The sequence below is a fragment of the Abramis brama genome (assembly GCF_963993115.1).
Source record: "Abramis brama genome assembly, chromosome: 11".
Lineage (NCBI taxonomy): Eukaryota > Metazoa > Chordata > Actinopteri > Cypriniformes > Leuciscidae > Abramis > Abramis brama.
The window spans coordinates 10,138,547-10,384,655 of record NC_139973.1 but is presented as its reverse complement, the minus strand read 5'-3'; the positions used below and the strand labels follow the sequence as shown (position 1 = coordinate 10,384,655).

The 246,109-nt window shown below is 36.5% G+C and overlaps 7 protein-coding genes across 15 annotated transcripts; 6 read left to right on the top strand and 1 right to left on the bottom strand.

Moving 5' to 3' along the window:
• The first annotated feature begins 16,349 nt into the window (after nt 1-16,349).
• cadpsb (Ca2+-dependent activator protein for secretion b) lies at nt 16,350-95,322 on the top strand. Of its 8 annotated transcripts, none has more exons than XM_084127986.1 (30): nt 16,350-16,949; nt 38,614-38,727; nt 42,170-42,502; nt 52,371-52,451; nt 53,495-53,728; nt 54,933-55,054; nt 60,357-60,468; nt 62,057-62,196; nt 62,757-62,823; nt 63,016-63,124; nt 63,480-63,692; nt 71,015-71,151; nt 71,302-71,489; nt 72,827-72,928; nt 73,682-73,745; nt 73,973-74,096; nt 77,077-77,109; nt 79,244-79,350; nt 79,832-79,861; nt 83,000-83,156; nt 83,299-83,440; nt 84,445-84,606; nt 86,639-86,794; nt 86,929-87,076; nt 87,537-87,611; nt 87,712-87,795; nt 87,954-87,986; nt 88,095-88,202; nt 92,751-92,855; nt 93,986-95,322. In XM_084127986.1, exons 1-30 carry the CDS (start codon nt 16,611-16,613, stop codon nt 94,160-94,162), a joined length of 3,996 nt encoding a protein of 1,331 aa, XP_083984112.1. In that variant the 5' UTR covers nt 16,350-16,610; the 3' UTR covers nt 94,163-95,322. The 8 variants fall into 8 exon arrangements, with proteins under 8 accessions (XP_083984112.1, XP_083984110.1, XP_083984113.1 ...); XM_084127984.1 differs by lacking the exon at nt 77,077-77,109 and adding an exon at nt 76,177-76,245; XM_084127987.1 differs by lacking the exon at nt 79,832-79,861.
• Nucleotides 95,323-96,163: 841 nt separating this feature from the next.
• cplane2 (ciliogenesis and planar polarity effector 2) lies at nt 96,164-101,241 on the top strand. The gene is made up of 5 exons (XM_084129145.1): nt 96,164-96,367; nt 96,522-96,674; nt 99,704-99,828; nt 99,925-100,061; nt 100,721-101,241. Exons 1-5 carry the CDS (start codon nt 96,262-96,264, stop codon nt 100,956-100,958), a joined length of 759 nt encoding a protein of 252 aa, XP_083985271.1. The 5' UTR covers nt 96,164-96,261; the 3' UTR covers nt 100,959-101,241.
• Nucleotides 101,242-102,632: 1,391 nt separating this feature from the next.
• Nucleotides 102,633-108,429, top strand: wdr82 (WD repeat domain 82). Its single transcript, XM_084129011.1, has 9 exons — nt 102,633-103,027; nt 103,770-103,867; nt 104,460-104,526; nt 104,623-104,722; nt 104,800-104,916; nt 105,004-105,159; nt 105,236-105,305; nt 105,401-105,543; nt 107,773-108,429. The coding sequence occupies exons 1-9, from the start codon at nt 102,867-102,869 to the stop codon at nt 107,800-107,802; spliced, it is 942 nt and encodes a 313-aa protein (XP_083985137.1). The 5' UTR covers nt 102,633-102,866; the 3' UTR covers nt 107,803-108,429.
• A 1,472-nt stretch (nt 108,430-109,901) lies between these two features.
• On the top strand, nt 109,902-123,911 carry twf2 (twinfilin actin binding protein 2). 2 transcript variants are annotated; one of them, XM_084128709.1, is made up of 9 exons: nt 109,910-110,260; nt 115,480-115,658; nt 116,831-116,926; nt 117,581-117,685; nt 117,838-117,852; nt 118,646-118,771; nt 118,863-119,013; nt 119,118-119,239; nt 122,439-123,911. In XM_084128709.1, the coding sequence occupies exons 1-9, from the start codon at nt 110,164-110,166 to the stop codon at nt 122,604-122,606; spliced, it is 1,059 nt and encodes a 352-aa protein (XP_083984835.1). In that variant the 5' UTR covers nt 109,910-110,163; the 3' UTR covers nt 122,607-123,911. The 2 variants fall into 2 exon arrangements, with proteins under 2 accessions (XP_083984836.1, XP_083984835.1); XM_084128710.1 differs by lacking the exon at nt 117,838-117,852 and having other exon boundaries at nt 109,902-110,260.
• Nucleotides 123,912-124,638: 727 nt separating this feature from the next.
• On the top strand, nt 124,639-128,636 carry cisha (cytokine inducible SH2-containing protein a). The gene is made up of 3 exons (XM_084128712.1): nt 124,639-125,246; nt 125,827-125,984; nt 127,553-128,636. Exons 1-3 carry the CDS (start codon nt 125,227-125,229, stop codon nt 128,041-128,043), a joined length of 669 nt encoding a protein of 222 aa, XP_083984838.1. The 5' UTR covers nt 124,639-125,226; the 3' UTR covers nt 128,044-128,636.
• A 914-nt stretch (nt 128,637-129,550) lies between these two features.
• Nucleotides 129,551-138,697, bottom strand: hemk1 (HemK methyltransferase family member 1). Its single transcript, XM_084128711.1, has 11 exons — nt 138,443-138,697; nt 138,144-138,320; nt 137,854-137,945; nt 136,728-136,821; nt 136,444-136,575; nt 136,289-136,353; nt 136,124-136,173; nt 133,610-133,715; nt 133,410-133,505; nt 132,591-132,701; nt 129,551-130,298 (listed from the first exon to the last, which is right to left on the bottom strand). Exons 1-11 carry the CDS (start codon nt 138,503-138,505, stop codon nt 130,256-130,258), a joined length of 1,029 nt encoding a protein of 342 aa, XP_083984837.1. The 5' UTR covers nt 138,506-138,697; the 3' UTR covers nt 129,551-130,255.
• A 7,161-nt stretch (nt 138,698-145,858) lies between these two features.
• On the top strand, nt 145,859-243,196 carry srgap3 (SLIT-ROBO Rho GTPase activating protein 3). Its single transcript, XM_084129144.1, has 23 exons — nt 145,859-146,411; nt 170,477-170,654; nt 184,551-184,713; nt 190,945-191,007; nt 199,874-200,059; nt 205,494-205,622; nt 207,793-208,014; nt 208,432-208,533; nt 212,887-213,084; nt 213,577-213,661; nt 215,763-215,790; nt 217,326-217,428; nt 219,413-219,473; nt 220,131-220,208; nt 221,513-221,647; nt 222,398-222,503; nt 223,210-223,437; nt 224,102-224,175; nt 228,501-228,681; nt 233,691-233,840; nt 234,087-234,396; nt 238,442-240,370; nt 241,806-243,196. The coding sequence occupies exons 1-22, from the start codon at nt 146,345-146,347 to the stop codon at nt 238,877-238,879; spliced, it is 3,285 nt and encodes a 1,094-aa protein (XP_083985270.1). The 5' UTR covers nt 145,859-146,344; the 3' UTR covers nt 238,880-240,370; nt 241,806-243,196.
• Nucleotides 243,197-246,109: the final 2,913 nt, after the last annotated feature.

Genomic DNA, 246,109 nt, shown 5'->3' with positions numbered 1-246,109 from the left:
TAATTATGGATATAAATAAATCTGCTACAATAATGGCCCACTATTGTCTTTAATTATTGTAAATGATTATATTGGAATCAAGCCTTTTGGTAAATTCTTTTTTCCCTACATAATTTTTTGACAGCTCAATGACTAAATATCTGGGCTGTCAATGTGAATGATTCAACAGGAGACTTATTAAAATAACATGGAATAAGCTATTTCATCCCAGTGGCAAGATTTGCGATCAAAATTATTACTTTATATAAATATTAATTTAATTAAAGAAAAATAACAAAATGAGTTATTTTTAATTAGCTATTACTTATTATCGTATAATTAGTTATCTTATTTTTAATTCATTTTAGTATAAAATATTTGTATTCACTTCATTACCTTCTTAAGAAGCTATGTTAATAATACAATACAATCATGTTTCACTCATGTAGCAACCGTGCCTCCTTTCAGCTGTTATAAATATAAATTATGAATAAAGAACAGTGCCCTGAAAACAAACAAAGCAGGTATTGGTGGCTTCTGAAGATCTGAGGCGAATACTTCCTTCAATAAAAAGTTCATTTACAGAGTTAAGAGATAATTAAGTGAAAGAAAGAAAGAAAGAAAGAAAGAAAGAAAGAAAGAAAGAAAGAAAGAAAGAAAGAAAGAAAGAAAGAAAGAACGTACTTTCTCAAAACTCTTCACACAGTTCTCCTAACCAACTTTCATCTTGGCACAGCATTTAGCTTCACATTCAAACTGCACTAAAACTACCAAAACACTTCATCCATGTCTCAAATCAAGTTATTCTTCCATAACACTGGCAAAGTTTTTCACCCAACAAACACACTTTGTTACTCATAAAACAACAACCGGTAGCATTACACTGTTTTCCTTTGTATAATTTCTTTACAAAATCTTTCAATTTTTTTTCAGTTTTTAGATTCAGAATATATTTCAATATGGTATCACTGTAGAAATGTGACACATTGCTGTCTTTAATCATTTTTGTGTTATGTTAGGATTTGAACTTAAAGGGGACCTATTATGCAAAATTCACTTGAACATTAAAGTTTTTTACAATTGCTAACAAGCGTTTACCAACACTTAAAGTACTTTTTCTAAACTCTTATACACAGCAAGACACCTACATCACACAATTGGCCAAATAGTTAATTTTCAGTCCAAAAACACATTTTGTTAAATGCTAAAAACCTTTTTCTGCATGTACTAACTCCATCAAAACACGCAAATCCGACTCAAAATCGAATCATTCGGTCAAAACACTAGCACTAATTTTCAATCCAACATGAACATAAAGTCAATAATAGCGCAATGACAAATGTCAAAATACTAACAAATGATGGCATTATGAAAACTGCATCAGTTCTACCAGCAGACAATGTGAAATCCATTGTTTACCATGGTGCCCACATAGAAGGTGGGATGATGCCCACTTGGCAGTTGGTGCCCTAGACTGCATATTCTGCGTATATGGAACAGTGGTACTGGAAACATTGTAGTAAAAGCTTTACATAAAGCGGTTACTGAAATGAAACCATGAAATTGCTGCCATGGTAACTATGGAAGCTTTTTTCCAAAAAGTAAGAAAGGTAATTTTTTATCTCACATTTCATTTTTATTTATTTTTTCTCAGAATTGTGAGATAAAAAGTCATTACCTATTTACATGGCAGATATAAGCTTTCAGGTTCCACATGCGTAAGGGCGAAAAACATAAAAATGCAATCCAGCACATTCTTCCTCCTCTCCCCTCTTCTTCTCCCTTGTCCTGATCAGTGTTGTGTGTAACGCGTTACAAAGTAACGCGTTACAGTAACGTAACTACTTTTTCGGGTAAAAAGTAGTGTTACGCGTTACTACTAAAAATTTGGTAACGAAACGTAGTTCCTTTTTCAATTCGGCGCAACGTTACTTTTCCCATGGATATATTTGACAGCGACACTGCCTCAGCTGCGCGCTTGAGAGAAGAGAACTGTTGAGAACTGAAGAAAATGATTTAGTTTCATATTTATGTTTAAATTAAATAAAATAAAAATTTTGTTTGGAGACATGATTTTGACCACTTTATTAAGTTTGTTTTTGTAGAAAACCTGTATTTAAAGTGAATTTCGTTTTGTATTAATTGTATCTTAATTTTAATCACTGTTTTATCAACCAATTGCCTGAATTTAATAAGAAGTGAATTAAAGAAAACTATTTAGTTTCATATTTATGTTTAAATAAAATAAATAAATAAATAATTTAATCTATGTTGATTATATGAAAAGTGAAAAGCATGAGTAAGATCATAATTTTGTGCAATATATCGGGAGATAAATGGAGTGGGCAGACATGATTTAGACCACTTTATTAAGTTTGTTTTTGTAGAAAGACTTTCTTTAAAACGAATTTCGTTTTGTATTAATTGTATCTTAATTTTAATCAATGTTTTACCAACCAATTAATTGCCTGAATTTAATAAATAAGTAAATATGGCATGCAAAATAATCATGATGGCACCAGCGCGTGAACTGGAGCTCGTCTCCATACTGTAATTGAACCGAAACTCAGATAAGCTATACTTGTCTCACAGACCTGAGAAATATATAGAAAGCTTGAATATGTGTACTTTTAAACAAAATATTTTTTTTCTCAAAATCTCTTTTTTTTCTCCTACTCCCTTGATAGAGTGAATCGTATGTCTGAAAACTAAGCTTATGTCTTCTATATCATTTTGTCCTATGCTATCAAGACGCGATTCGCACCGGTGTTAGAGAGCAGGAGCGCTTTATTGGCTGTTGCCGAAATTTAAAGTTCGGTGGATAGGGGGAGCGGAGCGGAGAGAAGTGGCGCGGGCGCGCTGCTCATCGCGGAGTGTCGCACTCTACCCCATGATGCAGAGCCGGCTGAGAATAAAAGTTGCCGCACACAGCAGCGCCAATGAGAAGGAATTTTTTTCTTTCGAAATTGATACTATTTTTTATAATAAAGAGCACAAAATAATTACCTGTTATGTCCTCCATTGTATAACTTTATGTCTACATATTTAGGAACAGATATTGGGTTCTGCCCAAAGTCAAGCAACATAAAAGTAACGTAAAAGTAACGAGTAACGTAAAAAGTTACTTTCCAAACGGGGTAACTAAGTAAAGTAACGGATTACTTTTTTAAAAAGTAACGAGTAACGAGCAAACACTACTTTTTAAAAGTAACTTCCCCAACACTGGTCCTGATCCAACTACTTCTCTCCCTCCTACAAATAGTCCTCTTCCTCGCCCATTATTTTTCTCTCTCTCTGCTCCTCTGAGTTGTTCAACTCCACATTAAACAAAACCAATTCAAAGAGTCCCTTTTAGTGTAATGAAAAGAACTTCAACACCTGACTACCTCCAATTTCTTAATATTTCAGTGATGTGTTACCAAAAAAATGCTTATTTCAATATTTGTATGTAATATATTTTATTAGTACTTTTGAGTTGCTGTTGTTAAAGAAGTAGAGGTTTTTACTAATTTCTGACATGCTGTGTTAAAACCTTTGTAAATAAGACTAAAAATATCTATGTTTTTGGTATTGGGTATGCTTATATGTAAAGAATTTAAGCATTTTAGAAACGTGTTAAGTGAATACTGTGTGAAAACAACATGAATTGTGTTAATGGTATGGTCACAACAGAACAATGTTGCCTATTAGCCTAATGTTACATCTTGTAAAGACGGGCATAATATAATAGGTCCCCTTCAAGTTTAACAGTTTTGAAAAAAGTATGTAGCCTAAACGTGTACAAATTGTTGTGTAGGTGCATATAGTTTTGGTGGTGTTTTTCTCTAAGTGAGAAGCAAATTAATGTAAAGTGAAATATGTAGTCAGTGAATGCATTTTAAGCTAAAGCAATGATAAATAATACTCAGTTTAGCCCAAATAGACTGATGTTGTGCTCACTGCATGTGCAAAGTTTTGAAAAAGTGACCCAAGTCGAGAAATGTGTCCCATAGCGATTGTAAAAAACAAAACAAAAAACTGTATGTTGTTATACAATGCTGCCATCTGCTGTTCTAAACTATCTCCTGCATGATCTTCCATCAAACATTCAGAATCTCTAGTTGTTATTTGAATTTATTTATATATTTACTTTTATTCCTAATTCTTGTTTTTTATTGCACAAACAGGCTTTTAATCATGGGCTTACATAAAACTCCCCTAACACTAGGAAGCTTCTTTGTGCTTTCCTTTCACACAAGCATATTATCCAATATTATGTTGCTGTTACTTTAATTCTCCACTAGGAGGGCTGTTGTGTTTGCATTTAAATTTGCATTTAAAGTAAAGATTTAACTCAACTCAGCCAAAGAGATTTGATGTAGGCTACCTTTTTACTGTGCCCTACACGTACACGCCAACACTGACTGGTGAGGAATTCTGTGAATTTCCTTAGAGGCTTTAGTAAACAGTAATTTTGTAGGCACAAGTATCACAAAAACTAACTATTTAACTAATTTGAAGACCTGAGCTAGGAGGTCTCCTCTTATGTGTTTTTTTTGCCCTGGTGTTGATTTTTAATGGAACCCTTTACAGCTCTCTTGAAGAAGTGTGTGTGTGTGTGTGTGTGTGTGTGTGTGTGTGTGTGTGTGTGTGTGTGTGTGTGTGTGTGTGTGTGTGTGTGTGTGTGTGTGTGTGTGTGTGAGGGGTGGGCTGGTCTAGTAAAGCCTACATTATGGTGACAAAATATCCCTACAAAAAATGACAATATCTGAAATCCTTGTGAGGACATTTGGTCCCCATGAGGAAAACAGTTCATAATCATACTAAGATCTGCATGTTTCTTGAAAATGTAAAAATGCAGAAAGTTTTGTGTGATGGGTAGGTTTAGGGGTATAGGGTTAGTGTAAGGAGATAGAATATACAGTTTGTAAGTACCCATAAAACATGAAAACACAACGTGTGTGTGTGTGTGTGTGCGTGTGCGTGTGCGCGTGCATGTGTGTGTGTGTGTGTCAAAAACATATTAATAAATGGCCCCAATTATGAAGTTATTTCACAATTGTCTTGTTCTCAATCTTCCTTTTTCCGCTCAATCTCTCTCTTTGGCTCATTGCTTTAGATCTCTCATATGCAGGATCCACTCAAAGCTAATTTAATTCTGGCTTCCTATCAGCTCTCTGTTCACATACAGTGGGATTTTTGCATTAGGGCAGACAAAAAATATATGTCCCAGAATGGAGCCAAATGAAGCAGGCAACCTTTGGCAAGAAAACCCCTTAGCTACACAGGGGAGAACAGAACTAAATAATGATCTGCATGTGGTTACAGTAAAAAGATTAAGCTGAAACAGCTTACATGTGAGAAATTCTACACAGTGAAGAAAAATGCTTTCCTTTTAATATTCCTGTGAAATAATAACGTGGTGGGCCTATGTGTAATTAATTTTGCTTGTTCTGAATATCAGAGAAGAAAAATGAATACATTTATAACACAAAAATAATTTCAGAGTGCCTAATTAGAGGTGTCATAATATACAGCGAACAAAAGGGTTTGATTGCGTTGCTGTAAGGAGAAAATTGCAGGTAATTTTACAGATTTCCTTTATCACATGTATGCAATAATGCACTGTTCAATGAATCAAAGCACTTGGTGTCTTTAAGCATGTCAGCTGTATTAATATTTTATAAGGGTGATACACCACGATTGAGTAGGCTAATGGGTAAAGAGTGATACATTTCATTGTTTATAATTGACTGAATAGCAGTAATAGCTGATCCCTGTATGCTCATCTAAACCCTTTAGATCGTCTTGTGTTATACAAATACTTGTGTATATTCTGTCTTGTCTCGAAATAAGGAAGGAGTTGGTGTTTCCCGGTGGATGGCAGGTCTGAAGCTCTAACAGCACTGAGTCTTTCATTACGCCTGAAGTGCTGCTGCTCTTCGCTGCATATTTAATGACTCTTTTTCTTCTCTCCTGTTCCTAGTTCCTGTCTAGTTTAGGTACAAGAGGGAGAAGAAAGAAAAAGACTGATTACACGCTGTTAAATAACGGGAAAACAATGCATATTTCACTGTAATTAAACTGTGATCTAAACCAGTGTTTCTAAACCTTTTGTCTTAGGCACAGTCCCATCAGTAAGACCCTTTCATCAACACCAAACCAGACGTGCGCTTATTAATTTTTTTTAAAACTTGTTTTATACTTGATATCATTTAGCATTATCACCAATATGATTAAAGTGCCCATTTACAATATTCACTCATTTAACTAAAAACATTGGGAGAATAAAAGACTCATCAAGTAGCCTAGCTTCTTTAAAATTGAAGCAATTCACACTTCCTGCATCCCAATTCACATATTATCTGGCCTAAATAGTATTTGAAATTAGAAATTAGAGTCCCAAATCATAGTATGTTGAAATGAGTATTCTAAAGATACCCGGATTTGTATTTTGTCCAGTTAAAATCCAAAGTGCAATTTATGCAACTGGGCACAGATCCATGCACACTCTAATGGCAAATATTGGCACAACTCATTGCGCTGTTGGTCTATTCAAATTAGAAGGGGGTTGAATCAGTATATCTAACCTGACGAAAAGAAATGTTATCCACATTATATTTAATCTGCAACAGCATTGTGAACTTTTATAAAGATAGCCTACGTTTGGTCATTAACTTTTAATTGCATCATTAAACACATGGTGAGACCTGCATGAAAGAAATGGTGAGATCTGCATGAAAGACCCAGAACTGGCAGATCAACGTGCTACTACATTTCTCTCCGATTCAGTAGGAAATTAAGTTCTGAATGTGGAGGATTTTAACTGTGACAAGATGATTGACATGGCAGCTTCAGAGATGCCATCTTAGATGATCACCCAATGACATAATTAGATCATTGATCAACTTTTAGCAGCAAATCGACTTGTCTCAAGCAACTCCTGAAAATTTGTTGGCAACAGTGGGCAGTTTAAACGATGACAGGATGCACGTAACTACGCGACAGTGTGGTCTGAAGCTTGCCTCCTATTCTGTAGGCTAACACACTTAAAAGTATGTAGCTCCTTCGCAAAAACAGTTCATACTTTTAGAGCATAGCATAAGAAGGCGAATTGGGACACAGAAAAGTTATCGACGAATAATCAACGTCAAACTCCTTATCTCTCGCGATAACTGCGAATATGCCAGCCAGCGTGGGTTGGTCTGTCAGGTCAACAGAGGCTTTGAATGCACTGTAATTGAGTTAACAACAATAATCTAATGGAAGCAGCTCCGGTTGAAGATAGCTACTGCATCTAATACCTTCAGATGACATACAGTTTATCTCCAGCTCTGTGAGTCAAAACCACACAAGACAAGCGACACACGCGGGACGTGTGTGTTTGCAGCGCAGTGACTGAATTGCCGGTTTACACATAATGCGTTTTTTCCATTTTACTATGCTACCTTTCTATTGTTTTTCTATGTAAACGTGCTAGACACGTGTTTGACCGTTGCACTCGCCTCTCGAGTTTTTCTAAGCAAAAAAGCGTTCTGTGTGATTCTGTTCACACCACAGACAGGGGTTCGAAAAAAGTTAGTCCTGAAAATTTACTAGTGCAAGTTCAGTTATATAATGCGCAAGTCACGCTCAAATAACAGAACTGGGTGAATGTAACTGTATGCTCTCAAATACAGGACAATAAGGTCAATTAATTGTCCATTGTCAATATTGTAGGGATGCATAAAGCACCGCTCAAACTGAAGTCACTTTCAAACCAAGCAACTTTCTGTTGGTCAACACAGTAAATTCGTGCGAGCAACTTAAACACGAGCGAAATCTGTAGCCTATGTGGAACTTTTTTGCCCTAATGGGAAACTTATACGATCATGCAGATTCCTATCGAAATGACTGGATTAACCTAACAAAAACAGTTGAAACATTCTTTAAACAATTTTTCTGTGAACTCCTCTTAAAGCTACAATATGTCATTTTGTAACCTCTTACAATATGGCTTGGGCGTCGTGACGTCATACTTGGCGTGGCGGCCATGTTGATGGCCTCGCGCATGTAAACATACAGCAAGTCGAACGAGGACAAGCAGAGTTGGGAGAAAGAAAATAAAGAAAAAAGATATTAAAGTCCCGAAAAGGATGTGGAATTTACGGGGATACGTTAAATAGGGAAGCCAGGGACCAGTAACGTTATGTGGACAAAATCTGCAAAAAAGTGTAGTTAGTAGCTGTCAACCCTCCCGTTTTTTCCGGGTTTCTCACGCATTTGAGCTCTTTTCCCGCTGTCTTCCCGTTTTAGTATTTTCCTATAAAATATCCCGAAAAATGAAAATGTCAACATTCATCTTTCTGTTGCTATCCCTCTGCTGACAGCAAAAATTCGTACTACAAAACTGCAGCATTAACTAAGCGAGTTGTTAAGCTAGATCTAACGTGACTTTGCTTACAGATAGGCGTGAAATCGTGCTCTCACAACAACCACGCTGTTATCTTAAAAAGGCCAATATCACGCTAAGGTTGCCTTCAAGTAAGCAAAACGATGCTTTGAAAACATCTGTTTCGCTGGAAGGGCAAGGGGGTAGCAACAGGACAATAGTAACGTTACAGAGACTGACAGGTCCGATGGAAGGGCTAACATTAATGTTATGAGAGAGTAAGGTATTAAAATACGGGATATTTTACAGGAAAATTTGTCCACATACTGGTCCCTGGTTTCCCTAACGTATCCCGGTAAATTCCACATCCTTTTCGGGATTTTAACATCTTTTTTCTTTCTCCCAACTCTGCTTCTCCTCGTTCGACTTGCTGTATGTTTACATTTGCGAGGCCATCAACATGGCCGCCACGCCAAGTATGACGTCACGACGCCCAAGCCCTATAACAAAGTACATGCTAGAACGGCGTCTCTGTCAAGTCGTGAAGCTCTGTCAAGTCCAAGTTTGTCGCGGAGCTCACGGCATCTCGAAAACCCCACGCTGATATTGATCCTCGTTTTATTTCTACTTTTGTCCCAAAGTCTGCTTGCCATGGTCCATAATGTTTGAACGAAACAACAACAGCGTGAGCTGCCGCTTTACATAAAGCAGTTGTCCATGTCTGTCGCCATGGTTACTATGGCAGTACAAGCGGAAACCAGGGATAACGCGGATATTACGTCATTGACAAGTGACGGGCACTATTTAAAAGTGTGAATTTGTCTGAATTGACAAATTCTTGGAAACATTTAGGACAATGTACACAATTGAAAGAAATATATAACACTGTGCAAGAAGTGTTTGGATATTTTGATAAAATATTCTTACATATTGTACCTTTAAGTGCTCTCTGGTTGAGAATCACAGGTCATTCTGGAGTGATCTAATCATCATCATTCTTCTTCATTTACTCTAATAATGGAGATTGAATGAGGTGAGTGCTAAGATGAGACTCACCTTAGAATGAGAGAACTTGACAGTGCAGATGTAGTCTTTGGTGTCAGTGCTGTTCTGCATGGTGTACCAGATCAAGGACCAGTGCATTAAAGAGCTCTATATTTAGAAATAATGGTCCTCTTAAACCCGGCTCTGTTCTAGGAAGGGGTACAGAGAAGTAAATGGCAGACGCCTGCAGCATGCATGTAAAGATGGTCTCAGTGTAGACTTTGATGAACCATACACATCTGAAAGATGACTGAAGAATAAGTGATGAGCTGTTGTGAGTAGATCTTCTGATCAATAAGACCTGAGGACCTATATTTATATAATTATAGATCTAAAAGTCTGCACAGACGTACATGAAAGTGCCTTAATCATACTTGTACACAAGTGTCCTTTTTCATTAGATTGTTTTCTTATGAACATGGAGATAAAACAGTGACTGAAGGAAAAAAACACAAGAGAGAGTGTTTTAATATTTTAGAGAGCTTTTCGACTATGTCTGTAAGCACTCAAACTCAGCCTTTGCCATTGACCCACTGAGATGTCACACATTTAGTCATTTTCCCATGACTGCCTTTTATTTTCACATTCTGAGTCTGAACAGACACACACACCACATACATTGTTCAATGTCACATGGTGAAGAAGAAAGACTGGGCTTTTTTAGATGTTCTGTACTCCATGACATTAGAGGTTTTTGAGTTAAAGAAAACATGAAATGGCTTGACGGGTGCAGATTTCTTTCTCGTATTGATGTATTTCCTACTGAAAATGGAAGATATGGGCAGGGCACAGATGAAAAATAGCCAATAGGTTTACTTGCTATTAGGTTGTTATTTAGTTAAGTAATATTCGGTAAGGGGATATTCTCATTTTAGAAAGCACTTTATTGGACAAAAATTTGTATACGCCCCTAAGTGCAAGATGATATCATCAATATTTTTCTACTTTCCTGAAGAGTGAAAACTGACTTATTCAAGAGACTGCAACATCTTTGACAATCTATTTGTCAATACATGTGCATATGTTCACTGTTTAAAATCCATCATCTGGGGTGGGGTGGGGGGTACTTGATGAATATGCAAATTATGGTTGTTCAATTGATTGATTACCAGAACAGTGTACCTCTCCCCACACTCCCCCATCCCCTCTCTGTTTTTTCATTTCAGATCAGTCTAATTGCCTTACACAGAGCAAGTAAACAGTGTTTATAAGAAGATGTTTGTAGAATGAACGTGTCTAGCATGTCTGAATCTTGTACACAGATGTGTTTACACTTCGGAAATTTGTTTATTGTTGTAAGGACATAAATAGGGAATGCAATAATAATCTTATTAAAATTAAGGACTTCATACATAAAGAATGTAATGAATTACCCAGATCTGTTACAGTCTAAAAAAGCATATTTTCACTGAATGAAGTTATGTTTCTTCATGACTGGGACCTTTTTATTTGAATATTATTTGTATTGTTAGTTTCATTAGGCTGTTATTTTTGTTCTTATAAAAAATAGTATGATTTTTTACATTTTAATTATTTCCTTTACCAATTTTAAAACATTTGATAAACATACTGTTTATTCATATATTTATTTTAGACTGAACGTTATTAGTTATTTATTAAACGTTTCCAACTTAAAGGGATAGTTCACCCAAAAATGAAAATTTTGTCATTAATAACTCTCCCTCATGTCATTCCAAACCCGTAAGACTTTCGTTTATCTTCGGAACGCAAATTAAGATTTTTTTGATGAAATCTGAGGGCTTTCTGTCCCTCTATTTACAGCTTCGCAACTGCACTTTGACGCTTCAAAAAGTTAATTAAGAGATTGTAAAACTAATCTATATGAATTGAGCGGTCCAAATTTTCTGGAGAGACTCCTGTTACATAAATTTAACAGATTCAATTTAGGCTTTTATTCACATATAAACATTGATCAGAAGCTCAAAAGAAACCTACTTGATCAGTGAACAAACCTCTTGCGGAAGCTCAAACATAAGGGTGAGTAATTAATGAAAGAAACATTTTTTTGGGGGTAAACTAACCCTTTAAAAGTAACAATTGCAAGGTTTTATTTAGCATGGAAGGGATTGCTTGATAAAATTCAAAGGTAATAAATCTCTTGTTTTGTTTTAAATAAAAGAGAAATTTAATTTTGAGTGGCATGAGGGTGAATAGATGATGACTGTGATGTCACTGTGAATGAGTGATTACCCACAACAATCATGCAACATATTTATAAAAGATAATTTATATATATTTATATATATATATATATATATATATATTAGAAGTCATATTCAACATCCACTTGCCACAAAAATCTGATAGGTCATCTGCCTCTTCGGTTTGATTTGGCATGACACTTCTGAATGCTCAGCATTATTTTATGTATAGAGAGCAAGAGGAGGGAAGAGGACTGTTAAAAATCCTGAAGAAACAGCAATTATGGAACTTAAGGTATTAAAGTCAAAGTAGACTGGAGGGAAAAAGAAAAGGAGGGGGGATGAGAAAATGGCAGGGTTAAGGCCAGCTCAAATCATTCAATTAATAACCCATTTATTAAAACAAGATGTGAAGAGAATGAAATGAACTGCTTCTGCCTGTGATGTGAATTAATCACTGACATATTGTCAAATGTAACATGCACATACCAAATAAATAAAAAAACATTACACACAGCACTCTCTTTGACTTTATATTATTTATTACTGTACATGCAGAGTGTGGTTTTCAAAATGTTTAATGCATTAGATAAGCCAATATAACGGCATAGCACAAGCTAACCTTACGAATATAATATAAATGCTGGAACAACTAAAGAATTCAAAACATCACCAGAAATGTATTATTCTTCAGCCTCCAAGCCAAAAACACTGTAAGCCAATATTAGCTTTACCATACAACTTCAACTCCAACCTACAGAGAAATTGGCGAAACATACATTGAAGCTGAAGTAAAGCAGGGCAGAGAGAAACTCAATCAATTATTGATGGTTAAGATGCAGAGAGAGTGCTGCTACAGATGGAGCAAGGGTGGGTGTTAGGGGGATCTGGACAACCATTTGTGCCAACATCCACCGAAAAAAGCCTGAACCGGAAGTGCTAATTTTCTGGTTTGAGATCAATTAAAAATACAGTGACAAGTGTTGGTGAAACTAAAATATTTGTCTTCTCACATTAGCTTAAAATAAATGTATTAGTATTTATTGTATTTGGTGAGCTGGTGATTGTTTGGTAGGAAAAATAAAGTGAGTTATTGTGTGTACTTCAGATATAATTGCTTTTTTTGCAGCAAGATATTTTCATGTTGGTTAGGTTCATCGCCACATTCAAGGAGTGTGATTATTCTGAAATAAACCAAGCACTTAGCTATATTTAGCAAATGTGTGAATATGCAGACGTGTTTTTAGAGAGCACCACTTTTACTGAACATCTGGTGTGATAGTCTGAACCCTTGGGACTTTGTATTTATAGTCTTAACTGTTAATTCTCCGGCAAGCCCCGTAAAACAATGTGCGTGTTACTGTTGAAGGGCCGGGGTATTTCTGTTTTGCCAATTTTTATGTTAGGATATATTCTTTCCCTTTTTCCTCCATTTTCAGAAGTCTCTCTATAATTATTATGCAACGCAGTACAAAAGCTTTAATTTTGATTTCATAGTGGGTGAATAATCCTGATGAATGATTAAAATGCATTCAACATGACTGGAATTCATTTCTCATATCCATCAGAAAAATTCACATAAGTCTTGGGATATAAGACTGCACATAGTCAGGGACTAATTCTTGCCTCAGGACTGTTTATGAAGATGAAATTTATCATAGTCACGAGACTATCACGCTGTCACAAAATAACTGAAATATGTATTTGTTTTTTAAGACAACAGATCCTAAATCTTTTACCGTGAATGTTATTCGACATGTCATAATAGTTGAGAAAGAGCAGGCCTCGCATAAGGGAGGGGCTTGTCATAAATCTGACTGTCCTTTTATCAGCTGCCACTGTAATTTATCCGATTTTCTTCCTTTGTGTCTGCTGTTTATTGATTTTGTCTCTGGCTACAATTGGAAACACCTTATGTTGTGGTTTTGTTAGGACTAAGCACTCCTTGAATTGCTGCTCCTTCAGAAATGCCCCCAAAACGACCTTAAAGGGTTAGTTCACCCAAAAATTAAAATTCTGTAAGTAATTACTCACCCTCATGTTGTTCCAACCCCGTAAGACTTTCGTTCATCTTCGGAACACAAATTAAGATATTTTTGATGAAATCTGAGAAATCACTCCTTCATAGGCTGCTAGGTAATCGATATCTGCCAGCCCAGAAAAGTTAGTACACTGTAAAATCTAATTAGCTGGACTTACTTAAAAAAAGCATGCAAACCAATTGCCTTAAAAAAGCAAGTAAAGTGAAATAGGAAGAGTATGTGGTACTGACAAATGCTTAGTTAGTATAGTTCACTTACACAAGAGTTCTAGTAACTATTTACTTTAAATAAAATATAATTGTTACCATTGTTGTGTTTTGCAGGCTGAATGTTGACGTCTGTGTGACTCAAGTATGATCAATTGCAAGATTGTCACAAATATAGAGTGATTATATAAACCCAATTAAAAGTTTCACAAGGTATTTAGGACATAAGTGTTAGCAACAAAATTATAAAAGATCATTAATTGACATAAAATATAATTGTTATATATCATTCATTCATTCATTCTTTCATTCATATATATATATGCCTCAAAAACCACACTCAAACCAATCAATTAATCTTAACTTAGGTTTTCTTAGTAAACAAAACATAGTATGTGAATAGTGCAGATTACTAGATTTTTACAATTAAGTTAAGACATTAAGTAAAGTTAACTAAAAAGTGTTAGTTAGAATCACTGTTGGATTTTACAGTGTAAAGTTAAAACATACAAATGACTACAGTGGCTCAACCTTAAGTTTATCGAGCGACGAGAATACTTTTTGTGCACAAAAAAAAAGAAAAAAAAAGACTTTATTCAACTATTCATTTAACTATTCTTCTGTGTGGGCCTCTGAGTGAGTTCACGTAGTGTAACAGCGCAGCGCTTCTGGGTTGTACGTCAGAACGTAGGCTCACTATTGGCCGACGCTGGTCATGTGTGTGATTATGCGTGTGATGCGAATAGTGAGCCTACGTTCTGACGTACAGCCCAGAAGCGCTGCGCTGTTACACTCACTTTTCTGGGCTGGCAGATATTGATTACCTAGTAGCCTATGAAGGAGTGAGCCAGCTCTCAGATTTCATTAAAAATATCTTAATTTGTGTTCCGAAGATGAACGAAAGTCTTACGGGGTTGGAACAACATGAGGGTGAGTAATTACTAACAGAATTTTCATTTTTGGGTGAACTAACCCTTTAAGACATGCTACTTTCAGGAAGAAAACTACAAACAAAACCCCCTACCACCACGTGGCCTGGAGTCAAACACTTAACCTCAGGTCGCTCCAAAGGGACTGTTGCCATAGTAAGGGAAGTCACACTGGAAGCTTCTGCTAAATGGCAAACAGCTTGTGAGGACTATATGTCTTTCTGTGGAGTCTAAGTTTTCCATTTTTAGCCAACTGTGCACAAACTGCTGGAGGATCTACTAAATATTAATGTCACAGTTATGTTCAGTTTTTGCTTTCTGTCTTTGCTTTCTCCCTGCTTGTGTGTTTCCTTATTAGTTACCTTGGTTACTGATTTGATTAGTCATTCTTTTCAGCTGTGTCCTTTATTAGTTCCCTTTGTTTGTTCCTTGTATTTAAGGCCTCGTGTTTCATTTGAGTTTTGTCCGATCTCGTCAGGGTATCACGGTTGTTACCGTGTCTGCTTTCTACTGAGTTTCGTGTTGTGGATTATTCATTGAAGAATTTTTTTAATCATATCAATCTTCGTCGTGTCGTGTGTGATCAACGACCCTTCGTGACAATTAAAGAGCCGCACAGATTTTTTTTTTCCTTTTTTTTTTTTTTGGAAAGAATAATCAATAAATCCTTCAGGAGCTTTTTTCTATCTGACCTTTAAAATCCTTTTCATTGGTGTAACCTAATATTCAGGTTGATATAGTTACATCAAATAATTATATTTTGTTAATAAAAAGAGTTAGCAAGAAGCACATTTAAATAAAACCAAAATCACACAATACATATTTTGAATCTTGTACTCTGCATGTGTGATTTTGGTTTTATGGTGTTTATAGGGATAGTCTACTAATTAACTAAAAAGATCATGTATGTTTGTTGTCTAAAAATAGTTAGTCAATAGATATATAGATAGTCAATTATTAACATTAGTTAACTACGTTAGTTAACATGAACTAAGAAAGAACAATATCTACAGCATTTAATATTATTAGTTAGTTAATTTCAACATTTACTAATACATTATTAAAATCAAAAGTTGTAATTGTTAACATTAGTTAATGCACTGTGAACTAACATGAACAAACAATGAACAGTTCTAATTTTAACAAAGATGAATAAATACTGTAATAAATGTATTGCTCATTGTTAGTTCATGTTAGTTAATATATTAACTAATGTTAACAAATGAGACCTTAGTGTAAAGTTTTACCATACATATGTTTTATGGTTCACGGAGAGTCAAATAATCATATAAATAGTTCAAATATTTGATTATGACTTCTGGAATTTGTAACTGTTTTAAGACTAAAAACAGTTAAATGAAGCAAACATACATGTAATACGAAATATATCATGTGGTGATGTGTTAGGCTAATGTCATACGGCAAGTCCCTGTTTTGCGAGTGAAACACAGAGGTCAGATGAAATAACAGCACATTCTCAGTGTCTACCATCCTCACCATTTTTGCGACCGAAAGGACCCGCTCTCTCATCCAGCACCGCGGACAGCGCCTGCGTCTCACGCGAGCCTCAGCAGGAAGTGGCCATCATTCGCTCTTTTCATCGCGCGCGCCCCTCCCACCCCCTTTCCTCTCGAGTCACTCGCAATGACTGGCGAACGGAGGCACAGCACAGAACACGTATGCAGCAGCAGCATCTTTACTCTGGGCGAGTGAAGAGATTGCAGTGTCTGCTTCCGCACCCGAAAGTGTGTCAGGATATTCAAAATTCACCAACAGTCGACCAGCCCATCTGAATGCCGAACACTACGTCAACTAACTGATACCTTTCCACGCCGTAAATATCCCACCGTGCGTTTAATTCGCTTGTACGGTTAAAGCGAGAGCAAAAATAAAAAAAAATGTTGGATCCATCCTCCAGCGAAGAGGAATCGGACGGGATAGTGGAGGAGGAAAGCCGAGAGGTGATGGCTCCTCAGTCCGGATCCATTCGCATCTCCCCCAGCAGGACCAGCGAGAGCTCCGATAGGCTCCAAACCACCAGCCGAGGCTCCAGCGCGCGACCATCCAGCCCGAGTCCGTCGGCCGTCAGCGAGCCAGAAAAGGAGGACGTGGAGAAACTGCAGAGGGAAGAAGATGAACGAAAGAAGAAACTGCAACTCTATGTCTTTGTGATGCGATGCGTCGCCTATCCTTTCAACGCCAAGCAGCCTACCGACATGGCAAGGCGACAGCTGAAGGTAAGAGCATGAGGTGTCCGGGTCTCACCTTGAGAAAAACGTTATGCATCATAACGTTCCTTTTATGTCATGATATTATCAGCAAACATTGGATTAAATACGCCTGCACATGTAGGGTGATATTACTCATAAAGTGAGGGAACATTTGTACAAAATCACAATATCCTTCATGGAACACCTATAAAATCACAGTCTTCATTGTCAGTCTGTTTTTTAAGCTCAGAAGGTCCTGTCGCGAGCCCCCCAAATTCGTGCACATTCGGTCAAATTCGGCCGCACGAGATGAGCTCTAATTATAGATATTCTTCTATATAGAGGTTGATGGACCAAAATAAAGCGGTGTCATTGCCGTAGTACAGTCATGTGACTCGTTCACATTGGAAGTCAGTGGTTGTGTGCAGTCTTGCGGCCATAGGATATTCAGTTCCATTTGCGCCATCTCTCGCGCCACTCATTCATCTTCCAAGGTGACTTTTGGCGTAACAGATGCGAACGCTGAATCCACTGTTCAGAAGGTCAAAACACATTACGAACGTATTTGTCATGTCACTTGATTTATGTAAATACTTAATCGTATTTTTATGATTTTAAGTAAATTTTTACGCAATTATTTTATTATGGCATTTTTTTCTCAAAAGCCTGTTGATAAAAAAACAAGTCTAAATGAAATGCAATGTGTGAAATTATCCTGAGAGTTTTATTTACAGCCTATTGACTTGAGACTGGAAGAAACGAAAGAAACCTGTTTCAGTTACTAACATAAAAATGTTTCCTTGTTCAGAGAGATAGCCTATCTTTCAGAGGTCCCAACCAATTCCCCACAGTTATTGATCCAAGCTTTTCACAACAACATGCTCTGAAACCACAGTTAACAGCTATTACTGCTATAGTAAGTGACAACACTCCAGTCTTATACTTACATTCTTATCGTATTTGCTTCCATACACTTTTAAATAAATTAAGAAAAAGCTAAAAGATTTTGATAATTAAACATTACAGTTCTAGAAAGACTGTTGTCAGTGTATGGATTTGACTGGACATTATGTTAGTGTTATTTTCATAGTATATGTAAATAAAAGAAACAAGTATATATGTGTAATGTAAATATCACATTTTGAAATAAAAAGCTATTTGACATTGTCAACGTAGCTGTAGATTTGGTTATGCAATATGGCTTCATCAGATGAGAAAACAATAGACTCATTGAAAAGCTACGGATGTATGGGTTCCAAATTATTATTCAATGCTAGGCAGCATCACGTGAGGTCGAAGAGGTCTTTATAGATGTAAAAGCTGTGATCAATTGTATTGGAATACCTATGTTTGTCATTACAAGATGTCAACGCTCTGATCTTCACAATGTGTGCTGATTTAGTCATGTAAGTCGGGGCTAGTGGTATTTGGGTCTTTACAAAGAATCTCAGAGTTGAGTCACTGTTGAGGTCCTTTAGGTTCAGTAGAATCACTGCAGTCAATCACTTTAGTGACTCAGAATCATCCATGTGAATCATCGACATTGAAGGACTTCTAACAGGGTCGAAAGAATGGTATAACTCATTTAAGACATTTAAGACAGCACTAACATCATTGAGATGCACATTATGGTGAATGTTAAAGATCAGTGGCTTTATTAAAAAACTTCTACATGCTGTAGATTCATGCACCATCAAACCGAAGGGTTCCAAGATTCAACAAAGAGAGGCTGAAGCACTCTTTTGTGCATCAGGCTATCTTATAGAGTTGAATAACACTTTAAATCAAAAATCAAGAGTATAAGCTTAGGTGTTGTAGTGTTGTAATTGTATAAGCGTATAGGAGTGTAAGGTGTAATGTAACGTTTAAGGGAGTGTAATGTATAGTTTTGTGTGGATCAATATGTCAATGTTTATTAGATGTTGATTGTTGTGAACGTAGATACTGTCATGCAAGAAAAAAGTCAGATTTGTCTGACAATAAAGTATTATATCATCATATCATATCGCAATAGTAGTTTTAAGATTAACTTTTCCCAATAGCATTCATTCAGTGAATGCATCCTATATGAGGGCTTGATGTTTACTTGTTTACTCAATAAATATAAATCTGAACAAACTCATTGCATATGGGCCTATTAACAGATGGAAAATAAAAAAAGACCAACATATGTACACATTGACATCCAATTTATTATACAAAATAACATACTAAAGAAGATAAAAACAATAAGTTCAAACTATCAAAAACACTGTATTTTAGGTTTTTCTGGAGTGCCAGATGAAAAAGTTGGATACACACTAGCATTTTGGGGTTTAAGATATCATCACTAAAAATCATTATAATTTTTTTTTTTTTTCATCTCTTTAGGCTGCACTAATTTATTTGCAGAAAGCTTGACTAGTAGTTTTATGAGTGCTTATTCAGCTAATGTGATATCAGAGGAGTTCAGGGGATTGAAGGTAATGGCTGTAGCATATGTCTCATTAAGTAATCACATTTTTTCTCTCAAAGAAAATTAAATCTCCTTTGTGCATTATTTCTTATGTGTATGCAGCTTGATTTTCTTTCTCTGCTATTTGACTGCAAAAGCAGTTAAAGAATATATGTCCTTTATCAGGTTAATGCTCACATGCTGATTATGATGTTTACCTAAAATGTTATGTTATACTATAAAGACAATTTGGTCATGAAGGTTATTTTGTTGAAGGGAGAATGACACATCTTGTGCTTCTGTTCTGAGTCATTATGAAAGTTCTTAAAGGGATAGTTCAAAGAGAATAGTGGTTCTTTTCATTTTCAGTATAAGCTGTTTACGCATTGACAATAAAAATGTGATTAATACATGAGAATTCTTACAGCCCCTTTAAAGGTTAACTAAAGCCATATGCATAGGACATTATAATCTATTATAATATAATATTTCCCCCTTTACTTATAAATCACATCATATGTTGGGAATATCATTATTAAATTTGCTGTCAATTTTACATCCATACTCTTGGGCTGTACTCTTGCATCCATTCTCTAGAGTGTAGCTGCTGGCTAATAACAAAACTTATTCGATTTTTGCTTATTCGCAAAATACCTTGAAGCATCCTAGTGTGCAGTGAGTGTTTGCTGTGGAAAGCAATCAAATCCAGAATTAGATTTCAAATCTTTTCTCTTCTAAAAGGCTGCCTTCCTAGTTTGTTTGAGTTTTTTTCATTTAAGTTTGGTGCATCTGCAGGCTTATCATTGTTCATGTCTCCAGCAAACTGCTCATTAGTCAGCCGTCCTCTGCTCAGCCAGTCCATTATAAAATTCAATAATGTTGAATGACAGCCTCATTGTTTCTATAGCATGTGAATCACATTTCATTCTCTTTTGGTCCAGGTTTTAGTCCAGGAGGTTACCTTTACTGTTGGTTTTGCCTTAGACTAATTTGTATGCTGTCATCACCCTGGATCTGCTCTCATGAGCCTCTGGTCTGGGCCGACAGCTCTAGCTTGAACCCCAGATGATACAGGCACACGATAGAGATCTCTCAGCAGTTTTGTTCATGGGCCTTGGGGGAGGATAGCATTTCAATTATCTGTATCCTTCCCGTCTTTGATTTCATCACTGATAGATGGTAGATGTCCCCCCGTTTCAGCAGATAAGGTGGTCTCATAACAAGGACACATCATCAGGATGTAGAGGCTCTTACAGACTCCCAACCCTCTAGCTTTTTGTTGCACCTATAAACTGAAACATTAAGATTTTCATCAGATCAGTACACACAGCGTGTACATCCCGCTGAGGTTTCACTCCTCGCAGAGTAATACTGATGGTGACAGCTTTCAAGGGCTCGTTGTCTTTTACTTAGCTGGCTAAGCACATCTTTGTGTCATTTCAGATGAATTTATCTGCTGATGAGGTCTTCTTTCCTGCTCTTTTCTCCTTTAGCTTTATTTTCATCTTTATCTTCTTCTGTGTTTTACCTAATTACCTGCTATTTTAGGTTGCAATTACATGTTTGCGTAATAGGATCCGCTTTTAAAAGACATTAAGGTTGGAATCTGTATCAAATTTCAATATGCCTATACTAATTTCAACTAACATGTAAAGTAAAAATCTTATAAACATATCTATAAATAAAATATAATAAATATGAATAATTAAATTTATTATAAATATACAACAAAGTTAGTTCTGGTTCTTGTATTTCATTTTTTTTTTTTTGCAGCGACTAGCAAAAATAAACAAAGTAGCTGCCAATGTTGTGTCTAAAATGGAAGTTTAAGTGGAATAGTATTAATGTCTTGTTTACAGAACTGGTATATTAAAGCACAAAGCATTATTAAGTTTAGAGAAGATGTCTTTGAAAGTATTTTCTAGAATAAAATAGTTTAATAAAATATTTGCAATGTAGTTTTACAGTATCTAAATATTTGATTTAAATATATAAATATGTAACAGCTGCTTTATTAGATTTATTATACATTGCTTTATTATACAGTCAGGATAAGGCTTTTATGCTCAGATTAAGAGATTCACATCGGTCTTGAGGTTGCCCATTTACATTGTCATCCGTTGGTGTGTACATTTGCATGTGATATCACATGTTGACAGGTTTAGCTTGACTATTGTTTGTATTGCACAGTCACACCTTTGTAAAGGCTTTTGACCTTGTGAAAAACAGCATAGACAGACTGCGGTGTTGTACTGTCACTCACAGCTAGGCTTTTATCTATGTACAAGCCTTTAGTGGATGCCTATTTGCAATCTAAAACCAATGGCCATGTTTAGATGCGCAGTGGGTCTGCTGTTGCATTGCAAGGAAACATATCCGTGCATAAATGTGAAAAATGTATTGTTAGGTTATAAATTGATGGAAATATACTGAACTGCTGGTCTCAAATGAGATGCATCACCTTGAGTCTTTTATTAATGCAATGGTGTTCACACACTAAAATGTGCCTATCTAGGAGAAATAATGCCTGTCCCATTTAAAAGGCTTTACAATAAATGTCTGCATTGCTGTAGGGCTTGCAAAAGGAGATAGTGAAAGTTTTTTCCCTTTATTACAAGAGGCAAGCACATGAAAGATGGGGGAATGAACTCAATCAAACTCCGTGTTTCAGAGTATTTAGCACAATCAAACCCAATGAGAATGACCCTACAGGCCTTCTCTATATGGTCTGAGAGCCCCACTGGTTTGGCCTGCTGGCCACATGATTTTATTCTTGTTCAGACAGGAAGGCAAATCAGAGCAGCTTTGTGTGATGGATGAAGTTACCATGCCTGTATCGAGTTGCCAGGCTCACAAATTCAGTTTCATTCTCCACTGATTTCCAATTGAGGTCTTTTACGGAGCGACACTACCAGCATGTATTGTGTGCGCGTGTGTATAAAACCTCTGCCGCAATCCCACACGCACATGTTGAAAGACAGGCACAAGTAACAAGAGGAGAGGACAAGACTGGAAAGAGAAAAATCAAGATAGAAAGGATAGACAAATGTCTAATTATTAATAATTAATAAAATAAAATGAAAAAATCAACAATTAAAAATCAAATTACTTGTCCATTTTAAGTTCATGAGGATTTTCATTGCAACGACATACACTCACCTAAAGGATTATTAGGAACACCTGTTCAATTTCTCAACTCAAATTCTCATTATCAAATCAACCAATCACATGGCAGTTGCGTCAATGCATTTAGGGGTGTGGTCCTGGTCAAGACAATCTCCTGAACTCCAAACTGAATGTCAGAATGGGAAAGAAAGGTGATTTAAGCAATTTTGAGCGTGGCATGGTTGTTGGTGCCAGACGGGCCGGTCTGAGTATTTCACAATCTGCTCAGTTACTGGGATTTTCACGCACAACCATTTCTAGGGTTTACAAAGAATGGTGTGAAAAGGGAAAAACATCCAGTATGCGGCAGTCCTGTGGGCGAAAATGCCTTGTTGATGCTAGAGGTCAGAGGAGAATGGGCCGACTGATTCAAGCTGATAGAAGAGCAACTTTGACTGAAATAACCACTCGTTACAACCAAGGTATGCAGCAAAGCATTTGTGAAGCCACAACATGCACAACCTTGAGGCGGATGGGCTACAACAGCAGAAGACCCCACCGGGTACCACTCATCTCCACTACAAATAGGAAAAAGAGGCTACAATTTGCACGAGCTCACCAAAATTGGACAGTTGAAGACTGGAAAAATGTTGCCTGGTCTGATGAGTCTCGATTTCTGTTGAGACATTCAGATGGTAGAGTCAGAATTTGGCGTAAACAGAATGAGAACATGGATCCATCATGCCTTGTTACCACTGTGCAGGCTGGTGGTGGTGGTGTAATGGTGTGGGGGATGTTTTCTTGGCACACTTTAGGCCCCTTAGTGCCAATTGGGCATCGTTTAAATGCCACGGCCTACCTGAGCATTGTTTCTGACCATGTCCATCCCTTTATGACCACCATGTACCCATCCTCTGATGGCTACTTCCAGCAGGATAATGCACCATGTCACAAAGCTTGAATCATTTCAAATTGGTTTCTTGAACATGATAATGAGTTCACTGTACTAAAATGGCCCCCACAGTCACCAGATCTCAACCCAATAGAGCATCTTTGGGATGTGGTGGAACGGGAGCTTCGTGCCCTGGATGTGCATCCCACAAATCTCCATCAACTGCAAGATGCTATCCTATCAATATGGGCCAACATTTCTAAAGAATGCATTCAGCACCTTGTTGAATCAATGCCACGTAGAATTAAGGCAGTTCTGAAGGCGAAAGGGGGTCAAACACAGTATTAGTATGGTGTTCCTAATAATCCTTTAGGTGAGTGTATTTAAGAAAATCTCTTGCAGTTTACTGACTAAAGCATAAGCTGAAGTAAGGATCCAACTTTCAAATCAAATCAAATTTGTAGAGCAGTCAAAACTGAAAAATATGTGGGAAGAAAAACATACAAATCACTCAAACAACAACAACAACCAATCCCGTTTGGTCTTGTCTGTGATGGGCTTTGAAATGAAAAACAATATGTAAAACTGCATTTGCATCAATAAGCCCAAATACATATATTAGCCTACTACAAATTATAATTCAAGTGATGCTTTGTTTTCTAGAAAAACAAAAAATCCAGGCAAATATTGCACACATGACACAGTCTGTAACATCAGTAATGCAGTGTGGGTTGTGATTTTATGAGGAATTTGATTTAAAACAGGTCAGTGAGAATAGGAGAGATTAATGGATCCACATTATATTTGCTATTTTGGTTTCTGTGTATGTCAAATCACTGACAACTGACATTTATAGAAGAGTTATGTAAGCACATTTATTTTGCCAAAATGCTTGAAACAAGGCTTTTGCTGTTAAAGATTAAACAGACACGTCCCCGTCTTTCCTAAACCACACCCTCAAAGATTCATTCGAGATGGAGCAGGACAGCAGCAGCACATCTCGGTGCTGTCTAAAACAACAGGAGGAAAACAGCATTCTCGCATGACAAACTAACAACTGACAACGGCTTATTAAAAGTAAATATGGCATTTAATGAGAATGATCTGCTTCAACTATCACACTGTTGCTTCTCTTTTATGGGCTGCCCGATCAATCATTCAGAATGACTGACAGGCAGAAAGCACCTCAGTGTCTTCGGATTGACTCAGAAAACAATTTGACCTCAGCCAGTAGTTTCTTTTTTTATTTAATTCACAGGTGTGATCATTTTGTCCATAAAAATCCATTAAAAACTGTTCAAAACAAGCTCGACTTCCCTATTGTGACTTATCTGAAGTGAAATAGCCTAGAAAAAATGTAGGGCGGGACTTGATTTTGTCCATTGGGAATTGATTGGATCATTGTGGTTTGCTATTGCTGTGATCTCATATGAGTGACAGGTTGCCCCGCCCTCGCGCCAGTAAATACATCATCAGAGAACAGATGTCACTGCAAGAGGGAGGGGAAGTTATTTTCATTAAATATTATGAGTACACATTATTTTTTTTAAATGATGCGAACGGATAATAATACATGAAACTTACTGGACTATTGATGTTTGCTGGTTGTTTACAGGGATTCTAATACTTAAGGAAAAATATATGTTTTTATAAAAAAAAACAAAAAACATTTAAAACAATACGGAAAGCATAGAAATGAATATTAAGGGTTGAGGATAGACATAAGGGTCTGTAGTGAAGGGAACAGGTTGAGGACACAACAATGACAGCAACACTAATAGAAAGAGAGTGGAGGTCAGACAGCATATTAGAGCCTGAGAGACGGCAGCGGTTATGGCAGCTGGATGGAGAAGGAGTTAGTTATGAGAGGTTACTGTGGAGATAAGAGGATGTTTGATTGAAAGGCCAGAGCTGGATCTCCTCTGATGAGATTTGGAGATTCTGAAATTACCTTATTAATATAACAGGGTGAGAGGGATGAATTTTATCGGTTCATTAAGCACACTGAGAGAAAAGGACAGGTGAGGAGAGGAAGAGAACGTGAGAGACTGACAGATTCATTTTGTCAGAAGTAATAACATCCAGCTGAAAGGTTCTTAAACCTCTTTTAGCAGGTCATACACATTTGAGTGTGAATTATTAATTAGTGGAATAAATGGTGGCTATTTTTAGTGCTGCTTTAATTAACTTATGACCCAGGGAGTAAATTTAGCCTAGCACTCTTAAAAATAAAAAAATCTGATAAATGTAATATTGATTCATCAATATATTGATAAATGGACACACACACATATATATATATCATTTTAATAATATACATACATAGCATGACATTTCAAGGACTTTACTGTTAAAAGTCATTTCAGTGCAGTGTGAATGTGGACAACAGAACATTTTATGCATCCATATTCATTAATCAAAGCTCATTCTGAAGGCTGTGTTTGAACTTTTGCAACTGTGTATTTATTGCATTCCTAAAGAGCCAGAGCAGTGTGTGTTTGAAAATGTTTGCTTTTGCTGAAAAAGGGTTGATTTTTTTGTTCATATATTGAGGGGCATTGCAGTATGTGTGGAAGTCTGTTTTTGTATACATATATACAGACGCTGAGATGAGGGACATCTGCTCAAACTATTTGAGCACTTTTCTGTAATGATTAAGAACAGAATAAGAGACCCAAGGATACCATAAAGTGCATTTATATAACAGAGATCAGACAGAATTAGGGAGAGGTGATGTTTTGTTTATGTGAGTTTGTCTTTATTTTGGGTAATGAAGATGATACCTAATTTGTAAAAATTGTTGAAAGTATATTAATTATGTGGTTGTTTTACATGCTTAAGAGAAGATCATGAATGTGCATTCACACTTACCATATTTCAGGGACTATGGGTAACTCACTTCTGCCCTAATAAAGCTCCTAATGAGACTTCTAATATTCATGGAAATAAAGTGTCCTGCCTATGGTGATAAATTCGAGGCAAAACTTATGTGTAATTTATGTTGCTATTCAGCACTAATTGGCTTCTCATATTTGTGCACTTTGAAGATAGATGGCTCAATTAACAATGAGAGAAATAATAACAACCCTCTCTAGTGCAGAAGCAAACCAAAAATAAACCTTGATTTGGCGCACAAAGGAATATATTGAATTTTGATGGTTTTATTCTGCTTTAATGCCCAACCAAAAGCCCAAATTTTGACCCACAGCTGAAAAACAGAACATCACAAAATAACAAGGCAACTAAACGTTGTGTTCACCATATTGTATAGCGTTTAAATTCATTTTCTAATTATAAATTGTAGGATGTTTAGTAATCTGTGAATGTGCTACATTTGAAATAAAATTGATTTTAATATTTGTATTTTAATTAACATTTAAAAAAATTAAAGAAAAAAAGATTTTTTTTTTTTAATTATTATTAATCTTAAAGGATGTTTGTAGATTTTGGACACAACTGACGCGGGAGAGTTAATTAGTCAAGTGGGAACAGTTATTGGCTGTCTGATGCTGATAATCTCAAAACAGTCTGGCCAATATTTATGTCCATCACTAGCCTTGAGGTTTTTCCGTCTAGAGGCATGGAGAGTAGGATGAAAGAAAGTAGTATTAGCCAGAGTGGAGGAGGAAGATTGTGTCACACAATGTAGTGTGATGAACAGCAGTAGCTACTAGTTGTTGTGGCACTACAGCCGTGTCGCTCTAGGAGAGCTGCCTGAACCCTTATTCTAAAGCTTGTGAAATATTTTTCTCATGCCATCGCTGCCACACACCCACTCTCCCCCTTGTGAACTAGAACACACACACTCTCTCTTTCTCCCTCCCTCCCATACAGCTTTTTCCATATCCTATAATCCATTACAGCACTAGCACTCCTTCCTTTCACCCCCTATCTCTCCCTCTCCCTCTATTTCCTGGCAGACCGGCATGACCTTCTGTTTTTCTCAAGGTCTCTATTTCGACATTGAGCGCGTGAAGAGAGCATCTATTACATTTAAGCATGAAAGCTCCCTCTAACCTCCTTTCATCCCATAATTTTTAAGGGGTGGTGGAACACTTTTTAGCAAATTAAGTTTATAAGAGCATAGCTATTGTTTTGCATGCAAATATGACCTGGATTCATATCCTGACATGTGTATATATATATATATATATATATATATGTGTGTATATATATATATTAATTTTTTTTCTTCAGCCTCATGTTATTCTTACATCAGTAATATATCAATTTTTCTATATTTTTGGATATCTGATAAAAAGCACAATATGGACATATTGGCGACATCGAATACCAATATATGTACGTGCACAGTGCTTTAGAAATTTACAAAACCTTTATACTGATATTCTAAATATATTTACAAGGCACATTTTATTATTATAGAAATATTTTTGATCCCCTAATAACACTTGTACCTCTAAACCTCTAACCATAAAAGAAATGTAACGGATAAATGCACAGTGACAATCATTTTAGTCACAATATAGTATGCAGTGACTAAAATTGTACATTTTTCAAAAATCTCTCAAAGAACAAAGTGCAAATTATAATGTCAAAATAGGAAAATTCATTGTCACTGAACATATTTTAAAAATGTCATTTATTAAATACAATAAATCAAGTTATTAATTGCAGTCATTCAGTATTCTTTGAACCTAAAAGGATTCGTAAACATTTTGTACATCAGACCCTAAATGTCAATACATAAATTAAGTGTTTCATTGACTATTCAAACATATGAAAATGTGTGTTCTACAACAGCACTTTACGCACAAATACTTAAAATTACTAATGTTTTTTAAATATATTTAAAATTATTTTAAATTGTTACATTCAAAATCCATTTAGCTGAAGAGGAACATGCGTGTCGTTTTTTTTTTGTCATAGTTTGTCTGATCTGACTGCATCTTTTCTGTCAGAGTAGCATTAATTCTTCACAGGAGGAAGCCATCTTACAGAGGCTGTGTGTCACATGGCACAAGTTCTTATTTTTAGCTGGATTAGTGGAGTTTCAGTGCTTTCACCCACACACACGTTAGCTCTCTCTGAGACAGACACACACACACGCCCATTAACTCTAATACTGAGCACGCTGTAGCTTTTTTCTGTCACACACACTACTTAGATACCTCTCAGCTCACACAGCAGCACCAAAAACCTTCTAAAGGCACTCTCTGTCTTTCCATGGCATGAGACTTTTTACTTTTCCCATCATTTCCCCCACTTTACTCCCTTACTCACTCTGAACATGTCTTTTTCTTCTCTCGTGCACAAAGAAAAAATCTGGCTGTGGGCTCTTGTGATTAAAATGCTACGGTTTCACAATCCATTGAAGCGATATATTCTGTTCTGCCGATAGATACTTCACCAACACCCAAATCCTACAACGCATAGTCTTATTGTGCTGTCAATATGCTGATAGAATGTTAGTAAGACAAAGTGCACACACACACACACACACACACACACACACACACACACTAGTCAAGGTCCGGCGATTTAATTTAACATATTTTAAGAAAGCATTTTGGTGTGTGGTAAAGTTTTGTGTAAGCAAATGCAAAGTATTGCGTTCACATTTCCTCTAACACTACTGCTCTGATATGAGCTTCTCTTGCTTTAAGGCTTTATGTTTATTCGAGAATTCTGTATATGCTTGAGGTTGTTTCAAAGGAATGTTTTACAACAGTGTCTGCAAGGCAGCAAAAGAGCTGTTGTACTGAATGCCAGCACAGCTGTTACTGAAAGTAATTTTTATTTCAACCGTTCTATAAACAACAGATTCTGCATTCTTTTTTTCTGTAATTTTTAAAATTGTTTTAGCAAGACTTTCTGACAGTAATGCAACATTATATATACTATTATTATATAAAGGTTATATTCAAAAACATTAAAATGTTTACATTAACACATATTAGGCCTACAGCCTTTTTTTATTAGATATGATCCTTAGATATTGCTGTACATCTGTCTTCAAAATGTAAAAGCAATGGCTAATTTCTCCATATTTACATTTATGTATAATAAATTCAGATGATAGCAGTAGCAAATGATAACAGAAATATTCCGTATGTTAATGAACACTGTGCATTAGTGGTGGGTATTTTTTCCGTGACTCTTCTTGCACGTTTCATGGATATGCCAGTATAAGTCGACAGGTTTCTGTCTTTGAGTGAGTCAGTCATTCCTTTTACCGATTCGTTCAACACGGTATTTCATTCAAGAACGAAACATTCAATCATTTACTCAACCGATTCATTCAAAGCGCTGTTGTTAGAATGAGTCATGAATAATTCGCTCAACTGATTTTAAACACTGATTCATTTAGGAAGAAAACACACCGCCGTGATAATGCTGTGACTATGTTTGGAAATATGTTCGTTGTCAGAGCAAAACCAGACCAATTAACTGGAAATATTGTGTCTAAAATGTAAGTTACTCAATGTTAACTTTCAACGTTTATTGAGCTGGTATATAAATGCAGTGTTAAACTCACAAGCGTGCTATTTTTCTGAATGCCCGCTGTTTGGATTTTTCTTCCTTGTCCTCATCATCCTCTTACTTTAATAATGCTCGCTTGACTCAATCATCTTAAGGCAGCAGAGTTGATGTGAAGTTTATGCTGAAGGACACGCATTCAAATGGAATCCAAAACTGAGACGTTAGCATGCCTTTCAAACAGCACTGATGAGGTGCAAAATGCTGGTTTGCACGGTTATTCGTTCATTTTCGATGTAATGTGCTACTGGGGACTGCACAGTAGAGTGCCGGTTTCTGCCTTGTGGCTCAGAGACACCAAAACTAACCAGCTGCTATCTTCAGCACTGGCCTTGTGGGTCCATAGCACTTCTGCGCTCCGAGCATCATGCTAAACATAGAAAATGGCATGAAGGGACGCAGGGAGGGGAGTGGAGGAAAAGAGTTGCGGGCTCCAGGACAATGCAGAACATTCTGTTCCCCATTGGCAGATCAGTATCCCTGAGTTCCAGTGAGTCCGATGAAGCTGCGGGGTAATGATTCGTTAGGGCAGTTTTGCAATGCTGATTTTGCTTTAACGATTGAACCCTGTATTCAGAGTGTTCATATTATTTTACGCTGTTTTGTTTTCCTTCATTTGTTCACGGTACAGCAAGCATTATGAAAGTACATGACTCTTTTGGTATTTGATGTCTGGATATTCTCAATGGCACATAATACAAATAGCATCATCATACAACCAAATGAGTATGCATTATCTTAACCACACTATCTCATTCATTCAGTATTTCATCTTATATAATACATGTGTGATTGTATAATACAAATATGTCTTATGTCATCAAATTTAATATTTTCATTTCATATTATATTAAAGTGATATTTCAAATAATTTGCCAGACTATAAAAATGAAAATGACTGTTAATTATTCATGTTACATAGTGCTTATACTTATATTTCCGAAAGCAGCACATAAATTACTCTTTATTAAGTATATATAATAAAATATAATTAATATAATATAATACTTTGTCTCTACAACAGGACAGTGTAACCAAACATGGAAATAGCATGTTATCTTTCTAGTCCCTTAGAATACTGTTCAAAAGTTTGAAGTCAGTAAGATTTAAAAAAGAATTTAAAAAAAATAGTTAAATTAATTATTTTATTCAGCAATTATGCATTAAATTGATCAGAAATTACAGACTTCTACACCGTTACAAAAAAACTTTAATAAATAAATACTTTTCTTTTAAACTATCCATTTATCAAAGAGTTCTAAAAAAATTTTATCATGGTTTCTACAAAAATGTTAAGCAGCACACCTGTTTTCATAGATAATAATAAGAAATAATTATTGAGCGCTGAATCAGCATATTAGAATGATTTCTAAAGGATCATGTGCCACTGAAGACGGTTTAAATTATATTAAAATAGAAAACAGTTATTTGAAATTGTAATAATGTTTTATAATATTATTGATTTTACTGTATTTTTTAATCAAATAAATGCAGCCTTGGTGTGCATAAAATACCTCTTCCAAAAATGTTTACTTATGTTTACTGTTTTTTTTTTTTTATTCTTGAATTTAGTGCACAATAGCTCAGCAAAATCAAAATGCATTAATATAATTTATTTTGTGTCTTTTGTCATTTCATTTAGTTGTCTGGGTGTAAATTTGACAAAACACCTTCATTTTCTCTCCCCTATTCAGTTAAGTAACACTTTTTTTTTTCATCTACACCTTTTTTGGGTGCCAGGCTTGAATGTAAGAAATTGAAAGCCCAAATCCCAAAACAAATTTACATTGAGATAGCTTAAAATTAAATTAGGTCTAATTGAACTTTATTTTCTTTTTTTACGAAAATAATTAAGATGCACATTTAAGATTGGATGCAAACGTTGATACTTCCCCCTCTGTGGACTAACACTGAAATCACTCGTCCACATTTCCTATCTTTTCCTCATGCATCATCTCTGGCCCACAGCTAAAGCTGCTGCACTCATGCAATTATCATAATTACTAAAGACTCTGCAGTCTGCTGCTGAGTGTGCACACGCACACACTGAAAGCTGTTTCTTCATTCACACAAAAGAAAAGGAACACTTTTGTTTTTCACACGGATGAAATGTAAATGACTCTATAAATAAGATGCGGCTGCTGAAATGATAACGTTATAGCAGGAGAATGGATTCATCAGGAGAGGTTGAAGTAAAAAGCACTGTTGATAGTTCCAAAGAAAGAGTGTCTCTAGTCTGATTATGTGAAGCTGAAAACGACAGTAAGTCAACAATGTTCAAGGCAGACGAACCATCTTTTAAGTCTTAAGTGATTCTGTCATTGGAGAAATCACTTTAGTGCAGTTTTTCATCCTGTGTTGACATATTTCCTATTGAAACAGGAAGTTAGGGCTAGATATATTGGTTTTTGCCTGTAGGTTGCAGAGGAGGAATATTCTTATATTAATTGGACATGGCAGCAATGTTCTACAATTTGGGAAAAATTTATTCTGATAAAAAAAATTGCGATTGTGATTTTAAAATGCAATATATATATATATATTTATATATAATATAAGAGATCCAGGCTTGCTGTGCTTGTTTGTAAGGCAGCATTACTTAAAATGAACTTGCATTCTCCCCTGGTAGTGACATTTAGAGGTTAAAATAGTGTGTTTGACTGAGCTTAAATGAATCATGCTGTTACAGGGTAATCATGATAAGAGGGATCCAGAGGGAATCTATAGGACTTCTACTTGGGAGAATGGGGGTGGATGTACCATTAAAGTACTGATGGATATTGGCTACTCTGTTATGAGAACTATAGGGGTGCTTTGTACAGACTAATGTAATTATATATATTTAAAAAAAAAGTGATAATCTGTACTGTTACACCTTTAAACACAAAAACACAATTGCTATTTTAGTATAATTTATATACAATTGTAGTATTTGTTAATTTAAATATTAAATATTTTCAGTTTTCATTTTCATTTTAGTTTAAAGGCACAGTATGTAAGTTTCGCTGCTAGAGTTCGCTTATTCAAAACAGTAACAAAGGCTAAGCTTGATGACACCGTGAATGAGCTTGGAATCATGGAGGCGTCGTATTCACCCCCACAGCTGATGGAAAACAATCCAACGGGACTCAGGTAGAAATCATGTTCATGGATGAGCTAATGTATTCAAGTTGTATTAATGTTAATAACTGTGTGGTATGAAGCAGGGCGCAGCCGAGAGACTGGGACGTTTTACATTGCTGTATTTATTATGCTTACAAGCTGCAGTCGGCCGCTCCTTTCATTTCATTTTATTGTTTGTTTTTTATGAGCAAAGTTGTAATTAACATCTGCCTCCTTCTTCCCTGAACTTGAACTTTGTTACAGTTACATTTGATCACATAAATTCACATTGTTTTATTTCATTCTAATGAAATAGCCGAAATTACTACTAATACAGGTCACTTTTTTTTGACTAATTAAAATTGTGGGGTAACACAGCGCTGTTTTACTTGGTAAAAAAAAATCATACTAAAAATACATTTGAGTGTGTTGAAAGTTATGTTAAAACATTTCTCTGTGCGGTGGCTTGTTGCACATTGCAGTAAGCTATATCGATATTTGAGTATCATATTAATAAAAGCTAGATGCCATTTATGTTGCTAAATGACATGCAGTTAATTTTAAAATATTGTATGGTGCAGAAAATGCTTTGTTACTGTTACTACAAATAAAGCTCTTTCTGATTTTGCTATGTTAGCCAATATAGTGTTGTCTCTGAGGCATGGTACAAACATGGTATATAACAATGATTTAATATATATTCTCTGGATAAAAATATTGTGTACATATGTAAGTAATATAATGCAAGTACACGAGTCAACAAAATACAGTATATAACAATGTTTTAGTGTTTTTTTTGTGTGGATATTTTAATCCAAAAATCTTACTGTGCCTTTAAGTTTTAGTAATTTTGTTATGTGCTTTTGCCATTTTTATTAGATTTTTAAATGTAATATATAATGAATATATTTCAGATTTACATTTAGTAGTACGGAGGCACTAAAGTTACATGATGAGGAAAAAACAATTCAATTTATAAGCGGTTTTCCTCATGGGGACCAAAAAATGTCCCCTCAAGGACAAGGATTTTGGATATTGCCATCTTTGTGGGGCATTTTGTCCCCATAATGTTGGGTTTACCTGGCCTAGAGCTGTCAAGTTAGAGTGTTAACATACATCACCTCCTGTATGCCTGTACCCGGCCTTCATAAAAACCATTCTGGATATAAGAAAGAGAAAAGCACACTCGGATATATTGAGGGCTGCAAGCTTTTCCTCAGGGTTATAGTATTCTCTGTGCAGACAGTTCAGAAGGCAGATAAAGTCAACTGCCATGTGTGTGTGAAGTAGAGAGGACAGTAGCAGAGAGATGAACACAGATGGTGCTGTGATGCCTCACAGGCACATGCTACTTTGTACTTTTCCACCTTCCTCCTACACACTTGCTCACAGAAAACCCTGTTTCCTTTAGATTTTGTCACACTGGTGGTTTCAAGATGAACGACAACATAACATCTTGCTAAACTTTTTTTCTTTTTTTTTTGGTATGCTTAGCAAGCCACCATATGCATGACAGCGCAATAGAGCACAATTAGAGGTTTTGAATGTTTCAATGATGTGATGAAAACAGGGATGTAAGCTAGAAAAAAGGTCATTGTATAATTGTACTTTACAATATATCTAATAATATAGTATATGTTAGGGAAAATGTACAGTCAGCCAGTCATTTTTTCAAATTATACTCTGACAAAGTCATTAGGAGGACGGAGGTTATATTTTGTGATAATGACTGGCTCACTGAAAACTCTTCTGCTTATTACACTGGTACTTACCAAATGAATAAATAAAAAGTCATGAAATATTGATTTGAGTTTATTTTATTGTGTGGGGAGAAAGAGTGGAGGGATACGAGAGACTAGCATAGCTGTGTAGAACAAAAGTTACCAGAGAATATGTTCCTTACATTATATGAAAATGTTTGACCACAGGATGATCGACCAATCAGAATCAAGTATTCCAGAGAGCCATTACATATGCTATGCAACGCTTTACAATAAAATAGTGGTTTTCAAGTAGTGAACCTGCTCTGAGGACATAGATAAGCAGTACTAAATGCAAATAATAAAATTCATCTAACCTTATACAGTGGTCTTTTAAAACTTTTCAATAGATCAACCCTTAAAAAACGAGGAAAAAAATATTTAAATGTTGATGTCAAATGTAGTGTGTCCAAATGAAAAGAAAACATGACCTAGGCTAGATTAAATACTGGTTTAACAAGGATGGTTTGTGTGACCACAATGCGTTTGCGCTGTTACTTATTGCCTCTGTTGTTAATTGCACTGATATTACATTACAGCCATTAAGTGTTAATGCACTGATATTACATTACAGCCATTAAGTGTTAATGCACTTAATGGCTGTTCCCTTCTCATATTCAGCAGCCTAATATAATATTTGGCCCATGTTATTTGCTCCATGTGTTAGGCTGATAAATCACACTTTGCTGTTTGTACATTTTCCTGTTTAACCTGTCATGTCACAATTTTGCATCTCGTTGGGCACTTCATGGTAACGTTAAAGGGATGGATAGAAAATTCTGTCATTATTTACTCACCCTCATGAAGGTCATTCCAAACCATATTGTTATAATATCGGTAGTGTATGTTGTAAATTAACAATGTTTACTCGTTCTCAGTGTTACCTGGACATGAGAAATTAACTTTTTTTTTCCCAGCTAGGGCTGGGTACCGAGTTTCGATACTTTTTAGGTACCGATCGAATTGCCTCGATAGGCTACTATCGAGTATCGAAAAATGACATGTTGTTCGGTACCAGATTTCGATACCTAAGGGGTTAACTCGTCAACGTCAGTGCTCAAACAAATACATATGAAATGCACAACGACACACATAAAGTTGCTCACGCACATACATGTGCAGAGTTTGCGTAACTCTACACACACGAGAAGCGCGGAACTCTCCACGCACATACTCATATGAGACGCGCGCACGCACAAACTCTCCACGCGCATACGAGACGCGAGCACACACACAAAACTCGCGCACATACTCAATGAGACGCGAGCACACACACACAAACTCTCCGCGCACATATTCATGAGACGCGAGCACACACACATAATACCTTAAAGATGTGGAAAAGTCGATCAAAAGTGTGGGTACATTTCTCCAGGCTCGATGCCAACAGCGCGCGATGCAGTATTTGCGGTAAAATAATTGCTGCAAAGACCGGTACCACGACAAATATGATGAAGACCTTGACAGTGCACGGCCACGGAGTAAAAATAATAGCAGAAAGTTGCTTCGCCTTCGACTGGTAAATGAAGAGGTACCTTGTTGATCACTCTGACAGTGTTTATATTGCAATAATAACCTACTGAGTGTACACAGCCGTTCAAAAATGTGTTGGTCAGTCAGAATTTTTTTTTTTCAGTAAGGATGCATTAAAGTTATCAAAAGTGACATTAAAACGTGTAATGTTACAAAATATTTAGTTTTTAAATAAATGCTGTTCTTTTGACATTTTTATTCATCAAAGAATCATGAAAAAAAATGTATCATAGTTTCCAAAATATTAAGCAGCAAACTGTTTTCATATTTCTGAAGGATCATGTGACACTGAAGTAATGATTTTGAAAATTCAGCTTTGACATCACAGGAATAAATTACATTTTGAAATATATTCAAATAAGATTTTAAATTGTAATACTATTTCACAATATTACAAGTTTTACTGTATTTTTTATATAAAAAAAAAATTCAGCTTTGGTGAGCATGAGCTCTTTATAAAACATTTTTTGTTCCTTTGTGCTTTTTTTGTTCCTTTGTGCACTGGCTAAGGAGCCAGACTGAAAAAATAAAACCAACATTTTCTGAGGTAATGTGTTATGTAATCTTGTTAAAATGGATTTAATAAAATTGGTATCGAAAAAAGTATCGTTAGGAAAAATTATCGAAAATGGCACCGGATCGAAAGATTTTGAACGATACCCAACCCTATCCCCAGCAAAAGTCTTTTGACAGCTCCAGGGCTTTCGTGAATGCGGCAGTTTCTCCCCTCCGTTTGGCCTAAAACACTGTGTTCGGGGTCATTCAGTTTGAAATGTTGACTACAAATACAGAGGTTTTTCAGATTTTCCGTCGCAGCGTTCTCTCCATATTTAAGATTCTTTGCAGCATTTAGCCACTGCCTACAGTGAGCTGAATCCTTCACTGGAAACTCACTCCCGCTAAACGCTTACTCTTTGAATTCTTGCACCTGGGAACATTACAAGTCGACATCATTATGACTAAAAGTTTGATAAGAAGTATTTCCTACTAAAACAAGGCAGTATTTGACTCTGGTGAAGTGAATCCATAGCAGACTGGTGGGAGTGGCCTTGGACGGCAACATGCCCAGTGCATTATGGGTGTTTGGGTATTTGGCAAAAGGGAAGACAACAGCCTTTTTTCTCTGTTTTCTCTAGTCAGGTAGCACTGATTTCACATTTTCTTTCATCTTTCTACTGTTTAGCCAGCCAAGTTTTTTTGAAAGCCTCTTTTGTTAGCAGTAAAGAACCCTTTTAAACAGCTCTTTCAGTGTAAGTAATAATATAATATAATCTATTTCTAAAATATAGAAGTTCGTAGTGATTTCTCAAGCTACCCCTAAAAATAAATAATATAATTCTAAAATGTATAAAATTATATGTTGAATAAAATATAGAATTTTCATTTTTGAGTGAGCTTTTTTCTTTCTTTTTTTTTTGGTTTGCTTTTAATAATAATAATAATAAAAAAAAAAAATGTCATTGTGTTGGGGTACCACATTATATCTATTGTAAAATCTGGGTCCTGAAGCAAAACCGGTTTATAACCACTGCCATAAAACACAGTGGCACTGTAACTGTGAGAGCTTTGCGCTTCTGCTTTATATGATGAGGAGGAGGAGGAGGATACTGTTTGGCCTGCTCTTTTTCTCCTTCACAACACTTCTCTCATTCTGTTGCTTACTCGTTCGTCACTCTGTCATCTTGTGCCCTGATGACATTCAGGCAGAGTGATGAATCACATCAGGAGAGAGAGAGAGAGAGAGAGAGAGAGACAGAGAGGAAGTTGAAGAGGCGTTCAGTGAAATACAAGATGTATTATGCATGAAAAATCAACATATTTAAAAAATACGAAGGACTTAAGTACACAATTTCTGCGAGGGAAAGTTAAAATTAGAGCGTGCAAGTGAGAGAACTAGTGTGAGAAAGATGTAGCTAGAGATATCTGGCTGTGAGAATAGAGAGAATGTGTGTTATTGAGTTTGAAGGTGGGTGTTTTTTTTCTTAAAGCAGAAAGAGTATTTTTAAGTGTAGACTTGAGAAGAGACTACTTGTGGGAGTGTTTTGGTAAAAACAAGGATGTATTGAATGTCTCTTGCTAATAAAAAGAAACCCACTGTCCTTTGTCATTTGTTTCTGAAAAATCTCTAACCCTTTTGCGGCAGCACATCATTTACTTTAGTCTTGAACCGCTATACATCTGGATCCATATCTGAATGTGCAAAAATCTGATAACAGATTTAACGGAAACCATTTAAGATCAAGTCACTGATTAAAAAGATCTCATTTATAATGTTGTATTATCTATGATAATAACAGATAAATGCATTGGTCTTGTGAAATATTTCTGCGTTTTCACTTTTTTTTCTTTCATTTCTCCTTGTAGATCACCAAGCAGCAGCTGCAGACCACTAAGGACCGCTTTGAGTCTTTTCTCAAAGGAGACACACAGATTGTGGCGGATGAGGCCTTCATCAACGCTGTTCAGAGCTATTTTGAGGTGAATTATCATTGCAACAGCAGAATGAAATTGACCCTTGTCTTGCTCAAGTAATCACCCATGGCATTATTGGTTGCTCAACCAAAATTTCTTTTAAACATCTACCCTTAAACATTTAAACCAGCCTCAAACTGGTTTGAGAACATATCAGACTTTTTTTTAAATTAGAGTTGTTATTTTATGTTATGTTATAGTGTTATGTTGCTGATATTCATCTTCTTCTATATTATAATGATTTATACGCTACTGTTCAAAAGTTTGAGGTCAGTAAGATTCAGTAAGTAAATAATGCTTTATTTAGCAAGGATGCATTACATTTATAAGTGACAGTTACAGACTTAAGATTTCCATTGTTAAATAAATGCTGTTCTTTTGAACTTTATATTCATTAAAAAATTATCCGTTCCACAAAAATATTGAGCTTTTTGAGATATTTAAATGTTGAACTGTTTTCAACATTGATAATAACAATTTGTTTGTGAGCATCAAATCAATATATTAGAATTAAGTATCCTGTGACACTGAAGACGGGAGTAATGATGCTGAAAATTCAGCTTTGCGATCACAGGAATAAATTACATTTTAAAACATTAAAATGGGGTGAAAAAATAGAAAACAGTTATTTTAAATTGTAATAATATTTCACAATATTGCTGTTTTATTGTATTTTTGATCTAAAAGACTTTTCAAAAACATAAAAAAAATCTTACCAACCCCAAACTTTTGAATGGTAGTGTTTTAATAATTTTTCTCTGATTAGCTTAAAATGTGCAGGCCGCAACCTTTTAGTGCCTACCAGAGCCTGCAATCACAAAGACAAGTGTGCATTCCCAACAATACATATTTCAGTGATATTTGACAGGTAATAGTGCTATTTTATGCTTGCTTCCCCACAAAAAATTGCTTACAGCACCTTTAAACTGAAATCTCTTAACATTAAAAGTATAAAGACATTAAGGGACAGATTTACTAAACGGCAAATTAGCGTGAGAGCGCAGTTCCAAAAAAGCCGATGGGAGTGAAAAAGCTCTGCGATTGATCTACTGATGACACACAAATTAAAGAACACAGACACAGCTGGATCATTTCCATAATGACCAATGCAATCTACCAGTTAGCGTCTAGTTTAAGCTTATTTTGGGCGGTAAATAATAGCGCAAACACCAGTAAATTGACTAGCAAACCTTATTAAATCACCTTGCATGATTCATTTAAATACTCTCCTCCCATAAATGTTGCATCTGAAAGGGAAACTCCTACAAATGCTTATGCAATAAGGTCAATCGCAAAAATAACTGTCCACGCTTTTTCATCTCTAATTTTTCACTGCGAGTCTTTAATAAATCCTGACGGTAGTTGTGCATATTTAACGCCAAAAAAGGGTTTGCGCTGACACAAGCTGCTAGTAAATCTGTTAGCAATAAGTGCTTTGCTGTTAACATTTTTCCTGTTAATTCGCCAAATTGTCCTCTATAGAATAGTGCGCTGAATGAATGAAAATGAGTTTGGTGTCTCTGTCCGTGTGAGGTCGCGGCATGTTAACCTCTCCTTTAGGCGATTAGCTCGGGGCTAATGATGGCAAACAACAATGATATCATGAACCCGTCCTTTGATTATTGAACTGTGTGTCTTGAAATGTTGCATAGCCAGTTGTAGTTACCACGCTACAGATTAGTCAAAACATTTAGATGATCACATGCCTTCGTAAGTGAATTATCATGGAGATGAGAGCGCCTAAATAGCCCTTCAGGGCTCTCCTTAGCTAAAACACATCTCAAATACAAGTGTTTACACATGCTCTGTGAAGAGATTGCTATTCTAATGGATTCAAGTATTGTGGTAAGGTCACTACATTACTACATCCTGTTGCTGCGGTTTGGGCTTCTGTGCATGCTAATTACTTGAATTACTTCATATGACTGAAAGTGGCTATTAGAACACTTTAGACTGCCTCGCATATGAAATCATTAATACAAATGCTTTGTGTTTAATTGTCATAGTTGTAAATAATTATTTCATGTAGCCAGAAGCAATTTCAAGACTATTTCAAGAGTGTTTATGAGTGCTAACTGAGAAATGTTTATACAGTACATATAAATAAATATGTATGTGTAGCACATCTGTAATGTTTTCTACAGTGCTAACAAGTCCCAGCTTTAACAGACAATTTAGTTATGAAATGGGCAAATTGTGAACTGCTTGTAATATTCCTCTAAAATTTCGGAAACCTCTGAAATCAGACTCAGGTTTCTGGAATGTTTCAACTAGAAAAGTCATTGCAGGGCCTGTTTGCGGAACTGTTCATTTCCAAATCAGTGTCATAGCAGGCTACAGAAAGAGAAGCTCACTGTAAACTGCAGTCTGGATTGGGACCAGACAGCAATTTAAAGCTCTATTTGTCTTCTTGAATGGAGAACGATAGAAGGCTTTTAAATGGAATGAAGAAAAGCAGCTGCCAAGCACACCAATTGTTAAGAAAAACATAAATCATGTTTTACTCTCACCTCTATAAACCGGATTTGAAACATTGCGAATAGGAAAGGAGGAGGCAGTTGGAACTCAATAGCCATTTCGTTTGGACTCCCTTCACTCTGGTTTGAATTAGGAAATATCTTCTGAATAATTCAGAGAGAGATAGAGAGAGAGAGAGAGCCCACTGCAACATTTTTGCCCACACTGATCCCATCATTTCAAAGCAGTGAAATTTTACAGTTACCATTGCTTTCCATGGGTTTAATGGCATTGGTTATATTACTGCAGTATTTCACAGTAGATGATGTTGTATCTATCACAGCATAGAATATTAAAGCAAAGCACTGAGGCATAATTTTCTCTAGCAGATTGGAGTGATTGAAAACACAGTGAATGTTTTAAAGTCACCCAAGAGAAACTTTTTGAAGGGAAAATTGTTTTCCTGACTTTATCACCACGTCACCTTTAAAGGTCCAATGAAATGGTTTGGCGAGTGCAAATTTTTTTCTTATTCTATAATGTTAATTATATTTCCTGTAGAAACAGGAAGTTTTGATGGGACATATCTATGGACCCCTACCTTTTTTAATCACCTGGAGTATTTAGTTATTTAGCCTACTTACATTAGAGAACCATTCTTGGTAGTCAGAGTTGCCAATATTTGTTTCAAAAAAATTAAATAAAAATAATAATAATATATATATATATATATTTTTTTTTTTTCCGAAAACAATAAACTTTAAATGTGCATATTTTAACACACACACACACACACACACACACACACACACACACACACACACACACATATATATACACACTATATCAATATATTAAAAACAATATAATATATTTGGATATTTAAAAGTGAATTAAGTCAATGTTTAGGTAGCATATAGATTACTAGCACTCCAATTTTGAATATGTCTTGAATTATTTGTTGTCTTTCCCTTGTTTGTATGACCTACAGGTTTTTCTAAAGAGCGACCGTGTCGCTAAAATGGTCCAAACTGGAGGTTTATCTGCTCTAGACTGTCGCGAGGTGTTCAAGCGCCATATCGAGAAACGTGTGCGGAGCCTTCCAGAGATTGATGGTCTGAGCAAGGAGACTGTGCTGAGTTCCTGGATGGCTAAGTTTGACACCATCTACCGTGGAGACGAGGACCCACGAAAGGCGCAGCAGCGCATGACAGCCAGCGCCGCTTCCGAGCTCATCCTGAGCAAAGACCAGCTCTACGAGATGTTCCAGCAGATCCTGGGGATCAAGAAGTTTGAGCACCAGCTGTTGTACCAGGCTTGCCAGGTGAGTGGGAAACATAGGAGCGAGGAAAGGAGCTTTTTGAGCCACAATTTGACCATGAGATGCTCTGAAAATTATTACAGTGTTTTGGTTATATAAAATATTTTGGTTATACACACACACTAAGAGGTCTGACACTTATTTTCCTTCTTTTTTCCTTTTGTTTTGCCTTGAAAATGGAAGGTCATACACACATTGTTGCGATCTATCATTCCACTTGCAATGTTCTTTAATTATTGGTTTATGAACATATGCATCAGAATGATGTTTTGGATGTTGCGACGCTCCTCTTTGTGTTGTGCATATCAAGACTCCTACATTGTTCCAACTCCTACAACTGTTCCAAGTTTTTGCACTTAATCTACTTTAAATGCAAATACACGTGTTGTGTCAACAGCCCCTTACTGTTCACAGTGTGATGTTATGGTAATATCCCAACTGTACCGAGATCTAAGTAAGGCAAAGATCCCTCATGACTACTTCAATCAACATAATATTTTCAGATCTAAAATAATATGTTCTTCTCAAGTGAAGGACGTGCTTGGTTTTATTGTCCTTGAACTCATATTAAATCACATTTCCCTGCCTTACAGAGACTTCAATACTGGCACAGTTAGGATATTTGTCTAGAAGTACAGAAATGTCTTTGGAGGATAAATCAAGAGAAATTTGCATATGTTCCTGTATTCACACACTGCAGGGCTGCAGACATTAATACGGCTTCATCTCATTGGTCTGAAGTTTTTATTACTGAGGTAGAGTTTTCTCTGTTTTTTTAAAGTCGTGCTTGGTTGTGGTTATGTATTTGTGCAAAAGTTATAATCGTTTTCATACAGCTTTTCCCGAACACTAGCCCTGTCTTCCATTGTTAGACCAAACAGGTAGTTCCGCCACAAACTGTCACCATTGGCTGAGCCAGAAGTTGACTTGTCGGCACAGTGTTTTCATTCTTTCACAAGTTAATGTTAAGTTGTCTCTTCACATTAAACTGGGTTATGAGAATGTATTTTACATAAAAACTGCACACTTCACCTTACGATAGCATCGTTAAAAGGTTCTAAGCCAAAAGGTACAGCCGTACGAAAACACTTATTAAGCACTGGGCTTAAAAAATTGCACTCTTATAGTCTTCTTCATATTTTAGCTCTTTTTCCTCAGCTATGTTGAGAGAGATCTCATCTGTGCCTCTGCCATTAAATCTCTCTCTTTCAAATGTGCTTTGAAGATGGCTAACCCACTTTTCCTTGTCTACTTTTCCTGCTAGCTCAGACTTCAGGGTGAGGAATTAGCATAAAGTCTCCCCATGTTCGTCACTCAGAAAGCAAAAAAAACCAGCTAAAGTGACAGAAAATCCGTGTTCGTCCATTCTGTTTTTAATGGATTTTATATTGCTCGGATGGAATGCTACAGAGCATTTACTTGGAGAATAAGTTTATTTCCTAATTAAACGTCCTCAATTTGTAAAAATGGGCAAATAGGCATTTGTTGAAAGCACTTAAGGGATCTATAACACGTTGAAAATGCCTTCAGGGAAACGTGATGTAAGAAATCGTTAATATATCAACTGATCTTCTCGATGGACAAACAAATAGTCAGAGAGTGGAGGAGGGAAGATCAGCATAAAATATCTTTAGTCCTGGCAGTGTTCGTGCCAGTGTAGTCAAACCATCACAGTGCTGTCAGGGGCAAAATTGCTGCATCTGCCAGCAAGTAAGCCCACAACCAGCAGTTTTCACCACTTGTGTGACAAATATACCTGCAAGCACTGTTTCCATGACAAACAAACATTGTTTTGCCGCTGATTTTCTGCCAGTTTCATAGGCACTTTTTTATATTGTTGAATGTTGAAAGTTCTGTCATCATTTAGACTCATGTGCTCATCACCGTGTTATCAGACTCACATGTGTGTGTTTTTTTCTTCTTCTTCTTTTGGGGAATGAAAAGCAGAAATCTACCAGAATGTGCATGCCCGATTTTTTTCCATACAATGTCAATGTCATACAAAGTCATGATGTCAAGTTACAAATGCGCCATTAAGTTATGACTTATATATGGCGAACAAATATTCTTTAACAGTTTGGGTTCAAGAAGGTTTTTTTTAAAGAAATTAATACTTTCATTCAGCAAGAATGCATTCAATTGATCAAAAGTGAAGGTAAAGACTTTTTACATTGTCGCAAAAAAAAAATCTATTTCAAATAAATGCTGTACTTTTGAACTTTCTATTAATCAAAGAATCTTGGGGAAAAAATGATTACTGTTTTCCATAAAAATAGTGTTTTGAACATTGATAATAATAAGAAATGTTCTTGAGTAGTAAATCAACATATTAGAATGATTTCTGAAAGATCATATTAAAATAAAAAACAGTTTCACAGTATCAGTTTTTACTGGATTTTTGATCAAATTAATGCAGCCTTGTTGAGAATAAGAGACTTTTTTTCAACATTAACAAATGAACCCAAACGTTTGAACGGTAGAGTACCTGGGGCCTTATTTAATGATTGAAATTCATTTATAGGCTTAGAGGAGGCAAAAAGAAATGGTCATAAATCTATAGCTTTAGGATTTTGCAGCATCCTCCAAGGCATATGCTTTATGGTGTAGATGGAGAACTCAGTGACACAGATAAAAGAGCTATTTCAAACCCACATTTAATACATCACAGGCATACATTTTGGGATGACTCAGAGGCTTGGGTGTCATATCATCCTTTTATGATCAAAAAGCCCTTGTAATTGCTTTGGGAGATCATCAATTAGCTGGCCAATCACTGCTTTATAGCTTTGAAAAACTAATTTGATGAAAGGTTACTTAATTTTTTTGTTGATGATTTCAGAAATGTTACAACTTGAACTCTCAGCTGATCTCAAAGCTGGCAATAGGTTGGATTTCCGAGACAGAAACGTGTCTACCATGAGTTTGTTTACACATTAAACAAGAATCAATCGGTCCACTAAGCATATTTTGCTTTTGTAGAGTTACAAAAAGCCTCTCTCTTGCTCTTTCCCTTTATCCTCAGGAAGGACTCTGTTGTGTGGGTCGCAAGGCCATGTGTGGGAGGCGTTTTCTCTTGGCTGCCAAAAGATGCTTCATACACCACCTGCAGTGTATTTAATGAAAGCACAATCACACATAATTGGCAAAAATTGTCTAGCGCTCTGTGCATTCAGCTGGAGCAACTGCGCTGTTGACTGCCCTGAACATACACATACCCATCATCGCAAACAAAAACAAGCGATCCGTTGCATTAACTTTCCTCTGGCTCTGTTTTTCCTTTTTCAGAGCTGAAATCATTCATACAGCCACGTGTTTGGACACTTAAAATGTCTAAAATATAATTACATTTAACAACAGAACATCAAACCAAGTTAAATCTGCAAACATGATGCTAGGTTTTTCACTTTTTTATCATTTAAAACCTTTAAACAATTTTTGGTAACACTTTATTTTAGTGTCTTTGTTACACGTGACACGTAGTTACATTAGTAATTTAACTATAAACTATGCATAATTACATGCAATAACCGTAAATCAAACCGTAATCCTAACCCTATAGTAAGCAAATGTGGTTCATTAATATTATTCAGTAGCCTATGTAAACCTTGAAATAAAGTGTAACCCAATTTCTTCATTTTGTCTATATGAATTGTGACTGGGTTTTATATTGTCTTATCTAATACAGTGGCAGACATGGCTTAAATATAAATTTTGGGGTTACTGTGTTTTTAGATTTACTGCATACTTCAGCAGCAAACACTGCAGGCCATTTGAATGCAGAGGTACTGAAGCATCTCAAAAAGAGCGTTATTATCAGCCATTTGTGCATTAATAAACAGAAACCTTTTACAGGAAACCTGTCAGATCAGGATGGATGAGTATGAGTTTAGGATTGCTTTCTGATTATTTCGCCACACAATGGTTAATGAACTGTGGCGGGCAGTTGTGGCGGGAGTGTTTTGTCAAATAATGTTTGCAAATAATGCAGCGGAGATGGCGTATTTAATGTTTGCCGGTGCCATAGCGACTGAAAGCAAGTCTGCATGTCTTACTTTACCGCAGCCTTTCTATTAGTTATACTGATAACATGATCGTTATTTTATGGGTAACAGATTAGGATTCAGTTATCATAGAAGATTTTTTTGGATTACTTTTAAACATCACTGCTTGAATCACTTCTAAGTGAAATTAAATCTCTTTGAGATTAGTCTTAGAAAATAGTGAATGTCTTCTGCACTGTAGTTAGTGCTAGCTCAAACTGGTCCATTCACGCTCATCTCCCTGCAGTCACAAATAGATTTTCTCTGTGATGCACACCTCTGGTGCCCTCAGAGCCTCCTCATTGAATTACTGAATAGATTCATTCAGCCTTTCCTGTTTCTTCTTTCTCCTTGTTGACTGTTCTTTGTTGTTTAGGGGACATGTATAACTGTGAATGTTGGCTTCTCTGACAGCTTAGAAAACGCATGTAAAGAACTGTCTGATGGTATTTACAATCTAGATAGATGGATAGGGCTGCCGATATTGGAAAAAACCTCATTGCACTGTGACATTTTGCTTATACACTGCACCTTGAATAGCTGTATTCGGAAAGAATTAGTCGTTCTAGAATTATTGGGGTGAAAAAAATTGGGTGTTCACACTTGAGTATTCTCTTTATAAGAACCAACTCGAACCAACTCGTTTCAGTAACCATAATGTGAAAAGAGTTTGTTTTTTTTAAAGGTCTTTCCACTTTAGTTATTTTCACCGTTTTTGACCCACCCTTTCAGTATGACTAAAATAATAATATAATTTTATTGTGATTATTAAATAAAAAATATTAAACAAAAATAAGAAATGTATTGCAATAATACTAGCCTATTACTGTAAAATAAATGTTTTATAAAAAATAAACAATAATTATATAGTACAACTTTTAAATTCCACTAATGTTTACATCTTAATTTTCAAAAGTTAAACCATTGCGCTTTTATTTTTATGTGCTTCTGTTTCATCATTTACATGTGCAGCTCATGATAGTGTTTCAGTAAATGAACAAAGCTGATCTGTGATGAAAGCCCTAACATAAGTTTATACAATAACAGTATGCTGTCTTTGCCAAGCCTACATACAGTAATTAATGTGTGCATATGTAAACTGGCAGTGAAATTGTGCTGTCAGACTTCTTCTCTCTGTTCTTTCTCTCTCTCTGAAAGCTCCTTTAATTTGTCAGGCCCACTGCTTTGCATTTAAAGCTTTGCATCCTGTTCATTTCCTCAAAAACAATTGGAAAAAGTTGATGCAACTCATAGCAGTCCAGCTGACCCAACAACAAATGCAGTTTCTTAATGTGTTTTGGAAACAGTAACAGTGGAGGAATAGAGAAAAAGAGAGGTTGGTTCATTGCAGCCGGTGACAGGAGCTGATTATGTGCTCCACTAATCAACAGCTCAGAATGAACCAGCAGGGTTACAGCATACGCACACACACACACACACACACTGCAAATTATCATTCATATTTCTATGCTATCATGCACCGAAACGATGCATTTGTTCTATATAGTAATGTGCATAATTGGATGTCTTTTTTTCTCATTGTCCCTCAAAAGAATGTGTCTGCCTCTGCCCTTTTTAAAAGAACAGTTCGGATGTTCTGTCCTTTCATTATTTTACAGTACATGACGAACTGCGGCATATTTGACTTAACTATTAAAATGAAAACCATCAGTCAGCGTATCTGTCTACTTGTCTCTTTTTTCTCTCTCACTTACTTTTCTTTCTGTCTTAAGGGCATTTTACACAGTACATGCTAGGCAGTAAACTTTTTTTCTATTTTTTTTGCATTTTCTATACACAGGAAACATGCCAATGCAATGCACACTGCTTTAGCTCAATACTAGCACACAAAAACATTGTGCATTTATGAATGAGGCAAATACTCTAAACATTATATTCCAGGTTGCATGTAAGTGATAGCTGATTAAAAAAAAACACTTTGCAACTAAATCTCTCCCATTACAATCATTAAAGTGGTTTAAACTGGAAGCATTCATTGCATTGTGTTCACTCCAGCCTTTTTTCCCCCATCCGGCTAAAATACAATTATTTTAGTAATGTAATGTTTCTGGTCTCTGGTATACTAATTAAAATAATGTTTTTATGTAGATGCAGTTGTAGCAGTACAGTATTCATTCATGCGAATTAAATATGCTTTATAAGTCTTGGCAAAGTTTAAATACTTGGAGTTACTACAGCTATAGTTGTCAAACGGTGTTTCGTAGAAACGAATTATGAATGTTGTTTGTCGCACTGTCATTCTTATATTCATCGTTTTCAGTAATGCGAGTACATATCAATCTATCTGTAACAGAAAAAGCAATAGTGACACATGGTAAAAACATTGTTACGCGCATTACTGTCGGATCCAATATAGTCAGCTGTCAGCACTCATCATCTTTTAATGAACAGTCTTACTAATAGGATCTGAACCTTTGTTAAAAATAAAGTTCATCCAAGCTTTCTTAATGTTAGGATCACAAGAAAGGCAATGTAATGGAAAGACTGTGTTTTCCCACAACTTGGCGAAACGTCAAAATGTCTTATAATCCTCTGAGGCGTCTCTATCGATTTGTTTCTTGAGTAATCCTGTGTTTGCGTCTCTCATATTTACTCACCTTCTACTTCTTTCGTGAATCGGTGGGCGGGGCTAAAAGGGAATGATGTGGGCGTTTATCCTCTGCAGGGGCGGTCTTTCGTCACACTTTGATGTCATACTGAGACAAAATCCGAAATGAGTCGTGCAGTCGAGTTTTGAGCAGAAGCATGGCAACCACTGTCGCTTTCAGTGCCGCCTCCGTTCTGCCGCCTCTGTCTCATTGAAAATGAAATGTAAACCCTTTGTAATTGTGTACTGTGTAAAATGGCCTTTTTACATGGTACACCAAATCCTTCCTTTTCTTCCTTTTTTGGTGTGTTACTTCTTTTGCCTGTCTTAATACCCTGCTTTTGCTGACCACTGCAACATGTTTTCTAATCTATCCCCCCCCACACACACACATACACTCACACAAAACCTCTGTCACTTCCTATCTGCCAGACTGACCAGTAGATCAATAATAGTAGCCAAGATGTTCAATCTTTCGAATATATCAGTGGACAGCCGAAGGTCATGCTGTAGGGTTTAGTCACATGACTCAATCTTGTGCTGTCTGCCCTATTACTTCAGACAATGTCACAGATGTCACTCTCCCACACGCAGCGGAGGAACCTTGAAGGGAAGAGAGAGAATCAAGGCAGGTGGAGAGGTGGTTGAGAGAGATGCCATGAAGGAATGTGGTGACAGCAGAAAACGGTGAGAAAGAGAGAGAGGTGGAAGAAACGAGCAAGGCTGAGAACACAGTCTGCCATCAGCAAATCTAAATGTGTGAATGCATTATTGATGCAGCGAGTCTCTGAGTTGCGCTTGCCTTTCGGTGAGGATCAAGGAATCGGGGTAACAGCTGTTGGGAGCTCCCTCTGCTGAGATGCCGTCTAACTCCATCAGATCACAGCACTGAAGCGAACATTGCCGTTCGAACCTTGTGCCTGTTGTGTTGGATGGGTGGGTGCTGTATGTAAAACCAACAGGGATTCAGTGTCTTTTGAATTAAAGGGTACAAACTAACCAAATAACAATGCATTTTATGCTGCTTTATGAGAGTAATAATCCACTTACGGCTGTGCATTACAGTGATTTTAGCAAGGTTAAGGTTGACTGCTTTAACATTACCCTTTTATCGGTGTAAAATCAATATAATACATGACTTCCCATGGCTTGTTGCTTTAATATGCTTTGATGTGAAATGTTTTAATGTTAAACATAGGCTACAACACCAGAGCTACAGCTGTTAAATGAAGAACTGAGGGAAATAGGCTAATGCTGACCTCTATACAGATACCCAACCTCCATGTTTTGTTTGCCATCTATTATTAAGGCCAAGCTTTTTGATGAAAGAGGCATTTACCTCCAAACAGAACAAAAGCATGCAGAATAAATAAGGAAATTGAGCTGGTTTGTACTTGGATCTACCAGGTGATTTCCTGACCAGCATTTCAGCTGTGTTTGCAGATGTCTCCTGTAAATTATTTATAACGGCTTATTTGTTAGCTACGTGCATAAAATGCTCAAGAACTATAGAGAGATAGTCATTTAGCATAAACTGAGAGCAGAGGCTCTGACCCGAGCAGCCCGGGGAACAATGCGATCATGAAACTGGTCATTAGGTCATTGTAGTGCTCTCAGTGTGCCATTAAAGTTCATTCTGGTATTTTTAGCTTTAAAAAAACCCATGTGAGAGAGACTTTTGAAGACCAAAGGACTTCTGATCAATAATTTAAACAAAAGCTTTTAGTCGAACACAATGCAGTTGAGAATTCTGTGCTGTAAAACTGGAAATATACTTTCTCTTTTCACTGGCATCGCAATGCCATCTTTCATTCTGTTCTGGGGGCTGCGCTAGCACAAATGCGCACACAAGAGGGTTCCCGTATTTGCTGAGCCATGCTTAATTAGAACACAGCCCCTGGAGAGCAGGGCAGAAGATAGACAGGGCTCTGGGGACGAGGACTCAACTCTGCCCCCTGTGACAAGGTTTCCCACTCCAGACTGACTGTCGCCATGGCAAGGGTTGCCGTGGTGCTGTCGCCCCTGGATTCTGTGTGGACAGGAGCAGGAGAGTGACAAAGACAGGATGTGATGGCTTTGGATGGGGAGGCTTCAGATGTCATAACACACAAACAGACAGTGACACGATCGCACACCCACACACATGCAACAGAGTTATCAGGGGTGAAGAGATTATTTCCTATTCCATCACATCAGATTTTCCTCCATAGGGGTTCTCCATCTTTCCCGGGGTCCTTGTGGTTGTGATATAGTTTATGCTTTACAACATGATTTATGGCCATGTATATATGTATGAGAGGCTGTATATACGAGCAGTGCAAAAATTGGTTACAGATGGAATATTTTAGATGTTTTATTGATGCTATGTGTGGGTTGCAGAATTCTGTGGAAATTCAGGCACAAAAAAATAAAAAAGATGTACATTTTGACATGTTAGTTGGTAAAAATGAAAAATATGACTTCAAATTATTTTAATTAATTTAGTTATTTTAATTAATTGAACTAATTTTGTTATTCATCTCTTATTTTAATCAAATTAACAGATCTTAAAGTAACTTAACGTAACAACATAAATTTACTTTAATTTAAATTAAATTAACTAGAATTTTATTTATAGAAATGAAAATAAATGCAATTTTTCCTTTAATCACTGAAAGTCACCATGAAATCAAAATGGACAATTCTTATTATTTTATGGAACATTGAATATTATAAATGATATTTCTGTGCACATCATAATTATTCTATTGTAAATCATGTGCTTATAATCTTTTATCAAAAAGACTTCCTCTACCTATTGCAGTGACATCTCTTCTCTTCTCTGATGATGTGTTTACCGGCCTGAGGACAACTTTTCACTCAGGCCCTGTTTATACCTGGTATTAAACCACGTTTTCGTCAATCTGATCACAAGTGGACAATACAGGTGTAGATGGGGTGTAAAACAATTTGAGCTTATCCACTTTCTCACGTCCTTGTAAGCCTAAACTTGACATAAACCCTCAAATCTTGCATTTCTGTTTTCAGAATATGTGTGACCATTTATCTTTTCAAAGTGTGACCCCTGGTGACCCCTGTTATGTCACATATGGGGTGCAGGGAAGCTTTTACGTGGATCAGAACTAATAAGCTGCCTTCTGGAGATGTGTTGGTTGGTATTAGTGTGTTGAGTTGTGAGGGCTGATGGTAACCAATGTAACTTTGTGTGTATATGTGGTTGCAGTTGGATAATCTGGACGAGCAAGCAGCTCAGATCAGGAGAGAACTGGATGGGCGTCTGCAGATGGCTGATCAGATTGCCCGGGTAAGTCTCATCATTTGATCACTTACACGTGGACAGAGATGCTCCGGAGGTGCTGTAAACAGAACTGCCATCCGTTCCACTGCAACTCAGTCAATTCAGTTTATGTACCCACATTCAATTCATAATTTAAACCGGGATTTACCTTCGACTAGACCTGTTTGCCTCATACATAGTTCAGTGGTTGTAGCATTTTCCATAGGGACCCCATTTGTCAGTCGACATAATGTTGTAGTGGCAGATAAGGGAACGTCTAGGTTACTAATGTAACTCTCGTACCCTGATGGAGAGTCGTTATGTCCCCCCTGCCACAACCCTGAATTTCCAGCTGAATGGCCGGGACACCGTCTCAGCTCTTCAGCATAACCCTGAATGAGTGGATGTGTGCCGCCATCTTATATGCCCGTATGTACGGGGGAGGGGCTCAGCATGCAAGTTCCACTTGCCAATTCCATTGGCCGTTTTTCTAAAACTCAGAGGTGATTGGGGCTCCCAAGTGAGAACCCCGTTCCCTGAGGGTTACATCAGTAACCAAGACGTTTTCAATTTAAAGTTTTAGTCATTTTGTTATATGCTTTTTATATATATATATATATATATATATATATATATATATATATATATATATATATATATATAATGTATATTTTATTATAACCCCAGTAACAATTTCTCATAAAATAAAGTCATAAATAATATCTCGAACACACACGCACACGCACACACACACACACTGGTCAGACTAAAATCATAACATTATACAATTAAGTTCTTTTTTTTCTTTTTTTTGTGATACATTTTTTCCCCATACAAACAATGACATAAAAATAACTTTAAATACTTTGTCAATATGATAGGAAAATCACCATGTAAACTATTTGAATAACCTCTTCCTCTAAGCTTTGAGCTTGAAAGTACTTTTCTATATCTTTTTTATATTTTTATAAAATATATATTTTTAAGTTTTTAATAGTGTTAACACCAGTGATAATTTAAAATAAAGTTAATAACAATTATGCTTTATTTTTTGTTATTCAAATCTTCAGGCTGGCAAATTCCCCAAGTTTGTGTCGAAGGAGATGGAGGCTATGTATATAGAGGAGCTGAAAAGCTCAGTCAACCAGCTGATGGCTAACCTGGAGAGTATGCCGGTTTCAAAGGGAGGAGAGTTCAAACTGCAGAAGCTAAAGAGGGGACACAACACCTCCATCATTGATATGGGGCAGGAAGATGAAAACCAGCTGTCCAAGTCTGATGTTGTCCTGTCTTTCACACTTGAGGTAAGAACTGTTCTAGCCTACAGGCACTGTATTAGTTTTGTGCTCAAGGCCAGGGTTCAGTATAGTGTGCCTTTTCATCGGGCCCAGGGAAGAAAGAGTGATTTTTAGTGGTGGCCCTGCTCAAGGTTTCCATACCTTTGACTTTCTTTGGTGAAGCTTTGTGGCATTTCGCCTTGCTTAGACATTCTTGATGTTTCGCACACAATTAACCATTAAGTGTAAAACATATAACCAAAATTGTGAGACAATGGCAGATGCAGAAGAGGTGGCAGAAGTGTTTGAGAAGCCCATTTGGGAAACATTAAGCATTTTTGGTGCTAGTGGAATAGAAATTACAAACATTAACAAGTATTTTTTTATCCTTTGAACCATTGAAATGTGCTGATTTAAACATTAATTTAAGTAGCCAGTAGCCTGTGTTATATAGTCGAAAACAAATTGCATTTTTTTGCCATTAAATATCATGTTGCGCCTACTACCACTGATCATAAATATCTTTTTGGAGTCTAAGGGTTTGCCTCTCATCATTTCGAATGATGAACACCCCTTAGTTTTGATAGAGAATTTAAATGAGAAGTAATGATAAATTTAGCAACATTAGCAGCTGCGGCGTTAGTTTAACACATGCGTCTGTGAGATTTTAACCTTTACTGAATTTCCAGCCTTTCCTATTGCATAAATTATAGACAGAATGGGCTGCAGCATATTAGAAAAATGTTATACAGCATTTTTGATTAATGATTCCCGAGGATATCGAATGCCTCTGAGAAATCTCCCCTCTCAAGTCTGAGGTTTTGCTATAATTATACTACCTTGAGCTAGCTCATTTTCAGGGCAGTTGATTATAACTTGGCATGGCTTTAGTAGTCACAGAGGCTGACAGAGCAGTGTTTTATGTATTTGATAGCCTGGCTTGTGTCTTTGGAGTCTATTTTGTTTTGAGGAGCTACGAGCTGGCAAATTTTATAGGTGTTCTGGGTGTGTGTGGATTGATTTTCGGTCCAGACGTAAACAATGCTTATTCAATGAGTGTCAAGAGCAAGAAAGTTGAGTGATAATAAATGTTTATAATGTGGTCAAAAGATTGAGCTGGATCCTGATTGGCTAACAGCATGGTAAATGACAGCAGCCAAGGGAACTGCTTATGTGAGTATTACAACACATACCTGCATATGAAATAAAACCAAATGTTCCTTCTGTGTAGGTGGTGATTATGGAAGTTCAGGGATTGAAGTCGCTGGCTCCCAACCGCATCGTGTACTGCACGATGGAGGTGGAGGGTGGAGAGAAGCTACAAACTGACCAGGCTGAAGCATCCAAACCAACGTAGGCCATTAATGTCAAGATTCAAAAAAATGTCATGATCATAATTAACATCTACACTGCTCTTTCAAAAGATTGGGGCTGGCAAGATTTTTTTTATGTTTTGAAAGAAGTCTCTTATGCTTGCCAAGGCTGCATTTATTTGACCAAAAATACTGTAAAAACAGTAATATTGTGAAATATTATTACAATTAAGCATAACTGTTTTCTAATTGAATACGTTTTAAAATTTAATTTATTCCTGTGATGGCAAAGTGGAATTTTCAGTAGCCATTACTCCAGTCTTCAGTGTCACATGATCCTCCAGAAATCATTCTAATATGCTGATTTACTGCTCAAGAAATATTTCTTACTATTATCAACGTTTAAAAAACTACTATTAAAAAATATTTGTGTGGAAACCATTTTTAATGAATAGAACTTTTTTGACATTATAAATATCTTTACTGTCACTTTTGATAAATTTAATGCACCCTTACTACATCTTTTTTAATCTTACTGACCCCAAACTTTTGAACAGTAGTGTGTATTGTTATAATTGCCTTTAAAATATGTGTAAATGAATGCAGATATGAGTCTCTCAGTGTCTAGGGCCGATATCTGGGGATCAAGTTCGACGGCGTTAGCTTATTAATTATTAATAAGCTACATTTTAGTCATATGCTCTACAGATTTCGTTAAATCCATAATATGGGACAGTTTTCTAATGGCAGTGCAGTTTCAGGTGTTGTGTCCTCCAACTAGAAGTCTCTTATTTGGCCAGAGGCAGTTACTCAAGGGATGAGCACATGATGTGGTGCTATTTTTGGGCCCTACGTTCCATCATTGGATCAGATGCCAATTTATAACGAGCTAAAGAGCAAGAGGGAGCCTGGTAGAGCGAGAGAGAGAGTGAGAAAGAATCAGGAATACAAGACACAGCCTCCATGTCCCCTCAGAAAAGTAATCAGCTGTGGAGAAACTGATTAGGAGTGCGCATCCCAGCGGAGGGGGGAGAGGGAAAGAGAGAGAGAGAGAGAGAGAGAGCCTCTGGCACTGGCGAAGAATAATGACGTCACGTGAGAATTAGCATTTAAATTCTGTCATCACACACAACAACCTTCACTTTTGTGTGTGCAAGTGAGAACTTACACACACCTGCACGCACCGTTTAGCACGCCTTTGACGGGAATAAAATCTGTTTCATATACAAGGTCACCTTCTTTCCCCTTATAGGGAGGAAACCCTACAACGAAGCATCGTCTTCTAGGACATTTTCTTCCCCCCGTTTTATCCCTTTCTCCGTTCCATCCTTTCCTTACAAGGCTGGGAAATAAGGCTAAAAAATATCTCAATATATTTGAACTATTTCACTATTTGATCATAAGGAAGAATTTATTTATTAATTTATTTATTTTGCACCAATACATATTTAAACAGTATACTTACATATATTTTACAATTATAGTTCACCATTTTTTAATTTTTTTAATCATATGACTAATACCATGCAGAGACTTTTTAAGTGCAAATGAATCAGTTTGCAGTTGATATATTAATACAGATTCATTTGATTTCATTTATTCACTAAATTAATCACAAATTGAACTTTTTTGCTTCTGAAGTTCAAATGAAAGATGCTATTAAAACATTCACAATGTTTCATTTTACATGAACAGCAAAATCAAAAATGTATTATGAATATTCAGTATATCTCCCAGCTCTGTTTCTCTTCCCATATCAGAGCTCCCCTGCTTCTCTCTTATTCTGTATCCACGATTCTGTTCCATTCTTTTCCTCTTTTCGTAACTTAAATTTTGCTTCTCGCTCTCTCTCTTCTTCTTCTTTCAACTGTAAAGCACTTAGCTCTTATAAAAGCCTTATGATTATGAGTCATAGAACTCTGTCTATATTCATGTATTCATGCTGTCACTGGCGGTTGGAAACGGAGAGAATTGGCTCATTTTGGCAAAGCATAACAGCGCTAATGGACACACAAGAATGTGTCACATCAAACAGACATGCTGAAGGAGAGAGATTAAGAGGAGGAGGAGATCGAGGAGAGCGAACGAGGCAGAATCGAAGAGAAAAGGAAATTTGACATTCAGAAGTACTCAGAAAATGTTATTCAGTCAGCTGTTTAAGAATAAACCTGTCTTACGTTGTTGTCCCAAAGGCGATCTCACACATACACACGGTTCAGTCATGCATGGCCTTGTGCAGTGTCAGCAACCTCCCTGACACGCCGTTAGCACTGTTAGAATGCTAACCCATCCGTATCCATGGAAGCCATACAAACACTTGCCCAGAAACTAAACATGTTTCGTTCATTAACATAAGACTTCACTATTATTTGTGTTTTATCTGTGCAGAAACCTGCTGCTTATTGACTAAGCATCTGCAATCTTGCATGGTCAACCAGGTGCTAAATTCAGTGATATAGAGCGCCAGTGTATTTAAATGAAGTCTTTGTCATTATTTTCAGTGCTAACAAGTCTCTTTTTTCTATGTACAATAAATTAGGTTCACCCTCTATTTATATAAATTGTAGATTGGGGCCTAATTCACAATATTTATATTTAACATTGGGCTGTTACTGTCTGCAGAAAGTACATTTTTTGGATGTATTGGTCCATTACCTTCAGTAATTTGCATAGTTCTTTTTTGTGAATCTGGTGCTACAACAATGCAGACAGAATGTGAAAATGATCAGCGGGTACAATCATTCTTAGAGAATTCTTCCCTTTTATTATAAAATATTTAATATCCCTTGTAGGCCCTTAGAAAAATATAGTGGCAAACATTTGGCCAACAAATTTTCCCTAAAGCTCATATTTTCACATGCAAATTATGTTTTTGCTGATTGCTGTTGGTCTCTATTCATCCTCGACCGTTCAGCCGTTACATGATTATCGCCCCCTGGTGGTCATCAAGTAGATTAACGATTGTGTTTTCCCATCGTTCAGTCTGCATTTGTCACTTCTCTAAGTGATAAATCACACTTCCCACCACACACATAGCAGGTTTTTTTCCCCTCCTGCACTAGCTTTCCCTTTTTGCCCTATTTTTCATTTCTTTTTCTCTCCCCCTTTTTCTTTCTGTCTCACTTGACTGCTGCCTCTGAAACGTGCAGCCTGTTTCCACGGCAGCAGATCATGTCACGTGTTCTGGTTTTACTAGGCCAACTTTACCACTCACCGTGTGTGTGTGTGTGTGTGTGTGCAAGAGAGAGTGTATCCGTGTTTTCCTAGGTGAACGTTTCTATACTGTTGCGTCATATTGTTCTGAGATTGTGTCCATTTATTATTTATAATATCAATACTGATCATATAAAGCATGGTGTGAGCCCTGCTACAGTGTGATCTCTCATACATGCATGAGTTATAATATTTCTCCCTTTATATGACGGCTTTACACTACATGCATATGGATTAGTGGGGAGAGTGTCGAGAGAATATAGCAGGGGCGTTTTCTTAAAGGAAGCAAAGGAGGCAGTGCTTACTTAGAAAAATTTGGATGAAAAATAATCAATCTTAAAAATAATATGATGAAATATGAGATCTAAGTCAGTGACACTAGCAGATAAAGTTTTATATGGATGCACCATCTCTAGTCTCATTGAGATACTAAGGCACAGTGTTGGGGGGTAATGCATTACAAGTAATGCGAGTTATTATGTAATCAGATTACTTTTTGTGAAGTAACTAAACACATAACTTTTAAATTTGCATCAAAATATCTCAATTAAGTAATGCAAGTTACTTTGTTTTCCCAATTATTGACGGCAAAATGTGAGCATGCATTTACTCATCTCACTTGCACAAAAAAAATCAGAAATCCTCAAAATGAATGAAAACAGTGAAATGCATACTCAAAATATTACGCAAACCTGCAATAATTAAATAACACAAATATACTGTATGTTTTTAATCTTACTTTATTAACCAATGTCTTTGCTGCTGACCTTTGATGATCCAATTCAACCAAACTAAGCAAGAATGACTTTAGTTAAACATCATATTTGTGTTTTTTTTTTTTTTTTATTATCCTAATGAGAAATTCGAAGTTGAGTAATCAACTAAAAAGCAAAAAAAGCAAACTTTTCCTGAGTAAATTGGTAAATTAATAAATATCAGGTTAGTTTAATATTCCAGATTCAGTTACACTCTAGAATGTATTGATTTAATTTAACATTGTAAGAATGTGCACTGCAAATATTCTAAATACTTATTATTCTTTCTTACTTCTCAATATGGATTTAATCTTCCATTTTAAGCTATGGAGGCTTAAAGATCTGTGCAATCGTTTTCCAACTTTTCTTCAAGTAAAGTGAACTTGTTTTAGTACAGAAGGCAGTTAAGACAAGTTTGAAATGCTCAACTGCAATAAACTTTTTTGTAATAAACAGCTAGACAACTGTTTAAGAATATTAGAATAATAAAACTATGCTTCTAAAACATCTGTCCACATTCTTGTATAAGATTTACATTTACAGACATCTTGGCTGAACAGCACTCAGCTGCAATTACAACTTATGACATCAATAACTGGACTTATAAGGGGAACTGTGTGTAAATCAAATCAAAATAAACTTAAAACATTAAATGATCTGTAAGTCAGCCAGTTTTTAGCAAAAACATACAGGTTAGACTTTAAAAAACAACTGCAAAGAGAACTTTGCCTCGAGGTCTGCGACACGCCATTGGACTCAGATAATGAATGGGCATTGGGCAGAGTAAATAATGGTGGACTGCGAATGTGAACTCTCGAAATCTTCTTTAGGTTTTTCATTTATTTATTATTTTCCAAATGTCAGACTTGTCTGTTGTGTGGGAGAATCTCGTACCAGTAATCACCAGAGAATATCCTCGGCTGAATGCGTTACGCAGAAAACGTCAGATGATACTCTTTACCCACTGGTCTGTCTCTCATGCACTTGACATTCAGTATTAGATTTTTACGACCTTATCAAATGATTTGTTGGCAAACTATTTCATCAGCCCTGCCGTGTAGCCGAATAGGACTGCAGAGATTGTTTTCCTCCCTGATCAAAGTAATACAATGAAAACAAGGTTTGCGAGATGTCTCTGTGCTCAGCAGTTACGCAGTGATAAAGTAATAAAGAGTGGCCGAGTGCCAAGGAGATCTAATATACCTGGAGAAAGCCATACATTCCAGAGCCCATGGAAGTATAACACTTGGTGGCTGTGCTTTTTATGTTTTTCTGTGTGTTTTGTGTGTGAGATGGATAAAAATGAGTGTATAAAGTACATAGAAGCCTACCATCAAAGACATGAATGGTGTTTGTGTGTATGTGTGTTCTCAGTTGGGGAACCCAAGGAGACTTCACCACCACACACCCTCTGCCAGCGGTCAAAGTGAAGCTCTTCACAGAGAGCACAGGGGTTCTGGCCCTGGAGGACAAGGAGCTGGGCCGGGTAACACTCAATCCTTCTTTTCTTTCTGGTGGCTTTGGACATCTGTCATTCTGTTGAGTTTTTTTGGAGTTTGTTTGAGGTCTTACTTTGTAATCCTCCTTTTGCTTCATTGATGCCTGTGAATCTCCAGTCTTGAAAATCCCTGTAAAAGAAATGAGAAGTTTGGCTTTTAAAGTTGAACCACTGCTCTGTTTCTACAGTGAATATTTGTTTTTCTTACAAGAGTTAAATTCTCAAAGAACGAAACCGGCTTCCTGAGTTAGGATTTGAATTCACCACGCCCCTCCGGATGTTGAATTGTTGTAATAAAATAAATAATTAACCAAATGACAACTGATTTTGGCTAATTATGCATGTTTATGCCATAATAAGATCAAAACTGTTAACAATGGCATCAAAACTCTTAAAACTAACTCTTTATATAATATATTGAGTAAATTATAGCATTCTGGGAAATGGCATGCTTTTCTACATACAATTAATAATAAAAAGCTATGTTATTAAACATAATAGAGACATTTACTACGGTTAAAAAATTTGAGTCAGGAATATTTTTTTTCTTTTTATGAAAAAATATGTTTATTTATTAAGGGCACATTAAATTGATCAAAAGTGACAGTAAAGATATTAATAATGTTTAAAAGTATTTCTATTCAGAGTAATGGCTACTGAAAATTCAGCTTTGCTGTCACAGACATAAATTATTAATTAATTCTCACAAAAGAAAAAAGTTTTAATGATATTTCACAATATTTCTGTTTTTATGTATTTTTCATCAAATCAATGCGGCCTTGGTGAGCATTTTTTTATTCAAATTTGAATTGCAATTGGCCTTAATATAACCTTAATAAGAAATCGTGAATTGGAATTTAAAAAGCAGTCTACATTCAAGGACTCAGAGGTCCTCTAATTATGAAATTGTTAACATGGTTTTTGATCTTGACTGATGCCGGATGTTTGGTACATGGTTGATAAATGTGTCTTCATCAAGACTGAGGTAGGCAGGCATCTCTAAGCATTCAACTCTAGCTAAGAAATAGATTTAGAAGCCAACTTATCAGAGAGAGAGAAGAGAGCAAATAAAAAAGGCACAGGAGAGAACAGAGAGAAACTGGCTCTTCTCTGATAAGGTGCCAAGAGAAGAGCCGCACATCCCAACTCTCAGCGCACAGAGGCATGAGCCAAAATGAATTGAATGTTGAGAATTTCACTAAAAGCGCTGACTGGCAAAGTAATATGTCATTATCAGCTCACACCCAGACTCAGGGATATTTTCCCACACCCACACAACCTGTTTATCCGTTTACTGAATGCTTCATGTGTGAAAATGTCTTAGCGTTTCTAGGGCAGGCACTGGCTATAGGATTACATGTTAAAGGGATAGTTCACCCAAAAATGAAAGTTCTGTCATTCTATCCTGAAAGAAGGTCATATGGGTTCGGAAAGACATTTGGGTAAGTAAATAATGACAGAATTTTCATTTTGGGTGTGCTGTTTTTAATGGTGATAGCTTTGTCTCTCAGTCAGTCTGGTCTGAATTGTGATCATATGGACTAATAATCATGGTTCTCTAATTTTGAATGATTAGGTGGTTCTTCACCCAACTCCAAACAGCCCAAAGCAGGCAGAACTCCATAAGATGACTGTGACCAAGGCTTGCCCTGATCAAGATCTGAAGATCAAACTTGCCGTCCGCATGGACAAGCCTCAGAACATGAAGGCTTGTGGGTAAGGGCTTTTGTGGGTACAGAAATATTTCTCTGTAAAAGTCTTCTGTTCATATGGAGATTACATTCTAAAACAGTAAAATCCACACATATCATCTTTTGTTTCATGGTTAAATGAAAAAGTATGTACACTTCTGTCAAAAGTTTGGGGTCGGTAAGATTTTTTAAAAATTGTTTTTGAAAGAAGTGTGTTATGCTCACCAAGGCTGCATATATTTGATCAAAAATACAGTAAACCAGTAATATTGTGACATTATTGCAATTTAAAATAACTGTTTTCTATTGTAATATATTTTAATGTTTCTGTGGAAACTAATACCTTTTTCAGGATTCTCTAATGAACAGAAAGTTCAAAAGAGCAGCATTTATTTGAAATAGATTATATATATATTTTTATTATAAATAAATTCTTTTATAAATGTCTTTAATATCATTTTTGATCAATTTAATGCATCCTTGTTGAATAAAAGTAATAATTTCTTTAAAAAAAACAAACATTTTTATTGTATGAATTAAATTAATAAAGGAAAATACTGATGAAGCCTGTGATTATTCCATCAGGTATTTATGGGCTGTTGGCAAAAATGTTTGGAAACGCTGGAAAAAGCGCTTCTTTGTCCTTGTCCAGGTATATCTTTTATACATAAAAATTTTGAGTGACGAATAGTTTGACTTTGTAATTCCTTGTGACGCTATGAAGTTTATTGTTTTCAGTGTCTTGATGAACCATGTACAATTTTAGTTAGTACATATGACATTGATTTAACCTGAGAACCTAATGCCAAGTATTTTAATACTATTTGTTTCTCTCCTGCTAAAGGTAAGTCAGTATACGTTTGCCATGTGCAGCTATCGAGAGAAGAAGTCAGAACCGCAGGAGCTGCTGCAGTTAGATGGCTATACTGTGGACTACACTGACCCACAGCCAGGTAAAACTCTCACATTCACAGATTACTCTTATGTACCACTCCTTTATGGAACTATTATCACTTTCTGGTTGTCAAAACGTTAGTGTCCATTGTAATAAACTACATCTTTGTTAACTCCGCCGAGACACCTGCGTACTTAAGGGGAACTAACTTCATACATCCATCTTGGGTGCAATTGGTTAAAAGGAATCGCAAAAAAGCCTCAGAAAAGTGAAGCCAATTCTGAGAAAGAGTCTAGAATAATTTCTTTGCAGATGCTATCTGAAATGTTGTATATAGTGCAGCAAAAGTGCATTTTAAGTGTATCCTCCAATGTCGACCTGAATTTGACCTCTTTTTTTTTCTGTGTGTGCAGGTCTGGATGGAGGCCGGGCTTTTTTCAATGCAGTGAAGGAGGGTGACACTGTGATCTTTGCCAGTGATGATGAGCAGGACCGCATCCTATGGGTGCAGGCCATGTATCGAGCTACTGGCCAATCACACAAACCCGTCCCGCCCACCCAGGTCCAGAAACTGAATTCTAAGAGCGGAGCTGCGGCACAGATGGACGCCCCCATCTCTCAGTTCTGTAAGTAAACATACCAGTAAAGCATTTCATTACAATATCAATCAGGACAAAAATTTACTGAAGCTGAGATGGCGAGTAAATTAATCACCATCTTTTATAAACCGCTCTGTTATTTAGGTTAGAGCCCATGCCCTCAACCACTTATGGACAACATGTCACAAAGTGGATAATAATTAATAGATGAATTCAGGTTGTTGTCAGGTTGAGTTAGTAACTCATAATGTCATAGTGATGTCACCTTGCACTCTCAGCACACTGCACAAGTAGCAGGAAAAGGTAAGAGCGAGTGTGTATAGTGGAGCAATGTGTTTATTTCAATGTCCATGTCTTCGTTTCTGCCCGCACGCACTCCTGATTAGCTTTAACATCTGCGTGTTATTCAGCCAATTTATAATAGTTTAAATTATTTCAATTGGTCAGTTTAAAATAGGCCTTACTTTTTTCTATAAAGATATTATCAACCAAAAAATGAAAATGATGACACCTTTTACTCATCCTCATGTTATAAAAAAAAAAACCTCTTTCTTCTGCAGAACACATACATTTTGGTCAGTTTCTCACACAAAGCTATTATATGGCTTCAGGAAATTTGGAAATTAAGCTTTAACCCTGTTCATTTGCATGCAAAAATAAATGTTTTGTCCTTTTGTTTTCCACAGAAGAAAGAACGTTCTAGGGGTTTGGAATGACATGAGAATCAGTAAATAATGACAGAATTATCATTTTTGGGTGTACTGTCCCTTTAAGACGTAAATGGCACCTTTCGTTGCATTACGATTCTGCCACAAATGTTCTCACCAGCAATTGAAACACCTGTGAAAGTTTAAAAAAAAATACTTCACACTAATATCAATTCCCTTTGAAGCATCTAAATAATAATAGATCCTGCTATTCAGAACCTTGTCTTTTGGTGTGCATCTACTTCAGCATCTGTCCATAGCAATGTCTTATATCACAAAATGTCTCTTAACAGAATTTATACACTGTTAAAATAAGTTCAATAAAATATAGCTAACGTTTTAACCTCATACAAAATCTAAAGGTAGAGGTTCTGTGTTGTTTTTCCATTGATTTATTTGTCTTGTTTGTGAATGTTTCTTGTGGTCAGATGATTCCCTCACAAGTTCAGATGCCATTCAATTTTCTCACTATAAGACAGACCCTCTCCCCTCTGAAACATTATTACACTGTGTAAATGTTTCACACTCCACCTTAACACACCCCAGGTGGTCTTGAATGGCACAGAGTAGTGGAATATAACATGCTGTACACACATCCACGAGCAAACATTCCTTTGCTGCAGAAGGTTTTCACAGATTCTGGAATACTATGAAGGTTCTGGCAACAGATAATATTTATACATAAATATATTAAATATACATTAATTACTCTGCTTGAATACAGAGTACATGTATCATAATAACATACAATGATTAAGGGAATATTAAAAGGGAAATGGATAGCCGGTGGAGTTTTGGGAACACTTTACAATAAGGTTCACTTTGTTAAATACAAAATTCTGTTATAGAACTCTTGATGGCGCAGGCTAATAGGTCCTTTAACTTAACCTGCTCATAATCACATCGTTATCTATAGCCAATGAGCTTGCGTGCTTAACCTTTACATACGTGTGTAGCATTTGCCTTAGCAGTGCAGTGCACTTTTAGAAAGGCTAACTTTATTTGCTCAACTTCCAACAACACTTTTTCCAAGGCTGATGTTTTAATTTACCCGTGGCCGTGTGTGTTTCGGGCTGGGTTCAGCTGAACGAGTGTTAGAGTCATGCTCCATTATTCATCCGTTGTCCAAATGACCTCCACATTTACAAATAGGAGTATAGAGGGTTTTAACAATGATGATTATCAAATGATGCTAAATCATCATACTATTTGCTCAGGTGGTTGTGCAGGGTTTCTATTAGCCTGCAATGTGTATTTCATTTGTTAAAGCCACACATAATGCACGTTCTAATTGGATATGTTTGAGCCTTTTGGCTCAGGCACACATAATCATAGGCCAATAGAGTTAAGCCATTCGGCAAAGCAGGCTCAGGCACACATGGTCTAAAAGGCCACTAGAGCCAAGCCTTACGGCCCAAACTACTTAGTTTAGTGGCACGCACACACTGGTATGTAGGCACATATATAACTAACACCACATCGGTAAGTCAGGAGGGCCACTTTAAAAATAAAAAAGGGGTACACATAGGGCTACACTGCGAGATGCTTCACGCGCCTTATATGCACCTCATGACAGCCCGCATGTCTAACGGCTAGACCCACCAAAATATTCATCCAAAACATAGAACTCTATATAAACTGAATCAATAATAAATTGTAAATGTGTTCAGCATTCTGTAACAATATATTTTCGGATTTTCTAGACTATTTTAAGTCGTATGATATATTAGTGTATGGCTTTGGCATGCATGTATACTAAGCCGGGCAGCAGGTGCCTAAGCCCTCCCCAGCTCTTTTCCAATGTAAATCTGTGAGGAAAAATGGAAGTGCAGCGCGATTTAATTGAGAGCCATTGGGGCAGATTTCAGACTGCCCCGCTTATTTTCAAGCTCCAGACCAAGACGATATCAATCCGCTTTAGCTATGTGTATATTAGTCTGCATCAGGTCAGTAACTAGTTGGCATGTCTGTTCTTAAAGCAGGGCTATGCAGTTTCGGGAATTTCTTCGCTGTATTCTCGCTTTTTGCTTGCAGGTTTCTCTATAGAGCTCCCCCCACAGCTTCGGAATAGATATTTGACAACACTGTCGAAAAACTCGTTGGCAACTCTCAGATACCAGAGGCTAGTAGATCAACGACATCAAAGCAGATGGGACATTCTTTAAAACGTCTTCTTCATTCGGGTTCGAACAGCGTGAGGGAGCGCAATAATGACAGAATTTTAGCAGATTTTTTTTTTGCCGTAAAGCAATACGTTACATCGCGAGACCTGATATCACGCGATACTTCCTGACGCTGAGGCGGCCCGCCGGCCCAAAGTTGCAAGGGTGGTTTTTCGGCTCGCAGGCGCTTGGGGGGTGCGAGACGACCACCGTTCAACCCGAAAAAAGTCATATAACTATTCCAAAGTCCGAAGCTGTTCGGTTAGGGTAAAAAAGTTACTTAGTTCACCTTTAATAACAAATGAATAAAAGTTTAAACGTGCTAATAGCCTTTATATAGTTCTGTTGTGTTCGTTTTATGTTTGTTCTGAGAATAGAAATGACTTTCTTTTCCTCACCGGAATTGCTCATTTGTTTTTACCGGATTCAGTACCTTCATAGAATCAATTTAGAAACTGATACTGGCATCAAATACACATTTGACCAACATTCAAATATACTGTATGTCTGAAGGTAAGTGTATTTGCCAGTACAGTGTTAGTATTTGTTTCAGTGATAGTTGAGTCTGATCTAGATTGTATCCTGTGAGAATCCTGTCAAAATCAGCTGCAGCAGAGCACAACGTAATACACCGAAATATAGTCCTTTCTTTCTTTCTTTCTTTCTTTCTTTCTTTCTTTCTTTCTTTCTTTCTTTCTTACTGTCTTTCTTTCTTTCTTTCTTTCTTTCTTTCTTTCTTTCTTTCTTTCTTTCTTTCTTTCTTTCTTTCTTTCACTACTCGATCTGACCACCCACCAGTTCAAACTGCACTATCATGTCGGTACAGGTTGTTGTATTTTACGTTGTGTTTTTTCTTCGTTCATGCTTTGCTTGTACCCTTCTTTAGTCCTGCAGCTTTAGTGGAGTCAGGGTTTTCGTGTCTGCTTTTTCCTTCAGCCTTGTTGCTAGTCTTTATGTTATTCTGGTTTGTCCCTTCTTACCCTGCTGTCTTCTAGCTGGACTCAAGGGTAAGTGCTAACCTGTTAGCTAGCACCAGTCAGATAATCATAAAACCATTATCTGACCTATGCAACGTGCTCTCTTTATCCTTTTTCTCTCGTTCTTTTTCTCCTCCTTTCAAATCTCACTCCTCATGCTTTAGACCTAAGTAGATTATTTTACTTTTCAGTTGAACTTTTTTTTTGATGATGGCTAAAACTACAAACTTTCATTATTCTTGCCAGTTTAGGTTGCATGTAAATTAGTGCGTTTGTACTTATTATTTAGCTAAGTTAATATGGTTTATGATTTATTTGCATAATTGCCTTCTCTACATAAACATCACTAGCATCACAAGACCCCTCAGAGTAAAGTAAAAGATGGGGTTTGACTTGTTTTGGTGGCATTTCATTCTTATGGGACAATTTTGAGAATAATGTTTGGGATGACTGACTAAGTCAAATTTGGCCATTCCTAAGTTTGACCATCAATTCTGTCTACAGTAACAGCAGCAGTGAAGCACTGTACATGTTTGACCACTTGGACTTTACTCTCGAGGGTTCAGTTGCCTTTCAACTGATTTCTTTATTTTTGAACTTGAGCTTTACAAGAGTTGGCAAATATGTAAGTGGAGTATTCTGAATGCCAATGTGAAGGAGCAGGCACTGCCGTCCCTCCTCACCGAGAAATACTCCTAATTATCTTTCGTCCGGAGGAAATGGGCCTCTTTGAAGTAGTCCCTAAACCCAATGTAGAACTTAGCAAAGATATAGTTCATTATTTGCACCTGTGTGTGTTTGCCCTTATACTGCTTGAGTAGGTGAGCATTTTGATGTCATGTTATCCATTCAGATGCTGATGGAAAGACAAGTTAATGTTCTTCCTTTTTAATTATTCTCCATTTTCTTTCACAGAGAATGAATTAATTACTTTTTAGACTCTGTTGGCTTCCCGTTAAAGCCGTGTATCTGCACTAGAATAGTAATGCTAGCCTGTTGGCACGCCACTGAAGTGGCTTGCTTGTCAGTGTGCTCAGCAACCCTTATGAAAACACTGAAAATTTCTCCAGTATTGTCAACTTGCAAATGCTAAGAGAAAAATGTGGAATGCTAAAAGATAGGCAAGCGGAAAATGTTACTCCAGTTTCTTGCATGACATTGGAAAGCACAGTGGAGTGTCTCACTGTGTTCCTGCATGTAAAAGACATCCATTTTCAATGAAATATCATATATAACCATTAAAAAAGCATCAGGAGTTATTTTACAGTAGTAACAGGGTAGGAAATGGTTCCTAGTTTATTAGTATCCCCATAAGTCCTAGTCTTATTTGAATGCAGCACAGCGGTTTTTGCACAAGCCGATTTAAAACTGTGGAATGTGGAAGTACATTATTTTAATTAATGTATAATTATGAAATATAAAAATGCAAATGAATAAGGCACATCCTTTAATCCTGTAGGTTTACCCTGTAATTAGGACACATTTGCTTATTTCTTCCCTTTAATTCCACGGTTCATATAGCTCATATAGTCTGTTATGCATTTTTACACTTTCTTTTTCTCATTTCTTTATTATCCTGAGTTGCTCAGTTATAAGGCTTCTTTGCCATTCATTCTGATGTTGAACTTTTCTCAGTTTGTCCGTTGTCTATCCTAGCTCATTTCCTCACTGAGTTCTTCATTCCTACAATCCCGTGTCTTTTCCTGTGCCTCTATTCTTTCTTTTTTTGTCCTTTCTTTTAGTTTAGTCTACGTCTCTATAGCAATGCTTTACTTGGCCAAAGAATAACATAACTTTATCCAAGTTCCTCTAATTAAGCAGATCTGGATAGTATTTATTTGTTTTTGCACTTTATTTTTAGCCATATGTATTCACACATTCACATGGTTATTGTTGTTATCTAGACACACGTCCTAATCATTGGTGTAACACGATGCACATTCTTTCCTCACATTTTCTCTCATTAGAGCACCTCATCACTGCACAGATTTAGATTCTATTATTCTGTTGCTAATAAAGTAAGTCATCAGGGGGTCAGTTTCTTTTTTAGGAATAACTTACCTTTTCTTTTACTACTTTCTCAAGCACGTGCATAGAACTTAAAAAAATACATAGACTGTTTAGCTGATTTTGTTTACATTTAGCCTATAACAAAAGCATATTAAAGAACCCATGAAATAAAAATAAGAAATTTTTTTTTTTTTTTGCTTTTATGCCATGTCTATTAGCATTGACGACATCTACACTACCAAAAGTTTGTGGTCATTGAGGTTTTATTAATTTGCTTAAATTTTTTTAAGTTTATTCAAAAATGATGCATTAAATGGATCAAAAGTGACAGTGAAGGGATTTTTAGATAAATGTTGTTCATTTGAACTTTCTATTCATCAAAGAATCCTGAAGAAAAAATGTATCATGGTTTCCACAAAAATATTAAGCAGCACAACTGTTTTCAATATTATTAATAATAATAAGTGTTTCTTGAGCAGCAAATCAGCATATTAGAATGATTTCTGAAGGATCATGTGACACTGGACAGGAGTAATGATGCTGAAAATTCACCTTTGCGTCACAGGAATAAATTAAATTTTAAAATATATTAAATTAGAAAATATTAATTATTTTAAACTGTAATCATTTTTCACAGTGTTATACTGTTTGAACTGTTTTTTGATCAAATAAATGCAGCTTTGGTTAGCATAAGCACTTAATTTTTTTTTTTTTAAACAAACTTTTGAATGGTAGTGTATATGCTAGTAAATATTTACCAAAAAAAATAAATAAATCACTTTTAACAGTATTTTTTTTCTTTTAAAGGAAAACAGAGCAAAAATATTCATGACTCATGCTGACCCACACATATTTTTGTCTAATCAATTGAATCAGAAAACTCTGCTTGTCAGGCCATTTCATGGGGCCTTTAAATATTATCTTAGAGACTTAGTTGATGCTGTTGTACTATTAAATTACATTAGAAAATTCCTGGTTAGTTAATTATAATATATCAAAAATGGCAAACATATCTCCCCTAATTTCTTTTTTCGGCATTTGCACTTTTACGAGCACACAATCCATCTCCTCTCTTAAAATGAGTGACATTAATCAATTGCGAATGGCAGAATCTATTGTATTCATGTGAAAGAAACTACATTTGGAATTACGCCACTTCCTCAAGGCCATCGGTGGCCTTTTACTTACAAAAGCTTTTGATTGAGAGAACAGGAAGAGACCAGGCCCTGATCAGCTCATGCATGCACGTCCAGAATGAATGTGAGCTGAGAGTTATCACTCAGTTCCACATTTGCTAGGTCCGATTGAACTCTGCTTGACTTTTGCTGCAAGTTGACAATGTGAAAGCTCCTTGATTTGCCATAGAGGGCTCATTCTAGGTGTTTATTTTTTTGTGGTGAGAGGAGAACAAATCATTCTCCTTGCAGTTTGCTAATTTCCTCTTCCTTGAACCCACCCCCTCTCCCTTCCTCTCCCATGATTGGCTGGAATAGATGCTGACAGAGCACAGAAGCACGGCATGGATGAGTTTATCTCAGCTAACCCATGTAGCTTTGATCATGCCTCGTTGTTCGAGATGGTGCAGAGGCTCACGTTGGACCACAGGCTAAATGACAACTTTGCATGTCTGGTAAGTGTTTTTTTTAAAAAATGCTGACCTAAATGCAAAGCAGCTAAATTCAACATGGTTTCCACAGAATGTTAAGCAGCACAACTGTTTTCAGCAGTGATAATAAAAAGAAATGTTTCCTTTCAAACTTTCTACCTTTTTTTATTGTAGGGATGGTTTAGCCCAGGTCAGGTGTTTGTTCTGGATGAGTACTGCGCTCGGAACGGGGTGAGAGGATGCCATAGACATCTGTGTTATCTTGGCGACCTACTGGAGAGGGCAGATGCCGGTCACATGATTGACCCGACGCTGTTGCACTACAGCTTCGCGTTTTGTGCCTCCCATGTTCACGGTAACAGGTACAGGCTTGCATAAAGATACACTGCATTATTGTGATGTTAGATGTCGGGAGAGATACGATCATGGAAGCAGGGTGAACGAGAGTGCAGAACCAAGGGCGCTTTGCAAGTCATCAGCATATTTTTGTATTTTTTCTTTAGCGTTTATTATATTTTCCCCTGTGAATGTTCTTTATAATTTTGCCAAATTTAGTTTGATTTGTTGTGTCTTTTGTTCTCAATCATTTTTCATTTCTTTTCCACTTTCCAAAGCTCAGCAGTATTCTTTTATCCACTACACTTTTTCCATTCTCCTTTTCTTTTTTGTTATTTTAATTTCCAAATCTCATTGTGTTGCTCATTCATTACATGTTCCTGATAGTCAGAGGGGGTCTGAGTTACAGGGGGCTGGCTCAATGTCAGGAGGGAAAAAGGAGTCTAAAAAAAAGAGGAAATGTAAAACACAGCTGGCCCCTGAGAGCGCAAGGTAAGAGGGCTTATCAAGGATATGTTCATATCAGCATCATATTTTATATTGTGCAATAGCAGCAAATGTATCTCACACAGGGTGACATTGCTTATACAGCTTAGGATATCTTAAAAGTATACTGTAGCTCACCCCAAAATATTTATATTAATCTCATTATTTTTTTCAGTTGAACACGAGGCAAAAAAAGAAAGGGAAAAAAAGAACTATAAACCTTTCATTTCTTTAAAGTCATCATGATATTTTATAATGTGACATATTTATCTTAACAATAAGACTAAGATCCTGCATTAAGAAAATATTTTGAATTTTGACTTCATACAAGCCTGTATGCACTTGTACAGCACGTTTAGTTCAGCTTTCTCTTCCCACTGACTTGTTGAAAGTATATTTATTACTGTGCTGAAGCTAGCTGTGTATTAAATATATTTTAATGAAATATGGTGCCCAATTGGAGTTTTGTGACATCAATAGCTGTAAATTTAAAAAAATGGGTTGGAAAGAATGTCCCCCATGTGTATCACAACAAGGTCCCATCTGCTGGGTACAAATACATTTAGAGCCAGTGTATTAGATTTAAGAAAACCAGACATTGCTTCTGGTTAGATGTTCTTTCTGGGCTCAGTGTGCCAGGCCTGTATTTTATTGTTACAAGTGTGATATAGAGCATACTGAAATGTTAATGTGGTTTGATTAGCTTTCACTGAGAATATACAGGGCTTTATAAAGCAATCGTGTAGTATCATAATTAGTTGTAATAATAAATCAGTTCAAAACTTTCATTTGATTTGTATTACTTTCGTCTTGGCTCAACATTGATCTTTCTTCCTAATCAATTTGCAAATAATGGCATGTTTTGCTTGTAAAATAGGCCTGATGGTCTTGGAACAGTAACGGTGGAAGAAAAAGAACGCTTTGAGGAAATCAAAGAACGATTACGTGTCCTTCTGGAGAATCAGATCACAAACTTTAGGTGAGTATGTAGACTTAAGGCATTTATTGAACATTTCACAGCCTGTACTATAGCAAGAAGACTTTGTACACCAGTGGTTCTGTTGGTTTTGTTTCAAGACACATATTTTATCTTGAACATCGAGTGCAATCCAACATCTCATTACATTTTTAGTGTACGAAAGTAGACAAAAATGTCCTTTAAAATCATACATTAAAAATTATATCACCACTGGCTGCGTAGTCCCAACAATATGCAAATTATTAGGCAGAGCAGGGAATTGGACAGTTTTGTAAACACATAAACAACAGCAGAGGTGATTTATCAGCTTAATGCATGGAACAAATGCTGGGCCAAATATCGTATTAGCGGAACATGAGCGGTGCACAGCCATAAGTGCATAAACATGTCAATGTTATTTCAACAACAGAGCTCAAATTATAGCCTGTGCAAATCAAACAAGACACTAGCATGTGGTTTCATTTTTCTCAGTGCGTCTTTTACCTTGTACAGTTTTGTTTGTGGTTTTCAGCATTTGACGTCAGCCACAAAAGATATGGGAAGCATTTTCTTTAAAAGAGTTGCATTGTATTATTCACATTTAGCATTGTTTTTTTTTCCCTTGCTGTCCGTAACCCATTTTTGGTTCTCGTCCCACCAGTCAAGAACCGCTGATGTACACCGTTCTGGGTTTTTTTCTCGACATTGCATCCAAAAATGTGTGTATTGTATACAGGATTTTCTACAGACACAATGCAATTTTTGTTGTTGTAGGTATTGCTTTCCGTTTGGTCGCCCTGAGGGAGCATTGAAAGCCACTCTGTCTTTGCTGGAGAGGGTAATGACAACATTGCTTATATTGATTCAGAGTAGCAGCTGTAGAAGGAAAAGAGAAGCAATTGATGGTATTTTGTTCAGTACCGCCTGCCTCTGTTTACTTGTTCTGCCATGCATCATTATTTCAAATAAATAAAAAAAAAGTTTTAAAAAGTATGACTCATTCATACCAGGACAACAACATTTATGGCACTAGATAAAACAAATGGGATTTGTGTTTTTTCACAGGTGCTTATGAAGGACATTGTGACCCCAGTGCCACAGGAGGAAGTCAAGGCTGTGATTCGTAAATGCTTAGAGCAAGCAGCTCAAATTAACTACCAGCGCATCACTGAATACGCCAGAGTGGAAGGTGACTAGCATTACGCTTTTCTTTCACAGCATTATGATTTTAAAGCACTTAACCATGTGATGATTTGAACCAGAAGGGAACTTTTGTGCTTTTAACTTTTTTTTAAACAACGTCTCCATTAATTTGAATCGATTTAATGCATAAACTGTGGTCCATATTTGAATAATGTGCTTTGAGTAAATCATCTGTTCTTCTACTTTCAGTTTGTGAGAGGAAAATAAATTTAGGTTTGGTTAATTAGGATTTTGTTTAAATTGTAGATTAATTTTGATGGTTTGCAGTTAAGTATATGCATGGGATTTTTTTATATATATTTAAAAAATATATATATAAAATGAATTGCCTGCATTTATGTTACATTTAATTTGATTATTTTATTTTATCTTATTTTACACCAGAGCACATTCTTGAATTACACTGCATCTGTCTTGTTTGAAATAATATACTTGTTTCTTCTACGGTCAATTACTGCTTTTGTTTCTTTCTCTGTTTTCAAGAAAAGTTTCAATGTCTTCTTGTCCATTCTCCTTTTGTGGACTTGTGTGTAAAAAAAATGCATTCAAATCCACACAAAGAAGAGCTTCTGACCATTTCCTATGTGTTGCGATAACATAGAAGATTGGAAATTGGACATTTTTCAGATGCTCTCCACCCATTCTCTTTTCTATTATTATGGCTGAGATCAGGATGATAAACGACATCAGGGTAGAGAAATGGTTACAGAGGAGGAAAATGAGTCGGTGAACAGAAAGGAGTGCAGGAATGGGGAATAATCTTGCGGTGAAATAAATTAAGTATGTGGGAAGGAATGGTTGTAGGGTGGAAGAGTCCATTAGAGGAAAACAGGTTGAGGGAAAGAGCAATGAGATGAAGAGGGAAGCGTCCATGAAACAATGCCAGGCTGGGCAACGAGCATGAAAGAGGATTAAAAAGAAGCAAAAGATGGGCAATAGCGATGGGTTTCTGTTTGTGGAGGAGTAGAAGGCATTGAGAGCTGGTTTTGAGGAGGATGTTTGTGTTTAGATGTTTGAAGATATTTTTAAATCATCGCTCTGAATGAATGCTCAAATTCTTGGTTCTGTCGCTTATTTCGAACAAGGTGACAAACCAATGATACAAATGCCACAAATGGTAAAGTAAAAAAAACACAGTATCAGTTTACAATTGTGCCTCTCTAATGGGCCTTGACTGCTTGTTCCCTGATTGAATAAAGTGACACAATTTCCTTAAGTATAACTCACCCAAATATGAATCTGTCATCAATTACTCACCCTCGTGTCAATTGAAATGCACATGGTTTTCTTTTCTTTAGTGGAACACATAGGAGATATTTCGCTCACTGTCTGCTGCCCTTTTCCATAAAACAAAAGTGGCTGAAAAATAGTATAAAATCAGTCAAATTTTGAAATCCATGGAAGAAAGAAAATTATGCTTCAAGTGACAGAGTTTTAATTTGGGTGAACAATACACTACTGTTCAAAAAAAATTGCGGCCGGTAAGATTTTTAAATACTTTTGAAAGAAGTCTCTTATGCTCGTCAATGCTGCATTTATTTTACGACATGAATGTCTTCAGTGTCACATGATCCTTCAGAAATCATTCTAATATGCTGATTTGTTGCTCAAGAAACATTTCTTATCATTATCAATGTTAAAAACAGATGTGCTGCTTAACACTCTTGTGGAGATTCAGAGCAGCATTTATTTGAAATAGAATTTTTTGAAACAAAATAAAAGTCTTTACTGTCACCTTTGATCTATTTAAAGCATCCTCGCTAAATAAAAGTATTAATAAAAAAATACAAAATAAAAAAAATCTTACTTGCCCCAAACTTTTGAACAGTAGTTTTCCACGTCTACTTTATTCTTCATTTTTAGTGTCTCTAAGTGAGAATTCAAGGGTGATTTAATGGTTTTAACCATCAAATCATGTTGTATTATCCAACGTTTTCCAAAACCAGATTTTATTCTTCTTAATGAGAACTTCCCTTAACACAAGACATCCCATCACCATAACCGACCCTTGACCCCCTTTCCTCTGACCCCAAACTCTTGCATGCCGGAATCCTCTTTTTCTTTAGGAAAAAAGAGGGAAATGTATGATCATCCTGTCTACTCCTTGGCAACACAAGTTATGGATTTAACCATCCGTGAGTAACAACTCCTCACCCCTCATTCTTTACCTCTCTTCCATCAAATCAACCCTCCATGTCGCATCCTTCTCTGAACTTTTCTGTTTTGCCATTTTCATACAGATGACAGACACTGAGTAGAGAACGATACGTAATGTTCCGATTCCAATTTCTTTGACAGAGATGTTCCATCTGTTTGTAATACGACATGACTGATGCATCCGTTCTGCTTCCTCGTGTTCATTTTTGGTTGAAGCTCCTGTTTGTGACTTGAATGCATTTTTACTTTGCTCGCTATTTTACTTTGTCTGAGTGTATATCGTTACTGTGGTGTGGTAGGTGGTTTCACTGGGGGGTTCCAGACACATCAACAGGTGACTGAGCTACCGGGAGAGCAGGAGTTAGTACACGTGTACGAGCTATAACTTACGTGTTCCAACATCACAAGTTTGTCTTGTTCGTGATTACTACAGCTGTGTGCAGTTTGTCATGCAACCGAACAATGGCTATTGTCTCTTTGTTTCCTTCAGTTGCTACTGTGCTATGTGTTTTTGTTCTTGTCATTCCAGGTAAATATCTACATGTGTGTTTATTTGCCTTTTTATTATTTTTATTATTCTATTTCAAATATATACTAATTCTCTAGAGAGCAACCAAGAGTGAAATGACCAGGGATGTTGCAGTGACTTTGGGCTAAAACATGCCACCTTGAGGAATAATTCTTTTTCCCTACAGTTCTCCCTTCTCTCTCTCCCTTATTTCTCCCTCTCCTTATGTGGCTCTGACTCTCTTTTTCTTTCTTTCTTTCTCTCTCTCTCTCTCTCTCCCTCTCTCTCTCTCTCTCTCAAGTTGAGAAAACTCTAAAGGATCAGAAGGATCCAGGTGAAGCTATGTTTGACGTCATCCCCTGTCCCCTTCAACACATCCTGGCACATGCACATGACACAATTACAGAGAACTTTTTTTAGTCTGAAAGTCCTGTACTCACCATGACACAAGGTCCACTCTTGTGCAATTCTTTTTTTGTGAAGATAGTATTCTTCTATCAATATATGCACAAAATTTGGGTAAAAACTTATTTTGTGTTATATTATGCCTTTAGAAATTGAAACAGAGCCTCTGAGCGCTACACAGTCTGCCTAATGGTGTTACATTATGCAGACTTACAAGAAGTAATTCTATCTTTCACAAAGATTTCAGTGGCAGTTTTTTCAATGTGTTAAAATGTGAGTGGAGAATGATTTGCAAATGTTTCTCTCTAAAGCACTGGGAATAAGATAATTGAAGTATATCTGAATCTTGACATCAATGGATTTTCTAAATAAGTGGTTCTCAACTAATTTTGCTTCAGAACTTAGATGTTTCATTGGGCACCAAGTGCCAAACCTACACCATATCAAAATGTAAAAGTAAAACAAAAAATATAATTTTATTAATATTACAAACTTAATAATACTTTATTTATTTATTTTATATTTTGTTAGGTTGAAACTATGCCAAATTCTTTGTCTAATTTTGCTACATTCTATCCACTAACTAAAGTTTAAAGATTTTACGCACTACATTTGACATCAGCAACAAAATGGAATGCCAATTTGTTGCATTTAGCTTTGTTTATTGTTTTGTGAGAACGGACTTGCAAACTGTTTTTGAGACAAAACCCACCAGTTGAGAACTACTTTTCTAAATCACCATCCATTTAAGAGATATTTCGCTTCTTTAATTCCCAGTCCTGGTTTTAGAAATGTGACATTTTGGACACATTGAAAATAGATAAAGTATGAAATTTGGATAATGGTAATCATAGATTATCATTAGATCCATTGTCATTACTTTATCATGTTGTGTTGATGACATCATGGCCTTAGGAAGAGTTAGAATGAGCTTCTGAGCTTCAGAGTGTAGTAAATTTCAGTACAGTGCCCCACAACTCCATTAATAACCCACAAATTTAACAGGCCAATAAACCATTGGCATAAAAGTGAACATTTCACACTCTAGACACCAAGATTAAAGAGTCAGACCAAATGATAAATAAGTAATGTCCTTCATGTCTGAAGTAGCATTTCGGTCAATAAATTAAAGATTTTTTTCTCCTTCAGTGGAGACCTCAGCATTGCTGAGTTGGTTGGTATTTTACTTTATTTAGCTTTTTTTCTTTCTTTTGGTTTTCTGTCTTATTCATTTCATCTTGTTCAGGCAAAAGTTGATTATATGTTAAAATCAGAAACACTATTGTGTGTCCTGATGTCCTCATTTCATCAAAGTGTTGCATATGTCTGACAATCTGGTCTACTCTTTCTCTCATGTGTTGGCCTTAAATGAGAAGTCCTACTAATTAATATTAATATACCGAGATAGATTAAAAATACAGTTTAAGGATTAAATGTATATAGCCTACAGTGGGGTCTAAACGTCTGTGTCCACATTAAATATCTAGAATTCAAATCCGGAATTAAAGTTTTAGGCTTTAGGAAATGTTATGATGTGAAATAAATATGGCATAGTAATGATTCTGCATTTCTTCTGCAAGATTCTGAAATTTGTGAGTGACATTGACCAATTTTCTAAAAATTTAAGGGTCAGATGTTTTTGCTCCATTGAAGATGCAAAAGATAAAGACATTTTATGTTGATTTTTTCATTTAAATTATGATGTCGATAATATTTGTGATGATGAAACAAAATTTAAATCAGAAAAAGAAAAAATAGAACCACTTGTGGTCTCAAGACTTTTGAACCCCAATTTAGTTGCAAGCTTTTTTGCCTCAAAGATTACAAATAACCGATTTACAGGAGCATTCTAGTGTCTCTGACGTCAGTTAGGCATCTTTTCTTGAAGTGTTATGAGTGTCATCAACAGTGTTGTCATTTCTGCATGCTCAGTTAGGTATTTATGACCTTAGCTTCTTTAGACTGCATTGTAGTGCTCATGACATCACAGATTCATAGAATAAATATATTAATCAACCACTGTAATATTAACCATCCCTCTTCTCCCCACCATTCTGCTCCAGAGAATGTAGCTAACCTAGCTACGCCTGCTAAAAAACTGGAGCATGCCATCCGCCTTGCGGAATTAGTCATTGAGGTTCTACATCAGAACCAGGACCACCACGCAGAGGTGAGTCTGGACTCGCTCTCTCTTTCCCTTACGTTCACTCTCTTTTTTTCTTTATCTAGTACAAAATAAGGTTGATTTAAAGTGCCAGTGACTCCTCTCTTATAACAAAAAAGGCAGCTGTGCAGTTTGCACAGTGCAGTTTGTATTAGTGTAAATTAGTGAAACAACAAGAGTTCACTCTCCCATGAGATCTAGGTCTCTAAACCACTTTCCCTGGATCTATACTCTAAAGTAAGCCTCAGAATACAGATTGTTTCTGTGTTCTAAATGTTAGAAAGATTCCTTTGCAATTCCCCTTGGCCTTTTTGAGCCAAGTAAAGGTTTCAGCCGTAATTATAATAATTGGCCTGTTTCAACAGTTACTACTCTAGGAACAAATGCATTTTTGGCATTATTCCCAGATGCAATTTTAAGTATTAGGTAATCCATGGTCTTCCTGAGATTTATAGATTTACTGTATCTTTCTGAATATGCTTAACAGGCTGCGGTCACAAGTACAGGAGACCAGTCGGTACAGTATCATGTTTCTTTTTTTCTTAAGTTGTCATCACATAGTGTACCTTTTCCCTCAAGCATGTTGATTCACGCAGTTAAGGGCTTTTCTGTTATGTCTGGGTGGATGGGGCAAGACGATGCTTAAAGAACATGATGGAATTGACATAAAGTGTTTAGCTTTGGTCTCTTGGAATTCTGGGAAATGAAATATCCCCCACCCCACACACACACTAATCAAAATGCACAAATTAGCAAAATATTTGAGTTTAAGCACTTTATCTTCAAGACATTATGATAGAACCATCTGTAAATCATTCTGTTAACATTTGTGAAAATACAATGCTAGAACTTCGTTGCTGCCCAACTGGTGGCATCATACTATATAACTATTTGAAGGCCATTTCAACCTTAGAGTAAAAATATCCCCCAATTGTGACATTAAATCTCACCATTGCGACTTTGCTTCTCATTATTGCGAGTTTATAACTCACAATGTGACTATATGTCACAACGTCACTTTAAATCTCGCAATTGTGACTTTTTGTCCAAAAGTTTTTTGGAAAAAAATTGTTTATAATTAACACTTTGCACATACATCACTCTCTACATGTTCATGTTTTTCCTCACCATTCACTCCATGGTGTTGTTGCAGGGAAAAGAGGTATGTGGCTAAAATGAATGCAATGAAAAAAGCCCCTTACTGGCTTGTGCATGAGCTATGAAGAGTTCCCTCCCCCTGTAATGTCCCATTCCTCACAACGTGAGCGAATGTATTGCTGCGTCCGACATGGGTTTGTCTTAATTCCTCAGCATTGTGCCTGTCAAGTCTCCCTTCAAACTTCTTGAAAGGCTTGCGTCCCCCACTGGCAAGGTCAATGCTCAATGATTCCTTTGCTTCCAGGGGGGAATGTTTACATATTTACGCACCCGCAACACTATGTACCACCTTAACCTTTCCCAATTAGTCGTGTTCCCTTCTGCTAGTGTACTTGAACAAGAGGTCTTCTCAGGTCCTACCCAACCTGAATCAGTTCTTTCCATGCACCCGACGTGCATAAATGAATACAAAAGAAAAGAAAAACTCGCCCGAAAAAGATCCTATAAAATTTGAGCCTGACCATACCTTTTTTAGACAATTTTCCTCTGTTACCCGAATGTAACAGAGGCAGAAACGTCTACACATGCCTGCAGCCCAGCATGCCAGTGGCAAGTGGTTACTTTTTCTAACTGGCTTGACGCAGGTTTAAATCAGAGACGACAAATAAGAAACACCACAGCAGGTGTAGATTTAAAAGTATTACCATCTTCCGACCTTATTTGTAGATAAACATTAATTCTCCGATTTATTTACGTTAGTTACATTGTTACAGTATATATAACACATTGATATATTTGTTTTAAATAATATATTGATAAACGCATGAAATAAATAATGGAAAGTTGGCCATTTTTTAAACAAACGCGGGTCATCTTGGGTCCATTCTGAAAAAGCACATTTATTTCAGCTACTACTATCTGATGTGACCCATGTCCCAGGCACTCGTCAAAGTTTTGGACCCGAACCTGCTCTGGTCTCCTGTCAGAAATCGTGTTATCTGATTGAAGTGGATCCGTGAAGACCTCTAACTTGGACTTGAACAATCCCTCGAAATGACCAAATCAATGTCATAACATAGCCCTCTTCCCAGGACCACTCTTGCTGATTTTAATTTATAGTAAAGTTTTTGTATTCAATCAGTATGTTAATGATAACACCTATCCAGCGCTCCCAGATTAGCAAGAAGGGCCTTGGGGAAGGATTCATGGGTTGCTTGGATTTGGTGTCTCTTATCGCTTTTTACCACACTTTACTTGTCTGTCTGGTTAAGCTCAGCCATATGCATTGCCCCGCTCCACTAGCAATTGCTATATTAAGTGCTGACATTATGAACCAAGTAGCTTTTTCAAGAGTTAAATATGAAGCATGCAGGTAAGTGCTATGGTAAGTCTGGTTTTAGAGCTTGCTATCCCTTTGTAGCAGAGCGGATTTGGGGGAAAAAGTTTCGGGGCTCTTTGAAGCTGTGGGTTTAGAGGGGTAAAAAAGGAGGTAGCATGCAACCAAAGGGAAGGATTAAGCCTCTGATCAGATCCCTGAATGGGGTTATCACTGGTCGGTTGTTTTAATTAGAAGAAAAGTGTTTTATGCCAAGACTGCAAGTAAGCTTGATTGATCTAAGAAACTCCTGCTCAATACCCCACTACAGGCCCAAAATTTATGGTCACTTTAAGAAATTAAAGAAGAAATATTCATCAAACCATATGCTTTGCTAAGTAAAGAAGCCTGCTGCTTGCAGTCTTTGGCGTATCAGGGACGGCAATGTTGCATGATCGCAAGACACATCCCCATCCCAACGGTAGGGATGCAGTGATGTGAACGGTTGAACTACATCTTCCATTTGGAGGGCAAAAGCATGCAGGAATTTCTACCTCACTTGCATGAGAACTGCACCTCCTCTGGCATCTTGACTCCACTGGGAATTGACCTGATATAGGAAAAATGGAATGACCTCAGGTCACAAATATACAAACATTTGCAACACAAGATTTAATGTATCGTCATTTTTTTAGATTTGAATGACATGCTAAATTTTAATTTAGTTTCTCTTATTTTAATTAACATGGTTACTTTAGAGGGCCTCATAATTCTTGAGATATGCAATTTTGTATAGAAGCTTCATATATTTCTTATGGTGAAATGTTTTTCACAATATTTAGACTTTGTTTTGAAAGCTATGTAGTAGAATTTTCTGTGTTGCAAATATAAATGGTTTAATGTAAGTTCAGTTTTAAAGTCCATAATGCTTAACTTTTTACCTTAACCCTTTAGCCTTGTAAACTGGTTACTTGAATGCCTTATCTATTTAATAAACATTATGACCTCAAACAATAAAGCAAAACATGAACCCCTCAGACCAAAACTCTTACTTCAACCTTATGGCTCAAATGAAGGGCCATTACTTTACAAATAGATTTACAAAGTGAACGTGTGAAATATCATATGGCGGACCCTTAACCAGTTTACAATCTTTTTCTTGCCTGAGATTACGTTATACACTTGCGATTTCTAACTTTCTGCTTCTTTCTCCATTCTTTCTTCCTTTACTGGACTATCAAGGCATTTGCATGGTGGTCAGACCTGATGGTGGAGCACGCTGAGAACTTCCTGTCGCTCTACGCTGTTGAAATGGATGCGGCTCTTGAGATCCAGTCTCCTGAGAGCTGGGACAGTTTCCCGCTCTTTCAACTTCTAAATGACTTCCTCCGTACTGACTGTAAGCACTTCTTCCATCACTTGGTTAAGAGTTCTGAAAGTAAAAGTGTTATAACTCTGGATAAAATAGCTATTATAATGTAAAAGTTAGGTATGTTGCTCTCAAAATTGTCATAACCTGGTATTTCTTCCTGTTTTTACAGATCACCTGTGTAATGGAAAGTTTCACAAACATCTGCAGGACCTGTACGCCCCTCTTGTGGTGCGATATGTGGATCTTATGGAGTCCTCCATCGCTCAGTCCATTCACAGGGGTTTTGAGCGGGAGTCATGGGAGCCTGTAAAGTAAGACACCACTTTCTCAACAATGTGCGGTGACTGGGAGCCAGGGCCTTTTAGGACAAAACCATCACCAAAAAAAATTAAAAATCAAATATACATGAGATAGCAGGTGCAGGCATATCCTCATCCTTTGACGGATATTGTTCTCTGAAAAATCTATGCAGTTAATTGAATGAAACCCTTTAGTATCCAGTTAGATTTTCTCAGGTAAAATCTAAAACCAGTTTGTTTACGCCATTGGAACCATTATAATTTCAATTTTCTAAGTAGAGTGACCTTAACCATGCCTTACATGAGAAAGCTGCCAAACATCAGAGGAAGTTCACCAAGTCCACAATCTATCAGTCTTCAGTCAGTGTCTTGCCGGTTTCCATCTTTTTTTTTTGTGAACTAACCCTCATATTGTGCGCTTTAAACAAAATGCTTTTTATCTCCTAATCAATTGTTCTGTCATGCTTGATTTTGGTTTGCATGTTCATTTTAATAATTTTGAACCAGATCCTAACGAACAGATAACAATGTTTAGATGACCTGCTATCTTTAGAAAAGATACAGCCTACTCAAATATTCCCAGCCTAACACAATACTCTTCTGTCAATTAAGCTGATGCCCCTTGAGAAATATGTCAGTATGGTTTTCTTCATTTGTTTGCTGTCTGTTTTTATGTGTAAAACCCGATCACCGTCCTCTAATCTTTCAAGCTGCTGTTTGTTCTTGCTGTGGAAAAATTCTGCTTTTACTTCCTTTTTATACAAGTGTGCTGTTTTGTCTATATTATTGACCACAAGTTTTTTTCTACTCAGGTCTTCTGTTTAAATGTGCTGTAGATTCTCTCCTTACATTTAATGATCAGTTTTATGTGTCTGCTCTTTATGTGTAAAGATGGTCTTTTCCATTTCTCAGTTTCTATTTTTTTGTATTGTATGTCTTACATTGCATTATTTGCAGCATTCCACACTGCCACTGTTATGGATTTTTTTGTTTCTTTTTTTTGTCTGTTTCTGCAGGAGTTTAACAAGTAATCTGCCCAATGTGAATCTACCAAATGTGAACCTTCAAATTCCCAAAGTACCAAATCTTCCCGTGCCAGTAGCAGGACTATCTGTTAACCTTCCACAAATGCCTAGCTTTTCCACTCCGTCCTGGATGGCTGCTATTTATGACTCTGAGTGTGTATTCAATGCATTTACCTGAGATCTGATGCATTCAAAAGTCTTCTTGGCATGAAAATATTTTGAGTGGCTTTAGTTAACTTATCTGCAGTTAAGCATTATTGCATTGCAAGATATTTGCTACATTTATCAATGGTTAAATGACATTCGGATTATGGCTATATACAAGATAACTACAAGTCAAGATGACTTGCCTCTAGAATCATTCTCATGTCAAGTAGCCTGCAAAGGGTTCCAGACAGGCTCATGTGATTTTGTTATTTGAAATGAGAACTGAAAAGCTCTTCATTTTCCTCAATGTGCATGCCATTGAGGTTAAACTGTGGTGGTGAGATCTGGATTGCAACCCAAACCTACAGTCAAGCCAATAGTTTTTTATTCAAATGCAGTTCTATATAATCCATACAATATATCAAGTAGTATAGATGGCTTTAAAGCCAAGACACACTGACTGACAACCATTAATTTTCGACTAAAATCATAAGTAAACAACTCATAATGGAATAAAGCCCTTTTTGATATCATGGGGTCTTTAAGTGTAGTCATCCCTCTCATTTCTCCTCTCAGTATTCAGTTATTTGAAAAAAGTTCTTAGATTTTTCATTCCCTATTTCTGACCAATGCCATTGTAGTCAATACTTAGCTACTATTTTATTCTCTTTAGCAAGTGATTTCTAAAAGTGGGACATTAGGCTTCGTTGATTCTTTATTCAGAAATACTGGTAGAATCATGTCAATGATAAGAAAATTTTTTCCTTGAGAATAGCAAGGCAGAGAGGTGTTCTAAAACAGTAAGAGACATTGGGGTTTTTTTGTGTGGAAGGTACCAGTGGGTGTGGGTTGGTAGAACTCCCTGCCTGGTCGTAGCTCTGTCACTGCGTTGGTAGTTGATGCTCTGAAGTAGAGGTTACTTCAGTGTAGCTGGCATCCAAGGCAGTAGAAACTAACACCCAAAGAGTTTAAACATCAGAGTGGGCTTCTTTTTCAACAAATACACTAGAACGCCATCACATTTACAGTTGATCACTGAATCATACCCATTTTAATAAGGACATTAAAATTTCAAGCTCAGTTCATACTCTACATTTCTTGAACCTAACCAATTCCAAGATAGCAGCATGATTCACTCTTATGTTTTTACTCTAACCTGGCCCTTACGACACATCTGTCTACTCAGGATGGCAGCGTCCTCAGAGTCGACTGCATGGTGTGTTTTGATCTTGGGACCTCCTATAGTCTTGGTGGGCATGGGTGGTGAGAGAGAGAGTCTTTACCTACTTTAATTATTTGGCTTAAATGTATAGTTCGCCCAAAAGTGAAAAATCATTTACTCACTCCATGTCATTTCAAACCTGACTTTTTTTTCCCTTCTTTGGAGCACAGAATGTAATACAATGAAACTCAATGTTTTGGACCCCATTGACTTTCAATATATAGACAAAAATATTCTTCAAAATATCATCTTTTGTGTTCCAAGGAATATATGAATTTGGAATGACATGAGGGAATTTCATTTTGGGGTTGAACTCTTTAAGAATTATATTATATATATTGAGACGTCTTTAACATTAACTCCAAGGAGTATTGATTCTCCTACTAGGTAACCAACATGTCATTAATAGCATTAGCTTCATCTTAGCAACATCTTGCTTAACGTCTGTTAGTTTGCAACTGTACCTTTGCAAGCCTTCTCTCACCATGACATTCCCAGACCCCTCTCCTTTAGAGCAAGTTGACAGAGCAAACTATGCATGAATTTAGGTCAGTCCTACAAGGTTTAATAGCCACGCAAAAATGCAAGTTTATTGATGTGTTTTGTAAACACACCAATCTTTTATTTTGCCATGCACTGATTGTGCAAACGCATTCCCTATAAAGTACTCATTCCATTTCTGAGGGTTATACTTTAGGACTGCCAGTTAGTGTATGGCTAAAATAAAGCGATCTTTAAGTCTTAGATACTCTGCATCTTTCTTAATACCTGAATATCTTGAACTCTTGACATCTAATATCTTACTATACCTGGCAGTAATGGCTCGGGAACATCAGAAGATTTGTTCTGGAAGTTGGATGCCCTACAGACCTTCATCAGGGACCTACATTGGCCGGAAGAAGAGTTTGCCAAACACCTGGATAACCGTATGAAGCTCATGTCTAGTGACATGATTGAGACAAGCGTTAAACGGTAAAATAGTATCTCGTAACTAAACAGACTCAAAATGATTGATGGTACACATGAAGATTTGAAACGTCTGTTAAATATGAATGACATTCAATGCAAGATGACTCATCTATTTCACACACTTTGCTGGTCAACAGCACCAAGGGAGCGTTTGAATCGAAGCTGACCAAAAGCAGCCGTTCCACAGACTTTCGCATCCCACTGTCCTTATGCACCATGTTCAATGTGATGGTGGACGCCAAGGACCAGTCTGCAAAACTGTGTGCCATGGAAATGGGCCAGGAGGTAATTGGCAGAACTTGTTCTGTTTGTTGTGATTGACAAAAGCTTGATCTATGTTGGTACTTTCACATATCACATCATCCTCAGGAATGCCAGAAACTTTATGCAGTTGTTTATGAGTATACTTTCATAGAATTGGAAGTGTGTCTTTTCCAAAAGAGTTTTGTATAATATATATAAAAAAACTGTGAGTGAAATCATATTTTATACATATTTTGGTCTCCATTAATTACAATTTCATGTTCGGTCAACCTCATTAGTTAGTATTTATTTTGCAAGGCTGCATGTTTTAGTGTGTAAACCAGAATATTTAGTGACATACAGGCATGAATATAGGCACCTGCATCTTTATGATAAATCTGAGTTTAAACAAACAGATGTGCAGTGAACACTGGCTACAGCTGTCTTTATATATGCACTATATAAGCTTGTCTGAGTATTTAAACCTGTCTTCACCTTTTAGAAACAGTACCACTCTCAAATCGATGAGCTTATTGAAGAGAGTGTAAAAGAGATGATTTCTCTTTTGGTGGCAAAGGTACGTTTTGAGAAAATGGCTGACATTACTGGATTGTTATAAGTCTAGATGAGTCTAGATAAGTCTTCAATGAGTTATTGGTTTTGTGCTACCTGAACAGTTTGTGGTCATTCTGGAGAGTGTACTTGCCAAGATCTCCAGGTATGATGAGGGAACCCTCTTCTCCTCCTTCCTCTCCTTCACAGTAAGAATCTCTTTTATATTCTAGTACAATTCTTGGACAAGTAATTGTTGTTTATCTATTTCTGTATTTCAATATGAAAATGTCTTTAGGTGTTTAACTTATTTAAGAGGAGGAAAAAAATCTTATTGTACCTTAAAGGAACTTTTTATTTATTTCAGGTGAAAGCTGCATCAAAATATGTGGATGTCCCTGTGAGTATTAAAAATGCAACATACTGTACATTCATTGATATTTCTCCTTTTTTTTCAAATCCATTTTATGCAAAACTAACTTTTTCTCTTTACGTCCCCCTTCTACAGAAACCAGGGATGGACGTTGCTGATGGCTATGTGACCTTTGTCCGTCACTCTCAGGACATTCTGAGAGATAAGGTCAATGAGGAGGTGTATATAGAGAGATTATTTGATGTAAGTAAGATGCCGTAGCCGCCTAACAAAGGAGGGCCCATCCAAAATGTGGCAAAACAATGGGGCATATGAGGGATAAGTCACATTTTGAGTGCCGAGCCTGGAGACCTTACATCCAGACACATAAGGCCAATCATGACCTGAAGCTTTCAGTCAGCTCCCTAATGTCTCATTGCTGTGACTTCCTGTTCCAGCTCTCTGTGCTCTGGTGTTTCATTAGCCAAAATGCATTGGACCTTTGTGCTCTGGTGTTGTCTTAGCTAACGTTCGTTGGACTTTATGCTCACAGCAGTTTCTTGTTTAAGAGGCAAAGTGTCACCAAGTGGATTATTTATAAGACAGTGCTCTCAAAAGTGTGAAATGTATTTAAAACCCAAAAATGTGACATTACACACTATTTTTTACATTTATTTTTAAATATTAGCAACATTGCTGACACAAAAACAGCTTAGAGAAATAAGACTGCATATTCATATTCATTTATTTTTTGGTTATACAATTTTTTTATTAATAAAAATATGTAATATAATGATAATTTTACTCATATGGTAATAAGGGATTTTCAAACCAAAGCAATTCAAGCTTATAATATCGTTTCATGTTTTTTTGCAACTCCAAAAAAAAAAACAATTCCTAACTGCTTTAATTTATTTATTTGGCAAGTTTTCTCAGCAAATATTAATATGCAGCTAAATCAATGCCCTAATTTTAAATATCAACTGTCGAAGGGTATAAGAGAGCACTGTTCGATTTAGAAAAATAATCCTTTGTGATTTTGTGAACATGTGTCTTGGTTACACAATGGCATACATGTGTGTTTATATATTTTAATAAGAAATGTAACAGATGTGTGGACCAGTGGTTGTTTTGGATAAGTGAGTGAGTGTGTGTGAGGGGTTTGTCAGCGTTTTTATTATTATTATTATTATTATTTCGTTTTCTGTTTTTGTTTCCAGTATAAATGTGCATCTGAACATTTAGTTGTGTGTCATACCATACTGTAATGAGATGTGTGTATCAGAATATTGTGGAAAAAAGTGTGTATGTGTGTGTGCGTGGCTGTTTGACTGTTAGGAAGAGTATTGCGTAACGTTTTTCAGCTTTACTTGCTTGTGTTTGAAGCATTTGTGACACACATCTTATGCATGCCTGTTGGATCTGCCTTTTTATTTAAAATTCAGTGCTTGTTATGTGCATTGTATTTTTTTTTCTCCACACTAAGTTTGCAATAATGCAGCTAACACCCAACCTCAAAGACCCACAATGAATCTGGCATGTTTTTGCTTTATACTTTTAGTCTGGCCCTGTTAAAACGTCTTAAGAATTCTGTCCAAACTAGTCATCATCAGTGAAAGGTATAGAGGCATGAAATCATAGGCAATTACAAAAATAGTAAAATCTAGAATGGTAGCTGCCATGTAGTAACAATTGATACTGAACGTTTTAAAGGCAAGAACAGTATAGCAGATAGAAACATGAAGGTTTCTGAAGGTAATGATTCCCTGAGTCATTCCAGTTTGAATTCTTGCTTGGACATTTGCGTCAAAAAAGACTGAAACTGTGGAACTTCGTAAGGTTCAGTGTGGTCTTATGAGGTCAGTTGTCAAAAGGCATATTCAGCTGAGGGCTGTACGTCAAAAACAATTAGCAGGATTGATTAGTCACTGTTAATTGCTAATTCAACTATCAAACTTACATTCAGGGTTCGATTTAAAAAAAAAAAAAACACTCACCCAAAGGGTTAAATTTTAAAGCGTATGTAAACATAATTTCTACTACATAGTAAAAATAGATCTTTCGAAGTTGTAAAATACATTTTACAGATTGTTTTACAAGAAAATAACATTTTAAGTCTATCTACTTCAAAATGTCGTTTAATTCAGTGTGTTACTTGCCGTTTCTTTGTAATTGAAGAGTTCAGATCTGAAATTTTCTTCTAGAATGATCATTTTTATCAAGCTCGTATATTTAAGTTCAGTAATTTCACTTAGATGGCAATTAATAGGTAATTTTCATTGCCATTTAAGTGAAATTACTGAACTTAAATATACGAGCTTGATAAAAATGATCATTCTAGAAGAAAATTTCAGATGGCACTTAGAGGCTTTTGCATCTGAACTCTTCAATTATTTGTGAAACTAGCAATTTCTGAGTGAAACGTTTCGATGTAAATCCTACACTAATTTTTTTTCAGTTTTCAGTGCATGGACATGAATGATACTGGCTTGTTGGGGAAAAATAGACAAATAAAAAAATCCCATATCTTGGGACTAGAGCATCAACGGGATCTACAACCCTCTATCTTACAAGCTGAATATATCTCTCTCAGTATCATGGTCTGAATGGGGAACCATGGCATTTTTTTTTTTATTTTTTTTTTGTATTATGCAACTTGTTTTACAGATTTTAGTTGCATGCAACTACATTTCTGTATGTCTGTTATATCATTTTCATTACATTCTCCCTCTCTAAACACTTTGTACTCACGTTATCCTAACCCTAAGATAGCATCCTGACTCATTGTGCATTCCTTCTAGGACAAAGTGGAACTTATCTCTAAATGTCCTGATGTTTGATCACATTCTGTCGAGTGGCATGAGTTCTAATCAAATAATCTTCCTGTGTACATCTTCTAGCATGACCCACCTCCTAAAAATCCCACCTCATGCACAAACACACACAGCTCTCAGCCCTGTACACTCACCTGCACTCTCTGCATGCACTGCACGCTCCGACCAGTCAGCTCTTTGAAGAGGACAGGCCAAAACAGAAATCGCCGATCAAACCATCGAATGACCCTAATACAACAAGAAATCTGATTTAATCCACAGTAGCATATCAAGCAATCATTAGTATGATACGTATACAATTAAACATGAATTGGCAAGCCTTCAGTTAAACAGGAAAGGCTGTTTGTACCTCTTGAGAACTGATAGTAGCCCACTTCAAAACTCCCAGATTGATCTGTCCACATACAGTAGGAAACAGCAGTTCCTCTTCGAGATGATAGTTTACATCATTCATTGAACCACACATGTGCTGTTCTCTTTGAACTACAAAGCATTTAGGTCATTCTGAATAAGCATGGTTCTCAGATTTAGAGATTTACATAAAGATAAATATGGTTTAAGATAACAGTACAACACTTTTGCCTGCAAGTTCCGTATTCTCACTTTTTTTTTTATTAGTTTATTTCTGAGAATTCTGATTGTGATTGCATTGATTTTGTTTTTGCATTAATCTTGGGGAGTTGCTTTTGGGTTCTGGGGTGATTTTTAAACTTTTTAATTTTAACGAGTGCTATTTTATAACAGTATGGTTAATGGTGAGGGGCATTCTCGTTTGGCTTTTAAAATCTAAAGACTTAAGCTTAAACAAAAGCCTTATTTAAATCATATGTCAGATAACCAGATTTTTTTTTAAGTTGTTTGAACCTTAGGTTATGGGCTAAGCTGTAAATGTAGGGAAGATTAAAGGAGAACTCCGGTCAATTTTAACATTGAGCTCATTTTTTTGTACATTTGGAGTGCTGTCAATACAGAGAACAACGACAAAAATCGGTGTTGCCTACACTGTGTTATCCTCTTTAAAATTTGCACCCTGTTGACTTCAATGGGGCAATTTTTAAACCTGCTTTTAGCCTCTTAACATCCTTGATGTGTCATTACAAGTGCCCAGCCATTTGAGTGATTCCTTCAGAGTGAACACGGGTGAATCTGACTGCAGTAGATGTGAAAGATATGAATAAAAGTAATGTTAATTCAGCCAGCGCACATACCTGTATTTACATCCTGTTTTCGGTCAAAGTCCAAAGTAGTCGATTGTCGAGTTCACGCGCGTGATCATAGGTAACTAAATCTATGCGCGTGAACTCGACAATCGATTACTATGGACTTCGACCGAAAACAGGATGTAAATACAGGTATGTGCGCTGGCTGAAATAACATCATTTTAATTCATATCTTTCACATCTACTGCAATCAGATTCACCCGTGTTCACTCTGAAGGAATCATCTAACATGGCTGAGCACTTGTATGACACATCAAGGATGTTAAGAGGCTAAAAGCAGGTTTAAAACTTGCCCCATTGAAGTCAACAGGGTGCAAATTTTAAAAAGAGGATAACACGGTGTAGGCAACACCGATTTTTGTCGTTGTTCTCTGTACTGACAGCACTCCAAATTTACAAAAAAATGAGCTCAATATTAAAATTGACCGGAGTTCTCCTTTAAGTATTTGTTTTATTATTAATTATGCAGTTTCCTAATGCATAATTTATTTTTTCAGATGGTCGTACTGCTGGCTCTTGAAATTAATTTCAAATTGTCTGACTAACCTTGGTTCTAAGTGAGGGTGTGATCTTGTAAATGTTGGTATCAGATGTGTGTGTGTGTATGAATGGTGTGCGTCGGTTCGTGTTTTGTAAGATTACTTATGTCTGCCTGTGTGGCTGTTACTGTACGTCTTACACATGCTGATGGTCTTTTGCATGCGTTTGTTTGTCTGTCTGTGTTTTGCTGGAGAATGCTGTGTTTTTGTGCTTTGCAGCAATGGTATACAGCCACTATGAATCTGCTGGCGACCTGGCTGACTGAGCGCATGGAACAACAGCTTCATGTCTATCAACTCAAAATCCTCATCAGGGTTGTAAAGGTATTTTTTTCTAACTTACATGGACGTGTGTATGCTCTGAAGCTGGAGTGATATGATTCTAGTCAAGGTAAAACCACATCGTCTAGTTCTACATTTCAATCTGTGATTAGGGTCTTGCTTAGGGATGCGCAATATTGGTCCCATATCGTTCATTGGCTTTTAAATTTAGGTCTACTGGATATTTGCTATATTTTATTAGATGTTAAATTATGCATGCTCATTTCCCCTGTTTTTACATTTAGATTACCTTTGCTGCCATCTCTCTAAAGTTAAGCTTTAACTCAACACGGCAAATCTCAACATTAACATCCATTTTTTTCATACTGTACATTATATTATTGTGCTTCCTCAATTTACTTGCAGTTTTTAAAATAATTGATTTAAAATTGTGTAGCATATACAGTATGTGCAATATTGTGCAAAATTGGTACCATATTATTTATTGGCAGCATTTTTTTTTTACATTTTAAATTCTATTGGAAATTCGCTGTTATATTAAATATTAATTTATGCATGCTCATTTACCATATTTTTAAATTACCTTTGCTGTCATCTAACACTCAAAGTTAAGCTCAGTAGTATAAGTATTGTATTGTGTAAGTATTGTGCTTCCTAAATTCACTTGCAGCATTTAAAATGATTGATTTGAAATTAATTTAGACAGAATATTTGTACCATATTGTTTATTGGCTGAGTTTTAAATTTAGGTCTATTGAATATTCGCTATATTAAATATCAAATTATGCATGCTCATTTCCTCTGTTTTTAGATTACCTTTGCTGACGTCTAACACTGACTTAAAGTTAAGCTTAATAGTAATTCAGTAACAATGCAAATCCATTTTTCACACTGTACATTATAATGTTGTGCTTCCTAAATTCATGAATTAATAAATGAATTAATTTAGAAAAAAATTATATAGAATTTTAATATCATCTATTTATTGGTATTGTCTAGACTCTAGAATTTTAATATCTTGCATCCCTAGGCTTGCTATTTTTTTCTGGTCTTGTTTGACATGTGGATATTATTTACCATTCGGGGGCAAATAAGTCTGATAGTATGTACTGAAACCAAAAATACAATGCTTAAGAAGGTACAAAGCCGGCTGATATCTCTCATTCTTATAGAAAAAATACCGAGATTTTAGGCTGCAAGGCGTTCTTGACTCTACACTGAACAGCAAGTCGTACGATACGGTACGGAACCGGCTGACCCTGGAGGAAGCCACTGCCTCTGTCAGGGAGGGGGGCATGCAGGGCATCTCGATGAAGGACAGCGATGAGGAAGACGAGGACGACGATTAGAGCATCGAGCCATCCGGTGCCATCCACCACCCTGAACCCGACCCATCTATCCAATCCAACCCAACCCTACCCTACCCCAACACTTTAAACTTAGCCTGATAATGTAAGATGCATGTAACAACTCTGATTACCCAGTTAGCCACTCTAGGATTTCCCCCCATCAGCTCGAATTGCCCACAACGAAGCTATAAAAAAAAACAATAAAAATCAAATAATTGTACTAAAGAGTAAAAAGAATGTTGCAAAGACCATGATTGGCAATTTTAGCTGTGTCATATCATAATAAAGAACAACAAACTAGCACCAGTTTTTCCAACTCATTTATTTGAGGAATTTGTTTCTATGTGTTCCTAAGCAATATGGAGTACCATTTGTTTGATAATGTCGAGTGAGATTATTAGGTGTGTCCCTGTCCAATGCGATAACATATATGGCGCTTCTTTGACGTACTCTTACATACATTAATGGTACATTGTTGTGAAGATGAGTGTATGGACCCTTTTCTTTGTCTTGTCTGTTTTTAAAGTGGATGCCAACTGCTTCGAAACTAAAAATGAACCACTGTATTTAAGTTCAAAACTGTTAACTGTAAATGTCTTCTGTGTCTGCTCACTTCCATTGTACTTTTTTCCTTATTGTGTCGAGGCTCTGTGGCCCTATGTTGCAAATATCCAACTAGCCATTGTCTCACAGGCATCTTAAAATGAAAATGAATTGGTATTCTAGAAATGCAATATTGTCATACCTCCATTTTGATATCTCATGGAGACGTCTTTTAATTAGATGTCAGAAATGACAACAAAAACGGCTATATTTTTGGTTTAGTTTCACTTTTACAGAGGATCTCCCTCTCTATCTATCTCTCTTTTTTAAGTTTGTATGTCCAATTAAAGCCATTCTCTTTATGTAGATCTGTTGAAATTGCTATGTGCCATTTTTTGGGGTCTCACTATTATTTTTGTATATACGATGCTGTACATTGCATTCTGAGCCATTGCTGCATGCCTGTGGGATCCACCTTCTCCAAAAGCTTTTTTGTTTTGTTTTTCTGTGTCAATTAGCTGGTGGATTCATTCTTGCGTTTGCCTTATCAAAGCCAACAGTTGTAATATGCAAGAGCTGTGGCCTCTCAATAAAGATAACATGATGTACTAATTTAACTGTAGATTTTGTTTCTTCGTTTTCAGATGTGGCCCTTAAACATATCGTTGGAAAGCTCTGAGAAGGTTACGTGTTTGGTGAATATTCTGTGATAAAAGTGATAATTTGTGACAAAAATCAATGGAATGTGGGTGTCACCCAGTGGCTATTTTTGGTATAGACCTTATTATTCTCAGCAGCTCCATGAAAGCGAGGCTGTGAGATGTAGACTTGCCGTGTTTTTAATGGCATCCGCAGTAAAATGTAATCACTTGCTCATGTTGTCTGGAGTTTTTAATAGGCTACTGAAATTTCTTGGACAGATATTTTTTGCAGTGTTTCGTCAGCAGAACAATCCAAAACATTTAATAACAGTACAACCCACTGAAGAATTGTAGCCTATGTCTACCCCTCACTGCCTCGCTTTCATTCCCATTTAAAACCCTGTGAAAATCTATAGCGTCTAAAGAAAATCTCATACGAACCTCAATTGTTTTTTACATCTTACATCAAACTTTGGAAAACAACTTGGTATTGCTTTGATTTTATAGTAAGTTTAGAGTCCAAATTATATTTTTAATAGGCCTATATATTCTATTAAAACATGTTTAGTACAGTAGCCTCATTTGCTTTACAGTGAACTTAAACGTTTTTACACTTTCTTTGTTCCCCACTTTTTCTTTAAAAAGAGACCACTGTATTCCAATTTCATGAATAACCATTTAAAGTACAATTTTCACGTATATGTTCAAAAAGGGGGAGACAGTTATCAGGTTAAACTAAAATGTAATTTTTCTGGGGTTTTATTTATTTTTTTACAGTCTGTTTTTTCCTCATTGGATAATGGACTTTTATTTTGACGTATTTTATATTGGCGTTTAACCTAGTTGGCTTCACGTTCGCCCAGGATAATATAAAGCACAATAGTCTCTTCATTTATATAATTTATCTAAATTAAAATGTCTATCCCTCCTGGATCCATAATCGTGTCGGACTGGTACCACTGTGCAGACAGCAGAGAGTTTTTCAGCAAAATACTGCATAAGAAGAGACGGCGAAAGTTTGGTAAGGATGATTACCATGGATACATAAGTTAGGCGTCACTACCTTAGGTTTCTTATTGTGGAACATCTAAATGAAAAGGAAAAGAACAACTAAATTAATTATAGCCAACGTATTAAATTCCTCATAAATTATGTGTTTTTTATATATTGTGAAGGGCTCTTGGAGGCGCCGATGATGCCTCCTCATATGAATGTGGACATCGTTCGCTACAAGGTTCTTATCTCGGGAAAAAGTGGAGTCGGGAAGAGCTCTCTTGCTGCCCGTCTCGCTGGCCTCGAACTGCCCAAAATGCATTATGAGACCACAGGTAAACAAACCAACACATTTAAAGTAGTTTGTAAAAAAATAAAAAATAATTCCTCTATAAATTCATAGTAACGTTAGGCTACTTTAAAAAAATTCGTTTAAAATGATTCTTTTGAACTTGGGGCGGGTCGCCCACACATACAGGTGCTGGTCATAAAATTAGAATATCATCAAAAAGTTGATTTATTTCAAAAATTCAACTTAACAGATGAAACTAATATATTATATAGACTCATTACATGCAAAGTGAGATATTTCAAGCCTTTATTTGTTATAATTGTGATGATTATGGGCTATGAAACCCACGAAATCAAAATCCCAGAAAATTAGAATATTACATGAAATCACACAGTAATTACACAGTAATACCATGGTCATTGAACCAGGTTTTGGTTCTTTTGGCAGTGTGGGCAGGTGCAAATACTGCTGGAAAATGAAGGAAGCATGAAGTGCTCTGAAAATGTCCTGGTAGACAGCTGCGTTGACTCTGGATTTAATAAAGCACAGTGGACCAAAGTCCTCTTTTCTGATGAGAGCAAATTTTGCATCTCATTTGGAAACCAAGGTCCCAGAGTCTGGAGGAAGAATGGAGAGGCACACAATCCAAGATGCTTGAAGTCCAGTGTGAAGTTTCCACAGTCTGTGTTGGTTTGGGGAGCCATGTCATCGGCTGGTGTTGGTCCACTGTGCTGTCCACTCAACGCAGCCGTCTACCAGGACATTTTCAGAGCACTTCATGCTTCCTTCAGCAGAGATGCTGACTTCATTTTCCAGCAGGATTTGCACCTGCCCACACTGCCAAAAGAACCAAAACCTGGTTCAATGACCATGGTATCACTGTGTAATTACTGTGTGATTTCATGTAATATTCTAATTTTCTGGGATTTAGATTTTGTGGGTTTCATAAGCTGTAAGCCATAATCATCAAAATTATAACAAATAAAGGCTTGAAATATCTCACTTTGCATGTAATGAGTCTATATAATATATTAGTTTCACCTGTTAAGTTGAATTCTTGAAATAAATCAACTTTTTTATGACCAGCACCTGTATATGGGTCATTCCTGGGGTAATATTTCAACTTTCAATATTTCATTTTTGGTTTTTTTAAATAATTAATTAATTTTCTGAATGCCCCACATCATTAGGCAGTGGCACATATCAAACCTCAAACAAATAATATTTTCCCACCTCTGGCATAAAGACCTTTTTATTTTATTTTTATTTTTTATTTTTTTCAGATTTAGACACCTTTTATTCTCAACTCCACAATGGACAAAATGGAATTGGTTTTCTAACATCTATCGACTGCTCATGTGTCCCTCATAACAATTTAATAACTAAAAATGTAACATTTATGATAATGTACATATTTATATGGGACTGAAGTTAAAAATAGACCAATTGTGTGTCTGTGGTCTCTTTATTTTTGTAAAAAAAAAATTTTTATTGTGTTAGTCCTTAACATGTCAGGTGGTAATCAGCAAGAAATGCCTTACATTTTAATCGCCTTCCTAATTTTTTCCCAAAAATATTAATGTGACAAGGTTGAGAATAGTGTGATGAGGTTGAAGACTATAACAGGTTTGAAGGGCCATTGCCTTCAATTTTATATTTTTAATTGTGTCTCTCTCTCTGTAATATTGTGCCCTTCTGTCTGGTCCAAAATACTGCATACACAACACTGTTTTTCTGCTGATGTGGGTGCCATTTCTGACATGCTTGTCAGTGTTGAAGGTGATACATTACATCAAATATTAAATTTATAACAAATTTATCGGTTGTCGTAATTTTGGTAAGTATATCTTTACTGAAACCATGATTATTTTTTTCTTTTCTCAAATTATTCATAAATGAAGTGGAAAAACTCAACACTGTCACAAGTTTTCAACCCCCGAAACAAAGAGTTTTCAGATATGTGATGGGGTTGAGTTTTTTTGCTCAAAATGACCACTGCTCCTCCTGTAGTGTAGGAGAGTAGACCATATTTGGCAGCAATGAAGTAAGTACAATGTAATATAAAATAAATTCGCTTTCCATCTTAACTTTGTGATGGGGTTGCATTGTTAAGCATGACAGTACCCTCCCTAACTATAATAAGCCTCAAAAATATGAATAAAAAGTATGATACTACTTACCATCTTCTACACCACTATTAAAGAGATGTGAATGATGTAATTTCTGGTAAATGATGTCACATATGGGTGGAGCCTAAATTATTATAGGTGGAAAATGGCTGACATGACATGACTTAGGAACACTTTATAGTCTGTTTTTTTCACAAGAAAGTAACACTATTAAATACTTACAATATTGCCAAAAATTATAGACCCTGTGCACATTTTGTTAAATATTTTCTAAATAATAATTACCCATATACATAGATTCCTCATTAGCGACCTTTTCTATGGGTCACTATACGTAAGCTGTACGCCATATTGGAATGGTCAAAGCCGGTCCGTGAACACTCGAGAGGAAGTTGACTGTGCGTCTGGAACCATAGACACATGTATAAATATCTATATTTGCAATAGACTTCAGCTGATAATTTTGTTAAACTAACACAATACAGCAAGACAAAAGTGTCAGCTAACATGACACTAAAAGTTACCATAGTTTAAAAACACGTAGTTTAATAAATAGAACACAAACCAACACATTCTCACCTGTGGAAATTTAAATGGTTTTTGCAATGTTTTGGCATCACTGATTCTTACTGTAATTGACGTTCCAAGATGACGGGCACCTACGTATCTGTAGTGGTCGAATGTGTAATCTATGTATACATGTCTATTGCTCACTAATGGTGGCCTTGAGATGACCAGCCACATGACACACCCTGTAATAAGATGCTTCTAGTGGTGAATTAAATTAATAATGGATGATGACAAATATTCTTGCTTATATGGTATTTGAATGTCTACAGTACAATGGCATTGGTAATAGAGAGTTATACTGCTTTCCATCCACACCAATAGGTGTCAGTATGCATCCATAAAAGACCATCAGACCTGTCATTGATTCCTCTAGGCATAGAGACAACAGTGGTCTTCTGGCCTGTAAGACTAAAGGACAGTGGCCGTGTGCTGTTTTTCCGCTTTGAGCTTTGGGACTGTGGGGAAAGTGCCATGCGAAGATTTGACCACATGTTACCAGTGAGCATCTCCAGCACTTACATTCCCTTAATGCTACAAATTCTGTTTCACATTTGAATATAGGCTGTGATGTTTATGTCAATCTTCTCTGTTCAGTCATGTAAGGAACAGGTGGATGGCATCCTTTTCCTGTTCTCCTTCACTGATCGGGGCTCCTTTGATGATCTTTCAAATCAGATCTCACGGATCACAGAATCTTCAGATCGAGTGGTTAAATTGGTGGTTGGCACCAAGTATCCTTAGCTTTAGCATCTATTTACAATCAAATGAATATGTTGCAGGGTCATTATAGTTATATAAAAATACTAACTAAAATATAATTTGGGCCTGGTTTTACAGACAAAGCTTAGGCCCTGTTTACATCTGGTTGTTATTTGATAAGATGATAAGATTTGTGTTTTGGTCAATCTGATCTCAACTGGGCGACGCTAAATACAGGTGTAAACGGGGTCTAAAATGTTTTGAGCTTTTCCACTTTCGAACACATCCAGAAACAACAAAATTACTAAAACTTTAATGCCTGGCTTCACAGTCAAGGCTTAAGCCTAGTAGTCCCAGACTAAAATGCATGTTTGAGCTGTCTTATCTGAAACGCAACTTGCTCTGTCATATCTTAAAAGATGCATACCAGTAATATTCTTTTCTAAGGCACATTCATAAAAGCTACTTCAGTGTCCAAACTGAACTAAGGCCTAATCCTGGCTTAATCTAAGCCCTGTCTGCTAAACCAGGACTAAATTAAAAATGGAAAATATAAAAATAAAAACTAATTTAAAATATTAATAAAATCTATTATTGTATCTTAATTATACTAAAACTAACATTGATATGTTGTTGGAACAGCTTAAAGGTATATTTTTATGTGACAATGTTTTGTCCCTTAACAGTGAAGATTTGACTTATTTATGCACACAGACGTGACAGAGAGTGACATAGCACATTTTCAAGAGGTGTGGGGTCTTCCGGTCTTCCGAGTGGGAGGTGATGTGAGTGCAGGACTTGGTGAAGTAGCGCCCCTCCTAAATGCTCTTGCAGAAAATCTATGGCACCAGGACTGTATGGCTGCTTCAACTGTCTCCATCTCCCCACAGGATGCTCTTAGAGAAACAGGCTCAGAGATCATCGTATAGCTTGTATGTGTATTGTAGATCAATTTCACATGTATTGGTCAGTATAAGGCAAAACTCATGGATGGACTATGCTGCTATGGAAATACCCTGAATACCCAATTACTTGAAGTATTTTTTGGTTTCTAAATGCCTACAAGTTTATTAGCCATTTCAGTCCACTGACAAGTGCAAATATCTGTGAGACAAGAAATAGTCTTTTAAATGGTGATAAAAAAAAGTCACAAAATTAGTCTGCTTGTTGTTTATTAGACAGCTGCAAGAAATAAATTGTTATATGCATATATTCATAGACCTCAGATCATATATATTGAAGTAAAAAAAAAATTATGTTTTTGTTTGTTAACCCAAATTATGACATTTAAAGTAAAACAGTTTAAAGGAGAAAGCAGATTCAAGTTCCTAAAATGCTCAAACATACACCCATGCATTAGGTCTTCACTTCTTTGATTGAATCCATGATTACCGGGCCTTTTGCTGTGTGTTTTTGGGCTTTAATACTCAACAAGCCACCTTTCCCAATTGAAGATGTGACTGACATTGGATCCACATCAGCAGGGAATTGGCACTTCTGACAAACAGCGTCCACAATTGTGCCATCTGATGCCAACTGATTCATCAGGTAGGGAAAATGGAAAAGAAAAGAAACAAGAACTTAAGAGCAAAAAAAAAAAAAAAACATGCCTAGAGATTTCAATCCTATCCAATACTAAATTATCTATAGAGCCATTAGTTTATTTTGCTTACCTTTTCTGCACATACTTGTATAGAATTATTGGTGGCGGTTACAATAACTTCTTCTGGTGCAAACTCACTGACATTCACTGTGAATATATACATATCTCCAACAGTGCAAATTCCCCCCTTTGAAAAACAGATATTCGTGGTTAGTTATAAGTTATATATTTCATATTAATATGTTCATTGTGTTAGAAGTTTGAATAAATTATTTGCAGAGGTCTACAAACACAATATTTAAAGCAATTATTATTATTACAAAACTTACCTTTGAATCACCACTTGCCATTGTAGATTTGTTTGGTTAGAAAGGAAACAAAGGACACTTAATCCAGCTCTTTAGTTCACTTAATATTTTGTCTGCTTTGTAATCGGTAAGCTTTTGATGCTCAATTTCTCAGTGAAATTGTTTAGAACAATGCCATGCTACTTTTATACCACAGCCTGGTTTTGGGTGAGGCTTGTATGATGTCTATGTGCAGAATGTATCATATAATAGAGAGAAGAGATTCATCTTGTAGGATGATAATAATATCCTCTGTCTGGTCAGCACTGCATTAAAATAGTCTTTTAGAGAATACCTTAGAAATCTGGAACAAAAAAAAAGTATAATGGTAAAACTAAACGATATGTTGATTGATTACAAATGTGAGATAATTTGATCATGACTGAATAAAAATTAGTCTCAACCTAGCAACAAATTTAAATTAACAGAGAGCTGATGTGAAATTCCACATCTACATTACAGCTGTCATATCAATACTAAATAACCAGAAGTTCCCTTGTCGTTTTTCGTGTACGTGATGGAAAGTTAATATAAAAGGGTAGAATAAACAGACAGACCCCTAACTAACTTAAAAATCTTCCCTTCGCTTCGACATTCAACTCAACTCGATATGGGACTTTTATTCTAAAACGCTCGCAGGTGTGGTGGCCATTTTGTAAACCGCCTTACTACCTCTAGCTTCATCTCGTCTTCCGTAATCCAGTTCATTGACGAATTTTGTCGGCGGGCTTTTTTAACGTGACAGAAATGCACATCTGAAAACTATTTTCATCTAAAAATAATATTACGACACACTCGTAACCCACACAGCTGTTTAACCAGATCCAGATCTACTCGCTGTTTTTAACTAGACGATCCCTAACGCCTGGCCAGGCAGAAAGGCCACAATGAAACTCACAGACAATGTGCTGCGGAGTTTTAGGGTTGCGAAGGTGTTCCGAGAAAATTCGGACAAAATCAACTGTTTTGACTTCAGTTCAAACGGCGAAACAGTAATATCGAGTAGCGATGATGACTCTATTGTCTTATACGACTGCCAGGAGGGAAAGTAAGTCGCTTATAAATTACTCAATGTGATTTTACTAACGTTACAGTTGTGGTGTTGTACTAATTCGGTCTTAACTGCAGTTTTAAAACACTTATATTGATTACAGGCGCATTACTGTGAGATATGTGAAAGATCAAGATCATCTACTCCCGTAGTAATAAAGGAGATATATGAAGTTTACTGTTCATAGCGAATGGTTTGAATGTGTTTATGCACACTAGCGATGTCCGATTCGTGAACGATTCTTTTTTTCGAGTCGGATCTTTTCAATGAATCAGTTGAACCGGTTCACTGACTCTCCATTTTTATCAACATACCAAAACCAATTCTCTTCATATGCATTTAATATTGTTTATAAATGCAAATTATAATTTAGTTCCAAGTTAATTTTGCAATAAAAATCGTTGTTAAGAACACTGGTATGGCTTAATCTGAATTATTTAATGTAAATGTCACGTTCGGACGTCAATGACCACGTAATGACATAAAAGAATCACTGATCCTTTAACCGGATCTCTTCGAAAGAACCGATTCGCGTAAACGAGTCAAATGTACAGTGCAATAGAGGTCGCGTGCTAACCGTTAGCATTCACGCCTTCTTCTGAGATAAATACCCGCCTTGTGACTGTAGTCAAATATATTGTTTTTAAGGTGAAATGTTCCGTGTATATATACAGACATTTTATGTATCTAAATAAGACACCAGATTAACATTTATTTCCTCTTCTGTTCTCTAAATCAGACCCAAACGGACCCTTTACAGTAAGAAGTATGGTGTGGATCTCATCAGATACACCCATGCCGCCAACACTGTCGTCTACAGCTCTAACAAGATTGATGGTAGGACTCTATAAAATTTCAGTATGATGTTGTTTTTCACTTCCTATGCCGTTCTGGTTTGTTACGATGTGGATAAATTATCCAGACGTTTATGCAGAAGTATGTTGTTTAGTATAATTATTATTATTATTATTATTTTTACATATGACAGCAGTGTCCTCCAACGTGATATGCTTTATTTCACCCAAAAATAGATTATTTTTTATCACATTTTATTTATACATACTTTTTTTGTTCAATTACGTGCAGTTTTATGACTTTATATTAAATGAGAGATTAAATGGCATATTTGTAACTCTAAAAATTAATTTGTCAATTTTTTTGTTGGATTAGTGGTTTTCTCCTGATGTTTGTGTGAGGCTGTGTCTACCTGTGCCTGCTCTGGGTTGAGGTAGTTGTTTGTACAGTTTTTAGGGTCTGTTATTCTACCCTGTTAAGGAGCTAACTGTACAGACTACTGCCTTGCCCAGGGTTGAGCCCATTCATCCGACAGCATATACCATACATTTTACATATTCTCTTATAATTCTTGTTTTTGTAGCTTTACTTTGAAATGTGATATTTTCTTCTCACTACCAATGTGGTTCTACAGACACTATACGATACCTGTCTCTACATGACAATAAGTACATTCGCTACTTTCCTGGACACAATAAGAGGTGAGAATTAAATTGTCTATTCTTGGTTTCATACTTTTTTCTATTTGCTTATTGGCTTTTGAGTTATAGTGCTTATTATATTTTATGCTATTTCAGGGTTGTTGCGCTGTCTATGTCTCCTGTTGATGACACATTCATTTCTGGCTCACTTGATAAAACTATTCGCCTGTGGGACCTTCGCTCACCTAACTGTCAGGTAAGCAGTATTTTTATTTTGGGTTGGTGTTTTTCTTGATGGTCTGTCTTTGATTCTAATCTTGGTTGTGTTCACAGGGCCTCATGCACCTGCAAGGGAAACCTGTGTGTTCTTTTGATCCTGAGGGGTTGATTTTTGCTGCGGGAGTGAACTCAGAGATGGTCAAACTTTACGATCTACGGTCCTTTGATAAGGTAGCACTGTATAAAACTGCATCCAAGAAGCTGTAATGATATCTGACTTTAAATGGTAAAAATTAATACATTTGTTTCCTACCTCAGGGCCCATTCGCCACATTTAAACTACAATATGAGCGAACGTGCGAGTGGACGGGTCTCAAGTTCAGCAATGACGGAAAGCTCATTCTGGTCTCCACCAATGGAGGAACGCTCAGAGTGCTGGATGCTTTCAAAGGAGTTGTGCTCCACTCGTTTGGGGTGAGAAAATAGTTCCCTTTTGAATAAGTTTTGTCCAAGTTTGTGTTTAATGGGGTGTCTCTCTTCCTTACTGCAGGGCTATAACAACAGTAAAGGTGTCATTCTAGAGGCTTCTTTCACACCAGACTCTCAGTTTGTCATGATCGGTAAGTCTTCACCAACGCTCCTCAACGGATTGAGAAAGGACTAGAAATGTGTTTACAGAGAGTGATGCCTGTCTCCTCAACATTTGGATTTTCAGGATCAGAGGATGGGAAGATTCATGTGTGGAACGCTGAGAGCGGGATGAAAGTAGCACTTCTTGATGGGAAGCACACTGGTCCGGTCACCTGTCTGCAGTTTAACCCCAAATTCATGACCTTTGCCAGTGCCTGCTCTAACATGGTAAGGCTTAACCATAAGGTAGAAACTTATTTTATATATTAGTTATAGCTCGGCGCAAATGGAATATGTGCACTTTTTCCATATTTTCTGCACTGGTTTTGAGGCAAATTTGTAAAGGTTTAATATACTTGGAGGGAGTTATGCATGAGTTTAAAGCTGCGATTACAAAAAAGTCCACTAACATTATTCTGCGTGCTTAAGAGGTGTGTTTAGAGCATGTTACGTTGTGAGGCGAATCACAACTACTTCAGAGAACCCAGCACAATAGGAGTTACCAGTGACGTAAGTGTACGCTGAAATAAAAAGTCTCTCACCTCAGAAAAACAGACTTTCCTGTCCTGTCAGCTGTTATACTGCGCTAGTAGCACGCACTTTAATTGCACACGCAAATTCGGCGGTGTGCGCTGAATATCGCTTCAATATATATAAAGCGTAAAATACCAATAAATCACGTTACTGGTACATCATGTGTTTGCTGAGAAGCATTTGCATGCAGGTATGATGTTCATTCTATTCATCAGGAGCAGTTTCCACGTTTCATTAACAGTCCTTATTAGTACTGTGTTTTTACCATGGTAACTGTTGTTTCCATAACCATAACTCTTTTTTTTTTTTGTTCTTTTTTTGTTGTTGCTATTTTGTATATTTTTAAATGACTGGGGTGGCTCATACCAACATTGTATTAACAAAAACTGCTATTTAATAGCTTAACCTCATAGGCATACTATTTATTTATCAGTATTAGTCATATTCTTACAATTTATGTGTATGTTAAGTAAAGGGGGTCAGTACTTGTGTGTATGTCAACCATTTTTGTGTAAACAAATTTATTATAATAGGCCTATATAATTCATAAAAAAGTAGGTGAATGAAAATGCACATTCACTCTCTGACAGTAGATGTCATTTGAACAGTCACGTTATATCCAGTTATGCAGCATCATGTAAGATTTGACCTTTTGCGAAGCACTGTTACATGTTTTAAGATGTTACATGTTGTCTGTCATGTTTACTATTTGTTTTTGTATGGAGTACTGAGTTTATCGAGTACTGTTTACATATTACATATAATAGAAATGCTTATAATACAATATATTTTGAGAATGGTTAGAGTGTGTGTGTATATATATATATATATATATATATATATATATATATATATATATATATATATATATATATATTAGGGCTGTTTTCGACTAAGGATTTTCATAGTCGAATCTGATTCGTTAGATTTTGCCGTAGTCGACTGATAGTCGAACCTTTTTTTTTTCTTTTTTTTTTTTTTTTGGATAGCAGCTAGATTTTTTCCATTTCAAACAAAAGAGCTAAAAAAAACTAAAAGAAAAACATGGTGTGTAACAAATACCTTTTATTCATTTAAAGCCAGATGAACAAAACATATCACACATATATCATAACATTTCATAAACATGAGGAGCAATATGAGAGAGAAATTTGGTGATAGTTGTTTAGGTACATTAAACCACGTAAAGCTTTTTCACGCCCATGAGAACCGTGTGGAGTCAACTCACAGCCGCTCCGCTGCCCTGCTGAAAATGTGAAGCAGAAACGCTTAATATCAGATAACGTCCATAATAATTGGACTCTGGGTTCGATTTTTTTGACCATTTTCAGTGGTTATGAGGAGCAATATGAGAGGAAAATTTGGTAATCATTGTTTAGGTACATTAAACCACGTAAAGCTTTTTTCACGTTAGGACTTAGCCTATATATAAAGCCCATGAGAACCGTGTGGAGTCAACCCACAGCCGCTCCGCAGCCCTGCTGAAAATGTGAAGCAGATTTTTGAATACATTTTTATTTATTTACATTAGTAAGCTACAGGACATCGTCTTTCAAAACATGACCTGCGCGAAAGCGGAAAATATTTTTTTGTACCCAGCCCTTCTGAAAATGCGAATGCGTCTCTGTCCCCAGCACATTTCAAACCAAACTGACGCCCATGTATTCGACTATGAGGTTCATAGTCGAATCAGACCTCTCCGAATCGAATCGTCGAATCCTCGACTATTAGAAGTCAGCCCTAAAATATATATATATATATATATATATATATATATATATATATATATATATATATGAGATATAAAAAAAATTCTGTGCCATATTCTCCTGGTGGCCTGGTTATAAACTATAAATACTGCAGTAGTCACTGTGCACCAGTTTACAATAACTTGATATGTCCATTAAATTCTCACTTCCACAGGCGTTCTGGTTACCCACGATTGATGACTGATGGGCAGCTGTCAGTGTCGTGTTCTTCCAGCAGGTGGCAGCATTCACTCTTCTCTTGGCACACATGGGTTTGCTCACCCTAGGACTTTTGGACTGTAAATAGATTGGCCTTGATGCCAAGTTGTATTTCCTTGTTGTTTATTTTATATCTGTATTAAAACATTTTTTGTAAAACATTGTAAAGTAATTTGTTAACATTTCTCTTTTGTTTGAGGTTGCAACAAAATGCTCGATAAAATTGGCTTGTGTGAGAGGTGATGTAAAACATTTTTGCAGACCTGATCTTAGCTAATCAAAATAAAGCAGAACTCTGCATATGTAGATTTAGTATCTTGTGCAGTCTGAAGAAATGTCAATGAAACATTTTTTAAAATAAACGTGTTTATACAAATGTCCAAAGATATGGTTTTGAAGCCTTTCCAACATTTAATAATCATAGCTTGATGATTGTACCTGTCTGAGTGAAAATTGCTTTTTGCAATTCTTTTACAGATTTATTTTACATACTTTTCTTTTATAACACCAGCATTCTTGTGAATTGCTTATAAACAGAAATCTGATAACCAATATACATTGATCATCCTTCTCTCAAGTTTGATTTTATCTTATTAAAGTTACTTTGCACTTATTGAGGAAACAGTTGTGTTTACTTTAGTTTTGTGGGGGAAAGGGGAGAATGTGAGTTAATTCAATACTTCAAATGAAGATTGTGCAGTTGTAGCTGTGTTTTCTTTTTAAATCAGTTCAATATTTCCAGAGGTTATTTTGCATCCAAATTGGTATATTTCATTAGTTTTCTCAGTTTAGTTGTCAGAATTACCAACATGGGCACTTTAGGGTTAAGTTTTATTAACAGGCTTCAACTTTTTCTTTTCTTTTAAGAAAGCCACATTAAAACTCCCTTCCGAACTGTTTAAAATGACTGCATTATTATTGTTTTCTGCATGTTACTTTTCAAATTCCAGCCTTTCAGTCTTAAACTATGAAATCCATAATATAATTTTTAATGTTTTTAAAACTGAAAATATACACGAAGAGTGAAATAAGCTGTGTTTTTTTAAATTTTATATGACTAATGTTTGCCCCAATAAAGAGTTTTGAAAAGTGTGTACAAAGCAGTTACTGAAGAACCAGCTGTGTCAGTGAACCATAAGATTGAGACGTGAAGAAAAGTTAATTACTTGTAGCCTAAATCAGAATATATTTATTTTGTGTCTTTTACAATCAAGCAATCTTGTTAAATTATCCAAAAAGTGAAATATTGTGTGCATTTAGGATACATAACATGAATTTAACCTCGCAAGACGATGATTTGGTCATGTTATTGAAAAGCACTAGGCCTATTTGATTTGAAATATAAGATTTGAGGGAAAAGTTTTTCCCTCAGCCTTTGTATTAGAAACACCCTCGCAGTGTTAACTAGGTTTTGTTTGTAATTTAATGCCAAGGTAATATAATTAAGTATAGTGTTGGAAATGTTTATCAGTTTTAAAAGGGAAATGTATCGATACGATATTAATAATGTGAAGCCGGTAAATCGTATAACGTTAGATAACTTGCTACATGCGGGGATACCAGAAAGAGAGTTGTTATTGAGTAAAATTTACGAATTACGTCAGCATATTAGTTTGTAATCTCGATGAATAAAAGACGACTTTAGAGCACTTTACAACATCATGCCGTCTATTAACACAAAAAAAATATTTTGCCTCGTTGAGAAGTTAGAGTTAACCTAGTAAATATTAGAAACAAAGTCTCTCCATGAATGAGTGTGAAATTGTCGTTATGGTGCGAAGATGCTGACAAATGACGTCACAACAAAGTAACTCATTCAGTTATGCAGTTCTTTACCTGTCCAATAGAGGGTGCTACGAGATTTGAAATGAGTCTAGTTGTGGTTTTGGTGATTGAATTGATCCTTAATACATTATTTTCAAATCCAAATCAGAGGATTTAAACAACTGGCCCCGGGGCTGTGCTGGGGGATGGTCAGGCTGTTACCCGAGGCCAGACAGTGTGCCTGCTAAATTTGGGGCAAGAGGGATCGGGTTCCTTCTGCAAGCACACACGATCCTGTCCTAGTTACAGGAGCCTTCTCTCACTCATTTACTGCTCTCACATGCCCTCTCACTTGGATAGCAGACAGTCTCTCAAACACCAAACTCTTACATCATATACTCTTACTGCTGCTTGTATATCGTTTAGTTTCTGATAGGTTAACGCACAAATCTGGCATTGACCATCGCTTGAAGATAGCTTGTAAAAAGAAGATCTTCCAGGTGACCCGACCTGTGCGTCCAGCTTCATCCAACTTCAGAAGGATCCTTGGCGGGTAGGAATTAGGGCACCACACTGACCCGCCATGTTTCTGGTTCTGGTGGTTACAGAGGAGCTGAGGGAGTTCCTGTCCCGGGCACGAAGTGGAACCGGCCGCCTCATCCAGGTGTTGATCAGAGACGGTGAGTGAGAAGGACGTCTCAGGGGTTCACTCAGTTCAAAGGGAATTTAATGAATCAGAAAGATGAAGGTGCCAATATTGGTATCTTGAGGAGTCGAACAAAACAAAAATCCAGCAGTAATGCTTGTGCACACTTGTTGACCAATAAATCAAGTTCACTATTTTAATTGATAGATTTAAAAGAGTCCTACCTGCTTGTAAATCAACTCTTAATGAATCTTAACCATCTTAATCTTAATGAGGCCTAGAAAACATTAGCAATCAGTGAGATAAAACTTTCAGTATTCCTATTCTGTTAACACACTAACACGGTATTATATCATGGTACACTGAGGGTGTCAGAGGGTAATACTGAATGATTGCCACCATATTAATGCACCATGGCTTTTACATAGTAGCCTAGTCCAAGGTTGACTTCAACAAATAGCCTACATTAAATATTTCTAGTATGGCCATGGTAGTCCAAAAATCGTGGTTGTACCATTGTACTTTTTAATACCTTTTGTTAGTGGAGGATTAAAATCTCTATCATCTATGTGGGTCATCTATCAAAACTGTGTAAATATGTAACAGTATTTTCCCATGGAGCCTATGATTCAACTAAAATCTGTACTTCAGCAACAATTAGGCTGTTAAAATAGAAATATGCTTGGACCATTAAATTAATTAATGGTAAATTAAAATTATGACTTTAGGCTTCTGCCAATAAATAGGCAACTTTACTGATATTTACTGATATAGCCTATGTTGGCTATAGTTGTCACATTATCCACTGACTTGGAGTTTAAAGTATTTATCATAAATGGGTGATTTTACAATTTGAATGTAATATTTATTAATCATTTGTTTTTTTATTTGTTGTTTTTAGGTGGTTTTTTTATTTGTTGTTGTTTTACCGCCTAGGTATCAGCTGACATGAATAGGACCAAAACACATTTCACAATGTATGTTGATTCTGCATTCACATGTTGATAGTGGTCGGATGACGCGTCATTTGACGTGGAAACTGAATGGTTCTTGAGGGATTAACTGTGCAGAGGTCATGGAACGATAAACGGTTCTCTGTTGCAATAAAAGCGCCTGTGTGTGCGCGTGCGTTTGCGTACGAGGCCGAGTGTCAGGTAGGCTACTGTTGAAATGTTAGCTCACTAGTCACTATCAGATGACAAGATCCAGTTGCTGGGAAGGAAAGGGCAAAACACTATCAAATTTGAGTGAAGTCACTCTGCCATTGCCTGACATGACGTGTTAATGCATGTAGGCCTACTCACACATAGCTCCGAGCGAATAAAACAAAACAGTTTTGACTGCAGTATGAGGCTACTCCGTTCAAAAGTTTGAGGTCAGCATTATTATTTATACATTAAACTGATCAAAAGTGACAGTAAAGACATTATAATGTTACATAAGATTTCTATTTCAAATAAATACTAACGTTCTATTCATAAAGAAATCCTGAAAAAAAAACTATCACGATTTCCTCAAATATACTAAGCAGCACAACTGTTTTCAACATTAATAATAATAATAATAATAATAATAAGCAACAAGTCAGCATTTTAGAATGATTTCTGAAGGATCATGTGACACTGAATACTGGAGTTAATAGCTAACAAAATTCAGCCTTGCCACCACAGGAATAAATTAGGCTAGTTTTTAAAATATATAAAAAATAGAAATAATATAATATTTCTGGTAACACTTTACAATAAGGTCGCATCTGTTAATGCATTTTGTTAAGTTAATGCATTAAAAAAACATAAACTAACAATAACAATGTATTGTTATTATAACATTCATGAACCTTTCTTAATGTTAGTTAATAAAAATGTTCATATTCATGTTCCTATATTAGTTCACAGTGCATTAACTAATGTTAACAGATAGAACTTTGGATCTAAATGATGAAATTAATATGAACTAAGATTAACAAATGCTCCATAAGTATTGTTCATTTTTAGTTCATTTTAACTGTAGTCAACTAATGTTAACAAATGAAACCTTATTGTAAAGTGTTACCATATTTCACAATATTACTATGTTTGCTGTATTTTTGATCATATAAATGCAGCATTGGTGAACAGAAGAGACTTCTTGCAAAAACATTAACAAAATCTTACTGACCCCAAACTTTAGAAGAGTGTAAATTTCTAGAAGCTAAGTTTACATTATAGCTTCACACTGTTAATGATAGTAACCTAACATTTTAAATGAAACAATTCAATAATGCAGGACAGTTTTGTCCAGGAAAGATGATGGTTGCTACACAGCAAGCAATTTTGCATTTAAATGACATCTAATAGCCTCCCAAACACAGCCCAGACCTTCAAGGCAAAATTTGGACTGTCAGAGAACATTTTATAGACGTCTAACCATAGCCCAAGAATAGACTAGTCATCAATAGGATAACAAAGGTATGAAATGAGTGAAGAAATGAAACCAAACACCTTGTAATCACTGTTCACTTTGCTTACATGATGGAATATCATACATCTTTCAAGTTATTTTGGCAAAAACAACATGTAACCAAATTCAAGGTTATTTTGGCTAGAAGTGGGTTACTCATAGCCAGACTATATCAGGTCTATAGTTAACCTAGATGGTGAAATGAGATAAGATTTCTAATCAGGTAGACTGTGTGGCCATATTAGACAGCTCCAGCCATTCCGACATCTAATGGCTGTCACAGGTGGATAGACTACTGTCTGTTTGACGCCTGGGATGTATGAAGACGTCTGGATCTGAATAGATCGGGTTGTTTTGGGTTCACAGGCTGCCTTTGAGTCTCACAGAGATGATATTTCAGGAAACATAAAACAGGTCAACACAGTTTTGGATCTTTCTGGTGACCAAGTCACATGTGTATCCCAACCCTTATTGGTGAGTAGATCAGAACACATGGTCAGGTGCTAGTCAGTGTTCATGGTGATAGAAAAACATGAAGCCATAGCTTTCTGGGCAGTGTGCCGACATACGGTTCAGACACTTTTATTTAGCCGGATTGTGTTTATGTGTGATATTCTTTGGAATGAATGTATTTGTATGACAGAACTCAGGGAGGTAGACAGATGTTTATCTTTTCAAATTGGCACATATGTGTGTGCAAACAGGTTTCTTTCCGTGTGTTTTTTAGGGGTGAGTAAAAGGCTGATGGAAAGTATGTGTCTGTGCTAATAGCTGGAATGTGTGCAACCTCAGAATAGCAGCTGCTGCAAAAGACCATCAGGAAATCCCCCTCCAAGGTCATTTGGACTAGACATGTATGTGGGTGGATGATGTTTGCACTAGATGTGGTTATTGACGCACTAGCTGTTTTGACGGTGTGCTCATTAATGGTTTATTTCAGTTAGGTGCAAAATCTTTCACTCACTCTGCCCGACCTTTAGATGCTTTAATCCACTATTGACAAAGCTGTTGTTTGGACTGCTGTATAAGACTGAATGAAACAACATTCTTGCTATAACAGGTTAGACGAGTGCAATCACGGCCAAGGCCATTGGATTAAAACATGGCAGGGAAGCGTTTTCTCACAAATGATGGAAATTTCTGTCAATGGCGAGGAAAGAGTTAATAGTGAGAAGAATCAGACCCTAAACTAAAGTACTTAAAACTATTTAAATGTTTTTAGTATCCATCTATCTATCTATCTATCTATCTATCTATCTATCTATCTATCTATCTATCTATCTATCTATATTGTCAAATATAATATTATATTTTTGTCTTCTGATTTTAGAGTGAACTGTCATCTGTTAACATAACATGACTGACTTTTATGTCCAATAATTTTTTTATAACAAAAAAAATGCTAAAATATAAGTAAAATATACTTATATTCTATATTTAAAATGTAAATATAATAATTACGTTTTAAACAAAAACAGCATTTTTGTTCAGCGTCTGTGTACAAAGAAAATCTGAGGACAGCAGGGAGGGAAGTGAACAGATGTACTAGTAAGTAGATTATTGATGTGATAAGCGATGCGTACTAAGAACCATAGCTGTTAATCTGAGTGTTGACGCCTGAAAGCAGAGGGTGGGGCTCTGGAGGACGTGCACCGGCACAGTGCACTATTCTCAATGAATCATAAAGAGGACCCATTAGAAAAGATGAAGCCTTCCAGTGCTTCAGTACAGAGGGTGTTCTGGTCGCACTCTTCAGGAAGCAAATTACGTGCGCTTGAGTGTGATGTGATCAGTGTAAAGTTTGTAAACTGAGACAATGGAGAAACAGTAGGATCAGGTGTGACATCTGTAACATTAAGTGATACATGCTGTCCTGTTTTTCATGTGGGCAATGGGCATGCATTTTTGTGTTGCTTAACTGGCTGATGGGTGAATGCAGTCACGAGAAAATAGGAAATTATAGAAAGATCTAATCATTTGTTATATTAGAAATGGTTACCAGTGGACTCTTACTGGAGTCTTGTTTGAAAACAATATATATTGTCTATATCTTACAAGTGTTACAATGGTCTGCATTATACAGAACACTGTACATAACAGAGAATTTATAAAGCCAAAAGTGTCATAAATATGACCACTTCTTTTCATATGGGGATGAATTGCTTCTAAGGACTGTTTTCATAGTGAAAGGCCCTTAAAAATCACATCTGATTGGTATCATTCTCGGTGGAACTATTTCATATCATTTTTTCAAGTCATTTTTATTATATTATATTATATTATATTATATTATATTATATTATATTATATTATAAAACACCAGCAGTATCAAAGTCACCATTATTCCATTGACCAATTTTATCAAAAACAAAGTGTAAACAAAGATACACTAAATATGGTTCAGTTCATTAAATATGATATGATTATCAGTTCATTATTGACAAGAATAGATTGTGATATTAGACATTTCCCAGTACTGTTAATAATACACCAGGCTATATAACTGAAGATTAAACTGATGTGTATTATTGTGTATGTGTCTCTAGGTGAACTAAGCATCATGTGCTATATTGGGTGTAAGATACAAGGTGTGTCATGCTCTTTTTATAGCAGGATGTAGATAATGGATAATATTTCCCCTTATTTGTTATCAGCAGTAGGCCATTACCCAAGGCTAGCCTTGTAAACACATTTCGATTGATCTATTTGATGCAACATCAAATTACGCATTACGCAACAGGTTTTTGGAATTGTTGTGTGCAATGTTGGTTGCACCAGGTTTGTAATGAGAAAGCTTTTTTATGTGTGTTTCAGAGCAGCTGGTGCTGGGGGCATATAGAGAGCCACGCCAGACCTGGGACAAAGACTATGACCACTTCCTGCTCCCCCTGCTGGACCCTCTCGAGCCCTGCTACATTTTATACCGGTTGGACTCTAAGAACGCTCAAGGCTATGAGTGGCTCTTCATCTCCTGGTCACCAGACCAGTCTCCTGTAGGTTTTAACATCCAGACATGAAGATGTAAAGCTTGACCTGATTAGCAGGAACAGCTTATGCAGCTGTTCATATAGAAACATGCATTTAAATAAGTAAAGGTTATATATATATATATATATATATATATATATATATATAGAAGAACCGTTGGAGCACATTTCGCCTATTATTTTTAAATAGAACAATCGAAACATCGAAATCAAAACAATCTTTCTTTGGACCTTGGCTTTTATGCAAACTTCTATTGCCAATTAGAACACCCCCGCTCTTAAAAAAAATGTTCAATGGGGTTATAGAACCCTAGGGTTCTTGGGCCTCATTTATAAAATGTTGCTTAGAAACTGTACATTGATCTAAGATCCTTTCTCAAATGTGTGTACGTGTGATTCAGAGAAAACAAACATAGCCTACTTATAAAAAACGAACATGCTCACACAAAAACGTGCGTATGCCTCTCATCCAGATGTGAAACACAATTTGCAATTGTGAAACCACAGTATAAATACTACCGGTAAATATTTGAACTTTGATTCTGTGTCATTATGCTAACAGGGTTTTATTATTATTATTATTCACGCTTAGATTTCCAAATACCTGCAGTACTCCGACTCTGCCACAAGGAAAAAGTGCGTACGTCTGTTTTAGAACCTGACGTGACGCTAAGAATATTTTCACGTCAAAGACTGACTGTTTTTTAAACCAGCGCGGGTTTAAGAGTACGCACACTCTATGATCAAATCTGTGATCATACGCACGTTTTATAAATGAGGCCCCATGCCTACATTTTAAAGAACCTTTTATGGCCCAAATTTTTTCCCATACAAATAAAAAACGAATTAAAACTAAGTGAATTAAAACTAAATCCATAAAATGATGGGAACCCCTAAAAGGTTATATATATATATGAAATGCCTGAAAGGAACCCTTTAATGTTCTATACAGAACCTTTTCTTATAAGAATGTAGCATCCACAAAACGCTAGCAACTGCATAAATATATTTAAAACACTCTTAGAAGCATAGATTTGCAAGATTTTTTTTAATTTTTTTTTTAGAAAATGTAAAAATCTAATTCATTGTAACAGGGTATGCTTCATTGTGGTTAGAGCTGTGAGTATTTATTTTGTTACTGTTTATTTATTTTAAGTGAGCATTTGCTTTTGCTACAGGTCAGACAAAAGATGCTGTATGCTGCCACTCGTGCCACAGTTAAGAAAGAGTTTGGCGGTGGACACGTCAAAGATGAAATGTTCGGCACAGTTGAGGTACTAGTATAAACTGGAATATCAAGAATAATTTGGTAGTACAATTGGTAAATGTTTTTCTCTATACTCTCTATATTTACAAAGGGAGCTTTATCTATCATTTTCAATATTTTTGATTCATTTTTATTATTATTTCACTTCCACTAATTTTATATATGGACCACAATTAATTTGTTCAAACAATTTTGCCTATGTGAATAGTTATAAAGTTATAATGAGGGATCTGCTGATAAATGGTCAACCTGTCATGTGTCTTCAGCTGTCAGTCAAATACCCTGAAGCTGTGAAAAAGTTTGCAGAGTGGACCACCATGTTCCTTAATTTAGAAACTGGACAACCTGTGGCTGTTGGCAGTGTTCTTGGAAATGCTTACCAGTCATGGTCAACACAGAGAGGACTAAATATATACTCTACATACACATAGAGTAAAATATTGAACAAACAACAACAAAGTTTTATGGGAGGAAGTCTATTTATAATTTTGACATTGAAATGACTACTTCAGGTTGTCTTGGGTTGTCATAATCTACAATTAATTAAATTACATTTATTTAATTTTTGATCAATTAATAATGAACCACATTATAATAATGGCTAAATAAATACACATACAATTTGTGAGTAATTATTTTTATTTATTTTTCCCATCACCAGGAGGACGTTTGTTTTCAGGGCTACCTGCGACATGTGACTTCACGTTCTGCACCAGCACCCCTGACTGCAGCCGAGCAGGAGCTACAGCGAATCAGAATCACAGAGGTGAGAAACGACTGCAGAGTGCAGTCTAACAGCATCATTTTAGTATACATCCTTGAATTACTTCAGCTCTTTGTTTTATATTTCTTCTTATATTTGTTTTTTACTTCAGTTCGTTTTTTAATATATTCTATGTTCAATCTTTATGGTTGCAGGGCAGAGTTAAACAGGTGAGTACTGTAGGTATTGTGTAAAACACATTACTGTATATGTATGCAAATTTTTAACTTTTAAAAATCTTTAATTAAAGGACAAACCTCAAATACTTCAATGAATCATTATATTAACAACACAAAGTGTTTTAATCTTTTTGATTTGCAACATACAGTACATGTGCAGTAAGAATATAATCTGCCGACCATTAAGATATATATATATATCTTCTTTTTTTTTTTTTTTTTTGCATTGTCACTATTTTCATGACAATAAACAAATTCGAAACTTTTCTTTAATGTAAGGCATCTGGATATTTTACTTTAGTTGTTTGTTTGTTTTTGTATTTCTCAATTATGATTTTCACTCGTTTCTACTTTAAAACACATTTTAAATCAGGACAAAATAAAGATAATTGAAATAATCATGAAAATAATTAGGATCTTAAGAGTCCTAAAAATAAGGCTTTTCTTTAAAATATAATATATATATATTTTTATTAGTTTCTTATGGTTTGGAGTCATATATGGGGTGGATATTTTTTTTTTTGTGTGATCCACCCATATGGACATTGTCATCTACACTCATCCAGCATGTTAACACTTTACTTTTCCTTATACTCTTATCCACTATCTCTCACCCTCATAAACAAACAACAGAACTGGCATATAATAAGTCTTCCATGACATTCTAGGGTAGCTCATAGGAATTGTTTGGGAAAATGTTTTTAATAGATTGACAGGAACTGTTTAGGTCATAATTTACAGTGCTGGAATACAAAATTGGTTGTGTCTGTGTTTGTGTCTTTAGGTGAAAACTGAGATCACTGTGGACCCCAAACATCAGACTCTACAGGGTCTTGCCTTCCCGTTACAGGCCGAGGCCAAACGTGCTCTACAGCAGCTCGCAGAGAGACGCATTAACTACATTCAACTAGTACGACACAGACATACACATTTATACTTCAGTGTGTTCTTACCAGATACATTCTTACCAAACTGACTAGAAATTTTTGGTTTCTATTTAGAAGTTAGATACAGAGAAGGAAACAATTGAACTAGTGCACACCAGCCCGACAGACATCCGTGATCTACCCTGCCGGATCCCCCTGGATACACCCAGATACCACTTCTTTCTCTACAAACATTCACATGAAGGAGACTACCTCGAGTCTGTGGGTTAGTCACTCCGTCCACCATTCCTTATAAGTATCTCATCTATATCAATTTGTGTTACAGTTATGTAAATCTTTTCACATGTCTTCCTCTATCACTCTCCATAGTGTTCATATACTCCATGCCAGGATACAGCTGCAGCATCAAGGAAAGGATGCTGTATTCCAGCTGTAAGAGTCGACTTCTGGAAGGAGTAGAGAGGGACTTCCACCTAGAAGTCGCTAAAAAGGTAAAACACACTCTATCACACTTCTCACATGTTCATTTTGTTTTTTCTCCCAATTTCTCCCAGATTTAAAATCCCCAAACTTTGTTTAAAGTAAACATGCAATTAAAGGTACACCTTGTAATTATTGTCCCTGTAGTGGTTGTTAAACAAAACTGCATGCATTTTGTGGAAGAACATTGTTTGGTTGTGCTTCAGCACAATATGGTTGAATGAATGAACCATGAATATGGTTCCCTATCAGTCAGTCACGTTCGGCATTACGTTGACAAACTGACCGTCGTGATGATGAGATCGAGACTCCAATACCTTGAAAATGCTGGAGTGCCCTATGTTATTCCCCGGTCTGGTTTCTCTGCACCTCAGAGGACCAATTCGGTTAATACTCAGGGTGATCTGAGGGTTTTAGTGGTAGTTTCGCCAAACCTTGTGACCCTGCTGGGAAGAGGGGAAACAAACGTCTAATAAAGGGAGGTGGAGAGAATGGTGGCAACAGCTAGGATGGACAGAAAGTGAGAGGGAGAGATAAATGAACTTCATTTGTACCCTAATTTTCCACAGTTCCCTATTTCCACCTGTTTTTAGGCTAATTTGTTCATCCTGCAGGTATAGTAAAGGAAAAATTGGGATTCTATGCTTACGTTGTGGGATCTCACTTGGGAGCCCAATCAACTTCAAGTGGTAAGAAAACTAGCCAATAAGGATTGGTGAGTGAGATTTGCATGGCAAGCCCCTCCCCTGGACATATGGGTATATAAGCTTGCCTGCAACTCACTCATTTAGCTTTTTGCTTCAGAGTCGAGCGGTTGATCTTCAGTGCTCTGCCAATCTGCCTTCGAGCTGACAAAGAGGAGACGTTCTGAGTTGGAGAGATGAAGCATTCAGCGGTGTGTTTTCGCAGGAAGAGCAAATGTTTACAGTTAAGTGCAGCGATCACACCCCTGGGTTCATCAACAAACAAAAGAGCAGTTTCCCTAAAAGAGCAAGCACAGGTGATGTTGCGTCTTTTTAAAGATGGCATTTCACCCGTGTGTCTCTGGATGCGGCCATTTCCTGGCCCTGTCTGACAGCCACGATCACTGCCTAACGTGTCTGGGCCGTAAGCACGCTGAGGCAGTGTCTGTTGATGACTCATGTTCCCACTGAACATGACTATCGCGATGATGAGATTGAGACTCCAATACCTTGAAAACGGTGGAGTGCCCTATGTTATTCCCCGGTCTGGTTTCTCTGCACCGTAGAGGACCAATTCGGTTAATACTTAGGGTGATCTGAGGGTTATAGTGGGAGCTCTCCCGCTGGGCCAGTCCCCACGGGCCTCCCACTCCTCACACACATTGAAGGTTGTGGAGGTTCCTGGTGAGGCTGTGGGTCCTTCTCATGGGGGACCCAGCATCTCATTTGGAGCTCTCGTGGAGGACCGGATGTCAATAGAAGCATCAGAGAACGGGCTTAAGTCCACTGGGGATGACTACTAAGTTGACTACTTTACTGGGTCGCCACGAGTGTCGGGCTCGAGTGGAACCCTCCACACTGTCTTGAACATATGCAGTTGGACAATTGGTCTCTCGGGACGGGGCGTGCTGCACGGCATCATCCTACCCCGGTTCCTTTCTTCCCGAAGGTGTATGAGGAGGAGGTCTCAAAGTCTTGGAAGGCAGCTCTACTGCTGTAGACGTTTCGGAGACATGCATGTAGACCTGTTCGCCTCTCCAGAGTCTTCCCATTGCCAGCTGTTTTACTCCCTGACTGGGGGGACCTAGGGGTGTGCGATATTGACAAAAAATGATATCTCGATATTTTCTGGGATTTTCTCGATAACGATTATTAGACGATATTTTGCTGAGTGTGTTTATTGTGTTGGTACTTTGGCAGGTTTAGGACTGTCGTGGACAGCCGACTCTTAAAGTTTTTGATATTCTTCATACTCTGTGTGGTGGTCAGTTCACAGCAGTGACAGAAATTATTTTTTCCAATGTTTCAATTGATTTTTACATTATATGGGCATTCTTACCGTTATAAAGCCATTTTTTAAACCTAATTATATGCATGCATCATCTTTTGTGTCAATTTCATCAATTTAATCCAATTCAGTTATAAAAATAAGACACAATAGGGCTGTTACCAATCAAATGAAATCAGTATCAACTAAATTTAGCTTTGCAATATTGAATATTGATATTTAAAATAATTTTAAACAAGAAAAGATACTTTAAATGTGAAATTGAAACCACCAGTAGGTGGCAGCAAGTCATTGTTAATGAGCGAATCAACTGATTCGTTCAAAAAGCTGATTCACTCAGTAAGGAAACACCGCCATGTGTGGCTTTGTTTTGAACTATTTTCGTTGGCGAAATAGAGCAAAAACAGACAATATGGTGTCTAAAATGTAAGTCACTTAATATTAACTTCTTGTTTATTAAACTTGTATAATTGTATCTAAATCATGTGATATTGATAAACTTGTATCAATGTCACATTTGTTATCATGCTGATATTTGGAGAAAAACTGCACTCTTGTGATATTTATTACTAAATGATATAAATAAAGACTAAATGCGCACCCACACTAGTCTAATCTACAAGACTACATCACGTAGAGTATGCATGCACTCTCTGGGTGTGTGTGAGGGATAGGATATACTCGATAATGTCAAATCGCACATCGTTAAAACAACAATTACAATATTATCGCACACCCCTAGGGGGACCCTCTGCATGGATACACTGGCACACAGCTAGCCCTGAGATCCATGCAAATATGTGTTTTCACCAGTTAACCTGCTCGCACAGACACTGTGCAAGGTCAGGGAGGATGAGGAGCAGGTCTTGACTGGTTGCGACTTACTGGCCCACCTGGACCTGGTTCTCGGACCTGATGCTCCTCACAACAGCCTCTCCCTGGCGGATTCCCCTGAATTCCTATCCATTCACCTGGGGGTGTTAAATGGTGACAGAAAATACAACAATTGGTGTAAAGAAGTGACTGTTTCAGTCTTTCTTACCCAGGGTTTAGAATGACCCAGGGTTAACCATTTAAAAGTGTGAAAAGCCCTAATCTGGACAAAAATGCACTGTGAATGTCTTTTCATGTTGACTTTAACAAATAAGAGACAATTTATATACAGTTACACTGACAATATATTGAGTTTTTTTTTGTGTGTGTGTGTGTGTTCTTATAAATGTGTCTATGTTCATTTAGTTGGAGATAGATAGTGGAGAGGAGCTGACAGAGGAATATCTGTATGATGAGGTCCATCCTAAGCAGCAAGCCCACAAGCAAGCATTCGCCAAACCTCGTGGCCCTGCTGGGAAGAGGGGAAACAAACGTCTAATAAAGGGAGGTGGAGAGAATGGTGGCAACCGCTAGGAAGGACAGAAAGTGAGAGGGAGAGATAAATGAACTTCGGTTGTACCCTAAATTTTCCACAGTTCCCTATTTCCACCTGTTTTCAGGCTAATTTGTTCATCCTGCAGGTATAGTAAAGGAAAAATTGGGATTCTGTGCTCAGTTGTTGTTAAAAACTTTCTTACTTTCTTTGGCTTGTATTTACTCAGTGTTATCAGATGCGTATTCATTTGGTGTGTTAATGTGCATATATTTAAGAGAAAAACTCAGGAATTAATTTTATCTCAGTAAATTTTCTGAGCATATTTTTGTTACATAATCTCGTACATGCATTCACACTCAACTCAACAAAATTTTAAGCATATTAAAAGTGTTTATTGTGAAAGATGGTAGATCGCTCTTATTTTAAAAGTGTTTTTTAAAAGTCTAGAAAATAAGTTTTGTCCAAGAAGCTTTTTTTTTTAAGAAAAAGAAAACTGAAATAGTCACAAGAACCTACAGCGATTTCATAGAAAAAGACACACTCACGCAATACACATACTCACCAGAGCCAAATGTGACTTGCAGACAAAATGCTATACTTGGCTAGAAAAAGGCACACTCATGCAATACACGTACTCACCAGAGCCAAATGTGACATGCAGACAAAATGCTATACTTGGCTACGTGAGAACCAATCAAGTTACAGTTAAGTAACAGATATACATGGAGGTTTAGACTTGATTCAGATTCAATTTAGGATTAATATTTAAAAATGTTATATGATGATAACCTTTTATGTGTTTTTATAGTTGCAGTTGGGTGCAATTTTTTTCTTACAATACACAAACATGTCTCATAACATGACTCCATTCTTTGATTAACATGGCCCCATAGTATTTACTGTGAAACACATACATTGTGTATAAGCTTCTGTTAGTAATTAGAACAATTCCAAATGAAATATTTTTGTATGTCAAATATCAAAAAAAATTCAGCATTGAAAATATGATTGTCTAATTGAGTGTATAGTTCAGCTAGTGAAATGTTTAAAATCATCATGGTTAGCAGAACCAAGGTAAAGCTATATCTAAACAAAAACATGTTTTAATTTGTTTCATGTATGTTATTGATGGTTGCCCCGGACTATGTTGACATGGATCATTTATATTTATTTCCCCCCTTTTTTTTTTTTTTGTCTGTCAGTGATTAGAGTGAAACGTCATACACAAGATAATCATACGTAATAAAAATTAATTGTAATTAACAGTAAATGAAAATCTACAGCCCTCTCTTGCATTGTTTATGAACATATTGTTGCATAAATAAATAAAAACTTTCACTGAGTGTTTGGTGGTAATTATTATTTGGTAAATCAAGATCTATTCACAAATTATGAATGTAATGAATGTAAAATCACAGAGGAAAAAGAGGGCAACCCTGCAAAAATACTGCAATTTACACCTGATAGCCTCTAGATGGCAGTAAAAAATAAGCGTTTAGAATAGACTCTTCGTTAGAAACGCTAATAAATCAAGTGGCTGCTAAAATATACATTTTGAGGAAGTTCCACAGACATACATACATACATACATACATACATAAGAAGAAATGGTCAGGGTCCAAGCCAAATTTCGTTCACTTTCTCCAGGAGATCAAGGACTCATCACTTGTTTGGATTGTCAATAAAAAAAAAGAAGCAAAAAAAGACTTGTAATATTTATATGACTATAGTTTTTGATTAATGAATGAATATTTCCAGTACATTTCTGTATACTGTTGTTCTGTAAATAAATAAAAAAAAAATACTAGAATATATCAATCGCTAAGATGCATATGGACAAAATATCACAATGTTTTAATGCACGGGCCTAATCAAAAATTTTAATTTCACATTTAAAATAAATTATCTTCCTCGAGATGCAAAGCGGGTGTGCCTTTTTTCCAGAAACTCATTTCAGCAGTAAACAAATGGTTAATTCGGTGACCGCTAGAGGGGGCGGGGCCTCGGCGAATGGGAGGAATCTGATTGGCTTAACTCAGGGCAGGCGCTCAGTTTTCCTGGAAAGTTCTTGGAACGCAAGACATGCGATTTCAGGAGAAACGCCGGTTTTATCCTCGAACGTCAATCACAAACATCAGGAAGCAATTACCGACCACCATCATAATAAAACTCCCAAATGAAAAGTTCCAGTGCTATTTCATTACTCACGAGACTGCTGTATGCTTGAATGAGGAAGAAGAGGGGATTGATTATGTGGGTTTCACAGAGCTCTACTTGCCGATGGCGTCAGAGGCGCTAAACACGGGGGGATTCTGAGAAAACCAGTTCTGGGAAGTCAGACGAACTGAACAAGCCAAGCCCTGCAGTGTACCGCTTCTTGCTCAGTTTTAGGGCTCGAGCTGAACAGAAACGCCGCTCGTTTTCGAGAACCATGTCCGTCTGATCTACTCGCGTAGTTTAAACAAATCCGTAGACAAGTCGCACACTTATATGACAGAATCCTGACCCTCTTCAACAACCTTCCAGTTCGACAGATATCATTACTGAGCTGTTTGTCATCGCTCAAGAAAGAACATATTATTTTGCCAGCCCGAGTAAAACCTCAGGAACAAAGAAACTTTAAGGAATCTGGCAGATATCTAACCGGACATCTTCACAATGATTCTCTGCGTTCAAGGGTGAGTTTTAGCGGCTCATCTTTCTTTAAATATCACAACAAAATAGATAACATACTATCTAATAGTTCGTTAACTAAATACAACACATTCTTGAGGATGCGCTAAGCATCCTGTGAAAGACATATGGACTTCTAAATTATTAAGCAATTATCTTATTATATGTAAAATAGTACATATAAATATACATTGTTTATTGCATTAAAAATAGTGAAACACTTCAGGCAGGTTACATCTGATATTTAAAGCTGTCTGCAATAATTAATATATTTTTGTTGATAGTAATATACAATATAGTAATATGTGGCATTAATAATATATACGGTAACAGGGATTTTTTTTTTTTTTACAGTATATGTGTCTCACATGATTTTTCATTATGCTCCTGTGAATTGAAACTGTTGAAACTCATGCCTCAGAATTAACATTAAATTGAACGAAATGAAAAAGCTTAATTAGCAATTTTATTAATAATATTATTAATGAATATTATTAATACAAAAATATGTGCCTTCTTTTTGAAAGGATTGTACACTTTGAAGTCCTTAAAATAGTTTTGTTTTATCATTCTTTTTTTTTCCAGCCCAAGAGCTCATTTGACTGATACCTCCGATCCGACGGTCAGGTTTCCGGTGGTGACTTTCTCTTCTCCTCGCCGCATTCACTCGGCTATTACCTCATGGGACCCTAGCAAAGATTTAAAAGTTATCTCTGAAAATTTCTGCTATCTGGATGCCTCAGGTAAGACAAAAAAATAAATAAAAAAAATAATCTAATTAGTACATCTATGTTATTATGATTATTTTTGGCAAGTAGAATTTATTCATAAATCCACAAATAATAAATAATTATTCAAGGGTCATTCTGTAAAACTGGTGCCTTTTCCAGTATGCACAATGTGTCTACTCTCAAGTTCACACACACACACACACTCTATATATATATATATATATATATAAATAGAGAGAGAGAGAGAGAGAGAGAGATAAATAGATAGAGAGATAGATATAGATATAGCCTATATGTGTACACACACATACAGTGCATACACACTGCTTTTAGAAAGGTCATTTTTTAGCTATCAAAATTTACCTTTCTGAAAACAATTCTAAAAATGTGTATATACAGCAATGAGAAGTTGGACATGCTTAAAAAAAAAACGCTTAAAAAACGTCTCTAAAAGCACCCATTTTCTAGGACAGTGGTTCCCAACCTTTTTTCCTGGAGACCCCCATTTTAACATTCAAAATCCTTAACGGCCCAGCCACCCCCTACACGCCTGCAGACACACATTTTGTTTAATGACAGGGATTACAAAATCAGTTTATTTTTAAATAAATTCAACAACAGCAGATGTCCGGATTTGACTTACAACATAATGTTATCTACTAACATGTACTACTTGTTCAATTAAAGTATTAACTAAAATGTTTTATAAAATGATAAACCTAATATTCGAGCCTTTAAAGCATTTTAAAGAAACAGAATGAGTCAAAATGATTATAGGTATTTTATCAGCTCAATGAATAATTCTAGATTCTTTATTTATCTAGATTTTTAGAATGCACATTAGCTTATGTTCCAATAACTGGTTAAAGTTTACAACAGCATAAAAATGTGGTCCGAGTTTCACAAACAAAAAACGACAGACAGGCTGAATAAAAATGTAAACCATTATCTGTCAGTAGGTGGCGCTTATGAAACAGCAGAAATAAAGCTGTTTCCACGGTAACCTCTGTAAACAAAGCAGCTATGCTTATAAACACTACTGTTCCACGGAGGGATAATGACAAGAAATTAGCATCAAAACATTTCTCATGACCGTCAGTTCCCTTCAGAGATACATTCATAGAATTAATTCATACTTCAATTTATATAATTTCCCTCAGCACTCGTTTGTAAAACCTCTCTCACTTCTTTCCGCCATTTTTTCAAACCAAACGAAACCAACGCTGCGTGCTGTTGCTTACTTTTCGCTTAATACTGGAAAGTGTTAAATAGTTAATATCCTAGCAATCAAATAGTTTTAATGATGATTAAAATACTAAATTGTAATACTAACCAAAAGCCAAACTGTTAACCATTTCATAGCTAAAACAAGAGTAAGCCTGGCGACCCCTCTGGTCACGAACCACAGGTTGGGAAACAATAATAATAATATATAGTTAATAATAACTTGTATAGTTAATAATAAGTTAACTATATAATAATTACTTATATAGTTAATAATAACTATTATTATTTATATATCCATATCCATAAAAGTCTCCAGTAATAACTAATTTCAATTATCCCTTTCTTTTTTCCAGGTTGGTACTGGGGTGCCATCTCTGCCAGTGAGGCCCACTCTGTCTTACAGGAGGCATCGGAGGGTACTTTCCTGATACGGGACAGCAGCCACCCTCTCTATATGTTGACACTGTCTGTTAAAACCAGTCGTGGGCCCACGAACGTACGGATCGAGTACAGTCATGGACATTTCCACCTGGACTCCAGTTCCCCGGTCAAATCTCGCCTGCAGTCCTTCCCTGACGTCCCCAGCCTCCTGCAGCACTACGTGGGCTCCAGGAACAAAGAGGAGGGGGAAAAGACTGAGGAGTCTGATCACATTACTTCCTTAACACCCAAGGAATGTGCAATGTTGCTAAAACTCAAAAAGCCCATCCATCGTCCTCAAGCCTTTCCTTCTTTGCAACATCTCACTCGCTTGGTAATCAACAAAAACACAACTTGCACAGAGCACCTGCCTCTACCCAGACCGGTACTTCAATATCTTAAGGATTACCCTTTCCAGCTCTGAGGTCACCATGGAATCGCACACCGCGGCCAATCACGAGGTTGGATGCTGATGTTTTGAAGGAATGCACAGCCCCAACGAGAGGTTTGGGGTCAAAAAAGAAATGTTGACTCTTGTTTCTGGAGCAAGTTTTTGATGGTCAGCAAGTCTATCTAAATAGATAGATGCTTTGTTTATTACCCAAGTGGGACTGAGTCAAACCAGGTCCGGAATTGACTCAAGTTGTGACTCAACCTTCATGTCATACTGTTAAAAGTGTGACAGGTTAAACCACAGGCTTGAAATAATGTCGTTAAACTTTTGTACAGGTCACACGACCCTTTTAAAAAATGGTTTGAAATGAGATCACACAGCTTGTCTGAAACTCACAAAAGCACATACGTGCTTGGTCTTCAGCACCCGAGCTTAGTCACTGCGCTGCCTTGACTGGAATAGTTTCTTTTCTTGAAAGTGTAATGCAGTGAAATTGTTTTTCTTTTTTTTTACTATTTTAATCAAGATTTACATATTTTTTTCTATGCGCTCAATGTGGAGTTTGTATGTATTTATGGATGAAAGATCCTTTCATTTTATAATAAAAGTGACAATCAAATTTACTTGATGTCATACTGTTTTATCCAACACTTTATCAAATTTGTGTCATTTGCCACTTCTGAGAAGAATTATTTATAGAAGAGTATAATCATGTAAAATGCATGGCATGGAGAAAAAAACTAAAATGATGAGGGCAGGTGCTGATTAACTTGGAGAGAGAATAAATTGGACCTTTTCGCAGAATGAAACGCGTGATACACAGAATCAAACAATCTGACTCACTCCTCTTCTAAGTACTGGCTTTCCAGGAAGACTATCAAACAAGGTCACTCAGAACTGTAATCTCAGAATAATAGGATTATTGGATGAACAAATGTGCATTAAATTGCTGTACAATTTAGTTAATTTCAGGACAAAATGTGTTATACAAGATTATTAGATGGCATTCTGAATGTGTCCTGATCGCCAGCCATATAGGTTTCACAGCTAAACAATGTCAAAGAAAAGAGGAACATTTCGGTGTATTTATACTATGTAGTCTATTTCTAAATTATTATTTGAAATGCCTACAATTTTGAGGCGTGCTGAAATGAATTCTACGAGACAGACAAGAGTAACAAAACATGAAAAACGAGAAATGAAAGACATGTCTGTGAACAAAAAAGCATTGTTTCCTCATTCTATTTTCCTCATAGTGAATCATTCTGCACACCCTGATTAGTACTTCCCAGAAAGCGAGGCAGAGCTTTTTCTGAAACTCGATCTTAGTGCTGCGCAAGCTTACATAAATTTGCTGGTGACGTAAATATGTAAATAATCTTTGTGTACAATAATATATGTAAGAACAACAGCATTAAAAAGGGTGATCAATAAGAATTATTTTAACAGTTGCACTGCAAAAGGTTCTTATTTAATGATCTAAACAATAAGATTGCCAAAAATGCCAATGTTCATTTATCAGCATAAAGACAACAAATGTATTACAAATAGTTTATTTATCATGGCATTGCATGTCTACAAGAACAATAAATGCAAAATGTCTCCGCAATATTTTAATACACATTACTAAAACAGAGAAGAGAGGCAGTGCATGTAAAATTCAGCTTCACTCATTCAAAGAGACAGATTTGGTGTATGCATTGTGGTAGTGGAGCATGTCTGGTTTGTCTGTGGGCTAGCTGAGCGAGCGAGTTAGCGGCAATGGGCCAGCTGTTTCGCAGAATGAGTGCATTACTTCCAGGGAGTGACTAGCGCAGGGTTGGGAGGGGGAGTTCTTAGAAAAGGCTTCAATAATTACCTTCAGCCTACTGCACCCTGACACTTGCACACTGAGCACAAACTCACAATCAATGCAATCTCACCACAACAAACCACAGCCACACGCACCTAGCAATTAAAAGGAAAGCGAATATAAAAGATATAACAACAAAAGGTTACAGCACATGACAAATAGAAACCCTTGGTTGGCAAATTTCACGAAGGAGCTTCTTGGTAGGATTGGCAGGTTTTTAACTCGGTGCATGCTGGGAACAGGCAGTGTGCCACCTGCAATTTGACTGAAGGCATTTTAAATGGGCAATTGCTCATGGTAAAGACTCTAGCTCTACTTAGTATGGTGTCCTACCAGCCAAAATCATCTTCCTGACTGTCTTTCCTAATGTATTTTCCTCTGTCCTTTGTTTCAGTCATCCTCTCCTTTCTTCTGTAAAATGCAGAATCGTGGCCTGTAAAATAAAAAGCATAGTGTGTTTACCAGTATACTGTAAATGGGATACTGTTGACTCAGCATCCAGAGATAACAGGGTACTTGAGTTGCCTACTAAGGTTGCATCAGTTTTTATTTACAGAGTCGGTTTACCAAATACTGGAGCGATGATCCAGAATGACTTGGACAAAAGCTTTTGCACATGCACACTTTAAAGGAGTACTTCCCATTTTAAAGATCATCATAATTCTCACATCCCATTACAGTTATTGAGCAATTCAAAAGATGCATATGTACAGTATATATTATATATGACACAAAAGATATATATGCATATATAAAATGTAAAGAAAAAAATGTTTAATTATATAATATTAAATAACAGGCATATATATATATATATATATATATATATATATATATATATATATATATATATATATATATACATAAAATATTATGTAATGTGTAATATAATATGATATATTAATTATTTTGATAAACTAATAATAGTGTATAATATATTAATTGTGCTGAGATTTAATCGCATTTGTTCACAGTCTTGTTCACAGTCAAAGTTTATATTTTTTATATCAAATATAATAGTTTATATTTTTTATATATTGTTTAGATCAAAGTTTATATTTTTTTCCGTTTACATATTTATATTTATAGTTAAATATATTTTTTTCCTTTTGTGTAATTTTATATTTCTCCAACAGCTCATATACCTATATGATTTTATATATTTTCTCTCCAACAACTTATATGCATATAGAATGGTGCATAGAACAAATTCATAGGTAAAAAAAAAGAACGCAGCTATGGTCCGTCAGAGGAGAATGGCCAGACTGATTCAAGCTCGGTTACAACCAAGGTCTGCAGAAAAGCATCTCTGAACGCACAACACGTCGAACCTTGATGTAGTTGGGCTACAGTAGTTGAAGACCACACCGGGTGCCGCTCCTGTCAGCTAAGAACAGCAAATTGATGCTACAGTTTGCACAGGATCACCAAAATTGGACAATAGAAGATTGGAGAATGTTGCCTGCTCTGATGAGTCTCGATGGTTGCTGTCACTTTAAGACCTGACGCACAGAGCCATTATACCGTTTAATATAGCAAATATACTTGGTTTTATGTGAGCAAAGAATCTGTGAGAATGCATAAAATTATGCACAATATGTGTAATTTCATGCCGAAATTCAAGCCCTGTAACAGCAACAATATTCATCTGGAGGCAGAGCAAATGAAACAGTGAGTGAGGGGAGGACGGTGTGTGTGTGTGTGTGTGTCAACTCGCTGTCAGAGAGATGAGATTGAGAAAGCGCAGCTGGTATTGTGTGTCTATTCGGCGTAATAAGAGTATTGGGAGCATTTCAGACATTTCAGTATCAATATGTATCGGAAAATCTATATTTTTGACAACACTACATTGCACATAGTTTATTATTTCAGATGCCTTTTTAAAAGACTATGATTGAAAAATTTATATTATATAAAATTCAACCCACCAAAGTGGCTAGTAGGAGTGACTGCGTTACACGCCACTATATATATATCTACAAATGTATTTATTTTTAAATGTTTTACGTTTTTAAAGCTATGCTAGTAAACTACTAAAAATATATTTACTATAAAAAAATGAAATGATGCTTGAATAAAATGACAATTTTAGCATTCCCTGAAATTTTCATCCCGAGATACAACTATTTGAAAATCTGGAATCTGAGGGTGCCAAAAAATCAAAACATTGAGAAAATCGCCTTTAAAGTTGTCCATTTATTTAAACATTTTCGCGATTGTGCTGCATTCACTCACAAAAATAAATGTTTCATATATTTACGGTAGGAAATTTACAAAATATCTTCATGGAACATGATCTTTACTAAAAAAATCGATAATTTTGACCCATACAATGTATTGTTGGCTGTTGCCACAAACATACCCGTGCGACTGGTTTTCTGATCCAGGGTCACATATAGATTTATATTCTTTTGGGTTCTCTACCAATACATTTAAAAATTAGAAATGCAGGTATCGGCGAGTAGCAAAAATGTAAGTATTCGTGCATCCCTAGTTATAACATTCAAGAGACATACCTATATATACAAGAGACACATACCCAAGCACATATTTGCTATTTCCTGTTGAGCAAGTAATTCCTGTAATTACACTGTAACATGGACTCGGTCTAAGAACAAACATTCACGAAAATGTATTACTTTTGAAAAAAGCAAAAAAAGCAATTGAAATCAAGTAAACAACAACAAAACAAAAATGGCAGGTCACGTTAGCAGAAGAACCTGACCTGTTGGTGAGGTCACAATGGGTTTCCAGATAAAGCAACCCCGGCATCATTTCCTCTGTCAGCTGCTGAATGACTGGAGGATGGCATGGAGCAACCTCGAGGTAAACCCGTCTGGGCAGACAAAGGCATTTAAAAAGGAAAAGGTTGGGTGGACAGGATGTTTTTCCAAGTAAACAATATCACAAGCCATTAGTCATGAAAAAGAATAGTAGGAAGCCTGAACGCTAATGCTAGGGGCTCTCAGTACCTATAAGGACAGCAATGTGTCACTTGTGCGAAAGAAACAAATCTTGAGTGGACACATAATAAGAAACCCTCAAGGAAATCTGAAACCCTACCACTAAGCAAGTTCTCAGCATGCACTGACAAGGAAAACGACACGTGCAATGCTCTCCAGCCTTTATAAGTGTATTACTCATCCATTCGGTGAAATGCTTATTGAATTAGTAATTTTACGGGCATGGAACATTCCACAGGATAGGTTTTGCAACCGTCAAGCTAATTGTGTTATTTGTTATTGTGTATGCATGTGCATATGTGTGTGTTTGTGTGTCTTGGGAGTGATAAGGGTTGGGAGGAGTACTGGGAGGAGAATGATCTGGTCCCTGGAATACTGTTATCAACTGAACTACAGAGAACTGTGTAGCACTCGATTCCCTGAAGCATTTTAGGTATGCTGGGAAAGCTTCTTAGCGTGATTATAGCATAGCCTACTATTTATATTGTATTTGGCTACAACGCCACTCATATAAGAATATTCAAAGACAACCAGACATTCTGCCAAACCACATATGATGGCGACACACACTACTCACTTACCCTCGCTTTGTTAAGAGCTTAGAGCACAGACCCAAAACCGGGCGAATCACAGACAGCCCGTCCAAACCCCCGTCCAATGCGGCATGGTCTTCAAACCTTCCAGGAAAGAGATGTGGCTGTTTAAAAGGTTACATGAGGAATTTTCAAACACACACCAAAGGTTAAAGCACATGTTGAGTGTGTCCGCATGTTGGCCTAACCTGAGTATCTCTGTTTGTAAAGTCTTCATGTCCTGACTGAGCAAGTAGGGAGGGTTGCTCACTATAAAGTCAACCGGGTCACATTCTCTCAGTATCACATCTGCATCTGGGAATACAAAACACATTTTGTTCTCTCGCTGTCAAATGCAAAACATATTTTCACTGATGTGGCTATTTCATTAAATTTCATTGCTGACCAATGAGGAAAATAATTACAGTAATGTTGAATTACATGAATCTGGGGATATATTCAGGTGTTGTGTTTGAATCAAACACTATCATACTATATATAAACAGTAACGTTCAAAAGTTTAGGGTCAGTAAGAAAATTATTTTTGAAAGAAATTTATATTATTCAGCAAGAATACATTTATAATGTTACAAAAGATTAACATAAAATAGAAATCAAAGAATCCAAAACAAAAAAAAGAACATGGTTTCCACAAAAAAATATCAAGCAAATATCAATTGTTTTCAACATTGATAATAATAATAATAAATGTTTCTTAAGCACCAAATCAGCATATCAGAAGGATCTCTGAAGGATCATGTGATCAAGTTTAAAATAGTAAAATAGATTACTGTTAAAAATAAAATAGACTTCTGTTATTTTAAACAGTAATATTTCACAAAATAGTTTTTACTATATTTTTGATCAAATAAATGCAGCATTGGTGAACATAAATCGTACTATTACCAACCAAAACCTTTGAGCGGTAAATATTATGTACATATTATGTATTATAAATATTATAATAAATAAATGGTACTAGGTTCTAGTTATAAGTATATACAGCACTAAAACAGTATTTGATTTTCTCATATACAGTAGTGGCCAAAAATGACGGTTTGTTTTTAATGACCCAACAAGTTCGATTAAACCATCAAAATATGAGGAAAATATTTTATCCTTTTTTAAATATTTTAAAATTTGACCACTGCTGTATATACTGAAACCGTGAAAACTCCTGAAAACCTCCATTTATGTCTGCTAGCTCAATAAAAACAACACTTAGGAAGATCTTTAACTTTTCTGCAGAAGTATCTTCATTTAATGCAGTTAGTGAAGTGCAGCGATTAAAGAGAAAACAACTTCATCTCAGAGCCTAATAATAGTAATGTGGTTAGATCACAGAGTTAAAAATCTGATATTAAGCATTCAGGAGAGCTGTTTTTAATGCCATTTAGTGGGAAGAGAGGCACAAGCTTTAACAGGAAAAGCCCAATAAATCCCTGGAATTAGCTGAACATTTCCATGTCACTACCTTAGAGGCCCTTCTAGGATTCGGGCTGAACCGTCTGGCTCGATTCCTCAAAGTCTCGTTATCTACTAGCACACAAGTCGCACTAATGCTAAATCATTTATGAATGTTATGACAAGGTCCACTGTGAATCTCTGCGCCTTTTCAGCTTCTTCCCGGATTGTGAGTGGAAATTTTGTGTCATGGATTTATGGAAAAATAGAAATGGAGATTATTACTGGCAGCTGAAAGCATAATGAAATTAGTCAAAATATTTAGTAAACAAACATACAAGGAGAGTGGGATGCATGGAATGGATGACCGACACTCAAGTTCTACAGAAATCCGTGGAGCTTTCCTGGGAATTCTGAGCTGTGAATTACGTGCAGGTCTACTTGTGACTCTTTGGCACTGGTCACTTTGGCCAGTCATAACAAACCAACAGAAAGCAAAAGGAAATGGGGCAATCAAAAATGCCAGTTACTCCCTCATGCTGCATTTCCTCTCTATTCATTATTCACAAATTTGCAAAGAAACTAACTATAGAATCAAAATAACATGTAATGTACTTCTAGTCTTGACATGACTTTAATCTCTCATTGTGCTTACATAATAACATTTCTTAAAGAGAGAAAAAGAATGACACCTTGGCTGAGAAGTGTTTCCATTCTGTCCACTTCTGACTAATTCACCTTCATTTATGCAAGATCAGCATGGAAAAACAAACAGCACATTCTAAATAGAAATTCTACACTTTAGGTTTTGTGTTCCGTCAAAATTCATTATCATTTGGATCTTAATGCGTTTCTCCTCCTAAAAAAAAAAAAAAATCATGAAATTTCAGTAGCTCTTGATAGCTCATTCTGGATAACCATTTTATAACAATTTTTAAAGGAAATACTCAATGTGGTGACCCAAATATCATGTTATTATCTGTATATATATATATATATATATATATATATGCATATATGTATATGTATATATATATATATATATTCATAATATGTAACTACACCATTGTTAAGTTTGCAATAAAATGTTCTTAAGGCATCTTGCATTTATAAGTTATGTTAAAAGCTGTTAAAAATGAATCATCAGATTACAGTCAGTGACGTAAAATAGACAAGATGCCCAGAAATGACGTTTGTTTGTTGTGTGCTGGCCAAAAATTGCCACTTTCAAAGGTTGTCAGTCTTACAATAATCACTAACTGTTATGATGACTAGTCATTGCGGAGTGTGATTTTTCATGTCATTTCCATCACTCTTACCCTTAATCACATCTAAATGGTGAACATCTAGTCTGTGCTGTAGACCCAGTCTGGAACAAACAAAAGACGATAATAATACATATGGAATAGTCAACATAATAAATCATCAAGTAATAAAGATTCATTTATAGAAGCTTTATATAGTCGACTGTGAAAGGTTGTCACCTGTTTGCATTTTCCGTTGTAAGACATACTGCTGTCTGGCTTTGATCCAAAGCAAATACCCTGAGCTTAAAGAATCACGGGTACAGATGTTACAGATGACAAGCTACATTACTCGGAAGAGCAAGATAAATAATTAGGAGAAAGACAGTGCAAACCTGTGGAATGCTACGTAGTAAACTAAGAGAGATGGCTCCAGATCCACAGCCCACCTCCAGACCTCGTAAATCAGTCCTGTGCGATTCCCCCTGTATCAACCGGAGGTCTTCAAGAACCAGACTAACCAGCTCCTAGATGCACACAAACCAGCGGGTCCAAGCGGAAATAAATGTTTTCAGACACACAGTCTGTGTTTATCCAAAAAGTCACATCCATTTGAAGTCCACTCTCAGTTTGTTGCAAAATTCGGACATGTGCTAAGAAGGTCACTGAAGCTTTTCACCTCTGTTTCAGGACGGGGTATGAACACGGGACGCTTCATCTTCAGGGTCAGGTCTCTGAAGTCCCATTCCTCAATCACATACTGTACAGGCATCCTAAAAAAACACATTCACACAGGCTTGAAATCAATAGGCTTAATCTATCTTCTCAGAGGTGTTTATAAATTGTTTTCCATGATTAAATGCATCAGCTTCTTTTTCACGAGTCATTGATTTGTAACCAGTTCAAGGGTTGGTTCACCCAAAAATGCTCACCCATAATTTACTCACCCTCACCTCATCCTAGGTGTATATGACTTTCTTCTTTCAGCCAAACACAATCGGAGTTATATTAAAAAAATATCCTGGCTCTTCCAAGCTTTATAATGGGAGTGATTATGAGTTTTTGAAGCTCCAAAAAGAGTATCCATCCATCCTAAAAGTAATCCTTAAAGGCCTTCTTAAGTGAAGCATGCGCTTTTGTAAGAAAAATATCCATATTTATATTTATTTACTATTCGCAAGTCTAGTTCCGTCGGAAGAGTGACTTCTGACTCTTCCACTTAATATAACTCTGATTGTGTTTGGCTGAAAGAAGAAAGTCATATACACCTAGGATAGCTTGAGGATGAGTAAATTATGGGATAATTTTCATTTTTGGGAGAATTAACCTTTTAATGTTACTAATAACAGTCTAGTCTGTTTTGGGAATTTGAGGAAATATTAATATAATATTAAATGTGTTAATTTAATTTGTTGTTTATATCTCATTGCATCTCAATTTAATTTGTACACTTTTGTGGAAACGCAATAAGGTTCCATTTGTTAACTAACTTAGTTAACATGACTTAAAAATGAAAAATATGCTTCTAAAGTAATATGTAATCTTAATGTTGATAATACATTAAAATTAAAAAGTTGTATCTGTTAATACTATTTAATGGACCTGAGCTAATCAGTGGGTGGAATAAGTTAAAACTCCTCGGAAATGGTTTAGTGTTAATCTTAGAACGTAAATGAATAACAAATAACAATTCAAAAAACTTAAAAGAAGTTCTGTGAAGGCCTTCACTTGTGCGCACAGGGTCTTACTCATTAAAAAAAAAAGTTGCAGTGAGGAGTGAGTAAAAATGTCAAATGTAGTTTTACCTCGTTAGGCGTTTGGAGCATAATTTCCACACTCTTTCTATTTCCCTGTCAGTCAGGGTGTCTCTCAGCCTTTTCCTCGGCACACATTCCAGCTTTTAACAAAGAAAGACAAGGACATGGTGTCATGGAAAGGGAATGAGAATGTGTACAATTCTCTTAAACAGTTATTTTACACTTTGTAACCACACAGACTATGCCTCCACACATTTTCAGTTGTGTATATACGTATGTTTGGAATTTTTACAATGTATAAAACGATTTTAAAAACATGGGGTGAGAGAGAAACTCACAGTTTTTTGGCCAAGTACATGAGATATTATATATTGACTAGAAAGGAGAGGCTCGGAGATGCCGTGCAGTGTGAAGTGTTGAGCCCATAGTCTGACCGCCTGCTCTGCTGTGACCCCACAGTTTGCCGGAGGAGCAACAGCGCCCTCTGCTGCACTCGACGACAACCTCACAACACTCTGAAAAATCATCAACAACACATTCATTGTCAGTCACACACACAGTACACATTTTTGGATGCTATATGATTATTTTAGTACTATAATAGTGATCTTTAAATACAAAATTATCAGGAACTTACTCTATGTTTTGACACTCCACTGTATCTGTGCATTAATCGAAAACAAATGGTCTTGAACAGCATCGTTCTTTACTGTAAGCTAATCGAGCAAACTGTTTGAGATGCTTTAAGATTCGTGGAAGAGCTGTCTAAAGCAATAATGTAACCTACATGTGTCTTAGCTCTTGATAGATACAAGTAACATCCATAGACAGTATAAGAAGGTAACATCGGAATCGGATACCATGTGCTAATGTCCGAGTCGTTTTTTGAGTCGGATCTTTTGAATCGGTTAAGCGGCAACAAAATTATTCATTTGAATAGTTCGTTCACAAATCGGACTGAATCGACTTTGTTTCTCAGTAATTAAATTGAATTTCAGGAGAAAAAAAAAACCGGGGGGGGGGGGGGGTCGACTAATTCACAGGTGTATTTATTTTTGCAAACACTTAAATCACGCATAATCTCCTGCCCCTTTAGCCTACATCTCATGTCGCTTACATTTGCGTTTTAAATACATCTCACGTATTTCAAATGGGCATCTTGCATTATTAAGATTAAGATGTAGCCTACCCAGAGAACCGTTCGGATCTGTACGATATTAGTTTGATGAGACGAGAAAGAATTTTAATAAACAAAAATATGTGCCTAAAATTACTTTATTGGAATGGCTGTCAGATTCCACGTTGATGACGCAATGACGGGATTCACTGAATCAAATTTTAACCAGTTCTTTGAGCTGTTCAAATGAACCGATTCGCGTTCATGAAGCGGACTTCCTGCCACTAGTGCGCAATGAATGCGCTTACATAACTTCAAAATAAAAGCCATATTTATCTAATACGACAACCTAACGAAAATGCAGTATTTTGTTTATTATGTTTATGCTAAGCTCTGCAATTAATTATGTTAAACTGGATGTAGAACATTTACACTTTATCTCCAAAAGTGTGATTTTGTTATTACCACTTGAGGGCGCATTAACTTTATGTAAAACTGCTACATTTAGTGGGTAAGGGACTGTATATTTTAACTTAAAAAACGTACGTTTTTTTTTCTTTTCTTTTTTTCTGGGCCTACAGTGTATTATGATAACAAAGTAGGTTGATACATAATTTGTGTACAAAGAAATGTAAAAAAAACTTTGGGACACATCTTTTCCTGATCTTTTCCTGGGTAATTTCAATTACTTTTGGTATTTCATAATATACAGAAAACAACTTATACATTATTCGGCTATTAATAAATTGTTGGTGTACTACATCTTGGAACTACAGTTTTAGTTCATGCATTATCCCATAGTTTGACAGCACAAACTTCAAAGACAGAAGTTCTGAAAAGACTTCTTGTCTGCAGTCTGAGCTGGAGAAGAGAGAGATCACGTGAGGAGAGACTGGATTGGGGGATGGAGAACTGGTGCTGTCAGCCAGATGGGACTGATTGTTATTGTGTGCTGCAGGGGTTGCAGTGTGTAGCCTCAGTCTATTTGTGAGCACCACCACACATGATTTCAACTATAGCCCTGTGTTTCCCCTGAAACACTGTCTCTCAGAATGAACACTCTCCTTATATGAATAAAGAGGGATGAGATAATAAGTCAGATTGAGACGTGTGGAAGTGAAAGTAATTGACATGAAAGGAAAGCTATAAGGGAGGTTATATGAATATGTCAAAGAATATGTCAAAGTACTGAAAGAAAACAAGACATAAAGACTTTTTAGACACATTTTTGTCCTTGAAACAAATCTGTGATAATAGCTCACAGTGTGTGTGAAATTAAGGCAAACTGGTGACGCTTGCCTGGAGTCTTCACCGGTTTGATGGCCTGTGATACTCCAGTCTATACAGTTCAGACAATTTACCATTCATAGAAACTGCAACAAATGCTACTGTTTGTCAGACCTAAGTGATCAGCTTGAAGTTAATCATAACCTTAGCCAAGATGCAAAGTATTAGGGGTTTTCAAGCTTTTTTATGCCAAGGACCCCCAAATGTGAGGTTTTCCTTGCAAGTCATCCCTTCCTAAAATATAAAGGTAACTAACTACATAATTTTATGTTTTAAAAACCCATTTATATTGTGAGAAAAAGCTATGTTGTTTGCAAACTTTTTATATTGTTACTGTAATGAAGCCAGGGCAACATTTTAAATATTACGTTGAAAATACTGACTTTTTACCCGATTAATGTTGGATATATAAAGTTTTCAATGCAATGTAAATTTATTTGCACAGCACTTTTTATAATATCTAAACATTGTTCCAGAGCTGTTGTACAGTTAACTTTGACAGCACTAAAAATACATTTTCATGCTTAAAAATGTTAAATCTTCTAAACATACACTGTAAATTATTTTTAAAAGTTGTAAATTAAAAGATTATAGGAGAATATCTTCTACAAGAAAACACAATTTTGTTTTTTCAACTTCAACATTTCATGTTTAATTCAATGTGCCATTTCTTTGCAATTGTTTGTTGAGTAAAAAGTGTTGCTAACTTGCTACCATTTTTTTCCAGTGCACTGTCAGCTGTGGCATGCAGAGCCGGACAGTAACTGAGTACATTTACTTGAGTACAGTACTTAAGTACAATTTTGAGGGATCTGTACTTTACTCGAGTATCATTTTTGGGGAGTACTCATGACTTTACTCAAGTACATTTGAGAGGCAAATATTGTACTCTTTACTCCACTACATTTATATCCATAACTGTGAGTACCCGTTACTACTTCTAAAAAAAAAAAAAAAAAAGGAAAAAAGAAACATCTCGGAAACCCTCTCAAATGTGATTGGATTGTGCAGGCGCCACTGATTGGGACAGCCTATCAGCAATCACCTTCAGCTTTCCGCCAAAGTCAACTCCATGGTCAGATTTCGATAAGAGACGAAACCATGGACGAAACAATGGATGAAGACGCAGCAGGTCCATCCTGGGAGCAATATTTTTTTTCCCAGGATGGTAGGGAAGACTCATGAATATTCATTAGGGAAGTCATCCCTGATTGGTCTTAACCCCAGTGATGGGTAGGTTTAGGGGCGGGGTTATGGAGGTCATAAGACCCCCAGTGACGGGTAGGTTTAGGGGTGGGGTTAGGGGTAGGTCATCAGACCAATCAGGGATGACTTCCCTAATGAATATTCATGAGTCTTCCCCTACCATCCTGGGAAAAAAAATATTGCATCCCGGGACTGTGCCAACCCGTGGTCCCACCTTGCCAGACTATTTCAATTTTCTGAACAAGTTAATGATAGTTTTCGCTTCAAGTGTTTGCTGTGTTTACCAATGTAAGCACTGTGGCAGTAGTAATGCAATATTTAGAAAATGTACTCTTGTACTCTTGATACTCAAGTACTTTTAAAAACAAGTACTTTAGTAAGCTACTTTTACTTAAGTAGACATCTGACTGTAGTACTTTTACTTGTACTTGAGTAAAATTTAGCAAGGGGTATCTGTACTTTTACTCAAGTAATGTAGCTGTGTACTCTGTCCGCCTCTGGTGGCATGTCAGTTTGAATATGTGTCATATCTGATACTGTGGGCATCACAAACCACCACAAACTCGTCAATCTCTCACAATCTCTCGTCTTTTACATCAATCCATCTCTCTCATGCTATTTTTCTTTCTCACTTTATCTAGATAAGACACACAATGCAGAGTTCAGATGTGAGCAGAAGGTGTTCCACGTGTACTGGAAACGTGATATTGATTTTTTTGTTTCGATTTTTTTAAATGCATATGGAAATTATCATAAATACTAAAAAAACAAATTATACAACTCAAGTTTTATTCTTTTGTTCTTCTTTATCCCAAGTTTTACTTATGGTCTGACCCAAGTTTTATTATGCTTCCTGTTTTTCTAGAATTTTAGAGAGGGAAGTTTAAAAAAAGGTTGGAGTTTAAAAAATGAGAGTCTGAAATTGGCCATAGACATTTCCAGATGCCATTTCCCCCCGTTTCCACTGCCTCCTTCTAAAAAGAAAGAAAAAAAAAAAGTGGGAAGGAAAAGATGTGTTAGTTCTTTTACATCATAATTTACATTTATATCAATGCCAGAGCATTAAAACAATTTTTTTTTTCATGCTATTTTTGTCTTTTGCTAATATGACAGAAATAATTTAACCTGGATTCATTACACAATGACCGGGAATATGCAGCTGAGTGCCAGATGTGGATGATAAAAGAATGGGAAGTATATGCAGGAAATATTTAGGTTTTCGGTAACACTTTTCAATAAGGTTCAGTAGTTAACATTAGTTAATGTTTTAACTAACTAACAATGAGCAATACATTTGTTAAAGTATTTATTCATCTTTGTGAATGTTAGTTAATAAAAATACAGCTGTTCATTGTTTGTTCGTGTTTGTTCACAGTGCATTAACTAATGTTAACAAATCCAACCTTTGATTTTAATAATGAATAAATGTTGAAATTAATATGAACTAAGATTACTAAGTGCTGAAGAAGTATTGTTCATTCTTAGTTCATGTTATCTAAGGTAGTTAACTAATGAACCTTATTGTAAAGTGTTACCAGGATGTCTAACCAGCTCTTGGCATTATACTTTGGCATAGTTGTAATTGTATAGCAACATTTATATAGGATTTTGTCTTGTTTCCTCTCGGTATGTGCTGCAGTGAATCTGAGCAGCTGAAGGTAAGATTTCATCTTAATCCTCTCATTTCCGTAAGATAAATGTGCAGCATGCAGATATTGGACTTGTAATCGAAAGAAAACATAAGACTGTGCATCCAAACATCTTTCCCAGCTTCTTAATGTGTCCAAATTTCATTCATTTTCAGTCGCCGTATACCCTGGCATTGGTCCAGACAGAATCCTCTATGGCACATATATTCTCAGCAGTGACTCATTCTGGTGTTTTGAGCCTCTAGGAAGAAGCTCTCTTTCTCTCTCTGCTATTCTTCAAGCTGAAATACTGAGAAGAACCTCACAATGCTGCTTTGTCCCTCAAAAACACTGAAGTCATAGTTTCCCAGGCTGCTGCCCCCTGAGATGCCTAGAAGTGATGAAGCGAGAGGGGGGGGCACAGAGCTTGGTAAATTGCTTGGTAATTTTTTTTTTTTGCCATGAACAAAAGGATACAACACATTATTGTGCCTCTGTAGGGATGTTCATTACCCCGGTATAGCCCATGATGTTCTATAAAATGTTCCCCAACCTCCTTCACAATAATAAAGAGTTAGGCAAAACTCTAAATTGCAGAATAGATCATTCTGTCTGTCCATCATTTGTAATTTCTATCTGTCTGTCTGTGGCTATCTATTGTTTGTTCTATCCATCATTATCTATCTATCTATCTATCTATCTATCTATCTATCTATCTATCTATCTATCTATCTATCTATCTATCTATCTATCTATCTATCTATCTATCTATCTATCTATCTATCTATCTATCTATCTATCTATCTATCTATCTATCTATCTATCTATCTCTGTCTGTCTGTCCGTCCGTCCGTCCGTCCGTCCGTCTGTCTATCTGTCTGTTGTTCTAGCTAATGTTTGTTGGATCTATCTGTCCATCTATCTGTCTATCTATTGTCCGCTCTATTGTTTGTTGTATCCATCTGTCTGTCTATGACCTTTAAGGCCTTGCTACAATTCAAATTCAGTAATTGAATTGGAGTTTAAAAGCATTCTCAATTGATAGTGATGCTTCAAAACACAAAGATGTGACCAAATATATGGCGGCATTGATTATGAATCATTCAAATATCACTAATTAAGTTCACCTGAAGGCTGGATATTGATATCATAAAAATTATATTTTCACATCAGAAATGCAAACCTCTAACCCTTCTGTTTGCATATCCCATTATAAATTCCTAAGGTAAGCTTGTGAAAGTGCACTTTGAAAAGGTCAAGTGTCTGAAAATAAACTACAACATAACAGGTGAGATATAGGCCCTGTAGTATTTTTATTTTTTTGTGTAAAAGCTATTGTATGGCTCTGATGCCCATATAGCTATTGATTTTGTAACTGCATTCTAAGCTTGCATCTTATGAGTATTTTTCAGTGTCACTCAGACCACGACCCATTTCACTAAGAGCTTTTCTCTTGCACTGCAAGTTCACAGATGAAATGGCATGATAACAGAGCTCTGATGTGGGTCTCTGAGACCACAGGTTTAAACACCTCGCTGACAGGAACTGTCAGGCCACCGCTTCACTTCTCAGAACATCAAATCTTTGAACATCTCTGACACCTGAATGAACAGAGCTCTTGTCATGCTCGTTACTTTTGGACATTTTCCTAAATTCATCTTGAGCATCAAGGTTATAGATGCAAAACAAATTAGATGTTAGATTAATACTTCCAAACGCATTAGCACATGCTGCCATATTATGCAAATCAAACTAATTATAAAACACCCACAGAATAATAAAAAAAACTTGAGTGTGAATTGAACATCTGTGCTGTTTGTTCCCTTAAATCACTTCCCTTCATGCTTCATTTTAGTTTTGAATGGATGGAGTGTTAAGTGGTTTAACAATTAACCTCCATTCCCCATTTTCCAGGTAACTGCCACCCTTTTAACCACATTTCTGTCTAAACTGACAAATGCAATGTTATAGTGAATTAGAGATACTGGTGATTGATAATATCTCTTCCCCAAAGATCCTTTCACTCACTTTCTAACTTGAAGCTGTTGCATTATCAAATGCATTTTTTTTTCACCCTCATGTTGTATAAAGCCCTTATTTTGTGTTGTTTTTATGATGCATCTCTGTAGAATACTTTAATAGGTCCATTGCAGCATTCAGAGGACAGAATGATATTTCTGAATGACCATCGTCCAGTGCCTGTGTCCTATATGGCTCTGCTTAAGTTTGGTGCCTCTATAAGCAAGGTATGATTTAAAAGTCAGATCAATATTTTATGTCCATGTTAGCTGGTCATTACTGCAGAATAAACACTCAGATAGCTATTTCATGTCCATTCATTTATTTAGTATAATGTACAATCTGCTGGTTATTATTGCAAAATAAACCCCTTCAGGATTATACAACATAGGCTATGATCACCTTGACAGGGTTTGTTTAGCAACAATGACCGATTGACTGTAGCCTATGTAGGTCTGTTTATTGTCATTTATAGGGAGTGATGCATTTATTGCCTGATCTTACAGGTCATTGTCTGAAGTATTGATACTCACAGCCCAATTCAATCTTTTTTGTGTGTATAACTTCATATTTTAGTTAACAGTTATTAGAAATGGGACACAAATACAAACATGCTGATACCTGAGGAAAAATGATACCTTGAGCTAAATACATTGGCATCAGAGAATGTAAGTGTAAACGAAACGCCCTGTGTGTGAGTGTGTGTGTGTGTGAGCCCAGGGAGGGGTGCATATGGAACTGATTGGATTGGTTGAGGGAGTGAATTCGACAATAGGAGGAGTCACATACGACGCTCGGGCGCTATTCTGTTCTTTGCTTTGCCGCTGAGATTCTAATGCAACGGAGCCCAATTACGCTCAGATAATGCCATCTCAACTCTTCCTTTCAGAGCATGCGGACCTGAGGACCACATAAACGGCATGGGCACAGACACAACGCCGCATCGTTCATACCCAAACCTCTTCTTGTAGATAGGAATTGTATTTTCTTCAGTCACTTCAGATGGAAGATCTTGAGCAAGGAGGAGCAGCCTCTCCCCGAGCCCAGCAGCTCATCTGAACGCGAGGGATCGGATCTGAGAAAGCGCAGGTGTGCCCGGGGTGCTTTCAGCTGCTTCTCTCCGAAGGGGAAAGTATCAGGATTTACCAGCCGATGTAACATTGAAGGACGCTTCTGAGAGTAACTGGTGAGGAAGAAGGGAAAAAGCTGCAAACTGTGACAGTCGGGGGCTCGCGCGCAAGCTCAACATATCACTGGAATCTACATTTATACCTCAAGAAAGATGTCATCTCAGACGAGGATTAAGAAGGACAAGGAGATCATTGCGGAGTATGAAACGCAAGTGAAAGGTATGTTGGCATGTCTTTTATGCATCGATCTGAGGAGTTTAGATGAACATTATTTCACATGGCCTGCAGCAGCAGCGAGATACTTGGATGTTTACTGATCCGATTCATAACCTGCTTCTCTAAATAAACAAAGATTAGGCTACTTTGTTTTGCCCGATTGTGTAAAAATCAAGCTGTTTTTACATTGATCCCTTAAAATTAGCAGCTATTTTTGATACTAGAGTTACTAGTAGCCTAATCATCCATGTTTTCAATTTAGTAGCCTATCTATTTATTAAACTTGCTACTTATTAGATGATGGTATGGTAATCTTATTCCAGTCCTCAATCTATTCTGTAAGTTATTAGTATTTATTTCCATTACATAGGCTACTACCAATTATTTTTCTTCTAGGCGTCACTAGTCAGATGTAACTAGTCCATTGTTACTGGTAACACATTTGGATCTGTGGTTCTAATATCAACTATTCACTTCCAAATAGTACGTTTTCAATAGTTGTGGTGCCTATTGCATTCGTGCTAGTAATTATTCTATAATTTTGTGATTAATGTAGGCCTATTAGATATTTCCTGTTTATAACTTTCCCAATAGTTAGTAGTATCGACTTAACTAGTACTTATTTATTAGATAATAGTACAAGTTGTTAGACACTAGAATGAATTTGGGTTGTTGCAAGTAACAGTTATGATTTTTCTAGGAAGTAACTAAAGTAGCCATTCTGGCTAGACTCCTAAGGAGATAACTACTTTGATAAGAGATGTTGCTAGTAGCAATTGTGATAAACACTCTTGTGTCTTGTAAATAGGACAGCAATGAAGTCCATGCAGTGGTTTGGCATTTTTTCATCAAGACTTGATTGTCATATTCTGACCTCTCACAGCCAGTTTTTACCCAAATGTTTGACTTGGTGTTTGTCTGGCTGAAGTTGCTGCTTTGTAGCCATCTGTCCTTTCCTCATGTCAAAAATGTGTCCAATTATAACAGCGTTAGTAACTTTGATTCTGTTGACATGGGGTTTTGTGCAACCACAGGAATGGTTTCATATATTCAAAGGTGTTTTATTGCAGTGACTTGTGCGCTGTTGCACATAAATTCCTGCTATTAATGGTCTGCACATTAAGTGTTTGTGCATACATTGTTTTGGTGAAAAACTAGAAGGTTGGGTGAGGGTTTTTTGTTGCTGGCAGGGTAGAATGGTGTATTGTATTGTCAACCTCTCTGCACAGATGGGTGGAACTTCAAGGCGACCAGCGAGCTCAGTAAATTCTTCTCCTTTGTTTACAATTTACTTTTGGCAGATCTAGTATTAAAGGGAAAGCAACAAAGACCATTAATACATACATTTATAATCAGTGTGTATGCAAAGCCTGTGTATAGAGACAAGTATTATAGTGATTAAGTGAGGATGTTTAGATGGTGATCTGTTGTTGTGAACAAGATGCATTGCACAGATGTTATATTGTTCCCTCCTATTTACAAGAATCTTTCCACCTCACTAGAGTCCAATGCCAGTTTGTGTTTGACTAAATGCATCCATTCACAAAGTATTTTAACAGCTCTAGTGTGTTTAGAGTATATTTGTTGTTTGTTCGACTGAGCTTGTTAAAAAAAACTAACTAGGTTTGGTTTGAAAGGGCGTTCCAGAAGCAGTTCATTGATTGGCTACTCAACAATGACGGTGAAGGTTCAAAGGACCCTAGCCATTAAAATGAAAAGGATGGATAATTTGTAAACTTCAGAGAAAGGGTGGATAATCACGGAGATTAGTCATTAATTATTAATGGCTAATAGTATTTAAATAACACTTTACCAGTTAGCATCCATTTAAAATGAGTTTCCTTATGCAGCAGAGCAGGGTTTGGTCATTTTACTCAGTTTGTTTTTTTAATATTCAACATTTAAAACTGGTGAATTCCTGGGATTAAGTGTAATGTGATGCACACTGAATCTGCGGTGGGATTTACAAAGTCTGTTTCTCTACTCAAGGATCCCTTCACACTAAACGCCTGTGATTCTCGCTTGAGTAGCTTTTGTTAAAAGAGAGTCTTGCCCCTCAGTGTTTGAGAAGGCCACATGGCTCTCAAGCATAGAGAGGCCCGTCCCATGCTTTGGATTTACATAACTTGTGATCTATAATACTGGCACTCTCTTCTTGAACAAATGCCATTAACATTAAAATGTGGATCACCAGACCCCCCCCCCCCCCCCCCCCCCCCCCATCTGAAATAAAATGGTACCCAAGAATTTTGAAAATGCCAGAATATATATGTGTGTGTATGAATCCAGCTGGACTTGCTTACATTAGTTGTAGTGATATATTTTTATTAGTAGTAAAAAATAATACAAACACCTATAATAATAATAATAATAATTATTATTATTATTTCACTTTTTTTTTAATACTGTATCTGCTTTTGTAACACATTTGGTTTGGTGATCTTCAAATTCAGAAGGTCACAGACCATAGTCAGTCTTTGTCAAGACCAGATCTGGTGGTTACACAAGGGAGATGTAGTCTGAATAGTAATGAGCTCTATCTTCAATCTTTGGGAGTTTGAGCAGCAAGCTACGAATGACACAGAGTGGCTTGTTAATGATAGACGGACCCCCATGACACAGACCCATGCTGGGGCTCTGTTAGCTGGAGACACTTCGATTTTCTGTAATCACAGCAAATTAACTATATTAAATTGATTGGATAAAAACACCACCAACAATATAATCTTGATGTGGTCAAAAAAATCATGTAGCTCAATTGATACATTTCTTTGTAACAATCAGTAAAGCGTTTGGTGAATGAGATCCAAATATACATTAACACAAACTGCCCTACTGTCTGGCACCTCTCTGTTGATGTAAACCCAAGAGAACGTTTGTGAAGTAAAACATGTGAAGTGAAGATCCAGAGACATGAGCTGGTGAAGGGCTGCATATATAATCATAATAAAACATTTCACCTACATTATGTATGAAAAGGAGGTTGGAAACAGATAAGAAACTTTAAAAAAAATATTCTGAATAATTGAAGTCACTGAATTATGTAAGAATGAAGATTGAAAAGATGAAGGGTAAAGAAAAGAAAGAAAGAGGTAGGGTCGAGAAATGAGAATGAGGAGTAATTTGCAGACACATCTTTTAAAGGGGTCATGATATGAGAAATCAAACTTGATCTTTTGACATATAAGAGGTCTTTGCACCATTAGAAAATCCTGCAAGTTTCATTCATAGCTTAAAACATCCTCCCTATTATAAACAAAGCATTTATTTAATCAAGCTCCAAAAATGTCTCGTTTTGATATTGCAGGATCTGTGATGTCTTACAGGCAAAAGCATTTGCATATGACTGCCTCCAGAGCAAGATGAAATCATTTACTTACAGTTTGTGCTGTCAGATCCAATGCAGCTGGCTGCTTCATGTCAACAAAAGTTTCTTTGCAAATTCTCCAATACACATCGCCAAATAGCTATACATCATTACACCATAGGCCCCGCCCACTAGCATTTAGGTCACTTAACGGCTTAAAGGATTCAAAGTTTTGTTTTTACTTTTGTTTTTGGGGTTCTTAAAGGAATAGCTCACCAAAAATATAATTTAGATAATTTATAAAATATAATTTTGTCATTAATTACTCACTCTCATATTGTTTCAACACTGCATTATTTTTGATGATTGAATTTTAGCAAGTTTAATAATTAACAACTTAAATTTTAGTCCTCCAACAAAGATATCACATGCGGGTGATTAAATGATAACAGAAATATATATATTTTTTGTAACTGTGCAACTTGTATAACCCCAGGGGCCGCAAATACTAACGACACACTTCAGTGTTCTTTCATGATGTCATACTGGTAATGATATTTAGTCCAATTTTAGTCTTCATTAATGCATACAGTCAAATCACCATGTGAATAACAGAGCAGCAATCACCACATTGTCCTGATAAGTTCCATCTCTAGCGTGTGAATCCAGCCAGGTAGCAATAACTCACAGCATGACACAAGTGATTTAAATTTGCATTTCATTACGAGCTTCCTGAAACGACCCTAAAGAGACCTAACCATCGCAAACCAATCACTGTGCAAAAAACTAGCATAATATGCATGCTGGTAAAATCCCCTGTTAGGGTGATAAACAATCCTTACGAGCAGCTGTGAGTAAATTAGCATAAACCCTCCCACTCCCTGCTCGTGCATGTTTTTCATGTGGAACCTTGCTTAATTAAACAGAAGCACCGTGCCCCTGACACATGCACATGCAAATTGCATAATTAATGTTTTGAAATTCACAGGAGCCTTTCAAGCTGTCAAGATGAGTACAGAAGAGGGTCAAATGCAAATTCAATAAATGTACTATTTACTTGTATCAGATTATCACATCCAGACCAAATGAGATTACACTATTGTGTGTCATAATTTCTTAATTTTTGCCCCATTATGCTATTTTAAAGGTTCCTAATTTTGTTTTGGAGTTCTCCTACAATAGGTTTACATGCATCCAAGGTCAAAAAACTTTTTTTTTTTTTTTTATATATACATTTTTAATATATAAATTGCACATTACCTCATTTCTCAAAGAGAGAAATGATTAGTTTGAAATTTCAGTCTCTTTAAACCCCTCCTTTCTGAGGGCATACTCTGCTCTGATTGGTCAGATGTCCCAGCCTATTATGAAGCGCCTATTACCATATCTGAATTTCAGCTCCAAAGGCTTCCTCAGCACTTGATACACAGTGAGCATGTTTACGTGCACACCAGTAGCTGATAACTCACAAAAATCAGTTTACTGAAAGTTTACACGCAAAACAATAACTCAACAAGCAAGTAAACCACATTTACAAGACTTTATTAATAAATCATGTTATTTCTTGGTAGTGACGTCAAAATGCAATCATTTACATATCTGACTCTGAGTATTTCATTTTTTGGTTGTGATGTTAAATAAAGCATTAAAAGCAGAAGAAGAGTATTGCAACATGTCAGTGGGAAACTTACGGCTCATATATTATCCTCTCATGCAGTTACAGATGCAGCATTTTGACTGTACCACTTCTTCTTATAAGAGAGCACTCTCATAATTTTTTTGGGTCAATAAAGAGCCAAAGACGATATATTTCCTGCAAAACACTCACTCTGTCTGGATGCGCTTAAATCCACAGTAAGAACGCGTTTCTGTCACATATCACACATGCGAACTTCAATAAGCTGACAGAAAGCAGGTTAATGTGTTTACATGTGCTTAAATTGGCTTAAGGGGCAAAAATCTAGCTGTGACGATCGGTTTATGCTTAAGCAAGGTTTATGCTTAATGAAGGAAAACGGGTTAACGCGTTTACGTGATCACATGCATTGTCGGCTTATTAAACATAATCAGGTTAAAAACATGCATGTAAATGCACTCAGTGATAAGAACAATTGTATCAGTTTATCAATTCCAGTGCGAGTCCTTATTCTTCTGAAGTGCATGCTACAACTTCAGCTACAACCACAGTGTTGAGGCGGGTCAAAGTAGACGTCGTTTACGGGCAGCCAATGAAGACCATAGGCTGGCATTATGCAATGTGTTACAATGTTACGTAGGTATGTAACAGGAAGTGAGATTGAAATCGCTGACGACTCATTTCAGGAGTTCAAAATCGATTCTTTCTTTTAGGAGACAATAAGTTTATTTGTCATGCTCTTTGATCTTTAAATAATAATAATAATAAAAAAAATCATCTCCTCCAGTGGATATTAAATATGGCGTCCCTCAAGGATCAGTTCTTGGCCCCCTGTTATTCTCCCTATACATGCTGCCCCTTGGCACTATCCTTGAAAAGCACAACTTAAGATACCACTGTTATGCCGATGATACATTATTGTATTTACCTATCTCCCCTGGTTGCACTACATCTATTGAAACTATTTTTAGCTGTTTGGAAGACATTAAATCCTGGATGGCAGAAAACTTCCTCCAGTTGAATACCAAGAAAACAGAGATGATTTTATTTGGATCACCCACCCATACAAAACACCGGAGCAATGCCCTTGGCCCTTGGTCATCAAACTTGCAGAATCAGGTCAGAAATTTAGGTGTCATTTTCGACAGCTCTCTTAATTTTAATAAACAAGTTAGCTCTGTTGAGGTAGTTTTTATCAGCTTAGAACAGTAGCTAAGCTCAAGTACTTTTTATCCAAGAAAGATCTTGAAACAGTCATTCATGCTTTTATTACCTCACGCTTGGACTACTGCAATTCACTGTACACAGGTCTAACCCAATATAATTTAAATAGACTTCAGTTAGTTCAGAATGCTGCTGCAAGACTCCTCACTGGTACCAAAAAGTTTGAGAACATAACTCCAGTTTTAGCTGAGCTTCACTGATTACCAGTGAAATTTAGAATTGATTTTAAAGTCTTACTCTTTGTTTTTAAAGCTTTACATGGTCAAGCCCCTTTGTATATTTCTGAGCTCCTGTCCACTTATTCTGCCGCCAGATCACTCAGGTCTACAACCCAACAGCTTCTTGCCATTCCCCAGACACGCCTTAAAACCAGAGGGGACAGAGCCTTTGCTGTAATAGCCCCTAGACTCTGGAACTCCCTCCCACTTCATATCAAGTCCTGTAACACAATTGTCAGTTTTAAGACAAATTTGAAAACACACTTTTATACTCTTGCTTTTAATTCTCTTTAATTTCTTATTACGTCTTTTTGCTTTATTTTTTGTTTTGAAATGTTGCTACATATATATATATGCCTTTCCTGCTCTAACTTGTAAAGCACTTTGGGTCAACTGTCGTTCGTTTAAATGTGCTATACAAATAAAATGACTTGACTTGACTTAAAACTTTGCAGACATTTTACATTTACAAACAGTTAAAATACTGCATGAAAGGATAATATTTCAAAAAGCATAATAGGGGCACTTTAAAAGGAATAGTTCATGTAAAATTATTAAAAAATTGAATTTATGTTGTTCCAACTGTTTCCAACTGTGAAACACACAACGAAATGATTGGCCAGAATATCAGAGGTTCAAGCTGCTCTTGGAAAGTGGATGGTGATTTGTACTTCTAAGCCCCAAAAAGGACAAAAAGCAACATAAAAACATCAGGAAAGTTGTCAACAGGAGTCACACACTATAATTCCTCTGTAGCCATAAGAGAGCTTTCTCTTTGTTTAAAATCTTTCACCCTAAAATCACATTCGTGATCGCAGACATTGGTGCCTTGAGATGCATCACTCCAGATTCAACATTTATGACAAATGCTGTTGGTTCTCATGTGTCTAGTGTCCACAAAGATTCAATTTGCACAAGCTCCTTTTGGAGTTTAACAGCCACTGTCTGAAAAAAGAGCAGCTTGGACATCCTTCTAAACATTTACTTTTGTGATACACAGAAGAAAAGAAAATCATATACAGATTTGGAATGACTATTTTGTTCCTTTAAAATCAGTTAAAATATTTACTTTGGGTGATCCATGAACCAGAGATTTAATTGAAAGATTTAATTGAAAAATGTTTGAAAAATAGGAAATATTCAGTGTTTACTATATTGCAGTGTTTTTCACTCCTGATTGTTTTTCACAGCAAAGTTTTTGGTCATGCTGGTGCCAATTAATTGTTTTATTTAACACTGAGTTCATTGTTAGATAAAGACACCATCTATTTTTTAACCTTGTTGGATAGTATTGCAAGACACAAAACCATAATAGGGAATTTAATGATGTAAGAAAAAATGTAATATAGCTAGTTTCATGTGAAGGCAGAAATACTTTACTACAAGTTCTACCAGTTTTTTTGTTGAATGTTTAGTTCATTGTCTGAGGTTTTCTCAGAATTCCTACCATAGTAATTTAAAACATTTAAAGTTGAAAGCGTGCACGTACTAAAAAAAACAGGGTTAGCTTGATAAAACAGGTTTAGCTCTACCTCAGTTACTTGTTACTCTCAATGCTAAGAGACACAATGAACAGTTTTGTCTGTCAACTTTCCCATGGTTTATTTCCTCAGGTCAGGTGCTGTTAGATTCTTTCTAGAGTGAAAAAATGAATGTGCAGGTTGATGGATTGCTAGTTGACAGTTTGGTCTTAATGAAACGAAGTATAATTGGCCCTGATCAAACATGTTTTCAGGTGGCGTTTGCACTACATGAGATGCGTTATTGCCTTGAGCTAGTTCTAGAGCAAATTGCTAGAGCAAGTGCAAGGGAATGGAACAGAGACAAACGCAACAGTTATGGCAGTATGTTCAAACATTGTGATATGACACAATGGCCAAAGATGTTTGAATGACTATATATATATATATATATATATATATATATATATCTCGATGATGCTTTAAAAGGGATAATTGAAAGCTTTGTAAATACAAGAAAAGTTTAAAAAAAATCTAGTAGACCTAGTCTTGTATTGTAACACAACTGTTTAAACATCTGTGCTTGAGTGTCTGTTTTTTCTTTCCCTTTTGTTTGAACAACTTTTCATCATATGTGGCTTGTGAATTGGTCTACCTTCTCTAAATCTGGGTTGTAGACCCCGCTTGACCATACATCACACAGCAGGAATGTAAATGACAGGTTAATGTGATACAGGCCGAGTGGCCAGCAGTGATTCATGGTCCTACCACACACAAACACACTCACAGGCGAACACACCACTCAATAGTTTGTGCAGGGCTGCTTAGTGCCGCACAGTTATGTGATTCATAGAATGCCCTTCCCATTCACTCTCAATGCAAGCAGACATTGACTATTGCCATAGCAACCAATATTCAATCAAAGCCTTGTGCAAGAATGTCCATTGGACCAAACCAACACTGACCAATATTTTTATAACATAATCTTGTTAGTCTGATTCATATTCATATTAATAATTGTTTTGAGTATATTATATGTTTTTTTAATATTTCTCTAAAATATATTTTATATATATATTTAATAATAATAAAGTAATGGAAAATAATAAAGTAATGGAAAATAATAATTAACAAAAAAAGAAACCAAATTAAACCTTTTTTTTTTAGGTTACCTGACAAAAGTAGCCTATGTTCTTTTAAACTTTAATTGTATTTTTATTGTGTAGAGGTAGTTGACAGCTTTTATGGCCTTTAATTTTAGAGACTATTTTTAATTCATTTATACTTCAATTTATTCGTGACACTGCAGGACCAATTCAAATGAGCTAGCCAAAAAGGCAATTAAAATGTTGAAAAGTGAAATGGCGTCCTTTTAGAGGACATGGTGTATGTTTTGCAAATTATAACCCAAACTCTTGATATTAGTTAAAGTAAAAGGGACACGTTATGCATCAGCTACTCACAAGCTTGAATTTGCCTGAGACCCTTGATTTCCTCTCAGCTGGTTGCTTATTAATAAACATTTTTAAGACCCAGCGGATGAGCGCCAGGCCAAGGGCCCCAGAAGGACCAGGGGGCTGTGCAACTCACCTCCGTCCAAGCTGTTCAGCTGCCACACAGCTTTATTTGCATTTAAATAGAGAGGCTCTGAGTGGAGAAGTAGCTGGAGCTGTAGAATTGGACTTTTTAGTCTTTCCCTTCACGCAGAGGAGCGAGGGATGGGGAGGGTGGATGAGGCTTGTTTCCTGCTTGTCCTCTCTCCTTTTCAGGCTTGTCATAATCAGACTTTCAGTACAGGGAGTGTGTTATGTAATGGGTCAGGATTTGGCAGCGAGGGCCTGCCAGCTTCCCATCGCCTCTTTCAGTAGTAAGGCAGGACAGTCCAAATGCCTCCTGTTACACCCCAAGATAGGACCTTATTAGTAGTGGTTTTATTTTGCATGTGAAATGTCTCATTGAATTTGAATGGCAAGAACTGTAGAAAAAAAGGTGAAAGTGTAAAAAAAGGTTTACTGTAAAGAAAATAAATGGAACTAAACATTATTATTAATTTATTATTATTATTATTATTATTATTAAGTGTCCCGCTATCAGGACCCCTGACCGTTACCTGGAGGTTCACTGTCCTGCATAGTTTAGCTTCAACCCCAATTAAACACACCTGAAGCAGCTAATCAAGGACTTCAGGATTACTAGGCTGTGTTCGAAATCACCCCCATACCCTCATTCTCTATTCCCTACATTAGTCCACTAATATAGTCTACTTGAAGGAGTGAATAAAAACGAGTGAGTGAATTCAGACACTGAGTGCGCCGGAAGGACTGAGCTTTTGCATAGTTTACCAAACTGGCAGCTCCATTAGTTATGAAAACGCGATTAGTTATTTATCTTGAACTTTTCTTGAAAACTATGTATAAACCTCTAACAATTTAATAATCAATTAAGAAAGGAATTTATACCTGTATGATATTACGCTGTACCCACATTGGACCAGCGGTTTGGAAAATAGATGGATGGATGATTCATCTGTGGACGCCATCTTCTGGTGGGACGCGGGAATTCGTTCGGCGTGACCCTCACAGTGCATTGTGGGTGTTCTCTAACTGTTGAGCGTACATCGGTTGTACACTCATTATTGCGGTGCATAATGGGATTGAATGAGTGCACTCGATAACATCCACAATGGTTTCGGACACCACTACAAATGGCTGTTCCCTCAAATGGTGCCCTGGGGCGATTTCGAACACAGCCTTAGAAACTTTCAGACAAATGTGTTTAATATAGGACTTTGGCACTCCAGAAGCTGGATTAGACACCCCGTGGGCTATGGTTTATCTGAAATAGTTGATACTACAATAATGGGGGTTATGCTCAACAGATATGTTTTACTCAAGATGCCTTCAAAGGTGCTACCCAAGATGAAAATATCCATTGCAAATGCACTAAAAGTTAAATAAATAAAAAAACTTCTTCTCACTAACATTTTGATATTAAAATGGAATTAAACACCAACAATAAAAATAACTAGGTAGGTTAGGTGATTACATCAAACGTCCATAGATATCGCTGTCAGTTCATATTTCACTTTCTCCGACAAGCTGATGCGATGAGACCTGTTTCCTGTGTTCATGTGATGTTCGACATAAAGCCTATTGATGTGGTATGGGTGGGGGAAACGTGCAATTCAAACTACAATTCAAATAATTGCACTGCAGCGTCGGTTGACAACCAGGCAGAATAACACTGGAGAAAATGGAGGGAATTTGTGTAGACTTTATCAAAAGTACCAATTTTAAAGATGTAACTTAGAAAACGCAGTGTGCAATTATGCATGTCTGGTTGTGGAAATTTGGTTTGCTTGCTAGTACCAACATATCATCTTATTCCAAAGATTTGCACATTGTGTTAAACTTGTAAACAATTCAACTCTAAAAAATTGCATAAAGCCAAAATGAAACTGCAAGTTTTTGCCATTTTTGTGTCAGTATGCATCAGATGTTTGTGAACAGACTGTGGGTGGTCAGTGGGTGTGCTGTCTGAGTCCGAGTCTGGCATGACCATATTCAGGCCTTCTCTTCATAATTGCATTGATGAAGCCCAAGACGCATGACAAGAAACTCATACAAGTGTACATACTTCAGTACATCTTTAAATCACTTATTGTGGTAATGTGTGTTGGTCATGTGATCTGAGCTTTGTTTTAGGGCTGAATTTGATTTATTGTTCTGTCATTTTCCATGAGTTTCCTCCTCTGTGATCTGAGTTAAGGGGAGAGCAGGTGGTTTGTGTTTTTGGCAGAGGTCCTTGGCGCCAGACAGAGTTTTAAAACCTCAGCAATGGCTGGGGTTCAGGATCCCCTTAATTTATATCGAGTGCTCACTAGAAAGATACGGCCCCAAATTATCACTGATAAGTTCCACACAGCCTGAAGGTAGAAGTAATGGTACTCAAATACTAGACTAATTGTGTATAATTGTTTATTGCTGACTAGATCATTTGGGGTTGCAAATAAACATGCATGCATAGGCTAGCTTGTTAAGGTTTTGCTGTTGAGTTTTCTGTCATGGTTTGCTGGCTGCTAAGGAATGTATTTTCACACTTGTAAGCTTTAGTTCATGCTGCTTTGTCAGTTTTCCTGTGTCAAAAAGGTTTCTTGCAGAATGGTCTTTTTCATGCACACATGCAAAGTTGGTTGATAACAACTGCAATAAAGCAATAGCCTAGTTAACAATTACTAACATAAGTGTAACATAACTAAATTTACTCATCTCCATTGATCTTAGATTAAGGAAAATATAATCATCATATGGAACTCAAACGAAATGTGGATATTTAGTATGTACAGCCTGTGTTTTCAGACTGGAAATTCAGACTGTCAATCCAAAAAATGTCCTAAAGAAGTACTTAATAACATCAACGTCTTAAGGAGTTTACAAGGCCAATACAAAAAAGAAAGAAAATCAGATTTATGAAGAGCGGGACATATGCCCCATAATGGAGCTCATTAATGACAAATGAAGCAGAGTTGCATGTCATGGCACTTAAAAAAATAGTGTGTAGAGTGTTAGTGTGAATAGAGTGTTGCTGATACTTATTTTATTTACAGCTTGCCTCTTTCTCCTCAGTTACATTATTGACTGGACAGCTTTAGTTTTTAAATGCGAGTATCGACAAACATGGCAGCACATTTTAGTTTAAGTTAAAGTTCAATGCAGAATTTTCTGTCAAACCCATTTTGTACGGCAATTTGTGAATCGACCTCTTTGTTCCTCTTTGCAGAACTGTTGATAAGCCAGTCTGATGCAGAAAGGGAGCTATTTTTATATGGCAGCTTTCTGGAATGAGGTAGTCAGTGTTCTGAAGAACATATTCGTATCCTGAATTATTCCATTGTGGTGAATTGCCCCTCTGTGCTTGACTGCCTGTTAGCAGCATATGTCATGCTACATATGAGTTCTGTCCAAGTCCAAACCTTGCTGTTGTGCAGGGTTCCTCAGATCCAGTCCTGGAGGGCCACTGCCCTGCAGAGTTTAGCTCAGACCCTGATCAGACTCTCCTACTTGTGATTTTCTAGTGATCCTGAAGACCTCGATTAGTTTGCTCAGGTGTATTTGATCAGGGTTGGAGCTAAACTATGCAGGGCATTGGCCCTCCGGGACTGGATTTGAGGAACCCTGCTGTAGTGAATGTTTTAAACCAGAGCGTCTCAGCTGGGTTTGCTTAAAGGTGCTCTATGTAACTTTTTCACTCTACTAAAGCATAAAAATACCATAATATGTTTGCATATATTGAGGAAACAAGCTACGTTCACATACTCGTTTCTCTGAAAAACACTTCTACTGCCAGTTATTTTACTTTGAAATGTACGTTTCCAGGCTGGAATGTTTGTTATTGTTTTACTCTGTGATATTGCACATTGCAAATTTACCAATTTTCATTGTCCATTTGCGCTTGTTCCTGTTGCGTGTGCTCAAACTGGCGACCTGTGTGAGTGCCGTCCAGTCTGAGGAGCGAGTGGCGGGAGAAATGACAATCTCCGATATTTTGAATTCGACTGCAGTACCTATTTCGACCACTAGTCATTCTTACATACTGCACCTTCCTGATTCCTGATTTCACACTGTACAAAAGTACACAAAAATACTAGTGAATTTGCATTTAATTTTGTTTGGGTCCTATTTTCTTTTACATTGCACTCTAAAAAATTCTGGGTTAAAAACAACCCAATTTGGGTTGTTTTTGGCCACCCAGCGCTGGGTCAAAAAGGGACATACCCCAGCTGGGTTGTAGTTTTTCTAATGAATCGAGGAAGAGGGCAAGGTTAGCAACCAGTCCATGTGTGCATTTGCATAATTTGATGTATTTTTTTTTTGTATTATATTTGTATGATATATTTATAATAGTTTTTGGGCCAGATTTACTAAACAGGGCAAATTAGCTTGAGGGTGCAATTCCAAAAAGCGCAGATGGGATTGGAAAGTTCTGCGCTTGATCTACTGAAGATGCACAAATTAAACAACACTAACGCAGCCGGATTATTTCCATAATGACCAACGTAATCTACCAAGAGCAGCGCAAATTACCGTTTGGTTTAAGACATGCTTTTTTGGGCAGTAAATAATGGCGCAAATACCAGTAGATTGACTAGCGCAAACTTTAGTCACCTTGCACGATTCTTTTAAATACTCTCCTCCCATAAATTTTGCATCTGAACAGGAAACTCTTTTTCACTGCATGTCTTCAGTAAATCCTGACAGTAGTTTTTTAACGCCAAAAAAGGGTTTGAGCTGGAGCAAGCTGTTAGTTAATATAAATAAACTATACAGTAATAAAAGAATCTATTGAGAATCTTGAATCTGAATCTTGTTGACATTTATTCTTATATGAATATTAAAAATGTTCCCCGTTTGGCATTGTTCTCAGCTGTAAATTACTGTTAATTGTAATTACAATTAATTGTAATTAAAACAGACCTTGCTACCCTTCAGTTAAAAACCACTGGTTAAACCATTCAGTTACACTGGTACTGAAAGCAAAGAGGCATTTCTGGTCACTAGGGCCATAGTAAAATTAATATTTTCCTCATGCTATCTTTTCTCGTCGTCCAGGCATTGTTATTTGGCATCTCCAAAAAACAAATAAGAATGTGAATTTGATTGACGTGAGTGATAAACACCAGTATTTATAATGTGTCTTGGTTTACTGTTATCATGCTTTAAAATCATTTATTAGAGGAAGCACCTTATACCTGTTTATTAAAGTTTAACCGAATAATACATTTCTGATTTTGTTGCTTTATAGCTTTATCTTACATAAAAAGATCTGGATTTGTGTGGACCGCCAATGGTGTTAAAGGTCTTTTGTCTTTACCCAGATGCTCTTAACCAGCAACTGACATAATTGCAAATGAGCACTGCAATTTTGACATTTTGTACAGCCAGGGAATAAATTCTAAAAATGGGTGCCACACAAGAGGTAGCCAGGAACAAAAGAGGTCAGATGATTGTCTTGTCATGTTGCCTTGTGTAAATGTGCACGTGTCAACATCTCGGCGCCCGCCATCTCTCCTCAGACCTTTTTCCCGGGAGAATACCCGTGCGTTGCCGTAGAGACAGTGTACAGTCATTTTTCTCTGTGAGTGGGACTGGCATGGAGACAGCTGTGATTGAAGGCACGGCTCTAAAAGGGACATGTCTCGAATTCTCTAAAGACGCCAGATCATATAACATAGACACAGGATGCTGATGGTAATACTTCAGCTAGGGAGGAGAAATCAATGCGTTAAATAGATGGGAAGCTGGATGGTGGTGTTTCTGTGTGCGTTCATGTATTTAGTGTGTGTGTTTTGGATTTGTCTGCTTGGAGCAAAGGACAGAATTGCATTATCTTCTTCCTGGACAGTGATGTTGTATTGTCTTATGTACCCAATTTCAGTTAATTGATGTCTCAGGCATTCAGCCATGTAGTGCAGATGTTAAATTGACTTTCCATGTGGAGTTAGAAAGACATTTGCACAAGTTCATATTGTGAAAAGGCTAGGCAATCTAAAGATTGGCCGAGACTATTCGGCTATGATCAGGAATTATGTTCTTGGGTGAATGACTGAGTGTGTATGTGTGTTTCTTTTGCTGAGGATGAAGATGACGATGTTGCAATTTTTTGCTACACAAACCTGCTACACTGTTTTTACATTTAAATGTTTTTTGCCATCATCTATTGCTCACTTAAAGTTAATCTTTATAATGGTCTGATGCCTAATTTTACCTATAGCTATATATATATATATATATATATATATATATATATATCTAACATCAGCCATTTATTGGTCATGAAAATTATTATTGGTAATATTAAAAATATGAAGCAGCACAACTGTTTTCAACATTGATTTGATAATAAGAAGAAATGGTTTGTGAGCAACAAATCAGCTTAATGATTGATTTCTGAAGGATCATGTGAAAACTGGAGTAATGGATGCTTAAAATTCAGCTTTGCTATTACAATTTACTATTATTAAAATAGAAACGCTTAATTTAAATTGTAATACCATTTTACAATATTATAATTTTTACTGTGTTTTTGATCACATACATGCAGCCTTGTTTTGCATAAGGGTTTTCTTAAAAATAATAATAATAATAATAATAATAATAATAATTCTTACCGACCTCAGATTTTTTGACCTGTAGTTTAGATGCTCTGATTATGATAGTGAATAAAAAGCTAATCGTAAGAGCTTTTTACATTGTAGTTGTGTTTCTGATTCTGTACTCCATGATAGCAGGATAGTTATGATCTAGCTGTCTGCACTTATATAACCACACATCAAAGGTTGTTCGCTTTGAAGAATGATGCCACTTAATGATTTGGGCATTATGGGGAAATGGCATCATATAAATGCCATCATGGCAGCTGAATATAATGTATATCAGTCCATTATAAACATAAGCATAAATCTGTGGCCTTTTAAAGTGACTCTAAGAGTTCTGTTGGGCTGATGATGGACTGCAAAGTCTGTTACATTTAGGAAGATAGTTTAAAGCTCAAATGTCACCCCTAGTTCTGTTCTCTGGAGTGCTGGACCTTTTACACAAGAAAGGTCCATATCTCGCACCCTATGTCTGTTCTCACCTTTTCTTATATTGGGTTAATCAGGTAACTAATGAGCTCATAAGGTCAGATTTGCTGTCATTATGAATGGTCGTTAATAGAACCGATGGGGGGCTTTATCAGATTCAGTTTGAAGTTAATTGCCTGCGGCGTGTGTTATGTAACCTTCGGTGTGAACTCTGCAAAACTGCTGCAGTGGACTTGCTTTACAGATGGCTGAAGAAAAGGGATGCTGAAAGGTGGAGCGAGAGGGAAAAAACACTGTCAAAGATTTAAATATTGTCCAGCAATGACCCCTGCTTAACTCATGCCCACTCATTCATCTTGTGGTTGGGCTCTTATTGCTAAGCAGTGAACAGTGATTGGAAAAGATGCTGATTAGCTACTATTTGCTAAAAGTTGTATGCATACTGTGTGATGCATTGGTGTAGAATTGCTGAATAATATGGATTACACAGTTTTTCCAAGGTGTCTGGTTAAATTAATTATTTAAACGGACTATGCCCTCTGCAATGTGGTCAAAGGTTCTTGACGATATTATCCTCAGAGAACACTTTTAAGGACAAATGATGATTTGCTGGTACTGTGGATTTTTTGGTCATGCGGTATTGCTGTAGCCGTAATGCTATGCCATCCATGGTAATGCAATGGCATTTAAGCGGATATTCAGGATTGAGAGGCAGGCCCGGTTCTTGGCAGATATAGAAGGTTGGGCTGGCAGAGAGTGGGCATTTATTTCTTAATTTCACTTTAAATAAAATGTTACCATTTTCACTTTTCTACTGTCCAGTGAAAATTCTGAAAGAAAATGCAACGGAAGCCTAAGGCCCAATCCCAATTCTCTGTCTTACCCCTTCCCCTTAGTTCTGCACTCTCACGTGAATATGCAAAACTAAGGGGAAGGGGTAAGACAGAGAATTGGGATTGGGCCTAATAACGAACACAACTTTAACGTGCAAGTGCCATTTCCCACAGAACACAGTTTTCCCATTCCCACTATACAGTACTTTTGTTTTTCAATGTAAACACGTGCTGTATTGGTTAGCATTAAAGGGTTAGTTCACCCAAAAATAAAAATTCTGTAATTACTCCATAATGTCGTTCCAAACCCGTAAAACTTTGGTTCATCTTCGGAACACAAATGAAGATATTTTTATAAAATCTGAGCGATTTCTGTCCCTCCAGTGATAGCTACGCAACTACCACTTTGACGCTTCAAAACGTTCACAGAGATCGTAAAACGAATGCATAGGAATTGAGCGGTTTAGTCCAAATTTTCTGAAAAGATGAAATTGCTTTATGCTGAACAGATTTCATTTAGGCTTTTATTCACATATTAAAATTCATCAACTCACACATCAGTTGTGGTAAACGAAAGCTCAAGCATGTTCGCTTGATGTGCGAGAAACAAATGAGGTTCATTCTCGTGTGTCACGCAGCACGTTTGAGCTTCAGCAAGAACCAATGAGGTTAATTCTTGTGTTATGCAACGAGTTTGAGCTTCAGCATGAACCAATGAGGTTCATTCTCGTGTGTTACGCAGCACGTTTGAGCTTCAGCAAGAACCAGTGAGGTTCATTCTCGTGTGTTACGCAGCACGTTTGAGCTTCAGCAAGAACCAATGAGGTTAATTCTTGTGTGTTATGCAACGAGTTTGCGCTTCCGCAAGAACCAGTGTGGTTTGTTTGTTTGTGGTCAACTCAACTCAACTCAACTCAATCAAGCAGGTTTGGTTGAGCTTTGTTCATGTTCGCTGATCAATGTTTATATATGAATGAATAAAAGCCTAAACTCAATCTGTTCATCATAAAAAGTGTTTTTGTCTCTTCAGAAACCACTCAATTCATATGGATTAGTTTTACGATCTCTTTATGAACTTTTTGAAGCTTCAAAGTGGTAGCTGCGTAGCTGTCAATGGAGGGAACAGAACTGGCTCAGATTTTATTAAAATAACTTCATTTGTGTTCCGAAGATGAACATGTATTAATGTAACATAATGCTGTAGAAGTGTACAAATGAAACATGCCTTCACATGTTATTTAGAATACGGTGACAAAAACAACCTTTTTTATCTGCTACTGATATATTTCCTCTGATTAGATTTCACTCCTCTCTTTGTCCAAAGCAAGTGTTTGCCCTTTTACAGCACAGAGAGTGTCTCATTGACACTGCAGCATCTGAGTCACTGTGTATCTAAAGAGGATAATCACTGTGTGTAATGAGCGAGAGACTGAGGGATATATGGATGAGTAGCACCCACGATAAAAAGATAGACACTCTTAAATCGAATCTAATAATACACAAATCCACTAGTGGAATAATTTGGAGGCAGTGAGGGTTAAAAGGCGGAGAAGACTCAAAGACGGGCTTGTCTGAGAAAAAAAGACCACAGAACGGAGAGCTTTCAGCGTCATATAAAGACCACGTCACTGGTATTGTGTTGCAGTAAAACTCTAAGTGCTTATTACGTGCTGGAACCATTTGGTATTGATTTATTTTGCATGAAAAGGGCCTGAGTCTCCAATTCACCATTGTAAAAAGGTGAATTGAATGAACTCTTGTGCAAATGGCACATGGAAGTATTTCCAACAAGAAGTGCTTGTTTAGACTGCGAGGGTTTTGTGAGATGATGCTATAATTGAGAAAGTTTCTCATTGTGTCACAAGCACAACAGGACTTGGCCTTTCTTGACTGTTTTGAGATTGTGCTGCTGCTGGAAAAACATCATAGACTTACATTCTAGAAGGAATCTGAGACATACCAGAATATCATATCATTGTGGGTGGACTCTTTTGGCTTTAAGTGGTTTCTAGGGTCTTCTGGATGATAGCAACCACCCATAACACCCTAGAAACTGCATAGCAATGTGCTAAAAACCACTCAGAATACTTAGCAACTGCATTGGAACGCCCTGGCAACCATCCATAGCAGGGCTGTGTGATTAATTGAAATTGTAATAAAATTGCGATGTGAGAGCATGATTTTTCCACCAGCCCCCTAGTGTACCATCTGAATGCAGGGTGCAAATCTAGAGCAAAACAGAGCGGTTTTACCGTTACCACATGAAAGAAAGCACAGAAACAGGCAAGGTGAATTCAGGGCAGGATAAGGACTTGGCCAAAAAAATCAACATCTGTGGTTTGGGATTATTGTGGATACAGGAGAGGTTATGTATCATAGAGACAGGTAATTTGCAAGATCTGTCAAACTATCGTTGCAGCAAAACAGAGTAGGGGCCATTCACACAGAATGCGTTTCTCCGGTTAAAAACAGGAGACGCAAGTCTAGAGACAAATTTTTTAAAAGTTGAACTTTTAGCTTGAGCGCCGCGTACAACGCCATGTCATGCACGAGATTCTGCAAAAGACACAAGACGTGAGTGCAACGGAAGACATCCATCTAGCGCGCTTACATAGAAATGGCTCATTCCAAATCAGGTAAACAAAAATCCATAATGCAGGCATTTTCAAACTGCACAGCATACGAAAAGTGTTCAAAAAGGCATAAAGAAATAACTGACGCCATGTTACATTTATGCAAAGATATGGTGCCTGCAAAGCTGGCTTCCCAAAAATTATACAGAAAAGTATGTGTGTAAGGAAGTATTGTTTCAAAATCGTGATTAAAATCAAATTTGCAATATTTTTTTTATCCATATCGCACAGAGTAGGACCCTTGTATTTGCATGAGAAAAGACCACTCACATTTTCTTTAGAAATCGCTAAAATCTTGTTGTGCTAGTTAGACAACTGAGGAACAAACTATTTTATTTTCCCCAGATGGAATCTGTAGACCTTTTTAACATTTTCTGTGGCAATTTTTGGAGAAAAACTGCTGTCTGGGTGGCAACACCGTAGGGTTAAGCATGATAAATTGAGTTAAACAAAGCTGATAATACTACAGTCTTAATGGCAGCTGAAAGCATGATCAAATTAGACATGATGTTAAATAAACAAACTCACTGAAGAAACTGTGAATGGTGGGTGTTTTATGAAAGATTGTGGATCACATTACTCCTCAAATCTGTGAGAAAATACAAACTACTTCTAAACAATTACCTCCAATTTTAAGTGGTGTACTTAATTTTTCCAGACTGCTGTTTTGTTCTTTTTTTTATTTAACTAGATTGCTGACTGCTCTTCAGCTTAAACGTCGGACCAAATACTTATGTACAAATGAGACAATTAAAACGTTACCAGAAATTGTTATGCAATCAGTTAATTAATTGAGTTGATTAATTAGCCAAGTTTGGTGCTTTTTTTCCTCAACACTACCGTGTACTAAAGAATACTTTTACTCAGCAAGGATCCATTAAATTGATCAAAAGTGACAGTAAAGACATTTATAATATTACAAAAGAATCCTGAAAAAATATCATGGTTTCCACAAAAATATTAAGCAGCACAACTGTTTTAAACATTGATAATAGTAAGAAATGGTTCTTGAGCACCAAATCACCAAATTAGAATGATTTGAAGACTGAAGGAATGGCTGCTAAAAATTCAGCAATGAAATAAATTTTTTTATTACTGTTTTATAATTTTTTTATCATTTTACATTTACATTTAGTCATTTAGCAGACGCCTTTGTCCAAAGCGACTTACAAATTAGGACTAAATTAAGCGAGTCATTGTGAATCAATACAGCCAAATAAATACAGCCTTTCTGAGCGTAAGAGACTTACAGACCACCAGTGCTCCGCAGAACCACAGCTCTAGACCAACACCTACTGAGAGCACGTCTTGCGAGTTTTAATTACAAAGAACATTTCTGGAAATCTCTATAACACCCTATTTCAAGTCTCCCCATAGACAAATGGACCCACGGCTCAGATGGAAATGGTTTGGGGGTAGGGGAAGTAAATGACGCACAGTATATAGGATAATAGATAGTATCTTGATAGATAGTTTCTGTTAGAAAACCTTTAAATTAAAGGTTAAGCTTGTTGCCTGTATACTTAGATGATCTTTTGTGTATTTTTGGCTCTTTACCCTACTTTTCATACTCTATAATAGGGATCCATCATCTTTATTTATTCAGATGGCTCAGTCATCATGTTTTGCTAATATGAGAGACAGGCTATTTGTTTTCATTGAAATCAGATGGTCTCAACTCGTGTGTTTGTATTTAAAGTGTAATTCAGGGGTACGTCGACCATCGAGTGACACAATCGTTCAGCTATTTGTAGGCAGAGGTTGTGACAGAGTTCGGACTCATCAGATGAGGGTATTCCAGATAAATCCTTCTATTAAGTAATTCCTTGCTTCTAATGTAACCGGTTCACAGTGTTATACAGGGGCCGGAGGGACGTCAGGCCAAAATTCACAGCATTCCTCTTCTGAGAGCAGCTATGAGTTCCAGACATCAAGTGAAGCCACAGAGTGATCGCAGCGCACTTAGAATCCTCTTTCTTGTGAATAATTCTGTGATGGCTTAGGGTCTCCGTGAGAAGCTCAGTTACTATGTGACCTATTTTTCGGCTCTCGCACTGCTGCAGGTTTTTAAACCTGCTCCTTTTACAAGAGTATTTTCAAAAAAGTCCTGCCTGCCATTCATGCGAAACGGTGTCAGATGTTTCTGGGTCGTTCCTCTAGGCTCTCTTGTTTTGTTACACGAATACATGCTGAGAAAAGAGTTTGTGAAAAAGCAGTGAGAAAGAATGAAAAACAGAAAATGCAGAAGTTTTCAGGGAGTCTTAGTGAACGGTATCAACCAATAGGGGTTTGTTAGTTTTCTTCTTCTTCAATAAGCTACCTCTAAATAGGGCCCACATGGGTTTTAACTGCAAATAGTGCCAGCAGGCAGTAGCCCTCATTTCTAAAGGAAAAGCCAGGTTCAGTGGTTAACCAAAAATTGAAATGCTACACTGCGGTTCGGTCAACCCAGCACAATATCACAGGAAAAAAAGAACGCACTCCCATTTCAACAAGTTTTTGCAGTTGAATGTAATTGTTAATTCTTCTCTTGTAGCTAGGGCTGCATGATATGACAAAATACAATCAATGTGTTTGTGAAAATCACGTAGACTGCGATTTATTTAAATAAATATATTCGCTATACTGGCTCCAGAGTGGCAGTGCAGCCCATGATACAGCGCTTCACCAGACTGCGAGCTGGCAGCGCATATGTCCATTTGCCCGCAAACCGCCAAACTAAAAGCTCAATGGTTTAACGTTTGAAAATGAAGAAATTAAGACTGAAAAATTAGTATTGTAATTGTACAGTTGTACTATGAAATTAAAATTATTTTTGCTAAATAATCGTTTTCTTATTTTACAATAGGGTCCAATTGGGCAAAAGGCACAAGTTTTTCCAATAACTTAAGAATATGTAAAAGAATGGTATTTGAGGTAAAAAAGCACCCATGCTGTTGGGGCTGAAGTCACAATAATTAACATGATGATAAATATCTGGCTATCATGCAACCCTATTTGTAGCTCAGAAGTGTTGTTGTATATGCTAAAAAGCCCACAGAATGCAGTTATTTGACACTCTCGACAGCTTGACTGGGCTAGCTCTGAGATGTTGCTTCGTGTTAGCAGCAGATCAGAATTTTCAACCCGAGCAGCTTTACTCAAGTCGATCAATATCGCAGTGGATTTATTTTATTTCCAGTAAAGCCATCTACGTTAAGTTATGTTTGATTGTGAGCTTTCTTTTGTGTCAGGCTTGATTTGCTTTATCAAGCTACTTTTTCTGCTGTCTAATTGTTCTGTTAACCTTAGTGTGGGGAACCAAAATAATGACATTTTCCTTTAAAGGAAGTCTTTGAAGGAATAGAGGCCTTTTGAAATGGCACATGAAAGAAGCTTTGCTTTAACACTGTAGAAACTGCCTGAGGGACACGACTTACTGTACAACCTACATGTACTTCGCTGTTGTGTTAGTATAATTCTCGCTTTTCTCTCTCTCTCAGGACTGAGGGAACAGCCTGTCAGTTCAATAACACACTGTTTGTGGCAGGAAACCTTTATTTGCAATTAACTGCAAGTTAGTGATTTTTCTGTGAAAACAGGCTCTGTTCTTAAATATTAGTTTATCTAAATAGCAGCAAGTGCTACAACACAGAGAAGGCAAATGGCCATCCATCCATCCATCCAATAAAAACAAAAACTAGTTAATCCAGTAAACCCAACTAATCAAGTGGATTGTGGGATGACTACTTCAAAATTTGTATCCTCACATGTGGATGTTTGATAAGGAACAGCTGTACAGCTGTGGCCTAAAGCTTAGATCATGAGAAAACAAGTGTGGATTTCAGTCTCATACATTTTTTATTAAAGGACAAAGCACAGGTCTGACTTGGTGTACTGAATTTGAAATTTCTCAATTTCCCTTTACCAATTTGCATACAAATTTCCTATTAAGTGGTAGGTTATTTTCCTTCATATCTATATTGGATGGATATATACCCTGGGATGATGTAATGTATTCGTATCCAGTAGTCAAGAATGAATAATCGTGGAAATTCTTTGGTCAGTAGCTGAATGGATTAAATGGATTCAGCCAGTTTGAGAAGAGAACATCTGAACCTAACTACTTTTGTATATGTACACAAAGAGATTTGTGCTGAGTCAAACTAATGTGTTTATGTGTACTCTGTTGCTCAGAGATCCGTAATCAGTTGGTGGAGCAGTTCAAGTGCCTGGAGCAGCAATCAGAGGCTCGGATCCAGCTGTTGCAGGACCTGCAGGAGTTTTTTCGGCGCAAGGCCGAGATTCAACTGGAGTATTCTCGCAGTCTAGAGAAACTGGCCGAAAGGTTCTCCTCAAAGATTCGTGGCCCGAGGTGAGGCTTATTTGATATGTGCAAGTGTGAATAGTTCAACTAAATTGTTTATTTCTGCCATTATTTATTATTTTCCTTGGAACACAAATTACAAATGCCTCATACATATTTTAGCTGCTCTTGCCAAAAAAACACTACAAAAGTTATCATTGGAAAATGACATGTTTATTACACAAAGACTTTATTTTGAAGACTTGAAATAAAGCAAAACAGTTTTATGGACTAGGGTTGTCACAGTACCAACATTTCAGTAGTCTGTACTAGGGCTGGGCGATATCATCACAATAAAATCTTCAGTATCACAAAACATGTCAAATCTGTATATCTTTCCAGTTTAAAGGCAGATTTTTAGCCCCTAAGTGAAAGTTGTAGAAACCAGACCGTTAATTGTGGTTTTAAACTACTCCTTATTGTCAGAACATGACAAAAACTTCACATTTTTGAATTCTTTACACTTTTCTGTCATTTTCCCTTAAAGGAGAACTCTGCAACTCTAGCGAACTCTAGTCACTTCTTCGCTGATTTTCCCTTTTGTTGTCGCGTGTTTTCCCCACGAGCTCCCCCTACAGCTGTGGGGGGGCGTATATTTCACAACACAGTCGTAAAAAACTCACTTGCGGCGGCCTCCTCCCCCTCTCTACCGCTGCTCATGTGCGTTTGTTTTGATCGGAGCAAGCCAACTGTATCGTGTGGAGCTATGTCTACCGAGGTGGGTAATCTGGTAATACATCATACATGCGTGGGTGTTTATGTCGAATTGCCGTAAAGCAATTTGTGTTTCGCGCTCGTTCTAGTTCTCGCTTCTCACGAGACTTCCAATTTCTATCTTGCCGGGACGGTAGTGCCCAAGTTGCAAGGTTGGTTTTCCGCCTGGGGACGCTGGGGGGAGCGGGGAAAGTCACCAATATCACCAGAACAGGTTGTTTAACCATCCAAATGATTTCTAGACAGTTTTATTAAGTTAAAAAAGTTACCAAGTTCTCCTTTAACAAAATAAATATCTTAATAGAAAAATGTATTTCTTAGTTTCTGCATGTGCTAATGGGTGATATTGTTTCAAGTCATGAAACACGTTTGTGTTGCCTGACTTTGATAGCACGTGTCTTCAGCACAGTTTGCAGTGCAGGCTGCAATATTAATAATATTACATGTTTTGTCTCTTAGAAATGCACATTTGACTGTAGCTTGAGTTGACAGTAGTAGTAGCTTGAGTTAGGATGCAGATGTAAATTAATGTGCATTAACAAAAACTGTAACGTGTAAAAATTGTAACAACCTCATTTTTATATGGTAAAATTGAAATATTCTGACTGTTTTATTAAAATTAACCATTAGTCTTCCATAGTAGCATACATTTAGATCATGATAACCAGTTAAAACCAAGCATATGCACCTCACTATCATGTTAAAATGTAACTCTATGGTTTCTATGGTATTTGAATTAAAAACAGTAACATAAATGCATTTAGTATAAAGTTTTTAATTACGCTTTTATTGCATTTAATACATGTCTACATTAATAATATAATAAAATTCGATATCAATACCATGGTGCAGTTAGTGTTACTACAGTAAATCCATGGTAAATGAAAAGTCTTCTGACTGTATCGTTGTGCACAGTGTTTCTCCTGTTTGTCAGCGATGTTTCATCAGGATTTAAACTAGTTTAAATCACAGAGACATTTATGTTCTTTGCTGAATTCAAGCACTTCTCACTGGATCTCACAGTGCTGTTTAGTAGTTGCATGACCGAGACCGATCATCGAGTAAACGCATCTGCTATAGTAAGCTTGTGCTGTGCTGCCATTTGAACTTTGAGCCAAGCGATACAGAAACTTTGCAGTTTACTTAGCAGCAAAACTAAACTTGTATTTAGAGTATGAATGGGTAATAAACAGAAAGCAAGATAAGAGCCCTCCCTTTATAATAAGACTGTCAAGCTCACTGAATTGTACACTTTCACGAAAACTCTTGTTATTAAAAAAAAAAGCTGTCTTAATTGTACATTGAATCTCTAATTTACATTGTGTTTACACTTTGTTGGTTATAATGAAAGAATTCGTGAGCATGCGTTTTCAGCAGTGATAAGCAGAACTTACTGACTAGCACCCACTGATCTATATAGAATGACTGGATAGCTCATGACGTCCTAAACTGCCATCAGGCAGTGAAGCCACCGGAAGTGTTCGAGCGGCCATCTTACGATTCCCTACCAGCAGAGGGCTCATACGGCCGTTATACAGAGATTGGTAGCTCCGACGGCACTTTTAAGATGACCCGCTGTGCAGCATACAAGTGTAAAATGACGTTCACAAAAGGATGTAGAAAAACTGCCCACAGGTTTTAATTCAGGCCCTATAATTAGTAATTTATATGCACAATTGTCGCGTGTTGTTTTCTCCGAGGCAAGAGTAATGCTGCTGCTTCTTCAAAAAACAACGATAAAACAGTCAACAGTAGCCTATAAGAAACCTCAGAGCAGCAATAATCACAATTAAGTGTCCAATAGCGACACCATTTGACAGCTTCGTGCAGTCCGTTTACCGTTACAAACCATACAATTTGTATTATGCATTTCCTGAACATGTACTTGCTAACTAATCAAACACTTTATTTGAACAAACTACCTATAAAACACAATCGGTCTTCCGACCTTTAACTATCGTGTCAATTGATTTTGATAAGTGCGAGGGAGAGAGAGCAATACAGCGCTCGTGTTGTCTGAAGACGGTGAGAGTGCGCGCGCGCAGCCGAGGTTCTCTCGCTCTCTGCTCGTTCTTATATGCGCCCTGTCCACTGATCTAAATAATTTGTTGTTACGACGACTTATTTGTTCCCTCATTTTTTATAAATCGTGGACTCGTTGAACTAATTCCCTCCCTCACTTTGATTTAACGAATTACAACGTGGCCACAATATAGTAAAACGAGGGAACAAATTAGTAAAACGTGCTGCTGAGGTGTTATCAATTCGTGGCCACGAAACAATATTCACCTGAATATTCACCAATTCACAAAAATATAGGTCTTTAGCATTCACTATTTAATTAATAGTATCAAACTGTTGTTCTTACCTGTGAAGATAGCTCTTCAGTGAAGGCAGACTAGTGTTCTCGTACAGCTTTTTATTTCTTTTGCAAAGAAATTGCCGTTTTTTAATAAGCAAGAAAAAATTCCGACTTTAAACAAATACCCTTTTAAATGCTTAGGATGTTGGCGTTGTAAGAATGTACAGGGGGACTTTAGAATGGTGAATTTAAAAATGGTGTCTTGTTAGGCAACGTTTTCTCAGTCAAATCATAAAATTTCCTATTGATTCAATAGAACGTGTGAGCTCACTAGGGAATACCAATATTGCGGCACGGTGGCTTCACTGTTTATGACGTCATGAGCTATCCAGTCATTCTATATAGATCAGTGCTAGCACCTCTGATTGGCTATTGCATTCCTGCACTCATGACCGTGATTGGCCACAATACTTGTAAAAACACACTGTAAATAGAAACCTTTGATGCAGTGTGTACCAAAAATATCCGGTAATCGTTATCATGGGCACTGCAGAAATACTGGTACCATCAACTTTATTATTTTTTTGTACAGACTAATGTTGGTAGTATTAGTATATTATGACAACCCTAGTATGGACTATTTCAATGATGATTTTATGATGCATTTTTGGTCCTTGTTTGAGCTTGAAAGCCATGATCACTATGAACTGTTCTTGTATGAAAAAGAGCTGCATTAAAGTTTCTCTTAAAAAATCCTATTTAGTGCTTGATGGAAAAAAATGACACCATAAAAGTTTAAAACATCATGATTTTAGGTATGTGATGACAGAACTTAAATTTTTTGGTGAACTGTTCCTTTAATTGTGCATGCCAGATTATGTCTCCTCTTCATTTCTCAGTCTGTTTCACCATTTGTCTCAGTGCTCCTTCAATCAGAGCAGAAATAGCTGCTGGTAAATTTTAATCTCTCTCCTGCTGCTGGACATAATCGTCCTTCAGACAAGGGTTGCTCCTCGTTCTCTACTTTCTGCAAAGTTTAAAGAAGTTGTTAAATGCCTGTAGAATTTTACGCATTAGGATGTTATCTTTGGTTGTTAATTTAAATCAAATACCCTTTTGAATTAAGTGTTTCCTCAAAAGAAAACATACTTTTGCTTCATGCTGATCCAAGATAGCCAGTTCTGTCCTCCAATTTCTAGACTAATTGACCCTTTTCTAACCCAACTTTAAAAATGTTGCTCTATAAGCAACTGTTCTTATCAGACAAGTTTATCCTCTTTCAACCAAATTCTTTTTCCAAACCTGTATGACTGACATTCTTCAGTGCAACACAAAAGGTGATTGCAAAATGTCTTTTTATTGTACATACAGATTAGTGAAAGTTAATGGTGTCCAATATTGTTTTGGACTCCACTAACTTTCATTATGTGGACAAAATATTGTTCAGAAAATCCTCTTTTGTGATTCATAGAATTATGACAGAATTTTCAGTTATGGGGGAACTATCCCTTTAAGACAATGGAAAATTTAGTTTCCATTGTTAAACAGCATTCATAGAATATAAATGTTATAATATGTTGATTCCGGTGACTAATGGGAAAAGTATACTTATTTAGAATATATCTGTGTTATAGAAACGTTTCAGCAATGCAGTAAACAGCTACAGTTTTCATTAGGAGTGATTATTGGCTCATGTGGCATCAAGCCAACAATGGATTTTGAGTCTGCAGTAAAACTTCTGCTAACAAAACCTCAATTGGTCACTGTGGGATGTGAAAAATAAAGGATTCTACCAATGCTAGCTCTGATATGGCCGTAGAAACGCATTGTGTCAGCTTGAGATAGATTTCATATTTTTCTGGGAATGATAGGAAAATGAACATACTGAGACAACAACTCTTTTAGATGTTTAGTGTCGGAATTTGTACATATACGGGTTGTGTCATGAATGTAGGTAGGTTTGTTTTGTGAGTGTTTTGCAGCAGGATTGGCGGGTTTAATTAATAGCAGCTGGTGGAGGAGGGCCGTCTGCTGCTGGCTCCCGGGGCCAGTCTCACTGCACCATTGACTACATTACTGCAGACAACAATGAGGAACGGCAGTGCCAATGGCTGCTGCTCTCTTGGCCCTGCGTCTGGCCTTGTCATTCTCTAGTTATTTCTGTTTTTGTACTTCATTTCCCCCTTCCTCTTTTCTTTGATATTTTGTCAGCTTTTGGGTTCTAGTTTTGCTGATGCAAGCCTCACCACAGGCTGGCTCATGCTAAGAAACAAGCACTCACAAATGCAGACACAAACACATGCTTACATTGACAACAAACTTTTGTCTTTTTCAGTGGATAGATGGACTCGGAATCAGAATCAGTTTTATAGTCTCTTCACGGACAAAATGCAACAGTATGCAGGATCAAGGAACATGTCTTATTTCACTAATTAACTTTTTATACACTATACACATTCATGCATGTTTCTTTATCACTCTAAAGTGTCAATAACTTTAAGTAGTACTGTGCTACGTGTATATATTTACATATCGTGATATAAAAAGATATAGCAAAATCAATGCATTTTAAACTGTCGCCACGATATATATCGTCATAGCTTTCAGCCATAGAATATACACTACCATTCATAGGATGTTCATGTTTTTAAAAGACTTCCTGTGCTGCATTTATTTGAACCAAAATACAGTAAAAACAGAAATATTGTGAAATGTTATTACAATTTAAAATAATTTTTACTCTCTTTTGCTTAAAATAACTATTGCTCCAGTGTCACAATAAATCATTCTAATATGCTGATTTGGTACACAATTAACATTTATTATTATCATCGCTATTAATTAATTAATTTATTTTTTGTGGAAACTGTGACTGACTTTTTTCATGATTCTTTGATGAATAAAAATGTCAAAAGAACAACATTTATTTAAAATCGAAATCTTTTGTTACATTTATATCTTTACTGTCACTTTTTGTCAATTTATTGCATCCTTACTGAATAAAAGTATTCATTCCTTTAAAAAAATCTTACAGATCCCAGACTTTTGAATGGTAGTGTATGTTGTTTTATTTTATGAAAAGAAATGGGAAAAGCAGAATCCTTGTAAAGTCACGCATACTGTTTAGTGGTCATTATAAAAAAAAACAAAAAAAAACAGTATTACACTGAAGTATTTTGTTCAGGAGCACTGTATAATAAAAATATACTTTATGCACAATTACTGTATATCTTCATATCTCTGCTTTGACTGCCCACAGCAGCCTACAGTATTTCCTTCAGTAATTTTCTACATTAACTTTCTGCACTGACTAGTAATATTTATTTTACAGGTTTTGCAAGATTAAACACAACATTTTCATCTACAAATATGTAATACCAATTTGCTCATTTCTTTATTTATAGGGGTAAAATCCTTGCATAAAAAAACGATGTATTTCTACACAGACCATGACATGTCTAAAGGAGATAAGAAGGTGTCTACAATAGTGTCATTAATGGGCGTTAATGTGTGTGTGTGTCCGTGTGTGAGTTTCCCTATCAACACAAAGCAGACTTGTCATCCATGCTGGGCTTTACCAGTCAGAACACAAACTCTGCATGCTTGTGTGTGTTTATTTGAACAGGTTTAGCTTTATTCTTGCCACATTTCCTGTTCTTATCTTGCCTCGTTCCCTGGCCTGCATGTGTTATTGCAGTCTCATTTGATGCATATTGGTGCTGAGACTTGCAACACACAGTACCTGAATACTAATCCAACCTGCTCTGCAGTTCAGCTCTTTCTATATGCATTAAACCAGGCATAGATGACTTCTAAAGTATACATGAATGAGGGTTTAGGCTTCTGCATTTATTTTGCAGGGTAGCTTGCTGATGGAAATGAATGTAAACTAAATGACCTCTAGGTTATTTTGCTTGGCTGAAATGACAAAAAAGGGCCATTGCCCACGCAGGTTTTTTAATGCAAATATGAGAACGCATTGAAAGAATGCATTGATGGCACTGATTGTAAGTCATGTTTGCATGCAAACTTGCTTGCAAAGCTACTATATATTTTTTCCCATGTAGCCTCATAGCATAATTGCCTAAGTCATATTTCAATGTCTTTGGAAAACAAGGAAAAACAAAAAATGACTTAGGCAAATATGCTATGAGGCTAATGTAATGACAAAACACATTGCTAGTGCTACTGTTTGTACCAGTCAATTGACCCCTTGAAGAATTGAAGAAATGCATTCTTCTGATTAAAATATTCTCTTCCATTATTCAGAAGGTCTATTTCTGCCAGATGTTTCAATGTCTGAACACTTTTGTGCTGTTGCAGTGAGTTGATTTAAATATAATTTTAGTAATTCTGAATATTAATGTAATTAATGACCAGAGGACACATCTTAAATACTTCCTGTAGACGAACATGAAAATATATTCCAGTATTCCAGCGTGTAATCCAGAGTATAGGAAAATGAAGTGCATGGTTAAGTATGTTCCCTTGATTATGTGACAGGCTTATTAAATCAGTGCTAATTTACATAGATCTCGTTAATGTTACTCATTATGGCCATTTTATTAATATATACAACATATTAACCCAAGTCATTTACATTAAATATTTTATACATGCTGACTATAGCGATGTGGTGTTCATTAAGAATTAATTCATAATGTAATTTAAATATGAATCCATACATATGTGTTATAAGTTATGCCTATGCGGCAAAGTAGTGCCCACAGTCTGTCAATACTAATCATCACACATTGAATCCAGACTGGATGTCATTGTACTGTTTGGTCTTCATTCTTACATTTATTTGAAGCTGCCAGAGCAAAAATGCATTATGTGAACTGAAGCAATTAATAATAATATGTGAAAATTTGAGCATTTTAAACAAAGCGATGATGTTTTGGGCTAAGATGCAGTTTTGGTGTAGATGTGGCTGCACGCAGACTGGATTTGCTGCAGCCTATTGGACAGAAGCCTGAAATCAAACTGCCCTGCAGTACGTTCCTGCTGCATTCCACTCCTCGCACGGCAGCACCTGCCTTCTACCTCCGGCCTTCATTCACTCACTGCCAAGCCTCTCAGAGAGCATGCCAAGACCCTTGGGATCGTATGTGCTTGGAAAGTCAATCTCTCAGACTTAGACATTAAAGGATTAGTTCATCCAAAAATGAAAAATCATTAACTCATTCTCATGGCATTCCAAACTCATATGACTTTTCAAAACGAGATATTTTGAATAATTTAATGGTCTTTTCCATGCAATTACTGGTGCTTTCAAGTTTCAAAAAGGATGCAAAAGCCCCATGAAGTACATTAAAAGTTGCTCATATTTCAGCCCTTCTCAAGTCATACAGTAGCTCTGGCCAACAGACCGAAACTTAAGTTCTTATTCACGATTTTTTTCCTCTTCATTTAAGTTGTGATGAATCTGAAGTAGTAATTTTTTTCTTTTCTTCTTCTTTATTGTGAAGTACATACAATTGCAAAGGGTTATTGAAAAAGGAAAAAAATTTAGGTTGGGACTTGGTTGAATCCATCGGATTTTGAGGTATGGGTGTTGCACTTAAAGGTGAACTAAGTAACTTTTTTACCATAACTGAACAGCTTCGGAGTCACTGGAATGGTTATATTACTTATTTCGGGTTGAATGGTGGTCGTTTCGCACCCCCCTGGTGCCCGTGAGCGGAAAATCCGCACTTGCAACTTTGAGCCGGCGCGTCAGGAAGTATCGCATGATATCAGGTCTCGCGATGTAACAAATTGCTTTACGGCCAAAAGAAATCTGCTAAAATGCTGTCATTATTGCGCTCCCTCACGCTGTTCGAACCCGAATGAAGAAGACGTTTTAAAGAATGTCCCATCTGCTTTGATGTCGTTGATCTACTAGCCTCTGGTGTCTGAGAATCGCCAACGAGTTTTTACAACAGTGTTGTCAAATATCTATTCCGAAGCTGTAGGGGGAGCTCTAGAAAGAAACCTGCGAGCAAAAAGCGAGAATACAGCGAAGAAATCCCGAAATTACTGAGCCCTGCTTTAAAAATGAATGTGAACTTGTGGTTGATTTTGGAGGGGTGTGGTTTAAGTCTGTTGAGTAGGACGTTTAAATGAAACATTATTATGTCAAAAATTTGGTTGAATCACTCACAATAAGATCTACTGTATAACTTGAATGAGCCATCACTTCTCTCATGAAAATGAGAAACAGAATAATATTTTCCATGAATAATTACTTGAATTTCTCACACAAAGCTTTAATTTGACTTTCCAAAGCGAATATGTATTTTTCCCCCACAATATTTATGATAGTTTGACAGCCCCAGTTATCATTCACTTCATCATTTAAAAAAAAAAACAGTTTGAAAAGTGGCCAGAATATTTTTCCAAAAAATAAGCACATTTAGTGTTCTTGACAGAAGAAAGAGAGTCATATGGGTTTGGAATGACTTGAAGGTGAGTAAATCATGGCAGAATTCACTATTCCTTTAAAGCTCAGTGCAATTTAAACGTTCAGATCTTTTGGTTTTGGTTCCATGAATATGGCTAATAATGTAAGATTAATGAGGTCAGAATCGTCAGCAGTGAGCTTTTGAGCTAATCCTTGTCCTACCATTCACTGCTTTGAGGAAATTCTCTGCTCTCTCTCTTTTCCAGCCCTCTCATGGGGCTACAGCTGGGAGCAATCATACATTGGTGGCCTCATTTTGCGTGTTTGTGGATTGGGGGGGTGTTATTGGGGGTTGGTGGGCAGGCAAAAATCGTGCAATGTATTGAAGCTTACTTAAAAAGGCGGAAATACATTTGAACTGAGAAGCGTATGCCCCCCTTTCTCTTTCCACTACGGTTCCTGATTTGGCACTTGATTCCTTCCCCTGCTTTTCCGTCAGGAGATAAGCTTGAGCAAGCCACCCCAGACTGGATTAAAAGCTCTTTGATAAAGCAGTATCGAGCTTGGCTCAAAAAAAAAAAAAAACACTTTCTTGAATGAATATTGTGGCAGGCGGTAAGAGCGATTGTATGATTGTTTCATGGCTTGTGCAGCTATAATGAAGCTAAGTGTGAAGTGATTTTGAACCCCACTCATACTCCGTGTGGGTGTTTTTAAATACAATACGGATAACCGCTTATCACTTCTTAGCATAGGATTAGAGATCTTTAGATCTCTTGCATAGCCTTAAAGGTTAGAAAAGACACAATAATTCACACTCAAAATGTATCACCCTTGTGTCTATGTACATATTATATATGCGTATACTGGATGCTTCTGCACATTTTAATTTGTAGTACTACACATATAAGCTTGCACTTCATACCCATGAATTATACATATCCCTTATGAAAAGGTACTGCAGGTACCATGATACATTGATGGTACTGCCACAGAAACCCTACTTACTCATTCACACACAGTAATTTCTCTTTTTAAATTCTTTCTGACTCACCGGGCTGCAAAGCTGTGAAATACTGGAGTCTGAGAGGGTTTGAGAGTGTTGTTTTCAAGGATCCAATATGTGGAGATTAAGAACAACACTATGCTCAGTTCTGACTCGAAACCTCTGAGGATCAGTCCGTTTTGTGGATCAATAGCACTCGATTGAAGCTGCTTATCATGTGTGTTTGTATTTATGTATGAGTTACTACAATATACCTGGTAGAATTAGTGTCTAGAGTGATGTGAAATAATCTTTTATTTTTTGAAGGAACTTACTTTCATCTGGTTCCAAACCCATATGAATGTCTCTCTTCTGTAGAAAACATGAGAGTGAATAGAATATTGAAAAACTCTTTCATTTGTTACATTTTTGGATGTCATACTGCAAATGTAAAAAATAGTTAAACAAATCTATATAACTCAATATAAATCAAACCCACAAACCATGAATCATCACTCAACTCAGATTTACTAAATTGAAGAAAATGCTCAAATGCTTACTAAAAAAAAAAAAAAAAACGGTGTTTTGAAGCAAACTGTTACTTTGCAGTTGTTATTGAAACCTCACAGGCAAGTGTTTACAGCCAAGATATGATAAGAACTTTATTTAAATAGTGTTATTGTGCCAGAGGCTTTCAGGGGACTAAACTGGCCCACAAAAAGGATATCACCAAATTCCAGAAGCCCTTCTCTCCTGTCACAAACAATCACGGCACAACGTGTTGTGTAGCTCGCCCAAGGCGGCTGTCATGTGGTAAAACAGCTGACTATATATTTTTATAAGCTGTAAAGGGCTTTCCATCGGCAGATAAATATTGTAGTTGTATTAGTGTTTGTGTTCATTGTAGGCATGCGAATTCTGGTCCTTAACAGTTCTATTTATTTCTTTTTATATCTCTAGACTATTCTGAGGACATGACAAACATAATGACTTGCAGTTAATTCAGTTCAGCGGATCATGAACCACTCTGTGAGATTCACTGAGTTAGTCGTTAGACTTATTCAGACTGATAGCTAATGAGCAGACTGATTTATGAGTCTATTTGACCTGTTCATTTTAACAGAACTGGCTTAGTAGCCTCAAGAAAATAATTGGTTTTGGTATTTACTTTTGTTTAAATGGAACAAGCAGATTTAGAACCAGTTTTTGATCTCCAGCCCTAGTCGGATGTGCACTACAAATGCCTAAAAAAACTTAAGTATATGAGAGTCTTGGCATTGCACTCTTGTTTCAAAGGCTTTGAAATTAGATTAAGAGTTATATGTGATCTTTGGCCCTTTGTATGGATTATAGACCATGAACATTGAAAAAAGCAATTGGAGAAATGTGATTGTGAATCATATGATCCTTTTTTCAGGCCTTGATTGTAGAGTCGGAGCTGTGCTTTTGATCTATTTTCTGAATATTGAAAAAAAAAAAAGTATAAATGTGGGCCAGATAATGTCTTTCTGCATTTTTGGATGGAATAAGGGGATTTCTAATCTTCAGATCTACCCTATGGCCTTGTGCTACAATTGCCAGTTTCAAAAGCAAACTGAGTTTTTCGTTTTTCAGCTCAATCGGTGGGCACATTCTTATTTCCTTGCTGCGGCCGTGTTCTGTCACGTTGTATTTAACTCCTTCCTCTTCCTCTTCCTCATTCTTGCAAATGCAGTGCAAATCTTCTGCATATAAAGTTTATCTTTAAGAGGAAGCTATGCATGAACAGATAACACTGCTTATTGAGTTTGTCTGACAGTGTGAACCGCAATGCATTTGTGTTTTGCAAGTGACATGATATTCTCATTTTCTTTTCTTTTTTACAGCGGTGCGGCACAGTTATCTCCAAAGCAGCAAACTTTAATCATGTGCATTGGTAATACCTGTGCCTTGGTAATACCTTTTGTTTGTTTGTTTATTTGTTTGTTTGGATGTGTGCGATGGCAAAGCTGAATTATCAGCAGCCATTATTTCAGTCTTCAGTCTCACATGATCCTTCAGAAATCAAACTAATATTCAGATTTAGTGGTCAAGAAAATTTCCCAAAGTCAAATTAACTGCTTAATACATGTCAAAATATTACATAATGTCCATATCAACTTGACAATAAACAACAATATCAATAAAGTCATTTTAAAAATCAGATCTGGTACAAATAGCGCCTTAAAGATTAAGATTTTAAAAATAATGGCCGCTTTCAAAACAGCTGTTTACACTTTTGGAGGGACTTTAACTTTAAAGTTATTATAGATGTCTTTATATATATATAGGCTACATAAGCTTTGCAGTGTTTGTTTTTGGTAAGCTTGTCATTACACCAAAGATCAGCATTAATAAGGTTCTGGTTGGCATGTGCTTCTATGTTTACTGTTTATCCTTATTTGAGGGCAGATTACAGGGCTAATAACGTTCGCCACATGCAGCAGGGAGATATACGTTCCTCATTAGCAGCGATTAGCATTTCACTAACTCTTGCAAGAGGCCACACTTTGATGTTCTCCCCCTAGTCCAAATACTCTCTGAAATAATTGACTTTGCTCCTTGTGTCGTTTATCCGAAGCCTCATCCTGCTATCTCTCGGCTTTTCAATACTCTCTCCACTCAGTTATTTATTTTTTGCACTCTTGTTCTTGGGCTTGTTGATTGGTTAAGGAGATAGGACTAAGGAAAGAAGTGAAGGGTTAGCACAGAACACAAGCTTATGGTCCCCAAAGCTGATTAATTTCAAGCTAGGACGATTTCTGTCTCAGCGCCAGTACTTATAGCAGTGTTAAGGTATTAAGTGATCAGTGTACTGTCAGGTGTGTGTACTGTATGTGTGGTGTGAGGGACTGAATGGATAATGAAAGAGTATGCTTCTAATGTAAATGTAAAAGTGTACTATTAATTTTTGTGATCAGGCTCACTCAAAATCAGATTTTCAACTGGTGGACAATAAAACAGGCAGAATAAAACCCAATCATATGACCGAAATATCATTGGGTGTGGTCTCCTATAATAAGCACACCCTAGTAATGCTCTAGCAACAACCCAGAACACCCTAGCAACTGCATAGAAATGTGCTGACAAAAACTAGCAACCACCCATATAGCATAATGGTGATGAGTTTTGTATGTTATTATTAATGTGAAAATCAAGAGAATCACATCATTTTAAATGTGTCTTCAACAGTGGATGATAGCAGTGAGGTTGACTGGCTGCCAAAACACAATTGTTTGCTAAAATTAATTTAATATGACTGCATTTGTTAGTTTTTTCAGAAAATGATGGCTTTAAACAGAAGTTATGTGCTCAGCATAGGAGAATATTGTACAGGCATTGTGGATTTTGTCTGACAATCTGACAATTATGGGCAAACGAGACGTTATATGGAGAACGGGTCAAACATTTCAGCTGGAAGGGAAAAAATGCAAAAAAGCAAGTAAACCAACCAACTTACAGCTTTATTTAACATTATTATCCCTTTCTCTGCCCTTCTAGGAAAGAACAACACCTTCTCTCTTCAGTAAACTGCTGGTATCTGGTTTTAAACCAAACTCGAAGAGAAAGTAGAGATCACGCCACACTTAACGACATTTACATCAACAATGTCATCGTTCGCCTGGCTCAGATCAGCGAGGACGTCATCCGGCTCTTCAAAAAGGTCTGCATCTTTGACACCCTTCTTCTTTTCTCACATCTATTTAAATTCCATCATAATCTCATGTGCACTTTCATCTCATAGAAGTCCCTATGTTAAGTCTTTCTTGCTTTGGGAAAAAAAAAAAGTTTATCCATTTTTTTTGTCCCGCTCAGTAGTCTAATCAAATAAGTATTGCATTGTGGGATTCAGTATTGCATCTATATTGCTCTGTTGTTGACTGCATTGGTTTTAATTGGATACACTGTACACTGGTAACACTTTATTTCGATAGTCCACTTTAGACATTCTACTAACTATGAGTAACTTTACAACTACATGTCAAATATCAGTCATTAGAGTATTAGCAGACTGTCCGCTAACACTTTATTTTGATTATAAGTAACTTTGCAAGTACATGTCAACTTATTCTACTAACCCTAACCTAACAGTTTACTAAGAGTACTACTCTAACGAGAGTTAGTTGACATGTAGTTGCTAATTAATGAGAGTTAGTTGACAGTTGCAAAGCTACTTAAAGGCAGGGTAGGTAGGATTTATTAAAAATTAAAGATCCAAATTTGTTAAAACTTTCTATATATATCAATACATAATTAAAATGTAAGAACTCTGAAAAAAAGAGTATAAAAATCAAGTGACTCTAGACCGTATAATCTGTATTAAACACAGCTCATTATTTCGATTCGGGACGAATCAAAGGATTGGCTTAGGCGACTGTCACTCTCTCGCAACCATGGCAACCACCCTTTTGCCACACAGCACCTACCCACTTGCGCGCGACCGTTTGATTTGAGGAGTGCGAGAGGCACGGAACCTGATCACACCTCCGTCCAGTAGATGGCGGTAATGCACTATGTTTGCAAGCTGCCAATAAAATCTATCGAAGAAGAAGAAGAAGGCACTGAACCTAGGAATACCAAAACAATGGCAGAGAAAGAGCAATCTAAATTTACAGTACCGGCATATGCAGTTAGTGAAGGCAAACCAGGCAAAAAAATGCCCCTTCCCCTCCGCTTGTCTCAGGTAAATAATGCGTCCTCTAGCTCAGCGGTCGGAGTCGCGCGTTCATGTGTTTTGGGGACGTGGCTTTGGAAGAAGCACAGAAATGAGGGGGTGGAGTGAATGGAAATAATGAGATGTCTTTAAAACAGTCGTGAGAGGTCTACAGACACTCGATTTTGATACTTTCTTTTTCAGAGTACTTACATTTTAATTATGTATTGATATGTACATAAAGTTTAAACAAATTTGAAAAATAAATTTTTTAGACCATTTCTACCTACCCTGCCTTTAATATATTAAATAGAATGTCTAAAGGGACTATCGAAATAAAGAATAACCACACATGGGTTATTCATTCATGCAAACAAGATGAGTCATCTAATTTGTTGGGTCTGTTTTCGCTGAAAGTTTATTTTGTGGACTTTTAGGAGTGCACTTGTATATAGAAACTAAATAAACTAAATACCACAAAACTCCAATTTTCTAAGTAGTGAAGTTTTTCTAGCTGAAGGTCTACTGGTAACATAAAACTTTTCCAAATGTGGGAAATAGTAACACCCTCCGCTGCACCAAAATCATTATGTATTCTTTCACACACACAGGTGACTTCATATATTTGCATGCATTTTCTTGGCAGGCATTCTTCTAAGCACAGCAACGTCTACCTCCTACCTTCTTGCTTAGCTGTTGTAAATTTTAGGTTGTGGATTTTAAATGCCTGCGTACGGTGTATACGGATGGTATGCGACAAAATGATTGGGCATGTCTAAATGCATGCTGTCTCACAGTGTGACTACTGCCTATTTATGCACATCCTCTCAGAGTAAAAGTCATACTGTGGTGAGGAGTGCCGCCACTGGCTGTATTCTCCGTGGTGTGACTTCTGGGCTATATGAGTTGGAACGATGTCAACACATAGCCTGGATTCCTGTGGTGAAATCCAAACACTACTAGCGTGTTTACACCTGGCTGCTTTTCCTGTAGGTGAGGCCCTGTGCTTCCAGCCACCATTCATAGGAGAGTGGTTCAGTGAGGTGACTGTGAACCAATAAAACACACAGAGAGCACCTTGGGAAAGTGTTAATTGCCTGCAGTGAGTGTACTCAAGGTCACCTAAGATACCCTGCTCTGTATGAATGTATGCTTGAATGATGCTGTGATGTGACAGGCTCAGTTCAGTTGTATTTATAAATAGAGCTGAGGATGCATCATTATAATTTTTATCCGATTTGATTCTGATTCACAAGCTTTCAGTTCGATTTAATTATAATTCAGTTTGATTACAGTTTGAACTAATACTGTTAATAATACAGGGAACCTTATAAATGAGCATAAAATTGATATGTGGATATAAAATGAAGAAACCTTTAAATTGCATTTCTAGTGAAAAATTATTATACATATGAATTATAAACTCAAATTTCACTTTAATTTTGTGAGGTTTTTTTTAAATGATGAATTAAAAGGACTGGCTCAATAGAGTAATTTGTTCATGAATGGAACATCACTGGTTGTGTTGTACAATATGTTTTTGATTTCACCAAAATTAACAGATTTGAAAGAGTTAATCAGAAATTAGATTTTTTTTTTCTTCTTTTTTTACACAGTCACGTTTATAAAACTGTGGCAATAAATATTCTGTGGTATTTCTACTTAGCTGAAGCAGATGAAACTATTTTGAAACCAGAACAAAAATATTTCCTATTAACATTTTTGCATGTTGTTGAGGCTGTGTAGTTCATGGTAATATTATTAAATGTCATTCTGCGATTAAGGACATTTTTGTTTACTTTTGGTACTGTTGTACAGTTGAATCACTCCTTGATGTCCAATGTGAAATATGAGTCCTGAGGTCTAGCAACATGAGTCTGCCATCTGGAATCATAATGAATAGGCTTCCTTACACCCTTAAGCTCTTATTTGAACCTTTTCTTTATGTGTTTGGGACATTCAATAGCAGTTAGTAGACACTAACAGCAGTTTTGTCCATGCCAAAGGTTTCCAGCACACATTAAGAGGAGAAACCTAGACCTGAGGTCAGCGAAACCTTTCACTGGTGAGGATGTATGAGCAGCAGAGACAGCTGGGAAACATGTACTGTAGCTTGACAGCATTTTTACGGTCTTACGCTAGCGTTACCAGTGGTAAGATACTGCAGTGTGTCAGTGGCTTTGGCTCTTTCATAATGTTGCATCAGAGGTTTTCACTGAGAGCTCTTCCTATATTCTATGCTCTTAATTTGATGTATGCAATAATACTGTTTCTCAGTCACCATGGCCTGATTTGGCTCAACAAAAGCATGAATTTGCAATGGGTTTTGTGAGATAAAGATAAAGGGAACACCTCATTATCTGACAAGATTAGGGCCAGATTTACCAAACAGGGCAATTAAGCGTGAGAGCACAATCCCATAAAAGAGCCGATGGGATTGGAAAGTTCTGCGTGTGATCTACTGACGTCACACAAATTAAAGAACACAGACACAGTCGGATCATTTCCATAATGACCAACGAAATCAAGAGCAGCGCAAATTAGCGTCTGGTTTAAGACGTGCTTTTTTGGGGGTGGTAAATATTGGCACAAACACCAGTTAATTGACTAGCAAACCTTGTAGCAAAAATGTGGTGTCTGAAAGGGAAACTCCTACATACAAATGCATATGCAATAAGGTCAGTCGCAAAAATTAGTAGTTTTTTAACGCCAAAAGAGGGTTTGCGCTGACACAAGCTGCTAGTAAATCTGGCCCATAATGTCTTATCTTTTGATAATTTGAACTCTTTTTTTCTTTCTTTCACTGAATCTATAAGCTAGGCATTTATTCAGAATATTAGATTTTTTTTTTAAAGTTATATATTTTATAAAATATTTTTTTACATTTAGATGATATTTGCTGTCACTCATATAAATCTTCTCATGTAAAAAAAAACTTTGATAATAATAATAATACTTTTTTTTAAAACCCTAATAAAACATTCTCAAATGTAATCTTTGTAAAATATTAAGTTACTATATTAATATACATTTTTCAACCTGTATGTTTTAGTGTTGTAATGCCTAAATTCACTTGTAGCAAATCTTTGATTTTATTTTTATTTTTATTTTTCAATTTACCTCGTCCTAGACAAATCATTGACCATATTTATTGGTTTTATGCAATAACATGAAATTACTTATTTTTAAGTGTTTAATTTTAATATTGTACATCCCTCAATTTGTACATTTCTTATCAAATTCTTTCAAATTCTCAAAAAATACTCTAAGCTGTTCTATCCATATTAATTGTTTTTTCTCTACTGTACTATACAGTATTTCAACAATTGTCTAATTAAAAAAAAAATGTTAAGTTGATAATTTCATAAAACATAACTTAGAACACAAACAAGTCTCCTGAGCAGTGAAAGAGCAACCTCTGGGGAACATTATTTTAGCAGTTTCACCTGTTGTTGTTGGTTGTGCGTTTATGATTTGCTTGACGACTTATTTTATTCAAATCTTTCATCAGATGCTGTGCAATGTTGAGTCTACATGTCACCTAAAGACAAAATCAATACATATGCATGCTTATCCCATTAGTGTGGATGGCTAGATTTGTAAATTGGTTGCAGGGATAAGTGTGTATGTACACATTCATGTGTAGAGAGAGATTATTTTTGATCCCTAAGCACAGGCCTGACTATATTCATGCTGTAGCCTTTATTGATCGCTGAGAATTACAGTCCATTATGCTTTACGAACATAAAAGGGTTTCAGAGGGTTCCTGGCGTAATTCATTCAAGTAGACTGGGATCATGCTCACTCGCTATGTGCATTTTCAAATATGACGGATACATCAAAATGTTACAAAATGTTATTTGTGCAGGACATATCATTCCAGTAGTGTTATATATATACTATTATAGTATTCATTAATCTTTTGAGTTAGCTTTTATTTTTATGTTTTTTGTTTTGTTTTAGACATTTACGTGCTTTTGTTTTTTATTAGCTTTTTTATATTTCTATTGAGCTTTGGTTTATTTTTATTTCAGTTTTAGTAACTTTAAAACTTCAGATAGTTGCCATGGTAACATTTCTAAACTTTTTTTAAGTTTAAGTTTTTCCATCTAATATTTATATTTTATTTATTTCAGCTTTATTTCACTTACCGAAAATGATTTTTAATATTTTGTTTTAATTAACAGTAACAACACTTCTCTTGGACAGTTGATCTTGAATGGGTGTTTTACGCACTATTTGATAACATTTTTGTGTTTTGTTTTCTTTATGTATCGTGCATTTTGTCATCTGAATTTTTTGAAGATGCACTTTTTTTTATGAAAAAAAAGTGTACTTGCAGTGAACAATTTCCAGCTTCCCTGGAGTTCTTGCCCTCTTGTTTCTGCCAGATTGTCTCACTTACTTTAGAATAAATGCAGTATATTTTCTCTGTTTCGGCTACAGGTGTGTGTTTGTGTGTGTGTGTGCATGTAAGCAGGAGTAGCTTAGCTGTGTGGGAGGAGGTACAAAATGTTTTCTTCCCCACCTAGAGTTGTCTTTTTTCCTGTTAACTTGTTTATAGCATTATTAAATTATTATTTTACCACAGGAATGCATAAGCAATTTTCAGTGTCACAGTCTTCATGTGTCTGAATCAGCCTGGTCCCTTTCTGAACCACTGTTTACAAAAATGCAGGAAACAGTGCTGCAAAGCATTGAATCAAATGAGTGATCAATTGAAAACATGAGCCTTTTTGCCATTTTGTGGCAATATAGTGCGGTCACCATACAGTGAGAAACACGAAGCCACTAGCCTGATGCTGTTATTAGCTGCTATTAGCTTACTGCATACTACACAGTATGTAGGATATAGTATGCAGTATGCTTTATTTACTAAGTTAGTAGTAGGTATTTCATCAGAATTTTCCATGCATAAATTCTTACAGCTGGCAGTATACTGTGAAAATGTGAAATAATAAAATACTCTTTCATTAAGACTTTTTGCTATGTGTTTTTTTTTACTTGCATTTTGGATGTTAGTCAAGTATGTTTGTGACTCTTGGCAGGTTATAAAAAAAGAGCGGGTATTTGTGCCGCATAAACCAGTCTATAAAAATGGGAAAACATCTTTAATATGACACCATCATAAAACTTGCAAGTTTTTAATGGAACTGAACGAGCTGAATGAGTAACTTTTTGGTTTTGTTTTAAAATCAGTTATTGAGTTTGACTAATTTGTGACCCATTTTGTATTTGCAGAGTAAAGATATTGGCATTCAGATGCACGAGGAGCTGGTGAAAGTGACGAACGAGCTGTACACTGTGAGTATAATGTCTCTCTATCTCTCTCCCTTTATTTTTCCTTCCTTTTTATTTTTCTCGCTCTCCCTCTGAATGGAGCTCTCACCCGCTGTGTCCTGCCATGCACCATGGAAACGCTGACTCTCCGGCCAAGAACAAAAACAGTTTGGCAGTGCGACAGTTTGAAGAAGAAAGAAACTGTTGCTGCACATAGTTTTCTATTAAAGGATGGGAAACTGAATCAAGGGATTTTTTAGTGAATAATGAAAGTGGTACTATTTGTGATTGTGGTAGTCATGGGAAAATAGTTGATTGGTAGAGCTGTTCCACGCCTTTTTAAGCTTCATAGTAGTCACTTCTTCAAACGCTTCCACATTGCATTTTAATTTGCTTCAGAATCTGGGTCATTAGGAGCTGAAATCCTTCTTTGATTCCATCGCTTTAGTTTCTTTTACATCAACAGTTTCACATCAACCAAAATGCATGCTCTTTCTTTTTTTCATTCTGAATGAAACCCAAGTAACCTCTGCAGAGGAGCAGGCTGAGATTAATGTTGTCACCCATGACAAGACATCAGAGAAGATTCTTCTCCATCGCTCGACCTGTTCCAGATGTCCCTTTTGCATCTTTATGCAGGTGGCATAGTAATATGTCTCCCCTGTATCCCTGAATGGAACTAGCTACAGTGTAGCTCATGTGGTCATTCTCATGTTGTCTCATCTCTTGACTGCGGCTGTTCATCACAGTGTCAAACAAGTCTAAAATATGAATGTACTGCACCTACTTATGAATCAGAGAGACACTGTTTCTTCCTTTAAAATGTTGAAACGTACTCATATGCGGTTTGGGATCTGCAGCTCTGACGCTGATGTGTTTCAAGGTCACTGACAGGAGTGTAATGTATCGCTGGAGAAGACATGGGAGAGGATCATTATCCTTTCCCTGCCACTCTTCTCTTTCCTCTCTTTTCCTCAAATAAAGCCTTGTCAGAATACCGAATCCCTGCAGAAAGATCTAAATTATTATGTCCTGCATCATTTTGGTCACAAAATATTTAGTGTACTTTTTCTGAGAAGTAGGCACAGAAATGTGGGCTTTTAACTGTATTATTAGACTATAGCCTGTGTGCAATATATATATATATATATATATATATATATAGACATACATACACAAAGTTATGTCATGAAACTAGATGCTGCAGGCTGATAGGTCCTTAACTCAATCTGCTTGCAATCACATCATTCTCTATAGCGCACAGCTGATTGGTTCCTGCTGTATCAGTAGCCAATGAGCTCGCTGCTCAACCTTCAAATACTGGTCAGCATTTTCTGTAGCAGTTGCAGCACGCTTTCAGAAACCCTCCACCTTCCCCAGCTTCACCTGTATAGATCTGCTATGGGTAATTCATGTATGCTAGTTTGTACAGCAGCAGCAGCAGCATGTCTTTCTTGCTCTCAGCAGAGTGTCGTGTGTGTATTGGCAGTAGCAAGTTTCGTACTTGCTCTGCAGCAGCAGCAGCAGCAGCGTAACAGATCTATTCCACCAAGACCAAACATATCAACATTGACATATCCATTACCTTACACTCTGAGAGTTGTTATGACAGAAATATATTTATACTACAGCGCTGTTGAAGCTTGGTTTCTAATTGGTTGATGTACATTCTTAGGTGTGCGATTTGTTTTTCAGGAAATGCACAGCAAAAGTAGTTCCACTCACGTCTTGACCGCATTACAGTGTCATATCCCTTCTTTAAATATTTCAGCTATTTCAAAGGGCCTTGTAGTTACAGCAATCTAACCAACACTAACAAAGACATTGATCAAAGAAATAAATATAACAAACAATATACTTTTTTAAGTACAATTTGACCATATATAATTTCATATTTGGCCCCTTTGAGATTATTGGCATACAGTATGCAAATAACAGCACTCTATTGCCAGTGTCAATAGAGACACATCTTCTGTTTTAAATTTTAAGGGAATATTGTATAAAATAATAAAATAACAATTTAAATATATTAACATTTTATATACATCAGTGTTTATGGGATTTAAATTCCCTTAGGTTGACCACTAACTTAAATTATTCAGTAGACTGAGTATTATGCTAAACAGTGTTATGAATATTAAAAAAATGTCAGACTTTGCTAACCTCTTAAATTTGCTTGATAGAGCATGGCTTGCTTATGATCAACTGTTCTTGATATACAGTTTGACAATAAAAATGAAAGCGAGTCTGCACTAGACGCTTTAAGTATTGATCCTTCTGCCTCTCTTCTGTGGTTTGAGTTATGTGTTCTGAATGTAGAATAATAAATATGAATGTAAAGCTTCTATAGTCCCAATGTGAAATTTCTGCATTAGTTTTGCGGTGTGTTTGTGCATTAGGGTGATCAATGGTTCTTCATTTTCTTTCTCGGGCATTAAATACGCAATTTCTATGTTATGTGTTCTGAATGTAGAATAATAAATATGAATGTAAAGCTTCTATAGTCCCAATGTGAAATTTCTGCATTAGTTTTGCGGTGTGTTTGTGCATTAGGGTGATCAATGGTTCTTCATTTTCTTTCTCGGGCATTAAATACGCAATTTCTATGTATTGTGTCAATCAGACTGAATTTTTCACATTTGTGGAACGTATGTATTTTCAGCAGCTTTTGCCAGGGAACAGGCCTGTAATAAATGAGAGCTGAAGCACATTGAAATATAGGTTGTGTATGAGAACAGCAATTCTTTTGCCTAAATGATGGCATGACAACTCATTATAAATTCTGTAGCTGTAAGGAAATTAGTCTATAGCGCAGTGCCCTTGCACAACTGCACTTGAAGCCCTATTAAACATGCATCTATGCATAAGAATTTAACTGTTGACTTTGGGAGCCCCTCCCCAAAGACATAGACATGTGACTTCAGTTCATGTGAAAAACAAGTTAGAATTGCAGGCCTTCAAACCCCATTTCGGCTAGGTTGCAGTTCTTTCCTCTGTTATGGGGTCTTACAAGGAGAAATCATAATATGTTGATTGCAGAAACTGAAGTTCTGCCTTTCCTTCCTATTCTGTTACATTCTGAACAAGCTTGTCATTCATCCTCATGCATCAGGGTCTTAAAGGCATCAGCCTGCACACAGTGAGGACCATCGATCTGAAATGATGAATGAGTCAGCGCTGCCCATTTAGCCAGTTGAACCTCATTCTCCTTGTCGATCACAAGGTCTTACAAAAGACAGTATGTCTTTGACCAGTTGACGGAAATTGTTTACTTGGAATTTCTCAATTTTCAGCAGTGCTTAAGAGGTTGAAATGGTAGCAGTTAGGGTGTGTACCACGGTACAAAAGCATGTAGACGTGCTCCAGGCAGTTTGTGTGGAAATGGAAGTTGTATATAAATCATTGCTTGTTAGTTTAAGGTCTCTGGCTAATGCTCAAATGCTGAGCTAATGCGGCTTAGCAAAGGATGAGACTATCCTTGCACAGCTCTCGGACAAACCTAAGTGGCCACAAAACCTCAAGGCAGTGGTGCTAGATGTGAGAATATTTGTTACATTTTTCATCCTAAGAATGGTGAGAATGCACTTCATGCAGTAACAGCTAAAATATATACTTTTTATAGATCAGTTTCATTGGTGATATATATATATACACAGCAACCATATTTAGTTTGTTGTAACCAGGAGGAGTTATCCCTGAGGTTACATGTGGTTACTATGATCTTATTACAAAATACCTCAGTTAAACTGTGGTTATTTTGCAAGAACTGCAACAAATTTTCATCAGGGCTGTAGCAGAACAGAGTTTGCTATCATATTAAAAGTCATTTGTATGAGACGGTTTAGATTGTATTTCAATATTTTCCCTAATCATAACAACAGGATTGTGTGCACATCAGAATTACACGTGTTTAAATATATCCCAGAGCTGTATCTAATGTCAGCTTTGCCCTAGCGTTGCTCTTTACAGCTTAGGTCATCTCACCTCAACATGCCTGTAAATACAATTTTGATGCTGGAGGATTGCCAGTCATATCCATCAGACCTGCTTGTAAACATGTTCCTTTGCCGTGTTCTCTTTGAGGGGTATGGGCTGATGGGTGACAGCTTTGAGAGGAGCTGAGTGCTAACCTAGATTTTTTTCCTGCACTGGAGTACATTGATCCTGTCAAATTTACTCACTAGCGTAGTATTTTTATTCACGATTTGCAGTTTCAAGAATGTCACTTTGAGTGTTGTGGTCTTACTGAGTTTGTAAAAGGGGTTTTAGCCTGTTTTGTGTCATTTAATTAGTTTTTTTATTCTGATGGATCAGTTTTAAGCTATATTATTTGGACGTAATGGTACATCCATACTGATGTCGGCAAGGTTTCTATGTAATAGCCTAGTGCATTCATTGTAACATTCAAACATGCATGCTACAGCTTCTAGCACCAGATCTTGCAATGGCTGCATCATTTGCACAACCACATGTGAAACGGCAGAGTACATGTCTAAAAATCGGTTTGCTTGAAGACATTTCACACATCTGTGCATGTTTACTAGACCCTGTTTAAGGGGCTGGTGATCGGTCCTGGGGCCAGACACAGCTAGCACTACTCTGAGAAACATCCTTTGCATCCTCTTCCTAATGAGCTTGTGGAAACAGCTTTTTCCATCAGGGAATACTAGGGACATTGGGCCTGGATACTGAGTAACGGTTAATGACTGGAACATGTTATATTAGTTCGAAGAACAAGGCTAATGGTGTATTGAATTTAGAACATTTAACACGGCTTCACCATGGTCTGCATGTGTATGTCTACCTTTTCAATTATCTGTGACTGAAATAGTCTACTTTGTGTGGTTGATATCATTTATAAAATTATTTTCCGATTTTTCTTTTGACTGTAAAGACGTTCCAATTTCTTTGACAGTAACTAGACATTTACTAAAAGAAAAGTATCACGGTTTCGACAAAAACATTTCGGAGCACAAAATGTCAATATTGATAATAATAATATGAAATGTTTTTTGAGCACCAAATCAGCATATAAAATGATTTCTGAAGGATCATGTGACACTGAAGACTGGAGTAATGATGCTGAAAATTCAGCTTTGCCACCACAGGAACAAGTTACATTTTTAAAATATATAAAAATAGAAAACATTTCTTTTAAATGTTAATACATTTTCACAATATTACGGTTTTACTGTATTTTTGTTCAAATAAATGCAGCCTTTGATGACCAAAAGAGAAAAACAAAATCAGACAAAATCATAAAAAAAAGAGTGGTAGTGTGTCATATTACTGAAAGATAATGTTAATTTTTTCATGTTAAAATATTTTCTTCTATCCCAGTTTAATGTTCAGAGTTAAGTAATAGGAGTGTAAATATTTACTCTGATGTTGTTTGATTATTTATTGAATTTTTTTTTTTTAAATGAATTTTTTGGGCAAATCTTGTTTCATCTGACATTTTTGTTCATTATTGATTATATTACACCATAAATCGTATATGTTTTGGTAATAAATGTACATATGATTGGGTATCATTATAGTAATTGTAATCCATTATTGAACTCAGTAAATTATACATTGAATTAAAATTATAGCTTGCTACACTCCTAATATGTAAGTAATTTGCAGGTTGACATGCTCTACGGAAGAAAGTAATCTTCCGTAATCATGCTCTACGGAAGAAATACAATTTTATTTATATAGCACTTTTAACGCAACAATGCACAAAGTGCTTTACACAATATAAAAACACAATTATTAATGAAGAGCTATACACAGTACATAAAGGAACAAAAAAATCAAGACCCAAAATACACAGAAGACTAAAAGCACGTCTATACAAGTACGTTTTCAGACATGAAAACACACTCATGAACACACGTTCAGATGATCTAATATCAACTGGCAAACTATTCCATAGTTTTGGAGCCCTCACTGCAAACGCTTTGGTAAAGAAAATTTTACAATTACACAGTGTCTACACTGGACGCGAGCGGCACGATGTGGCACAACAAAAGACAGCAGAACCCATTATAATCAGTGATGTTGTCTACACTTGAAACGGCACGACACGACACAACAAAGCCTTGACAGTAAACTGATGCCTTGTTCAATTTATGACGTACTCCAAGCACTCGCGATACTTCTCATAGGAGAGGACAAATGGATTTGTAATGGTGTAGATGCTGTGTTACAGTGTAAATAATGTCAGAATTAAATTTTTGGGTGAACTTTTCCTATATGTAAGCTATTCATGGGTTAACTTCCACAAAAAGTGTAAACACGGTCACTCTGTTGTGCTTTTAAAGCATTGTTTGTTTGAGGGGTTTTACAATTTCTGGCTTAACCAATCTGTACATTTTGTTTCTATACTATTGTTTCATATTGTACCACTAGTAGCCCAGACACATTTAATCCTTAAATCACAGAGGAAACAGCACTAAAAGCATGTATAGTGCCATCGTGCGGACGCACTTGATGACCTCCTCTGAAATGAGCTGATGATCTGTGCGTGTAAAGTTAGAGTGAAATAGCTGAGTGCATGTACATTAATGTCAGGGAGGGTCGCTGCAGATGAGCAGTCTGCGGACGCCTGCAGGCTGGCTGATTTAATAAGCATTTTATTGAAAACATCGTCTGACGTGCATCTGCCGGCTATAAGGAGAGGAATAAAGCAGGGCAATGCTGCAGAGAGCCCCCCCCAGACCCTTCTATTGTTTGAGCAGAGAGGATAATGGGGTTGAATAGCAGACTGGGTCACACCAATCAGACATGAGGTAAAACATTGTGCATTGTTGCGAACACCTGTGTCATACACAGGGCCGGTGTACTGACGAAACATGCTACCTATCAGATTGTGCTACCAAAAATATATTTGGATTGTTTTAAGGGTAGGTTTTGGTTAGGGGTAGGTATGGACGCTAAAAATATCCCACAAACACCCCACTTCACACACACAATTAAACACAATCATGTGAAAGACTGGAGATTTAGTTTATTAATAAAATTGCACTAAAATAAAGGCATACACAAGCATGTTTTCTGACCCCCCCCCCTTTCTATAATGTAAAAACAAAAAATCCACATGCAACCACTAGTACAGTTGCAAATGCAAATTTTGTATTATATTTTATAATAAGTATATGCAGGCCTGGAGTGGACATCGGAAGATTCGGGAGAATTCCCGTTGGACTGCTGATAAATAGGGCCGGAAGTAGTACCACTTCAACATAAAGACAGTTTCACACAAGACCCTAGACTGCACGAGACTCAGAAGCCACAAGTCTCAAGTTCATTTTCAATTAAAAAACACACAGAAAGTGACAAATCGGTGGTAGTTCTAGTAGCGGCGAGGCGAGGGTGTGCAAGCGGTGGTCGTACACCGGAAATCCCATCATTTGCGCGTGCACAGCTCTTCGTAGCGTTTATAAATATTATAAAAGTATATGGCTATATAAATATTACGCACACAATAAGGTGAGCTACATGATTTCTCCCCCGCTTTCTCTCACACACACATGCATAACCCTACATTTCAGAAGCGTTTGTCTGGCTTTAAAATCAATACTAGGCACTACTAGGTAGAATGAAGGAAAGTTCATTTAGATTCAGAATAACTAAGGTGATAACTTGTTGATATAAGTTAAATAATTCCAAACGAATGTCCAAAAAATAAAGGATACTGTAAATAAAAAGAGCTCAGAGCTCAAAAAATAAACAGAGCTCACACAGGGACCTCTGTAGTCGGAGTCAGCAAAATGTGTGGTTTTGTTTGAATCAGCTTTGTGTTTCATACACATTTCCTTCAGAATCTCATTGTCTTTAGATCGCCCCCTCCTTCAGCCTCTGTCATCCCGGGCTTGAGTGGAAGGCTTGGACTCGTGATGGAAAGAGGCAGGATTATGGCTGGTATTTCTGCCAAGTCCATACTCCTATGCATATTCATGAGCTGGCCTGTTCTGTAGAGCTGACGGGAATACATTTGATCCTCCTCAACTGAGAACTGCACAGCTTCCCTGGAATAAAACTAGTCTGGAGATCATTTCAAGGCAGTCTCAGGATTGAGTTGTTTTGAATCACCATAGAGAAGTATAATTTGTTCGATGTTAGTTAGGCCTACTTTCTTCTATCTCAGTTTAATGTGCAGAGATGATATTAAAGGATTAGTTCACCCCAAAATGAGAATTCTGTCATGTACTCACCTTCATGTTGTTCAAACCTGTATGACTTTCCTTGTTCTATGGAGCACAATATTTTCAGCATCATTACTCCAGTCTTCAGTGTCACATGATCCTTCAGAAATCATTCTAATTTGCTGATTTGGTGCTCAAGAAACAATTCTTTTTATGCTGAAAACAGTTTTGCTGCTTAATATTTTTGTAGAAACCATTTTTCAGGATTCTTTGATGAATAGAAAGTAAAAAAACAAACAGTATTTGTTTAAAATGGAAATAATTTGTAGCATTATAAATGTCTCTACTGTCACTTTTGAGCAATTGAATGCATCCTGCTGAATAAACAATATCAATTTCTTTCTAAAAAATAAGTTTTTTTTCCTCCTGAAAATATTCTCTTGTTCCATTGGTCTCAAATCCAATTTGTGCTTCCAGTATTACAACAGATTTGATGTTAATGATGCAAAACCCATTGTTGTAATTATTTGCAAATGCGAATGAAATTTGGCAGTACAATGGAAGATTATCGGTGAATAATGACAATTTTCAGCGTGTTAATGAGATCAATGAGATCTCAGAGTGGGCGGGGCTACCAAGTGGAACACAGCAGAAATTAAAAATATCTTTCACAGCAAGATTTTATCACTAGTATGTGTGTACAGTATGTGTGATGCTGTTAGACTAGTCTTTATAGTAATTTTTATATCATCTTACAGGTGATGAAGACTTATCACATGTACCACACGGAGAGCATCAGTGCAGAGAGCAAGCTTAAAGAGGCTGAGAAACAAGAGGAGAAGCAATTTAGCAAATCTGGAGACCTTAACGTCAACCTCCTGCGCCACGAGGACCGACCCCAGCGGCGCAGCTCGGTCAGGAAGATTGAGAAGATGAAGGAGAAGGTGAGATTACTCTTGTGAGCCAACGGCCGAGCTCATAATGCTTGGCAGAGTGACTCATAATGCCAAAATGTTTTTATGAAACCACAGAGCCGTTGCAACCTAGAATCACATTAATTTCATCTCCTGACACTCTCAAGAAGGATTGTGACCCTTTAAGAGAAATGTTTATCTTATTTCAGCACAATGGAGGACACTTAGCTTTTAGCTGTTTGTCGTTACTTGAGCCACTGTGGTAGGAAGTAAAAGCCCATTTTTATATCGCATAATCTTAGCTGATGTTCTAAATAGTCTTTTTTATCCAAAGTGACTTTCAGTACACTTAATAGATAGACAGTCCCCCTGGAAGAACCTTAGGTTAAGTACCCATCTTCTTGGTTAAGAGCTCAAGTGCACAACGGTGATGCCTCTTTGCAAGAATCAAACCAGAAACTTTCCGACAGTAAACCTTAAACTTCGATTCGAAGTCAATTATGTCCCACACAAATGCATCTCTGCAAGTGCTTTGAATTTGAGAAGCTTTTAGCATGCATAATTATTATTAATATTATTATTTATAGATTTACTGTAGCTCAAACAGCAGAACATGGCACTGGCAATGCCATGGTTATGGGTTTGATTACCAGGGAAAGAAGGAACTGATAAAAATGTAAATGTGTACCGTCAAGTAAGTTGCTTTGGATAAAAAAACGGATGCATAAATGTAAATATAATTATTATTGTACTGATACATAACAAAGTTATATATATATATATATATATATATAATATATATATATATAATATATATATATATTTAACACACACACACTTGGCCAAATTGTGCAGATGTTTTTTAAAAATCGGATTTTAAATCTGAATTGCAATTTTTATTTTGATAAATTGCAACTAGATTTGTTTCCCAAATCGTGCAGCCCTATCCTAAAATATTGCAAAATACATTTAGATGCAATCTCACCTTCTTCCTAGTTACCTTCTCATCGGCTCTTAAAACAATGTAGGAACTAAGCTTTGATTGAACCTGATGGATGGGTTTATAAAAATGAATGTGGGCTGAGATTTATCTAAGAATGGACAATGAGGTCAGTAAGACTGTAGACAGCCTGGAGACTGATTGGCTGACTTCTCACACAAACCAGATTCAACATTTCAGGTCAGCGACTTCAGCTGTAAATCATCTAATTCATGCTAATTCATAGCTAGTTATACGCACTCACGGGAAGCTAACTCATAATGACTGTGACACTATACAAAAAATAAAATTATAAATCACCATACAGGAATATTGTGCTTTTCACATGAGACGTTTATCATGTGAATTCTGTGTCTTAAGCTAGCCAGCTAGCTCTCTCTCACTCTCACTTTTGCTCTTTGTGCCGCTTTCTTTCTCCCTCTGCTGTTCTCTCTCTCTCTCTCCCTCCCTTCCTCCACTTTCAGGCTGCAATGCGTAGAGATGTTGGCATGAAAGCCACTCAGCCTCACACTATTTATAACCATGGTAGCCATGGATGCTCTGTGTTTCTCTGCAGCCTGACCTGATTCTCCAGGCTAGCAGACTCCGTCATGATCTTAGCACACCTGCAAACCTATATGGCCTCGATGGACCATCAATTACTAATGTGTAGTTTGATCATGGGGAAATACATTTTGAATTGCACTGAAGAATTGCAATTATAATGCAAAAAAAAAATAATAATAATTGAAATTGGAGAATGATCAGAATTGTGCAGCCCTAGTTTTAGATAGTTAAAAAGAAAAGAAAATTGAATATTACAAAACAAGTATGACGAAACAGCATACACTGCATCATTTATTCAGTTTATATGCTGGAAACATAAACGCCACTGTTATTTCAGGTAGTATTTAAACTTGCATGAGATCACTATAATGCAAACCCAGCTAATTATTGTGGCAATGATTAAAAGGCCTTGTTTGAACTATATGATCTCTGTTGCCTTGTATGTAGTAATTGACTGCTTAAGTTTAAATAATAGTCTGCACCTTATATTGCTCCTGTCATATTTGCTTTCATAACATAGGCTACTCGCACAACAGTGATTGTGTAATCACTGTCAACCGCAACTCATTTGATCAGAATTCAAGCATTTGTACTTGCATGTGTACTAATCACTGGTGTTTGTTCTTCATTTAAGGATTTTGTTTTGTCAATACAATTATGTAGCAGTCAGCTGTTATTAATGGTACTAGAGCAGCTGTCTGCTATGAGTACTCAAGCTTTTTGATGAAAAATTCAGCAGGACCCAGCTGGAGCTCACAAGCAGATGAGATTCAGTCTGTATGTCCTGTTTCAATTCACTGCAGTGTTATCATTGATATACTATCATAGTTTTAATGTTTATTACAGTTACTATTATAGTTTTAATGTTTTGTTTGATTGTTAAATATGTGTATATATTTATATTTATATTTATTTTTTATTTTTATTTTTATTTTTTATTTTTTTATGAAGTTTTCACTTTTAGTTTTAGTTAATGACAATAACCCCAATTCACTGAAAACTCATTTGATATACACTGCATATTATTCATTCTCTCAGAATGCAGACTTTTTATATCTATTCTTGTTCTATGCTTTTTACATACTATTAAAATTGTTGGCTGCTCATTCACAGCTTTTAACAACACTTTCTACTTTATTTAAAGGTTTTTTCAAGGTTATTTTGAGTTATGATATCTGTACACTCCAGAAGATACAGTGAGGAAAATAAGTATTTGAACACCCTGCTATTTTGCAAGTTCTCCCACTTGGAAATCATGGAGGGGTCTGAAATTGTCATCATAGGTGCATGTCCACTGTGAGAGACATAATCTAAAAAAAAAAAAATCCAGAAATCACAATATATGATTTTTTAACTATTTATTTGTATGATACAGCTGCAAATAAGTATTTGAACACCTGTCTATCAGCTAGAATTCTGACCCTCAAAGACCTGTTAGTCTGCCTTTAAAATGTCCACCTCCACTCCATTTATTATCCTAAATTAGATGCACCTGTTTGAGGTCGTTAGCTGCATAAAGACACCTGTCCACCCCATATACAATCAGTAAGAATCCAACTACTAACATGGCCAAGACCAAAGAGCTGTCCAAAGACACTAGAGACAAAATTGTACACCTCCACAAGGCTGGAAAGGGCTACGGGGAAATTGCCAAGCAGCTTGGTGAAAAAAGGTCCACTGTTGGAGCAATCATTAGAAAATGGAAGAAGTTAAACATGACTGTCAATCTCCCTCGGACTGGGGCTCCATGCAAGATCTCACCTCGTGGGGTCTCAATGATCCTAAGAAAGGTGAGAAATCAGCCCAGAACTACACGGGAGGAGCTGGTCAATGACCTGAAAAGAGCTGGGATCACTAATACACTAAGACGTCATGGTTTGAAATCATGCATGGTACGGAAGGTTCCCCTGCTTAAACCAGCACATGTCAAGGCCCGTCTTAAGTTTGCCAATGACCATTTGGATGATCCATAGGAGTCATGGGAGAAAGTCATGTGGTCAGATGAGACCAAAATAGAACTTTTTGGTCATAATTTCACTAAACGTGTTTGGAGGAAGAAGAATGATGAGTACCATCCCAAGAACACCATCCCTACTGTGAAGCATGGGGGTGGTAGCATCATGCTTTGGGGGTGTTTTTCTGCACATGGGACAGGGCGACTGCACTGTATTAAGGAGAGGATGAGCCGGGGCCATGTATTGTGAGATTTTGGGGAACAACCTCCTTCCCTCAGTTAGAGCATTGAAGATGGGTCGAGGCTGGGTCTTCCAACATGACAATGACCCGAAGCACACAGCCAGGATAACCAAGGAGTGGCTCTGTAAGAAGCATATCAAGGTTCTGGCGTGGCCTAGCCAGTCTCCAGACCTAAACCCAATAGAGAATCTTTGGAGGGAGCTCAAACTCCGTGTTTCTCAGCGACAGCCCAGAAACCTGACTGATCTAGAGAAGATCTGTGTGGAGGAGTGGGCCAAAATCCCTCCTGCAGTGTGTGCAAACCTGGTGAAAAACTACAGGAAACGTTTGACCTCTGTAATTGCAAACAAAGGCTACTGTACCAAATATTAACATTGATTTTCTCAGGTGTTCAAATACTTATTTGCAGCTGTATCATACAAATAAATAGTTAAAAAATCATACATTGTGATTTCTGGATTTTTTTTTTAGATTATGTCTCTCACAGTGGACATGCACCTACGATGACAATTTCAGACCCTTCCATGATTTCTAAGTGGGAGAACTTGCAAAATAGCAGGGTGTTCAAATACTTATTTTCCTCATTGTATGTTCTATTGTGTCTTTGAGTATACTGTTAACAAATAATTTCGATGTAGTGGAGACTGGAGCTAGTTTCCTCAATGGAAAGTTGTCACAATGGCACAAGGTCATGGTTTCAATAACCTGGTAAAGCAACAACCGATAAAATGTGTACCTTGAATGAAACGTAAGTCACTTGGGATAAAAATGTCTGCCACATGCAGAACTTAAATGTGAAAGTAAATTCTGAGTCAAAGGTTTTGTCTTGATTTCGAACACAATAATGTTTTCGCAAATTCTATCCTACAAATGAAAAAGGATAGAAATTGGAAAAAATCATAATATTTTTATAATAGCCCATGGGTAAACAAGGAAAGACAATTAAACCACTCATTTAGGGAAGAGTCATTGTGAAGGTAAATGTAACCCACGAAGCTTCACTATGTTCTTGGTAAAAGGATTTTTTCATAAATATCAGATTGGGGAACATTGTCATATTAATATTGGGGCAAGTAACATGTATTTTATATGTTTTAAATAATTTTATTGTTAATTTAATTCATGCATTCCTGTATATTCCTTCATAAATAATGTTTTGAATTGGTTGTATATTGATCTTTTAGCTGAAAAGCTGAAAACACATAAAATAGTCTGTAAAACATTTAGAATATAGAAATGTTATTGTTGTTTTTTACCTCAATATTTCAAGCAACGGTATTCCTCTGAAATCAGTGTCAAGTTTATATTGTGACGACTTAGTGCCACAACAAGCCGCGATCACCACATTACTGAAAACAACCAGTGTTGGGGAAACGTTTCTTTTAAAAGTAATAGCTTAGTTTAAAAAAGATATTTTTTAGTAAAAAAATAAACACAAATATTTAAATATGATGTTTAGCTAAAGTCATTTTCATCGGATCATAAAAGGTCAGCTGCAAAGACATTGGTAAATAAAGTGAGATTAAATGCATAAAGTATATTTGTGTTATTTAACATATAATCATTGCATTGTTCATTCATTGTTTGAAAAGCAACTTTTCAATTTATTTTGTTATAAATTTTAAAGTAATGCATTACTTTACTAGTTGAAAAAAAGTAATCTGATTGTGTAACACTAATAATATTAACTGATTTCTTCTCCATTTTGTTTCCTTCTTCCAGAGGCAAGCCAAGTACTCAGAGAACAAGCTGAAATGCACAAAAGCCCGTAACGACTATTTATTGAACCTGGCAGCCACCAACGCCGTCGTGGCAAAATATTACATCCATGATGTTTCAGATATGATTGATGTGAGTATGCACAATGAGGCATGGGTTTGTTTGTGTGTGTGTCAGCTGGGATTTAAACAGTTTTACTGATGAGAGTTCTGCTCCACCTGTTTCTCTTTGCATTGTGGGTGAATTGTCTGCTTGTTAATATGGTTTGTCTTATTTCTTTTCTCTAAATGTTTGTTTTGCATCATTCTTATTGAATTGGATTTGTGTACTGATTTTATTCCTCACTCTCTGGTATTTGTGTTTTTATTGAAATATTAATCACCATTGCTGTAACCTTCTAATCTGTTTTGCAGCTTCATTCGGCTACACAAAGGACGATTAAAACTATTATTCTGCCAAACCAGAATGATTTTTTTTGTCAGATCTATAACAAGAAAATGAAATTACCAGCTTAATTGCACATAAACCTATTTTCTGGATTTAATTCACAAAATATTGTTGCATATACAACAACAGGCTTTCAGTGGCACTGGTATCATCCTATCAAAAAATATGCTGTGACTGGATTGTTGATGTGAAGTATACTGAAATATTTCCCCTCCTGGCTCGTCTCTGCTGTTTCTGTCATGTTAGCATTAGTACGCATACTGTAGATAAACCAAATCTCTGTGATTTTTGCTGAGAGATGCAAAGTGTGTCACATTGCTGTCCATCAATACGCCCTGATATCCTGAAGCAATTTGCAAAAATACAAACCCACACAGACAGTTGTACATCTGATAACAGCAAAAAGGCGAAGAGGAAACATAAGCTATTATAGATAACTTTTGAGCCAATATATTTTCCTCTATGCAAACTAGCACTGTATGCATATCTTTGTAGTAACTGTTTTGTTAGGGAATGTTGTATTGGACAATAAACATGTAGGCTTTTTCTATACTTTTTGAATTAATTTGAAATATAATCAAAATTTAATCTCTAAAACAGTTGACAGGTTGAAGTTGTAAGAGCTCTGTAAGGGCTCTCAGTTAGGTTGTTGACATAGGTTTACCTTTAAAACCACTAATTGGTAGAAACCACTAAACCAAAAATCACAAATTCCCACACCCACCACTGGGTATATAGAAATTCATGTGGTACTTGTGGCCTGTCGTGGTGAATCAGGATGCCTTGTTACCTTGAACTTTGCCAGGGTACCTTATACCAGAAATGTACGGTTTGCTAGCGGATCCAAAACTTTTGAATGATCACAACCCATAGTATTGGTGCTTCAAAGGAACCAGGAGGGCTTTACGTACCCTCTGTTAAAGGGATAGTTCACACAAAAATTAGTTCTGTCATCATTTATCCTCATTTACCCTGTCATAATTTGGTTTCTCTGTTGAACACAAAATAATATATTTTGAAGAACTGTATATTTTGAAAACTACATTAGACCAATCTGTCTTTTATTGTATGGACTAAAAAAAAGTGAATTAACTTTTTTCCCCATTTCAAATTAGTGAAATATATAATAGTGGTTTCAGCATTACTGATGGACACAATAAATACATTTTAATACATTTACTACTATTTATGGTTATGATCTATGGTTATTTGCAAGTACTGAGAATTAGCACCATTGCTGTTATTAGACCAAGAATGTGTAAGTACAGATCTAAACTTGCCGATATTACTAGCTTTTTACAAATGTACACCTACATCTCCTGCAGCTTTGTAATGCTAAATAGAGTATGCCATAGGCTATGACCGTGTAGTGTTTGCACTCAAACACTTTAGAGCATAATATATGGATTTACAGTCCAATAGAGCAGTCAACTGCCTCATCGCAATGACTCACAGAGGTTTAAAGTTTCCCTCAAGCAATCTTAAACTTGCTCCACGTTGCTAAAATAGGTTAGTTGCACATTTGTTGCACATTTAAACTAATTAGCTAAGATATCCCACAGCGCTTGTTCTTCTAATTATAGATACTGACGATCTTGAATCTCCACAGGATGAAATTCACTCATTTACATCACGTAATTTTAATGACACTACTATCCACGGAGACACAGGAGATGCTACCTGTCTTACAGTTTGTCTTGCCAGAGTGACATGTGAAATCTCAAGATTGCTAAAAATAGACAAATAAAATTTCATTTATACTGTCTTCATAGGAAGAAAGATCGGATTGGTGTTCATTTAAATGTCATACAGGCTCGTTGGAAGATATTTTATCTCTTTCTTTCATTTTCCACAGTGCTGTGACCTCGGATATCATGCTAGCTTGGCGCGCACATTAAGGACGTATCTTTCTGCCGAATATAACCTGGAGACTTCTCGCCATGAGGGTCTGGACATCATTGAGAATGCTGTAGACAACCTGGACCCTCGCAGTGACAAGCACAAGATCATGGACATGTACAATCAGGTCTTTTGCCCACCCATGCGCTTTGAGTTTCTGCCGCACATGGGAGATGAGGTATCCATCCTTCAACTTACTCAATAGTATCTTATTAATAGAACAGGTCACCCAAAAATGAAAATCCTGTCATTATTTACTCACCCTCATGTCGTTCCAAACTGTATGACTTTCTTACAGTTGAGTTCTTAAAGATTATCCTGGCCACTTCATTTCAATATAATGAAATATTTAAAAAATACCATAAAACAATCATTTCACTTCTTGTGCACTATAGTGCAAGCTGTATATTAGATTTGCGTAAAAAATAGACAAAATTTGAGTCATTTTTTGGTTTAGAACCAAAGAGAGTAAGCAATGACAGAATATTCATTTTTCGCTGAACTATTCCTTTAAGAATAATGAAATACTAAATGTTTAGTAAAAACCATGTCAAGACATAAATGTATGACGGTGATAAACTTCTGTGCATTTCAGGTGTGCCAGGTGAGTGCGCAGCAGCCCGTGCAGACAGAACTTCTGATGCGTTACCACCAACTGCAGTCCCGCCTGGCCACACTCAAGATTGAAAACGAGGAAGTAAGAATCATCACAGTTACTACATTCAACATTTTATCATGGACATTATCATGCTATTCACCTCTCTATAATAATTATTTAGGCTCATCCTCAGATGTTACGCCCACAAGACCGTTCACTGACTGTGATGCATATTGCATACTAACATAACAAGGTTTTCCACAATTGCTAGCTCTAAAAGACCTGGGTGTTATACTAGACTGCAACCTGTCTTTTGAAAATCATATTTCATGTTACAAAACCAGCCTTTTTCCACCTTAGAAACATTGCTAAGCTACGTAATATGCTATCAGTTTCTGATGCAGAAAAGTTAGTTCATGCATTCATGACCTTGAGACTAGATTACTGTAATGCTTTATTAGCTGGTTGTCCTGCATCCTCAATAAACAAGCTACAGTTAGTCCAAAATGCAACCGCTAGAGTTCTTACTAGATCAAGAAAATATGATCATATAACACCGATTTTATCATCACTACATTGGTTACCTATAAAGTTCCGTATTAATTACAAGGTATTGCTACTGACTTATAAAGCCCTAAACGGCTTAGCTCCAGTCTATTTAACGGATCTTCTATCGCCCTATAATCCATCGCGCTCTTTGAGATCACTAAATTCGAGGCTTTTGGTCATACCTAGGATATCCAGATCCACCAAAGGAGGGAGAGCATTTTCACATTTAGCTCCAAAACTCTGGAATAGCCTTCCTGATACTGTTCGTTGCTCAGACTCGCTCTCCCAGTTTAAAACTAGATTAAAGACGCATCTCTTCAGCCAGGTATTTTTAATCTTACAGTTCAAACTACAATCCGGCCTCTAGTTCATAAACGCCAGAGGAGAACTGGCCCCCGACTGAGCCTGGGTTCTCCCAAGGTTTTTTTTTTTCTCCATTAGGTCACCTGATGGAGTTTCAGGTCACCATTAGGTCACCTGATGGAGTTTTTTCGGTTCCTTGCCACTGTTGCCTTTGGCTTGCTCAGTTTGGGATATTTTGGGAATATTTAATTTAATTTTATCAATCAATAAATTCCACTAGAACAAACCTTGTTGTATTATTTTAATTTAATGCTGTGAAGCTGCTTTGATACAATCTGTATTGTGAAAAGCGCTATACAAATATACTTGACTTGACTTGACTTAATGTGATTGACTGGTTTTATCTAATTTCCAAAAAGGCAGGGTGTGCAGGTCTTTATCAGTCTGCTGGGAAACAAAGTTACGGTACGGTAACTTTACCGATACCGTTCCAAGCAGCTACACTGAATGCTTCAGTAGAAGATCTAGTCAATTTAATTTGTGGATTTTATAGTTCAAGGCATTGAATCTTGAGAGGTATTCAGAGTTTATTGGAGCACAACTGTATATTCTACTTTGTTCTCAAAGTTATTTGAGATTTCAGATTTAAGCCCACCTCCAAACATACAAAAAAACTGGTTGGTTGAGTTACCTCGTCAATCAGAGATGACCCTGTCATAAGTGGGGTTATGTTAGAACAAGCTACAAAGTGGACCCATACATCGAACCCATAAGATGACACTAATGAAACATGAAAATATACCCTATTATCTTGCTCAGATCATCGCGATTCATCAGTTCACATTAAGACATTTCACGGTAAAAAAAATCCAGTGTCTACTGTCAATAGTGTAGAGATGTATGAAGCATGGCACACACAGAAGTCACTTTCAGACCAAATAACTTTCTTTTGGTCATTGTGGCAAATCCACGAAATCTATTGCCCATACTTGAAATTTCTGATCATGTGGATTCCTATTGAAATGAATGGAGTTTCTTTGGAACAACGGTAAACGTGACTGCACCTTTATTCCGAAGATAAAAAATGTGTCTTTGTTAATCTTTGAAGGAAGCAAATTTCCTTTTGGGCTGATGTCATCAAGATAATTTTCAATCCCTCCACTTCAAGCACCTGACGTCACATTATAGCAGTAAAATAGTTTGCGAACTCAAGTTCCTGTTGACTTTAACACCTGCTGGTGCAACCAAATGCTTTGGAAACTGTTCAGTTTTTATTTACACCTGCTCACTAGAAAGATTCATCAGCTTCTTTAGTGTCATAACTCTGCAGAAAGCCCAACTGCCTCTCTCACACGAGTCTTTAGCACTCAAAGAGCTCTCAGCTTTACTCGCATACATTTTTTTCTGCCGTTTTTAAAGCACTCAAGAGAATACTTCAGCCTAGCAATCAAACTCATTGCAATTTAGTCCATCTTTCCTGGGAACTGTGAGTGTATTTTTAGTGTACTCATCTGTTAATGGTGTTTCTTTTGGGAAGGACCGGTTATCTCCTTGTTTGGTCTTCAGTGAGGGTAATTCTTTGTCTTGGGAGAACGAATACAACTCGGGCACATTACCAACCAACTAAGTGTATGCAGGTGCTAATGAACTTTATAATAGCTTCCGTCTGTGTGTATTGATGACTTCATCTTGCCCTTATCACTTTGTGTCTCATAACCAGCTAGTAATGGATAATTTTGTGTCAAGTAGGAAATGTGTCACATTAATCTGTGGGGGCCTGGGGCCAATTTACACACCGGTCACTATGATCTTTGGTCCTGGGGTCGAATGGAATCCAAATCCTGAAGAAATCAATGGGATCTCTTGAGGGCATAGAGGTTTAGGAAGTTTTCAAGCTGTATACTACTGCATGGTTTGGCTGTTGACGTTAAGGATGGGGATCAAATTTGGTTCTGATATTTGAGCCAGCATATAGTCTGGGCCATTGCTCAGTTCTCAGGTTTTAAAAGTTTTACCTGCATAAGCATTCAACTAGGCTGCAAAACACTGTGGGCTTATATGCATCAAAGTGACACATAGATGCTATTGCAGACACAAGGTTGAAGCTCATTTTACACTTTTTTTCTTCTTCCTGTGATTTGTTTTCTCAACCAGTGCACACATATTTTGTGTCTTTCAATATTCTTAAGCTCATATTGTGGGTTTGAATGTATCACAGTGCCACTTACCTGTTATTGCAAACCTGTTCTTGCAAAACAATAAGCATTTTTTTCATGTACAATGGGCACAGAAAATGTTATTGTAAAAGTTCTCACAATATTGTTTTTTTCTTCTAATGGCTTGATCAGGCCAGTATTTTATTGTATTTTTCATACCCTGCCAGCAATATATGACAACAACATGATAAATAACTATTTTACCAACATTTTTTATATGTCAGAAAATATGTTTTATAGAATAATAATATTTTTCATTAAACTTTTTCAAATGAAAATTACTATGGAAGCCTCTTCTGCCTCATAAAAAAATAAATAAAAAGGAATGTACGTCTTATTTACGTGTTTTCAGATTTATTTCTTATTTTAAACTTTAAACATGGTGTGAAACATTACTGATTTAGGTATAATTTTAAACCTATTCTAAACTGATGCTTCCAAGATTAACAAATGTTTTTTTTACGTCACTGTCAGGTGTCCAGAAATACAGTGCTATGCATAAGTTTAGACACCCATGCTAAAGTTGACTAAAAAGAGGAATAAAAAATCATCTTTTGGAAATTGAACTTAATGCCTTAATTAAAAAAATTAGGAAAAATCCAACCTTTAAGGACACCAATTTTCTTTGTGAATGAATAATGTATCGTAAATAAATAAATGTTCTTCCTTAAAATACAGGGTGCATAAGTCTGGACACCCCTATGTTAAATTCCCATAGAGGCAGGCAGATTTTTATTTTTAAAGGCCAGTTACTTCATGGATCCAGGATACTATGCATCCTGATAAAGTTCCCTTGGCCTTTGGAATTAAAATAGCCCCACATCATCACATAGCCTTCACCATACCTAGAGATTGGCATGGTTTTATTTCAGTTAGCCTAATAGCTGGTTTGATTTGCACTGAGAGATGATCTTATGGAAAGTACTCCATGCCAATCTCTAGGTAAAAGAAACAAAGACAATTGGTGTCCTTAAAGGTTGTCCTTAATTTTTTTAATTAAGGAATTAAGTTCAATTTCCAAAAGATGATTTTTTATTCCTCTTTTTAGTCAACTTTAGCATGGGTGTCTAAACTTATGCATAGCACTGTATACACTACCTTTCAAAAGTTTGGGGTCAGTAAGATTTCATGTTTTTGAATGAAGTCCCTTGTGCTCACCACAACAGTTTTGCTGCTTAATATATATTTTTTTGCAGTTTTTCAGGATTCTATGAAAAATAGAAAGTTGAAAAGAACAAGATCAATTTAATGCATCCTTGCTGAATAAAATAATTGATTTAAACTTTAAATAAACGCTAGTGTAAATCTCTTATGTAACTGATGTTCTAAAAGTTCATAGTCATCTTTTCTTCACCTTACTGAGTCCCTGCTATGCTTTAATTAGGTACGCAAGACTTTGGATGCCACCATGCAGACCTTACAAGACATGCTGACAGTTGAGGACTTTGATGTGTCAGACGCCTTCCAGCACAGCCGATCCACAGAGTCCATTAAATCCGTGGCTTCCGAGAGTTACATGAGCAAGTTAAACATTGCTAAGAGACGAGCCAATCAGCAGGAGACAGAAGTCTTTTACTTCACTGTGAGTTTTCTCAGACCATAAGCACTGGGCCCACCAGTACGCTTTTTATTTTTAGGCCATTTTTATATGACATACATTGTTATTCGATTGGCAATCCTAAGTATTAGTTATTTCAGACATCAGAGGGCCAAACCCGATATCATCCATTTATAAGATGAAGTCTTGGTCCTCAAGATCTCTGGTCTATCAGTAGATCTTTAATCTATGGTTCTCCTCAGAAATGTATCTGCAGACACTGATATGAAAGTCTACTCGGCCTGTCCTATCTATCCAAACTCAGTCATCACACATGAATCCGCAAAACATTCGTGACAAGGCATATGCCTCACCAATGAGACGGAAATTAAATCCTCCTATCGGAACAGATTGAATTTGCAGCGTGCAAAGTTCAGCGAAATCTGTTCTTTGTTGCCCACAGCACACATCACTCCCCAGTTTTAGTCACATCCCATTAAAATCATTAGCTCACTGACGCCTTCATCTGTGTCGCAGAAATTCAAGGAGTACCTGAACGGCAGTAACCTCATCATTAAGCTGCAGGCCAAGCATGACCTTCTGAAACAGACTCTGGGGGAAGGTGAGTTGTCTGTTTATTAAATAAGTTTCTCTGTGCTCTCTGGAAATGCTGAGTGTCAGCTAAGCCTCTGGCACTTAATTGCAAATTTGGTCACTGTTGGGTACGAAATTGAAAGTTGTTGCTGCACAGCGAGTTCAAGAAGTTTATATCTAATGAATGGTTCTGGGCTAACTGGACAAGACATACAGAAGTGATATCTAAAAGTTTAAGACCAGACCACTAGTGAAAATTCTTCTTTTTTGCATCTACTTGTCTTATTGAAAGCTGGTAGAACTGAAATGAACTCCACAAGTTTGGGTAATTTTCAACCTAATGTTTACAGTAAGTATCATACCTATATCCCACAGTGTATCGCCGTACTCAATTTAGACCTACATTTAGTTAATAAAAATTGGAATTAAACAATTAAAACAAGCATTGTATTGACACACTAAAACTGGAGGGGGAGGGGGGCAGATAAAACACTGTTGTAGATTTTGTCGATTTATTATACCAATGCCAAAGACTTTCTTCTGGCAAATAATAATGTTTCAGTCAAAGACCTTTTTGAAGCAAATGCCTCAAGAAAATCTTTGACTGAAATGTTGTTATCTAATGATCAGTGTTTGAAGAATCCATTTAAGTGATTTAACAAAAAAGCTAGACTGCCATTGTGCGTGACTGCCATTGGTGTAAACGCGCTTCCTATTTGTTTTTACAAACTGAAGGATAAGTATTTTCATTTAGTTAAAAATTACCTTGAATATTCCTTTAAGTCTGTGCCTTTTGTTGTTAGATGATTATAGAGACCCTTCTTTCATGGCCACATTTCCCATAAGGCCTCTTGTCACTTCTGTTACAGGCAGTTTACGCCCAATCAATCAGCTAGTGGCACCGGGGGGGGGATTTCAGCAGCTGCCTGTGCGGCAGCTCATAATCTAATGACGGCACACTGTGGGACTCCCCAGCTGAGTCCAGCCATCTATGTATATGATAGCTGACCAGTCCTGGCCTCTTCCCCTCACCAGACTGTGTGCTCAATTACACTTCACCTCTTCGTCTGAGTAAAAACCAGACACTCGAGGCTAGCCAAGGTGTGTGCGTTAGTTAGTGTGTATGCTGCATATACATGAGTTTATCACATAAGGCTGCAGCAGGTACCGCCCATGTTTTTAAATTATTCACCTAATTGACCCTCAATCCATTAAGCCAATTAGCTTGGCACATCTAATTCTCTCCGATAATGTTATCAAGAGTTGCCATGGCGCCAGCCACCTGGCTTAAATGCTCACGCTTATCATTTGAATGAGTGATGTACAGATAGTCTCTGTTTGTGACTGTCCTGTAGGTAAACCAGATCCTCCCTAACCGCTATCCAGAAACGTGTTTGGAAAGGACTGAGAGTCTTTTTTTAACCCCTCAGCTGGCAAGAAAAAAAGCCTTTCAGTTTTTGAAATGATTTTAGAGGGCAAAGCAAAGGCACACGGGAACCACTCCATTTGATATGCAGATTTAGTGAAATGAAATGATTTGAGGGGCCACTTCAGATCACTAAAGTACCCATGTAAAAACATTAGTGGTTCCACCTCATTACATGGCGATTCAGAATTGAAAAAACTTGATCTGCGTTAGAGGCAGTTGCTCTTGAGATGTGTAATTTTGGGTCTTTTTTCCTCATTTTTCCCCAAACTGACATTTAAGATTTAACATTCTTGTATAATCTGGGATTTTTTTGAATCACTGAATATTGGGACAAAGAACTTAGTGAGCTGACACAGCTTTCGCTCAGTGTCACCAGTGTGAAATTAATCCCTTGATGCACACCCACTCTTTACATACCCTCATACACACAAATACAAACACACACTCATTTAGCCTCTTTTAGTTCCCTTATGTGACCATCTGACACCCCGCAGGGCCCTTCCGAGGTTTCTAGGGTGACCAGTGCTCCTCTTTGTCTCAAGCGCAGTGTGGCTGCTAACCCATTCATCTTGCCTTCAATAGTGTTGGCCAGTCTCACGATAGCCCTCAGTACACTCTGACCGCGCTTTAGAGCCCAGTGCATGAGATCATACTAATAATGACATTGCTGACTCCTCCCTCTTTTATCTCTCATTTTCAGGAGAAAGAGCCGAATGTGGAACTACAAGGTAAGAGTTCTAATGATGATGAAATTCCCACTTTTCAGAAACAAAATAAAGGTTCTTAATTGGCATCTGTGATTGCATGAAGATCCATGGAACATTTACATTGCACAAAAGGTCCTTTATAGTGGAAAAAGGTAACTCGGGTTATTAAAATATTCTTTACACTAAGAAACAATTGGTTCTTTTAAAGAACTTTTAACTGAAAGTTTCTTTGGGGAACTCAAAATTGCAACACTGCCAAAACTCCCTTTTGGAACCTTTATTTTTAAGATTGCATTGCTGTGAAGAACCCTTTTTGGAATCTTCGATTTTAAGATCGAAGATATTCTCTTAGCTTGCTTTTGCTGCAATATCTAAAGATTTTTGTCCAATTAAATGGTCTCAAAACTTGTCAGGCCATGGGGTCATTAAAGAATAAGATTCAGTCATTATACTTCTCATCCATATTCATTATCAATATCCATGATGATTGGTTTAATTTCTTTTTTTTTTTTTTTATCACAATCACAAATCTTTTTATGGCATTTTTAGACTAAAAAGAAAAAAAAAAACATTATTTGTCGGTCCATTTTCTGCAGGTTCAGCTGATAAAACAAACTCTAAATCACATAACAAGCTCTAGTAAAAGCAAGAGAGGGAAAATAAAACTTTTTTATCGTCAAAAGGGGACTTGTCCTCAAGCTGTCACTGGCAGGGGCTCAACTCATGCTGGGTTATCCAGAACGTCCTCTGACAGTCTGAGAATGCTGAGAATAGAGCCTTCCTGGTAAACAGATGCAGACCTGTTCTGACCTCTCAGTTGGATGACATCTACCAGTGTTGCCATTGATAATCATATGCCCTTTACTTAAATTTTAAAATGAAACCTACGCTACACTATAACGCAATTGTGTAGCTGCGAATGATTGGTCGGCACATATGTTGTTGCAGCAACATATAAAATTGTACTTGCGTAGCTAGTAGCATATGTATTCACATACTTGAATAGACTGTTTCAGACCTAAACAATAAAGTGAAGTGGTCACAATGTCTATACTTAAGAATGCATAGATTCTCTATGGACTCTGATTCCGTTGAAAACATCCAACTCGCCCATCTCTGTTAATGATTAATAACGTAAGCAAATATAAACAACAGCTTGCGCTATGCCCTCAGGTTTACAGCCAAAGTACAGAGCCATGTCATGTTTGACTTTGATTGCATTTATTTACCAATCTGTCACAACAGCAATTGTTTCAATAAGGGCCCGATTCAGTGCTCCTACAGGGAATAGAAAACTCCCTGCAGTTGTTATCGGTTAATTTGAGGTCAAAAGCATTATGATGTAATTACGAAGAACAACAATTCATGTCTGTTGCTTATTTAAACCCTTCAATATCGGCTGTTTCCTCCACTGAGACATATGCAAGAGTTAATGGCACGATTGTGTAGACAGGAAAGGGTTGCGCTTTATAGATTTAAGGTCTTTGATATACGTATGTGATTCAGAGGGAATTTTGCTTGTATTTTTGTTCCATCTAACCATCTCCATTCCTCAGACCCCCAACCCTTCCCCCGAAACCACAGAAATTGCGGAAACCAAGGCCTCGTTCCATCTATAACCATAAGCTGTTTAATGGCAATATGGAGAGTTTCATTAAGGTACCCACTGACTTTGGTGCTAACAGTGCCCTCTGGTGGGCTGGAGGGATGGCTGAACATCTGTCTATCTTTTCTGACTGACTCATGCTCTCACACCCTCTATTTGCTTCTGTTAATTTCCGTCTTTCGCCAGGTGGCGATGATGCAGATGATAAGGGTGGCAGCTGATGCCCTCCTGCCTAAATAGAGACTCAGCAATGCTCATTAGTTGTTAAGCAACTGCCTTGATGCATAATTTACACAATTAAGTGGTCGATTACCCATTAAACTTAAACTATTTTATTTAAAAATACATTTTAATAGCAGAGAAAATGAACTGAAGGGCATCACGTTCTCCACATGTCTCCCTTTACTGCATCTCAAGCCATTCCAGCAGCCGTCCTAATGCTATTCCACCCAGTCACCACAACGACACTGTCGTCTCCATGGCAATTCTGTCGTCCCTTCCTCTCTAACTGTGATTTTTCTCACCTCTTTCACTCCTCTGCTCTGCTCTACGCTGCTTTGTGTCCTAGGGGAAGACGGAATGCTCGTACCCGCAATCAGGTACTGTAGAATAGGGCCAGCCATGGACTGTCTTTACCTTTCAGATAAGGCTGTAATACATTTGCTTCGACAAATGGCTTGTCTTTGTTTCTTTCCACAAGAGTTCAAAGAGAAATTCAAATGAGCTTTCTGTAGCGACCTAGGATGAGTTGCTATCAGCAGCCTTGGCTGAACTTTTAATTATTTTTTTTGTGTAATGCTCTCATAGACAGACATGCTTAATGCTTTGCTTTTTTTCTCTACTAAAACAACCAAAAAAATACTACTTTTTTTTGTGTGTGGATATATTACTTGTTTTTGAAGCATTTCGAAAATTGTTACTTTCTTAAAGGTGCACCAAGCAGTTTTGCCATTTAAAACATTTTTTAAAGTTCTGCACATATTGATACGCAAATATATTAATTTTGTTACACAATTAGTGCTGTCAAATCAATTAATCGTGATTAATTGCATCTCACATAAAGTTTGTAAATATATTGTGTGTGTGTATATATGAAATATATAATATAAAATATTATATTTTACACACACACACACACACGTGTATATATATATGTATGTATATGTATATATATATATATATATATATATATATATACATACATACATACATACATACATACATATATATACATATATACATACATACATGCATACATACATACATATATACATATATATACATACATACATACATACATACATACATACATATATATGTATGTGTATATACTCTGTGTATATATACAGTATATATATATACAGTATACACACACAAACTTTTATGTTAGATGCGATTATTCGCGATTAATCAAAATGACAGTACTATACACAATAAAATTAAAATAATGTACACTCACTAATGTCATAGTATTGGCCTTGAAAAAGCTGTTTTAATTCTATATTCATATTCCACAAGAAAGTATGTCCAATAACATGAATTACAGAGGTAGTAATGGCCCAATGATGCGACTTGCTCCATGTAAAATACAACAGTTTTAATTAGGTTTATCATGATTGTACGTGATATTAATGATATTTTTAGCTACTATTATTAGTACTTTTCTTTTCTTTTAAATGAGGGGAAAATGTGTAGGTGCACCTTTAATGGGATAGTTCACCTAAAAACAAAAAAGTTCACTTTTGTCATCATTTACTCACAATGTATGATTTTCTTTCTTCTGCAGAAAAAAAATAAAAATAATTGGCCATAAAATGAAAGTTAATTGGGTCTTATTGTTTGACTTACATTGTATGTACAAAACTGTCTTTAAAATATTATATTTTGTTTTCCTTGAAAGAAAAAAGTTTACAGGTTTGGGATGACATGAGAGTGAGTAAATAATGACAGAATTGTCATATTTTGGTGAACTATCCCTTTAAATCTCAGCCGCTGCTTTAAAACTGGTGCCATTTTGTAATGATTGTTGTCTTTCAGGATTCAGGTCAACCCATTCCTCTGGTGGTGGAGAGCTGTATTCGATACATCAATCTATATGGTAAGCGGTTCAAGGAAAGGTCACTAATTGATTGCAGATAAACCTGCTGACTCAGGAGCTACTGGAAACCATTAGAGAGCTCTCCAAAAACAACATAGCCCCTTATCATTCAGAGAGCGATCGACACTCACAGAATCACAGAGACACAGATGCTAATTTGAATAAGGACTCATCTGTTGTAAGTTTTAGTGTTCCCGTGATGCTTTCGAAAAAGTTCCATATAAAGTCCATCTGTCAGGGTGAAACTGAAGTCAGAGAATTTAGAGAATGACATCGGTTTGGCTGCTAAATATGCTGTGGATAGATGATTTATTATTCTGCTAGAGACTATAAATGTTTATGGATGTTAGGGCAGAAAATGATAATGCTATAAACTCTCAATTCTCTGTGCTGCCTCAAAGATTGCTAACAGGAACCTAATCTACTCTTTCTGTGAGATTATTGCTTTAAGATATCAGGCTTTCCCTCAGGATCTAGTGAAGTCTTAGAAAATGACTGGAACCTCTTTAACAAAACTCATATGTGCCAAAAATAAAGGATCCCTTAGAGGGAAATGTTGCAATTTCTTCTGTGCTCACCTTGTTTTGAACTAAGATAATGCAATATCGTGCCTTGACAAGTTTGCGACTCATGTTTCTATTTATTTTCCTGTGCCAGGGCTGCAACAACAAGGCATATTCCGAGTTCCTGGATCTCAGGTGGAAGTCAATGATATTAAAAATTCATTTGAAAGAGGTTAGTCTCCCTAAAGATGAACTGTAATTAATTTTCAGTTCTTATTTTTTGTACTTTCTGAACTGTGAATGTTGTTTTCCGAGTAGAGGGTGAAAATAACATCATAAAATTAGATTTGAAAGGAGGTTTCAATTTACCAAAGCTTTACTGTTCAACAAATTGATTCTATATTTAGCTCATGTTTGCACACACAGACAATCATGTGCCTGGTTTTGAGATTCACATATGGTGTCAGAGTCTGTAATTTCTTGGGCTTTAAAGGAACTGTATGTAAGATTGTGGCCAAAACTGGTACTGCAATCACTTTCAAATTACTGTAGAGCAGTGTATCCCCTCCCCCTCCCCCCTGACTCGAGATTGCCAGATAAGCTGAAGGATCCAGCAGGAACGTTTGTAGCTGCAGCTGTGGTAACTAGAGCAGAGCTGGCAACCCGGATGCTGAAACACAACTGACTTCGTGATTGGTAGATAGGTGGAGGGTGAAGCATCAGGCCAAAACACAACATGACAACATCAACATCAGTTGAGGGCTGCAACTATCACTTTTAAATGACAATATCCTGGCCAGACTACTGTTGTCAGTGATATAAGTATTTGAAATGAACATGATTTCTTAATGTCTAGTGACATATCAGGGCCATTTTATGATTAATTGAAATACATTTCTTACATACAGCTCCTTTAACATCATCGTAATTACCATCATTGCGCTGAAACATTCGCTGCCTAGAATTTCCCAGAATGCACTGTTGAAACCCCTGAGTGTGGGTTGTTTGCTATATTCTCCCTTTTTTGTAATTAAGTATATTGTAAGAACAAAGTACAATAGCAGGAAAAATAATCACCCCCCCCCCCCCATGTACAATACTCCCCTTCCCACATAAAGGTCTAAATCGAATTGTAACATTAGAAAAGAAAAAAAAGACTAAAGCATTGAAGGAAAATAAATGTAAAAAAGGAATAATTAGTCAGATATGGAGGACAACTGCATATTTCATCTACAAGTGAGATGCAAGGTACACAAATGGTACTAGAAGAATATCAGTCATAAAAATTGTACAGTAATCTTGTTGATAAATAGCTATGTTTTAATGTTCAGCCTGTTACAGGTAATTGAATCATCAGCATCCTAGTATTAAGTGGATCAAGGTGTCTGCTAGTGCCCAAATTTGTGTTCATGTTCAACTGATTCATAACAGGGAATTTAGGAGTGGAATGAGATGAATCTCTTTTTTGTAGACCCTGTCTTAATAAATTGCATGTATTCATTAACTGACTTATTTAATTTAATAAAACATTTTCAGGTGAGGACCCACTGGTTGATGATCAGAGCGATCAGGACATCAACTCAGTGGCAGGTGTTCTTAAGCTGTATTTCAGAGGGCTGGAAAACCCCTTGTTCCCAAAGGAGCGTTTCCTGGATATGATCTCCACCATCAGTGAGTGTTGCGTTCAGATGCAGGAACGCTCAAAATGTCACTGGAGTGATTCAATCTGAAATTACTCCATAGATTCCTGTTATCTGTTGTATGCTCTTATTGGAACTTGGCTTTATCTTTCCAAATTTTTTATTTTTGTTATGTCTGTCAAGAGAATGTTTAATGAAACACAGATTGTGTTGTGACTTGTGATTGTGGGTTTTTTTTAAATATAATTTTTTTTATTAATCAAGAATGCATGAAATTGATCAAAAGTGACAGTAAAGATATTTATGTTGTTAGAAAATATTTATAGTTCCAATAAATGCTGTCTATTCATTTTCTATTAATTAAAAAACCCTGAAAAAATACATCACTGCTTCCACAAAAACATGCATCATGCATCACATTGATAATATGAAATATTGCTTCAAATCAGCATATTAGAATGATTTCTGAAGGATCATGTGACACTAAAGACTGGAGTAATGATGCTGAAAATTCAGCTTTGTCATCGCATGAATAAATTGCATTTTACAATATATTAAAATAGATAACTTATTTTAAGTTGTAATAATATTTCACAATATTACTGTTTTTACAGTATTTTTGATTAAAAAAATGCAGCCTTAGTGAGCATAAAAGTCTTCTTTTAAAAAACATTTTTAAAAAAATCATACCGACCTCAAAGCTTTGAGCAGTTTGTAAACTTTGAATGTGGAGCTGTGGGTTGTTTTATTTGAATGTTGGTTTGTCGGTTGCTTGTTTCAGAGCTTGAGTCATCCGCTGAAAGAGCCCACCACATCCAGCAGATCATCGTCACCCTTCCTCGCACCATCATCATTGTCTTGAGATACCTGTTTGCTTTTCTCAATCAGTAAGTGGCCGTTTCGTGTACCATACTTTGAACCAGCTGATCCACAATCACACACGCACATACATTCTCAAAAGCGGGAGGCTAATCTATAATTTTACCGCATTACCGTCTTCACAGCTTCTCTGTCTTTACACTGTAAATCTCCTAGTAAATCACCATTTATATGAATGGCAGCAGTCTCAAGCAAAGACATTCATTATATTTACAAAGAGCTATTCAACAGCCCCCACTGTTCTTGTCTAATTTATGACCATGTCTGTCAAGGAGTGCTTTAGAGAATATTTACGCCAGGAAAAAAGCCATCAGTCTGTACTGTACTATACCTTTCCTCTTCTCCTGGCTTTTTATTAATGCTTCCTGTCCTCACCCTCCCCCAGACTAAACAGAGAATTTGATTTCACGTCACGAGTTTTCCCTCTGACTTCTTCCCCACTTTCATTTGCTGTCGGTGCCCGCAGCTCTTGCAGCTGTGAACTTCAGTCGAGAGTTCCCAATGAGAGATGAGCTCTCCTCTGTTGAAAGATAATGCACTGTACATGAAGATGAATTCTCTGGAATAAAGTTATGAATGAATGTATTGAAATAGACAGCAGGAATAAGAGAGGAAGTTTTTTAAAAAGTTACTCCTGCAGTATTACGTCATGTAATAAGGACATGTAAAGCTTTTTCTCTCTTTCTCACTCTCTCTGTCTCTTCATCTTTCTAGTCTGTCCCAGTACAGTGATGAGAACATGATGGACCCATATAACCTTGCCATCTGTTTTGGACCCACTCTGATGCCCATCCCGGACGGTCAGGACCCTGTGGCCTGCCAGGCTCATGTTAATGAGGTCATTAAAACCATCATCATGCACAATGAGGTCATCTTCCCCAGTCCGCGAGAGCTGGACGGCCCTGTCTATGAGAAATGCATGACTGGAGGAGAGGAGTACTGGTGAGTTTGAAGATTTTAGCTGGATTTTGTTGTTACTGAGGAATGTCATAATTTCTCCATTAGATCCAGCTGTGGCTTAAACTGAGCTCTACTCCAAATGAATGGGGAGTTTAGCACTCAGGTCATATGAAGATGAATACCTTTGGATGACTTTTGGAACCTATTGCTAAAAGCTATATTTTTACTTCTAAAACAGATGGTTATAAAACCATTGAACCCTTACAAAAATGATTGTAGTGTTACAGTGGTGGTTGGTATCAGATGGAAATATAATATGGTTCTTTGATATATACTATTGTTCTAATAGATTAGCCGATTAATATACCATGGCTTTCACATGATATTCCGGGGCACTTAATGGAAGTGGTTTGCTTTAATATATAATCAAAGCAAACCACTTCCATTAAGTACCCCGAACATTTAGTAATAAATGTAAATAAGTTCAAAAAATCTAAATGTGACTTGTGGCTTTTAGTCCTCTATGCTCGTCAAACCATTTGATGGAGTCTTTAATATTGATACTAACAGGATTGATAACTAATGGCGTGACATTGCAAAACTGTAATTGCCATGGTTTTTCCAATGCTGGCATTATCACGTGCAGCTATTGTGTTTACTGTGCTCTTAAATGTCTCCGTCTCTTTGTGTTTGTATATTCACACAGTGACAGCCCTCACAGTGAACCAGGCACCATTGATGAAGCAGACAACTGCACCGAACCACACACAAGCGATGATGGTACACCCATTTTTGCATTCATTCATTGCTTTATACACACTCTTATTATTGTCTCTTATGGAAGGATGTTGTATTCAATTATATTGCATAAGAGACCACAAATAATCCAAAGCAGAAATCAGCATTTGAGGTTTTTAGCTTAGTCAATAGAAGTACAGTCAGATTTTTATGCTAGCCTTTGGAGTGAATGGAATCAAAACGACCACATATTGCTTCTTAAAAAACAGAAATATTGTTGTGTGTTTGTGTGTGTGTGCGCGCACATGCATGGCAAACACCTAATTGATGTCAAAACTGGCATTGAAACATCTGGGCCATATTCAGTTTGATCTAAACAGTTGATCTAAAAAAAAAAATACAGATTTAGAAATTTTGTGGAAAAAAATGATTGCAGTCATAGTCTCATATTGGCTGTGGTTGTTTGAATAATATATAGTATATATATATTATTCATACAACCACCGCCAATATGAGACTTTGACTGCACTAATTTCTTTCCTCAAAATGTCTAAATTTGTATTTGTGTCGTGTTTTCCAGTAAAACATCTAACCGTCCTAAAATGCAATGCATTTACTTGAGCAGCAAGAATGTCTCAGATTTTAATCTTTAAGGTTTTTTTTATTTATTTTTTTATTTTTTTACAGGAAAACAACAAAAATACTGATTAAGAAGAAATAAATAATAAAGAAATGCTTCATACACACCAGGTTGTGGTGTTTGGTGAATATTATGATTGACATCTAGTTCAGCCAATCAGAGTTGTGCCCTTTAAGCAGTGTGCATCCTTATTGGCTGGTGGGCTATGAGGAGATAAGAAAGATGAAAACTGGCAGCACAGATTCATAAAGGGTTATGTGAGATTCCAGGTCTTAAAAAAAGCCATTCTCTCTGCTTTTTTCCTCTCCCCCGCCTCACCCTCTTCATTTCTCACATATAAATGATAACATTGTCTAGCAACATTTCTGTTGCTATATTAAATGAAGAAGCAGACGGAAATATCTCTTTCGGCCCAGTTTCAGCAATCTTTGCGCTTCATCTCTCTCTTTCAGCCCCTGGTTTTCTCTGCTTAATTGCCTCCTCCTTTGGCTTTATCAGTTTGTTTTCCTTCTCTCCCTCTCTCTTGCACACTCTTTGTTCAGGGTGAGTAAACAGGTCTCACGGGGCTTCCTGCGCCTGCTCCCTTCATTTACTGATTGATGGAGCTGCACTCACTCGCTAACCCAAAACATCAGCCACACTGCTGATACCATCTCACGCATACAGCATGCTGCTCATTAAAGAAGTCATACCAAGTTTTTTTTCAGATTCTCTAAGACGGTTCACCCTTTAACTGATGAATCAAGAATTTATGTTTTTTATCACAAAAAATAGAGCATTGTTTGTTTTTCTATTTAAAGGTGCACTTTTTTCCACTTAAAGGTGCAGTAAGCGATTTCTGAGTAACACTCTTGATAAACACACCCCTCACTTCATTGCTTCGCCCCCAAAGTGAACGAACACGCAGTGCAAGAGTGGATGTCTCTTTATCATAGCTGAAGCAAAGCAAAATAATGCTTTGTGAAAAATAAAGTGAAGATTACAATCAAACGACAAGGACAAAAAATTAATATACAGTACACTAGAGTATATACAGCAAGAGTTTGTTGTTAGTCGCCAGCTGCACACCAGCTCAAGACAAACAATGACACTTAAAACTGTCCTGTTACAATAGCTAACATTTAAAACAACAACATATCTTGGTTCTGTAAAACAGCAAACCAATGTTACTCCTGTATGGAGCAGAAACAACGCAACCTCGGCATCTGTTTTCAGGCCCTCCCGCTTAGGTCTCTCTAGTGCTGAAAAAGCTTGTCTAATATTAATACGGGTCCTATAATCCTTCTTTTTCCAGTGATATTCCTCTGACCTTTTCTTTTTTGTAATGTCTTTCAGCCATCTCTCTTTCTACAGTCCTTCTTCAAATCTCCCTCTTGCTCACTCTCTCTTCTCCCTCATCATGAGTGGACACGCCCCCTACTGCTGATTGGCTACAAGTGTGTTGTGGTGCTCAGTCCGATCCACTTTCAGCAGCGTTTCTCAGAAATCGCTTACTGCACCTTTAAAGTTTTACACATAAAGAAATTATTACAGAACAGAAAAGAAATTAGGGGCGAGACTTGATTTTGTCCATCGGTAATTGATTGGATTGTTGTGGTTTGCTATTGCTGTGATCTCATGTGAGTAACAGATTGTCCTGTCCTCACGCCGAAAAACAATAATGATGTGCATGGATAAATCATTTATAATAAATACTGCAATATTCCATAAAAAAAGCAAGAAATGTCGATTTTGATTTTATGGTGACTTTAAAATGGAGTACATTCAGATAATATAAGTGACCTAGCGGGCTATCTATTTTTATTTAAAATGTGGAAGGCTTCCTGTACAAAAACAGTCTGTTATGCTGCTTGCAAACTGTTTTTTGTTATCCTATTATTTTAATTTATCGTCATAATCAGTATATATATATATATAGACTGGTTATACAATAGATACAATAAACAGACTGGTTTGTAGCTCAAATAGTTTCACTGTTTACTTCTCATTCTTACATTTAGTCGTTTAGCAGAATAGGTAAATCATTCTTCTAGTGATTTACCTATAGCACCTAATTAATCAGAAATCCAGCACCTTCACAGGAAATAGCTTACTTCTGCATTGAAAAATAAGGTGGATTATAAAAGACAAATTGTGATTGAATGACCAGCCATGTCTTGCAATTTTGAATTAAACGCATACTTCAGGATAAATGACCCTTCTCTCTGGAGCTCATCAGCTAAAGCCCGCCTTATGCATGACTTCAGGACTGTTTGAAGTCACATGCTTTAGCTCCAAAACAGCGTTATCTCAACTTTCCCTGTAACCCTCAACACATGCTGAGAAACCGCAATCAGAATCTGAGCCTTCAATCCAGCCAATCAGGTGCAGTCACAATGGAAACAATCAGACGACATACAGAATAGCAAAGGCTGATTTTCTCTCTCTCTTCATTTCCATTCTTCCTCTTTCCTTCCACTTCTGTGCCATGCCTGGATTTAATTTCACCCCTGGGTGGAGATCCTAATGAAACTGATTGTTTTTTTTTAGTTGACTTGGAGATTTCTGCCAAGCGCTGATTTGCTCTGTATATCTCCTTAACCCTGAATGACCCCACTGTCTGTTTGCCCCTGGCAGCGTCTGGGGTGGGGGGTGAAGCGTGAAGTGATCTGTGGTCATATGATGGCATTGGTCACGTTAAATGGAAGCTGGGTGGCAGATTTGATAGGATTTAGATAAAGTCCAGTTTGCATTTTTAGTAACCCATCTGTATTAGAACTGTGCCTGTTTCTTTGTGGTCCTGATGAGATCATATCCTCTGATGTGTAAGACCATAATGTGATGAATGTGAATCTTTATGATATGGAATATAGGGTCTATTTGAGAAATAAATTAACCTTTTGCTGTGCATGAGCCTGTTGATGTTGAACAGTATTTTTTGTCTTAGCAATATTGCATTGTTCAAAAGTTAGTTTTTTGTTTTGTTGTTGTTTTTGTGTATTAATACTAACACTTTCTCTTCTATTCTATATCTATTCATAAAATTAAAAAAAACCTGGGAAGGGTCATAGCACTTGCATATTGTTGTCCAATTGTTAGTTTAACTGCTTCTATTGTTCTCATTTGTAAGTTGCTTTGGATAAAAGCGTCTGCTAAATGAATAAATATATAGTGTGTGTGTGTGTGTGTGTGTGTGTGTGTGTGTGTGTGTGCTTGTACAACTATCTTTGTGAGGACCAGTTTGAGTTTTAGACCATTGGAGTGAGGACAAAGAGAGTAAAGTGAGGACATTTTGGCCGGTCCTCACTTTCTGAGACCCCTTTAAAGGCCTGTTTGAGGGTCAAGACTTGGTTTTAGGGATAAGGTTATAATTAGGTTAAGGGTAGGTTTAGGGTAAGGGTTCGGGTTAGGCACTTAGTTGTGATGGGTAAGGTTAGGGTAAGTGGCTAGAGATTGCATTGTGTCAATGAATGTCCTCATAAAGATAGATGTACAAGAGTGTGTGTGTGTGTGTGTGTGTGTTCAGTGTTGTGCAGTATTTTTGCGTTAGGTCTGGACAGACAAATTGGAAACTGGTCTGGACATGGTGTGTGTGTGTATGTTTTGCTGAGAATCAGCTGGGAGCATGACAGATTTGAGTCTGGTGAAGTGCTCTGAAGCTCTTTGAAAATTTGTTGACATAATTCTCTGTGCAAACATGCTAATGAGCCCTAGTTTCACTGTTCCTCTCTCTCTCATACACACACAGAGGTGGAGCAGATTGAAGCCATCGCAAAGTTTGACTACATGGGTCGGACTCCTCGAGAGTTGTCCTTCAAAAAAGGCGCATCCCTTTTGCTGTATCATCGTGCATCTGAGGACTGGTGGGAGGGCAGACACAACGGGGTTGACGGCCTCATACCCCACCAGTATATAGTAGTACAAGACCTGTAAGTATCTATACTAAATAATTACTTTTTTAATCTAATTAATTTTAGTTATTTTATTATTTGGTGCATAACACAAATGTTTTTTGCAGCTTGTTGAAGAAAGGTCCTACTATTACTTTTTTTAGTAAGACTTTGATGTTTGCATCAAAAGTGATAAAATTGGTGGAAAAAATCCTATAGGAACCTGAGCCATATTTAGGGTCCAGGGGGCGTATTACAGAAACTTTCTATCTTAAGTCTCAAGTTAAGATCTGACAAGTTCATTTAGGATTTTTCACACATTTATATTACTGAAGCAAATCTTATGTTGATTTCGGATTCTTATCCTATCTTACAAAATCTCATCTTATCTGTAGTTAGGAAATCTTAAACCCTTCCATAGAGTTCGGTAATCAACTCTAAGGTCTGTTACCAATCAACCAATACACGCAAACAGCTGCTGTGAAGTAACACGGAAAAACTCAGATAATAGAAATAACTGAGATTAAAATGGAGAAATAAAATAAGTGGTGCTTTTCATTAAGTAAAGTTTTGATAAGCTTGGTAGAAAAGGCAAAGCCTAATCCTTTTATTTCATAGGAGTCTGTAATTATTTGTCAGAGTTTTGTTGTCAAAGTGCAGTCTTTCCACCATCAAACATCGCTGTTCTTCATCTTATATCATTAATACAGTACCAGTCAAAAGTTTGGAAACACTACTATTTTTAATGCTTTTGAAAGAAGTCTCTTATGCTCATCAAGCCTGCAGTTAAAAACAAAAAAAAACAAAAAAAACAGTAATATTATGAAATATTATTACAATTTAAAATAATGGTTCTCTTTTTTAATATACTTTAAAATGTAATTTATTTTTGTGATGCAAAGCTGAATTTTCATCAGCAAGTACTCCAGTCTTTGGTGTCTTATGATCCTTCAGAAATCATTCTAATATGCTGATTTATGATCAATGTTGGAAACAGTTGTGCTGCTTAATATTTTTTTATAACCTGAGATACTTTTTTCAGGATTATTTGATGAATAAAAAGTTAAAAAGAACTGTATTTATTTAGAATAGAAATCTTTTGTAACAATATACACTAGCGTTCAAAAGTTTGGGAATAATAACAATTTTTTTTTTAAGAAATTAGTACTTTAATTCAACAAGAATGCGTTAAATTGATAAAAGGTGATGGTAACGATTTATATTGTTAGAAATGTTTTTATTTTGAATAAATGCTGTTTTTATGAATAAATGCTGTTAACGTTTTACTCATCAATGAATCCTGAAAAAAGTATTCCAAAAAAATATATTAAACAGCACAACTGTTTCCATCATTGATAATAACTGAGTATCAAATTATCATATTAGAATGATTTCTGAAGGATCATAAGACACCAAAGACTGGAGTACTTGCTGATGAAAATTCAGCTTTGCATCACAAAAATAAATTACATTTTAAAGTATATTAAAAAAGAGAACCATTATTTTAAATTGTAATAATATTTCATAATATTACTGTTTTTTTTGTTTTTTTTTTGTTTTTAACTGCAGGCTTGATGAGCATAAGAGACTTCTTGCAAAAGCATTAAAAATAGTAGTGTTTCCAAACTTTTGACTGGTACTATATATGCGATGTCATTCTCAGACAGGGCTATTATTATGTGATTTTTATATTTGGCTATAGTTTTTTGTGGAGTTAGGATGCTTCTGTAATACCATTTTCCTATCTGTAGTTAAGATAAGATTATGTACTTAAGAAATGTCATTTTGTAATAGCTTTTGTCCTAAATGAGGTCCTAACTGAAATTGCCATGGTTACCAAACAGATAAGATAGGATTCTAAAGTTAGGATCTTTCTGTAATGCGCCTCCAGGACATCATTGAGACTGTGGACTTGTACCAGTAAAGGCTGGAAAACACTTACATGATAAAGAGTTGCTTTGGTATTGGGATCCTGCGGGTCCTGCGGGATCTGGCGGAAGCGGGTGGTTTTACCTTTGCTGTTCATTTATGTATTTGTATTGTATTATATTGCGTGTTTTGATAACAGGTTTTGATATCCTCCAACTGCATGGAATCATAGTCTGAAGTTAAAATATCAGAGTCTGTGCCTATCACACACTACGTGTTTTTCTGTGAAATCTGTCAACTCTGACAGACCAAAATCTGTAGACTGGCACAGACTTTTGGCAACTATTGTTAACTTATCCAGACTGCAAATCAGGGCAAAAATCTGAGCAAAAGTCATGTAGTGTATTCCAGCCTTAAGTAACCACATAGCAACATGCTAAAACTAATCAGAACCCCTTAGCAACTTAGCAGTTGCACCAACCACATTTTTGTCAGAAAAATGTAGTTTCTACTATTATGCACGGGAGTCTTGGCACAAGTTACAGGACAGTTCAATGCATGTTGCCCTGTGAAAGTGTTGCCCTCTGGGTAATATATGACTAATCAACCAGGCCATCTGGCCTGAGTTCATACCTTAATAGCTCAAGTGAGAATCAAATAGTTCCCGCCATTAACACTATACACTTTAATTAAACTGTAACAGCACTTAGTGGCAGTTGAAGAATGCTCTGAAGTCTTTGGCAAGGGCCTTGACACTATAGAAGCCTAATTGTGGTTCTGAAGTACTAAGCATTAGCGGCACCCTAATGTGCTAGGCATGCATTTATGTCAAAGCCTGTTGTGTGCACTGGGACACGACATGCTTCACTAAGGCTAAAGTGAGCTGAAAGAAAGACAATCTTCTCTCTTACTTTTTATAAGGTCTTGAGATGGCATGAAATTGCAGTGTCCTTGAGTTGGTCATATTTATATCAACAGCTGATATTAACTGTCCTACCGCTGTTTCAGTAATTACTAAAATGATGACATGCTCATTATCTCTTTGTATGGTTTAACTGATGTCAGTTTGATAAATGAGTTTATTAAAAGGGTCAGTCCATGCCCCATTCCTAATATTGCAAGATTTGACAGCAGCAAATAAGGAAAACTGAGGTTGCTAAAATGAAAAGAGCATGGATACAACCCGCTGCCAGTTACACTACAGTAGAGGTGGGTGAAATAACCAAAATCTTTTATCGCAATAGTTATTTTTTGCTGTAAATTCAACACCAAAATGCTTTAAACACAACATAGCCATATGATGTTATTTTCAGTAATCTAGTGACTTAAAAGGACAGTTCACCCAAAAATGAAAATGATCCCATAATTTACTCCCCCTCAAGCCCCCTCATTCTATGTGTATATGACTTTCTTCCTTCCGCCAAACACAGTTATAAAAAAATATATATATCCTGGCTCTTCCAAGCTTTATAATGGGATTGAATAGTAACTGAGATTTTGAAGCCCCAAAAAAGTGCATCCATCAATCATAAAAGTAATTCATACAATACTAAAACGAAGCTATGCGTTTTTGTAAATATAAAATATATCCAATGGAAAAGTATCCATATTTATAACTTTATAAACTCAAACTTGAAACTAAACTAAACTACACAGCGAGTCTAGTTCCGGCTGAAGAGTGACCTCTGACCCGACACATGACGTATTGACGAACGCGGAAGCGCAGAGGATAGAGCAAAACAAAATGGCGGTCACGATTTAGAAGTCTGAAACAAGAATTTTTTTAGAGAAATGTTGGAGGAGCTTGAGTTTGTTACCCAGCCCTGTTTATTTGAACTACGAGAGCAGTCTACTCTCACCTAAGCTTACGCTACTCTTAGGTCATATGCTTGAACTCGACCCTCTCGTGAATACATGGACGGATGTTACCGGAAGCTAGTGATTAGTTTATAAAGTTATAATTATGGATATTTTTTCTTACAATAACGCATCGCTTCACTTTAGAAGGCCTTTATTAACCCCCTGGAGCCGTATGGATTACTTTTATCATGGATGGATGCTCTTTTTTGAGCTTCAAAATCTATTCACTACCATTAAAAAGCTTGGAAGCTAGGATATTTTTTTAATATAACTAAACTAATATACGACTGTGTTTAGCTGATAGAAGAAAGTCATATACACCTAGGATGGCTTGAGGGTGAGTAAATTATAGGATAATTTGTATTTTTGGATGAACTATCCCTTTAAATGCTTAAAAAATGAAAGGTACACAAAGTTCGAGATGAAATATTTTGCAAACTGCGAGCCAAAAAATCACTGAATCCATGTTCATCAAACATCTAGTGAAAAGCCATACCAGAAGAATGGACGCTGTTTGAGTGGATCAGCTTCCTGTTAATGGCAATGGTTTTGAAATTAAGTGTTCAACAAGCATGTACTTCAATCATTGTAGTGTGTTTAAAAGGCTATCAGTAAACAGGACTGCTGAAAGATTGCATAATGAAACACTTGGGCTGTTGACTTTTTCTGAGACTTGTTTTTCCCATGAATGTGACGTTCAACAGCTTCAGATTACCAAACACCTTCTGCTGTCCTCTCCCAAGAGAACTGTAAAAGCAGGCCGAGAACATGCTGTGAAACTGTGATCAGTGGATGTTTGCTTGCTGTGGGCTGAATGAGACATGAAGTGAAAGGGATGTTGGGGCTGCTGGGACTGAAAAATAAGAAACCAGATGCTTGTTTCATTGCCAGCTTTATGTACATTTGTTTTGTGTGTGACAGTTTAGCTGGTGAACATTATGATGTACTCTACCGTTCAAAAGTTGACTGTCTTCATGATGTCTTCATGAAAATTCAGCTTTGCCATCACAGGAATAAATTCATTTTTAAAATATATTCAAATAGAAAACTGAAGAAAAAAAAAAGTGACACCACCAAACAATTACAGTTTTAAGTAGTGTACTTAGTTTATATATCCTACATTTTAAAATGACTTCACTTATCCATAAATTTGCCTGTGGTTTTGTTTTCAAATTATTGATATGATAAATAAGTGTTTTATTATTTATTTTAATTATTTAGGTCTATTTGTTAATCAATCAAATTGCACTGCTTGGAATCTTTCATAAGTCATCAGTGGTCTGCAGAGAAACATACGTTTTTTGTCTTTTTCTATTTAGGGATGATGCGTTCTCTGATAGCCTGAGTCAGAAGGCTGACAGCGAGGCCAGCAGTGGACCTTTACTGGACGATAAGGCCTCATCCAAAAACGATCTGCAGTCCCCGTGTGAACCTTCGCATGATTACAACTTTGGCGGGGTCATGGGCCGGTCAGTGGCTGATTACACAGAATTCTGCTTGTATTTATTCCACATATTTTCAGTCTCAGAAAAAAATAATCTAAATTATCCTGTTTCTCCTCACAGCTTACTTACTCTTCTCTTAAGGCTTGTTTGTGACATGAATATTTAACAAAAATCGTTAGACTGTACAGTATTTGCATTCAGCTTTGAGCTGAAACACAGTGTGACTGTCTGTATTTAAGCTTGTTGCAATCTCATTGTGTATTTCTGCAGGGTTAGGTTGCGTTCGGATGGGTCTGCCGTTCCTCGACGCCGCAGTGGCACTGACTCTCACAGTCCTCCACGAGACACACCACCACGGGCCGCGGCCTGCCCCAGCAGCCCACACAAAGTGGCGGTCACTAGGGGCCACATAGAGAGTCCCGAGAAGAGACGTTTGGGAACCTTTGGCAGTGCGGGAAGCATTAACTACCCTGAGAGGAAGGTCTATCCTGAAGGTCACCCGCTCAGGCCTGTTCCAGGAGCAACGAGACACAGCAGCCTTGGGGACCACAAGTCCTTGGAGGCTGAGGCTTTAGCAGAGGTGAGCGAGAGCGAGAGCACATTTTTTAGATTCTCATTCAAATTCACAGTATTGTAGAGCAAGACAGTGTTATTTTAGAATCACTGAGAGACTATTATTTTTCTTATTAATATTTTGAATTAGATTTTATGGTCTATATGTATGTATGTCTATATTGTTTATATTAATTATTTCAGTTTTAGTTTAAGTTTTTAAGGTCATAAAGTTACACTAAATGAAAATGGGTAATATAGTAAATCTAGCTGAATTTTTTTTAAAATGTTGACATTTTTGCATATTTTATTTCAGTTATACAGTATGTTATTTAAAGTAATGAAAATGGGTAACGCTTTTTTTTATTGTACTTTTTACATGCTAAATGTAGTTACTGTCATCATAAGTATTATCTATATATATATACAGTGAGGAAAATAAGTATTTGAACACCCTGCTATTTTGCAAGTTCTCCCACTTGGAAATCATGGAGGGGTCTGAAATTGTCATCGTAGGTGCATGTCCACTGTGAGAGACATAATCTAAAAAAAAAAAACCAGAAATCACAATATATGATTTTTTAACTATTTATTTGTATGATACAGCTGCAAATAAGTATTTGAACACCTGTTTATCAGCTAGAATTCTGACCCTCAAAGACCTGTTAGTCTGCCTTTAAAATGTCCACCTCCACTCCATTTATTATCCTAAATTAGATGCACCTGTTTGAGGTCGTTAGCTGCATAAAGACACCTGTCCACCCCATACAATCAGTAAGAATCCAACTACTAACATGGCCAAGACCAAAGAGCTGTCCAAAGACACTAGAGACAAAATTGTACACCTCCACAAGGCTGGAAAGGGCTACGGGGAAATTGCCAAGCAGTTTGGTGAAAAAAGGTCCACTGTTGGAGCAATCATTAGAAAATGGAAGAAGCTAAACATGACTGTCAATCTCCCTCGGACTGGGGCTCCATGCAAGATCTCACCTCGTGGGGTCTCAATGATCCTAAGAAAGGTGAGAAATCAGCCCAGAACTACACGGGAGGAGCTGGTCAATGACCTGAAAAGAGCTGGGACCACCGTTTCCAAGGTTACTGTTGGTAATAAACCAAAATAGAACTTTTTGGTCATAATTCCACTAAACGTGTTTGGAGGAAGAAGAATGATGAGGACCATCCCAAGAACACCATCCCTACTGTGAAGCATGGGGGTGGTAGCATCATGCTTTGAGGGTGTTTTTCTGCACATGGGACAGGGCGACTGCACTGTATTAAGGAGAGGATGACTGGGGCCATGTATTGTGAGATTTTGGGGAACAACCTCCTTCCCTCAGTTAGAGCATTGAAGATGGGTTGAGGCTGGGTCTTCCAACATGACAATGACCCGAAGCACACAGCCAGCATAACCAAGGAGTGGCTCTGTAAGAAGCATATCAAGGTTCTGGCGTGGCCTAGCCAGTCTCCAGACCTAAACCCAATAGAGAATCTTTGGAGGGAGCTCAAACTCCGTGTTTCTCAGCGACAGCCCAGAAACCTGACTGATCTAGAGAAGATCTGTGTGGAGGAGTGGGCCAAAATCCCTCCTGCAGTGTGTGCAAACCTGGTGAAAAACTACAGGAAACGTTTGACCTCTGTAATTGCAAACAAAGGCTACTGTACCAAATATTAACATTGATTTTCTCAGGTGTTCAAATACTTATTTGCAGCTGTATCATACAAATAAATAGTTAAAAAATCATACATTGTGATTTCTGGATTTTTTATTTTTTTTGATTATGTCTCTCACAGTGGACATGCACCTACGATGACAATTTCAGACCCCTCCATGATTTCTAAGTGGGAGAACTTGCAAAATAGCAGGGTGTTCAAATACTTATTTTCCTCACTGTATATATATATATATATATATATATATATATATATATATATATATATATATATATATGTATATATATATATGTATATATATATATGTATATATATATATATATATATATATATATATATATGTATATATATATATATATATATATATATGTATATATATATATATATATATATATATATGTATATATATATATATATATGTATATGTATATATATATATATATGTATATATATATATATATATATATATATATATATGTATATATATATATATATATATATACTGTATATATATTTATAGTGTGTTTATGTGTGTGTATATATATATATATATATATATATATATATATATATATATATAATAAACAAGCACCATTAATTATTCACAAAAGTTATTAAATTAAGATTAATTTTCTATTAGTGCTGTCAAATCGATTAATCGACTTTATCTAAGATAAAAGTTTGTTTATATATTATATGTGTATTGTTATATATATAATATATATATATATATATATATATATATATATATATATATATATATATATATATACACATATAAAATAATAAACTGTATACACATACACATTTATTATATAAACACAAACTTTTATGTTAGATGCGATTAATCACGATGATTTGACAGCACTATTTTCTATACAATCTTATTTAAATTACCCTGATTTAAATACATGATATTTAAACATAAATTTCTATTGCTTTAAAATCAAACTTTCAAATATTTTCACTAAATGTACCATAAATCCTCTTATATTTTGTACCCTTAAAAATCAAAGCTCAAAATGATTCAGAAATACTTTTAAGTTGTAGTCATGAAAGCTTTTTGGTCTTTCTCTTTGAGCCTTGCAGTTAGCCTTGAATTCTGTGCCTGAAGAAGCTGGCAAGACTGAGTCCAGCAGAAACAAAGAGCTGGCACTAAAGACAGATATCAGCATGAACGAGATAGGCTGGCACTGATCCATCTTTTTCATTTGCACACGATTAAATAATGAAGTCTGTGGCACATGGAACAGTTAATGATCTTTTGTAATGGCCCCTTTGTGTCTACGCTCACCTAATGAAAAGAAAACGGCTTATGTGAATACAGACATCAAAATGAAGGCATGATGGATATTGTTGGAGAGAAATGTGTTGTTTTGTGAATTGATAATGCATTATATGCACAGACTACATGATCTAAATAATATTACTGCTTGATGTTCAGTTTGGGGTGTGTGTGTAAATGTGTTTAGGGGTGTGTGTGGGGTTATTGATGACGTCTGCTCGGTAATAAGACCTTGCAAGGTACTTTTTTTTGTGCGTGAGCATGTGTCTTCATGAGCCTTTTATCTTCCGAGCATTAAACTTTTATGGCATACTCAGCTGCAAGACAGAACGGAGATGGTCGGTCTTGAAAGAGGAATGGAAAGCAGTGAGTTTATAGTCTATCAGGACGGCAGCGACGCTGTGTGTATATCAAACATAATCTGCCTCCGTGATATACTAGACCGCTCCGGAAGAAAGTAAGATGAATCCCCAGGAAAGATGAGAGATTTCTAAGGCCATACAGCTCCATAAATACTTTCTGTGCAGAAAAACAACAAATTGAAGTTATCGATCATTTTCTTACAGCATGGTTCTTATTAGTGGTGCTAGAGGATTTAAACAAATCCCTAATGCTTGAGTTTGCTATATTAGAACAACTTGACAAGTTAATACAGTTAATGATGTACCATTAGGAAAGCTATTTTCAACATAATGCCTAAAGAAATAGATTAATAATTGTTCAGTGTTAATCTCACTCACCGTAATCACAATTACAGACAAATAATGAGATGAAAAATATTCATCATGACACAATTTTTATAAAAAACAAACAAACTAGGTTATGAATAAAATGCTTGAAAATAATGTTTAAAATGAAACATTTATATGTATGTATATATATATATATGTGTGTATATATATATATATATATATATATATATATATATATATATATATATATATATATATATATATGTGTATGTATGTATGTATGTATGTATAGAAAGAGAGAGAGAGAGAGAGAGGCAATATTAAGCAATATATTAGGCATTATGTTAAAATAGCTTTCCTAATGGTACTTCATTAACTGGATTAAATTGTCTTAATTTAAAAACTGAACAATATTTTTGTTACAGGACATTGAGAAGACGATGAACACTGCACTTCATGAGCTCCGTGAATTGGAACGGCAGAACACAGCCAAACAAGCTCCCGACGTAGTTCTGGATACGTTAGAACCGCTCAAGAACCCGGTGAGCTCAGAGCCAGCGAGCCCCTTACACACCATCATGATCCGAGACCCGGACGCGGCCCTGAGGCGCAGCAGCAGCTCCACCTCCGAGATGATGACCACCTTTAAACCGGCGCTGTCCGCCAGATTGGCCGGAGCCCAGCTCAGACCTCCACCTATGAGACCCATGCGCCCCCCTCCCACGCAGCACCGCTCCAGCAGCTCCAGCTCCTCTGGGGTGGGAAGCCCTGCCGTGACCCCCACAGAGAAGATCTTTCCTAACAACGCAAGCAGTGCTGCAGCTTCCTCCGCCAACTCGGGCGAGAAACCTGGAACCATGTAGCCCGTGGTGTGATGCAGCTACCTGTGCCGGCGAGGGCGAACCAGGGCACGATGCTGCAGCGACGAAGTTCAGGAGTGCTTTTCTTTCCATTTTCTAATGTATTTTTTGAGCCTAGAAGATTTCGAAACCTAGTGGTCGGCACGTGCTCTTACGCGTTGAGCCTGGTTGTGGATGATATGAGTTGAGTCTGGCTCAGGTGATCTCCCACATTCCATTCTGTTCTTCCCATAATTTCCTGTCCTCTCTGTGAAAGAGACAAAAAAAGTAAAATACAAGAAAAAATAATTTTATAGGGTAAATTTCATGCAACTGAACTGCATTATATAAAGTATGATTAAAAAAAATCCTCTTGTTTTTATATCATTATTAATTTTACCTCAGAATTAATATTAAGTTGTCCTTTTTGGCCTTCTTATTCTTATGTGAACTTTATTTAGAGCAAGATTCTCTGCACTGGTTGGCCAGAAGAGTTCTGTTATTCATTGGAGGACTGTTCTAAGATAAGAGATAAGACCCTCCTTCAAGAACTGGACTGTACATATAATAGAACCAAACGGTCACTCAAAGACTGTCTAACATGGCCACCTTTGAGCTATTGTAAATAGAGATATACTGTACTTGAACTTGTAATGCCTTTCGTTTGTAGAATAAGCGATATACATCTAAGTAACAACATAGCCAAGCTGTATACATATATGAGATGCAGAAAACCAATATACCAACTAATTTTAAGAAACCTGTGGTAAAATGTAGTTTTACTTGTATATAAAGTTTGGGTAGATTCTTTTTTGTACAGCCGAGGACATGACCAGGCAGGGAGACTAGAATGGCAAACGCTTTTACAACCAATAAGCAAACAAATAATGAATCAATAGTCAGTCTGAGCCATTAATATTATTATTAGTTTGGGGAGTGTTCTACCTTTTTCCTAATTTTTGGATCACATCAATTTCCTAATACAAAAAGCAGTTCTTCATGCTGAATTTACACATTTAATGCTTCATTCTCTAAAGTTACATGGTTTTAGGGTATTCCCGTGAGCTCCCCCCATATTATTGCAAGCATCCATCAATTACATATTTGAATCCCATAATAAATACTCTGTCAACTGATTATATGAATATTAATACTTACTAAAATAACCAGATGTTACACAAGTGGCCAGTGTTTTTGTGACCTCAAAAGGGTGAATCAAACAGTGTGTCCATGTCATAGTAATATAAATCTAAGGATGCACCGATATGAACATTTTGGCCGATACCGATAACCGATAATTCTTTATATTTGAAAGCCGATAAATCAAAACCCAAATTTTACTACATAATTTTTGAGAGCCTGGTTACAAAAACAGAAGTCTCACCATTAAAAGCAATGTCCCAAGCACACAATTATAATGTTCTCATTATAATTTGATGTAGCTTATATGACAGACTTGTGCTGCACTTAACTGTATTTTCCTTTGTTGAAGTGATTCCAATAATATTTCAAGCAGTGTTAATTTTGGCAGCCATTTTTGATTTAGTCTTAGTTTTCATCTTGAGACGAAAATACTTATTGGTCTTAGTCACATTTTAGTCATTTTGTCTTTCATAGTTTTAGTCTAGTTTTAGTTGACGAAAAGTCATTGCATTTTTTGTCAACTTTTAGTCAAATTGCAGTTACCGACATTAATTCTGGTAGCTATTTATATGTAGTCCTTAGACAAAAAATGTCCTAAATTTTTTATCCCTAGGCCAATTCAATTAAGCTTATGAGAAACGTAAATTAAGGTAACAGGCTGTATTGACATTGCACTCTTTAGCAGTAGCACTTGTGCAATTCTACATACCCCTTTTCCTTAGTTCAGTGGTTTTTAGAGTGCCCTACCCCCTGGTACCCCCTCTCTTCCACTTAGACTGCAGTCACACTTTTTCCATTAAGGGACAATATTTTTTAAATATTTTTTTAAATTAAACAATGTTCAATAAATATGCAATGATGGTAAAAACGAAGTGATACCGGTACTTTTAAAATATTAAATTAAAGCCAGTAGTAAGTCACTGTCTTTATGAGTGAGTCATGGAGTCATTCATTCATTCAGTAAGGAAGCAAGCTGCTATTTTTATGAACGGATCATTGAATCTCACGATTCGTTCAAAGCCACAGATTCGTTCACGAATCACCGCTGTGTGCTGGCTTTCGTTGCAAAATAGAGCAATAAGCCTACTGACAATACTGTTTTAAATGTAGTACATTATTTAATGTTACCCTTCTGTTTGTTTAACTGTTGTATAAAATCAATGTCACATTTGAAATCGTGTGGATATTCAGGAAAAATTGCATTCTTGCTCGTATAATATGATCAACATTAAAAACACTGCTGGATATCAGCCTATATTTTGATCGCAGATTTAGTAGCACAGATAGCGCAAACGGCTCGTGGCAGAACACAGACCGACTGAACGACACTTTAATTTAAGTAGAAAATCTCAAATGAAGATCGCTAAACTCCAGCTTACTCGTCTGTGTTTTCAGATCATCCGCGCTTCTTCAGCAGTGTAGAGAGCGCGCGCGCATGGTTGCCAGATACTTTTGAAAAGACCGGGTAGAAAACGTGTTCTTTTAACAGAAAAGCTCTGACCGGGGGTTTAATTATTAAAATCTGGCAACCGTAAGCATGAACGCTCGAAAAAAAAACCAGTCAATGTGTTGTCGTCTCCTTTATTTGACAGAAACAAGTGGTTTTGGTTAAGTTTAAAAAATGTTTAAACACATTTCAGTCTCGTCTTTTTTCGTCAACGATATTGCATGTGTTGATATAGTCACAGTTATCGTTTAATGACGTGGGTGTCGTCTCTCATCGTCTTGTCTTAGTCAGGGGAAAAAAGGTCGTCAACGAACATTTTTCGTCATAGTTTTCGTTAACGAAATTAACACTGATTTCAAGCAATTCAAAACCGTAATGGCGAACAGTTTGAAGTTCTTCACCTGATTTATCGGCTTTAATATATCGGCCAAATTTTCATATCGGGCCGATAACAATAAAAATGAACATATATCGGCCGATACCGATATGGTGGCCGGTATTTTGTGCATCCCTATATAAATCCTCAAAATAGTTCTCATTTTCTTATGCAGAATATATTTTTATAATTTTTTTTGTCTTGGTTTTAGGATAATCCGGACATCTTGTTGTGAGATTCACCCAAAATCTTGTTTATGTCAGATATATGGTGCAAAGCACTGCGCATTTCCCAGTGTAATGAATGATACATTTGTAAATACATATCGCTCTCTCTCTCTGGTGAGGTACACAACCTTCCTCCCAATCTAAATTTTCAATAGCCTAGAGAAACCAGCTCCAACAAGAGAAGCTTCACTGCCCCCAATCTGTCATATCATCTCTGGTTCATCCTCAGCGTTACCCCTCCTCCCTGAGCTGTGCTTGAAGAGGGAATACCCAGTCGTGAACAAAATTTGCCCGACTGACCTAGATATCCTCTCAAATACACTGAACCCAAAGCTTTAATCTCATCTTCACTGATTTTACTTTTACAGTTTGCCTTAGGATTTGCCACTTCACGCAATCCAATCAGTGTGACCGTATGCGAGAGCTTGTGTAGCTTTGAAAAAATAGAAATTACATATAAAAAACAGTACTGTTACTACGCACAAGAACTATTTAGATTTGCATTTAAAGCCATGCTTGATTTGTTACATCACGTGTCTGAGTTAGTCGCTGTCGCCATGCTGATTTGCTCTTGCATTAGGAGCATACAAATTTGAAAATCACTTCCAAGACTCCATGCCCTGGTGCTGCCATCTCGGATTTCTTTTAACAAATGATTAGGCAAAGACTGGTAATTAGCTTCTGTCTGAATTCCTCAACGTTGTATTAGCATGAGCCTGTTGTCCGCATGTGAGGGAGATCGACGAGCACGTGCTTCTCTTTACCAATAAGCAACACTGTTCAAAGAATAATAATGCTGCCTTTTCCTAGATGCAACAAACTCTGTCCCGAAATACATTAGCTTTCAGCCAGGAACTGGGTCTGTAGCTGCAAGGATTAGGCTCATCTCAGGAAGGGATTCTAATTTTGTTCTAATATCTTACCATATCACTTCCCAGTAGGCACCATTTAAACATACCACATAAGGACTATTATTTATGATTACTAGGGCACACATCTATTTCTGGATGTTCATTTGAATTCAGTCACTTCTGCATAATTACACCTGGATGGATGAGGGCTTAATTCTATTTACAGTAAGAAAACGTGCAGAATATTGCAATGCATTATTCATATAGTCATCCTTCTGTGATTTGAAGTACAGGGTTCCCATTGAAAACCTGGAATTCTTGAATTCCAGACCTTCGGAAGTCATTTACATGAAAGTCGGTAAAAATGTCTAAAGTGAACACGGGTATGAGTTTTTCCCGTTGTTCTCAGCCCGATAATAATAAACTGGCTAGAAATAAAATGTTATTTAAAAAATGGCTTTACAGTAAAGGAAACAGAATATTGCAATGCAAAATTCATAATTTGATGTATAAAAGAGACTTATAGGGTCATCCTTTTGTAATTTGCAGTACAAGGTTTCCATGGTCATAGAAAACCGGGAAATATCAGGGAATTAAAAAAAAAATATGATTTTCCGGCCTCGAAATCACAGGTATGCAATAGTTCATACAGGTATGCATTTTTCTTGTTCTCAGCAGGAACATAATTAATTGGCTAGAAATAAAATTCTATGGAAATTTATAAAAATGATTAAAAATATATTTTTAATATTACTATTTAGCCTACTACTAATATAACCTCGTCCAGTAATCATCATTTAAAATAATAATAATGAATGTGTGGGAACCCTTGCCCCCGGTTTTACAGACAAGTCTTAAGCCTAGTCTAGACTAAAATGCATGTTTTAACTGAAAGCAACTTGCTCTGATAAATATTAAAATATGTTGGTGCCATTGTTTTGTCTCAAGATGCACATCAGTAATCATTTTTTCAAAGGCACGCTTATAAAAGCTACTTAAATGTCCTAATTGAACCAAGGACAAATCCTGGCTAAATATAAGCCCTGTCTGTGAAACCAAGCCCTACAATACCAGTTGAGTCTTGTTTAGTGTGGATTTACCAGATAAACCTTTCTTTACATATAAGGGCTAAGACAAATACTGCCCTCTGGTGGCCTTATTTGGCCTATCCCTTCTCATAGTCTCCCTCTGGTGGTCAGTGCTGGTATTGCTCATTCATTGACAATGCGCAGGAAAAAATAAAAATTGTTGGCAGAACTTGAAGCTTTTTGGTACAAATGTGAAATTGCTACCACATTTCTGAAAGTTTTTCATACGTTCTACAGCATATCTTGTCTTACTGTCATTGTAGGCATTCCTAACTCTAGCTTGCACTAGCAGCCATGCACCAAAGGTTCACATAAATCAGTGTATGTTGAGAAATTCACACCCTTGGATTTTCATACACTGTCTTTACTCATGCTGTAATCATGCCTTTGTGTGTTATGAATTTAAATACTTGAGTATCAGACTTCTGCTCGTTCTGCTGGGGAAATTAGTGTATTACGTTCTCACATATCTGTTGTACAGCTCAAATATACTGTATAGTAGCGCTTATGTAACGAGCCGATGTTTGATAATAAATTATATAGAGTTTACAGAAACTGCCATCCGTAACATACTCAAATAGTCATGGCCTTTCAATCCATGTTGTGTCATTCATCTCTGTTTATCTCTCCTCTGCCAGTGAACTCAAGGCTGTGCTGTGAAAAGCGTATACTTTTGCTGTTAAGTTAAATCTTCTACCCAATCTAATGCATTGCAGTATTTAAGACTGTGTTGGTCTGATAATAGGATGTTGTATGGTACTTGCACGATTTCTAAGGCACTTGGTGCATCCCTGTACTTAATAGACTGTATGTGATGTTACTGGAAGTATGTTTTGGGAATGTATGCAACATTGGGAGTGTATTGTACGTATGCCACAGTGGGTCTATATTGTATGTACGCTAAGATAACAGGAAAAAAAATAGGCTTTCTCCTTCTCTGGACACAATGTTCAACAGGACAAAAGTGCCGTCTGTCTGTAGTAGTGGGTTGTGAAAACGTTTGTGTCAGTTTTTTTTCTTTTTTTTTCTCTAAACACTTTTTGTCTAGTGATGCTGTTCTTAAATGTGTGTTTGAATGGTTGGATTACCCCTCTGTGATGTTATCCTACACCATCCCACTGTTTGGATGTGAACCATTCTTAAGTCCAAATAAATACTTTTTTTTTAACCTTATATTCAATTGTTGTCTCTTTTTTCATTTTAGTTGAAATGATTGATTGAAGCCCATGTCATATAATGCTTTTATTCATAATGCAATAATGCAACAAAAAATATGAATCACACTTGCTTAGTTCTGTTTGAAAACTTACAATATCCTGATTTTTCAGCCCAAAGAGCAACAATTTTAATATTTTATAAACACATTCTTATTACTATACTCCTAAGCAAATAAAATTATAACATTTTAGAATATATATATATAAAAGCCTCTAAGTGCCATCTGAAACTTTCTTCTAGAATGATATTTTTTTATTAAGCTTGTATATTTAAGTTTAGTAATTTCACTTAAATGGCAATGAAGATTACCTATTAATTGTCATTTAAGTGAAATTACTGAACTTAAATATACCAGCTTGATAAAAATGATCATTCTAGAAGAAAATTTCAGATGGCACTTAGAGGCTTTTGCATCTGAACTCTTCATATATATATATATATATATATATATATATATATATATATATATATATATATATATATACACACATTATTACAGTGTTTGTTACATTTTACATTTTCAATCAAGTTTTACACTTAATTATTTGTGCTTAATTGACACAAGTACCTGTAGTGTCATGTCACAAAATTCACGAAATTAACGACATAATTTTCTTTGTGCAAATTATAATTTAATAATAATAATAATAATGCAATTTTTTTTTTTTTTGTAAATTTAACCTACTATAAGGTTCCATTTGTTTATAATAGCAAACTAAATGAGTTAACAAACTAACAATGAAAAATACTATTCATATTATTTGATATGAATAGTATATCATATATCAAATAATGTGATATCCTATTCATATCAAATGATGCCATATCAGATATTTGATGTTCAGCTTATTTAATGGACCTGAGCTGACATGAACTAACAATGAACAGTTTAATTTTTACTTAC

Bases quoted from the DNA above. Each gene is read 5' to 3' on its own strand.
- srgap3 (XM_084129144.1), top strand. From the start codon at position 146,345: ATGTCATCTCAGACGAGGATTAAGAAGGACAAGGAGATCATTGCGGAG. The intron at 191,008-199,873 runs GTGAGTATAATG...ATCATCTTACAG, and splicing joins TGACGAACGAGCTGTACACT to GTGATGAAGACTTATCACAT. The intron at 213,662-215,762 runs GTGAGTTGTCTG...TCTCATTTTCAG, and splicing joins GAAACAGACTCTGGGGGAAG to GAGAAAGAGCCGAATGTGGA.
- wdr82 (XM_084129011.1), top strand. From the start codon at position 102,867: ATGAAACTCACAGACAATGTGCTGCGGAGTTTTAGGGTTGCGAAGGTG. The intron at 104,723-104,799 runs GTAAGCAGTATT...TTGTGTTCACAG, and splicing joins TTCGCTCACCTAACTGTCAG to GGCCTCATGCACCTGCAAGG. The intron at 105,306-105,400 runs GTAAGTCTTCAC...TTGGATTTTCAG, and splicing joins CTCTCAGTTTGTCATGATCG to GATCAGAGGATGGGAAGATT.
- twf2 (XM_084128709.1), top strand. From the start codon at position 110,164: ATGTTTCTGGTTCTGGTGGTTACAGAGGAGCTGAGGGAGTTCCTGTCC. The intron at 116,927-117,580 runs GTACTAGTATAA...TCCCATCACCAG, and splicing joins AAATGTTCGGCACAGTTGAG to GAGGACGTTTGTTTTCAGGG. The intron at 119,014-119,117 runs GTTAGTCACTCC...CACTCTCCATAG, and splicing joins AGACTACCTCGAGTCTGTGG to TGTTCATATACTCCATGCCA.
- hemk1 (XM_084128711.1), bottom strand. From the start codon at position 138,505: ATGCTGTTCAAGACCATTTGTTTTCGATTAATGCACAGATACAGTGGA. The intron at 136,822-137,853 runs GTAAAACTACAT...GTGTTTTTTTAG, and splicing joins TGCTCCAAACGCCTAACGAG to GATGCCTGTACAGTATGTGA. The intron at 133,716-136,123 runs GTAAGAGTGATG...TTGTATTCCCAG, and splicing joins CCATTTAGATGTGATTAAGG to ATGCAGATGTGATACTGAGA.
- cplane2 (XM_084129145.1), top strand. From the start codon at position 96,262: ATGTCTATCCCTCCTGGATCCATAATCGTGTCGGACTGGTACCACTGT. The intron at 96,368-96,521 runs GTAAGGATGATT...TATATTGTGAAG, and splicing joins GAAGAGACGGCGAAAGTTTG to GGCTCTTGGAGGCGCCGATG. The intron at 100,062-100,720 runs GTATCCTTAGCT...TTAACAGTGAAG, and splicing joins AAATTGGTGGTTGGCACCAA to ATTTGACTTATTTATGCACA.
- cisha (XM_084128712.1), top strand. From the start codon at position 125,227: ATGATTCTCTGCGTTCAAGG. The intron at 125,247-125,826 runs GTGAGTTTTAGC...TTTTTTTTCCAG, and splicing joins ATGATTCTCTGCGTTCAAGG to CCCAAGAGCTCATTTGACTG. The intron at 125,985-127,552 runs GTAAGACAAAAA...TCTTTTTTCCAG, and splicing joins CTGCTATCTGGATGCCTCAG to GTTGGTACTGGGGTGCCATC.
- cadpsb (XM_084127984.1), top strand. From the start codon at position 16,611: ATGTTGGATCCATCCTCCAGCGAAGAGGAATCGGACGGGATAGTGGAG. The intron at 83,157-83,298 runs GTAAGCACTTCT...CTGTTTTTACAG, and splicing joins TGACTTCCTCCGTACTGACT to ATCACCTGTGTAATGGAAAG. The intron at 84,607-86,638 runs GTGTGTATTCAA...TATACCTGGCAG, and splicing joins GCTGCTATTTATGACTCTGA to TAATGGCTCGGGAACATCAG.